The sequence below is a fragment of the Scyliorhinus canicula genome, chromosome 3 (genome assembly GCF_902713615.1).
Source record: "Scyliorhinus canicula chromosome 3, sScyCan1.1, whole genome shotgun sequence".
Taxonomy (NCBI): Eukaryota; Metazoa; Chordata; class Chondrichthyes; order Carcharhiniformes; family Scyliorhinidae; genus Scyliorhinus; species Scyliorhinus canicula.
Window position 1 is genome coordinate 254,374,108 of NC_052148.1, and position 243,793 is coordinate 254,617,900.

The 243,793-nt window shown below is 43.3% G+C and overlaps 3 protein-coding genes across 17 annotated transcripts; 2 read left to right on the plus strand and 1 right to left on the minus strand.

Moving 5' to 3' along the window:
- Positions 1-31,809: 31,809 nt before the first annotated feature.
- pigg (phosphatidylinositol glycan anchor biosynthesis class G) lies at positions 31,810-67,126 on the plus strand. Its single transcript, XM_038792587.1, is given in 14 exon segments — positions 31,810-31,999; positions 34,271-34,476; positions 38,464-38,673; positions 41,758-41,946; positions 42,521-42,659; positions 46,039-46,251; positions 47,977-48,194; positions 51,193-51,474; positions 55,860-56,320; positions 60,546-60,589; positions 60,592-60,736; positions 62,100-62,409; positions 65,193-65,356; positions 66,843-67,126. Coding segments are annotated over 14 exon segments (2,955 nt in total). The 5' UTR covers positions 31,810-31,845; the 3' UTR covers positions 67,063-67,126.
- A 7,398-nt stretch (positions 67,127-74,524) lies between these two features.
- Positions 74,525-185,243, minus strand: hook3 (hook microtubule-tethering protein 3). 11 transcript variants are annotated; one of them, XM_038792593.1, is made up of 25 exons: positions 185,055-185,243; positions 176,514-176,599; positions 174,536-174,608; positions 158,401-158,451; positions 155,850-155,982; positions 153,685-153,752; positions 152,054-152,116; positions 146,013-146,096; positions 134,392-134,555; positions 130,718-130,858; positions 129,715-129,916; positions 118,225-118,335; positions 117,823-117,907; positions 117,633-117,702; positions 111,181-111,321; positions 108,828-108,915; positions 106,670-106,675; positions 106,474-106,508; positions 101,369-101,451; positions 100,953-101,053; positions 100,298-100,402; positions 85,236-85,307; positions 84,775-84,801; positions 82,347-82,483; positions 74,525-75,717 (listed from the first exon to the last, which is right to left on the minus strand). In XM_038792593.1, the coding sequence occupies exons 1-25, from the start codon at positions 185,097-185,099 to the stop codon at positions 75,702-75,704; spliced, it is 2,187 nt and encodes a 728-aa protein (XP_038648521.1). In that variant the 5' UTR covers positions 185,100-185,243; the 3' UTR covers positions 74,525-75,701. The 11 variants fall into 11 exon arrangements, with proteins under 11 accessions (XP_038648521.1, XP_038648516.1, XP_038648522.1 ...); XM_038792588.1 differs by having other exon boundaries at positions 74,525-77,724; XM_038792594.1 differs by having other exon boundaries at positions 82,340-82,483.
- Positions 185,244-185,413: 170 nt separating this feature from the next.
- Positions 185,414-241,705, plus strand: rnf170 (ring finger protein 170). 5 transcript variants are annotated; one of them, XM_038792602.1, is made up of 7 exons: positions 185,414-185,656; positions 200,506-200,658; positions 205,117-205,204; positions 207,741-207,849; positions 216,983-217,056; positions 234,287-234,397; positions 240,821-241,705. In XM_038792602.1, exons 2-7 carry the CDS (start codon positions 200,522-200,524, stop codon positions 241,028-241,030), a joined length of 729 nt encoding a protein of 242 aa, XP_038648530.1. In that variant the 5' UTR covers positions 185,414-185,656; positions 200,506-200,521; the 3' UTR covers positions 241,031-241,705. The 5 variants fall into 5 exon arrangements, with proteins under 5 accessions (XP_038648530.1, XP_038648529.1, XP_038648531.1 ...); XM_038792601.1 differs by having other exon boundaries at positions 185,414-185,598; positions 240,769-241,705; XM_038792600.1 differs by having other exon boundaries at positions 185,418-185,656; positions 240,769-241,705.
- The last annotated feature ends 2,088 nt before the right edge of the window (positions 241,706-243,793 follow it).

Here is a 243,793-nt window from a genome sequence, read left to right on the forward strand (position 1 = left end):
TTTTTAACTGTTGGTGTAAGTTCAGGCGTTTTTCTGTGTTCTGAGGCAAGAAAATTTGTGTTTACCACTTTAAGTGTCTTATTTTCAATTTTCGGGCATTTCCCTTTTAAGTGGGCGTGGTCGGGATGCTCAGACGTCATGACGTCACGCGTTGGCATGACTTGCGCATGCGCAAATCGGCTTTCCTCCTGCACTGTGCGGTTTCGTTTCCATTGCGCATGCGCGGCTTGCGCATGCGCATGACGATCCGCGACGACGACTTTTTTTGACTGCGCATGCGCATAACGATCGGCGCTGCGATCTTTTTCAAACTGCGCATGCGCGACTTCCGGTTCCGGCGCATGCGCAGACGCGATTTGTAGTTCTTTGCTTACCAGAGACTGCACAATGTGCTCCGACGCCATTTTTTGCCGTTTTTCGCGGATTTCAGCGATTTTACTGTCCCACCAGGACTGCAAAATTCGTAAGTGATCTTCTCTTCCCGATTTGGACAGGGTTTCAGCGTTTTGGCTTTGTGAGAAATTCTTTTTATTTCTTCTTTTTGATCTGTACTTTCCATTCGCGATTTCTTGCTCTCGTCGTGATTTTTTAAGTTTTGCATCACTCAGTCTCTGTGCAGGTTGGACTGTGAGCATGCCTTGCTGTTCAAATTTCTCACAGTACTCTTCAAATTTGTTTAGTACCGTTTGTAAGCTGTTTCTGTCTTCACCTTTTGAGTATTTAAATCCATTATAAACTTTCCAAGCTTCATTTCCTTCGATGAGAATTGCTATTTTAATTTCGTCTGAGGCGGCTGCTGCATCATATGCTATGATAGCGAAATCGAACATTTGTTTAAACCTTTCCCAGACACTTCTTACTTTTCCAGGCGTGTCCAGGTGAAGTGGGTATCCAAGGCACATCCTCTCATCAGCAATGTCTTCCCAAGTCGAATGTCCAGTAGGAGATTTCCATGCCATTCTTGGTTGAGATTTCCATGCCATTTTTTTTTTGTTTTCTGTATCTGCAGCTGAGTTGTCCTGTCATAAGCGTCTGAAATGACTCCTGGGTACCATGTGTTGTTACTCGTGTCTTAATAAAGCTCGTAGTCTCAAGTGTGGAGAAGATGCTTTATTGTGAGTTCGTTCAGTTTCCAGAGCTCGACCTAGAACGACCTTCCAGTGCTAACTACCAGCTTTGCTTGCTGTGTGTGTCCTGCTTACCAGCCCGCCTGCTGTGAAGTGTGTCTTGTGTATATGTGTTGCTCCAAGTTCTGCCCTCAGTGAAGTGTGTCCTCACTTCCTGTCCTGATCTATTTATATGGCTCTCCCGTACTCCCTCTAGTGGTTGCTCAGTTGTGTTGCATCTGGTTAACTTGTGATCACCACACACATGATCTTCCTCTTTCCAGTGGAGACTCTCAGTGAGTACACAGGGTTGATTAAACACATCATACCCACCACCTGGATTGTAGCAGACTGGTTCATCATTCCGAGTAGCTATAGCAGGATTAACAGGAGAATCGAATCCAAGTAGGAGAATTATTTAACAGTTTAAATAAACGTGTTAAAGCTATCTCCAAGACTGAACCTTCCTTTGTAAGAGTGCACATTAAGGAAGCAGCTTATGCTACGTCAAGACCATAACAAAACAAAAGGGTTAACAGATGGGATATGCTGACTTCCGGTAACGGCTGGCGGGAGGCAGCCACGCGTTGGAGGGCTCCCGTTCGGGAACAGCATTGTCGGGGGGTAACGCCCGGTCCTAAAGGCAGCGGAGGCAGCAAACGTCGGGAGACAGCACAGGGAGGGGAAATGTCGAAGACCAGCAAAAAAACGACCGTGAAAAAAGTGGCTGAAAGTCCGTCAGGGAGCGGAAAGGTCACCACGGGGTCAGTAAGGAAAATGGAGGCCGGAGCACCAGGGAGGCCACATTGCTTACGGCTGAAGAAATAAATAAGGTGATGGCCGTGGAAGTCGAGAGGCAGTTTACAAAACATTTGGAGGCAATGAGGAAGGAGATGGGGGCAGTTTTGAAAGCGCTGTTGGAAGAGGCGATTACCCCGGTGAGGACGGTGGTGGCGAGCGCAGTGGCGGAGGTGCGGGAGCAAGGCAAGATGCAAAAGGAAGTGGAAAAGACATTACTGCAGCACAGTGATCAACTTACCTCGATGGGGAAGGAGATGCGGAAGGTGATAGCGATCAACAAGGATCTGCGAGGCAAAATGGAAGACCTGAAAAACAGATCCAGAATTTGAGGAAAGGGGGCGGCCCGAAGGAGTGTAAGGACCGAGGCTGGCTGAGTATTTTGCCTCGATGTTGGCGAAACTATTGGGGGAGGATCCCTCCCGATGCGAGCTGGATCGGGCTCATCAGTCGTGGAGGCCTGTACCAAAGGCGAGTGAGCCGCCAAGGGTAGTGACTTTGTGCTTCCGAAGGTACAGTGTGAGGGAGAAGGTCCTGTGCTGGGCCAAGCAGAAGCGGGTGGTGCAGTGGGCTGGAGCTGGTATACGTGTATACCAGAACTTTACGGTGGAGCAGGCGAGCTGCCTTCAACCAGGTGAAGAGGGCACTGTACATTAGCAAGGTGCAGTGCGGCATTGTATATCCAGCGAAGCTGAGGGTGACCTACAAGCTCAAGGACTTTTATTTTGGGACGGTGGAAGCAGCGGAGGAGTTTGCGAAGGCAGAAGGACTGTGGCAGAATTGAGAACTGGTCATGTACCAATGTAGCCTCATGACTATTTTTTCTTTTTTTTTGTTTCACTGCGTGCTGGTGTATGGGCTATAGGAGCCAACGTTGTAAATATTTGGGCAAGGGAAGAAATGGGACTTTCAGTCGTACTGAGGGTTCTTTGGAATGTGGATGTGTATGCGGGGTTTGTGTGCTAAAGGGGACTTCTGGGTTTTTTCTGGGGCTGGGCAAGGAGGAAAGAGGCCCGGGCGGGGGCCTCCACGCTGGTCGGTTTAAGCCGGCCAGTGAATGGGGGTGAGGTGGGGGGGGAGGTGCTGCGGCCATTGGAGCCTGGCAGAACAGCGTCCGAGGGGTCTAGCCGGGGTGGAAAGCTGGGGGGAAGGAACCGAGGTTGGTGGGGAGGATTTTTACAAGAGGAAGTGGAGGAGAGGAGGGGGGAGGGGTGTTTACAACTCTTGGGTGTCATTTACGGTACTCTTTTGGAGGTTGGATGGCATTGAGTGTCGTTGGGGGTGGGGGGGGGGCACTCTATAGGTTATTGGTGACCATGGGCGATTCCTAACTCCTCTCTCTTTTTCACCTTTGTTTTTTTTTCCACCGTGGGAGGGTTTGTTTTATTTGATGCATATATTGACAGGTGGGCCGTTGATTGGGGTGGTGGGAGGATGGGATTGTTGTTGATGTTAAGGGTATTGATTTTGTATCTGTTACCATTTACCGCTTGTTGGTGCGGTGTAAATTTTGAAGGAAAATGTGAAAATGGAGAATAAAAACATTTAAAAAAAACAGATTGGACATGATGTCATTTGACGTAGATGATGATGTACCACTGACATAAGACAGTCATGTGGTAGACTATCGAGAGAGAGAGGTTGTAATCATGCCAAGAAGCGACATGCCCATTCTGTAACCTATTTACTACTCGGGCAGCACTAATAAACAAGCAGATACCAGAGTATGTCTACTGTCCGGCAAAGACCAAAGTCCCACAACTACTGTCCAAGATAGAAGGATCCAATCTGATGGACCTCTGTGTCTATTCAGAACCCTGGATATGCATTATCCCTTCTTAGTTCCCAAATAACAGAGATTCCAGGCTGTGCTTTTTGGCAAAGGTTCGTTGAACTTTATTGTCAGCTTTAGTGCCTACTGGTAAACTTTGGTTACGATACAAATTTAGGTCAGATTGATTGTCTTTAGTGAATACAGTGGTTGAGTTTAAAATATAAATTAGTTGTGATTGGCTTTAACTAATTTATAATTCTCTCAATTCAGCCAAACTGCCTGTCTGTCAATTTAAGAGATAAATGTTTTGGTGTAATTTTCCATACCCTGGCTTGCCAATCATGCCTCTAACATTAATTAGATTAACAAAGTTTTCGAAAAGTCATTATGACCCTGACGGACTGTTACCATGGAAACACAACTGTCCAGGCCTGGGAAGGCAGCTGCATCCAATGGAATCGTTTGGGCCAGTTGATGTCACTGGCCTTGGATTCTCTGGCAAGTCTCAAGCAACTTGCAAAATGTGAACATTTAGAGTCTCACCTGATTAGTTCACAACTATTCGGCTTTCCTCACTCTCATGGTTAATATGATTTAGTTAATTACTCTTAATGATTTGTCAATTAAACCTTTTATATATCTCATCTATAGCTAACCAGAAAAGCTGATTTATATCATAATCTTAGAACGTGGATGTATCAATGTAAAAAACATATTGGTGTTACTGAAGGAACCACAGGGTGAAGGAACCTTCAACAAATTCCAATGGTAGAAGGAGACACACTGTAGGAAGGTAACAATGACTGTGCCTGGTGAGCAGTCCCTGCCCTTGCCCTGCCCGTTTGATTGCCTCGAGGGCCCGCAAAGAGGCCAGCAGTGGGAGACATGGAAACGTCATTTTTTCTTGTATCGAACAGCATCAGACCTTCACAAAAATGAGTCAAAGCTTTAAGTTAGTTCCATAAGTTGCTCTCCTAAAGCAAGGTGTGCAGGAGTCCACCATGGATTTTGATTCCATTATTGAAGCCTTTGACACCTATTCCAGCTCAAAGCAACATTTAGTAATTGAACGTGTATGTTTTAACCAGTGCTCGCAACTGCCTTCGGAACTGATTGAATTATTTCGAAGCAACCTATATCGGCCAGCTAGTTTCTGTCGATAGGGGACGCTGAAGGATGGATCAATGCGTGATCGCATAGTTGTGAGTGACTGGGATTAAAAACTCCCCAACTTTCTTACTTTGGATCAAGAGGTCCAGTATGCGTGGCTGGCCAAGCTTAGAGCATTTAACCAGGTTATAATTTGTGCTGCCTCCTAGGCTTCACATGACTCCCCGATAGGGTGGGTGCACAGGTAATGGTCCTGCCTACATGAAATCCCACCAAACAATGCAGAAGGGCCCCCCTTGGGGGGGGGGGGGGGGGGGGGGAGGGGGGGGGTGGGGGGGGGGGGGGGGGGGTGAAGGTCCAAGCTGGCTGCGATTTTGAAATGCTTGCGTTGTGGTGTGATAACACAGCAGAGATGCCAAGACTGTCCGTCATGGGGAATGGAACACATCTAGTATGGCAAGATTGGACATTTCAAACGTTTCTGCAAATCCAGCAATTTTAATCAAAGTTGCAGACTAGCAAGTATTTATGAAACACATTCCTTCCATGAAGTGGAAAATTCAGGAACAGATGGAACTGAAGAGTTCCGAGGGGACGTTGATAGTCTTAATCCAGACTACTGATCAGTAACAGTCCAAGTTCAAGGCTTTGACACTTATTTTAAAATTGATACTGCACTTCCATGAATATATTAGCCGATGACCACGACTGGCTTCAGCCAATGACCCTTCATTCATCACGCATAAAATTACACGGTCCAGGTGGCATAGACCTTCCAATCAAGGCCGAATTATTGCTCCTCTTAGACACTGGGATGACAGATTGTTGATTCTCTCTATGTTCTTCACAATCAACATACACCCTGTTGAGTGATGATGTTGACATACCGCTGGGAAACCTGGAAAAAACAGATGAAGTCCATCATTTCAACATTCATTGTATTTTATGCACCAACTTCAACCTTTTGTTTAGAAGCAATAAAAGTTCAGCCTTCAGAAGCTGAGGAAATTTATACTTTCAGCAGTAAGTGCCAGTCTTTCACAGAGACACCATCCACTGGACCTCACGGCAGAGATTGAAATTTAAAATCTCAGTTCTCCACAAAGGCCAGAGGAGAAGAATACAGAAGCAGCAACTCCGTCAGCATTTCAAACTGGGGGTCAGCATCAAGGTGGGGCTCTATTTGGATGAACCACTTGTTCGAACCGGTGAAGTTGGGTGCCAGATTTTGGGGGGTGGAAGGGGAAGGGGCTGGAGAGAGTGACTGATTTATTTCTGGAGGGTCGGTTTGCCAGCCTGGGAGGAGCTGAAAGAGAAATTCGGGTCCTTGAGCTCGGACACGTTTAGGTACCTCCAGGTTTGAAATTTTCTTCGACCGACGTTCCCGACATTTCCGGTGGCGCTGCCATCAACTTTATTGGATAGGATGCTTTCTTGTTTGGGGTCGGAAGAGAGTAGTATATCCTGCATTTATGGACGGATAATGGGCAGCACGGTGGCGCAGTGGTTAGCATTGCTGCCTCACGGCGCCAAGGTCCCAGGTTCGATCCCGGCTTTGGGTCACTGTCCGTGTGGAGTTTGCACATTCTCCCCATGTCTGTGTGGGTTTCGCCCCCACAACCCAAAGATGTGCAGGATAGGTGGATTGGCCATTCTAAATTGCCCCTTAATTGGAAAAAATGAATTGGCTACTCTAAATTTATTTTTTAAAATATATAGATGGACTTTGGGGGAAAGGTTGGTCTCGGTGGAGGGCATGAAGGCTACGAGTCTTCTGCAGCATGAGCGCTACATCATCCTGTGTGAGGCTGATCTGATCCAGCTCAAGGTAGTGTTTCGGGCGCACTTCGTCAAGGCCACAATAATTTGTTTCTTTGAGGGGGCTGAAGACAGATGTGAGCATTGTTCGAGAGGGCGTGTGAACCACATGCACATGTTCTGGTCCTGTCCCGGGTTTGTGGGTTTCTGTGTCTCTTTTTTCAGAACCATATCGACAATCCTGAATATTGAACTGGTGCCCTGTGATGGAACCATCAATTCAGCGAACACGTGTAGTTGGATCTGAACAGAGGCTTTAATACACTTACAACAGAGCCAGCCTATTCATCATTGAACTCCATGAACTGGCAGGCTGGCTCTAAGGCACTGATCTTTATACATCGGTCCCAGGGGGAGGAGTCCTGGGCAGAACCAAGGGAGGAGCCCAGTTCAAACTCTCGCAACTGCACTTACAATGGTGGATAGTGAACATATATACACGGAGTTATATTGGCAACTATATACAGCATTGATCTTACAACGGGTAGATAACGAACATATATACATGGAGTGATATTGGCAACTATATATAGTGTGAATCACATTCACCACATTCACCTCCTGTTAAAAAATCAAGTCCGGCGGCGGTGATGGCTCAAAGAGTCAGTCTGTCCGGTGGATGAATTGTCGGTTTTGATCTGCGGAGCACCGGGGTTGCCGCCACTTGCGGTGGCTGGGCGGGCGTCGAGGTCTGGGGTACAGTTGCCGGCTCCGGGGCGAGTCTTGTCCGAGCCTCATACACCTCCTGGTCGAATGGAGACTGGGGGCGCGGGGGGCGGGCTGGTGCTGGCGCTCGGGACTGGTAGGATGAGCTCGCAGAATCGGGGGCGCAAGGGGGCGGCCGCATAGGGAACGGGGAAAGGAGTTCCTCGGTGGGGGTAGATGGGGGGCTGGATCCAGCAGGTGCCAGGTCCCTGAGGGATACTGTGTCCTGGCGACCGTCCGGGAACTCAACAAATGCATACTGTGGTTTGGAATGAAGCAGGCGCACCTTTTCAACAATGGGGTAGGTTTTGGGCGCCCTGACGTGCTTCCTTAGGAGAACCGGGCCTGGCGTCCTCAGCCACGCCGGAAGTGAGACCCCTGTGGTAGTGCCCCTGGAAAAAATGAAGAGCCGCTCGTGAGGGGTTTGGTTGGTAGCTGTACACAGGAGGGATCTAATTGCGTGGAGCACGTCAGGGAGGACTTCCTGCCATTGGGAAACTTGGAGCTTTCTGGACCCCAGGGTCAGTAGGACGGTCTTCCAGACCGTCGCGTTCTCCCTCTCCACCTGTCCGTTCCCCCTGGGGTTGTAACTGGTAGTCCTGCTCGAGGCGATGCCCTTGTCGAGCAGGTACTGACGTAGCTCGTCACTCATAAAGGACACACCCCAGTCGCTGTGCACATAGCTGGGGAAACCGAACAGGGTGAAGACACTATGCAGGGCCCTAATGACTGTGTGGGAGGTCATATCGGGGCATGGGATGGCGAAGGGGAATCGGGAGAACTCGTCAATAATGTTAAGGAAGTAAATGTTTTTGTTAGTGGAGGGGAATGGCCCTTTGATATCGATCGCAAGGCATTCAAAGGGCCTAGAAGCCTTGACCAGGTGGGCCCTGTCTGGTCTATAGAAGTGCGGTTTGCACTCCGCACAGATCGGGCAGTCCCTGGTGACCGCTTTTACCTCCTCGTTGGAGAAAGGCAGGTTTCGGGCTCTGATGTAGTGGGCGAGCCGGGTGACCCCTGGGTGGCAGAGGTCATCGTGGATGGCTTTTAGGCGGCTGATTTGCACGCTGGCGCATGTCCCGTGGGATAGGGCATCCGACGGCTCGTTTTGCTTCCCCGGTCGATATTTGATATCGTAATTGTAGGTGGAGAGTTCAATCCTCCACCGAAGAATTTTGTCACGTTTCATTTTGCCCCTTTGCGAGTTGTCGAACATGAAAGCGACCGACCGTTGGTCGGTAATGAGGGTGAACCTCCTACCTGCGAGGTAGTGCCTCCAGTGTCGGATAGCCTCCACGATGGCTTTTGCTTCCTTCTCGACTGAGGAGTGTCGGAGTTCTGAAGCGGATAGGGTACGGGAGAAAAATGCAACGGGCCGCCCTGCTTGGTTTAAAGTGGCTGCTAGCACTCCCTCTGAGGCGTCGCTCACAACCTGAAAGGGAGTGGATTCAACAACTGCCCGTATGGCTGCTTTGGCGATGTCGTCCCTGATGCAGCTGAAGGCTTGGCGCGCCTCAGCAGACAGGGGAAATAGTGTGGCCTTGAAGAGTGGGTGGGCTTTGTCCGCATATTGGGGGACCCACTGGGCGTAGTACGAAAAGAGTCCCAAGCACCGTTTGAGGGAATTGGGGCCATGGGGGAGGGGGTGTTCTAAGAGGGGGCGCATGCGGTCCGGGTCTGGGCCCAGGACTCCGTTCTCCATGACGTAGCCGAGGATGGCTAGTCTGTTTGTGCGGAACACGCATTTCTCCTTGTTATATGGAGAAAACGGTGGAGGTTGGCGTCGTGGTCCTGCTGGTCATGGCCGCAGATGGTAACATTATCCAGATACGGAAATGTGGCCCGCAGCCCGTACTGGTCTACCATTCGGTCCATTGCTCGTTGGAACACCGAAACCCCATTAGTGATGCCGAAGGGAACCCGGAGGAAATGGAAGAGGCGGCCATCGGCCTCGAATGCCGTGTAGTGGCGGTCCTCCGGGCAGATTGGGAGCTGGTGGTATGCAGACTTCAGATCCACCGTGGAAAATACCCGATATTGGGCGATCTGGTTTACCATGTCTGCGATTCTGGGGAGGGGATACGCGTCTAGGAGCGTAAAGCGATTGATGGTCTGGCTATAATCGACGACCATGCGGAATTTTTCCCCGGTCTTGACGACCACCACCTGAGCTCTCCAGGGACTGTTACTGGCCTCTATGATCCCCTCACCGGGCAGCTTTCGGACCTCGGTTCTGATAAATACCCTATCCTGCAGGCTGTACCGCCTGCTGCGGGTGGCTACCGGTTTGCAATCCGGGGTGAGGTTGGCAAAGAGAGGAGGGGGGGGCGATGCGCAGCGTGGCGAGGCTGCAGATAGTGAGTGGGGGCAGGGGCCCGCCGAAGCTGAGGGTGAGACTCTTGAGATTACATTGGAAATCCAAGCCTAAGAGGAGTGGCGCGCAGAGGTCGGGCAAGACATACAGTTTAAATTTGGAATAGCTAGCGCCTCGAATCGTTAGCGTTGCTGTAGTGCAGCCTTGGATTTGGATGGAATGGGAGCCCGAAGCGAGGGCGATAGTTTGGTTGACGGGATAAATAGGGAGGGAACAGCGTCTTACCAGCTCTGGGTGTATGAAGCTCTCTGTGCTCCCGGAGTCAAAGAGGCACGACGTGTTGTACCCGTTGATCTGGACCTCCGTCATCGAATTTCTCAGATGCTTGGGGCGAGATTGGTCGAGGGTGACTGTGTTGAGTTGCGGGCCGCGTGGTGGGTGCCCGGGGGAGTCGAATTCTTCCGACCGGGCGTCCTGTCGAGTAGATGCCGCTGCGTTCTGGCAAGCTTGATGCAGGAACACTGCGCTGAGTTGCGGGCCATGTGGTGACTGCCCGGGGAGGTCGTACTCCTCCGATGAGCTGTTTGAGTCTAGGGATGCAGCTAGGGCCCGTGGATCGCACGTGGAGGGTGGTGATGAAGATGGCGTCCGAGATGGCGGCCCCCATGAATCGCACGTGGCCGGCCGCATGATGGAGGTTTGCCAAGATGGCGGCCCCCATGGATCGCATGTGGCGGGAGGGGGCGGAGCCTGAGTGTAGGCCGCAGCGTTTTGGGCCCCGCGGGCCTGCTGGTGCTGGGGGTGATGTTTTTGACTGTTGGGGTGTTGAGGGCTGGGGCCCTTCTGCCAAGGCACACTTTAGCATAGTGGCCTTTCTTCCCGCAGCTGCTGCAGGTCGCGGATCGGGCTGAGCAGTGCTGCCGTGGGTGCTGGCTTTGTCCACAGAAGTGGCAGGCTGGAGCAGTTGAATAACTGGCTTGGGGAGCTGAATAGTGGCAGGCTGGAGCAGTTGAATAACTGGTTTGGCGAGCTGAGTAGCTGGCTGGGGGAGCTGAGTAATTAGCTGGAGCAGCTGGATAGTTTGAGTAGTTGACTGGGACAGTAGGGCGGCCGGCTGTGGCAGCGTGATAGCTGGGGGGCCTTGCGGCACAGGCTTGGGGGGTCCTCAGGTCGGGGGCCCATGCGGGGTTAGCGGGGTCCGCGGGAAACGGGTTGAGGCTGCGGAAGGAAACTTCCATCGTGACAGCAGCCTCTACGGTAGTCTCTAAGCCCTGGGCCCCATTTTCTAATAGTCTCTGGCGTACATAGCTAGATCGAAGGCCCGCCTCAAAAATATCCCGCACACAAGCTCCCTATGTTCGGCCGCGGTTACGGCCTGGTAATTGCAGTAATTTGAGAGATTGTTCAACTCGCGTGCAAATTCAGCTAAAGTTTCAGTAGCCCGTTGTCGGCGAGTCGTAAACACATGGCGGGCAAAGACCTCGTTCATGGGCCTAATATACATTTTGTCCAAAATCGCCAGCGCTGCGATGTAGGAACCGGCTGGATTTAGTTGTGTAGAAATTCTGTGGCTTTCCTTCGTGTGCAGTAGGCTGAGCTTTTGTTCCTCCGTAGTTTCAGCGGTGCTGATTTCGGCCAGGTAGGCCTTAAAACATTTCAGCCAGTGGCAGAAGGTTTCTTTTGCCTCTGCATCCTGCGGATCGAGTTCTAGACGTCCTGGTTTTAGAGCGGATTCCATGCTTTACTTCGGCAGCTTCTTAAGTGTATTAAATTGATGGAGCCATCAATTCAGCGAACACGTGTAGTTGGATCTGAACAGAGGCTAATACACTTACAACAGAGCCAGCCTATTCGTTGTTGAACTCCAGATGACTGGCAGGCTGGCTCTAAGGCACTGATCTTTATACATCGGTCCCAGGGGGAGGAGTCCTGGGCGGAGCCAAGGGAGGAACCCAGTACAAACTCTCGCGTACTCCCAGAGCGACCCCCCGGTGGTCGGATAGTGCAACTGCACTTACAATGGTGGATAGTGAACATATATACACGGAGTTATATTGGCAACTATATACAGCATTGATCTTACAACGGGTAGATAACGAACATATATACATGGAGTGATATTGGCAACTATATATAGTGTGAATCACATTCACCACACCCTGTACCTTAGTGGCTATATTTGGGGTATCGGACCTTCTGGAGGTGTGGATGGGTGCAGGGGCAGATGTCCTGGCATTCACCTCGCTGGTTGCTCGGAGGCGAATACTCCTGAGTTGGTGACTGGTGACATCACCAAGCTCCTCGGCGAGGCTAGGTGACTTAATGGAGTTTTTGCACGTCGAGAAGGTCAAAAATGCCGTCAGGGGTCAAAGGTTCTACCAGAGATGGCAACTGTTTCTAGACATAGACATAGACATAGAACAGTACAGCACAGAACAGGCCCTTCGGCCCTCAATGTTGTGCCGAGCCATGATCACCCTACTCAAACCCACGTATCCACCCCATACCCGTAACCCAACAACCCCCCCCTTAAACTTACTTTTTTTATTAGGACACTACGGGCAATTTAGCATGGCCAATCCACCTAACCCGCACATCTTTAGACTGTGGGAGGAAACCGGAGCACCCGGAGGAAACCCACGCACACAGGGGGAGGACGTGCAGACTCCACACAGACAGTGACCCAGCCGGGAATCGAACCTGGGACCCTGGACCTGTGAAGCATTTATGCTAACCACCATGCTACCCTGCTGCCCCTTTTCTGTTGTACTTCTATTGTACTTCAAGTAATTGGTCACTGTTAGCTGCTGGGGGGGGGGGGGGGGGGGCAGGGATAGATGGGGGAAGGGGTAAGTGGAGATTGCGTGGTTATTGTTCTTATTATTTAGTTTACTGCCATGGTTCGCAATTTCTGTACTTTTATCCCAGCTTGAATGGGAGGAGATTTGGTAAAGTGCTCCCTGAGTCAGCTCCTCGATGTATTCCTGTATCCGAGTGCTTTTATTATCCCGACAGTGCAGGTGGAGGCCACTGGGCCCATCGAGTCTGAAACAGCCTTGGAAAGAGCACTTTACTTAACCCACGTCTCCACCCGAACCTTTTTGGACACTAAGGAGCAATTTAGCATGACCAATCCACCTAACCTGCACACTGTGGGAGGAAACCAGAGCACCCAGAAGAAACCCACGCAGACATGGGGAGAAAGTACAAACTCCACACAATCACTTAAGGCCGGAATTAAACCCGGGTCCCTGGAGCTGTGAGGCAGCAGTGCTAACCACTGTGGGCTAGCAGGTTCTATAGCAACTGGCATGGCAGCGGCAGAAATCTAATGAAGAATAGACACGAGCGACTTGCCCTCAATTTGCAAGAGATTTTCCTGATGACCCATCATCGCCCACCCCTCACTTTGCCGGTATCCCATCAATGAATCGGAGGTAGATACGTAGAGGGATGTTCAAACTGAGCATCATTTGATGGTTTCAAATTATTTGCAGGCAGCAATTTATAAGTTGGGCCTATCCCCAAGCAGCAGACCCGCCTTTGGAGCTAGGTCATAGAGACTGATGTCTTCTCCAGTGACCGCCCTGCAGATGATGGCAGCTTCCCTCCCAATGTATGTGCCTCCATGGTTCCACTGCGATGCCGGCTGATGGCCGGGAAACTAACGAGGTGGTTGGTGGCCATCTCCAAGGGCCGCACTGATTGGACGTCCAGGTGCAGAAAGTTGCCCATGGTTCCCTAAATGGACGGGGCTCCCGGATGACAATGTCAGAAATAAAGGTCCCTTTAAGAATATACCAGGTCAAGCTTCAGAGTGAATTGAAAGCAGGGGATGCTCACTGAGGTCTGGGTTTTTCCCTAGTCAGGGGGTAGCTTCTGGACAGGGAGAGGATCCTGAAGGGAAGAGTGGAAACTGGTATTTGTATTGAACTGTAGTGTCATAATAAAACAACTGTGAATCACAGGATGTCTTCTCCTGCCTGACTCGGTAAATGGATATCCACCTGTTAAATAATGGAGATGGCTTCAGAGGTGAGCACCTCCGAGGAGGGTCCCCTGTATAGACGGAGTGGCCAAATAATCACCTAAAACTCAGCAAAATAAGAGGCTACTCTTGGCTTCAGTTATTTGAGCTTAATGAATAATAATAAGCCCTGGGAAGCACAGAAATATAGAAAATGGGAGCAAGTGCCAGCCATTCAGCCCTTCGAACCTTCTCCGCCATTTATTATGGCCATGGCTGATCCTCAACGTTATACTCCAAAGATTCCCCATACCCCTTGATGCTTTTAGTGTCCAAAAATCTTTCTATTTCCTTCATAAATATATTTAGTGACTTGGCCTCCACAGCCTCCTGTGGAAGATGGTTGCCATGGCAACTTTCAAGTTCCTGACCAGGAATTGACCTCTCTATTGCGATCATGACTCACCGAGGAAAATGCGGCCCCTTGTTTCACTATGGAAGATGGTGAAACAGCAATGGCAGGAACTATGGGGGGTTATTCAGGAGACACAACAGAAATTCATCCCAAGGAGGAGGAAACATGTTAAGGGGAGGATGAGGCATCCATGGCTGACGAGGGAAGTCAGGGACAGCATTAAAGCAAAAGTAAAAGCATACAACGTCGCAAGGATTTGTGGGAAGTCAGAGGGTTGGGAAGCTTTTAAAAGCAAACAGAGAACTACTAAAAAAAAACAATAAAGGAGAAGATGAAATATGAGTATAAGCTAGCTGGTAATATAAAAGAAGACTGCAAAAGTTTTTTTAGATATATAAAATGAAGTGAGAGGCAAAAATGGACATTGGACCACTGGAAAATGAGACTGGAGAAGTAGTAATGGGGAACAAAGAAATGGCAGAGCGTCTGATTAGGAACTTTGCATCAGTTTTCACGGTGGAAGACCAGTGGCATACCAGAACTTCAAGAGAGTCAGGGGGCAGAGGTGAGTGAAGTGGCCATCACTAAGGAGAAGGTGCTGGGGAAACTGAAAGGTCTAGACGTGGATAAATCACCCGGACTGGATGGACTACACCCCAGGGGTCTGAAGGAGGTAGTTGACGAGATTGTGGAGGCATTGGTGGTGATCTTTCAGGAATCACTGAAGTCAGGGAGTGTCTCTGAGGACTGGAAAATGGCTAATGTAACACCCCTCTTTAAGAAGGGAGGGAGGCAGAAGACAGGAAATTATATGCTGGTTAACCTGCCACTCATCCATTCACACTCAATCATCAGCAAAGTGATAGAAGTTGTCACTGAGCTATTAAGTGACTCTAAATCACTGATAACCTGGTTAATCTCCATTGTAAAGTCAGAAGTGGGGGTATTTGCCGCTGATTGCACACTTGACCTTTCATTTGGAGCTCCTCAGACATTGAAGCAGTTCATGCCGCATGCACCAAGACCTGGACAACATTCAGGCTTGGGCTAATAAATGGTAAGTAACATTCGCACTATACAAGGATTGAGTAAATGCCATCTCCAAGAAGACAGAACCATCTCACCATTGATCACAAACTTCATTAAACCAGCGATTTAAATACTATAAGAGCAAGGCCAGAGGCCGTGACACTAACTCACGTCGTGACTTGCAAAAGCCTGTCCACAATTTACACCCACTTTTTAACAGAGACTAATTTCCCACTGACAGACGGAAGTAAACTGATGGACAAGATTTTACGTTTTAAGACCTTTACTGGAACAAACAAAATAAAATCAACCTCGATTAAACATTACTTAACAGGTAGCCGACCCACAAAACAAAAGAAATATACTCTCACATTAACTATCTAACTAATGCAAAAGACATTGGTCCTCCTCAACAAGATACACAACGAGCCCAGTGGTAGCGGCCACGCTGAGAACGTGGACCCAGCTGAGACAACACTTCGGGGCAGCAAAAATGTCCCCCGCATGGCTTCCCTATGCAGCAATCACAGATTTCCCCCAGCCATGCTGGATACCACCTTCAAAGGAAGGAGTACGGGGCACAGGGTGGCAACACAAGTCCATTCTGGTGACGATGGTCATCAGCTCCCCCGGGTTCCACGCCCCGGTGAGACACCCAGAACAGGGCGGCTGTGCATGTCCCACCATCAAGTGCACTGGGCCCCAGAGCCTCTAGAGGCTGCCCAGCAGAGGCATCGAAGACCACGGGACGAGGTAAGCAGCCAGCTGCCTCCACCTGTGATTTGCATCCTGGGGATATACCTAGATGTAGTGGTAGAGCACAAAGGGCCAAGCACGTCGAGGATCATTGAGAGGGCACTGGGGAGGTTGGGGGGTGGGGTGGAGGAGAAGGTTGGGGGTAAGGAGTGGAATGTAAGTTGGGGGCGAGGGTGCGTTGGGGGGCATTTGGGGGGGAGAGGGGGCGGGTGGGAATAGTGGGGCGGCACCATCGAGAGAGTGGGTCAGTGGTGGATACTTGTACGAGGAACATTAAAATACCCTCACCACAACCAATATGACGCCTCTGGCTATTTGTTCCGCGATGTGGGTCGACCACCATGCCCCATCCTCCCAGACATGCACCTCCCAACAAGCCCTGCCCACGCACACTGGGCCATGGACATGTACGGGGCTGGAGCCCATTCCCTGGGTGATTGAAGGTTGGCCGCTGCGAGTGTGGTGTTGTCTCCCGCAGTGTTCAGGCACATTGTCCAGTCATCAAGGTGTGAGTGGGGTGCTAGGCAATGAGCTCCACCTGGTACATGGCACGCCTACCCATGGGGTCCACTTGGGATGTGTGAAGTGCTCACTTAACCTTGATTGCCAATAGCCTTCGGCCGAATGACCAGGGGCCTCCACGGTCAGTGGGAGTTATGGGTGATCGTTGGCAAACAGGCAAGGACTAGGGTTGCCCCCAGAACAGGAACACACGGTCCAGGGGTTGGCATGGAGGACCCACGTAAGGTCGCCCCCCCCCCCCCAATCAGTGCCCCCCCCCCCTCCCTCTGAGCAGTTCCACTCAACCTAAGTGGAAGTCTTTGCGATCTGACTTCTACTGGCAAGGCCCACCTTGATGTCTCCTTGTTCCTTTCCAAAAGGCTTGTTGCTTCCATCCCTTTCCTTTAGAACAGAGCCTCACAAGCCACCATGTTTGTCAGTTAACACAAAACAGTCCTTCCCTCGTCTTCACTATTTTGTTCCTCAATGCAGCAATATCTGTCGTGTCTCTCTCCCTGAGTCTCAAAAAGCAACAATTCCCGGTGCGAAAACTGTCGCTTGATATTTCAGTAGATTTCTGTTCGAGTTTCTTTCCCCATGGCAACCAGGTTATATGGGCACATCTCCAAGCAGAGGTGTTTACCTTTCCAAGAATGTTCCTTTTCTCATTAAGTTAAAGGAGATATTTTAAAACAGGACCGCCTTCTAAAGTGAAGTATATGTTAACACAAGGTACTAGTGAGGAATGTGATGGAATATTCCCCAGTTCACTGGATGAGTGCAGCTTCAACAACGCTCAAGAAATTTGGCACCATCCAAGGCAAAGCAGTGCACTCGATCTCCACCCCATCCACCACCTTAAAAATCCACTCCCTCCTCCGCTGACACACAGTGGCAGCAGTGTGTATCGTTTACTTGATGCACTTACCAAGGCTCCTCCGTCAGCATCTTCCAAACCATAATCTCTACCACCGATAAACTGTATTGCAGCAGACTCATGGGAACAGCTCCACGAAACAATATTATGCCACAGTGGCACAGTGGTTAGCACTGCTGCCTCACAGCACCAGGGACCTGGGTTCAATTCCAGTCTTGGGTGACTGTCTGTATGGAGTCTGCACGTTCTCCCCGTGTCTCCGTGGGTTTCCTCCGGGTGCTCCGGTTTCCTCCCACAGTCCAAAGGTGTGCAGGTTAGGTGGATTGGCCACGCTAAATTGCCCCTTGGTGTCCTGGGATGTGCAGGCTAGGTTATGGGCACTGGATAGGATGAGTGAGGGAGTGGACTTGGGTCAAACACTCTTTCGGAGGGTCGATGCAGATGTGATGGGCCAAATGGCCTCATTCTGCACTGTAGGGATTCTATGATTCTATGAGTGTGAGCTGATAATAGCATGGCGAGGTGAACAGAGCATCTAGCTAACCACGGATCAACAATTTACCTCCTCAACCATTGAGATTGAAGGATAAAGGAAGAACAGTGGCATAACGGGAAATAAAACATACTGAATAAAAGTCAAATAATGTACAGGGCGATTAAAAAATGAGAGGTAATCGTCGATGGTATTATGGGAGAAAATAAAGGCAGAAAATCTGAGCATATGAATTAGGAGCAGGAGTAGGCCACTCGGCCCCTCGAGCCTGCTCCACCATTCAATAAGATCATGCTGATCATACTATAACCTCCTTCCTGCACCCGATAACCTTTTTTCCCTTGTTTAACAAGAATCTATTAACCTCTGCTTTGAAAATATTCAAAGGCTCTGCTGCTTCCAGTGACTTTTGAGGAAGGGAGTTCCAAAAACTCACTACCCTCTGAGATTGAAAAATTATTTTCATTGTGATGAATGGAGAAATTATTACATATTCTATTTCATATTTGTGGCAGTAATGTTACTAAAGAACGCTAGTTTAAAATAGATACAGTCAGTGTGTCCACAAAAGCCTAATTAAGGAGTCATAAAAGGTGAGTTAATTAGCGATTTTAACCATTTACTTGTTTACAGCAAGATGGCTCATGGAACATTCCTTTGATTATAGGTGATTCCCTGGATACAGATGATGTAATTAATGGGAGGAGCCAGGTCTGTCTGTGGTTTTCAGTTTTGCCAAATGCTGTTGGGTTGGGCAGAAGGGTCTGACAATATAGACGTGTGCTGGGTCTGCTCTTGAAAGGGTCTCTCTCCAAAAGTCCCTACACAGAAAACCGCAAGTAAACCTTGTTTTTTTTTTTAACATTCTAAGTTGCGTTTGAACTGTATTGGTGTTGCTTGGATAGAATATTTATAGTGAAGGTGTAGAGCATAAGTTAAAGATTTTCCCTTTATTTTAAGAAGTAACCAACTGTGAATTGTGGAGCTATTTCTGTGATGTTAATGTGGTTAATTCTATGTTTAAATTAAAGTTTGTTTTAACATAAAAGATACCTGTTGGTCACTCCTGGGGTGAAGTATACCTTCCTCACAGTTTTACAACAAAGAAAATTGGGGTCTAGTCCAAAATCCTAACAAATATCGGGATCTGGTCCGCCATCTGGTCTGAGAGCTTCAAGTTTTTAGGTGTACAGATCACCAACAGCCCGTCCTGGTCCCCCCATGCCGACGCTATAGTTAAGAAAGCCCACCAACGACTCTTTCTCAGAAGACTAAGGAAATTTGGCACGTCAGCTACGACCCTCACCAACTTCTACAGATGCACCATAGAAAGCATTCTTTCTGGTTGTATCACAGCTTGGTATGGAGCCTGCTCTGCCCAAGACCACAGGAAACTACAAAAGGTTGTGAATGTAGCCCAATCGACCACGCAAACCAGCCTCCCATCCATTGACTCTATCTATAACTCCCGCTGCCTCAGAAAGGCAGCCAGCATAATTAAGGACCCCACGCACCCCGGACATACTCTCTTCCACCTTCTTCCGTCAGGAAAAATATATCAAAGTTTGTGGTCACGTTCCAACCGACTCAAGAACAGCTTCTTCCCTACTGCCAACAGACTTTTGAATAGACGTACCTCGTATTAAGTTGATCTTTTCTCTACACCTTGCTATAACTATAACATTATATTCTGCAGTCTCTCCTTCCTTCCCTATGTACGGTATGCATTGTTTGTACAGCATGCAAGGAACAATACTTTTCACTGTATACTAATACATGTGACAATAATAAATCAAATCAAATCAAATCCTAACAAATGTTGGAGTATGGTCTGGTATCCTAACAAATGTTGAGGTCTGGTACGATTTTACAACATAATCTATGTCTTAAATGTGCCACCCTTTATTCTTAAACAGTGACCCCTAGTTCTAGATTCCCCCACAGAGGAAACATCCTCTCCACATCCACCCTGTCAAGGTGCCTTAGGATTGTCTATGTTTCAATCAAGTCGCCTCTTACTCTTCTAAACTCCAGCGGATACAAGCTCAGCCTCTCCAATCTTTCCTTATAAGATAACCGGCCCAATCCTGAAATTATTTTTGTAAACCTTCTCTGAACTGCTTCTAATGCATTTACATCCTTTCTTAAATAAGGAGCCCAATACCCCAGATGTGCTCTCACCATGCCCTGTATTAATGAAGCATAGCCTCTGTACTTTTTGTATTCAATTCTGCTTGTAATAAACAATAACATTCGATTAACTTTCCTAATTACTTGCTGTACCTGCATACTAATCTTTTATGATTCATGAACTAGGACACCCAGCTCCAGAATGGAAAAATAAGAAATAATTGTCAATATTTAACGTTTTTTTCATCTCTAATAATTTATGACCTGGAGCAACAAGACTCCACAGATTCAACTTTGAAACAGTCTGGGCAGGAGAGATTGAGCGCCATTGCAGGAACATCAGCCTTGCATTATGAGACTAAATCATCCAGCAAATTGTAGCAGTTCTCAATTCTTCATTGCCACAAGTTGATGGATGAGTTAGACATTAATAATGCATTAAATTTGCTCTTAGTTTGCCAGCAAACTTTGGCCCAATAACACACGAACAATCAAATACCTAGAAGTCTGAAGCCATTGTTTTCACCCCTTGTTCCAAACTCTGTCCCCAAGCTACCGACTCCATCCCTCTCCCTTGAAACCGTCTGAGACTAAGCCAGTCCGTTCTGAACCTTAAACCAGTGTTTTTCAAACTTTTTTTGCATGGGACCCATTTTTACCAACCAACCATCCTTCAGGACCTTTGGCGGCCAACCTTAGCAACCCATGCCGGCTGGCGTTTGTGACCCACGCCAGTTGACCCTTGCGACCCATGCCGGCTGATCTTTGCAACCCACCATTTTCAATTATCTTTAATGTGACAGGTGAGCCTGCTGGATCCTCACAATGTCATATGCTTTGTTACTCAATGTTACATTTCTTTTTTTTAGAACACATTTAGAGTGTCCAATTCATTTTTCTAATTAAGGGGGCATTTAGCGTGGCCTGCACATCTTTGGGTTGTGGGGGCGAAACCCATGCAAACATGGGGAGAATGTGCAAACTCCACACGGACAGTGACCTAGAGCCGGGATCGAACCTGGGACCTCGGCACCGTGAGGCAGCAGTGCTAACCATTGCACCACCATGCTGCCCTTCAATGTTACATTTCTGATAATGACTTCAACTGATGATTTAAGATCTCACCGCATCCGTTGAAAAAATTCAAGAGGTTTGTCGTCGAACCCGCAATGCCTTCTGAAGTTTTGAGAGTTTTAAACTTTCATTTGCCAGTGCTTCCTTGCATATAACACACGGGGGGGGGGGGGGGGGGGGGGGGCGATTCTCCAATATGGAGCCCAAGTGTTTGCGCCGTCGTGAACGCCATCGCGTTTCACGACGGTGTGAACCGTGCCCGGGTATGACCGATTCTGCCCCCCATGAGAGGCCAGCATGGCACTGGAGCGGTTCATGCCACTCCAGCCACCTTTTGTGGCACCCCGCGCATGTGCAGCTGGGCCGCTCCAACCTGCGCATGCGCGGGAGACTTCTTCAGCGCACTGGCCCCTACTCAACATGGAGTTGGTGTTCAGGGGCCGGCCGTGCCAGAAAGTAGGCCTGGGGGGGTAGAGGCCAGCCCGCCGATCGGTGTGCCCTGATCGCGGGCCACATCCCATCGGAGGCCTCCCCCGGTGACGGAGCCCCCCTTCCCATCCCTACAGACCCCCCCCGACCATTCATGGCGAGTTCCCGCCGGCAGCGACCAGGGGTGAACGGCGCCGGCGGGACTCTGTCGTATCGTCACGGCCGCTCGGCCCATGCAGGCCGGAGAATAGCCAAACGCGCTGGCGCAAATGGCACCAATTCTCCGCATCTCGGAGAATCGCGCGTGGCGTCGGGGCGTCGTGGCGCGGTTGCGGCATTTCTCCGGCCCAGCGCGGGGCTCGGAGAATCGCCCCCATGAACTTTGAATCCTTATTTGAGTGGCGCAATTAATAAACCCACACCTCACGTAATCATCTTTATGGTGCTTTGTTCCTGTTTTCATTTTCTTCATGAAATGTTCACCAGAGACCCTGGATTGATACCAGCACTGCTGGCAGCTACAAAATGGAGGAATCTCTACACCGCCCAGAACTCGTGACTTTAGTGAACGGGCATGTGATCTGCTCTCTGATGTTGTTTCCAGTGGAAGGACACTGAAGGAAGGACCGTTTGCTGAATAAAACTGTCCCTGGACAGCGCGCTGACGTTAGGAGGAGGTGATCCACCCTGCTAGGCTCTGGGCCTGCGCAGTGCTTCATCCGACATGTATGCACGGGATGGCCGGCAATCTCAAAGGTCCATCGCGGCTGGCAATTTTAAAAAGCCAGTTGCAGCCCTTTGGCATTCCTCCCACGATCGACATCGTCACGACCGATCACGCCGCAACCCTCCCAAAAATCTGCCCATGACCCATCCGCAGGTCGCATCCCTGAGTTTGAAAATGACTGCCTTAGACCATAAGATCTAGGAGCAGAATTAGGCCATTCGACCGATTGAGTTTGCTCCACCATTCAATCATGGCTGAAATGTTTCCCATCCCCATTCTCCTGGCTTCTCCACATGAACCCTGATCCACTTATTAATCAAGAACCTCTCTATCTCTGTCTTAAAGACACTCAGTGACTTGACCTTCACAGCCTTCTGTGGTAATGAGTTCCACAGATTCACCACCCTCTGGCTGAAGAAATTCCTCCTCATCTCTGCTATACAGGATCATCCCTTCAGTCTGAGGCTGTGCCCTCGGCTCCTAGTTCTTCCTACAAGTGGAAATATCCTCTCCACGTCCACTCTATCCAGGCCTCGTAGTATCCTGTAAGTTTCAGTAAGATACCCCCTCATCCCTCTAAACTCCAACGAGTACAGACCCAGAGTCCTCAACCGTTCCTCATGCAACAAGCTCTTCATTCCAGGGATCATCCTTGTGAACCTCTGGACCCTCACCAAGGCCAGCACATCCTTCCTTGGATACAGGGCCCAAATCTGCTCACAACTGTGCTGTCACATTTGATCACGAAACTGGTTTTAGACCACAGAACCATGCCATCTCTAAGACCGACTATTTCCACCTCCTAAGCATTGTTCCACTTTGTCCCCATCTTAGTTTAAGTGCTGCTGAAACCCCCATCCATGTCTCACTTACCTCCAGGCTTGACTAATTCAATGCACTCCTGGCTAGCCTATCACATTTTACCCTCCAAAAACTTGAATTCATCCAAAACTCTTGCCTCAGAGTTTTAACTCATGTCTTAACTCACAGCATTTGCCCGATCACACATTTGTTCTCTGTCCTCCTTTGGCTCCCAGTTAAGAAACGTCCTGATCTTAAAATTCTCAGCCTTAATTTCAAATCTCTCCATTTCTCTGTAAACTCATCCAACCCCACAAAACCCTGAGATATCTATGCTCCTCAAATTCTCACCACTTGTGCATTCCCAATTTTAATTAGTCCGCCACTGGTAGCTCTGTCTTCAGTTTCCCCAAGATTTAGAATTCGCTCCCTGGGCCTCTCCGCCTCTCTATCTTTCTCCTTTAAGACACTTCTTAAAGGTGGAGCAGGGAGTGCAGGAGGCGAAAGAGGCCGGTGTTTTGGCCTTTGCGTCCCTAGTAGCCCGGCAGAGGATCTTGTTGGATTGGAAAGATGCGAGACCCCCAAGCGTGGAGACCTGGGTCAATGACATGGCGGGATTCATTAAGCTGGAGAGGGTCAAATTCGCCCTGAGGGGGTCGGTACAGGGGTTCTTTAGGCGGTGGCAGCCTTTCCTCGACTTTTTGGCTCAACGATAAGGTACTAGGTCAGCACCAGCAGCAACCTGGGGTGGGGGGGGGGGGGGGGGGGGGGTTCAGAGGGGTATTGTTTATGTTAATTGAATTATTGTTAATTTATTTTGTTGTTTATTAGGTTTGGGGGGGGTGGGAGGGGGGGGGGTCGTTATATGCGTGGTTACGGGTGCCGGGGGTGTTTATTATTGTCATTTAGAACAGTACAGCACAGAACAGGCCCTTCGGCCCTCGATGTTGTGCCGAGCAATGATCACCCTACTCAAACTCACGTATCCACCCTATACCCGTAACCCAACAACTCCCCCTTAACCTTACTTTTTAGGACACTTCGGGCAATTTAGCATGGCCAATCCACCTAACCCGCACATCTTTGGACTGTGGGAGGAAACCGGAGCACCCGGAGGAAACCCACGCACATAGGGGGAGGACGTGCAGACTCCGCACAGACAGTGACCCAGCCGGGAATTGAACCTGGGACCCTGGAGCTGTGAAGCATTGATGCTAACCACTATGCTACCGTGCTGCCTCTATAACATTATTGTTATTGTTCTGTTGCTATACATTTTTCAAAAAATTTCAATAAAAATTTTTAAAAAAAAAAAAGACACTTCTTAAAGCATATTTCTTTAACCAACGTTTTGGTCATTTGACCCAATACCTCCTCATGTGGCTCAGTGTCGTACTTTGTTTTATAACCTTCCTGTGAAGCGCCTTGGGATGTTTCAATATGTTAAGAGCGCTGCTTAAACACCAGTCTTGGTGTTGAACTGGAACACTGCCATTTGTGTTTTGAATGCAATCAATCAGTTGGTCATTGCTGCCACCTTGTGGATTATTCCTCAACTTGCATCATTGAACTGCCCACTGTGGTATACATCCGATTTCGTCCATTTAACGTATTTATGTGAAATTCTTACATGCGCTGTTTGATGCGGTCATTAAACTGTTTAAAGTAAATGGATTAATACTCTCGGGAAGTATAAGGTGGGCTAACTATTACACCTTCAAAGGAGTGACCAATTTGCTGACATTTACAGTGCAGAAGGAGGCCATTCGGTCCATCGAGCCCACATGGCCCTTAGAAAAATGACAGAAACATTTTCAAAACTTGTAGAAGCCGTTCCAGTATAGGATTAAAGCATCACTTGAATTTGCCACTACCTGTGCAAAACTAGCATTTTCAAAAAAATAGTAACACTGGCAATCAGCAACATAAAGTTAAGTGATATATAGAATCAGGTTTTGAGTTTATGCTGTTAATTAACCCAAATTGTCTAGGCAGTACTATTTTTAAACAATGGAATTAACAAATAAAATTTCTTAAAATAAATAAAATAGAGGGTGGCCCGGTAGCACAGTGGTTAGCACTGCTGTATCACAGCTCCAGGGTCCCAGGTTTGATTTCCGGCTTGGGTCACTGTCTGCGTGGAGTTTGCACTTTTTCCTCGTGTCTGCGTGGGTTTCCACCGGGTGCTTCAGTTTCCTCCCACAGTCCAGAGATATGCAGGTTAAGTGGATTGGCCACGCTAAATTGGCCCTTAGTTTCCAAAGGTTAGATGGGGTTACTGGGTTATGGGGATCGGGTGGAGGTGTGGGTTTAATAGGGTGCTGCTCTTTCAAGGGCAGGTGGAGACTCGTTGGGCTGAATGGCCTCCTTATGCACTGTAAATTCTATGAAATTAATGAATGCTAGCTCTAATGTACAATTAAAAAACCCAGGCTGATCTGTTCTTGGTTTGGCTGAATTCAACAATTATGTCCTGGGACTCTTTGCTGGCATGAGGGAGAGTAAGATCTGTATTACCCTCTCTACCTAGCTCTACCTCAACACAATCTCTCTCGACCCTTTCGCTGCCTTTGCTTTGTATTGTCAGATTCACATCCAGTGCTGATGAGCTGTAATTTCCTCCAGTTGAACACCGGGAGGACCAGAGCCATTGTCCTTGGCTCCTGCCCCAAACTCTTCCTCAGCTACTAATTCCATCCCCTTCTCTGGCTGCTGTCTCATACTGAATTGGACAGTTTGCAAGCTCAGCATCCTGCTCGACCTGAGCTCTGCTTCCAAACCCATATCCTCTGCATTGCAAAGATCACCTACTTCCATCCCTGTAACCAGTGGCGGACTGGGTCTAAAAATATTGGTTGCCAGGAGACAAAGGGGGCCCACCCACAACTACAATGCTATCATTTAATTTTCATAACAAATAAATAACATTTTCAAAAAATACATATGGAAAAAAGGGTACAATTAAAATGTTTGTGGAAAAAATGTGTATTTCTTAGTAATTACAGTGTACATGTACTGTACATATTACTGGCAGTAGATACCAAATGTAAATACAGAATGTTATAATTGAATTTTTTATTTTTATTTTTTATTTTAAGTAATTGGTTGATATTTTTAAATAGTTTACTGCACAATTTACACATTAACAGATAGTTCAAAAGCACAATAGAGCATTGCATGCAGTCCACTATATTAAGAGCAATCGTTTGTGTTCGCTAGATGATTGTGTGAATCTGCCAATAATTGCTTCTGCATCCAATTCATCTAACAATTCCTTTTCAATGGATAGCAACATGTATGATTCCAAATTTTCCTCAGACAGCGAATTTCTTAACCTTGTCTTTATGATCTTTAGCTTTGAAAATGTCCTCTCACATTGGACTTGAGTAACTGATAGTGTGCAGATGACTTTATAAAGTTCATAAAGGTTATCATATGCCTTGTCATGAAGTCTGTTGGATGCCAGAATTTTTAGTACACACGATGGGCAAGTGCTGCAAATTTTACAATTGTTGCAACTGGAATCCATATTCTCACCATCATTAAGCAACAGCTTTAATACATCAAAGTTTGAAGCAAAAGAAAACAATTCCAATATTACTTGATCTTTGCTGATTTGTGGAAACAGTTTAATAATACCTTCCAATGCTTCATCTTCAAGGCCCTTCTCTGGAATAGTTTTAAACTTTGCTGGGTCCAAGCAGGACAATTTCTTTATACAACTGTTTGTGTTGTACAAAGCGTGATTCTAGTGACTGGACAATGCGATCCATTATTAGGTTAAACACATTTACTCGAAAATCAGCTAGAGAATCTGAGGAATTTCTTTTATCATCAATAAGCTCATCTGCCATTCTTTTCTTCTTCCTCTGCCTCTTAACTGGCAATGCTGTTTCCAACACATCAATTTCCAATGTTTGATTTTCACCAATATTCATCTGTGAAATCCTGTCATTACATTTATTTACAAATTCCAAAGCCTTGCTGTGAACATTATCAAATGTTCTTGTCTGTTCCTTCAACTTTGTTGTAGCTGAATCTACCAAACTCCTTGCAGTAAACATATCTAAACCACTTGTCTGTAGATAAATTGATAACAGGGTTGTAGTTTCAAATATATACAAGTAAGTAAATGTTGCCAATATGGTTTCAAACTTTAGAAGACTTTGAAGTAAAACATTTGCTTCATGTTTTGCTTTTGCATCAAACTTTTCTGAATCTTGTATCATTGATAAGCATGTCAATAGATTTACGAAAGTACTGGCAGCGGCATCATCAAAACGTCCAAATATAGTTGTTGCTGCATTGGATTTTCCTGACCATCTGGTCTCACCAATTAGCTTTAATCGTTTCATTTTTTCTTGTCCTAGATGTTTTCCAACAACTTCTATCCATACAGCCATTCTCTTGTATGATGCTTTCACAAAAGTTGCTATATTCTGGAGCAAATTAAAAAAAGAAACTGCAGGCACACAACATTTTGTTGTTTCAGTTATCACCAAATTCAAGACATGGGTAAAGCACCATATATGAACATGTTGATCAGCCACATCAGCAATTTTACTTTGTAAACCATTATACTGGCCATGGTAGCTTGCAGCGCCATCTGTGCTATCAGATAAACATTTTTGGGGGTCAATTTTAAGATGCTGTAATATTTCAATCAATAGATCAAAAAGTCCCTGTCCTGTACCATTATTACTTGGCACAACTGAAAGTAGTCGCTCACAGATAATACCTTTAAGCACATACCGAATAATAATGCTAAACTGATCGATGGATGAATTATCTTGTGTTGAATCAACCTGAATAGAATAATATTTTGCTTGAGAAACTTCATAACTAATTCTTTCTTGTATCATATTCTTCATCATTTTGATTAACATGTTTATAGTTGTTTTACTCAGGTATGTAACAAGTCCGCCATGGCCTTTACTTTGAGCCTTTCCTTGTTGCTCTAATCGTTTGATTCTTTGTTTAGACTTGTTTTACACTGCAGAAACGTGAGCTGCCATAATGTTTTGCCATCAACTGCACTGTAGCTAAAAAATTGCCATGATTCAGAACCTCATTATCTAGAGTGTAGGCCGATTCATTTCTGTGACCTCGAAAAGGAAGTGCTTGCTTGCCTAACATCTTTATGATGTCTATAATCCTCATGACAATACTTCTCTGCTTCAATACTTCTTCTTTCCTTTAAATTAGTGATGCTGCAAAAACGTTATCTAAGGTGCCATCATTAACCACGCTGATATATTGCTGAGCATTTCTGACATGTGTTGTTGTTGATTCATGTAAAGTCAAGCTCTGGCTAATACGCCAGTAGTCACTAAAGCCACATACAAAGGGTGATGGATTACAAGTGTTGGGAAACTCAAAGGCTAAGCAGTATGAACAATATAAGCATCTATTTTCTTTGTTATATGTTAGCCATTTTCTTGGGACTGAGTCATTCATAATTTTCCTCTCATACAAACGAGCATCAAATGGCAGATCATCAAGTGGCTGAAGTGGATGTTCAGCAAAAAACTGTTTTAGCTTTGCTCGTGATGGATATTGGAAGATTCCAGTAATTGTTCTTTAATTTTCTTGCATAGGTTCATTTACAGGATGTGCTTCAGAAACCAAGTCATTTATGCTTGAAGGAATATCTGATTCCCTGTCACTAGTTGAAGCTATGTGTTCAGATGTTGCAACTATAGGCAGTACATATACCGGAACAAGGAAGCCAGAAGAAATATTGGGCCTGGGTTGATTAGTAATGGATGCACTTGTATTTGTCTCTACATTCAAAGTAGCTCTTCTCTGTTCTTGTAACTCGCATGTCATTGCATCATCACCATGAGCATTGTTTCTTGCTTCTTGATTATTTGTTGCAGAACTGGATATTGATGTGGATTGTGCTTGTGGTATTATAAACTCTGTAATAGGCCTGCATCGCTTGGCTGATTCCTTCCTTTCTGCTTCTTTTTGTTCTTTGCGTTTTAGTGACCCAGATTTATGCTTTTTCTTTTCCATGCTGGTAGAGGTAATACTGTATTCCTGAAATAAAAACTTAATTAAAAATAGCCCACATTGGGATAAATGAATATTGATGATTGCAAGAATAACTTGAAGGAACGCCAGATAAACCCCTACTTGATAAAAAATATAAAATAACTTATTTACACTTCAATAGGCTATGTTCATTAGTCAATACTACAGTGGCCTATGCAGCTTTCGAAGAGGAGACAATCCACTGTCCAGTGTTCATACCAGCAAGCAACTGAGACAACTGTTGAAACTTAGAAGTTTGGTCCGACTATAGTAAGACATTAAGAATGGTCCCACGACCAAAGTTAACATGTTCAGTTTGATACCAGTGTAGTGTTATAAGTCGCAACCCTTTGAATTTACCGATCATGGCTTATCACTTCAATACCTTTGACCTCATGATTCACGGTCAAAGGTACCGCTTCTCCTTTTGGTGACCTCACGACCCTATGTACTGCTTGATATCCTTTCAAGTTGCCGACCATCTCAAATCACGAACTGTAACTTTATCTTTAAATTCACACACCCTTGCTGTAAACGTGGATTTCCAACTATGTCCGACCCGGGTGAACCAGCTCCCCTCACCCCCCCCCCCACTCCTTTTCACATTCGTTTAACACTGCTTCGTTCCTTCATACACTGAGTGATTATTTGTTTGTTTCTTTATTGCATTTTTATTTGGTATTGCTCTTTTTTAAAACAATTATATTTTATTAAGTTAGAATATAAATCTCAGGAAAGAAGTTGGAGATTTATTTATCTCATTAATTATAATTTTTAAGGGCCCTTCAGAGATTCACGGGCCCCTTCTTAGCTCTCCGGGCCCCGGACCGATGTACTGGCTGAACCAAGACTACTGCTTGATATCCTTTGAAGTTGCCGACCATCTCAAATCACGAATTGTAACTTTATCTTTAAATTCACACATTCTTGCTGAAAACATGGAATTTCCTTAATTATGCCCGACCCGGGCCCCCCTATTCCACATCCTTCCACTACCTCCCCTGCTTCGTTCCTTTCCATGCACTGCTTATTTGTGTCCTGTTCTCTTTTTTTTCTTATTCCTTTTTATTACTAAAACAGTTGTCTGTGTTTGTTTCTTTATTGCATTTTTATTTGATATAGGGGGCCCACTTCATCAGGGGCTGACTTGCAATTGGGCAAGCTGACACCCTGGCCAGTCCGCCACATCACCTGCGAGTGCCCTGTTTCAATCCATCTGCTGCCGAAGCCCTCGTTTCTGCTTTTGTTATCTCCAAGCTTGATTATTCCATTGCTCTTCTGGCTAGCCTCCCAGCTGTCGCTTTCCATGAACTTGAGCTCATCCAAAGCTACACTGCCTATATCCTAACCTGTGGCAATTTCCATTGGAATATAGCATCTTTAGCACAACACATCGTCTTTGAAGGCTGTATGGTGAATGGGAACTGCATATCCATTAGAAAAAGGAAAATATGTAGCACTTATATTCTTAACATTTCCAATTTTTAATTGTTTTCACATGTTCTTTTGCCCAGTGCATTAATGCTTTTACTCACTTAACCTTTTTGCATCTTTGGTTAGCTCAGTTGGCTGGATGGCTGATTCATGATGCTGAGCATCAGCAGCAGCATGGGTTCAATTCCCGTACTGGCCGAGGTTATTCAAGAAGGCAACTCCTTCTCAACCTTACCCCTCGCCTGAGGTGTGGGATCCTCAGGTTAAATCACCACCAGTCAGCTCTCAAAGGGGAGAGTAGCCTCTTGGACTGTGGTGACATTTACATTTATCTTTAAATCTATACACTCCTAGAACTGCTTAACATGTTTTGTCTGTTTGCAAGTGGCACTTAATTACAGTGAGTTCATTATTTTTCTTTTGTTCAGCTTTATTCACTTCAGGCAGTTATCACATTTTGTTTGCATTTATGTAAAATAAAAAAACCTGTGTTTCTATCGTAGCTTACCTGACCTCACCGAACTCCTAAGTGCTTTACAGCTGATTAAATCTAGTCTTGATGTAATGTAGGAAAATAGTTATTTATTTCAGTGAGGTTTGTTTCTGTTCATTTTTCCTTCATTGTGGCTCAACAGGTAGCACACTTGCCTCTGAGTTAGACAGTTGCAGGTTCAAGCCCTGCTCCAGGAATTGAGCACAAAAATCAAGGCAAAAACTGAAGGGATCATAGAATCATAGAAACCCTACAGTGAGGAAGGAGACCATTCGGCCCAAGAAGCCTGCACCGACCCTGCGAGCGACCACACTACCTAGGTCAAATCCCCCACTCTATTCCTGCAACCCCACTCTAAGGGGCAATTTAGCATGGCCAATCCACCTAACTGAACATCTTTGGATTGTGGGAGGAAACCGGAGCACCCGGAGGAAGCGCACGCATACACGGGGAGAACGTGCAGAGTCCACACAGAGAGTCACCCGATTTTGGAATCGAACCCAAGTCCCTGGCACTGTGAAGCAGCAGTGCTAACCACTGTACCACCCTTGCTGCACTGTCAGAGGTGCCGTCTTGCAGGTGAGCTGTCAAACTGTTGATTGTGAATGGTGTTGTGTTGTATCTTTTCGTTTTCTATTCAACTTCCTTTTGTCAAATGTACTTTTTTGGGTACAAAGTATTTTTTTCAATGAATTATTACTTATTTACGTTTTTCTCTTTCTTCCAATGTGCTAGCCTTCCATAACGTTTCACATTTTTTGAGTGTTTTCAAAGTAAAGCTTAGTTAATTTGAGTTAATATTTGTTCATTTACTCATTCATTCAATTGCCGCTCACAACCTGGCTCTGGCCCCGCCCACTGTCTCACTATGGCCCCGCCCCACAGCCTGACTCTGTCCCCGCCCCAGTCTGGCTAGCCCCACCCACTTTCTGACATCGGCCCCGCCCACGGCCTGATCAGCCCCGAGGGTCTGGCCCCGCCCATACTTTGCCTGTGGCCCCGCCCCCTGGCCCTCTGGCAGTGCGGCTGCGCAGTCCGGCTGGGCCGGCGCTGGGACGATGCGGCTCCGCTCTTCGTTGTTCGCTTGTTGCGGCCTCTTAGTGCAGCTTTTCGGGATGGCCATCTTCATGCGAGGCTTCTTCCCCGCTCCCGTGAAGTATTTCGGCTCTGTGAAAGCCAAGCTGTCGGAGACGCCTGGAGAGCCCGTGCTAGGTAACCGGGGTGGCGGGCGCCGGGCCGGGTGGGCCACACCGCCCTCTGCACTGCCATCAGGAGCAGGAAGCTCGACTGACAATCCGCCCTCAGAGTCACACCGAGGCCCACAGCGGCCTCGCCATGTTTCTTCTCAGTGCCCTGCCAGTGGTGGTCAGTGCCCTGCCAGTGGTGGTCAGTGCCCTGCCAGCGCTGGCCTTTGTCCTGCCAGTGGTGGTCAGTGCGTCTAGTGGTGGCCAATGTCCTAGTAGTGGTTCCTGGTGACCAGTGCCATGTCAGGGGTGACCAGTGTCCCAGCACCCTGTATTGCAGCTAATGTTCTGCCAGTGCCTTGGATTATGACTGGAACCCTGCTAGTGTAGCCAGCACCCTGCCAGTGTAACCAGTGTCCTTTCAGTGAAGCCAGCACCCTACAGCCCTGCTGGTGCCTGTATGTAACAGCTCTCTCTGTCATTCCATTGTTATACAGTCCAGCTTCCCATTAGAACGGACACCACACTTGCTGCTTTGCTCTGATATTCCTGTGCAACTCTCATGCTTGTGAAAGTTATTATTTGTTGGGCTCGTATTGCCTGGGCTAGGAGATTGAGTCTGGTATTGGCTTGCTTGGCATTTGAGGGAATTGAAGGGTTTGTGGGAATTGTCTTCAGAAACAGCTCATTGATGTTAAGGACTTGCGGAGAATGAGGCTCCTATCTACTTCGGACTAGATCCAGACACAGAGAGGGCGACACGGTGCAGTGGTTAGCACTGCTGCCTCATGGCGCTGAGGACCCGAGTTCGATCCCGGCCTCGGGTCACTATCTGTGTGGAGTTTGCACATTCTCCCTGTACCTGCATGGGTCTCACCCCCACAACCCAGGGTAGGTGGATTGACCAGGCTAAATTGCCCCTTAATTGGAAAAGTAAAAAAAAAACATAGATTCTGACACAGTTGCTGCATCACTTATTCTTGACTGATACTGCACATGTTCCTTCTTCCACGTGTTTGATGGGCACCAGACCAAAAATCAGTTGTGTTTATGTAGCTCCTTTGATAACCTGCGTGCCCAAAGTGTTTCACAGCCTGTGGAAAGCATTTGAAGTGTAGGGCTCATATATGCAGGAGAAAGCATTGATTTGCACCAGAGCTGAAGGATGCATTTGCAGATGGCACTAAACACTGGTACTGTCGACTAAATAAACATGGAGTAGCACTAATGAGATGTGAAGACGAGTCCTAGCTTTGGTGGTATCTGTCTTCCTATTCTTTATCTTATTAGTGTATGAAGAAAATAACACTGCCCTTATACTTTACCATAACTCAACAGCTAAGTCTAGCTGGCTCAATATTGGGAAATTGAGCAAAGTGCTGTTCAGTTGGCTGAAGTGCTGATGAGCAACAAGATTACATGACAGGCAAAGAGGACAGACTGGTATTTTTTACACATCATGTACAAGCATTGTTCAACTTCTCTTTGAGCTTCTGAAATGTCGCATTTTGTGCCTGAAGCTGCTCAACTGTTTAAAGATCTGGGGCGGAATTCTCCTACCCGCCAGCCCCGTTTTCCAACGTGGCATGTCACCGCCGGCAATTTTCCATTCCCGCAGTCGGCCAATGGGGTTTCCTATTCCACGCCATTGGGAAACCCGCGGGAGGGGGTGGCTGCTGGCGAAGCGGAGGATCCCAGCCGACGGAGAATCCTGCTGCTGGTGTGTGATGTTCAGACTTTTCTATTTTTATTTGACTTAATGCATTTGCTGGGTTTTTATTCCATTTCAATCCAATGTTTTCTGCCATTTTAAATTTTCAAACCAGTTTGTAATTTAAAATTTAGAGTGAGGGAAGATTGAGGGCACCTTTAGGGGAATCCTTTAAAACCGCTTGGGCCTTAGGAGAAAAAGGGTTATACAGTAAGTCTGCGAAACCTCTCTTTATAGGCCAGCCAGCTGGACATCATTGGTTGGAGTGGATGACATCCTGAAGGAATTAATTATGCAGTGGAAAAATGCAGAAAAACGAGGAAGTCCATTTTTTCTTCGTGGAATAATGATGCTTGAATAAGTTCGTACAACAGTAGTCTGAAATGACCTCAGGCATATGTCCTATTTGAACAAGCTCGGTATGGAGTAACTGAGAAGTGGCTTTAAAAGGATAGTTGCAGTTAGCTACTGAATATTACATTGTGCTGCAGATATCAAAGTACATGTGAACAATGCCAGGGAGATGCATTTGGTGTTCATTAAATTAACAAAGTGTGAGTAAAGCATATGTCCGTTCTTTTGACATAGGCCTTACATCCAACTGGACAAGGCCACCATCTCCATTGTTTGGAAGGGTTGTTGTTATGTTGGTTGATGCTTTGAGAGAAGATTTTGTGTTTGGACCAAAAGGAAGGCAATTCATGCCGTATGTACGACATCTGGTTGAGCAAGGTTCCTCACACAGCTTTATTGCTAAAGCCTGGCCGCCTACAGTCACGATGCCCAGAATTAAGGTAACATTTTGAAGACTGGCTCATCATAATATGTTGAAAAATTTACCATTACGTTGGGGCTTATGAAACTCAACTATTCTATTAGTTTTATTTATGGTCTTATCACTTGTAGTGCTGCTTTTTATGTTGTGTGAATCTGATGCCAAATCTCTGTTATTTTACATTACTCAGTCTCCCCCCCTCCCCCCAATTAAAAGTAGAATATGTTTTATTAACCAAGCTCCAATTTACTGATCTATTTTTCTGCAATTCTATTTGCCACTTTTTTGACCCATTTCACTGTGATCATTTCTTGCTTCACGCTGTAGTTACGTTACTGAAAAGTGTAACTTTAAATGAAACAACATTAAGTGAATCAGACTTTTCCATTACAACCAATTTGAAAAGCTTTTGAAAATTTGGATTCTGTAGGACCCTCCCAGTTAGAATTTAAAAATAAACTCTATATCCAGTAATTTGAACACTAAATTATTATATTCGTAAATGGTGGTTCGAGCCTCCAGGACATCTCTGCAGGAGTACCTCAGGGTAGTGTCCTCGGCCCAACCATCTTCAGCTGCTTCATCAATGACCTTCCTTCCATCATAAGGTCAGAAGTGGGGATGTTTGCCGATCATTGCACAATGTTCAGGACCATTCGTGACTCCTCAGATAATGAAGCAGTCCATATCCAAATGCAGCAAGGTTAGACAATATCCAGCCTTGGGTTGACAAGTGGCAAGTTACATTCGTGCCATACAAGTGCCAGACAGTGACCATCTCAAACAAGAGAGGATTTAACCATTGTCCCTTGACATTCAATAGCATTATCATCACTGAATCCCCCACTATCAACATCCTAGGCGTTACCATTGACCAGAAACTTAACTCGTCTAGCCATATAAATACTGTGGCTACCAGAGCAGGTCAGAGGCTAAGAATCCTGCGGTGAATAGCTCACCTCCTGACTTCCTAAAATCTGCTTTTCGTCTACAAGGCACAAGTCAGGAGTTTAATGGAATACTCTCCACTTGCCTGGATGAGTGCAGCTCCAACAACACTCAAGAAGCTCAACACCATCCAGGACAAAGCAGCCCGCTTGAGTGACACCCCTTCCACAAACATTCAAACCCTCCACTACCAGTGAACAGTGGCAGACGTGTGTACTATCAATAAAATGCAGTGCAGGAACTCACCAAGGTTCTTCAGGCTTCACCTCCCAAAACCGCAACCTTCTATAAGGACAAAAGCAACAGATACCCAGGAACCCCGTAACCTGGAGGTTCCCTTTCAAGTCACTCACCATTCTCACTTGGAAATATATCGCTGATCCTTCACTGTCACTGGGTCAAAATCCTGGAGGTCCCTCCCTAACAGCACTGTGGGTGTTCCTACACCTCGGGGACTGCAGCCGTTCAAGAAGGCAGCTCACCATCCTTGCAAGGTCAACTAGGGATGGGCAATAAAGAAAAGCAAAATTACTGCGGATGTTGGAATCTGAAACCAAAAAGAAAATGCTGGAAAATCTCAGCAGGTCGGGCAGCATCTGTAGGGAGAGAAAAGATCTAACGTTTCGAGTCCAATGACTCTTTGTCAAAGATAACAGACAGAGAAAGTGGGAAATATTTATACTGTGGAGTGAGAATGAAAGATGAGTCATAGCCACAGAAATCCAGGGAAGCCGGGTGCTAAAGACAGTCCCCAGAGAGAGATGTGAAAGACAAACAGCAGAGAAACTGACATCAGAGGGTAAACTCTGACAAATGTAGATGTGGGGGAGGGGAAGGGGAAGCAAAGTGAAGAAAGGTGCAGGAAAGGTGGATAAGATGGGGGGGGGGGGGGGGGGTTAATATATACTACGAAAGACAAGAAAGAAAGAAACAGCAAAAGACAGTTAAAATGAAATGGGATGAAAACAAATGGGTCAAGCTGGGGTAGAGCTAATCATCTGAAGTTGTTGAATTCGATATTGAGACCAGAAGGTTGTAGCGTGCCTAACCGGAAGATGAGATGTTGTTCCTCCAGTTTGCGTTGGCAATAAATGCTGGCCTAGCTTGCGATCCCCACATCCTGTAAAATGAATTTTTAAAAAAGAAATAAAACTATAAAAGAAATCTGTTTACTATATCTACTTGCCTCCTGCTCCACCTCTCCTGCTTGCTGCTCCTCTTGCAAGCTGACCCTCCCAAGTCGCTGCCGACTCTTCCTCTGGCCAACCGTGCTGCTGGCCGATCCTCTTGCTCGCCACTTCCCACATCTGAACCCTTGCTGCGGTCGGCCAGTGGGAGGGTGGGTGAGTGAGAGAGTCCACCCCAAAACGGTGCCGATTGGGTCAACTGACCCTCTCCTACCTGCCATGAAACAACATTAATGCAAATCCACAAGGCTAAACATTCATACTGACACCAATAAAAATTCAAAGTTAATGAAATTAACTTAAAACAGTGCAACTTAAAGCAAGGACTTTCTGTATCTTATCGCCCATCTCCTTGCAGCTTTCGTTAAACAGTATACTCTGTTATTTTCTCAAAGGTTCAGCTTTTGCAAATTCCTGCTGGCTGTCAACCCATGCTGTTTCAGCTGAGCATTAATTGTATCCTGCATTATGCTCTTTGGAAGCTTACCAAAGCTTGGGTGGCTGACTGTCATATAAATAGCTGGTTTATTCATCTCTCCCTTTTTGAACATCGGTGTTAGAATGGCAAATCACCAGTCCTTTGATACATCTTTGATATGAAAGATTCTGGTTAAGGTCTTTGCTAATTTCATTTTACCTTGTCTCAGCATTGCACATCATATGGTATATGGGGCTGATGCATTTTGTGTTCCACCAATTTATTTTGTGTATTACTTCCCTATCTAAATTTCTCCTATCTAACTGCTCCAACAACTTGCTCTTGTACCCTTTTCTTTTCACTTTTGTGTGACACATGATCTTAAGTGCTCATCTCTGCCATTAATTCACCCTCCCTAATAGAACCTCCTTTTTCATCCTCACTTGGCCCTACCCTTACTTAACCATTCTTCCTTTCACATGTTTATAAAATCCTTTATTTCTTGTTGTTACCAGCCAATCTATTTTGTATCCACGCTCAGGCTAATCGTTTTTGCTTCCTCTCTATATTTTCCACATTCCACTCCATTTTCATGTGTATTATGAACTGTACAATTGTCAAATGCCTTTTAAAAAAATCAGATTTTAACCTTAATTTTTCGAGTTAACCAAGGAACCTTTTGAATACTGAAGTTTTGTAAGAAGTTTGGGGTGTATCTATCTATCATTTATGCTTTGCTGACACGCAGCATGAATTTGCAATGATTTGTTACTATCTGTAGAAATCCTCCAGATTATAACCTGATCCTGCTTGTGTAAAAGCAGCCTTTACATGAATACTTACAAGAGTGCATACTCTGCGTGGTGAGAATATTGTGAATGCCCTCTTTCTAGTTGTAAATGCAGATGTCGGGTGCCCTCAGTATTTAAAACAAAAATCTTACTAAAGTTCCCTCAAACCAGTGACAATTTCGTTTTTTAAAAACTTGTTTAATTTTATACATACAAAGTGATGTAGAAGGCAGAGCCAAGCCTACAATTCTCCACAGATTGAGTCTCTGCTTTTCGTTGTATTGCAGAGAATTGCCAACTTTAACATGGTGAAGAAGGGATAGATACCACATTTTTGATGTGGGCTATCAGTTCTTCAAGGCACAGCATTGAAAAGGGTTGGGAGTAGTTAGCCTCTCTAGCTTTTGGCTCGGAATAATGCGGAGAGACCTGACTCTTATTTTTTTTAAAGTGGAGGGCTTAAGACAAACTGTTGCATGCTTGAGGGAATATATTGGCATGGAATTCAAATTAGTTGCTTTCGTTGTCAAAAGTATTTGTTTCAAATCTTTGACTATTTGCAATAGTAGAATTTTAACTCTTGATGATGTAGTTGAGGACAAATTTATCGAAATGCTGGAGGTGTTCCAATTTTGATGTTTTAACTGTGTGGGTGTGTCTAGGCAATGATGACTGGCAGAATACCTGGATTTATTGATGTCATCATGAACCTAAATTCTCCTACCTTGTTGGAAGATAATCTGATCTGGCAGGCAAAATCTGCTGGAAAAAGAATCTTGTTCTACGGTGATGACACTTGGATTCGACTGTTTCCCAATCACTTTGTAGAATACGATGGGACGACCTCTTTCTTTGTGTCTGATTATACTGAGGTAAGTATATTTTTGACACATTTTGTGCTGTACCAAATTTTGTTGATTTTCCTCCTAAAACCTATTTTAGATATCAAGGCCCAAAGGTAACCAGTTCAATCCATTGTGCAAAATACATAGTATAAGCACAAAGAGTCGAAGGATGGTTTGGATGTGTGTTAAGTAGATCAATGTGAATAATCACAAAAGATCTTTGATTATAGCGAAATAAATTCCCATTGAAAGGAGTTTCTTTCTGATCAATAAAACCATTAAAAGGAGCTGGAATGAAATAGAGGAAGGCAATGAAGGTTAGAGAGGTATTAGCACCACTCAGGAGAAGTCAAAGAAAGGTTTTATTAGAGAGATGTTTCACTCTGTCCTCCCAACTCCATCAATTCTTATTTTAAGCCTAGAGAAAAGGTTGAAGGTTAGAGGTATATAAAACTAAATTTTAAAACGTTTTCATTTTAAAAGTTTGTAGCAGTTTTAGTTGTGCGAAAACATCTCCTGGGAAAGAACCAAGAGCTTGACCAGAATCTGAAATCTGGTCACAGAGTTTCTAACTGGTGCAACATGGAGTGTTGCATTTTCAGCTGTGTTGTCTTTCAGAAGAGATGGTCAACCAAGGCCGCTTGTGGCAGTTCAAGTGGATATAACAGTACTTACACTGTAGGACAGAATATAGATCAAGAAATAATGGGAGAATGTAAGAATGGGAGATTTTAATCTTCATATAGTTTGGACAAATCAAATTGTCAAAAGTAGCCTGGAGGATGAGTTCCTAGAGTGTATTTGGGGCAATTTCATGGAACAATACGTTTTGGAACCAACCAGGGAATAGGCTATTTTCAACTTGGTAATGTGTAATGAAACAAGATTAAGGCATGACGTTGCAGTGAAGGATCCTCTGGGTAAGAGTAATCATAACATGAGAGAATTTTGCATGAGGGTGCTAAATGTCAGTCTGAAACTAGGTCTTTAAGTTTAAATAAAAGCTACTACAAGGGTATGAAGACAGCGTTGGCTAAAGTGGAGTGGGAAAATAGGTTAAAAGGTAAGACAGTAGAGAAACAGTGGTAGATATTTAAGGAGATATTTCATAACTCATCAAAGATATATTCCATTGTGAAAGAAAGACTCAATGAAAACAATGCACTTTATGGCTAACTAAAGAAGTTAAGGATAATATCAGATTGAAAGAAAAGATATACAAAGCTGCAAGGATTAGTGGTAGCCCAGAAAATTGGGAAAAATTTAGAAACCAGCAAAGGATGACTAAATATATCAGAAGAAATAAATTGGAGCATGAGAGAAAACTAGCAAGAAATATGAACATAGACATAAAATCATCTACAAGTACATAAAAAGGAAGAGAGTACCATAGTTAAGCTGGTCCCCCCAGAGGATGAGACTGGGCAATTAATTATGGCAAACCAGGAAATGGCAGAGACTTTAAACAAATATTCTGTAACTATCATCACAGTAAAAGGCACTAAAAGCATCCCAAGAATGTTGTCCCAACATCCAAGAGGGCGCTGGAGTGAGGCGACTTCTTGCAAGCTGTGCCCAGCTAATACCCTCTAATTCTATCTTTTACTCTCGTTCTATGCTTCTAAAACTTACATTCTGTGGTCTCTCCTTTCTTCCCTATGTACGGTATGCGTTGTCTGTAGAGTATGCAAGAAACAAGACTTTCACTGTATACTTATACATGTGACAATAATAAATCAAATCAAATTGAATAGTAGAAAAGCAGCAGGAGAAAGGGAAGGATAAATTTAAAACCGAAGTAATCACTATAAACAGAAGGTGCTAGAAAAAATAATGGGACTAAAGATTGACAAGTCCTCTGGAACTGATCTGCGGGTCTTATAGGAAGTGGTTGCAGAGATAGTGGATGCATTGGTTGCAAAATCCAAAATTCCCAAGTTTCTGGAAGGGTTCCAGCAGTTTGGAAAACCGCAAATGTAATACCACAATTCAAGAAAGGAAGGAGCCAGAGAGCAGGAATCCATAGGCCAATTAGTTTTATCATCTGTCATTGGGAAAATGCTATCATCTATTATTGAGGAGGTACAGGAAGGACATTTAATAAACCATCATACAATTGGGCAGAGTCAACATGGTTTTGTGAAAAAAAAATCATGTTTGACAAATGTATTAGAGTTCTTTGAGGATGTAACAAGCAGGGTGTATAAAGGAGAATACGTAGGTGGATTTCCGAAAGGCACTTGATAAGGTGCCACATAAAAGGCATAAGATAAGAGTTCATGGTGTGGGAGACATACGAGTTCTTCCAATGTCCAACACTGCTCAACACTGATCTCCCAACAAATTCCTCAAAGATCGTTTTAATTGTTCATTCACCCATTGCCCTTTGTTGGACATTGTGCAAGTTGCCTGCTACATTTGAGTACATGGTAGATGGTTACATTTCTGAAATAATTCATTGGCTGTAAAATACTTTGAGACATTCTGAGAATGCAAAAAGTGTGGTATAAATTAAAAACTCTCTTCATGTAAACTAGTTTATTTATTTCATTTGCTTGATAATTGGCTGATGATTCTGTGTTCAAACTTGGAGCATCTAAAAGTCCTTTTTGATGTAGGTGTTTTCGGCACACTGAGAACAGATTTTATAATGCAGTACCAGAAAACAAAATAGTACGGTCTTTTGGTCATTCTGGGCTAAACCACATGTATCAGTGAAAACTAACCTTTAAACAGCAGTCAAAACAAAACCTGCTGTAGGTTGTATTGGAAATTCATAGTCCTTGCGTGAGGAGGGGGGGGGGGGGACACGACGACCCTGAAACTCACTTAGAGATCGGGGCACCCTTTCAAAATGGCGGCCCAATTTCTGAGGAGCCAGTCTCGCCAGCGAGTTCAGTTCCCCCTTCTAAGTGTGGGCTATAGTGGGACCCAAGGTGTGGGTAAATACCGGTCTGGATCTCACCCAAAAAGCTGGCAAGAAACACCCTGCAAAGTCGTCCAAAATGACACTTAGAAATGTTTTGGTTAAATTGCGCAGCTCATCTTTTTAAATAAATGTTTGCGGCATTTATTATATACTCCAGTACACAGTGCATCTTTTCTTAACAGGTGGATGAAAATGTAACAAGGCACTTGGACACGGTATTAAAAAGAAATGACTGGGATTTATTAATTTTACATTACCTTGGATTAGATCATATTGGCCATCTGGCTGGACCAAATAGTCATCTGGTTGGACGAAAACTTAGTGAAATGGATAGCATTGTTCAGAAGATTCATCTAGCACTACTGTCCAAGGTTTGTGGAGTGTCAGTAGAACTCTCATTTATGCTAAAATGACTAATAAGGCTAATGGAATGCCGGCCTTTATCTGAACGGGGTTGAAATTCAAAAGGGAGAAAGTGGTCCTTCAGTTGTGCAGAACCTCAGTCTGAGCTTACCTGGAGCACTGTTCAATTTTGGACATCAACCTTGATAGATATACCAAATCTGGAGGTCTTAAAGCACAGATTCACCAGAAAGATAGCAAGACTTATTTATTAAATTATGAAGCTTCTTAATTTATGCATCTCCTCCTTGCTTGCCCGCCAATCATTTTCCCTCTAGTCCCTTCTCTTCCTCCCACCTGTTCCCTTCTGTAGATCCTGCAGTCTCCACCAAATCTGTTCTGCAATGGACTTTCCTAGTTTTGTTGTGAATCTGTGGTAGGAGATCATGCGTTTGTGAACAAAGCCAGTTGTGGAATGTAATTCCACATGCCCACTTAGGAGCATTGCATGTTTTAAAATTTATTTGTGTTTGGAATGAGCTGCAACTTCTATCCAGTGTATTGGTATAAAGGCCTGTGTTTTTTTTGGCTGGCAATTTACAGGAAGGTGAAAGCTCTCTGCCTAGTTTGTTGATATTGTGTGGGGATCATGGAATGTCAGACTCGGGTAGTCATGGAGGATCTTCAAATCATGAAGTGAATACTCCATTGGTTTTGCTCAGTTCAGCTTTCAGAAAAAAAGGTGAGGACCAGAAAGAAGCTTCAAATGACCGTTATAAAAATACTGTTTTAGCATGTTATGCATTATTTTGGTTCTTTAGTTGCTGAGCCTGTCTAGTATTTCTTTTATTTAAATTTTAGAATTCAAAACTTTTTATTCAATGAAAATTCTCTCGACTGTATTCAAACCATGATTGTTCCTCGGCATGGCTGAGATTATAAATGAAAGTAAAATATGACCACATTAATTAGCAAGATTATCTCCAATTCTTTGCATTTTATTGTGTACTTGTGTTGTGTTTGTTACGTTTTGCTAAATACAAATGTGAATTGTCCATTCTTGCATCCAGTCAGAAAAGCATCACCCTAATTAATTTTAAAATCTTTACTGTCACAAGTAGGCTTACATTAACACTGCAATGAAATTACTGTGAAAAGCCCCTAGTCGCCACATTCCGGCACCTGTTCGGGTACACAAAGGGAGAATTCAGAATATCCAAATTACCTAACAGGACGTCTTTCACGATTTGTGGGAGGAAACCGGAGCACCCGGAGGAAACCCACGCAGAATCCGCACAGTCCTATTACCGGCCCACATAGAAGTGGTCCTGAATCATTTTCAGTTCAAATTAATACCTCCTGGATTCAAACCAAATGTAGAACGATGAGATGAATAATTCCTCTCAAACTGCACAGACTGAAAGGGCAGCACGGTAGCATGGTGGTTAGCGTCAATGCTTCACAGCTCCAGGGTCCCAGGTTCAGTTCCTGGCTGGGTCACTGTCTGTGCGGAGTCTGCACATCCTCCCCGTGTGTGCGTGGGTTTCCTCCGGGTGCTCCGGTTTCCTCCCACAGTCCAAAGATGTGCGGGTTAGGTGGATTGGTCATGCTAAATTGCCCGTAGTGTCCTAAAAAGTAAGGTTAAGGGGGGGTTGTTGGGTTACGGGTATAGGGTGGATACGTGGGTTTGAGTAGGGTGATCATTGCTCGGCACAATATCGAGGGCCGAAGGGCCTGTTCTGTGCTGTACTGTTCTATGTTCTATGTAAACAGGGAGAACGTGCAGACTCCGCACAGACAGTGACCCAAGCCGGGAATCGAACCTGGGACCTGGCGCTAATCTTAGCTCTTCCATTTTTAGAGCTCAGAGTGGAGCTGGCAAGCTGAATGAGGCCTGTTTTGTCCTGAGAGCGCCTACCTATTAAACCATCTAAGTTCGTGTTACATCTTAGACCATTTAAATTTATGTAATTTAGGAATAAACGTTCATCCCATCATTCTGCATTCCATTTGAACCCAGAGGTAAAAGCAACATTTTATCACACTATCCCCTTTGTCGCTCTTGTTAACCTTCCCCATTCTACTGATTATCTCCGCAAAGATCTCACTTTCATTTTTTCATTCATTAATACACTGGTTATATTGAAAATTGTAAAGTCAAGGAGTTTCTTTCAAAGAGACAATGAGTATTACTTGTATTACCGGCCCACATAGAAGTGGTCCTGAATCATTTTCAGTTCAAATTAATACCTCCTGGATTCAAACCAAATGTAGAACGATGAGATGAATGATTCCTTTCAAACTGCACAGACTGAAATGATCAAGTCACCTTTTTACTCTGTATTGTATCCAGTTCATTCAGGTCCTTTGTAAACCCTGCCCGATACCAAACCCATATCATTTTGGTTTGAGTTCAATTTGCCCTATTTAGCCCAATTCATTTGCTAAGCATGATTTGATGATCCTTTGGTAACCATTTTTACTGATTTCTTGGTTGTACGTTTTAATAGTTTACACATTTGGAATGGGACTTGAAGCCACACCCTCCCCATTCAGAAGAGACTGCAGCCAAGCAATGTTGTGTAGTTGAACTCATTGTACTGGTTTAAATGTGAGAGCTTATAGATGCAGCAAAACATTGTTGGAAGGAAGTGTGGCAGCCACCTGCAATATAGCTTACACTGTATTCTAGTTATCTTCATTTAGCTAATCTTAACCAAGTTCTTAGTAGTACAACGGTATTGGTTTGTGGGCCCTTCATTATTAAGGATATTATCCTGGACTAAAGTTCAGTCACGACATTTCTTTAATGAAATAAGGCAGAACAAGTTTATTTAATTTTCAGGTAAACTATAGCTATAAACTCTAGTTGTGATTTACTGTCTAACTTAATTTATTTACTTCCTGTATTAAGACTGGATGTGTTACGCACGATAAATTCTTCTTTTAGCTTTTGGTCTTCAGGCTGTTGTCTACATTTTTTTTCTATCTGTCCTTTGTCTCTTGTTTTGTTTGTTCTTGCCTTGTTTTCTATATTTCTCCACCATGTAAATCTGATTGGGAGGCCCTCCTTCCTCCTGGCTTTCATCCAATTAACTGCTCCCTCTCCTCACCATTTTTTTGCCTCATGGTGATTATGTTTTTCGTGAACGAACAGGAGTAGTTTATGTGGCTGTTGTAGCTTACTAGTTTACATAACACCCTTTGTATATGCCACTGTATCTCAAGGCTTTTACATCCTGTTCTTTCTTATCTCATAGAGGTACATTCCATTCTTGCACAAGCAGTTTCTCATAGGCAGCCTTCAAGATCTCTGCTTTTTGCTACAGTAATCAGCAAAACTTGACATCAACTCTCAAAGTTCCTCGATTTGGTACATTTTCTGTACTGTACCCTACGTCTAAGGTTCCCACTTAATTATATTGCCAAGATGAGTTCTAATAATGTTGGATATTAGTTTCTGGTAATAAAATGAGATTTTAACAATTAATATTCTGGTTAATCCCCTAATAATCTTGCAACGAGAAACACAGAAAAACTGGAAAATATGTAAGCAACGTAGTTTAGGATCTTTAGAATTTCCATTGTCCTGTTCAATATCATGGGTCAAATGTAATGGAGGACATTTTCCCCATTTTGTGTGTCAGTTGATGTGGAGAAAATAAACCTTTTTCAAAAGAGTCCTGCTTCCAACTCGTCTCAAACTGGCTCTGTCATGTTCCAGCAGAATGGTAGAGTATAGCTCCATTAAGGATTGTTTCAGAATAACCTTTAAAAATCTTGTTTTATAACATTCACTCTGTAATGATTCTGCTCTTGAGACTGTCACCTAGGCCTGTATCATTTAGAAACTAGCAAAAGCTTTAACTGAGCACACGTTATGCTGAATTATTGAAAAATGTCACTGAATATTAATTCCTCGTAAATCGTAAACCTGGCCCTGGCTCATGAAGGATTCTGTTGCATAGTTTTGCTGATCAGAGTTATGGACTGAAGGTGGCATTCTACTATTACATTACCCTCATTGGGAATAAAATTCTATGGAGATAATGTTTGTACAAGATTACAATTTTAAGATACTTGACAAGATGTTTGTTTCATTTTTCTTATCTAATTTCCAGATTCCTTTGTTGTTTCTGAATATGTGGAGCAGACAGACCTGACTTCCACTTTGGCGTTAGGATTTGGTTTGCCTATTCCACGGAACAATTTGGGGCGCCTCATCCTAACTGTCCTTGAGGAAAAATCTTTGAGGGAAAAACTTAGATATTTACACCTTAATGGATACCAGCTTAGTAAGCTGGTTGAAGAGAGTATTCCAGCGTATGAAAAAGGTAATGTCAGACAACAAGCACTACATTGAATTTTGGGATGAGCCAAACATTGGGTTTCACACCAATTTCTTTATTTTTAAATAAATTTAGAGTACCCAGTTATTTTTTTTCCAAATAAGGGCCAATTCACCTAGCCAGCACATCTTTGTGCTGTGGCGGTGAAACCCATACAGACACGGGGAGAATGTGCAAACTCCACACGGACAGTGGTTTCACACCAATTTCTAAAGATGCTTCTTTTGCGCTTCTTCAATTCGGAGTATTTTGCGTTCCTGGGTTTCATTGGCCCACCTTCAGGGGTCGTGCCCTCAGCAGTCTAGTTCCTAAGCCCAAGAGTTCACTTCCTAAACCCTTCTATCTCTCCACCTTTTCTCTTTTAAGATACTCCTTAAAAGCTACCTCTTTGACAAAGCTTTTGGTTATTGCCTTAATATCTTAGTAGTTTGGTGTAAGACTTTGTCTGATAATGCTCCTATGAACGGTCTTGGGATGTTTCACTATGTTTAAAGGCACTATCAAAATGAAAGTTGTTGAAAATGTCTCTGCGATACGTCACTGTGCCCAGTTGACATACGTTCTAGGTTTATGAAACAATTGGAAGAAATAACAGAAGCTCTCAATGCAATTTTTCAAATTTGTTGGATACACACATTGGGTGTGGGAATAGCAAATGATATTCCGAAAGGAAAGCAGCATAAACGAAAAGAAAAGGAAGAGCTGCAATTATATAGCATTTTTCACAACCACCGGGCATCTCAAAGCTCTGTACAGCCAATGAAATATTTTTGAAGCGTCGTTTCTTTTTCAATATAGGAAATGCGCTAGCCAATATGTGCCCAGCAAACCCCCTGCAAAGAGCAATGTGATAATGACTAGATAATCTATTTTTGTGTGATGTTGATTGAGGGATAAATATTCAAATCACTCCCCTGCTCTTCTTTGAAAATGGTGCCATGGGATGTTTTACATTCACACAGCGTGGGCAGATTGGGCCTCAGTTTAAACTCTCATCCAAAAGTTGGCCTCATTAGAAGTGCAGCATTACCTCAGTACTGAGTACAGTATCAAATCCCTTGACTGTGTACTGAAGCCCTGGATTGGGACATGAATCTGGAACTTTGTGATTCAGAGACAAAAGTACCAGCAACTGAGCCCAGCTGACGCTCTGTAAACTGCAATTATAGACCAGTTCTTCGAATCCCAGCTGTGGATGAACTCTCAAAGTCCATAATTTGAGAACAAGTTAATGTTTACAAGTGCCAACATAAGGCTGTTTAATGTTAAGTTGCATTTAATAAATTAGGTACTGGCCAGGGATTTTACGGCCTCCTCCCACCCGCCAGTATACTATGGTCCCACTGAATAAACAGCAATTTAAATGGTTCGCTGCATCCATTGGATGAGGGGGGGGGGGGGGGGGGGGTAGTGGGGGGGTGATATGCTGTGGCGCAGCCATAAAATCCTGGCCCACAATTTGGTTGATAGCCAAGATCAAAGAGTGTTATTTGGATCGGAGACATTATATCTTGAGATTGGGGCTGTGCCTTTTAGCCTTCCACTCAGCCCATCTTCAGGCTTTCTAGCTGTGGTTTTTTTTTCCCTTGCAGGACAGGAGTGGTTTGCCCCTTCATTTGGCCATAAATTATTATTACGGGAAACTGGGTTGTTGACTACTTTTATTTTGATACCTTGCCACAGCCTGATTAACGTTTTTGTTATTTGCAGATTCTGGGTATGAACTGTTTGGAATAGCACAAAAATCTCATGGTTCGTGGATCAAACTTTACTTGGAAGGTAATACTTCGGAGACTCTTGCAAACCTCGGAAATAAGGTGTTGAGGCAGTATTTGGATGCCTTGAAGTTCATGAGTTCATCACTTTCCAAAATTGTGGCACAGTATGATATGTACTCAATGATTGTGGGAGCAATTATTGTGGTGGAGGTAGGCGTTACTGCACAATATTGATTTATTTTTTCTAACCCACCCTTGTTCCCAATATTTGATTGTTTTACAGTATTATATAGTACGGCGAGAGGATAGTGGCCTATCAGTTAGATTGCAAAGTGTCAGTTTTACAGGCAGGCAGCATGTGTGCACTCTTTCTGTGCTGGAAGTTCACCACCTATCATAATGGTAAAAGCCACTTTGTAAGTATCCAGGACTGACCCCTAAATTAAGCATTAGGCTTTTGGTTTAGGTAGAAAGGTCTGTTTACACCCTCTTTCATAATATTTAAGACGTAAGAAATCCGAACAGGAGTAAGCCTGCTCCACCATTCAATAGGATCGTGGCTGATCCGACATTCCTCACTTCCACTTTCTTGCCCTTTCCCAGTAACCCTAGATTTATTTGCTGATCAAGAATCGTATCTATCTCAGCCTTAAATATACACAAAAAATCTGCCCCAAATATACACAAGGACTCTGCTCCACAGATCTCTGTGGAAGGCAATGTGGCGGCACAGTGGTTAGCACTGCTGCCTCAAAGCTCCAGGGTCCTGGGTTCAATACCAGCCTCGGGTGACTGTGTGGAGTTTGCACTTTCTCCCCATGTCTGTGTGGGTCTCCTCCCACAGTCCACAGATGTGCAGGTTAGGTGTATTGGCCATGATAAATTGCCCCTTAAGTGTCCAAAAAGGTGAAGTGTGGTTACAGGTAGAGGTGTGGGTTTAAGTAGGGTGCTTTTTCCCTCCTAAATGTAATTGACAAAAATCACAAGGCTGTAGCTTCAGATCCCGCTCTTGGGATTTGAGCACACAATGCAGACCAACATTTCAGCACAATGCAGTGGTGAGCACAATTTTCCAAATGAGCTGTTGAGCTGATAACTTTGAGTATCTGTGCCGGTAGGTGATGGAAGTCTTGCAAAACTAACTACAGGACAGCAGGGAGTTTGCTCTCTGTGTTTTAGTCAATTTTTCTCCCTCAACCAACAGCAGTCAGAACAGATATTCTAATCATACAGTTGCCATCAAACTGAAGCTATGCTGCCAACAAAAAAGTAACTGGATGTGGAATGCACCACTTGAAAGAATGACAGAAGCAGATTCAATTGCAAACATTTAGGTAAACATTAGAATCGTAAAATCTCACAACGCAGAGGTGCTTACTTGAAAGAGCTGTCCAGTTAGTGCTGCTCTTTGCTCTTCTCCCAAAGCCTTGCAATCATCTTCGTTTTCTTTTTTAAAAAATTTTATTGAGGCATTTATATATTTACACATCAAACTCAGCCATAAAACAAAACAAGCCAACAGGGCTACAAATAATCGAATCAACTAAATACCTAACACCAACCATCCTGCCTCCCGTTCCCCAACTCCCCCACCTCTTTTTTTTTACCCCCCCTCCCACTCCCCCCTGCTGACATCTTAACTATTCTCAAAGAAGTCGATGAATGGTTGCCACCTCCCTCCACACGACAAGGATACTTTCACCCTTCTCAAAGCTTCCTCCCACATCCCAGCCCCCACCTACCTCCCCAACTCTTCCTCCCACCAAGCTTGAGAAGCTGCCCCCCACGAATAGGTCCCCAAACCGCTCAAACCCCACCCGTTGCCACTTCCGATACCCCCCCCCCCCCCCCCCCCCCCCCCCCCCCCCCCCCCATCCAGCCTCTCCGGAGCACACTTCTGATTCCCGCAAATCGGTGCCCAAACCAAGCCTCCCTCCAGCCTCAGGTGCTGCCGCCATTGTCCCCACACCCTCAGGGCCGTCACCCCACCACCACCGGGCTTGTGGAGTACCTGGCCGGCGAGAAAAGTAAAGGCGCCGTCGCAGTGTCTTTTCAAGAGGCTGCCTCCATCTGTTCCCACAGTGATCCTTTCCCCACTATCCACTTCCTAACCATAGCTATATTCGTCGCCTCGTAGCAATTCATCAAATTTGGGGGATGGTAACCCGCGCCCTCCTCGACCCCGTTCCAGCAGCATCTTCTTCTCCCAGACAAACCCCAAAGTCAGTGCATTCACCCTCCTTAAAAAAAACCTTAAGAATGAAGATTGGGAGAATCATGAACAGAAACAAGAACCTCAGGAGGACCATCATCTTCACCGATTGCATCCGTCCCACCAGCGGAAGCACATCCCACCTCAGTTTTCCTTTTCAAACACGTGTCCAATTGCCTTCTGAAAGTTGCGAATGAATCTGCTTCCAACAGTCTTTCAAGTCCCATTCTGGCAAATATGCAAATTATTTAGCGCAGATTAAAGAATTAGAAGGGCGGCACAGTGGTGCAATGGTTAGCACTGCTGCCTACGGTGCCGAAGATCTGGGTTCGATCCCGGTCCTGGGTCAATGTCTATGTGGAGTTTGCACATTCTCCCCGTGTCTGTATGTCTCTCACCCCCCCAGAACCCAATGGTGTGCAGGGTAGGAGGATTGGCCACACTAAATTGCCCCTTAATAGGAAAAAAATAATTGGGTACTCTAAATTTATTTTTAAGAAAAGTTAAAGAATGATCTTTACGGAGCAGCTTTCTGAGAACAAATCTGAACCACCTCAACTCACACCTGCAGCTGTGCAAGATAGAACTTTGGATTGGATTGGATTTGTTAATTGTCACGTCTACCGAGGTACGTTGAAAAGTATTTTTCTGCGAGCAGCTCAACAGATCATTAAGTACATGAAAAGGAAATAAAAGAAAATAGATAATAGGGCAACACAATTTAACTACATAAACACCGGCATTGGGTGAAGCATACACTGGTGTAGTGTTAATGAGGTCAGTCCGTTAGAGGGTTGTTTAGGAGTCTGGCAGCAACGGGGAAGAAGCTGTTTTTGAGTCTGTTTGTGCGTGTTCGCCACCCGAGCTCCAGAAGTGCAGATGCCTGTATCGATACCAACAGCATGATTATCGTATTAATAGAAATTTGCTTTATGCTCTGTCTTCATGTGGACAATCCATTAGTATCTAACTTGTTATATTTGTTTATATTTTTAGGTTATTTTCCTTCTCATAGTAAGTACTCCAGAGGCACTGGGCAGTACTGCTGAATTTGAAGTACCGCTTTCATCACCATTCTACTCCCTCCTGTTTTACCTGCTGTGCCTGATGTTTGCAGCTATTCATGTTGTTGTATGTACATCGATGAAAACATCTTGCTATTTTTGTAACGTCTCCTGGCTATTGGCTGCGACAGTGATTGCACTGATATCTGCCCTGCAGTGCGTGCTCCTTTCAACTCTTTGGAAGCGTTTTACAACTGGGAAGCCTCAGCATAAAGTGAGTCACTGATGTTGAAATGCATCAGAGGAAGATATCAGCAATTAAACTTAAAACAAATTGAGGTTTAGATATTATGCAAAGGACTGTAATTGCGCATATGTGTGTGTGTGTTTATAGATGAGATCTTCACAAGGTAACATTTGCACCTGAAGCCAAAATTCTTCTAAACTTTGAAAAGCTAGCTACCGCAAATATTTCGATTTTGCTGAATATATATTTTAATCCCACACCATAAAACGGCATGTCCAGAGGAAGTGACTTGTGACTCATGAATGGACTTGCTTGATCAGTCTTCATTTTATTTTGCCCCATTTATTTTTTAAAATAAATTTAGTGTACCCAATTCATTTTTTTTCCAATTAAGGGGCAATTTGCGTGTCCAATCCACCTAGACTGCACATCTTTGGGTTGTGGGGGCAAAACCCACGCAAACACGGGGAGAAAGTGCAAACTCCACATGAACAGTGACCCAGAGCCGGGATCGAACCTGGGACCTCAGCGCCACAAGGCAGCAGGGCTAACCTACTGCGCCCCCGTGCTGCCCACATTTTGCCCCATTTCTGCAGTTGCTGCAGATCTTACAACCTGGAGAATGTGGTCTGAACACTTTCAATAGGAGGTATAGTTCATTCTTTAAAAGATCGGGGGGTGAGCAAGTGCCCAGCTGGTGCTTGGCGGGGGGGGGGGTTTTGGGTCGTGGGGCTGTTTGGGGGGGGGGGGGGATGCTGCTTTGCTGACAGAGGAGGTATCAATTTTGGGGTACCAATTGAGGGTCGGGGGCGGTGGCTCCCTGTGGGGGCGCTCGAGGAAGCGAACGGCATGGGCTTGAGGTTGGCCAAGAAAGGGCGATGGCTAGTCGGCAGGGGTATGGGGGTTAGCCCCCCCATCCAGGCTGATCATGTGGCATGTGAGGGGTTTGAATGGGTTGGTCAAAAGAGCGCGCGTGTTCAGGCATCTAGAGGGGTTAAAGGCAGATGTAGCAATGCTTCAGGAGACGCATTTAAAGCTCGCAGATCACACGAGATTGAGAAAGGGATGGGTAGGCCAGGTGTTCCATTCAGGGCTGGATTCGAAGACCAGAGGGGTAGCAATTCTGATCTGTCCGGGTGTGGCATTCGAGGCTGGGAGAATTGTGGCAGATAAGGGGGGAAGGTATATAATGGTGAGTGGAAAGTGGGTGGGGGTGGGTGGTGTTTGTGAATGTCTATGCTCCAAATTGGGATGATGTGGAATTTATGAGACGCGTGCTATGCAAAATCCCGGATTTAGAGTCACACAACCTGAACATGGGGGGAGACTTTAAACACAGTCATCGACCCCGAGCTGGACTGGTCGAAGTCCCGGACAGGGAAGCGACCAGCAGTGGCTAAGGAACTGAAGGGTTTTATGGAGCAGATGGGGGGGTGGGTGGTTGGATCCCTGGAGGTTCGTGCAGCCGAGAGCGAAGGAGTTCTCTTTCCTTTTCTCCCACGTTCATAAGGTTTATTCCCGCATAGACTTCTTTGTCTTGAGCAGGGCGTTAATCCCAAAGGTGGCGGAGACAGAATACTCAGCGATCACAGTCTCAGACCATGCCCCCCACTGGGTGGACCTGTGGCTTAATGAGGAGAGAGGGCAGCACCCACTCTGGAGACTGGATGTGGGGCTGCTGGCGGATGAAGAGGTTTGCGGGCGGATTAGCAGGAACTTCCAGGATTACCTGGAAACAAACGATATGGGTGAGGTAGCAGTGGCAGCGGTCTGGGAGGCTCTGAAGGCAGTTGTCAGAGGGGAACTCATCTCAATTCGATCCCATAGGGAAAAGAGAAAGAGCTGAGAGGGAGAGACTGGTGGAGGAGATACTCCGAGTGGACAGGAGATACGCGGAGGCCCCCAAGGCAGGGCTACTGAGGGAGCAGCGGAGTCTGCAGGCAGAGTTTGAACTGTTGACCACAGGGAAAGCGGTAGCACAGCTGAGGAAGGCAAGGGGGGAAGTCTATGAGTATGGGGATAAAGCGAGTAGAATGCTGGCACACCAACTGCGAAAGAGGGAAGCGACCAGGGAAATCGGGGGAGTAAAGAATAAGGAGGGTAATATGGTCTTGGATCCGGGGGGGTGAACGGAGTCTTTAAGGAATTCTATAGTAAGCTATGCGAGTCAGAGCCCCCGACAGGAGCGGAAGGGATGAGGCAATTTTTGTACCAGTTGAGGTTTCCAAAGGTGGAAGAGGACCTGGTGGAGGGGCTGGGGGCCCGATTGAATTAGAGGAGATTGTCAAGGGTATAGAGGGCATGCAATCAGGTAAAGCCTCGTGGCTGGATGGTTACCAGGTAGAATTCTATAAGAAATTTCCGGAAATATTGAGCCCACTCCTGATGAGAACCTTCAATGAGGCTGGAGAGAAAGGAACCCTCCCCCCAACAATGTCACAGGCTTTGATCTCACTCATTCGTAAACGAGGGAAGGACCCGGAACATTGCGGGTCATACAGGCCAATTTCGCTTTTAAACGTGGATGCCAAATTGCTAGCTAAGATTCTGGCCACAGAAATTGAGGATTGCGTCCCAGGGGTGATAGAGGAAGACCAGATTGGGTTTGTTAAAGGCAGACAACTCAGTATCAATGTCCGGAGACTTTTGAATATCATTATGATGCCCTCAGAGGGAGGAGAGGCGGAGGTGGTAACAGCGATGGACGCAGAGAAAGCTTTGACCAGGTGGAGTGGGAGTACCTCTGGGAAATGCTGGGGAAGTTCGGGTTTGGTGAGGGCTTTATTAGCTGGGTGAAATTGCTGTACCAGGCGCCTGTAGCAAGTGTATGTACAAACCGGTTGAGGTCGGGGTACTTCGGTACTTCGGGGAACGAAGCAGGGGTGTCCCCTCTCCCCGTTACTATTTGCCGTAGTTATAGAACCACTAGCTATGGCGCTGAGAGCCTCTAGGAACTGGAAGGGACTGGTTCGGGGGGGGGTGATGGAACATCGGGTCTCGCTATACGCGGATGATTTGCTCCTGTACATTTTGGACCCTGTGGAGGGGATGGGGGAAGTTCTGCGGATCCTGAGGTAGTTTTTCAGGGTACAAACTGAACATGGGAAAGAGTGAGTTGTTTGTGATCCAGGCCAAGGGGCAGGAGGAGAGACTGAAAGAGCTGCCGCTCAGGATGGTAGAGAAACGTTTTAGTTACCTGGGTATACAGGTGGCCAGGAAATGGGATGCCTGCACAGGCTCAACCTGACCCGGTTGGTGGAGCAAATGAAAGGGGACTTTAAAAAGTGGGACATGCTCCTGTATTTTCCAACTTTCTAGCCACGACTACAATTCAAAACTACCGCCTTGCCTGTGAAGTGCTTTGGAATACCCTGACGTTGTGAACGCCGTTATGCAAATGCAAGTTTTTTTCTTCTTTCTTAATTGAGCAGTCTGGAAGAAGGGGCCATGAGCACACAGTTAAATTGAAGAAAGTTAGAATATTTGGCAAGAGAATTTGTTGCAGCTGCGGAATTTACTTTTTGGTTTTCGGTTGAAGCGAAAATGAAGTTAACTTTCAAGTTCAGATTGGGTTGGTGGCTCCAGGGAAAGGGGAACAAGATTGTGCAATGATTTGCTCGTGTGAAGGCTGAATGCCTGCTTGGACCAAATGTTCTGTATTGGTGCTGACATTTCATTATGTTAAAACCTCCTCTGTAGCTGCCGTAGCATTTTTGCTTTTATTGCATTTGAGAGATTTAACATTAGTGTTCACTCTTCGTTGCAATAAGTAGTCCAACATTCCTTACCGGTACTTCATATACTTGAGTTGGCAGCATTAATGTTTTGGATCAGTTATAGGGCAGTTATTTGAATGTGAGTAGGATGTGAATCATGCAATGTGTTATATTGATTGATTGATTGATATTTATTGTCACATGTACCGAAGTACAGTGAAAAGTATTGTTCTGCGGCCAAGGAACGTACTCAGTACATACATAGTAGACAAAGGAATAATTGACAGAGGACATTGTCAAATGGTACATCAACAAATAGTGATTGGTTACAGTGTGGAACAAGGGCCAAACAAGCAATACATGAGCAAGAGCAGCAAAGGGCATCGTGAATATTGTTCTTACAGGGAACAGATTAGTCTGAGGGAGGGTCATTGAGTCTAGTAGCCATCAGGTGTTGAATAAATTCAGTTAACCCCACGGTTCAGCTATTTCCATTTGAGATTATTTACTGTTCCTACTTTAATTCTATTTTAATGAAGCCTGACGATTGACTGAATTTGTTGAAATTGACTGAATTATTTCTGATTTCTGCCGTTACAGATTACCACGAAAAGCAGTGGCAATTGTTGAACAAATCCATGAAAGGTTTACTGTTAAGTTCTTGTTAACTAGTACTATGTTTTCTTTCCCGAACAGAGTTGCACAACAGTTGATTCTAACTGGTCTGAGCTAGATCTGCTTCTATTACTTGGGACTTTTGGACATACTCTGAGCTTCGGTTCCAGCAGTTTTATTGAAGAAGAACATCAAACATGGTACTTTCTACTCAACACGCTTTTGTTAGTGCTCTTCCAAGATGTCTGCAGGAAATATTTTGCAGCCAGTGACCCCAAAGGGAAACCAAACCAAAGCGGGAAACCGGAAGACACTTACTGCAATGAACGGCAGACCACTATCCAAGACTTACTCGGAACTTCCTCTTGTGACCAAGGAGATGATAAATCCAAAGCTTACATACGATCAGGTGGAAGCTGCGAAAAGTGGTTGGCCTTATCGAGCCCCTGGGTTATCCTTGTATTTTGCCGAGTACTCCGCTGCCTGAACCAGACTGGCATCAAATGGGCTCACAAACCAGACTATGGCCACTGGCTGACAAGGTAGACACACATATAGGATTGTATCTCGATTCTTACTTCATTTTGATTATTATGATTCAGGGTTTAGAGAACACCAAAGTATATCATGGAATTCACCTAACCCACAACTTTTAATAGATTTTGGTTATGGGGAGCACAAGGGCTTTACAGGTGTGATGCAACAGAGATCTAAAGTATTTTAAAACAAAAACAATGTTTATAGTATGAATTCAGTTAACATTTTATAAGCACACAGTAAACATATCACCGACTAACAACACAGATACCCTGCCCAAAAGATACAGTACTCTATAGGTAACCCATAGTAACTTTCCTAACACCATAAGTCGAAGACCCTTTTTAACAAAGACAGTAGGTTTGCATTCCTTACAGAAACCGGTATTACTTGGAAATCCTCAAGTGATCTGGAGGCATTCTTTAGCATGTAGAGAGAGAAGCCAAAATACACCTCCTTGGTTTGAATGCAGCTCTCCAACTGAAAACAAAACTAAAGCTACAAAACAGCTTCCAGCTCAAAACAAAAGTAAAAAGCAGAGCCAGAGCCCAGCTCCACCCACACACTGACATCACTGTAGCCACTTGAGAAGACAAACATTTCTTAGTGACATTCCCATGGCATGAAATAAAACATTGAAATTATGTCAGAGTGTCAGCTGTGGTTCAGTTGGTAGCACTGTCGCTTCTGAGTCACAAGGTTCAGAGCTCGGCCCACCCCAGATCTGAGCAAAAGACTCACCGCTGATATTCTAGTGCTGCACTGTTAGCGCTGCTGCCTTTTGGATGATGGGGTAAACCAAGGCCCCATCTGCCTGCTATAGTGGATGTAAACAGTTTGCCTCGTATCGCCAGGGATCTGGGTACAATTCTGATCTTAGGTGCCTGTGTGGAGTTTGCACGTTCTCCCCGTGTGTGCGTGGGTTTCCTCCGGGTGCTCCGATTTCCTTCCACAGTCCAAAGATGTGCAAGTTACATGTGGTTATGGAGTAGGCATCGGTAAGGTGCTCTTTCAGAGGGCTGGTGTAGACTTGATGGGCTGAATGGCCTCTTGCTGCCCTGTAGGAACTTTATGATTCCATGAGCATGGGGAGTTATCCCTAGTGTCCTGACCAATATTTATCTTTCAATCATCATCACAAAAATAGATTATCTAGTCATTATCACGTTACAGTTTGGTGCTGTGTTTCTTACATTGCAGCACTGATTATACTTCAAAAATAGATGTACTTCATTGGGTGTAAAATACTTTGGAACAACCTCTGGGTGTGAAAAGCATTATATATGCGCGTCTTTATTTTTTTCATTTCCTTTTTGTAATGAATCTTTCAAAATAATTTAATTGAGAACCTGGTTATTTTAGCTCAAAACTCAGGATATTAATACAGTAGAAATTTGGTTATAATTTTTGACTTGCCAGCAACCCAGTAATTACTACAACTTTAGCACATGCTAACTCTCCAAGTGTGTAGCTGCTCAGTTTATAAGCAACACTTTAAGCAACTGATTAATCATAGAATCACATAGGATTTACAACCTGGAAACAGGCTGAAACGACCCATGTTGGTTGTTGAACAACAGTCCTAATTCCAAGTAACTGTCCTGTTCCCATAGCCCTTTATTCCCCTTCAACAGCCTATCTAAAGCACCACTGAATATTAAAATGGCTGTTTAAGTCACTAACTTTGCATATGCATAACCACAGTATCAGAACTCTGTGAAAATAAAGGTTATTCTGCTCTCTATCCTAAATATCTTCTATTTAAACTTGACAGCCCATTTATTGAGACCCTATGTCACTGTGACCGTCACCAATAGCTATTTCAAAAACATTTGAGATACCTGTGCTATCGTTCCTACAATGTGCAGTATTTTGCATTTCTCTATCTTGTATTTCATCTGCATTGCTCTGCCCACATACCTATTGTGTCACTTCATTATCAGTTATAAGTTGCCGCCTCCAGTACCACTGTTCCTTCTAGTTTGGTATCAGATTTGACTGGTTCATGATGGATGTCTAAAGTTCAAATCATATGTAAATTAGAAACTGCAATCGATGCCTGAACACCCAGTTCAGTACCCCCAACTTCTTTTCCCTTGACCCCATTTTCGTCTCCTCCATTCCAATGTTACTCATTGTCTACCATTCCCAGACAATTTCTTATCCAACTCAACCATATTACCCATAGTTTTGATCCTATCTCCATATAGGCCCGTATCATCCTGGCTCCCCTGTGTTGGATTTGGGAAGTACCCAAAAGGTGCGCTGGGAATCCCTCTTGGAGGTTCCCAGGTAAGGGTTTACCTGGCGATTGTCCAGGAGGGCTAATTTCTCCATGACAATTGCGCTGTGCTGGGAACCATCCAACAAATCGATGTACCGCTCTTCTCCCAACCCCTCCCCAAAATGTCCGACTCCTCCCCAAAATGTCCAACTGTCATTTGCCCAAAGGCTGGCTCCTCCCCCATTGCCCGACTGCCCACTCCACCGATCACTGTTGTCCGACCGCCACTCCCCCTCCACCACCAATGTCCAAACCCCACCCCACATCCCATTCACTTACATTAGATATTTACCTTCTCCCTGGTCTGTTATTTTCTTTAGGACATTTAAACTAGTGCCATAAAAAAGGAGTGCGTTGTCCTTTGTTTTGTTCCTTTTACACCCTCGCTGCCTCAATCTCACCCAGCCTGAATCAGCAAGGTTGGGCGAGACAGGCGATTTGGTATTTTAGCGCAGGTATATCGGTATGGAGTGGCAATCTGCCTTTGATTGCCACTCCGAGGAAGTTACAGCCTTCAATGCAGAACTTTGTTCAGTGTCTTTGAAAATCAAAGGGCAATATGTTATGAGGCTTACTGCAGTTTACACAGGCTGTTGTTTCCTCAAAAAGAGTGGAGAAGATTAGTCAGGTAAGTTCTTTGGTTTCTGTATCCATACAATTTAGTTAAATTAATTATAGTTTGTGGATGGCATTGGGTTTATATTAAAATAAAGCTAATCATTTTTGGTAGTTTCATTAATTGTAAAAATGTCAGAAAGGTTTCTCCAATTCTTTCTAACACATAATTTTAAATATTGTATGTTACGTAATGGTTCATTCTGACCAGGGTCTTGATAATTATAAATGTTCATGCTGAAAACCATGGGTGGGATTCTCTGACTCCCCGACGGCAGCTGCTGGATTCTCAGGCGCTGGTTTTTCGGTGGGGGTGGGAATCGCGTTGTGCCGGTCGGGGGACCTTGGCAGCGGCCCCCTCTCCGGCGATTCTCCTCCCGCGATGGGCCAAGTGGCCGCCTGTTTTATGCCAGTCCCGCCAGCATATATTACACCAGGTCCATACCGGTGGGACCTGGCTCTGCGGGTAGCCTGTGGAGTCCTCGTGGGGGGGGGGGAGTCTGGCCCCAGGGGAGGCCCCAACGGTGGCCTGGCCCGCGATCGGGGCCCACCGATCCGCGGGCGGGTCTGTGCAATGGGGGCACTCTTTCCCTCCGCGCCGGCTGGTGTAACAGTACGCCATGGCTGGCGCAGAGAAGAACCTCCCCTGCGCATGCGCTGGGATGATTCCAGTACACGCTGGTGCTCCCGCGCATGCACAACTTGCGCCGGCCGGCAGAGGCCCTTCGGCGCTGGTTGGCGCAGCGCCAAGCCCTTTGGCGCCGGCTGTGCCAACCCCACCGGCTCCAGCCTAGACCCTGAAGGTGCGGAGGATTCCGCATCTTCCGGCCGGCCTGACACCGGAGTGGTTCACGCCACTCCTCGACGCCAGTAGGCCCGCCCCGCCAGGTATCGGAGAATCCCACCCCATATTTTCAAGCACACACTTTTAAACTTAGATGAAAAGAAGTAAAACAATAATTACATGTTTAAACGGCAATAATCAAGTTCTGAAGGAATGGGACTCCACAAATGTAAAGATCATTTTCAGTGCCAGAGAGGAGGTTTGGTAGTAATTCAGGCTTATCACGGCATTAGTAAATGACTTGCGCTGGAATGGACAAGCCTTTTCTGGTACGTTTAGTGGCATCTGTCATGTCAGTACCACAACTTTGCACCTGTCCATGTATCTCAATGCTGAGATACTGTTCTGAGGGGAAAGCCTAGTTGTGTCATAAAGTTAAAGTAGTTTCAAAAATATGAAATGAGGTGACGGTGGATATTTTACTTTGATGACTTGTTTTACAGATGTTGATTGATTATTGATTTCATGTGCTTTTTTTTATTTGCAGCTCCAGTCATAGAATTGAACTCTCCATACTGACAGCAATATTCCTATTTTGATCTTTATTTTGGTTCAGCGGACATGCTCCACTGTATCCAAAGCAGCATTGGCATTAGGGTTGGTGGGAATTTACTGCTATCGTGCAGCAATTGGCAATGTAACGTTTCCATGGAAGCCAGATGAACATGACATTTCAAAGTAAGTACTTTGATAACCTGACTGAGCAATTGTCGCATTTGTTGAGTTTGATATCACAACTTAAACATTGAATTTGAAAAACACAGAGGTTCGCCATATTAGATATATTAAACCAACTTACCACCTTGCTTGCCTGCCATTACACCACCTGCCACATCTATTCCAACCACCTATTCACTCACCCATTCACTAGCATTGATCCATTCACCTATTTATTAATATTCACACTAAACCTGAAATATGGCAGCTAGTATTGTAAAAAGTGGGGGGGGGGGGGGGGGGGGGAAGGGGAAAGAGGAGGGGAAAGAGGAGGGGAAAGAGGAGGGGAAAGAGGAGGGGAAAGAGGAGGGGAAAGAGGAGGGGGAGTACCCCTAATGCCACATTGCCGTGATGGAGCTCTTGGAGGGATGCTTTACTCTGTATTTCTGCTACAGCTGACGATCCACCAAGATACGCAAAGCAGTGTTAAAGTGGGATTATGTTGGAGTTGTAATCTGAAGATCCCAGCCCATGTGTTGTAACTGTTATTACTCATCACCTAAGGTTGTGTTTCATGCAGCTGTGTTGTAAAGACTGTATTGCTTTTGCCCCTTCTGTCTCATTCAAGATGTCTAAAATCACGGAAGGCTTAGTTAGAGAGAATCTGTTTCCATGGAATCATAGAATCCCTACAGTGCAGAAAAAGGCTATTCGCTCCATCGAGTCTGCATCGACCCTCAAGAGCACCTCACCCAGGCCCACTCCCCACCCCATTACCCATAATCCCACCTAGCCACATCTTTGTACACTGAGGGGCAATTTATCATGGCCAATCGACTTACCTGCACATCTTTAGACTGTGGAGGGAAACCGGAGCATCCGGAGGAAACCCATGCAGACACGAGGAGAAAGTGCAAACTCCATACAGGCAGTAACCCAAGGCCAGAATCGAACCCGGGTCCCTGGTGGTATGGGGCAGCAGTGCTAACCATTGTGCACACCCTGTGGCTTTAGTCCAATGGCTAACGGGTCAATATGGAGTGGGCACAGTTTGGAAGAAATTGGCACAGGAACCTGAGGTAACATGAGGAAAAACTACACATTGAATGGTCAAGATTGGAGTGCATTGCCCTTTGGGGTAATAGAAACAGACAAATACTGGAGAAATAAATTGCAGTGTTATGGGGAAAGAGCAAGAGAGTCGGTCTGACTGGATTGCTCTTCAAAAGAGCTGCTGCAGACTAAGACACACATTCAATCATGTATGGTTCAGAAGGAGGCCATTTGGCCCATCAGTGGGCTGAATTACTTATCATGCTGTACTGTTCAATGATTCTTATGGTTCATGTGGCAAATATAATCATTTTTACTTTGTTTTTGTTAGGGGGATTACTGAAGCCCGTTTTGTTTACGTGTTTATTCTTGGCATCCTTTTCACGGGAGTCAAAGACCTGTTGAAATCTGCATTTGCTTCCCCTGACACGACGACAAACAGTAGAGGACTCTGGGAAATGTACAATGGACTTGTGCTCTTGGCCGCATTGCTTCTTCGCCCTCACAACTTGCCAGTGTTGTTGTTTACCCTTGCGGTTCAAATGATTTTGACCAGATTTATATGGAGGATATTAGATTATGATGCAGCACAAATTACCATCATCTATTACTGGTTTGCCCAGGCCTCGTTTTACTTTCAGGTACCTCTTTTTCTTCCCGCCTGCTTTTTTTTTGTTTTTTTGTTAGCATTGTTTAGTTCTGAAGTTTAATTTCCAGCAAAGGATTAAGCTGTTTAAACCCAGTAAGATGTACAGCAACTAACGACAGAGTTTTGCAATCATTAGCACTCTTGGAACTATCGGCAATCTCAAAAACATTTGACTTGAGAAATGCAAAACTATTTTGACTAAACCAACTTCTTCTTTAAGGCTTTTGTTGTCTCCTTTCAGTGAGTTGTCCTCAGCTGATTAAAATATCGCAGGCTGCTTGTCAATATCTATCAAATCCAAAGATTATTTGGTGCCCAGTCTGGTGGCTTCTGTGCATTCCTCAATACCAGTCAACGTGGAGAGCCGCGTTCCAGTCAGATTCCTGATGGTGCAATCCGTTCTGCATTTCCAAGATTTGTTTCAGTGGGTGGCGATCACTTATCTATGCCAGTAATGCATTGGGAGACATAACAGGAGCTGTCTTTCCACTTGTGTCTTCAGAAAAAGCCAAATGTGCGGTTCTAAGATAAATTGTGTTTATGAGATTATAAGCTACACACAAAACAGAAACTACCTTCTATTATGAAAGCTTGAATCAGCTATGAAACGTCCTGAAGGTCTGGGATAAACTACGGAATGCGCAACGGATGCTAAAGATCACAAAGTAGTCCTCAGTACAAACAGGAAACTGAAAACAATCGTGCTCACAATCGCATGGCCTCTCTAACATTGTCCAGTATATTCACCCACTGCCATCATGTTCTCCCAAGCACAGTGACTTCAGGGTTCAATTTTCTGGTGCTGCGCAGGATGTTGAGCAACATTTCTGATTTGTGCACCTTACTCTTGGTTTCTATTAACGTGCATCACATCAGTATTCCAAGCTTTCTGTGGGCGAAAGTTTCATGGCCGTACGCATTTACACCTAGTTAGCCTTAAGCCAGTAAAACAGACAAACATATCTGGAAGGAAGTTGAAGCTGCACAAAAAAACCCAGGGAACTAACCTTCTACTCCAGTCGTACCGGCTATAGATGCCTTGAATGTCTGAGCTGATTTTTCAGCCTTTTCGAAGATGCTGTTGTCAGAAAATTCTGAAAAATCTATTCATTTGATACAAAATTGAGTCATGAATATGAAGGTTGTATTAAAGAATCCAGTCCTCCTTCTGTTCCTAACAACACCTACCCAAGTCTTGCAGATTGGAGTTTCTCTGGGGTCTGCACACAATTTTGCTAATATATCAATATGTATCCATCATCTTCAGCTTTCCTTTCATTTTTTAATATTACACATGATACACATAGAACAGTACAGCACAGTACATGCCCTTCAGCCCACGATGTTGTGCCGACCATTTATCCTAATCTAAGATCAACCTAACCTACACCCCTTCAATTTACTGCTGTCCATATGTCTGTCCAAGAGTCTCTTAATTGTCCCTAATGACTCAAACTTCACCACCTCATGCACCCACCACTCTGTGTAAAGACCCTATCTCTGACATCTCCCCTATACCTTCCTCCAATCACCTTAAAATTACGTCCCCTCGTGACAGCCATTTCTGCCCTGGGGAAAAGTCTCTGGCTATCCACTCTATCCATGCCTCTAATCACCTTGTACACCTCTATCAAGTCACCTCTCTTCATGGAAAAAATCCCCAACTCTTTCAGTGTAGTGGTCAGGCATCAAAATTCAAACTTGTAAAACTCAGTGGTATATTTGAGCAGATTGTGACCATGACTTCCAGATTGTGACCATGACTTCTTTACATTGATATGTGCTGGGGTGACTTTAACAGTGGAGAAAGAGGGGAGTATTCGTTGTGACTCACTTCTCTTGAGGTTGAATGTAGGACTTGCACCCCTCAGGGACCGGAAGTCCCGTTCATGACAATTGCTGACCAATCTGAAACAGTTGTGGCCACTGCTGGCACTATAAGAAGTCCTGAAAAGAACAGCAGATGACTCGCAGACTTGACGGAAACATGGGCATTTTGGTCAGGCAGGGATTGGAGACCTCAGCTAGGGTGTGTGGAAGGTTGGGTTTTAGACGCCAGGTGGAGGAGACACAAAAAGCCTTTAGCCAGTGTAACAAAACCAGACAGACTGGCCACCTTTCGCAGTCACATAACTCATAGCGGCAGAATTGGAATGGGATCGTATAAGTGCCAATTATTTGGCTGCTAAAAGGCCTCACTAGATCTCTCGGTCAGAGACTGCCTTATGCCTTAACCGTCACCCCCATAATTTAAGGAACAGAACAGGTGCGGGCAGGAAGGTGGTGGACTAGCTATCTATTTAATTTACCAGCAACCCCCTTCCCAAGTCTCCAAATACACCTGCAGGGGCTGTAAAAATGCACCACATTGAAATAGTGCACTGACCACTGATCAAATTTTTAAATCTTTGAGTAATGCCTTGGAAACCAACCAGGATATTTCAGTGTATTGAAAGCCGACAACATTTCCAACTGCCCTGGGCCATCTGGGGTTTAATACTGCAAGAGAAAACTTATTTGTATTATTCAGTCATTTAAAAAATTTTGTTATTCCCATCAGTTGAATTGTGGGACCTATGACTACCCGTTCTTGATGCTCTCGTGCACATAATTGTCTTTCATTTTTGGATGGTCAGATGGGACATCTTACTACAATTTTATGATGCTTGCTTTTTGTGTCTGCTCTCACTATGGCAGTCCATAATATTGGAGAGGTGACTTAGAAATCAGATATGCAAAATCTTGAATTTTATCAAATCCTTATTTTCTCTCCAGGGGAATTCCAACAGCATTGCCACAGTGGATATATCAGCTGGATTTGTGGGGTTGGAGAACTATGTGGAACTGCCAGCGGTCTTCCTTACACTATTCAGCACTTATATAGGTCCACTGCTGTGGGCTCTGCACCTTACCTGTTACGTCAGCTCAGAAAGAAGCAGGTAATGACTGTTTAGCATTTTGCCCCTGGTATCAATGATGAGGAAAGCGTCACTCTCTCATAGCCCCAAATGAGAACTTTATAAACTTGTTTCAATCCAGTAATCAAACTCGATGTCCAAATCTCTGGTGCCTTAATCCGCACCAAATCCCATCACTCTTGGCCCATTGATCTTCAGGAGCTTCTGGTTAAACAGCTTCATTAAAAAAATTCTCATCTCTATCTAAATTTAACATTAGAGTCCGCTCACCCCTTAAGTACACAATTTCAAGATTCATTCTATAATGGTTGCTGCACAAGGTATAGCTATGTTCTTTCACAATGGTCTCTTCATAATTGACTCGGGATGCCTAAAAAATGTAATTAGGACTAATGTTACCCTCTTCATCTGGTGCTTTATTGCTATGGTTCACTCAGGCCACTAGTGAGAAAGGAGGACAACTATTACTTTCTCAGTGTTGATCACTGCATAGTGAGTTGAACTTCTTTGTCCAAGAGAAAATCCCCCAGTGCCTTGAGCTATACCTGATGCAAAGAAAGATACTACAGCTGTCAGAGCCTAGTCATCACAGCCCCAGAACATTAAGATATAACGAAAAGTTATATCGGTAAAAGTGACCATGAAGCCGTTGGTTTACTAAGTCCTTTTGGAGGAAGAAACCTGCCATGCTTACCTGGTCTGGCCTATGGGACTCCAAATCCACACCAGCATGGTGGACTTTCAACTCTCCTCTGAAGCCACTCAGTAGTAGCTTGCAGTAATTCAAGAAGGCCACAGACTTTTCAGAACCACTAGGGAGGGCACTCAATGTCAATCCTGTCAATGGCACCTGCAGCCTGAGAATTAATAAAATCTTTGCTGGACTTGTTTAATTCGCAACAATTTCATGCAATTACTCAGCATAATATGCATGTCCTGTGCAGAGCAAGTGTTTCACTTTGTGTTGTAATTTAAGACATGGTTCCCCTGTACTTACTGTTTCATAACATGAGACATATGAGCACTTCACTAATGAATGGCTGACTGGGGTGGCACGGTAGCGCAGTGGTTAACACTGCTGCCTACGGCGCTGAGGACCCTGGCTTCGATCCTGGGTCACTGTGGAGTTTGCACATTCTCCCCGATTCTGCGTGGATTTTACCCCCACAACGCAAAGATGTACAGATTAGATGGATAGGCCACACTAAATTGCCCCTTAATTGGAAAAAAATAATTGCGTACTCTAAATTTTTTTTTAATGAATGGCTGACTGTTTCTGTTTAAAAGAACTTCACTGTATGTTACCTTATTCTTGTTGGTTTTCTACTTTTACTATTATTTAAGTTCTTGAAGTAAAGGAGAATAAATGCTTGTAATAAAATAGGGTGTACAGCTTTAGTTAATCTAGTACTAAATGAGCTGAGCAGGTTGAAGTTTTGAACAACTGTTCATGTTTGGATTCTATCTGAGACATTGAAGCATTGACACTAATTACTTCTTGTCTCAGGTATTCTTCTGCAGCAGTGGGACACAGCTGTTACTGTTTTGTTCTATTACGAGCAATTCCAGCTTCAGTTTATATTATTCTGGTTACCTCACTACGCTATCATCTATTTGTCTGGAGTGTTTTCTCACCAAAGTTGCTCTACGAAGGTATGCACACACTTGTAACAGCAGCAGCCGGCGTCATGTTCACAGCAATGGATCAGAAACGAATGATAACATAATCTTACCAAACTGAGCAATGGACTGCGTTCACACTTTTGTGTGTGTGTTTGTAAAAAAAAAAAATGTCAAAATCTGTAATGTAACTAATTCTTGTGCAAGAGTTGGGATTGGTGGAATGTGTGTGAAATTCTGTAATGTATAATTCTTACAAATTCCCTCGGGGTGCAGATTTCAAGCGGGTAAAATAAATCTTGGCCAAGAGTGAATCAGCGGTTTGTTTTGCATTCAAGGAAAAAATGGGTTGTTGATTCATTATCACTCATTTTCTGCTACTGCCCAAGATGAGTCTCGCTCCCCTCGAGTTATAGAATGGTCTGCTTCTGTGCTGACACATTTGACTCATTTATGCAGATTTCAATTTTCATATGAGCCACAGGATTTAATTCCACTCCTTTTGCTCCCCACATCCTGCAGTACACCTTGTTTTCGAGCAACTATTTAATTGGAAAAACTCAATTATGGACACTGCTTCAACAGGAGTTTTTGCAGGAAATTCCAAGCACTCTGTGATACGTTTCTTTTTGTAACCTTCTAATCCATTTGGCAATCGCCTTTGATCTGAGCCTTTTTATTCCCTTTCATTTTTAATAAGGAAATTGTTGTCTATTACTTTATAAGAAATCGGTTTTCAGGAATATTAATCCTTTTATTAATTTGGGATAGGACTGTTCAGGTAAACTAGCAATTACTGACATGTTTTATGAGTCACTTATAATTTGTCAACTTTATAGATTGTATTCTACTTTAAATTAAATTTGTATGGTTTTTTTCAAGGTATAAATTTCTCAAATTGAGTGATTGAGAAATACGATTATGAAGCTCATCCACCTTGCCATAGTTATGGGCACGGTTATTACGTGGCAATTTAACCGGAATCCACATTTTATTAAGTAAATGGCGTCAGAGATGATTAAGCCCACCTGCAACACTATAATTCTGATCACTATAATGAGAAAGGCATCCAAGTGCATTTTTATTTATTCTTTCATGGCATGTGGGTTTCACAGGCATGGCCAACATTTGTTGCCCATCCCTAATTGTCCTTGAATAGGCCATTTCAGAGGACAGTTGAAAATCGGCCACATTGTTGTGGGTCTGGAATCATATGTAGGCCTCAGACCAGGCAAGGATGGCTGATTTCTTTCCCTAAAGGGCATTAGTGAGCCAGATAGGTTTTTATGACAATAGTCTCGTATCACATGAATTTAAATTCCACCAGTTTCTGTTGTGGGATTTGAACCACTTTCCAGGGCTTTCCATAAGACTTAGGAGCAGAATTAGGCCACTCGGCCCATTGAGTCTGTTCCGCCATTCAATCATGGCTGATATTTTTCTCACCCCATTCTCCTGCCTTCTCCCCACGACCCCTGATCCCCTTATTAATCAAGAACCTATCTAGCAGGGCAGCACGGTGGCCTAGTGGTTAGCACAACCGCCTCACGGCGCTGAGGTCCCAGGTTCGATCCCGGCTCTGGGTCACTGTCCGTGTGGAGTTTGCACATTCTCCCCGTGTCTGCGTGGGTTTTGCCCCCACAACCCAAAAATGTGCAGAGTAGGTGGATTGGCCATGCTAAATTGCCCCTTAATAGAAAAAATAATTGGGTAATCTAAATTTATTTAAAAAAAAGAACCTATCTAGCTCCGTCTTAAAGACACTCAGTGATTTCACCTGGGCCTCTGATTTTCTTTGTGCAATGACATTACCACTAGGCCATCATCCCCCTGCAATGGACAACTAAATTGATCATTCGTATTAAATATTCAAGTTAGGAAGAAGCTTCAGAACTCCTTACATTTGAGAAGGGAAAGATCAGTTGAGTTTTAAAGAAGTTTTCAAGATCTAAGGCATAAGGACAAGATATAGAGTTGAATTTTGACAGCTGACCTCCATCCGTCCACTTCAGTAAAAGATTGGTGGAACCCTGCATGGTTACTAAGATTCTACAAAAAGGATCAAAGCCTCAAACCTAAAGTAATTATATATAAACCTGCCCTATGGAGGTGGCAAATGTACAGAATGGGTTATGAAGGGAGACTGATTGTATCAGAAAATTTGATTTGATAAAAGTAGGGTGGATATATTTTCTGGAAACTGGGGCAGGCAAATGGACCACACTGTCCATGGTAAGGTGGTAGATGATGCTGTGACTTTTGAACAAATGGGCAGCATGGTGGTTAGAATTTCTGCCTCACAGCACCATACTGGGTGGAGTTTGCACGTTTTCCCTGGATCTGGTTTTCTCTGGGTGCTCTGGTTTCCTCCCACAGTCCAAAGATGTGCAGGTTAGGTGGATTGATCATGATCAATGCGCAGCGTTTTGGGCATAGAGTGCTTTTTTGGTGAAGAACGATGGGCCTGCAATATTCTATGGATTCTATTCCTGTTTACATTAACAGAGGAACATTAGAAAGTATATCAATCTTGTTTTTCAAGCAATATGTAAGAATGGACTAGTTTTCTGTGAATGGTGGACTTATTAAAATCAAACAAATCTTTTCTTTGAAGCTCCTGCTTGGTGATGCACAGAAATTAAATGATCTATTTTTCAAAGCAAAGTTGTAAAGTGACTTATTTTCCAAAACAAAGCATTATTTTCATGTTTTAGAACGTTTTTGTTTCCTTTGCTTGACCACAATTACATGGATTTACCAGCTTCCCATTACTACTGTGAAGCATAATGTTTGAAGTCACATTTTTCCACCTGCAGCAGCATTTTCCATCCAGTTTGTTGGGTCTCACAATCAGGTTAATCGTTTTCATTAATTGGCTCAGAAAATACTTATCTTGTTTCTGACCTCAGTTGAAGATGTTTAAGATTTTTGAAAGTCCTCTTGAAAAATGTTTTCTTATTCAAATCTTTCAACAAGAAACTATAATCACAAATTTGTGGGAGGCATTTGAGAAGAGAAGATCTGATCTAAGCAACAGGCTCATAAAGGCTGCAATAATGAAGGTCCATGTGTATAATTGAACAGAACATAATGATGATCAAGGCATGAGCCTGTTGGTTAGGCTTGAACTGCAGCCATTTTCTTACTCCTTTCAGTTAATGGGAGATACGTGAATTAGAACATAACATGGTTTGTTAATTACAAACCGGTTATGTCAGCTTGATATAAATTTATATTTTTTTAATAGCCAATCTAATGTGTACATGAAAATGTATATATGTTTAGCGTTGGTATGGCAGAGCTGATTGCCTGGCCTTCGTCAGGGATGATGTTGCATTCTGGGATTTAGAGTTTGTCTGTTTCCTCTTGGATCCTCAGCTCCTGGGTGAATTATCTTTCATATTATAAATATCTGGCTTAAATCTCAAATTGGATCTTGTCTGTACTGTCTGGAGGTCAAGATGTGCTTACTACTTTTTCCAAAGCTACCCGTCCATCTAGAAGAATAAAACTCTTACTTCTACAAAGGGCTGGATTCTCCGCACCCCGATGGCGAAATCGCGGCCGGCGGGGGGGGGGGGGCCAGAGAATCCATTTTCCCCGCAAGAAATCGTGACCGGCGCCGGTTTCACGATTTTGTGGGCCCTGAACAGCAGCATACCCAGGGAGTACACTATGCCGCCCGGGTCTATTGCAAGAGGTCCGCTCTGCCATTCTGCGCCCCTGACCTTCCGAAGTCCCGATGGTGTGGATCTAATGTGTTCCAGCTGGTTGGGATAATCGCGTGGCGGTTGCGGACTCCGTCCGCGGCTGCCCTAGTCGGGGGTGGTCGAGGCCATATAGGTGGGTTCAGCTACGCGGTCCGAGTCCACCATGGAGTACGGCGCCACCGCCGTGCACATACCTCCGAACCGGAAGTACAGGCGCCCGTTTCCACAGCAAAAGCTGAGATCTAATCCCCTGATAGCCCCCTGCAGGGCCAGGAATTCATGTCCCTTTGATGCCAGCTTTTCTGGCGTAAAACTCTACCATTTTGAATCCAGCCCAAGGTCTAGTGATTGTTAAATCAACATCTTACATGTCCATGATTCTCATAAACATCAATTTTTATCATTTACCAATGAGTGACATTATATTTCACTACTTTAATGTTATTCCCTCGAAGCCATGTGCATGCACAGCCACGGAGTTATGAAGTATCGGGGAAGCCATCCACAATAAACATGCCGCACTTGGAAATAAAATGACTATGCATAAATGAAGTTGTAGAGGGATCACTGTCGTCAATCACATCAAATAAGGGGTGCGGGTAGTACTCGTGAACATATATGCTCCGAATTGGACGATGTGGAATTTATGAGGTGGGTTTTAGGTAAGATCCCAGATTTATAGAGTCACATAACCTGATCATAGGAGGAGACTTTAACACAGTCATTGATCCAATTGGACCGGTCAAAATCCAGGACAGGGAGGAGGCCGGCTGTGGCAAAGGAATTGAAGGGGTTTATGGAACAGATGGGGGGGGGGGGGGGGGGGGGGAGTAGACCCATGGAGATTTGCATGGCCAAGAGCAAGGGAGTTTTCCTTTTTCTCACATGTCCACAAGGTATGCTCTCGCATTGACCTTTTTGTTCTGAGCAGGGCACTAATACTGGAGGTGGTGGATACGGAGTACTCGGCAAACGCAGTGTCGGATCATGCCCTGCATTGGGTGGATCTACAGGTAACACCCGCTGTGGAGTCTAGATGTGGGGGGTTGCTAGCGGATTAAATGATCTGTGGGCGGTTAACAAGTCCATCCAGAACTACCTGGAAACAAGTGATACGGGGAGGTCTCTGCAGCCTCGGTTTGGGATGCTCTGAAGGCAGTGGTCAGAGGGGAATTAATCTCGATACGGACCCACAGAGAAAAGGCGGAATGGGTTGAAAGGGATAGATTAGTGGAGGAGATACTCCAGGTGGACAGGAGATACTCGGAGGCCCCAGATGCGGCGCTACTGAGGGAGCAGCGGAGGTTACAGATGGAGTTTGGGCTGTTGACCACAGGGAAAGCAGTGGAACAGCGGAGGAAGGCAAGAGGGGCAATTTATGAGTATGGGGAAAAGGCTGGCAGAATGTTGGCGCACCAGCTCAGGAAAAGGGAGCCGGCCAGGGAGATAGGTAAAGAAAGAGTAGAGGCGGGAATACTGTCCTGGATCCAGCAGGGGTGAACGAGGTGTTTAAGGATTTCTATAGTAAATTATATGAGTCGGAACTCACGGCTGGGGTAGAGGGGATGTGAGAGTTTTTGGATCAGTTGAGGTTCCCGAGGGTAGATGAGGATCTGGTGGAAGGGCTGGGAGCCCCAATTGAGATCGAGGAAATAATCAAGGGGCTGGAGGGCATGCAGTCGGGCAAGGCCCCGGGGCCAAATGGCTACCCGGTGGAATTCTATAATGAGTTTTTAGGTATTGAGCCCACTGCTGGTGAAGACATTTAACGAAGCAAGCGAGAATAAGGTTATTTTGGGCTTTGTGTGGGCGGGTAAAACCCCGTGAGTGAAGAAAACGTTGCTGGAACGCAGTCGGGGGGAGGGTGGGTTGGCGCTGCTGAACTTCTGCAATTACTACTGGGCGGCTAACATAGCCACGATTAGGAAGTCGGTAGTGGGGGCGGGGTCGGCATGGGAGCGGATGGAGGCAGCGTCATGCAAAGACACCAGTTTGGAAGCGCTGATAACAGCACCTCTTCCGTTCTCGCCGGCCGGATACTCCACAAGTCCTCTGGTGGTGGCGGCCCTGAGAATCTGGGGGAGCATCGGTTTGGACCCTGATTTAATAATCATAGGTTTGTACCGGGTAGGCTAGATGATGGGTTCTGGAGTTGGCAAAGGGCAGGAATTAGAAGGATGGATGATCTATTTATAGATGGGAGCTTTCCCTGCTTGAAAGCCTTGGAGGATAAATTTGAATTGCCAGCAGGGAACGGGTTTAGGTATTTGTAGATGCGAGACTTCCTGAGAAAACTGGTGCCGGCCTTTCCGCTGCTGCCGCCACAGGTGATACAGGATAGAGTAGTCTCCAGTACCTGGGTGGGAGAGGGGAAGGTTTCAGATATTTACCAGGAGCTTTCGGAGACGGAGGAAACTCCGGTGGAGGAGCTTAAGGGCAAGTGGGAGGACGAGCTAGGAGAGATAGAGGCAAGTCTATGGGCGGGTGCGCTAAGCGGGGTTAATACCGACTCATCATGTGTCAGGCTCAGCCTGATACAATTTAAGGTCGTCCACCGGGCACACATGACAGCGGCTAGGATGAGTAGATTTTTCGGGGTAGAAGATAGGTGTGCGAGGTGCACGGGAAGCCCAGCAAATCATGTTGGGCATGCCCAAAACTTAGAGGGTTTTGCTAAGGCAATGTCCACAATGCTAAAAACACAGGTAGTGCAGAGTCCGGAGGTAGCGATATTTGGAGTGTCGGAAGAGCCATGAGTTCAGGGGGTGAAAGAGGCTGACGTCTTGGCCTTTGCCTCCCTGGTAGCCCAGAGACGGATCTTGTTAATGTGGAGGGACTCAAAGTCCCCGAGTGCAGAGACCTGTGTTAGTGACATGGCTGGGTATCTCACTCTCGAGAAAATAAAGTTCGCCTTAAGAGGGTCAATGGTCAGGTTCATCCGGAGGTGGCAGCCATTCGTCGACTTTCTCAAGGAAAATTAAAATGTCAGCAGGTGCAGTATTCCAAGGGGGCTGGGGGAGGAGATGAGAAGAGAGAGAGAGAAAGAGGGCCGGATTGTTGTTGTATGGTTGGAGTGTGTGAAGATTGAGATGGGGGAAATGTTTATTATACCATGTTGATGTCATGTCTATGTTATTTTTATAAAAAATTTCCAATACGTTAATAAAAATATATTTTTTTTTCAATCACATCAAATAGCTGTATTAGTACCCATGAAAATTTCAAATTAATGAATCAGCAGAATCCAGATATGCGAGGTGACAATTTTACTTCCACATTAAAAAATTCTCTTTATAGCAAAGAACCTTTAACTCCAAACACACTATCCGTCAGCCTGTGTAGTGCTTTTGTTAATGCATAAGCATGCAAAGTTTGAACTGATTTTGTCATTTCAATATCCTGAGGCAAGTCTGACTCCAATCTGAGGGCATAAATAAGGCAGCTCATAAAGGAATTTAGCAAATGTTTAGATCAGGGCGTATTGGTATAGGTTGAACAATGGGTATGGTCCAGCCTATTCTGCACGGAATGGGTCAGCAACAAGCAAAATATGTAATAGCTTCATTTGGTGATGCGAGCGCAGCCTTGGATCTAATACTGAATTTATCCCTCCAAAGGTGATCTAAAATGTCTGTGCCTTCACAACATTTCTCAAGAACAATAACCGACAGCTACATTCCAGCAGCTTGTGGAAGATGTGAATGAAACGAGGAGAATTTAATATGAATGTTGCTGTTTTGCCATAAAGAAACGTTAAATCTTATTACTGTTAACTTATTAACTCTGCTTGCATTGTTTTATTCCTGAGTTACTATCAATCATAAAACTACACTAATAGCATATGAATAAAATTAACACCTTTCTGAACTATTGACAGACTTTTATTTACAATATATTGAACTGTACATTTTTTGCAGCATGTGGAGCATTTGGGTCAAAGATACATTGAGGAAATATACTGTGTAGCATATTGTTCACTTTGTGAACATTTCCTGAACCCAGTTCTGTTGGTTTATGGTATATACATAATTATATAAGCAGCATGTAGATTGGCAGTTACACAATGTGATCGAAGCAGAAAAGAAACTAAAGTACATAATAATGAACACTTAATAATTTTAACATGTTTTGGGACAGAGAAACAAACAAATTTTCCTTAATCCTCCAACATTATGCCCGAAATACTGCATATCAAAATACAAAAAGGTAAATAAATACAATAATACTACATTATTGTGCAAAGCTTAAAATCTTGCACTGTGGCTTTTCTTTCCATTTGCAGAACAAAGTAGCCAAAGCAGAAAATTATTGGATAGTAAACAGGAACATTGTTGTAACAAAAGCCAGGAAAAAGTAAATGAAAATCCGCCGAAGCAAATTATAAAGTATTAGAATGATTAACATTTGTGTAAGTACTGAGACGCTTCCTGTTTTTACAAGCTTTCTCATTGTACATTTTAAATGAGCTTCATTGTGGACAGCCCACATTCAAAATTTACCAGTTGAATAACTGGTTTACAAATGGCACAAGATGGTACCTTGGGTACATGCATAATAAGATTTTTGTGCTCAGGTTGACATTCAGTGCTAGTGGAATCATAAGTCCACTTTGGACAACTAATGTATGCACAATCAGGTACAAAAAACCTGTTCTATTTTGTCCAACAACAGCATCCCACTAATGCATCAGTATTCTGTATTTTACCCTCACAGGGTCTTAGATTGACAATTTAGTGTCAGTGAACAGTTTTTCAACATATCCAAATTAATTTATTTCAAACAGAAAGACAAGACCATCGGTCTTTGTTAGATTGACACCAGGTTCCAGAAAAGAGCAATGTGCTTAAACACTGTGGCTCCCAGTTCCTTCTAGTAATATGTCCAAGTTTACAGGTTTAATCGCGAGAGGACCTGGAGCCATATCGTTTGTTGTATAGGCAGGTTAGAAAATTGAAACAGCAGCAGGTTAATAGATTATGCATCCAAACTCAAAGTCATGCAAATGAACAGCCAGTGCTGGAAAGCCATGCTGTAGATCATGCAATCACGTCACTGCAAATGAAGAACAAGAACACATTATTAAAGGAAAAAGGAACAAAATAATAAATACAATAATTTGTGACTTTTACATAATATCCAGTGGGAAGGGTTACTGTTACTAGGTTTGATAACCATTGGCATGAAGTATGATTACAAAATAAACATAAGTTATTGCAATGGATACTATTTAAGTCATCATGCTTGTCATATTCTTTTGCATTAATACACCATCTGAATAGTCATTGTTAAGTCATGAGCAAGTCAAAGTTTATTTTCTAGACCAGTTGTTCTGTGAGAATCATTACTGACAGAATAATGTAACCTGCGTAAGCAACAGTAATTGATAAATGAAGAGGATTGTTTTGTTTGAATGACGCACCCTTAAGGGCACTAACAACATTCAATACTAATGCATAGTTTTCAGAATGTAAATGTTATTTATGGCAAATTGTCTCATTCATAATTTCTATTACCAAAGCCATTACGAAGAAAGTGTTGGAAGCTCATATATAATAGTTTGTAGAAATACAGCAATATTGTAGTTTGTGTTTTATCCAAGTATATGGTAAAATAACACTGATTGAAGGCTTGAAAACTTCAAATATCTTCACATACTTTAGGCATAAGAAGAAATAAAGCACAGTAAATCTTTCTATACATTTACCTGCTCAAAAACGACAAAGAATTGATTCACTCAGCTTATTTTTGAGCAAATTGCTTTCATATAACACATTGTTTAGTCTAAGCAAGGTAATATCTAAACTGCCAATCAGATTAATTTTTCTCACTATCAAACACTGCCGTCAAGTATATAATTGAAGCAGAATTATGTCTTTATTAAAAGGGGTAGGCTGGAAGAAAAGCTGCATAGCAATAGTTTCATTAGAAACAACTAGCATGGTTTAGAATGGTAGGCCTTCCTGACAAACCTTTTTGAGGATGCTACAAATTAGATTAAATATTTTAGGACCAGCTAGATGGAGTGTAGTCTTTATGGGCCTTGCACTTTCCCACATTATTAAACTTAAAGCCACGGAAATCCAGGATAGAACAAAGGACCAGGCAAGAAACTGGTTATAAAGGAAATTGAGGTGTATCGACAGATTGTGGGGCGGTATTAGGTAAGGAAGCTATAGGGACATTTTTAAAATCTGAATATCATAGGTAACAAACTAAGTGGGTCCAAATTGTAGGGCCACCTGTAGAACAGTAGCGACGAGAACAAAGCTCAGGATTTCCAAAAAGAGTCAAGACTGGCTATTTATCACTGGTCAAAATCATATGTAAATATGAAATGACTACAGTTGAATTCACACAAATATTTAGAAAAGGACCCAAAGTCAGAGTAGACACACCATTTCCAACTTGTAACCAGTGTGACTAAATATTTTAAACAGGTTATATAAGAGAATTAGTGGAAGTCCATGAAGTTGTTATAAAGAATTCCAATATTTTGGTGGGACCACAATTTATACCACTGTAAAACAAATGCAAATACTGCCCAAAATTTTACTGATGATAAGTGCCAACTCTGCTTCTCTCTACAAATGATGCTTGACCTGCTGAGTGTTTTGTCCATTTTGTGTGTTTATATTTAAATTGCATCCCGTTCTTAGCAGCACACCACAAAGGGAGATATATATTTATGTTGTGAAGAATACAGGAGAAAGACCTATCTCAATGAAAAACAAGAGAAACTTCACCTTTAAGGTCTGGAAATAAGCCCAAGGCAGACCACAAAGTATATAGCACAGGAATATAAATTCACATTGCCACTTCAGAAAGGAAAGATAAGTGGAAAGGAGCAAAAATAAATCTAGAACAGGGGTCAGGTTGAAGTACTTCTCTTAAAGAGTGATAAATGTTTGAAATAATATGCCAGGCAAGATAGAAAAGGCAAAAATATTAGGTTTGTTCCAAATAGAGCTGGCTGCTGTGATGGAAGTGTTGTCCCAGAGAGAGCAGATTTGATGGCTGAATGGTCTTTTCTCATGATAGAAAATGCTGATAGCTGAAATACTAAGAAAGAAAATATTGTTTCAAAAACTGATCAAGATGAGTCAGAAAGAGAGGGGTAAGAAGGGGAGGGGAGGTGGTGGGGGTTGGAGTGCGAATGCATCAGTCAGAGGAGAGAGGAAGATTGACACACGGGGGTGATAGATCTCTTTACCTTCTTTAAAACTAAGTACAGCCTAAATATATTAAATTAATATACTGACTTGTTTTCAGACAAGTTTGGTAATAGTTTGAAATGTCTCATTATTTGCATGTATGTACTTCAGCCAGAAACACTGAAGTGTAAACATGTAATTTAAAGAAATACTAAGAAATTCTGTATAGATTTACCATCTGTTCTATAATGCAGCTTAATTTATAGGATTTATGAAAGAAAAGTTTACATATTTTGTGTAAAATAACAATGATAATCCAAGCAGAATAATTTTAATCACCTTGCAAAACATTTGATACATATTGCATTTTACCCTTAGTGCTAAAAATCTACTAAAAATAACATTATAATGTTTGTCCAAAAGTTAACGTAAATTCTAGAAACTGATGACATCAAATACATTGGCCCGGATTTTGCGATAATAACAATGGTGAGGCTATCAGCACTCACATTTAAGCAGTAAATTGGACAGCAACTTCTGGTATCTACACAAGCACAATTAAACATGGAAATCAGGAAGCTACGTCCATTATTTTGTGTTCCTACATAGACTTTGCTACACTGGCATTTTGCCAAGAAACTCAGCGTTCAAACACATGGTGGGTGTGAATTTGCAGTACTTACTAATTAAAAACCTATTTATTATGCCTGAAAAATGGGATTTGTCCATTTAAGTGTGTGAATTGTCAATATTCTGATCAATCTTAATTAATGACAACTCACACAGAGATTCAGCATTCAAATGTATGAAGGGCATGAAATTACAGTACTTACCTAATAGATACCAAAAAGTACCAAAAAAGAGGCTTTCCAACTCAAGTGAAGTTTTTTTTAAATGGCAAATGCTCCAGTTACTACCAAACATCACTTTTACAAGTGTTAAGTCTCATTCCTTTGGATTTTAGTTATTGGAGATTTTTAAAAATGTTTCTCTTACAATCCTTTCTTTTATTCTCCTTCAATTTCAGTGTGTGATTTTTACATTCAATTAAATGTTATAACTTCCTGGTTTAGACAGCAAGCCTCAGAAAGCTGGCCTTGTTCTCCCTAGAATATCTGCAGAAGGTGCCACACTCCTATCAGATGCTCAATGATAATTAATTGTCATGCAGAAGCATGTAAGCGTGAGGAACAGAAAAAGCCATGTGTATGTTGCTAATCGCAAAATCCGGGCCATTTTATTCCACTGAATTTTTGAAATCAACTCAGTAAATGTATTTTGGCGCAAGAAGTTCACAAGAATAATTCAAAACACAATTGAGGGGGTATTTATGTTGAGTTACATAGGAACATACAAATAAAAGCCAGATGTAATTCAGTCCCTTGAGCCTGCTGCTCACTTGCACACACAATTTTGACAAGATGTGGAGATGTCGGCATTGGACTGGGGTGAGCACAGTAAGAAGTCTTACAACACCAGGTTAAAGTCCAACAGGTTTGTTTCAAACACGTGCTTTCGGAGCACTGCTCCTTCCTCAGGTGAATATTTTGACAAGTGTCAGAAACCATAGAAAAATTGAATTATAACAGATAAGTGGGAGAATCCCCTTGGACATTCATCTCCATGTGTTTCAGGGCTGCTTGAATGTAACAATGTTAACCAGATAGGTCTACTCATTCACTTATCTTGCTTTAATTTTATTTTTCACTTGATACTTTTTCATATGGCATATTTTACTTGCACCACAAGTGTATTATAAAATATATTTAAAATTACATTGTATATTTTCCAGGAATTGAATTTGAGTTGTTTCTCAATATTGCCTTAAAATTAAAGCTAGAATGGCTCGGGGATGATGTCAGAAAGCAATTTGTTCTCCCCCAAAAAATCTGTTGCAGCTATGTCTATTGAAACTGTCAAAACAAAGACTGAATTGCAAGTAATTAAAGATCGAGATCAACCACAAACTGTAACAGTTTGAAGGACAGAATGACTTACTACCATTCCTATGATTTCCCAGTGTTGGTATCACAATCAATCCTTTAGTAGGAGTGTAGGAGAGGCAGTGGTGTAATAGTATTGTCAATGGACAAGTAATTGAGAGACCCAGGGTAATGCTCTGAAGACCCAGGTTAGAATCCCACCATGGTAGATGGTGAAATTTGATTTGATTAATTGATAATTCTGGAATTAAAAATCTAATGAAACCATTCTGGATTGTCATAAAAAAACATCTGGTTCACTTGTCACCCTTGTATGACTCCAGACCCACAGCAATATGATTGACTCTTAAAAGCCCTCAGGGGTGGGCAATAAATGCTGGTCCAGCCAACGACACCCACATGAACGAATAAAATAAAATTAGTCAAATGGAGCAGCCTGACCCTTCCTGTCAGCCATGACACTCGCAGAGTATGAAGCCAAGACAGAGGAAAACTCTGCTATTTAAAGTTAGGAGGGAAGAGCTGCAGAGACAATGTGGGTTATTTATATGGAATCTCAGCCATTAAATGGTTTCAAGAAGGAGGTAGATATATTTCTGAGACAAAACGGGTTAAAGGGTGGGCAACACGTGGGGAGGTGGATTTGAGACCAGGATGAGATCAGCCATGATCTGATGAAAGGGCTGAATCGTCTACTTCTGTTCATAATTCCTATGATCCTACTTGATAAATCAACTGTGCCTCAGGGTGATAAATTCAATTTGAAGGAAGCATTAGATCTGGGAAGCTAATAAACCTCATTTGTTGTCACTTTTCAGGAGGCCTTTTGATATAGTGAAACAGATACCAAGTGGAGAAGGAAAAGCTCTCAAATCCACAGCGTTAACATTTGGGAGCAATTTTAAAAATCTTCATTGTTGGCAGGGAATTCTTGTTTTTTGGTTAGCTTATTTAAAAATCATTAGATTTTAAAAAGGCAGAAATTAGCAGTAAATGCGGTATTCAGCTCATTTATCATGCTTTGAGCACTTTGTACTGACTGAAATTTTGGAATAAAATTAGGATCTACTGGTAAGCACCACGCATTGGATCATAATTTACAAGGATGCAAATTAATTGATCGTTTGTACTTCAACTCCAACAAAAGTCATAAGCATGTTTCCGCTATTACTTGAAATCTTTTAGTACATTTCACTGTAAAAGATGTCAGCACTGCAAAAAAATCTGTAGAACACTTTTATTCCACTATTGGTAGGCAATAGTGGAATATGCAATAGTGGAATTATGCAGAGCCAGCATCAAATACTGATTAACAAAAATTTCCCTTTGGGACAATATGGCCTTTATCAAAACTCAGTATTAAGTGGAAATATATCAGTTTCCCATCCAAGCCATTTTTACACTCACAATGATGAGAATGCCAATTTACTGAATTGTAGGAGTTTTGAGTTGTTGACCTGTGTTACAGAACTGGGCCAAATCTAACCAACTTCTCCATTTAGGAAAAATGGGAAGATTGGGGCCAACATTTGTAAAGGACAATGTGTTAAATCGTTGCATGAACTGAAGTTAATTATTGCAATTGTTCTTAAAAATGTCCTTATGGCATTATTTCTTCATAATAGTCTTACCACAACATGCAACTGATAAAGCTACATACAAATATATTATATGGAGTGAGAAAAGGCCATTTGACCCATCAACTCATGTCAGGTAGATGCCATGTATGGTCCTTACTGACCATATACTTTGTATCTTGTCACTATTGATCTCCTACATTAAGGATCAGTTCATAAGGGGCAGCATGGTGGTGCAGTGGTTAGCACTGCTGCCTCATGGCGCCAAGGTCCCAGGTTCGACCCCGGCCCTGGGTCACTGTCCATGTGGAGTTTGCCCATTCTCCCCGTGTCTGCATGGGATTCACCCCCCCCCCCCCCCCACCCACCCCCAACAACCCAAAAGATGTGCAGGGTAGGCGGATTGGCCATGCTAAATTGCCCCTTAATTGGAAAAAAAATAATTGGATACTGTAATTTTTTTTTTTTTAAAAGGATCTGTTCATATGAGCAATAAAGTGAAATAATTTAAATAAAAAAAGAAACTGATCAAACCAAATAATAAAAGCAAAAGCAAAATACTGAAAATACTGGAGATCTGAAATAAAAATGAAGTGCTGGAAAAACTCAGCACATCTGCAGCATCCGAAGAGGAGTCATATCAGACTCAAAACATTAACACTTCTTCTCACTGCTGCCAGACTGACTGAGTGATTCCAGCACTTTTTTTTTTAAACCAAATAGTTGTGGGAATTGAAACTTTTGCAGGAAAATATTCCCGATCACTCGTGCTGAATAAATTATGCAAGTGAGAGAATGTGGAACAAACATTATTCCACTGGTAATTTTATATTACACCTGTGGCTTAAAACTTCACATGTAAGCTAAATAATCAATACATTCAATTGAAACATTAATGCAAAGTTTTTAAAATTCAACGATGAACAGAGGAAGTTTCCATGTGGCTGAAGATATTCATTTAAATTATATGCTGTATGATTGGTGCTGCAGCCATTGGCTGTACCTTCTACCTTGCTGTAGCTGGTTGCACATGCCCAGGGTAAGGTCGCCTTGTACTTGTTGCTTGTCTCTGTCTAGCTAGGAAGGACTGCCCTGAACCAGTACTGGCAAGTCTTTCTTCTGCTGCTTTCTTATGAAGAGCCATTCCCTATTTAGTGAAAGAAACAAATACAGCCATTTACTATGAGCATGGGCACATAAAAAAATCTGATGGAGCAGATAAAGACTGATTTCCTGACCTTAACCATCGCAACAAACACCTCTTCTCTGGCACAACAGTCCGGAAAAAAGGGGTTGGAGATACATAATGCTAGGCTTCCATTTCTAACAGTCTGCTCGAGGATTCCGGAGGTTTTCCCCTCAGGGGTAATGCAGAACCTGTGTTTGTCTTACAACTGAGGAAGAGGAAGTGTTCCCATCACTTGCCTCAATTCTCCAACTCTGACCCCAGGGTACCCAAACGCAGAGACAGCGGGGCTTTCCTCAGATCAGAGGATTTGAGTAGGTCTGGCAGTTAATTTTTAGACTCAAGAAAATTTTCAAGCTTTATGGGTGCTATCCTCCAGAGGTCATGCCTTTGTCTCTGTGCCACCATTCTCCCCAGTTCACCTGTACTTAACTCTGCAAGGTAGTGGGCCTCATTAATTTATTCATTTTTGGGATGACAACATTATTGGCAAGGCCAGCATTTATTGCCGATCACTTGATCCCTTGAGAAGGTGGTGGTGGTGGTGAGCCGCCTTCTTGAACCACTGCACTCCTTGTGGTGTAGGTACTCACACAGTGCTGTCAGAGAGGATATTCCAGGATTTTGACCTAGCAATGGTGAAGGAAAGGTAATATAGTTCCAAGTCAGGATAATGAGTAACTGGGAACTTGTAGGTGGTGATGCTCCCATCTGCCTGCTGCCTTTGCTTGTTTAGGTGGTGGAGGTTCCAGGTTTGGAACGTGCCACTAAAGGTGCCTTGTGACAGTCCATCTTGGAGATGGTACACACGGCTGTTACCATGCATCGGTGAGATGTCTATGGTAGTGGATGGTTGCCAATCAATCAGGCTGCTTTGGAGGATGTTGAACTTCTTGGAGCAACACTCATCCAGGCAAGTGGAATATTCCACCACACCCAACTTCTGAATTGTAAATGATGGATGGAGTCAGGACACGAATTACTGACCCAGCCTCTGACTTGTTCTTGGTAGCCACAGTACTTGTGTGGTTGGTTCAGTTAAATTTCTGGTCCATGATATAATCAAAGGTGGTTAATTGCTCAAATCATTCAGAGGATGATCTTGACAGTGTACAATATGGACTCAATATGCATTTTCAATGCTAGGGTGAGACTAGATAAGCGAGATCTATTAAATTGTAAATAAGGTTGCACACAGCTGTTCTACTGCTTCCAATAAAAATATATTTATGAACAGGTAGAAATATTATTTGTGATACTGTTCACATTTGCGAATTTCTGTAATACATTTTACACTGCAGGTGGGGAAAGAAAAGGTTATCCAAGTTGACAGATTACATAAATTGGGAAAGATTTATTTAATAAAGAAAAGGCAAACCAAATGCAAAGGAGCCAGGACAACTAGGAAAGGTGGAGAGATGAGTGATTTAAAGCATTTAATGCGGAACAATGAAAGGTACTGAGACAAAGGAGGAAAAACAGTAGGAATACAAGTTAAACAGTTCTAGACTACAGGACACACAGAAGACTGCAGGATATTTATATAGATATAGAATTTACAGTGCAGAAGGAGGCCACTCGGCCCATCGAGTCTGCACCGGGTCTTGGAAAGAGCACCCTACCCGAGGTCAACATCTCCACCCTATCCCCATAACCCAGTAACCCCACCCAACACTAAGGGCAATTTTGGACACTAAGGGCAATTTATCATGGCCAATCCACCTAACCTGCACATCTTTGGACTGTGGGAGGAAACCGGAGCACCCGGAGGAAACCCAAGCACACACGGGGAGGACGTGCATACTCCGCAGTGACAGTGACCCAAGCCGGAATTGAACCTGGGACCCTGGAGCGGTGAAGCAATTGTGATATCCACTATGCTACCGTGCTGCCGATAGCTCGCTGTTATCAGCAAAGGTGCCAACACTGAATTTTAGTGTACCCCACTATTCATTTCCTATCACTCTGACAGCATTCCACCACCATCATTTGTCTCCTGTGGTGCAGTTTTCAATCCACATTTGAGAACTGCCCAGTGCTAACTAGATCTTGAGTTCTGCAGCCACAGAGGAATCGACCATAAGTCCCAGGAGATTATAACAAGTTTGTTAAAGGCACTGTAAAGGCCACACTTGGAGCACTATTTTGGTCTATGCACTGCGAACAGGAAAGGTAATCAAACTGATGCCTACAAACAAGACTTTTATCAAGGAAATAGCTACATAAAACTCCGAAAACATGTTTAACATTACCTCAAACTGTAAAATCACAGGTTCAAGCTTAGAAGGAAGAAACAAAGGTGAACAATGAATAGTTTTGAAACTATGGAGGATGATGAAAGCCACAGATTGGACACCCAATAAGCTAGGTGTGGTAATATGAAATGAAATGAAATGAAAATCACTTATTGTCACGAGTAGGCTTCAATGAAGTTACTGTGAAAAGCCCCTAGTCGCCACATTCCGGCACCTGTTCGGGGAGGCTGTGACGGGAATCGAACCGTGCTGCTGGCCTGCTTTCAAAGCCAGCAATTTAGCCCATATTCAAGGGATAGTTAGATAAATACCATATTTGAAAGTGTGGGAAATTGAGATGCATTGGTTTTCGGATTCAACTGCACAAACTAGAGCTTTGGCTGGTCCAACATTTTCCTATGTTGAATTCCACGACTTTTTTGTTTACCAAGAATATTTTAATTATTTTGCACTCTTACCATGTTATACCATGCACTAACAATCAGCTTCTCCTCATGATCTCTCTGAATCTTTGTCTTCTCATACTCTTTCTAAAAGCAAAACGGTTCAAAAGAAAAAAAACACATTTTAGTCCAAAACCACTAATTTTCTTTGTCTAACTCACATGGTCTTTAAAGTTTATTATATGAAGACAAATAAATAGCCGACAGTGGAATGATTTTGAACCACTCAACCGATAACAAAATTTGGAGAAAAGAAACAGGTTCTATTTATATTTAGGAGTGTTTCAAACTACTTCACCAATAATTGTTTTTCAACTACAACAATTTGTATGGACAAATACAGAAAACATTTCACCAATAGTAAGATAACACAAAGCAATGAAATAAACAAACAATTAACTAATTTATTGTTGACAGTGGTGTTTGGAAAGGAATTGTGACAGCAAGAAACTTCCCTTTGCAGTAACATAGGATCTTCAACATGAAAATGCAAACTGGAGAAGGTGGTGGAGTAGTGGTATTGTCTCTGGACTAGTAATCCAGAAACCCAGGATAATGCTCTGGGGATCCTGGCAGATAGTGAAATTTGAATTCAATAAAAATTTGGAATTAAAAGTCAAATGATGACTATGAAACTGTTCTGCTTCACTAAATGTCCTTTAGGGAAGGAAAACTACCATCCTTACCTTGTCTGGCCTACGGTTGACTCTTTGCAATTCTTAGCAAGCCATCAAACCACTAAAAAGTCTAAAAGGAATGAAACCAAATGGACCACCCGGTATCAACCGGAAACGGCAACAGCAAACCCAGCCTTTTCGACCGGTGCTAACATCTGAATTGGGAGAGGTATCTCAGACTAGTCAAGCAACAGTCTGACATTATGACAGGGTCATACTCATAAAATAAAGGAGCAGGTTAGGCCATTTGGCCCATTGAGTCTACTCTGCAATTCGATCAATGTTGATCTCATCATGGCCTTAACTCACCGTCCTGCCCATTCTCATAGGAATTAGGAACAGAAGTAGAAAATTCAGCACTTCGAGCCTGCTCTGCCATTCAATCAGATCATGGCTGATCTCTTCCTGGTCTCAAATCCACTTCCCCACCTGTTCTCCATAGCTCTTTAACCCGTTCTTTGTCAGAAATATATCTATCTCCTTGAAATCATTTAATGACTCAGAATCCACCACACAATGGAACAGCGAGTTCCACAAATTCACTACCCTCTGCAAGAAGTAGTTCCTCCTCATCTCAGTTCTAAATCTACCACCTCTCAACCTTCATTTGTGACCTCTCATTCTAGATTTCCCTACAAGGGGGAACACTGAAGTTCCTTTTGTTATCTTGGATGTTCCAATGCACCTTGTAGCCAATGATGTATTTTTAAAGATTAGTATTTTTCTTTATATGTGGAAAACATGACAGCCAACTTGTGCAAGTTCCACAAACAGCAATGATATAATGGCCAGATAATTATTCAGTGATGTACGTTGAGGAATAAGTATTAGCCAGGAGATCAGGTAGAGTCCTTTGCTCTCTGAAATAGTACTGTGGAATATTTTATGTCCACCTGAGTGTTGACAGAGAGGTCTCAGTGCCTCAGGCGCAGGTGGCACAGTGGTTAGGTTTTCTCCGGGTGCTTTGGTTTCCTCCTGCAGTCCAAAGATGTGCAGGTTAGGTTATGGTGTTGCGGAGAGGGGAGGGGAGTCTGGGCATGGGTAGAGTGCCCATTCCAAGGATCGGTGCAGACTCGATGGGCCAAATGGCCTCCTTCTACACTGTAGGGTTCTTTGATTCTATGATTTGGTCCATGTTTACTTTATCAATTCCTCTTAGTATTTTATACACCTCGATCAGATCCTGTCTCATCATTCTAAACTCCAGCGAGTATAAGCCCCAATTGTTTAATCTCTCCTCATGCGTCAACCCTTTCATCCCCAGAGTCAATATGGTGAACCTCCTCTGAACTGCCTCCAATGCCACTGCATCCTTCCTCAAATAAGGAGACCAAAACTGGACACAATACTCCAGATGTGGTCTCACCACGTCAGCCATCAGATTTTTCCCTGCTGCCGTCAGACTTTTGAATGGACCTACCTTGTATTAAGTTGATCTTTTCTCTACACCCTAGCTATGACTGTGACATGACATTCTGTAGTCTCTCCTTCCTTCCCCATGTACGGTATGCATTGTCTGCATAGCATGGACGAAACAATACTTTCACTGTATACTAATACTTATGATAATAATAAATCAAATCAAAATCACCAACACCCTATACAACTGCAACAACACTTCTCTATTTTTATACTCCAGTCCTTTTGCAATAAATGCTAACATTACCTACAAACTGACTTTGTATGATTCATGAACAAAGACACCCAGATCCCCCTGTCCAAACGAACTTTGAATCTGTTTTTCATTTAGCTAATAACTTGCCTTTCTATTTTTTTGGCCAAAATGGATAACCTCACACTTATTAAACTCCATCTGCCAAATTTTAGCCTAATTTCCTAGCCTATCTATATCCATCTGTAAACATTTTTATCTCCTAGTCACTGCCTGCTTTCCCACCTATTTTAGTGTCATCTGCAAATTTTGCTATGTTACTCTGTCCCTGCTTGCAGATCATTTATATAGATTGTAAACAGTTGAGGTCCGAGGATTGACCCCTGGTTGCAGTTCGCCAGCCATTATCCCAACCCTCTGCTTTCTATCAGTTAGCCAATCCTCAATCCAATCTAGTACTCTACCCCTAATCCCCTGCAATCTCATCTTCCAGATCAGTCTTTTATGCGGCATCTGGTCAAATGCCTTTTGGAAGTCTAGATATATCACATCCACAGGTTCCCCATTATCCACCTTGCTGGTTATGTCCTCAAAGAACTCAAGAATAATTTACCCTTCATAAAGCCATGCTGACAATGGTGGATTGAGCTTTGTCTTGCCAAATGTTCAGTCTTCTCCTCCTTAATGATTTATTCCAGCAACTTCCCCACCATAGACGTCAACTAACCGGTTTATAGTTTCCTATTTTTTTGCCTTCCTCCCTTTTTGAATAGGGGCATCACATTAGCATGTTTCCAATCCACCGGAACTCTTCCAGAATCCAGGGAATTCTGAAATATCATAACCAATGCATCCACTATCTCTGGATAAATTGCCCCTTAATTGGAAAAAAATGAATTGGGTACTGCAAAAAAAATTTTGAAATTAAAAAAGTAAATAAATCTTTAACCAGTAAATCAACTCCACCTCCTGTTCCATCCTGTCTATTCTTTCAGAATACTGAGAACCCTTGAACATTCAACTCCCAGTCCCAGTCCCCCTGCAACCATGTTTAGTGATCCCCACCAAATCATACCCTTTGTTTCTATTTGTGCTGTCAGCTCACTGACCTTATTCTGAATACTGTGTGCATTTAGGTACAAGGTTTTTAAACATATCCCACTGATTTGTCTTTCCCCAACAGGATTTTCTTGTGCAGCACCCTTTTCACACATTCTAACCTCCTTTATTAATCTCTGATAACACTCAACAGTCACCTTACATTTTGAATTTTTAGGTTTCCTTTCCCCTCCATAGTAGTTAGACTGGCCCTGCCTGTTCATCCTATTAACCTCCATCTTCTTCTCACCTGCTGACCTGTTGTTTTGGTTCCCATTAACTATTATACTTTGTGTCGTTTTAACCTTCCCTTCCCTCCTAGCCCATTTGCTAGTTTAAAGTCCTTGAGACCAGCTTATTTATCCTTTCGCCATAACCCTTTAACCCGTTACCAATTAAAAATCTAACTCCTCCTTAAATTTACTTACTGTCCCAGCATCCACCGCAGCCGGGAGTAGTGAATTCCACAGATTCACGACCCTTTGGGAGAAGTAGTTTCTCCTCGACTCTTTTAAATTTGCTACCTCTTATCCTAAGGCTATGACCTCTCATTCTAGAATGCCCCACAAGAGGAAGTATCCGCTCCACGTCATGGAATATTCATGGAATCATACCTTATAGACAATGTCCCAGACATCACTATCCCTAGATATGTCCTGTCCTACCGGAAGAACAGGCCCAGCAGAAGTGGCAGAACAGTGGTATACAGTTAGGAGGGAGTTGCACTGCGAGTCCTCAGCATTAACTCCGGACCTCAAGAAGTCTCATGGCATCCTCCATGTTGAGCACTATTTGGAGGAAACACTGGAGGATGGGGACTGCAATGTCCATCACCAAGAGTGGATCGGTAGCACTGCTACAGGCCAAGTTGGCTGGTTCCGAAATGACGCAGTTGCTAGATTGGATCTACAGCAGGTAGCGAGGGAACCAAGAGGAACAAATCTACTTGACCTCATCCTCACCAACCAACCTGCTGCAGATCCAGTTGTCCAGGACAGTATCTGTAGCAGTGACCGTTGCACAGTTCTTGTGAAGATAAAGTCCCATCTTCACACTGAGGATACCTTCCATTGTGTTATGTGGTACTACCATGTTGCTAAATGGAATACATTTAGAACAGATCTCGCAACTCAAGACTGGGCAACCTTGAGGCAATGTGAGCCATCAGCAGCCGAGTTGTACTCAATTACAATCTATAACCTCATGGCCCAGCATACCACCCACTCTACCATTACTACCAAGCAAGAGCATCAATCCTGGTTCAATGAAGAATGCAGGACGGCATGCCAGGAGCAAAAGCAAGCATACCTAAAAGTGAGGTCTCAACCTGCTGAAGCTACAACACAGGACAAGGTGCGTGTCAAACCGCATAAGAAGCAAGCGATAGACAGAGCTAAGCAACTCCACAACCAACAAATCAGATCTAAGCTCTGCAGCCATGCCACATCCAGTTTTTAATGATGGTGGACAATTAAGCAACTCACATCAGGAGGCTCCACAAATATCCCCATTCTCAATGATGGAGGAACCCAGCACATCTGTGCAAAAGAGAAAGCTGAAGCATGTGCAACAATCTTCAGGCAGATGTGCTGGGTTCCTCCATCATTTATCTCGGCCTCCTCTCGAGGTCACCAGCCTCTGGATGCTTGTTTTCAGCCAATTCGATTAATTCCATGTAATACCAAAAAAAATCTGAAGGGACTGGATATTGCAAAGGCTATGGGCCCTGACAATATTTAGGCAATAGCACTGAAAACTTGTGTCCCAGAACTTGCCACACCCATAGCCAAGCTGTTGCAGTACAGCTATAACATCAGCACCTACCTGGTAATGTGAAAAATTGCCCAGATGTGTCCTGTACACAAGAAACAAGACAAACCCAACCTGGCCAATTACCACTCCATTAGTCTACTCTCGATCATCAGTAATGTGATGGAAGGGGCCATCAACAGTGCTATCAAGCGGAATTTGTTTCATACTAACCTGCTCACGGACGCTCAATTTGAGTTCTGCCAGGGCCATTCTACTCCTTTTTTTAAAATTTAGAGTACCCAATTCATTTTTCCAATTAAGGGGCAATTTAGTGTGACCAGTCCACCTAACCTGCACATCTTTGGGTTGTGGGAGCGAAACCCACGTAAACACAGGGAGAATATGCAAACTCCACATGGACAGTGACCCAGAGCCGGGATCTAACCTGGGACCTTGGCGCTGCGAGGCATCAGGGCTAACCCACTGCGCTGCCGGGACATTCCATTCCTGACCCTATTACAGCTTTGGTTCAAACATGGACAAAAAAAAGAGTTGAACTCCAGAGGTGAGGTGAGTGACTGCTCTTGACAGCAAGGCCGTGCTTCACGGAGTGGCATCAAGGAGCCCTAACCAAACTGGAATCCATGGGAATCAGGGGATAAACTCTCCGCTGGTTGGAGTCATACCTTGCACAAACGAAGGTGATTTGGTTGTTGGAGGTCAATCATTTCCGTTCCAAGATATCACTACAGGAGTTCCTCAGGGTACTGCCTTACGCCCAACCATCTTCAGATGCTTCATATATTACCTTCCTTCCATCATAGAGGCAGAAGTCAGGATGTTCGCTGATAATTACACAATGTTGAGCACCATTCGCAACTCCTCAGATACTGAAGCAGTTCATGTCTAAATGCAGCAAAACCTGGACAACACCCACACTTGGGTTGAAAAATGTCAAGTAAAATTTGCACCACACAAGTGCTGGCCAATAACCATTTCCAAACCAGGGAATTTAACCATCTCCCCATGACATTCAATGCATTACCATCGCTGAATCCCTTCCTATCAACATCCTGGGGGTAAGAAATTGGCTAAAAACTGAAGTGGACTAGCCATATTAATACTGTGGTGACAAGAGCAGGTCATAGGCTGGAAATCCTTTTTTTTTAAATAAATTTAGCATACGCAATTTTCCAATCAAGGGTAATTTAGCGTGGCCAATCCACCTACCCTGCACATCTTTTGGGTTGTGGGGTCGAAACTCACGCAAACATGGTAAGAATGTGCAAACTCCACACGGACAATGACCCAGGGCCAGATCGAACCTTGGACCTTGGCGCTGTGAGGCAGTAGTGCTAACCACTGCGCCACCATGAGAGGCTGGGAATCCTGTGGCGAGTAACTCACCTCCTGACTCCTCAAAGCCTGTCCATCAGCTACAAGGCACAAGTTAGAAATATAAATATACAGTGCAGAAGGAGGCCATTCAGCCCATCGAGTCTGCACCGGCTCTTGGAAAGAGCACCCTACCCAAGGTCCACACCTCCACCCTATCCCCATAACCCAGTAACCCCACCCAACACTAAGGGCAATGGCAATTTTGGACACTAAGGGAAATTTAACATGGCCAATCCACCTAACCTGCACATCTCTGGACTGTGGGAGGAAACCAGAGCACCCGGAGGAAACCCACGCACACATGGGGAGAATGTGCAGACTCCGCACAGTGACCCAAGACAGGAATCGAACCTAGGACCCTGGAGCTGTGAAGCGATTGTGCTAACCACAATGCTACCGTGCTGCCATTCCACAGGAGTGTGATGGAATATTCTCCACTTGCCTGGAAGAGAACCGCTCCAACAACACCCAGGAAGTTTGATGCTATCCTGAACAAAGCAGCCCATTTGATTAGCACCCCTTCCACAAATATTCATTCCCTCCACTACCGACACACAGTGGCAGCAGTGTGTATCATCTACAAGATACACTGCAGGATCTCACCAGGCCTCCTTAGACAGCATCTTCCAAACCCACAACCTCTACCATCTAGAAGGACTAGGGTAGCAGACAGATGGGAACACCACCACCTGGAAGTTGCCGTCCAAGCCACTCATCATCCTGACTTGGAACTATATCACTGTTACTTCACTGTTGGGTCAAAATCCTGGAAATCTCTCCCTGACAGCACTGTGGGTTTACCAACACCTCATGGACTGCAGCGGTTCAAGAAGGCAGCTCGCCATCACCTTTCCAAGGGCAATGAGGGATTGGCAATAAGTGCTGGCCTAGTCAACAACGTCCACATCCCATGAATGAATGTTTTAAAGCACCCTAGTGTCTAAATTATGGTACCTCAAAAAATGCAGCACTCCTTCATCACTGCACCTTCTCATGTCACTGATACAAATCAATAAATTGAGGATGCCAACTCTGGAGCTCTAAGCTTTCCCTGGTCGGTCTCATCAACAAGGACATACACTGCAATACACAATTTACTCACCTCTACAAATTTGTGTGCAAACTCTTAAAAACAATGTCACTAGTTAAGTAAAAATATGTTCATATTAGCTGTGACTGTGGAAACATGCTGTGGAATTCACAGTTCAGGCTGAAGAATTTTGGATTTCTCAATATGGACATTTTATACCAACTTTTAAGGAAAACTAAAAAGAAAACTGGATGCTAAACTAAACTTAAATCTGCAGGCATCCTGAGAAGTTAGCCAATTTCAAATGTTTTCATGGATATTGTTATATCTGACAAACATGATTGAGTTATTTGAAGAAATAACATGGTTGATGTGTATACGGACTTTTCAAAGATATTTTATCATGTCCCATACTTATCACAGAATTTACAGTGCAGAAGGAGCCATTCGGCCCATCGAGTCTGCACCGGCTCTTGGAAAGAGCACCCTACCAGACTGGAGAAAAGTATGCAGTGGTGTCTCCTCCGGTATTGATACTGCTGCTCTATCATTACTGCTCTTTTTGATACATACTAATTACTTGGAAATGGGAAGCATAACTTGAAAGTCTGCAGAGAACAGCCAAAATAGATATGTAGCAAACAAAGGGGGAATAGTGACAGAATTCAGGAGGACATATACAGACTGGTGAATGGGCAGATACATGGCAGATGAAACAAAATGTAGAGAAGTGTACAGTGATGCATTAAAGAATGAGGAAGATACGATATTAACTAAATGCCACAATTTTAATACGGCTGCAGTTAACAGATATCTGGGACTTCACATACATGAAACTTTAAAAGTGGCAAAGTTATAAAGCTGTTTTTAAAATGCTTACAGGATCATTGGTTTATTATAAATAAAGGCAAGCAGTACAAGAACATGGAGTCATGCTAAATCTTTAAAAATCATTAGATGGACTTCAGCTGAAGTATTGGGACTGAACTTCCTTGTTGTGGCAATCAGTGTCGGATTGCCATTTCGTGCCCAATTTCTTACCTTAATTTTTTTGATCCAACCCGCATGACCTCCCGGCAAACGAGATCCAAACTTTGCAGTGCATTCCTGGGGCACAGCACTGAAGTCAAGTACAATTGAAGTGAAGGAGGCCATGACCCCATTAACCAGGTACGTTTAGATCCATTAAAATTTAACAGTCCTTGACAGGTTAGGGAGAAGGTAAGTGATGAAGGTAGCTAGGATTTTCTTTTGTGGGGGAGGTGGACGAGACCCCATGGCGGTCGGGGGTATGGGTAGAGTCCCGTGGATGGAGGAAACGAGTGAGGTGTCAGTCTGGGTCTATATAATAGTACCCAAAGGTTTGAAGTTGTTTTAATCCTTTTAACTTTTTTTCTGGATAGCTATTGGTGCAACCCAGTTGAAACCATCCCGAGTTTGCCATTTAAGTTGCATTTACGGATAGTTCCCAGTGCAGGGCAATTATCCAGGGGAGGTTTGCACTTCCGGGAAACTGCCTTGCAAACCTTTACTGGGAACTTCCAAAGCGGATTCCGCGGTGCACCTTTGAGATACTACCCCCCATACGCTGCTGTGGAGCTCAAAAGTTATGGCCATTAAATCCAATTCTCAACACCATACTTCAGCAAGGAGATCATGGATTTAGCAAAGTTACCAACGAGATTTACAAAAACGGTATCAGATGTTTGACTTCAGTTATGATGGGGGGAACTAGAGAAACTGAAATATTTGTCCTTCGAGCAGGAAATCATAACATGAAAAATCAAGGAAATCCAGTAATTGGGAATGTGTTCGGCTGGTTGCATGTTTTTTTAACTATTTAGAAATGGGCACTGTTTGGGAGAGTTTGGCTCAGTTGATGGAACTAGTGCTTTTGATATGTTGATGAGCCTAGCAATCCTATAAACAGGAGTGCAATTCTCCCAACGGGAGTCTAAGTGCTGACGCCGGAGCCCGCTCCCAGCCCCCTATTCTCCCGCCTCTGGGGGGCTAGGAGCGGCGTCGTGTAATTTACGTGCGCTGGGCCGTGGCGCCGCGTAAATGACGCGGCACAGCCTCCCCGAGTCCGACCCGCAAGAAGATGGCAGATGGATCTTGCGGGGCGGCGGAGGAAAGGAGGTCCTCCCTTAGAGAGGCCGGCCCGCCGATCGGTGGGCACCGATCGCGGGCCAGACCCCATCGGAGGCCCCCACCTGGTGCAGGAAACCCCTCCCCCCCCCCCCCCCACAGGTCGCTCCCCCACAACCAGGTGTGGACGGCGCTGGCGGGAACCTGCTGTGTTGGGGCGGCCATTCGGCCCAAACGGGCCGGAGAATTGTTGCTCGCTTTTTGCAAATGGCACGCGCCGATTCTCCGAGCGGCCAGCCGTGATTCTCGCCGCGCTGGTTTGAGGGTGGGGGGTGGGGGGGGGGGGGGGGAGAGAATCGCGTGTGGGTGCCGGGGCGGCATGGCGCCCCGGCGATTCTCTCACCTGGCGCGGGGGGGGGCGGGATCACAACAATTCCGCCCCAGATGTTTGCCTAAGACATGTTGGTAACAATGGAGATTAGAACATCAAAGTTTTGAGTAAGGTGATAGGGGTTCAAAGCAGGAGAAGTGTGAACTTCACAATAATGTTCTAAAAGGTGGACTCCCAAAATTAAGGTAATTAAGAGTGACTTCTGAGGAGGTTAGCTCAGAGAAGGGAAGATCAAAAGAGAAAACAGCGCAGAGTATAAGGAGCAATTTCAATGATAGCAAGTTAGCTGTTGAGACCACAGCGTACAGGAGGAAAGATTGTGTGAATGCCCAGCAGGTTGCACCTGTGGATTGGCTTGTTTGAACAACCAGTTGTTCCACTCTACATCAGAAGCAACCCCAAAAGATACAAGCGCATGGTGTTGTAACCATTTCTGGATTTTGCCTGTAGTTTGTAAAACTCTATAGGATGTTGTTTTGGGAGGATTAGTTCTGAAGGCAAGGAAATAAGAAACTAGTAACTGGTTGTGGCCCCACGATATGTAATCATATAAGCAGATAAAGAGTAGTGTGATGAAACTCCTCAGAAAAAGAAAATGCTCAGAGCCCTGAACCCAGAGACCAACACCACGAACCCAGCAAAGGCAGACTCTATTTTGTAGCATTACCCCCAACACCTATTACTGTCTGTTCAAGATGAAGTCAGGAATAAATCAGAACTTTGATGCTTGTTAACCAAAACCATAATGTTTTGTACTTGCTAAAAGCTCCACGCTTTTCCCAGTAACATATTCCTTCCTGGATACCTACTCATATTCAGCCTTAAAGTTGAATATCCTTAGTATTTTGTCACAAGTTAAGCTTCAAATCTAAAATCCAGACCGTCACAAAGATTTATTTCTTGCGGCTACCTCTAATTTTGCTTAATTCTTTCCATTACAACTCAACTCCACTTCATCAATAACTTCCTTTCCCACGCTATCGTCCCACATTCTTTCCTTGTTTTAAAATAAATTTAGAGTACCCAATTATTTTTTTCCCAATTAAGGAACAATTTAGCGTGGTCAATCCCCTTAACCTGCACATCGTTGGGTTGAGGGGGTGAAACCAATGCAGACACAGAGTGAAGGTGCAAATTCCACACAGCCAGTGACCCGGTGCTGGGATCGAACCCGGATCCTCAGAGCCGTAGGAAGCAGTGCTAACCACGTCCTACATTCTTTCCAACACTACTTTTTTTGTTCTTGGGTGTGAGTGGCACTAGAAAGGGAGCTTGCATTGATAATTGTGTGGCCTTCACATGTAAACCAGACTAGGCAAGGATAGCAAATTGCCTAAAAAATATTAGTGATTTTGGTTGCCATTTATATGTCAACCCTGGGGTTTTAATGGTTAGCTCTGGGGCTAGCCCACAAGTTATCAGCTACAAAGTTTGCAACATCATGGTTGGACTTTGATTTTGAAATGGGTTGTGAAACCAAATCAAGAATCAACCATTCAGATATCACAGAAAACATACAGCACAGGAGGCCATTCAGCTCATATTGTCCATGCCAGCCCGAGGACAGCCAGGTGCCCATTCTAATCCCGCTTTCCTGCACCCGATCTATAGCCCTGTAGCTTACAGCACTTAAGGTCCTGATCCAGGTACTTTTAAAAATAATTTAGGGTCTCTGTCGCCACCAGCAACTCGGGCAGCAAATTCCAGACTCCCCCCTACCCTCTGCATAAAAAGATTTTTCCACATGTCCCCTCTACACCTTCTGCCACTTATCTTGAATCTATGTCCTGTGGTTCTAGAATTCTCCATCAAGGGAAACAATTTTTCCTGTCCACTCTATCTCTTACCCTTATAGATTTTACACCTCAATTAAGTCTCAGCCTTATTTGTTCAGAGGAAAATAACCCAGCCTATCCAATCTCTCCTCGTAGCCACACTTTTCTAGCCCTGGCAACATTCTTATAAACCTCTTCTGCACTCTCTCCACAGCAATAACGTCCTTCCTATAATGTGGGTGACCAGAATTGCACACAATACTCCAGTTGTGGCCTCACCCATGATTTATACAATTCCAACGTTATATTCTTACTTTTATATTCTACACCTCTGCCAATGAAGGGGAGTATTCCATATGTTTTCTTTACAACCTTGTCTACTTGAACTGCTGCCTTTAGGGACCTTTGTACTTGTTCCCCAAGATTTCTCACTTCATTTACCCCTTTTAGTATATTCCCATTTACTGTGTACTCCCTATAACTGTTTGACCTCCCTAAATGCATTTCTCGATGTTAAATTTCTCTGCCACTTTATCGCGCACTCCACCAACCCATCTATATCATTTTGGGGATTACAGCTATCCTCTAGACTCTCCACCACTCAGCTAATCTTTGTGTTATCTGTAAATTTCCCAATTGTACCCCCCCCCACATTTACATCCAAATTGTTAATATACAAGACAAACAATAAAGGTCCCAACACCAAGCCCTGTGGAACACCACTTGAAACAACTTTCCATCTGCAAGGGCAGCTATTGACCATTACCCTTTGTTTCCTGTTACTAAGACAACTTTTTATCCAGTTTGCCACACTGCCCTGTATCCCATGGGCTTTCACTTTCTTGACCAATCTGCCATGTGGGACCTTGTCAAACGCCTTGGTAAAATCTATGTAAACAACATCCACTGACTACCTCCATCAACCCTTCTTGTCACTTCCTCAAAGAATTCAATCAAATTTGTGAGGTAAAACCTTCCTTCAACAGATCCATACTGACTTTCCCTGATTAGGTCATGCTTTTCTATGTGACAGTTAATCCTATGTCTCAGGATTGATTCTACTAATTTGCCTATTGAAATAAGACTAACTAGATAATAATTGTTTAATAATGGAACCACATTTGCATTTTTCCAGTACCTCCCCTGTATCTAGGGAGGATTGGAAAATCATCCTCAGAGCACCTGCTATCTCCACCCTGACCTTCTTCAGTAGCCTTGGAAAAATCCATCTGGCCCTGGCGACTTATCAACTTTCAAGGATTCCAACCCTTCCAGTACTTCCTCTTATGATTATAACATCCAATATCTGTGTTTTCTTTGACTACAATGCCTGCCATATACAATGTCTTTGTAAACACTGACAAAATATTCATTTGAAACTCTTCCCACAGCCTCTGCGTCGACACACAAATTCCCGTCTTAATTTCTGATAGGTCTCACTTTTTCCTTAACTAATCTTTACCATTAATAAATTGGTAAAACATCTTTGAGTTTTCTTTAACTTTACTTGCTAATCTTTTTCCATGGCCTCTCTTTGATTTCCTTATTTACTTCACACCTGCACTTCCTATACTCATCTGCTCCTCAAACTATCCACTTCTCAAACTTTGGTCACATGTGCAATCTCTCTTCATAGATCATAGAATTTACAGTGCAGAAGGAGGCCATTCAGCCCATCAGGTCTGCACCGGCTCTTGGAAAGAGCACCCTACCCAAGGTCAACACCTCCACACTATCCCCATAACCCACTAACCCCACCCAACACTAAGAGCAATTCTGGACACTAAGGGCAATTTATCATGGCCAATCCACCTAACCTGCACATCTTTGGACTGTGGGAGGAAACCGGAGCGCCCGGAGGAAGCCCACGCACACACGGGGAGGATGTGCAGACTCCGCACAGACAGTGACCCAAGCCGGAATCGAACCTGGGACCCTGGAGCTGTGAAGCGATTGCGCTATCCACAATGCTACCATGCTCTTCTCACTCAATTAGCTATTTTGCAACAGTGCACTTAAATACACTGGGCGGCATTCTCCCCTACCCGGCGTGACGGAGGGTCCCGGAGTAGGGGAGTGGCGCCAACCACTCAGGGGTCGCGCCTCCCCAAAGGTGGGGAATTCTCCCCACCTTTGGGGGCCAGCCCCGCGCCGGAGCGGTTGCCACCAGAAGACCGGCGCAAAAAACCGGCGCCCCCGGCAGCGGGGCTGGCCGAAAGGCTTTCGCCGGTCCGCGCATGCGCCGGCAGTGACGTCAGCGGCAGCTGGCCGCTGACGACACTACCGGCGTATGCACGATGTGGGGTTCTCTTCCGCTTCCGCTATGGCGAAGGCCGTGGCGGCCGCAGAGGAAAATAGTGCAGCCAGGGCACTGGCCCGGAGTCTGAGTGGGGAGCCCCGATCGCGGGCCAGGCCACAGTGGGGGCACCCCCCGGGGTTCGATCGCCCCCCACCCCCCACCCCCCCAGGACCCCGGGGGCCTGCTCGCGCCGCTGATCCCGCCGTTCCAGAGGTGGTTTAAACCTCAGCGCCGGGAGAGGCCTCCCAGCGGCGGGACTTCGGCCCATTTGGGCCGGAGAATCACCGCAGGGGCCTCTCCGATCGGAGTGGCGAGATTCCTGCCCCCGTCACTTCCCGGGTGGCGGAGAATCTCTGCCACGGCGGGGGCGGGATTTTAGGCGGCCCCAGGCGATTCTCCGACCCTGCTGGGGGTCCAATAAATTACGCACCTTGGCATCTTGCTACATTATAGACGTCTTAGGGCAGCATAGTGGTTAGCATAGTTGCTTCACAGCTCCAGGGTCTCAGGTTCGACTCCTGGCTTGGGTAACTGGCTATGCAGAGGTTGCACGTTCTCCGTGTCTGCGTGGGTTTCCTCCGGGTACTCCGGTTTCCTCCCACAGTCCAAAAATGTGAGGTTAGGTGGATTGGCTATGTTAACTTGCCCTTAGTGTCCAAAAAAGTCAGGGGAGGTTACTGGGTTACGGGTGCGGGCTTAAGTGGGGTGCTAATTCCAAGTGTCGGTGTAGACTCGATGGGCCAAATAGCCTCCTTCTGCACTGTAAATTCTATATAAATGTAAGCTGCTGTAATGACAGTCAATGTTGGCAGTGTAAACAAATGAAAATGTATGAGGATACGCAATATTTAGCTTCCTGAAAACAGACCAGACCTGCTCAGAGTAGCGTGTTGACCAGAACCTGGTAATTATATGCTCAGTTGACTGAAAATTCTTGACAAGTGTTACGTGCCATACCGATAAGGAATGCAACATTCGCTCCTTTTCTTGCAGCTGGTTTTTCAAAGATTGAACTTCTGGGGCGGCTCCCTGGTTCTGTTTAGGGTCCAAGGTTCTGATAACCTAAAGGAAGAGCATATTTTATTTATTGACATAAATGCGTGTGTAGTAACTCGTAAGAACACTGAAAGCTTTAAGAAATAGTTGAGGGAAAAGACTATACTCAAAGATGGTGGTGCTAAAAATAGAGAGCCTCAGGTCATGGTAGATTGGGGTGTCGATTACTTCGTAAAGCAATATGTGATAGACAATCGTCCACCACAATCCTTTCATAATGATGTAATTGGCAGTCTCTTCCATTGATCCCATTAACTTGCCAACCCTTCCCTCGCTCATGCTTTACCTCCACATTAAACACTGTTGTGGCTCAAATTACTCATTCCTTCTGTCACGACGGCATGCTAATTCTGTTGATGAACATGGATTTCCCAAGAGCTAATATAGCTGATTGTAATTTTAATAGTGATTCACAGCTAAAGCACGACTGACTTTAACACAGTGTGCAAAATAAACTTTCAATCAACAACCAACATTGCAATAACAGTCATTTAAAATTATTTCAGGAAGCCCTATGATAGACAACTTCAAGAAAATTCAAAAAAATTACACTCACGCTCTTAGCCTTTTCTAAATACTTCTTGTAACGGTCCTCCATTTGTTTCATATCGTCATCTTTCTTTCTCAGGGCTTCTTGAAGCTCTTCAATCTTTTGAGCTGTATTAGGCAAGGGAGTAGTTAAATTAGCCTTATTAAATTGATGTTAGTGTACATTATTGCAAAATTACAGCGATTTTCAAAAAGCTAATTAATGTCAATAATAAATTAAGATTGTACAGCTGCACTTTCAGTAATGACAGGTAAAATATAAGATTACTAGTATGCCATATGATAGATATCAAAACAAATGCTCGTGTTTGAGCATGTATACATTTTAAGCAACTTATTGCTTTGACAAGGTTAGCAAGAATAGCTGTTGAATTTATTAACATGTGGATTAATTAATTAATTATTATATTAAAAAAGACTTACAGCTGTTATTGTATTTTGGTTCCAAATCATCGATGTATGCTCGTTTCTTCTGAAGCTCAGTGTGGGCTTCATGCAGCTTCTCTCTGAAATATCCAACATAATTGCAGAATACATAGAAATGACACTGCTGAGGTGCTGAAAAGCCCAAAACTATTTTCAACATTTGAAAATCAAGCAATTTTAGGGGTTATTCTGAAATATATACCATCTTGAAGAAATAATGAACCAAATATGTAAATTTTAGAACACACCTGTAAAGTGTAATACCAGTATGCCCTCAGTTCGGAACATCTACTGACTTACCATGAACACCACAGCAGGTCAACTGCTAGAAATGTAATCAAACCTTTACATGCATTTTATATTACATTCTCACACCTGTCATTCCCACACATTGTCCTCTTTAACCTACCCACTCAAGCTCTGTATTCCTACACTCTCCTTCAGGTCACCCGAACTTAATCCAAAAGGTACATGGAAGTCACAAGACACCCTTAACTCTACAGTTTCCTTTCTCTGCTCACCTTCCTTTCCTATCTTTTTCTCTCAAAGACTCTTTGTTTTCAAATCAAAGATTGCTGTCTGTCTTTTTAACCATCTGTTAGTTGGTTTTGAAAATACAGTTCTTTCGAAAATTAATTTATTAACATGATGTCTCCTGGGTTTAATTCCCTTTTGAAATTTACAGAACTCAACCATTTCAACGAGTCTGCAATCAGTTGTCAATTTTTTTCTCTTTCACACATGGGTAACAAGGCAGCACAGTGGTTAGCACTGTTACTTCACAGCACCAGGACCCAGGTTGGAATACCGGCTTGGATCATTATTTGTGCGGAGTCTGCACGTTCTCCCCGTGTCTGCGTGTGTTTTCTCCGGATGCTCCAGTTTCCCCCCAAAAGTCCCAAAAGATTTGCTTGTTAGGTGAATTGGACGTTCGGAATACTCCCTCAGTGTATCCGAACAGGTGCTGTAGTGTCGACTACGGGATTTTCACAGTAACTTCATTGCAGTGTTAATGTATGCCTACTTGGGATACTAAAGATTATTAATATGTTTATCGTGGATGTTGGTCTTGCAAATATAACCTCTCCTTATAAACTTCACCCACAAAGCTTTTGCAATTTGTCTCTATTTTTCCTCAAATAATTTTGAAAACTAACTGAATAGAAACTGCGGAAGCTGAAGTTATTCCTTCACTACAGCTTACTTAATTGTCAAATGCATTCCTAGAAATTAGGTCCACTGTACATGCACAGACCACAGCAAAACAAAATCAGTTCTGTGTAACAACTTTGGCAAAATGTCAAATCCACATGTTTTCAGGTATCTAAGTGTTTCAAGTAAAACCTTTAATGACAGTGTTAAAGGGCGAAAGCACAATTCCATAGATACATTGAATTATGCAAAAGTGAAATCTGTTATCTGATGCTATTTGACTAAATTATTTCAGACATTAACATTGTGATAAAAACATGTCAATAGTATGTAAAATTCTGGACACAGGAAGAATGAGCTGTTAAGATTTTTAATATATTATAGAAATATGAATATAGGTATGTCAAAGTTGACAAAAATGTGTTTGGATGTGCAATAGAAAGCAAGATCATGGAGACAGAAAATGTGAAGAAACAAGATTTTTCAGTATTATTAATAATTTAAAAAGACATTATTAGGTTCTATAATGTTTTGCCTAACTTAGTTCTATTAGTCTTCTAATTTTCTCACTGTTAAGAAGAATGAGCTTGGAAGTTTTCATCTTATGCATTGATATGAAGGAGAGGCCATAGTTTCAGGCTAAGGGGTGGCAGATTTAAATAGAAATGAGGAGAAATTCCTTCACTCAAAGGGTTGTGAATCTGTGGAATTCTCTACTCCAGAGTGCAGTGGACATCAGAGCACTAAACAAATTTGAAGAGGAGATAGATAGGTTTTTAATTAGTAACGGGATGAAGGGTTTTGGGGATCAGGCAGGAAGGTGGAGATGAAGCCGCGATTAGATCAGCCATGATCGTATTGAATGGTGGAGCAGACTCGAGAGGCTGAATTGTCTATTCCTGCTCCCACTTCACATGTTCATGAGCCCTGGGTTATGCTAAATTGGTGCAGAAGACAGTTATTAAAACACAGTGTTTTTTTCATTTTTAAAAACTTTTCCAATTAAGGGACAATTTAGCGTGGCCAATACACCAACCTTGCACATCTTTTGGGTTGTGCGACTGAGACCCTCACAGACATGGGGAGAATGTGCAAACTCCACAGTCAGTACCCTTGGTGCCATGAGGTAGCAGTGCTAACCACTGCGCAACCGTGTTACGCAAAAGTGTGCAGAAGACAAAAATCAGCATCTGAATGTTTGCAATACGAGCCATACTGTTGAAACTTTTGAACCTCAGGAGCAAATAGATAGATTTGAATCATCTTTTCCAGTTTTATTATTTCCTCTGGCTCTACAATAATACATTTCAAAGGTAGAATGTAATGAAACAATCCAGTGGTATACGGGGTGGGGGGTGTTTGATTTTCACTGGATGTTTTTTTAAGTCGCTGTTCTTCTCCACATTGGCAAGATTGCAAACTTTGCAGGATCTACTGTGCTGAGGTTTAATAGTCTACTTTTAAAATAAAGAAACCCAACTGAAAAAATGAAATGAAAATGAAAATCGCTTATTATCACAAGTAGGCTCCAAATTAAGTTACTGTGAAAAGTCCCTAGTCGCCATATTCCGGCGCTTGTTCAGGGAGGCTGGTACGTGATCAGAAAAGAAACAACCATTCCACATTATCTCTTTCTCCCGAATTGACAACTTATTTACATTGCACCTTTAACATGATAAAAGGTCTCAAGGTGCTTCACAAATTATAAAACAAAATATGACCTCCATGTCATTCACACAAAGGGATATTATGTTAGATTATCAAACCATGGTCAAAGAAGTAGGTTTTCAGGAGAATCATCCAGGAGCAAAACAAGGTACAGATGAGAGGATTGGAGCAAATTCCAGAGCGTAGGGCCTATGCAACTAAAAAATGGTCACCAGTGCCAAAACGATTAAAATTACGGATGTTCAAGATGCCAAAATTTGAGATGAGCAGATATTTTTGAAGGTTGTGGGGCTGTAAGAGCTTAGAGCTGGGGAGGTGTGAGGCCATGGAGGGATTTGAAAACAAGAATGAGAATTTTGAAATCAAGACGTTGCTCAACTGGGAGTCAATTAGGTCAGCGAGCACAGAGGTGACAGATGAATGGGACTTGGTGTAAGTTTGAACATGGCTCGAGTTTGCATTACAAGCCATAGAAAAATTCTACAATTTACAAGATCGAGATGGGCAGCATAGTAGCACAGTGGTTAACACAGTTGCTTCACAGCTCCAGCGCCTCAGGTTCGATTCCCAGCTTGGGTCACTGTCTGTGCGGAGTCTGCACGTTCTCCCCGAGTCTGCGTGTGTTTCCTCCGGGTGCTTCGGTTTCCTTCCACAGTCCAAAGATGTGCAGATTAGGTGGAGTGGCCATGCTAAATTGCCTTTAGGTTAGGTGGGGTTACTGGTTTATGTGGATGGGGTGGAGCTGTGGGCTTAAGTGGGGTGCTCTTTCCAAGAGCTGGTGCAGAACCGTTGGGCCAAATGGCCTCCTTCTGCATTGTAAATTCTATGACTCTATCTGAAGTGCATTGTATGGAGTAGTGGGAGGGGGTTGGAGTGTTTTTTGATTTGATTTGATTTATTATTGTCACATGTATTAGTATACAGTGAAAAGTATTGTTTCTTGCATGTTGTACAAACAATACATACCGTACATAGGGAAGGAGAGACCGCAGAATATAATGGTAGTTACAGAAAGGTGTAGAGAAAAGATCAACTTAATACGAGGTAGGTCCATTCAAAAGTCTGATGGCAGTAGGGAAGAAGCTGTTCTCGAGTCGGTTGGTACGTGACCTCAAACTTTGGTATCTTTTTCCTGACAGAAGAAGGTGGAAGAGAGTATGTCCAGGGTGCGTGGGGTCCTTAATTATGCTGGCTGCCTTTCTGAGGCAGCTGGAATTATAGATAGAGTCAATGGATGGGAGGCTGGTTTGCGTGATGGACTAGGCTACATTCATGACCGTTTGTAATTTCCTGCAGTCTTGGGCAGAGCAGGCTCCATACCAAGCTGTGATACAACCAGAAAGAATGCTTTCTATGGTTCATCTGTAGAAGTTGGTGAGGGTCGTAGCTAACATGCCAAATTTCCTTAGTCTTCTGAGAAAGTAGTCATTGGTGGGCTTTCTTAACTAGTGTCGGCATGGGGGGAACCAGGACAGGCTGTTGGTGATCTGTACACCTAAAAATATGAAGCTCTCGACCCCTTCTACTTTGTTCCCATTGTGCCATTTGTTCCCATTGTGTCCAAAGTGTCCTTTTATGATTTCCTGAATACTCTCATTGTAGATTTGTAGGTATTTATCTTACACTGCATGTTACCCTGTGTGACCTCATTGAACAATGAGCCACCTTAATAGAGCTTTAACTGTTTTGTTTGGCAGAAATAACATTTGCAATCAGTCCTAGACAATATATCATGCTCCTAACACAAACAGATCACATATACTTTTGAAATTTGCAGACTGCGGTAAGATTTCACTGGCCCCTCAAACATTTTCTTATTGGTAATGCATCCAGATTCCCTTTTTGTTTAAAACTTTGCTTAGTTGAGAATGGCATGCCATTAACCACAAAACACTCATGCATTTGTCAATCTGTCAGAGCAGAATGGAGAAGATGCAACCTGATTTGTTTGCCTCCCAGTTCATCTGTCAATGATAGGGAAAGTTGAAAGTTCATTGGAGTGTCAGTAGTGACAGTCCAAGATTTTGGCCTTCTAATCACTGAAATGCCGCATAAAAGAGGTTTTATTCATCGACTCGGAACACTTATCCACTGGAAACATTTTCAATTGAAATTTCCACAGCCTAATAATGAACATTTTGGGGGATTATGGGGTCGGATAATTTCTTTTAAAAATTAACAAAATCATTTAAACCACTGTGCTAATACCCTATATGCGAATGATAAAATACCTGGTCAACGGGCATTTTGACCAGAGCTTTTTAAAAAAAATATATACTTACAAATGTTCTTCCAGTTTCTTTTTCAGAAGAATTGACTGCAAAAAGATACAAACATACAAAATACAATCGTAAAATTAAGCTCCAAATGCATCCTGGTGTACAATGTAATTGTGTTAAGAGATTTAATATTTGTTTGATATTAGTACATGCTAGCTGTTGGCAATGTAAGATGTTACTTAAACGAAGGCATACTCACAATAGCCTACAGCAGATGGTCATGCCAAGAAACAGAGATAACATGTTAGTAGGAAGCAAAAACACCAGCCAGCAGAAGAAACTCTTCAGTAACAGATGAACGAGAAAAATTTAAGCCTCTTAATTTGTGGCACATGAATGTTTTGTCTGTCTTCGCAGCTGATATGAGTGGCAGCTCCATCATCTCTCCTGATCTGGAGAACTTTATTCATACATATCTCTTAATATCCACATTGTTTTCAAGCTTATGAGTGGCTCCAGTTTCCACACTAAAACACAAATGACATTCACAGAAATGAAACAAGTACAGGCTGTCATTTCTGATCATTACATGAGCAGCAGCGTCTGAGCGTCTGACTAGTGCTGAAACTACAAACAGAAGACAGAAAGGGAAAATATATGCAGCCTAATTTAAACTTTTTCAATGTAACAAGATTTGGAATCAAATGTTTTTAAAAACTCTAATCTATTTGTGGAAAATTCAATGTTTTTCTCCTAATTTCATAAAGTTTCATTAAGAATATAAGAGAGCCGTCGAATAATTGTTGAAAGCAGATGTCTGCTAGCCTTTGGTATAAAGTATTTCAACATTTTCAATGAAAGAAAGAACTCAAATAATTATTCTAATAGAGATATCCAAATTAGACGCTGTATTCCACAGGAGCCTAATTTTGTTATTAGGGGAAACGAGGAGGCCATCAGTTGTAATTCACTTTTAGCTAATGCCTACAATGGCTACTCTCTCATTGGTAGTGCTTTAAGCATTCCTTACGATCCCAAGGTCGATTCCTAACTCCACTTTCTCCAAAATTCAGGAGCGCCTGCAAACAGTTTCAGCTTACGTTTATGTTCAAAATTTCAGTCGAACTTTTTACAGTTAAAAAGAACAGTTGTAGCACGGTGGCACAGTGGTTAGCATTGCTGCCTGCGGCGCTGAGGACCCGGGTTCGAAACCCGGCCCTGGGTCACTGTCCGTGTGGAGTTTGCACATTCTCCCCATGTCTGCGTGGGTTTCGCCCCCACAACCCAAAAGATGTGCAGGATAGATGGATTGGCCACCCTAAATTGCCCCTTAATTGGAAAAAATAATTGGGTACTCTAAATTTATTTTTAAAAAAGAACAGTTGTTTGCCTTCTGGTCTATTCCTCATTGTAATATTTAGTTCTCTTCGGAAGTTATCATGAGTTCTGGGACCATAGCAACGAATCAGTGTTCTTTTCCCCCTCCAAAAATCTGGATAGGTTCTTTGCCTCAAGTTATCAAGTCCTGCGGAGCATAACTTTTGTTGTTGCTGTTTTGAAGTTTTCATTGCGATGTTTAACGAACAGAATATAAATAATGAATACAAGATAAATAACCCAGCTTTAAGAACTTGTCCCAAGCTCTAAAATTACTGGATTACCCAGTGCACGGTACCTTCCTGGATAAGTGTGTTCCCCTACTTGGATTTTGTGCTTGCTTGCCAGTGTCTAAGATTGAGAAATAAATTAATAATGGGAATTGTGTCCATTGGTTGCTGATCTTTACAACCGAAAAAATTATCTTGTACTTTACTAATTTCTGTAAAAGAGTTCTTTTAACAAATGGGCACTTGCAGATTTACTCACTATCCTTCTTTCTTAATGATTTTCATCAGTAATATAAAAGAATATGCAAGTTTTTAGAACCTTTTTTCCAGAATTTGACTGCAAAATTGGAAGCATTCTACCACCATTTACTACAGTCAAGTATATGTAGCAAAACATTTTTGGGCGAGCATTCAGACTAATGGGGTAAGTCGTGGTCTTTAGAGTTTCAGTTCCCAGCCAGTTTATGAGGTATTGCCAAGCTAAAGCAGATATTAAAAGGGAAAGAAACCTAGATAGTTACTCCATGTCATTCTCATAACCTATTAGTGGGATAGGCAACACAGCAACTTTAGTAATGATGCAGAAGGTGATGCTTGTCTTATGAACTGGCATGCCGCACGACACTGAAGTCAAAAAAAGGGGGGGGAAATAAATTGGAGATACAAATAAAATAGCATAGGCAAGTATTTAAAACCATTTAAAAGACTTGCTGTTCATTAGTTAAGCATTTTAAAAAATAAACTCCTGCTTATTGAGCACGGCATTGATGCATTATTAAATAAAATGCTTGCCACTGGAGGAACACTCACATCTTCTGCTCTTGAGCCCTGATCTTGTAATGCCTTCTGAAGTTCTTCAACCTGAGATTGTATTTCCAAAATCCTCTGATTGGCTAGTCTTTTAACAAAAGATTAAAAAATAATTTAAGTTATGAAATACAATTGTGAACCAGGCTCCCTCCCCGTACCATATCATTTGCTGCTCTTGGGTTAGCTGTTGCTCGTCTTGCTACCACTTTTCTTTATCTTAGCTCCTTTCTACTATTCCCTGTGGGTTTTATCATTGCCCTACACCCCCACTAATTCATCCTCCTTTGTCGTTTCTGATCTCATGTCTCAACTTACTTATCGTTTGTTCCATCACCTCTTGGGCACTCCATCTCATTTGATCTCCCTCATTCACTTGGCACAACAGACTGAAGGCAATATTTTAAACAGCATTGGATTTTTAAAAACATTTTTTCCATCATAGCCCAGAATGTACAGCAACATAATTTCCACTAAAGAAATAAATAAACTGATTTATAATTTATTTCTTGACCAAGATACCCCAAAGTGTTTTACAGCTAATGGAGTACATGACAATAGAGCTAGATGGGGAAATAAGCTATGAGAAGAACACAAGAGTCTACAAAGTAATACAAGCAGGTTAAGTCAGCATATAAGCAGGTGGCAGATGGAGCATATGTGGGAAATGTGAGGTTATTCACTTTGGTTGGAAGGATAGAAAAATATATTTTGTCAATGGTGCAAATCTTTAATCGTTGGTGTTTGAGGGATTTGGGCATCTTTGTACAAGAAACACAAAGTTAAAATGTAGGTACAGCAAGGAATTAGGAGTGGTATGTTAACCTTATTACAAGGGGACTGGAATAGAAGAATAAAGGATATTGGAGCAATTGTACAGGGCTTTGCTCAGACCAAATCTAGAGTACTGTGCACAGATTTGGTCCCTATTCTTAAGTGTGCCTTAGAGTAGGGTGCAATAATGGTTCACTGGTTAATATCTGGTATGAGAAAGTTGTCCTATGACACAAGATTGAAACATATGGTTCTAAGTACGCTTGATAGAGTAGGTGCAGGGGGGTCCTTTCCCCAAGTAGGAGAGTGTAGAACCAGGGTGCACAGTTTCAGGATAAGGGCCAGTCATTTCTGACTGAGATTAGGAGAAATATTTTTCTCTCAGAGGGTTGTGAATCTTTAGAATTCTCTACCCAAGACGGCTGTAGGTACACAGTCATTGGGTACATTCAATGCTGACTGATAGACATTTGAACTTTAAGAGAATCAAGGGACACGAGAATCATGTGGGGAAATTGTTAAGCTTGAAAATCAGGTATAATCCTATTGAATGGCACAGCAGGCTCAAACAGCCATAAAGCCTGCTCTTATTTATGCCCCTTTGTTCTGTTCCTTTTTAAAATGCTGTTGATCTGTAGCATCTTCCAGTATGGATAAATGCTCCACATCCAAAATGTCAACTTACTGTTCCCTCCCCAGAGGCTGTCTACCCTAAGTGTTTGTAACATTTTGTGTTTATGCAATGGATCTCTCTTCGCATTTCCTCTCTGTTCTGCATCAAGAGGAAAAACTGCTTTTTAGTATCATTGTTAATTAATTCAATTGCATCATTTCCTTGTACATTATAAACTTAATTAATAAATGCATTTCTAGAGCTAATGCATTGACAAACTGAAATACCAGATATGCTTGTCCATCTCCCTGTTACCAAGCTTCTAATCTCTATTGGCTACCTCATACAGACCAGAAACTGGCTATGGTGGCAAAATTCTGATGCAGCAATAACACAATTGTTCCATAGGTACACCAGACAACAGCATTGCTTTGCCTCTGAAATCCAACTCAATTAGTTTTATGAAAATGCTATTGAAATGGTACGGCTTTGTGGTTGTTAACAAATTGTTTGATTTTGAAATTAAAAGCATTTCAAACCCCAAAAAACGAATCCACCTGATCGGAAAAAAAAAAAAAGAGTAGAAAAGCAGTTCCAGTGCACAGCTTCTGTTGTCTTTTATTCAACGTTAAGTATCAGGCTTTTCCCTTTGATAACTGTTACAATCTTGCCGTTACATATTGTGCATGCTCTGAGTTTGTGCATATAAATCATTTTTGAGAAGTGGGTTACAACTATGTGCAAAGATGTGCAAACTATCCAAGATGTGCAGGTTAGGTGAATTGGCTATGCTAAATTGCCATTAGTGTCCAAAAAAAGGTTAGATGGGGTTACGGGGATGGGGTGGAGGTGTGGGTTTGGGCAGGGTGCTCTTTCCAAGGGCCGGAGCAAACTCGATGGGCCAAATGGCTTCCTTCTGCACTGTAAATTCTATGTACAACAGCAAGTCATCATTGCACTGTTTCCTACCTATTCTCTGTCTCCAGTTCACTCTCCCTTCTGTTGGCATCCTCCAGTAAACTTTGTAGTAAAGCTATCTTTTCATTATCTGATCCTTCCTGATTCAACTTCAGGATCTTGTTTTCATGTTGCAGCCGGATAAGTTTTTCCCTAAAACAGGAAAATAATTTTAATTCACACATTACATCTTCAGTAACTTAATTCATAAAAGATACAATAAAATATCATATAAAAGACAAATCCAAACCATCCAATTACAGCATCAGACTACTCTCAATTATCAGCAAAGTGGACTTCCAGTGACGAGAATGTGCTGAGCAATCGCACACAAGGTGGCTCTCCTCCGAAGGACAAGAAAATAGGCACTTACAGTCAAAATTAGCCCTCAGAAAATGACCAAAACATACCCTCACCCTCAACACAAAGACTAGCAGAAATGCCGGGAAGCAGCACTTCCAGAGGCCGCAGATAAACAAAAATCGGCAGTAAAGGACAGGAGAAGTAAGTAGGTTGGTGGATCCACGAGGCGGGGAGACCTGGACACACCCGAGAGAGGGAGACCAGCGACCCGAAAGACAAACTCGGCCCCCCAAAGGATGGTTGGAAGACGTTCCTCACGAAAGAACTGAAGGAAGAAATAAAAGTTGAAATCAAAGCAGCGGTGATGGAAGCGCTGGCCATCATGCAGGTGGTCCTCGGCAAAGTTTAGATCCCGTCTAGATCTATACCAATCTACATCCCCAAGGCCTTCTTTAACTCGGTCGACAAAATGATCATGACATTGTGCACGCGTGCGTTGTGTGTGTGAGGGGGGGGGGGGGGGGGGGGGGGGGACCAAGGACCCCCAAAATGGTCCCACAGAGAAATAAAAGTAGCATGGGGGGGGGGGGCCTCACAGACCTAAAATACTACCACTGGGCAGCCACAGCAGAAAAGGTCAGGGGATGGTGAAAGAACTGAAAACGGAATGGGTGAGGATGGAGGAGAGATCCTGCACAGAGAATACTCTCTGAGCCCTTGCCACAACTGCGTTCCCATCCCTGCCAGCCAAGTATTCAACAAGTCTAGTGGTGGTAGGCACAACTCCGAACCGGGAACCAAACGAGACAGCACTTCGGCCGAACCGAAATGTCGACTATGGCCCCCATTTGCAGCAATCACAGGTTCGCGCCAGCCATGATGGGCGCCACCTTTAAGAGGGGGGGGGGGGTTTGACTCTGTGGGACTTCTGAACGCAAAACGGATTAATGATGTTAGAGGAACTGACAGAAAAGCTACCATGGCATCACCCTGGTCCCAGGAGGGACACCACCCAAGACCTGGGAGGGGAGGGACACCACCCCAGACCTGGGAGGGGAGCCCCCCACCCCCCACCCCACCGGGGCGGAAAAGTCCATTTTAGTCAGCAGACAAGCAGAACCAGTTTCACGACCAAGGGCTCTGCTAGGGTCGACACAAACAAAACCCAGGAAAAATGCAAAACCATCCATGACGCCCAGGGAACCCCTGAACAGCAGGGGGAGGAGAGCGACCATCCATAAAAGGGGAAGGTTATTCCTATGTAAATACGGGATGATCTCTTTTGTTAACTCTAAAATGGCAAAAATCTCAATAAAAATATTTTTTAAAAAACTATCTGCAAAGTGACGGTAGGGGTTGTTAACAATGCTATCAAGTGGCACTTACTCAGTAATAATATGCTCATTGATGCTCCATTTGGGTTCCACCAGGGCCACTCAGCTCCTGATTAATTTCAGCCTTGATCCAAACATGGAAAAAGGAGCTGAACTTCAGAGGTGAAGTGAGGGTGACATCAAGGCCGCATTTGCATGAATGTGGTTTCCAGCAAAACTGGAATCAACGGGGATTGGGGGAAAACTCTCCACTGGTTTGAGTCAACCCTAGCACAAAGGAACATGATTGTGGTTGTTGGAGGTTAATCATCTCAATCCCATTACATGGCTGCAGCAGTTCAGGCCAGTATCCTAGGTGCAACAATCTTCAGCTGCTTCATTAACAACCTTCTCCATCATAAGGTCACAAATGAAATGAATGAATGGAAATCGCTTATTGTCACGAGTAGGCTTCAATGAAGTTACTGTGAAAAGCCCCTAGTCGCCACATTCCGGCGCCTATCCGGGGATGTTTGCACAATGTTCAGCACCATTCATGATTCCTCCGAAACAGTCATATGCAGCTCACATGACTGGACAATTAGGCTTGAGCTGATACGAGTTGTGATGTTCGTGTCACACAAGTGCCAGGCAATGACTATTTCCTCATGACATTCAATAGCATGACCATTGCTGAGCCTCCACTTTTCACATCCTGGGAGTTACCATTGACCAGAAACTGAACTGGACTAGCCATATAAATACTGTGGTGACAAGAACAGATCAGACGCTGGGAATTCTACAGAGGGTAACACTTCCCGTTCCCCAAAGTCTGTCCACCATCTACAAGGTACAAGTCAGGAGTATGGTGGAATACTCTCCACCTGCCTGGATAAACTGCAGCTCCAACAACATTCAAGGAGTTGGATACCATACAGGCAAACAAAACCCACTAGATTGGCAGCCCACCTACCACCCAAAATCTTCACGCCCTCCACCATTGATGGACAGTGGCAACAGTGTGTACCATCTACAGGATGCACTGCAGCAACTCATCAAGGCTCACTCAATAGCACTTTCCAAACCAAAGTAAATAAATTATTATTAAAATGGACAGACACACGTCAGATGAAGTATGAAGTGATGCATTTGGGAAGGAAGAGCGTACATAAATTATGAGTAATAAATACTCACAAATTAGTATCGTAAGTATGATAAGTATGAGTATCATAAATATTCACAAATTAATAATGTGGTATATAAATATCAGTGTCAGTGCGATGCCAGGAACATAGGCCATAAACCCCAACTAGCATATTACATCAAACAGCACATCCCTGCAGCTGTTCACAAAAGGCAAAACACTGCACTTAACAAGCCCATGTTTGCAAAACTCAAAACATAATGCCGAGCACTAGATGTGATTTTGAGATTGGACAGCATTTGCTGAACAATCCGAAGTGTGGTAATAGTTGAACAATCAATTTAAGATTGGGCAGCACAAGTAGATAGCACTGTGGCTTCACAGCGCCAGGGTCCCAGGTTCGATTCTCCGCTGGATCACTGTGCGGAGTCTGCATGTTCGCCCCATGTCTGCGTGGGTTTCCTCCGGGTGCTCCGGTTTCCTCCCACAGTCCAAAAGACGTGCAGGTTAGGTGGATTGGCCATGATAAATTGGCCTAAATGTCCAAAAGAGGTTAGGAGGGGTTATTGGGTTATGGGGATAGGGTGGAAGTGAGGGCTTAAGTGGATCGGTGCATACTCGATGGGCCAAATGGCCTCCTTCTGCACTGTATGTTCTATGTTCTAATGATCATCAGCGAGGGGCAGCATGGTGGCACAGTGGTAGTACTGTAGTCTCACGGCGCCAAGGTCCCAGGTTCAATCCCAGCTCTGGGTCACTGTCCATGTGGAGTTTGCACATTCTCCCGTGTTTGCGTGGGTTTCATCCCCACAACCCAAAGATGTGCAAAGTAGGAGGATTGAACACGCTAAATTGACCCTTAATTGGAAAAAATTAATTGGGTACTCTAAATTTATTTTTAAAAAGATAATCAGCGAGGCTCACAATATGAATGACTTAACGCGTTTTAGAAACAATAAATATTCATACGCATTGTTCTCTTCAGGTAAAAGATACGTGCTCAGGCATAGGCCTGGGAGATAACAGTTCCTTGGTGCCTGGTGACGCCACGATCAAAGTCAACTTGTCAACCAATCAGCCCCTTTTCTTTTTAAATTGAGTACCCCTAATTCATCCCCCTCCAATTAAGGGACAATTTAGCGTGGCCAATCCACCCAACATGCGAAGGTGTGAAGGTTGAGACCCATGCAGACACAGGGAAAATGTGCAAACTCCACACGGACAGATACCCGGGGCCTGGATCGAACCTGGGTCCTCGGTGTTCCACGTTTCTAAACAAAATATAGAAGTTAGAATCTATCAGGCCAGGTTAGAACATAGAATTTACAATGCAGAAGGAGGCCATTTGGCCCAGAGTCTGCACCAGCCCTTGGAAAGAGCACCCCACTTAAGCCCCACATCTTCACCCTATCCCCGTAACCCTAGTAACCCCTCTTAACCTTATTGGACACAAAGGGCAATTTAGCATGGCAAGGCCAATCCACCGAACCTGCACATCTTTGGACTGTGGGAGGAAACCGGAGCACCCGGAAACCCACGCAGACACGAGGAAAATGTGCAGACTATGCACAGACCGTGACCCAAGCCGGGAATCGAACCTGGGACCCTGGAACTGTAGAGCAGGCATTGGCAAACGCGTGGGTCGCGAGTGGGTGTCGGGAGGGTCGCGGAGCTGTCCGTCATGGCGCTCCATATCATGCAAATCTGCTCGCAACAGCCGCAGCAGCTGGCTTTTAACAACGCCGGCTGCAAGCGGCCTTCGAAATGGCCACGAACATGTAAAATAAATGCGGCCGCACTGCGCATGCATTCCAGATCATTGACGTGCATGCGCAGTGCGCCTGCTTTTTAAAAAAAAAAGTCACAGCTTGCGCGCATGTGTAAAACTATGCGCGTGCACGCCGATGATCGGGCACGCATGCGCAGTGCAGCCGCTTTTTTTTTTAAACGATCGCAGATTTTAGTTTTACAAGTTCGGGAGGGTTTTATTCATTTATTTTATTCATTAAATTTTTATTTTTTTATTTTATTTTATTCATTTTGAGTTTTTTTACAATTTCAGGGGGGTTTTATTTGATAAACTTTTACAGGAAAGAAATGCAAAACTTTGGACAGATGGAGACTCTATACTTTCCGACACTGAAAGGCTTCACCTTCATCCAACAGATTCCATTGGAGGAGCGTGTACGAGGGCCAAAGGGACCCAAAACCATTTCCTCCATTATTGTCAGCAGCAACCAAGGTGAGAGAAAATGATGGGTTGCGCAGGTCGGCCGGCGTGGGTCGCGAAGGTTGGCCCGGTTGGGATCGAAGGATGGCCGGTTGGTAAAAATGGGTGCCCGGAAAAAAAGTTTGAAGAACACTGCTGTAGAGCAACCGTGATAACCACTGTGCTACCGTGCTGTCCACCCTGGGATTTGATGTGTCCAATAGTATCAGCTGGAATCATAACATTCTGCTTTCTATATGTTAACTGATCATCTCTCCACACTAACATTGTTTCACTACATCTGCATTGCTGCTTATCGACCCGACTAGTCACATCCTCAAAAACCTCTAATAAATTTGTCAGACAGGATTTCTCTTATTAAAACTATGTTGATATATTCTATTCATACTATGCTTTTCTAAGTGCATTGCTAATACTTCCTTAATAACAGATTCCAGCATTTTCCAGAAAATTGATGTTAGGCTAACTGTCCTGTAGTTTTCTGTCTTCTCTCTCCTTCCTTTCTTGAAAAGTGGATGTAACATTTGCCAATTTCCAATCTGATGGGATAATTCCAGAATCTAAGCAATATTGGAAAATCATATTTCTGCAGCAACTCTATTAGAACCCTGGAGTATACACCATTACATGCTTGGGAATTGCTGGATATTAGTCCTGTAAGTTTCTCCAATACTTTTTCTCTGTTGATATGAATTTCTTTCATTTTCTCTCTCTTAGTCCCCAGGCTACCGTTTATTTCTGGTAAGAAACTTGCGTCTTCTACTGTGAAGACAGACAAAATATTTATTCATTGCCTCTGCCATTTCCTCATTCCCCATGGTAATCTCTCCTGTCTCTAACTCTTAAGAGACTAATGTTAATTTTAGCTTATATCTTCCTTTTTCTAAACTTATTAAAGCTCTTACAATCCTTATTTTATATTTTTTGGCTAGTTTACTCTCATTCTTTTTTTCTCTCTTTTTGCCAACTTTTTGATGGCCTTTTGCTGGTTTCTAAAACACCCTCAATTCTCAGACTTTCAACAGTTTTTTGGAGCATTGTACGCCTCTTTTAATCTAATAATAATTTTTTTCTTTTTTTTTAAATTTAGAGCACCCAATTTTTTTTTTTCCAATTAAGAGGCAATTTTGTGTAGCCAATCCACCTGCTCTGCACGTCTTTGGGTTGTGGGGGTGAAACCTACGCACACAAGGAGAAAGTGCAAACTCCACACAGTGACCCGGGGCCGGGATTGAACCTGGATCCTCAGCGCCTTAGGCAGCAGTGCTAACCACTGGGCCCCCATACTGCCCTTTAATCTAATAGTAATAAAGGAATTTTAAGGTATAGATCCAGTCAAAGGTCGGACTAATGAAATAGCATTGAACATAACAGATTCATATAAACTCCTTTCAAGCCTATATTAAAATCACATAATTCACTATTGAAAATATATATTGTGACCATTTTAAAAATGTTGCACTCTTTTACTTACTTGATTTCAGGTGTTATTATCTCTGCTGCTAAACTGTCTGATGCCTCTTGACTGTTCATTGGAATAAGTCCTATCCGAAATACAAAGATTTCTTAATGTTATGATGTCAGGATTAAATTGGTTGCATCAAATACTAAATAATTCAGACAATAATCTAAAGCAAATGAAAATAAAAGCTTTTACTACAGACCGGCTGTAAGTTGGCCTTCATGCACTTGAACACAACGTAGTTCTTCAATTGTCTCCTTTAAAGAATCTCTCTCTGTTCTTAACCTCTGTAGAAATATTTGAATTTTAGGTAGAATACAGACTAGAACATTACAAAACTTTGTTTACTTGCAAGTTCAATTTCCCCCATCTATAAATATGTCTCACTTTTGAGCATTAGGACTAGTACTGTGAATATTAATTTTCAGAAAACTGATGTTGCAATTCAATTTCTATAGGTTGGTTGTAAAAACAAAGGTAAAAAAGATTACTGGAAACAAGTGTCACATTAAATTTATAATAACCTTCCGTGATAGACCTTTGTTTCAAATAAAATTCAGAAGTCAGAATTTGTTACCAAAATCTAAAATTAAATGGAACTTGCATCTTTTTCTTTTTGAAGAGTATCCACTTTTTCCTTCAGTCTTTTATACTCAAACTCCATTTTGTCTGCCTTTTTTGACTCCTCAGACAACCTATTTTGAAGTTCAACAACCTACAATGATAAAAAATTGAATAGAATTTAGAATATTATTTAAAATATCTCTGCTCAATTACTACCAGACAATTAAAATTCTACAAATTCTATAAATCAGAGACAGCAACTTGACTGCTGTACACAGGCATTTGGCAAATTGAGTTTATAAAATCCAATCTAAGTAACTGAACTTTCAATCCAAAAATAGATAAGAGTGGCTAAGCACATCGTAATAACTCTTGTTATCACTAAATTGCTAATTTCTACAACAATAAGACAAGGCTGGGTGTGTGTTCAAGTGCTTCTCTATTTTATAGGAAAAGTTCTGGCTTTTCATACCCGACAGCCTAATGCATGGTTTTACTAACAGGGAATGATTTGCGATGATTTCACTGAAAACAATGAAGACTGTGATTTGGAGTAGTCAGGGAACCAATATAAAAACACCTAACATTCAGAAACCTTGTCCGTGATTGGTGATGCAAATCACTCACTAACTCTTGATATATTCTGATGCATCGAGTTTTCTGCAGTAGAAAAACGCCTGTCTTATTCAAAGGCATTTCCTGCTTTGAAATAAAAATCTATGGCATTCTTTCAAACGAAAGTACTGTAAAGATCAAGTTCAATATATAGACGATAGCTTTATAAGCACTTGCAACTACTATGATATTACATTAATAACTGTATGGCTGTGCATCCTGATCTTGGAATATAGTAAGGAAATAACTCTGTAAGCACTTATAATTCAGTAAAAGTGAGTGCGTGCAAGGAAATAATTGGTCAAGGAAAAAGGAACATTAAAGTTCTTGTGTTTCGAGATGATCTTTGAATTATAGATTATTGTGGGTGAGAAGGCATAATGCTGGAAATTATTAAGCCAGATGTAGTTACTGATGGCTGTACTTCATAATTTTATGGCCCTCTGATTTTGGGAAATGAAGATGAATTCTGTATCAGCGCAATGCCAGGAGGTATAAAGTTTCAGGATTGTATCTTTCATCAGAACGGAAAAATTTGAAAAGCATCATGAAAAAAAGGGTGCGTTCAGCAGGGACAAACTAAAATAAAAATGTCACTGTGGTCTATCAGTTTAGCTCTCTGCCTCATTCTCACCCTAACCTTTATGTCCTTGGCGATTTACATTGTTCCAACAAAATTCTACTTCAAGAACAATATCTTATCTTCTTCCATGTACTTCTCTGGGTCTGAATAGTGTTGACTGAGGTGTTGTAAAGGGAGACTGGAATATAATGGGTTAACAGCCTGCGTTACCCTGGGCATGAGTCAAATACTAACGAGGCTGATTCAAACTGGTTTGTTGGCCATAAACTGCTGCATGACAAGATGAACCACTGATGGAATTAAATGATAATTGTGTATCAATCGCAGACTGTTGGAGTCAGGAGCATAATGGAGTCATATACTGACTAAAAGAACAGAATGCAGATTCAAGTAAAGGGCCTATAAAAGGGTCAGCATGAACTGTCCCCAGCATCAGGACTCGAGACCAATACTACAAGAGACTATAAGCAAGAGATCCTGGAAGAACCTGGCCAGTTCTCTGAACGGAAGTATCACGATCTGATAAGTATGCTGGTAGAGTGTAATGTTCTATGCGCATATTAGTTCAACAAATCCTTTTGTGGACAGAGGAGAGAGAAAAGAGAATAAAGGACAGGAGCTGAGATTAAAGGAATAGGAGAAAGAAAGTTGAAGAGAGGAACACAGTTGATGAGAACCAATACCCAAGCACGGAGTTAATTTGAGTCAGTTTCTGGCACAATGTGAGAAAGCACAACAGGAAAAGGAGAAAATAGAAAAGGAAAAGGGTAAAATCATAAAGGAATCTGAACAACAGAAAAAATGAAGATTTACAGGCAGCTTTGAGAGTTTTACAAAATGCACTAAAGGCACCTTCAATGGGGCAAGAAGTCCATAGACAGTGTAATAGGGAATTAGAGAAACTAAGGTGACAATTGTCAATAAGGCAGGAAATGATGTGTGCCATGAAGGGAGAAACCCCAGGACACAAGAGACGAAATAGACTAGGGAAGTTTAAATGAGGAAGGAAGGAGATATACTGAGGAAACAGAATCGGAGGAAGACTGGGGGACCCATGCCCCATTTGAGCCCCCCCCCCCCTCCCCCATGCACCCCATTGTTACTACTAGGAATCAACCACTGGAACAATTGTGGGTCAGCCAGCCCTGGCTCAACAGGTCCAAGTGGGACCAACAACTTGCACCACTCCCTTCACAGCTTCCCAGTTAACCAAAATAACTAAACAAGTACCGACATTGGAATCAACATCGGACCCTCACTCTTTATTTGAGGCCACATTTGGCTCTGCCAGAGCCTCAAAATAATGGAGAAGGTACATTACAGGAGATGTAGGACACTATCTTACAGGCTGTAGAATGGCATAGGGGAGATCCCGTTGAAGGATTACATGAATATAAGCAGGAAAGGGGAGAACACCCGACCACCTATGTGAGTAGACTGTGGAGATTGTATGGTTTTTGATCCAGGGACCCCCACGTTCCCAGCTAGCAGGCAACATATTATATTCTGGTTTATCTCACATATGTGAAATAGGAAGGGCAGCATGTGATGCAGTGGATAGCACAGGGACTGCGGCGCTGAGGATCCGGGTTCGAATCCCGGTCCTGGGTCACTGTCGGAGTGGAGTTTGCACATTCTCCTCACGGCCCAAAGATATGCAGGTTAGGTGGATTGGCCACGCTAAATTGCACCTTAATTGTAAAAAAAAATAATTGGGTACTCTAAATTGATTTTTTAAAAATATGTGAAATAGTGACAGCAAAGGATACCAAAAATAATTAACACTGCAATGAAGTTACTGTGAAAGCCCCTAGTCGGCGCATGTTCAGATACGGAGAGGGACAATTCAGAATGTCCAATTCACCTAAGAAGCACATCTTTCTGGACTTGTGGGAGGCAATCCATGCAGACAAGGGGAGAACGTGCAGACTCCGCACAGACAGTGACCCAAGCGGGAATCGAACCTGGGACCCTAGCGCTGTGAAGCAACAGTGCTAACTGTTGCGCCACTGTGCCGCCCTTTGTGTCAAAACAGCAGGGGAAATGAAGAGAGGAAGATGAGGAGGATCCAGGTAAGAATCATATCGCTGACCATAACTATATCCTGGCTGTCTTACCCAGAGGTGACGATTAGTGAAAAACTCAAGTGGGGACCAGAGGATTTTACCCATGGGCAGCACGGTAGCATAGTTGTTAGCACAACTGCTTCACAGCTCCAGGGTCCCAAGTTCGATTCCCAGCTTGGGTCACTGTCTGTGTGGAGTCTGCATGCTCTCCCCGTGTGAGCGTTGGTTTCCTCCGGGTGTTCCAGTTTTCTCCCAGTCCAAATATGTGCAGGTTAGGTGGATTGGCCATGGTAAATTGCCCTTAGTGTTGGGTGGGATTACTGGGTTATGGGGATAGGGTAGAGGTGTGAGCTTGGGTAGGGTGCTTTTTCCAAGAGCCGGTGCAGACTTGATGGGCCAAATGGCCTCCTTCTGCACTGTAAATTCTATGATCTATGACCTATGATCTAACATGGTAACCAGCTGATAAAAATCAAATGAAAATCGAAAGTAAATGCCAAGTAAAATCGTACTCGTGTGTATCTGAGTGAGTTCAGCTTCTCTTTCTGTATTTTAACAGAGTGTCCTGTTTGATTATGTACATCTGTGCTGCAGAGTCTGTCACCGAGTGGATGTTGGAAGTGCTAAATCTAATGGTTCAGTACTCTTGTGCTGAGAGAAATAGATAGTCTTAGGTTTCTTTGACATCAGTGTTTTTGCAATCCAGAGTCTGTGCCACTTAAATGTTTCTTAACCCCTTGTGGTCTGTTTTGTAAATGGTTTTGAAACAGTTAAGAGATAGAAGAGACGGGCACATTCAAACATACAAGAAAAAAATAATAATAAAAATAAATAAAAAATAAAATAAAATAACTGGTAAGGAATTATGCACCAGCTCAACAGCAGCAACTCTGTACAATTGGCAATATTATTTAGAACACACAAGTCGGCATCTGTTTGTATGTTGGGAGGGGGGGGGGGGGGGGGGGGGGGGGGGGGGCGGGGGGGGGGGGGGGGGGGGGGGGGGGGGTGTGGGGGGGGGGGGGGGGGGTTGGGGAGGTAGATTTGGTGCCGGAGAAACCAATTACAGAGGGCAATACGCGATGGGTCTGGTGTTGGTGCTGTCACTTGCTTCTCAAGGGCGGATCTCGCTGCCGTTGTCGTCTCGCGTTCACCTCCGCTTCAGCCGTTCGGGCCCATCTTTCGCTTGGATTTTCCTTGCTGTCTTGCTGCTGTAGATGGCAAGTTTGTAATCGTTTCCCGTTCCTTCCTTCCGCTGGTGTTCCTCTATTGTTTCCTGTCTCTTTCACCACTCTGCCCCCTTCCCCCCTCCTGTGGTTCACCTTTCTTTCTCTTAGTTAGCGGTTTTCCTTCCCCTCCCCCCGCCCCCCCCGCCCCCCCCCCTCCACCCTGCCCCGGTCTATCTCTCTTGGCTACTTTCCCCTGATTCTTGGCTACCTGGCTATTCTTCTGCTTGTTTGTTGGCCACAGACAGGTCCCGTAAAAATTGGGTGAATGGCTCCCACGTTCTGTGGAAGCCGTATTTGATTCCTCGGATGGCGAATTTGATTATCTCCATTTGGAGAGATTGAGAGGTCGGACAGCCAGTCTGCAAGCTATTTGGGGTGGTTGCTCTGACCGCCAGCCAAACCTGATTCTAACTTGCGGGCGATCAGGGAGGTAAAGACAAGGGTGTTCCGCCCCTCCTCCCAGGAATAGATCTGGCTGGTCTGAAACCCGAAGACGGGCCACTTTTGAGCATGGCTCCACCCTTCATCCACACCACTTTGGACATTGCCTCGAAGAAGGCTGTCCAGTACCCCGCAAGTCTGGGGCAAGACAGAACATGTGTGTGTGGTTGGCCGGCCTCTTTGGCACCGTTCACATCTATCCTCCACCTCCGGGAAGAACCTACTCATACGGGTTCTTGTTAAGTGGGCTCTATGTACCACCTTTGTTGCGTCAGGCTGAGCCTTGCGCACGTGGAGGTAGAGTTGACCCTATGCAGTTCTTCGCTCCAGAGTCCCCACCCTATTTCAATCCCCAGGTCTTCCTCCATTTTCCTTTCTTGTTGCATCCAGTACAGTGTCGGCCCTTTCTACCAGTCGGTCATACATGTCGCGACAGTTCCCTTTATCTAGTATGCTTGCGTCCAGTAACTCTTCCAGTACTGTCTGTCGTGGCGGTTGTGTGTACGTCCTTCACTCCTTTTGTAGGAAGTTTTTGAGTTGCAGGTACCTTAGCTCATTCCCCCCTGGCAAGCTGGAATTTCTCTGTCATTCGTCCAGTGTTGCGATCCTGCCGTCCGTGTATAGATTCCTGACTGTCAGTGTGCCTCCGTCCTGTCCCCAATTTTTGAAGGTGGCGTCAGTCAGCACTGGTGTGAACCTATGATTGTTGCAGATGGGAGCTTCGTCCGGCATTTCGGTCAGGCCAAATTGCAGGACTGAAGGGTGGCTATCATCACTGGGATGCTGGAGTGTTTTTGGGTGGGATTGGAATGCCGCTGTGGCGAGGGCCCGGAGGGAGATCCCCATGCAGGAGGCCTCTTCCGCGCACACCCCTCGGCTTCTGGCTCCTTGATCCATCCCCTCATTCGCTTGGCCATCGCCTCCCAGTGGTAGGATTGTAGGTTTGGGAGGGCTAGCCCTCCCCTGGATTTTGCTTTTTGTAGGACATTCTTTGGGATCCTAGCATTCCCCCCCCCCCCCCCCCCCCCCCCCCCCGTAGATCGGGATGGATCTAAGTAGGAAGAGGTACCTGGGAAGTACGTTCATTTTGATTGTCTGGACTCTCCCCGTGAGGGAGAGTGGAAGTGTGTTCCATCTTTGCAGATGAGGTTCCATTTGTCGATCCCTTTCCAGTCATGGGCTATTTCAATCCCAGGTAGCGGAATTTGGTGTCGGTCTTGTTTAAACGGCTGTCCTGTTAGCGCTGCGCTGCCCCCCCCCCCCCCCCCCCCCCTCTACTTGTGAATGTACCGGGAAGATCTTGCTTTTGCTCATGTTGAGTCGGTAGCCCGATAAGGTGCCAAACTCTTTCAGGAGTGCGATGCTTCCGTCCATGCTGCTTTGTGGGTCCGAAATGTAGAGGAGCAGGTCATCTGCAGAGAGTGAGACTCTGCTCTCTGCTGACCCTTCGGATCCCCCTCCATTTTTTGCTGCTCTGAGCGCAATTGCTAATGGCTCGACGCCAGAGTGAACAGCAGCGGGGTCAGTGGGCATCCTTGTCTGGTGCCCCTGTGCAGCTGGAAGTATCAGGAGTTGGTGCTGTTGGTCCGTACGCTCGCCATGGGAGCGTTGTATAGGAGTTTTACCCAGGTGAACCCTGTTCCTAGCCCAAACTGCTCCAGTACCTCTATGATGCATTTCCATTCGACCCTGTCGAAGGCCTTTTCTGCATCTAGGGACTCGATCACCTCTGGTATTCTCTCCCCAGAGAGGGTCATCATCACATTCAGCAGGTGCCTGATGTTCAAGATACGCTGTCTACCTTTGACAAAGACCATCTGGTCCTCTGCAACCACCTCTGGTACACAGTCTTCTAGCCTTTTGGCCAGTATTTTGGCATCTGCGTTCAGCAGTGAGAATGGTCTGTATGACCCACATTCCGTTGGGTCTTTATATTCCTTCGGCATCAGCGAGATTGAGGCCTATGCTAGCGTGGCTGGCAGTGTGCCCATAGCTAGCGAGTCTGTGACCATCTCCAGCAGGTGCGGGGCCAGTGCTGCCGCAAATCTTTTGCCGAAGTTCGCCGGAAACCCGTCTTGTCCTGTGCCTTTCCCGCCTGCATGGAGTTAGTGCTGTCCTTGATCTCTCCCAGTGCTGGTGGTGCTTTTATGCCCTGTTGTCTGCCCTCCCCCACGACTGGTATGTCCAGTCCATCAAGGAACTGTTTCATCCCGGACTCCCTCATTGGGAGCTGAGGTGTACAGCCCTTGGCAGAAGGCCTTTTTTGTTAATCTTTTCTGGTTCTGTTTCTAACGTGCCTCTGGTATCCCTGATTTGTGCAATTTCTCTGGTGGCTGCCTGCTTTGCTGTATTCTTCTATTAATTGGTGAGAGAAATATTTTATGACAACATGGACATTGGACAGGGAAAAAAAAAACGATTGTGCTTTTGTTCTGAGGGAGTAAGAGATATGGGAAGTCCTCTCCCATGCTGTGAGGCTGCTGTTAGGTTTAAATTTTTTCTGAAGGTAGCAAATTGTACTGTGAAAATTCACTTTTGTTTTTAGTTTCTGCTTACATTGTTTCAAGAGGTACCTTGAAGAAAGATGTCCTTGAGAACCCGGGACTTTTTATTATTTCTTTGTAAAACATGCGCTCTGTTTATTGATTTGAGTTGAAAGGGATGTTGTAGAGATAGATGGAAGCTTCGAAAATAAGTGAATATGTGTCATAAAAATATTTGTGTGGATGAGTATGTTATAAATTTCCCTTAAAATCATGGTTTTAATTGTAGTAACTTTTTGAATTAAACATAAATTTCACTTCAAACTAAATCTAGATAAGAGTGAGTATTTTGTGGTGTCTTGGCCGGGGGTGGGGGGGCTGCCATTCCATAGGGCAGGGACTCACTTTAGGTATCTGGGGGTGCAAGTTCCCCAGGAGTGGGGGGGGGGGGGGGGCTCCACAGGTACAACATTTCTAGTTTGGTGGGGAGAGTGAAAGCTGATCTGGCAAGGTGGGATGGTCTACCTCTGTCACTGGCGGGTCGGGTACAGGCGGTTAAAATGAATGTGTTGGAGTTTTTTCTGTTTATTTTTTAATGCCTGCCGATTTTCCTGCCAAAGGCTTTTTTCAGAGAAGGATTACGTCGTTCATATGGGGAGGGAAGGTGGCCAGAGTTAAAAAGGTGCTGCTACAGAGGGAAGGCAGGCAGGGGGCTTGGTTCTTCCAAACCTGGGCACTATTACTGGGCAGCGAATGTGGAGAAGGTGCAGAGCTGGGTCAGAATGGAGGACAGTTTGTGCAGGGTGTCGGGATTGAAAGCACTAGCAATAGCGCCGCTCCCGATAGCCCCGGGGAAGTACTCGGGGAGTCCGGTAATAATAGCTTCATTGAGAATTTGGAGGCAGTTTCGCCAACACTTTGGGTTGGGGGCAGGATCAAGGGAAATGCCGATTCGGGGAACCACAGATTTGAGCCAGGAAGGTGGGATGGAAATTTTCTGAAATGGGAGGAGAAGGGGATTAAGACACTGAAAGGTTTGTTTCTTAGAGGTCGGTTTGCAGGATTTAAGGAGCTGGAAGCGAAGTATGGGCTGGAGCAGGGGGAAATTTTAGATACATGCAGGTTCGAGATTTTGCCAGAAAGGAGATACAGAGCTTCCTGGTGGAGCCGGCCTCCACATTGCTGGAGGAGGTGCTCTTGACGGGGACTGGAGAAGAGGGTAGTGTCAGCAGTTTACGGAGCTATTTTGGAAGAGGAGAAGGCACCACTGGAAGGGATCAAAGTAAAGGGGGAGGAAGAGTTGGGAAAGGATATGGAGGTTCTGGTGTGAGGTGCTCCGGAGAGTGAATGTCTCCACCTTGTGCGCGAGGTTGGGGCTGATACAGCTGAAGGTGGTATACAGAGCACACCTCACGAGGGTGAGGATGAGCTTGGTCCTGTCCAAAGATAGAGGATTACTGGAAGGAGGTTTTTCGGGTCATTTCTAAAGTGGTGCACGTGAAACTGGACCCGGGCCCCAGGCCATATCTGCGGTGCCGGATCAGCCAGGGTTGGAAATGGGTGTGGAAGGCAGGTATCGTAGCCTTCGCTTCGTTGATCGCCCGAAGGCGGATCCTGATAGGTTGGAGAGCAACCTCTCCACCCTGTACCCTGGCGTGGCAGGGGGACCTGTTGGACTTCTTGACTCTTGAGTAGGTTAAGTTTGAACTGAGGGGAAGGATAGAGGGGTTCTACAATTCATGGGCATTATTCACTTTCAAGAACGGGATAACATCGAACATTAGTTGAGGTGGGTGGGTGGGCGGTGTGTGTTAATGGTAGCTATGGGTGATTCCGGATTCCTTTTTGTCATTTGTTTGTGAGAACATGCAGGCTAATGTTTGGGGTTTGGTGGGAAGATGGGATTGTTGTTATTGATATGGGGATTGACATATTTGTTACTAATTATTGTTTATGTTGGTGGGTGTAAATTTGGGAGAAAATGTGAGAAAGGAGGAGAATAAATAAATATTTTTCTTTAAAAAGTAAATTGCACTCGGGAAATGGTGATCTAAAAGTTGTAATTAATGATGTAAAATCTTCAAGGTATGAATATGCAGTCATGGTTACTGGTCAGAATCATGATTCCATGGTATTTTGGAGGGGGGGGGGGTGGGAATTTTAATCTGAATACAAATGTATACATGTGAGAACAAGGTATCTGGATAGTGGTTAGGTAGATTGGAATTTGGCATATTGCAAACTATTATGGCTAATACTAAATTGGTTTGGTCTTGGATCAGAAACGTGACACAAAGTTTAAAGATTTGGGAATTTTGTCCCTAAAAAGGGAAAATTCTGAGATTGGATACTACTATTGGATACTACTAATTGGTGCCCAAATCAGACCAGAGGTTTATACGATCGTCTTAAAAAAAGCCTTGTTTGAGCAAGAAACAGGGAAAGATGAGGATGATGTTGAGGAAAAGCCTAAAGAACGACGGATTTGTACAGCTTTGCATGCTGAGGTTATATTGATAGTCTGTACTTTGCTGTATGTGATTGGCACTATGATAATATTCAATTGTTGGAAGCAGGAGGTAACTCACCAGTTGCATTTGGAGTTAACCCTGCATAAGAGGGAACATTGGATGTGAATTGCACTGAGTTTAAAGATGTGCAAAGGAATGATACCCTAATCACTGAAGTGTAAATGTTATACTGTGTTACTCAATTTACTTGCTATGCCTGTATGATTTAGTGGAATTATGTGGATTGCAATTTATGTAATTTGTTAAATTGCACGGGCTATTGGAGAGGGGTTCAACTGTGATGAGAAGCTGGCTGAAGGCATTGAAGAAGTGGTGCATTAATTTGAGAAATTAAGCATCAAGAGAGACTGTTGACTGAGACTGGAGTACAATGGGTTAAGATCCTGCGTGACCCAGAGCATGAGTCAAATACCATAGAGACTGATTCAAACTGGTTTGCTGGTCACAGGCTGCTGTATGACGATGAACCGCTGATGGAATTGAAAGGATAATTGTGTCAATCACAGACTGTTGATGGAGTCAAGAGGATAACTGAGTCATATACTGACCGAAAGAACAGAATACAGGTTTGAGTAAAGAGCCTATAAAAGGGTCAGCATGAACAGCCCCCGGCAGCAGAACTGAGACTGACACTGCGAGACACCATTCTAGAGGACCTCGAAGAACCTGGCCAGTTCTCGTATTGCGATCCGATGTTAGCTGAATAAAACAGTTTGTTTAATTGATTAAAGCTTTCTGTGAAGTCAGACGGGCCAACAATAGTGATGAGTAATTTTACCATATCCTCCATTGCGTTTACTGCAGGGATTGCTGGTGATATAAGTATCCAAAGGGAGAGAAAATGTTTTAGTGTTTTGGGTTGATGGAGAGGGCTCAGAAAATTGTTTGCTTATCAAAGGGGTGCAATTGGATCCTCACTGTTAATCTGAATGCATATTGGTTTTGCATCATAGTTGAGGAATCAATAAACTGTTAGGGACTATCAGCAGAAAGCACCACCCATGATCATCTTAATGTAATGAGGGATGAGTACGAGGTGTCAGCATTGCCAACAGCCAAGAATAATTTAAAATAAACACAATCAATAGTTTGTGCATTTGGTTGACTATCTCCCCCCTCTCCCCCACCTCATTTCTGACATTACTAAAGTACCAGTTTATCTTCTATTTTTCAATGCTGTAGAAGGGAACAAGACCAAAATGTATGATTATTCCCTCCATTACTACTAACCAACCTGCAGTTTGCTCTAGACTTATCAATTTTTGTCTCCAGCATTATATCACAATTTCTTTCTTTATTACTTTTCAAGCGGCTACTGGTTAGGTACATGGATTACGGTAGAATACAGGGGTGTAGATTAATTTGTTCTTAATCTGGGACAAAAGTTCGGCACAACATCGTGGGCCGAAGGGCTTGTTCTGTGCTGTATTTTCTTTGTTTCTATGTTTTCTATGTACTATTATCTGGATCTTGCCCAGGATGTTACCTCTTGAATGTTACATACTTCTTCAGATATATCTGCTTCTCTAATGTATAATTAAAAACTCAATATACATTCATTACATGTTGTGTCATTTCATACCTGTCTCTTGTATGTTTCCAGTTGTGCTCGCGCAGCATTTGCTTTCCGTAACTCCTCCTCTAGACTGACTGTATTCTGCATGTACATTGTATTCTTTTCCTCAAGGAGCTTCACCTGTCGACGCAAGTCACCCAGATCCTCTAGCTTCTTTTTGTAAGACTCTACCATGCCCTCCAATTTACTCACTTTATCAGAAGAATGCCTACAAAAAAAGATTATAAAGCATCTTTCATGCCCTCAAGGAGTACCAAAATGCTTCACAGCCAATTAATTTTGTTGAAATACAGTCACATAAACACTACTTGTCGCCTAATCTGACAATAGTTTATTAAAATATGAAACAGCTAGCAAATAGAAATTGTGATGGCATCAGGTACTTGATAAAGGGCAACAGAATAATATCAACCTCCAAAGTGAAACATAATCATAACACAAACTACTTAAACCAAAAAATATATACATACAAGAAACAAACATTAACTTCCATTATACTAATACTCAGAGGATGAACTAGTCCTAGTGGTGTTGATTACTTAGGTGAGGGCTCTAGAATACTAGATTGCGCTCATGGAAGTTTCAAAAGCTCCAAGGCAACTTCAAAGGAGAGTGAAAGTGCGAACAGTCACACGTCAAGCTTGAGTAACGATGCTGTTGGAATGGTGTTTAGCAGAGGATTTTGGCGAGTAATTGAGGAGTAGTAATCATTATAATATAGGATTTACTTTTCTTTGAATGAGACTTAACAGAAGAAAATTAAATATGTTCAAAATTGAGGGAAGAATGTGTAATTGGATTTTGAAAAGGCCAAAGCAAAAAGTTAATAAACAAGTTTTAATTCATAATATTCCACAGAACTTCCGAATAACATTTAAATAATACAAGGAAACTAAAACATTGAGATTGAGTTTCCTATTAAAGGCAACTGAAGAACTAAATAATATGTGAGGAAAAACTAAGAGATACAAATCAAAGAAATGAAAAGGAGGATGCAAAACTTTAATACCTAAGGACATCCATCTCATCCTTTAAAGACTGGGCTTCTTCTGCCAGGCTAGTAAGCTCTTCATTCTGCTGTCGTAGTTCTAAGACTTCTTTCTCAAGTTCCTCACATCGAATCCGGTAATCATCTTTGGCTGCTTCCAATCTGAAATTCATAATCATACAAAATGAACAATATATTACTTTTAAATACTTGAGCCCATCTAGATTTAATACTGCAACAAATTAGTGATACAAATTATTAATTGATATGTCTTATGACAACAGATTATAGCCCTGAATTACATATGGACACATCAAACTTTTAAATAATATGTGAGTTTTTAAAAAAGGACATACAAGCAAAAATCGGCTGTGACTGCAAAGTGACGCTTGCTGGAATTCTTAGGTGGATTGTACTTCGTTCCAAGCGAAACAATGGAAAAGATACAGTGCAGAAACTGAACTACAATCTCCTGTGGAGATAATGGAAGCCGATTACGACCTCATCAGAGACCAAAACTTATATCCGAGACACGCAGCACGGTGGTGCAGTGGTTAGCACTGCTGCTTCATTGCACCAAGGACCCAGGTTTGATCCCAGCCCTGGGTCCCTGTCCATATGGAGTTTGCACATTCTCCCCATGTCTGCGTGGGTCTCACCCCCACAACACAAAAAGATGTGCAGAGTAGGTGAATTGACCATGCTAAATTGTCCCTTAATTGAAAAAAAACAATTAAAAAAAGTGTAGCCACCTGGGTTGGCCATTTCCCGACTTTAAAATGGAGATCAGCTAAGAATGCAGGGAGAAATGGCCAAACGCAGGAAAACAAGCAGGTGCAAAATTTCCTGTATATTAGAACTTGCAGAAACCCAGACAGCACTGAAACTAACAACCATCTACATATTGATGAGCAATCCCCGGGAACAATTGGAAACATTTAAGATAATCGAGGCCAAGCCAGACTCCTCGGCGTCAGCGGGAGCCAAGACAAAGGAAGGCCAACAGACACTTAGGAACCGCCCAGCGATCAGGGAACAGCCCCAGAATTGGGGAAATCAAATCAATTGATTGGAACATGGTCCAATCAATTGGAACCAGGTACGGGGTCCGCCCAAAAAGGCGCGAAGCATCTGGGGACTATAAAATAGAGTCTCCAAGTTCAGTTCGATCTTCTTGGCAGGGTCTCTCAGCAGCTCGAAACAACTCTTGACCGTGACTTGCCTAGCAGCTGCACCAAACAAATAAGTGTCCAGTCAACGCATGCTACGAGATAGGCGCTCCTAACCATTAGTCCATACCAGCTGGAAGCCTGCAGACTCAGAATCGAACAAAAGGCCATTTGTTCCCATGACCTGGTGGGCCAGTTTCCAAAGCTAAGTATTGGCCTTTTAGTGTTAGAGATAGTCTAGTGAGTAGTATTTTATGCATGAGTAGCGATTCACTGTGTATATAATAAATGTGTTTTGATTTGAACCTTACTAACTGGTGTATTGAGTTATTGATCAGCAGTTGAACTTGAACCTCGTGGTGGTATCATAAAGATACCTGGCGACTCTAGAGCAAAGGTTATAAAACAGAGCAAATTAAGTGTAAAGCACACTTAGCACAACGAGCAACAAAAGAAACTTATATCCCAGGCACAGTCGTCATTTTCTCCTTTCAGGAATACACAAGGGAAAAGGTTTAAAAAAACAACTCCAACTCTGGTCTCTTTTAGTGTTAGTCTGATACAGTAGCTATATTCTGTTGTGTAAGTCACAGCTGAGGAACATCGACTAGGCATCCCAGCTGCTTGCAGATAAAAGATCGCTCTTCATTGCTGGAAGTCAAGTCAGCAAAGCCACAGTCGAATAGGACAAGTCCTTTCAGCTAACCTGCAGGACCAAGAATTTCCAAACTAACTGTTCAACTGCCAAAACCCGCGCTACCAGAATCACCCAAGCTAATAACTACAACATTTCACCATCTACGGCCTCATGGACAAACTAAAGACTGATTTGTATATATTTTTAAACTTTTATTTTTGGACTCATTTCTTGTTTCTAATCTGTGCATGTTATTTTTATTATTTTCTTCTTGCATTTTAATAACTAATGAATTCATTATTTCTTCAACTTGTTATGGGCCAGGGGTTTAGAAAATACCAAAGAATATTACGGAGTTCACCTGACCCACACCTATTATAGATTTTTGTCAGGAGGAGTACAAGGGTCTCCCTCTCAGGTGTTATTCAACAGAGGCCTTAAGTATTTTAAAATCAAAAACAAAGTGTATTCTACGAATTCAGTTAACATTTCAATAAACACACAGCATTTTTATCAACTACAAACATAAATACCCCACACAGCTACAGTTCTCTCGATATATAATCCTAATAACTTCCCTTTCAACTGTTTCAATTTGATAACAACATCCAATAAACCAAAAACAACTATTACCAAAACAGTAGGTTTGAATTCTTTCCAGAAAACAGGTATCACTGTTAAATTATCAAGTGATCTGGACATCTTTTAACACACAGAGAGAGACAAGAGAAACCTTCTTTGTCTGAATCCAGCTTCCAACTGTGTAAACCAAAAATAAAACTCAGAGCCACAGCCAGCTCCCAGCTCAAAACAAAAGTAAAAGTCAGAGCCACAGCCCAGTTCCACCCACACAATGACATCACTGAAGTCATTTGATAAAAACACATTTCTTAAAGAGACACTCCCATGACAAACTTAAGAAAGCCTGATTTAAATTGCCTCCATTTGAAACATAAATCCATTTGTACTAGGAGCATATATCCACAAAGGAAGGATCCTTTTCAAAGTAATCTTGTTGCGACCAACTGAGAGGTTAAATAAAGACAGGGAGCCAGTTCACCCTCCTCGTCTGATAGCCTATTGAGGCAGCCCGTCTGGAATCATAACAAATTGGGGGACCTTGTCCGGGGCAGGTGACAATACACTTATATTTGTTGGTAATAAAGAGAAAACACAATGGAGATAATCTTTTTGTTAGTGTCGACATGAAAGTACAAAGATGTGCAGGTTAGGTGAATTGGCCAAGTTAAATTTGACCTTGATGTCCAAAGATGTGCAGGTTAGGTGAATTGGCCAAGTTAAATTTGACCTTGATGTCCAAAGATGTGCAGGTCAGGTGGGGTTATGGGGTTACAGTGATAGGACAGGGCTATGGGCCTATGGGAGGGTGCTCTTTCAGATGGTCGGTACAGACTTGATGGGTCGAATGGCCTCCGTCTGCACTGTAGAAATTCTATGTTTCTATTCTTGTTGAGTTCAAGGATGTTAAGTTTTCAAGAATGGAATACTTTTGCTCACAATTTATAACGCCAAGCATGGAACCTGTGCAACTGCCTTTTACCAAAAGTTCAGTGAATACATTTGACCTGGTACTAAGCCTGAAAGATCACAAGGTCTCACATTTAATCTCTCATCTACACTAAATGAGGTAATGCACCCAGGCTGGAGGTAGGAGTATTGTTGGGCCAGGGAGATGGAAGCAGCCTTTCTAAATTGTTTGATCATGGGCATGGTGATCACTCTCCTGAGGCTTAGTTTTTCAGAAATGTAAATATATCAAGGAGCATCAACAGATATACTGACTTATTGGCAGTGAGGATGGCCCTAGGATCAGAGAAAGAAGCTTGGCACTGCATAGTTGCAAAGCAATGGCGTTTTGTTATTAATACCTAAAGGTTTCTTCTTGTAGTTGTTCCAACTGGGTTTGTAGTTGAAGGTGTCTACGTCCTGCTGGGCTGTTGGGGTCTTCAATAGAATCAGATTGATTGAGGCGCTCCATAAGCGCTTGGTTTTCTACTAATAAACTGCCTTTTTCTTCTTGTAGAGCTGCAACCTGTATACGTTAAATAGAAAGAAACCATCACAATTTTTCTTTGATAAAGACTATACAGAAAATCCTTCGTCTACTAAATATTTCCTTCAAAAAATGCTTCACAATTATTAAAATTGATACATCAATAATAACTTGCACTTACACAGGGCCTTTAACATTGGAAAAAGTCCTGAGACCTTTCCCAGAAGCATAAGACAAAAAAAAGGACAAAAAGCAATTAGGACTAGTGACTATGTTTTGTCAAAGAGGTGAGATTTAAGGGGTTATAAAGGTGGAGCAATCAAAAGGTTTTAGATGGGAAATCTTGCGCTTAGGCTAGGTGGCTGAAGGCATGCCTGCCAATCACCTGTCAACAATGTTAAAGTATTTTGATGTAAATTTTAACCACAGCCCTATCACATTTAAAATTACAGTGACACATGCAAGTGGCAGTTTAGAGTTCCACCAATTCTCTACTAAAAATCTTTCCATTAAAATGATGGGTTTCAGTTTGCCTGGTTCCACAGCACTCCTACCTCCCATGAGTCCATTGTGGTAGACATTTTGTTAAGAGGTGAATTGAGTTTCTTCTGCTTCCATTTTTTTGTGGATCCGAAAGTTTTTAATTTTGCCATAAAGTTTTCATTAAGTGTTTGGTAACATGAAATAAGGTTCCCAAAGATCTTCACAAGCTATTTTATCTCCCCTGATAACTATGCTCTGTTTTTCTTTCTATGACTTTATTCCCATATGTCAGGAGTTTACTTGAATCACCACAATCTCCCACCAAATATGGAATAGCACCTCTTGTACTGGACAAATGACCCTGTCACTCCATGCAATTATCTTTAGCAATCCAGTAATAAATGTAATGCCCAACTGGAGGTTTTCACTTCTCCTGCGAGCTTTAATGCATCCAAACCAGCAATGTGTCACTCCGGTAGGAAATGTAGCCCTTTTAATGCAGTTCCTTTCCAAAACCTCTGCCTCTCTCTTCTCCTTGAATACACGCCTTAAAAGTGAACACATACATGGTGCTTCTGGCAATGTATGGGACTCAGGCCAACAGCATGGTAGCAGTGGTTAGCACCGTTGCTTCACACAATGCCAGGGCCCCAGGCTTGATGCCCGGCTTGGGTCAGTGTCTGTGCAGAGTCTGCACGTTCTCCCAGTGTCTGCGTGGGTTTCCTCCGGGTGCTCCAGTTTCTTCCCACAAGTCCCAAAAGATGTGCTTGTTAGGTGAATTGGACATTCTGAATTCTCTCTCTGTGTACTCAAGCTGGTGCCAGAATGTGGCAACTAGGGGCTTTTCACAGAGTTAATGTAAGCCTACCTGTGACACTAATAAATATTAGATTATTACACTACAAGGGTGCCATCTGTGGTGATATGCATCACTGTAGATACACAAGGGGTTAATGTAAGTACACGTAGACTAGCTAGACACTAGAGGGAGCACCAGAGACATGACACACAGACACACACTGACCAATAGGTCAGTAAGATAGGACACGACCAATGGGCATTCATGATACACACAGAGGTGACACTACCGCAGGGGGGCATTACACCAACCCATAAATAAAGGACACAGCACACATGATCTTCCTCTTTCCAGTGGAGACACTCAGTGAGTTGATTCAATATCACTCCCACTACGTGGATTGTAATGGACTGGTTTGTCAGTCTGAGTAGCTATCGAAGGATTAACAGCAGTGGCGAATCCGAGTAGGAGAATTGTAAATAGTTTAATAAACGTGAAGTTATGCCCACGTCTGAACCTTCCTTTATCAGAGCGAACATCAAGGAAGCAGCTTATGCTACGCCAAGAGCATAACAAGACACCATCCACTGTGGAAAACCTGTGGCAAGAGGTCAGATCCATGGTGGGAGAACTCCGAAGCATGGGTCAGTTCCTGATGACCATGGCTGAGGGCTTGAATTGCATGGTGCAGACAATACAGGTTTTAAGGACTGGCAGCAGCAGATGACATTGAGGCTTCAGGAGCTCAGTCCAGATGCCCCTCTATCCCATGGAGAAACCTAGGGGACCACAATCATCAGAAGGAGGATACACTGGAGCACATCCCCGGGACTTCCACCCAAGGGCCTATCATCTTCCATCTGAATCCCCCTTTCCTGAGACCAGCGCATCAGTTAGAGCAGGTAGAACAGAGTGATGTGGTAACACGAGTGTCACCACAAAGTCGGCCGAGGTCCTCCAGGTCCAAGGAATCTCAGGTAACAGGGTGTAGAAAGCCGTCTCCAACTCGGATATGCACCCTGGGAACACAGCCAGACTTTATGGGGGGGGGGGGGGGGGTTCCGCAAGTATAAGGAATTGTAGGCACACAGAATGAACACGGTGAAGCTACTCACAGGCTGTTGGGGGCATCATCATTTGTAACATCTGCACATGTCACTGATTTAAATATTATTGTTCTTCACCACCTTAAAGCCTCACATTATTTAGCCCTCCTCCCTGTGGCTAGCGCTTCTCTCCATCTGGACAGTTCTTCTCACTGGTCTTCAATGTCAGACAGACGGTTAGGTCTACTCACTGTGAATGTTTCATTTGCAGTGATGGGACTCGAGCATGATTCAGTGAACCCTTGACCCTCGCCCCAATCCTCTTCTAGAGCTAACAGACAAAGCAATGTAGGGCTAAACCTCACTCTGACAAGAGCCGGGGTGGCTACGTGCTGGCAACAGACAGGCAGGAGTCAGACATAAACAATAGCTGAGGAGCATCACAGACTATTCCTCACTGTGAGTTATCATTACCCTCCTCCATTGACTGGGCAGGTACTCAAGGTCTCCCCAGCCCCTGATGAGTAAGATCTCTACAACCTTCATATTCTGGTCACAAAAGATTCACAACGTCCTAGTCTCAAGAAAGTTGGAGTGCACAACTGCCTTTTGCTTCAGGGATATGCAAAGGAAATATCCCTGCTTACTCAGGCTGCCCCTCCTACTTCACAGACTCGGCACCATGGTGTCTTCTCTTTTGGGGTCTCATCCACACAGCCCGTTAGGAACACCTTTTTGACTCTCATCACATCCAACCCTCCACCCCATGTGATCCACAGTCGCAACATTTCCCATGCCGCAGACATCAGACTAATAATTAAGTCTTGCTACACACCCACCCCAAGAGTAGCTTACTTGGACAAAGTTGGATTTTCAGCAATGAATTAAATCAAAGAAAATAAGGTGCTAAGCTATGTGACGTGTACTTATCCAAGATATCTCCACATCATAAAAAAATATTGTTCAGCACCAGCACAGGTTTCACACTTATTAAAACAAAAATAATAAATACATATGTTGAATTGTGGAACTCATTTTTATCCAGAGAATATACTTGTGCTACAGGGGTCCGTAAAATTTTTAGAACATGCGAGGAACCTCAGAAGCAAAATGGCTGGAGAGCCTCTAAATTAAAGAATGATCAAGTCCAAGTCAATTTACTGCAATGACGGTTATATATATTTAGCCACAAAATATTAGATATGTTTCTGTTGAGAAGCGATTTAGGATGAACAGACCAAATGGCTCCTCGAGCCTGACCCTTCGATCAATACAATCATGACCGGTCTTCCACCTGAACTATATTTTCCCACATGCTCCCCATATCTCTTCATTCCCCTAAAGGTAAAAAATCTATCTTAGCCTCAAATATGAGGGAGCATTTTGGTGTATTCTCTGTAGCAGAGAATTCCAAAGATTCAAAACTCTTGAGTGAAGCAATTTCTTCTCATCTCAGTTCTAAATGATGGGCCCCTTATTTGGAAATTGTGCAGTGCTCTAGATTCCCAAGACAGGGAAAACAATCACCCAGTGTCCACCCTATCAAGTCCTTCTGTTTCACTGAGATCACCTCCCATTCTTCTAAACTCCCGAGCAGAAGTCCAATTTACTCAGTCATTACAGGACAACCACTTCATCCAGGAATCAACCTAATGAACTTTTGCTACACTGCATCCAAGGCAAGCATATTCATCCTTAGAAATGGAGACCACGTCTGTGCAATGTATATAGACATGAGGCGGGATTCTCCAGAGTGTCCACGCCACCGAAAACGCCGTCGTAAACATTTTACAACAGCGTGAACGGGCCGACCCGACAACTAATTCTGGCCCGCAAAAGGGGCCAGCATGGCACTGGAGCGCCCCAGCTGCTGATCCCAGCGCAAAGTGGGCACCACGGGATCCGCGCCCGTGCAGTGGAACCGGCGCCAATGCGCACATATGCATTGGCGCTGGCGCCAACACACGCATGCGCAGTGCCTTCCTTCACTGCGCCTGCCCCGACGCAACATGGCGCAGTACTACAGGAGCCGGCGTGGAAGAAACGAGGCCCCTAGCCAGAGAGGCCGGCCCGCCATCGGCGGGCCAGACTACATCAGAGGCCTCCCCCGGGGTCGGACCCCCCCCCCCCCGGCGTGCCGAGAATCGGCGGGCTGGCCGCATAGAGCGGCCCCTGGCCGGCGCCACGCCAATTCTCCGCTCTGCGGAGAATCGTGTGCCGGCGCCGGGGCGCGATTTGCGCTGGTCGCAGGGATTCTCCGGCCTGGCCCCGGGCTGAGAGAATCCCGCCCATGATCTCAGCAAAGCCTGATATACTTGTCATAAGTCTTCCTAGTTCTTGTACTAGTCTACTTGCAATAAAGGTAAATCTGCCATTTGCCTTCCTAATTACTTGCTGTACCTGCATGCTAATTTTCTGCATTCCTTGAATGAGTATGCCTAAGTCCCTGTGAATATCAATGTTTAAAAATTTCACACTTTAAAAAAGAATCTACTTTTCCATTCTTATTATCAAAGTAAATATCACACTTCCATCTGCCACCCTTGTTGCTAATTTACTTAATCTGCCTATATCTCTTTGCAGCCTCTGTGCATCCTCCTCATAGCTTACAGTTCCATCTATCCCACCTATCAGTAGCAAACCTGGATATATTACTCTTGGACCTTTGAGTGATGGGGAGGACACTTACTGGGCTTGTGGACTTTTCCTGACACTGTTTAGGAACAGCAAACATTGCCCCTTAGTCCACTGTGAAGTTGTTTATGATTGATGATAATTGTGTCATGCCAAATCGTTCATCTTAGTCATTGCCAACAAACTGAAAATTGAACCGTATTCCTTCACCATATATTTCATCTTCCTTCCTATCCGCCATCAAAGATGTAACCAGATTATACTCTGTGAACATATTTCCACATCAGGGTCTTTGCTTATTTCATCCCATCTGCTGCTGAAACACTCATCCATGATTTTGTTGGCTCCAAGCTCAACTATTTTAAACCTCTCCTGACCAGCATCCCATCATCTATACACTTAAGCTCATCCAAAACTCAGCTGCCCATATCTTAATTCATTACCAAGTCCCACTCATCCAGCACTCTAGTCCCAAGTCCATTACCAAGTCCCACTCATCCAGCTCACTAACCAACACTGGCTTTGGGTCTAGAAATGCCTTGAATTTAAAGTTCATAACCGAGACTTCAAATGCCTCCTTGCCCCTCTTATTTGTAAACTCATTTAGCCCTCAAACCCTCAGAGATATTTGTATGCCTCCAATGTAAAATCCCCGATTTACACACGCACACGCACCCCCCCCCCCCCCCCCCCCCCTCACACACACACACACACACACACCATTGGCAGCTATTCACTGCCTAGCCACCACACACTGGAATTTCCATCCCAAATCCCTGGGTTCCTCCTCTGTTCTTCTTCAAGTCGTTCCTTAAAACCTACCTTTTTGACCAAGGTTTTGATCATTTGTCTAATATCTCAATGTGGTTCAATGTTAGTTTTTTGGCTGATAATGCTCCTGTAAATGCCCTGGAACATTTTACTAGTTACGGATAGTTGTTGTTCAGATTCTCATATTTCACTACTCTATATAGCTCAACAATCTATTAATAGCTGCTTTCCAAAGTCATTTTTCCTTCCTGTGCTCAGTAAAAAATGTCAGTGTAAATGTCGCCACAGTCCCAGATGACCATAGGCTGCTCTCCCCTTTTGAGAGCTAACTGACCCGTGGTGACTTAACCCAAAGGTCACCCCCGGCGAGGGGGTGAGAAAGTGGGGCTTTCATGAATAATCTCAGCTGGCTGTGCTCAGTACTTTATTCTTAAATATATAAAATTTCATGTGCCATTGTTTTGCCGCACTTACATAATGTTTAAATTGTATTTTAATGTCTGTACGGGAAACCGGTTTGGAAATGGGATTGTTTTGAGTCCCTTCAGGGGACAGAAATGTAGTGGGCCCAAAACGCCTCCTTTAAAAACTCTATGGCCTCCATGTTAACCTTCCCCCAACAGACAGTAGAGTGTCAGGGAAGGGAGTTTACAACATTTTTAAATGGGGAACAATCTTCAACCCATCACATACTCACCCATTGCAATTTTAACAGTGTCGTGAAAGTAGCAGAACTTGGAGCAGGTATGCTTTCCCCAGCCCTTCAAGCCTTCTGCCACTTGCAGCCGCTCTCTTCTCTCTCGCGATTGGTGACCTCCCTCCATTCTCCCCATACCTCGCTCCCAAGTACTTGTGATGACGACCTTTGAAGCCTCAATCTCTACCTCCCTCTCTCCTGAAACCGTTCACCTCCCAAGCCCTGATCTTTACTTCTCCCCCCCCCCATCTAACTGCCACACACCATCCTTAACGGTCTCTTTCTTTGCCCTTGTGCCATCAGCTTTCCAACCTGCCACTGTGGTTGGCTCCTGGGTGAAAAATAGCCAAAAAAGAAATTATGAGTTCCTACCATTATATTCAGCAAACCTATGCATCCCTGGCCTTATTGGTTTTCTCCTCACTCCCTTGCACTGCTCTCTCCTTGTAAATACTGGGGCCTATAATTCTACGCAGCAATTATTTTAAACTGCTGCCAATTGTTAAAAGTCACGCCCAATAGTTGCTGGGGAAGACAAAATGCAAACACACAAACAACCAAAGCAGTATTAGTTTGCGATCCGATAAGGGTAGTATTAATACATTGCTCCAGCTGCATGCTACAAATTAAAAAGATAAAGAAGAGAATTACCCTTTCTTCTAGTTCATTGCACTCTAATCTCAGTCTAGCAATCAAATCCCGAGAAAGGTATGCCTTCAAAGCAAGGCAAAGTTTGTTAACATTTAATCTCAAACATGTCATAGAAAAGAGAAAAAATGAGCAAGCAAGTAAAACTATACATGATAGAGATTTAGGGACAAAACATCCAAACCTTGCTGAAATCAAGGAAAATTACAGTTATTTAAAAGTTCCCTTTGTCATTATGCACTTTAACAAGAAAGCATCATTGTATCTGCTGTTGAAAGGAGAAATACAAAAAGGAAGCTTAGTTTATAAATGTCACCTATTTACGATTCTCTATATTAAAGATCCACACCTCTTTATAAAGTGACATTTAATTAACAGATGCACCGAGAAAGGCAAAGGTGAAATTACTTTTGATAGCAAGATTATGTTAGGACACGATGCATTACTTCACTGACTATAGTAACACGAGAATTTTTCTGAAGCAGAAACCTGCATTATACAATAAAAATTGAATGTGTTAGAATTACTGGATTTGGAAACACATTTGTCAAACAATTGTCGACATACCACAGACTATCACAGTCAGACCTAAGATAATCCTTTGCAATAAATGACTTAACCTTTACTTTTCAATGATTTTCAAACCATCATGTAGAATTACATAGAAGTTACAGGACGGAAAAGGGCTGTTAGATAATGTGTGTTATGATCACCCAAAAGAGTACTAAATTTAATTTATATGCTTGCGCTGTTCCCGTATCCTTATTCCCTTTTTGGTAAACTACAACATCTAATGTAGTCTTAAAATGTTAATATGGTCTGTGCTTCAATCACTAACTCTGGTAGCACATTCCACAACCTAACCGCTCCCCATGTAATTAAAGGTTTTTATGTTCTGTCTTGAATCAGTTATTTATTTGTGTCTCTAGACCCTTCCATCACCGGAAACAGACTCTTCCTATCTATTTTTCCAAGTTCAAACTTGCATTTTACTTTCGCAAATTAAGCAGCATCTGAGTGTATCCAGGCTGTATCTTCTCTATTGCTTCCCTATCTTTCTAATAGTATGGAGCACAAAACAAAACACAGTATTCCAAATAAGGTGAGAGACACCATTCCATCTAATGTTTTACATACTATACCGTCATAAAGTATTACTTTTTTAAAAATCTGCAGCAACTCATGTTTATTGATTGAGTTCAATCTGGGATTTTTCACCCACTTCACCACCTTGGCAATATCGCTTTGCAACTTCTTTGGTCTGCAAAACCATTTACTATGCTTCACCATTTAATATTTTCAAAAGCATCTGGGCGCCATTCCCTATATCCCAATATTCAAATCATTGATGAGCCATGGTCGTATTGAATGGCGGAGCAGGCTTGAGAGGCTGAGTGGCGGAGCAGGCTTGAGAGGCTGAATTGCTGACTCCTGCGCCTAGTTCTTACTGATGTACACGTCAACACAAGCGGTCCCATAGCAAAACCCCTTGTAGAATCCTCTCATTTCCTAGCTAGTTTTTAAATCCAATTTTCTAGCCTCCCTCTAATTCTGTAATACTTTCTCAAGGATTTCTGAAACTTTGCGTGCACCATATGAACAGCATTCCCCCTTATCTGTCAGCTTCTCAGACACCCCACACACTGGCTTCCTACCTAAAACCTACTTCAAATTATTTTCTTGTCATCTAGATGTTTAACATTTTCAAAATTTTCCCTACCACATTAAAGTAATTGAATTGTAATTATTCAGGTCAGATGTGGCTTCCTTTTTGAAAATATGTAGAACATGAACCAATTTACAGTCATCCAGCATTTAATCACTCTCAATTACATCATGAAATATAGCAGGTAGGAACTCCACAATTTCCTGCTCTTATTTCCCTCAGGTTTGGATATACCACATGAAGTCCTGCCACCTTGTCGTCCTTAGCTTACCGAACATCTTTAATATCTTTCATCTCGCTTTTAATTAATTCAGTATTTACCTACTCCACTATCCTTCAGGTAAAGAAAAAATCTCACTGGTAAACAAATAGGATTGTGAAATGTTATGGGTCAGGTTAGTTCAGAAAATATGCAAAATGTACATTCCTGACATCCATCTAAAAACAAACTTCTTGGCAGTGGGCTGGAGCCAAAGAGCGGCAATTTGTAACATCATACAACAATCCTCCAATGCAGCTGTGGCATGGAGAGAAGGGGGGAAAAAGACAAAACATACAGCAAGGACAGTAGGAACCAGATAGAACCCATAGGTACCATTCATCACAGACCTTGGGCGGAATTCTCCGCTCCCGTGATGAATCGGGAAGGCGGTCGTGAACTCGACCGAGTTTCACAACGGCCTCGGAGGCCGCTCCTCGCACCTTATTCACCCCCACCCGGGGGGGCTAGGAGCGGTGCTCGTTATTCTCGGCTGCCGGGCCTTGACGCTTGCGGCGCGCCGAGAATGACACGATGGCGGCGCCTAAGTGACGTCAGCCGCGCATGTGCAGGTTGGCCGGCTCCAACCCGCGCATGCGCGGCTGACATCACGACGACCGACAGCTCCAACCCGCACATGCGCAGTTGCCATCTTCCAGTCCGCTGCCCCGCAAGACGTGGCGGCTTGATCTTGCGGGGCGGCGGTGGGGAAAGAGTGCGTCCCTTTGAGACGCCGGCCCGACGATCGGTGGGCACCGATTGCAGGCCAGTCCCCTCCCGAGCACGGCCGTGGTGTCACTCCCCTCTCCGCCCCCCACAAGCCACAAACGGGCATCTGGCGCCCATGTTCACGACGGCAGCGACCAGGTGTGGTTGCCACCGTCGTGAACCGGTCGGGAGCGGCAGGCTGCTCGGAATTGCCGGTCGCGGTGAAAAATGGCGAGCGTGGGGGGGGGGGGGCAGGGCGGCGTGTCGTGAGTGCCCAGCCCTCCCGCGATTCTCCCACCCGGCTTGGGGAGTGGCGTATCGTGCCCCTTTTGTTTGAAGTTTCGTCACAAAAGATCGCGAAGATCAGCATTCACAAACCAAAGCTAACTTTCCATTCTTTTTTCTTTCTGTCCCTTTTATGTCAAAGGTCAAATGGCACATTAGAATCGTACATTTTTCTTATACTTTTAAGACCCTATTGTGGGTCCAGCCTAACTATAGCTGACTGCCAGAATCCTATATGCAATGACTTTGACCATGCTCAATTGATATTTACTACATAGCACAGTCCACAATCTGACAGAAGATGACATCTGATGCTTCTAGTGCATCAGGCAACAACACCCGAATCCAGGAATTCATTCAATTGTAAAATGGATAAGGAAATTAACAATCGCCTCTGTGCACTTCATATTTCTGTTTCAAACCTCTCTCCTTAACCTGCTTTGGCACTGATCCTCCCTCAAACAATGCTGCATGTGCACCCCATTCTGGAACAGCCCACTGCTGCAATGCATTTGATACTATTTTACATTTGAACCCAGCTTTGTACGCACAAATGAGATACAATTAAAGTAGAACAACCATGCCAAGGAGATATACAACCTAAATCTCTTAATACAGCATATCAGAAATTAATTTGGCCCATTAAGTTTGCGCCAGTACTAGCTATTCACGTAGAGCTGTATATTTTCATCCCCAATTTTCGGATCTCTCCATGTTTCCATTTACATTCTTACTTTTTGAAATTACACTCAATTCTCTTTTAAATTGTTCGCAATCTGCATTGCACTTTCTACATGTAGTAAAACAACTCCTCTATAATAATCTAATGTGAAGAAAAGTTCCAAATGTCTGCGTGGGTTTCACCCCCACGACCCAAAAGATGTGCAGGTTTGGTGGATTGGCCATGCTAAATTGTCCCTTAATTGGAAAAAAAATAATTGGGTGCTCTAAAAAAAAATTTTTCTTTTTAAAAGTCTTATAATCTTAAGGGTTTAAGAATTTCTCAGTGCAGGAGGCCAATCAGCCCATCGAGTCTGCACCGACCCTTGCTATCTCAGCACAGAAATCCTGCTAAAACCAACAAACTCCTCATCTTCTCTCAGTAAACTTTGAAAGCAAAGAAACCGATACAGTATCCAACTTGTCAATAGTTGACTGATGGGCTGTACCGACAAGCAAACTTAGAACATCCTCCATTGCCTGTATGCGTCAAGTCCAGATAGTAGTTTTTTTTTTAAATTATTAACAAGACCCTAGGTCATTAAATGAAGATGGTTTCTATTTTTTAATTTATCCTCAGGTTTTGAGTGGCACTAGCAAAGCCCATCACAAGTTGTCCTGAGAAAGACGAGGTTGGACAACTTCTTGAATTGCTGCAGTCTCGAGAACCAAGGGCACTGAGATACAATGTTAAAACAGGTCTCAGAAAACCAGACCATTTAACAAACTAACTGAGGAGCAAAGTCAAATTAGAAGTATAATTGAATGATGCAAATATACCTGCATATCTAGTTCATGGCACCTTTGTGAAATTTCCTCCTTGGCAGCTAAAGCTTCATTTAGCTCTTCAGTGATTTTCTTCAACTAGGAAAGAAAACAAATGGAAAAAAGTATTGTTTAAATACCACGATATAGGGATTTATAGCACTCGTACAAAGATGATGCATACAAGATTCTACACAAGTCTGAAAAATATTAGAAATCAGTCTAACAACCTTTGCATAAAGGTTGCATAACCTTAGGGGAGCACGGTAGCATGGTGGTTAGCATAAATGCTTCACAGCTCCAGGGTCCCAGGTTCGATTCCCGACTGGGTCACTGTCTGTGTGGAGTCTGCACGTCCTCCCCGTGTGTGCGTGGGTTTCCTCCGGGTGCTCCGGTTTCCTCCCACAGTCCAAAGATGTGCGGGTTAGGTGGATTGGCCATGCTAAATTGCCCGTAGTGTCCTAAAAAGTAAGGTTAAGGGGGGGTTGTTGGGTTACGGGTATAGAGTGGATACGTGGGTTTGAGTAGGGTGATCATGGCTCGGCACAACATCGAGGGCCGAAGGGCCTGTTCTGTGCTGTACTGTTCTATGTTCTATGTTCTATGTTCTATAACTCAGGCTCATCATTGAAACACAGAAAATATTAGCACATGGAAGAAGGTCATTCAGCCCATTGTGTCCATATTGGTTGAAATAGTTATCCAACTTAATTCCAACCCAGCTCAAGATCATAGACCATAAAATATAGGAGCAAAATTAGGCCATTAAGCCCATCAAATCTGCTCCGCCATTCGTCATGGCTGATGTGTTTCTCATCCCCATTCTCCTGCCTTCTCCTCGTAACCCCGATCCAATTATTAATCAAGAACTTATCCATCTCTGTCTTAAAGAAAGTGGCTTGGCCTCCACAGTATTCTGCAGCAATGAGTCCCACAGATTCACCACCCGCTGGCTGAATAAATTCCTCCTCATCTCATCTGTGCCCTTTGGTTCTAGTCTCTCTTACTAGTGGAAACATCGTCTGTGTGTCCACTCTAATGCGGCGTCTCAGTATTCTGTAAATTCAATGAGATCCCCCCCCCCATCATTCTAAACACTACTGAATACAGACCCCAAATCCTCAACCTCTCCTCAAATAACAACCCCTTCATTTCCAAGATCATTCTTGTGAACCTCCTCTGAAGCCCCTCCAAGGCCAGCACTTCCTTACATATGGGAACCAAAACTGCTCACAATATTCAAATAGGGTCTGACTTGTACAGCCTCAACATTGCATCCCTGCTCTTGTAGTCAAGCCCTCTCGAAATGAATATTAACATTACATTTGCTGTTCTAACTTCCAACTGAACCTGCATGTTAACCTTAAGAGAATCCTGAACTAGGACTCCCAAGTCCCTTTTTTTGTACTTCAGATTTCCAATGCCTTTTCCCATTCAGAATATAATCTAAGCCTCTATTCTTCCTTCCAATTGCATAATCTCAAACTTTTCTGCATTATGTTCTATCTGCCCACTCTCCTAGCCTGTCCAAGTCCATCTGTAGCCTCCCCTCTTCCTCAACACTACCCGCCCCTCTACATACCTTTGGATCATCTGCAAACTTAGCATCAATGCCCTCAATGCCTTCTTCCAGATCGTTAATGTATATCGTGAATAGTTGTGGTCCCAACACTGACCCCTGCGGAACACCATCAGTTACCAGCTGCCATCCTAAAAAAGAACCCATTGATCCCCACTCTTTGCCTTCTGTCAGTCAGCCAATCCTCTATCCATGCCAGTACCTTGCCCCTAACACCATCTTATTCCTCAGCCTCCTGGAGGCCACCCTGTCAAAGCCTTCTGGAAATACAAATAGAGCATGTCCAATGGCTCTCCCTTGCCTAACTTCCGTAACACATTTGTCAAGCATGACCTGTCCTACGAAGCCATGTTGACTCAACTCTATTTTACCATGCACTTCCAAGTACTCCTCAATCTCATCCTGAATAATGGGCTCTAAAATCTTAGAGTAAGGCTAACTGACCTATAATTTCAGGTCTTTTGCCTCCCTTCTTAACCAGGGGTGTTTCATTAACCATTTTCCAGTTCTCTGGGACCCTCTCTGACTCTAGTGATTCCTGAAAGATCACCACCAATTCCTTCACAATCCCCTCCACTATCTCCTTGGGAGGTTTAAGCACCTCAAGTGCATAGCCACATGATTTTTTTTTTTTTTACATTCAGTGAATTTTTCTGCCTCTAACACATTTCAGGCAGACGGTTCCAGATTCCCATCAACATCTGGATGAAAAATACTCAAATCCCCCTGCTTCTACCAATTATTTGCCTTCAGGTTATTGATATGTCTGCTAATGGAAATTGGTTCATCTTACTGAGTCCTTTTTTATGCATCAATTAAATTCCCCTCAGCCTCCTCTGTTCCCAAGGAAACCACCACAAATTCCTGGCAGCAACCTGTAATCTCTTCTATATCGCCTCTAGTATAATGACATCATTCCTGTATAAAAGGAATCAGAACTGTGCACAGTACTCTAGCTACAGTTCTATGTCAGGGGTGTCCACTCTTTTTGTGTAATTTTCTTCTCACTCAAGAGGCCGATGAGCAAATTTTGGAAAATAAAGGTACAGGCCAACATTAAACATGATTTTAAAAAATCAAAGTCAAAGCAATAAATTGCTAATTTAAAAAAAATAATTAATAAAATGACTATTAAAAAATGCCAATGCCAATAATACCTCTTCTGCTTCTTTACTCAAGAAGCAGAGCTACAGAGGCAGACCTGGTCGCCAGAGAAGAGGTAGGGACTGGGGCCAAGCTAACAAATTGGGTTTAACTAACACTACCCTTACATTTGCCTGATGGCACACACTCCGAGCTGAATTCATAAGACGGAAGGTGACTGCCTTTCGGCATGGGTTTTCCTCCTCTCCTGGCCCACTTTATAGATAGGTTTTCACACAAATCCTATCGTGGCCTCAGCACTTAACATCTGTCAACTATGGTTCAGTTGACAGTACGTTCGCTTCCAAATCACAACATTTCAGGTTCAAGTCCTACTCCAGAGATTGAGCACAAAAATCAAGACTGACACATCAATGTAGTGTTGAGAGAGAACTGCACTCTCAAAGGGGCTAGCTTTCAGATGAGACATTAAACCAGAGGCCAAGCCTGCCTGCTGGGGTGGACGCAAAAGATTCCATGGCACCATTTTGAAGAGGAGCAAGGGAGTTATTCCAAGTGTCCTCATCTTTCAATCAACTTCACAAAAAACAGGGCGGCATGTGACACAGTGGTTAGCACACGGACTGCGGCGCTGTGGACCCTGGTTTGAATCCCAGCCCTGGGTCACTGTCCATGTGGAGTTTGCACATTCTTCCCAAGTCTGCGTGGATTTCACCCCACAACCCAAAGATAGAACAAAGAACAGTACATAGAACAGTACAGCACAGAACAGGCCCTTCGGCCCTCGATGTTGTGCCGAGCAATGATCACCCTACTCAAACCCACGTATCCACCCTATACCCGTAACCCAACAACCCCCCCTTAACCTTACTTTTTAGGACACTACGGGCAATTTAGCATGGCCAATCCACCTAACCCGCACATCTTTGGACTGTGGGAGGAAACCGGAGCACCCAGAGGAAACCCACGCACACACGGGGAGGACGTGCAGACTCCGCACAGACAGTGACCCAGCCGGGAACTGAACCTGGGACCCTGGAGCTGTGAAGCATTTATGCTAACCACCATGCTACCGTGCTGCCCCTACTGTGCAGGTTAGGTGGATTGGCCATGCTAAACTGCCCCTTAATTGGGAAAAAAAATTGGGTATTCTAAATTTATTTTTTAAATTTCACAAAAAACAGATGATCTCGTCATTATCACGTTGCTTTTAATGTGAGTTTGTTGAATGCATATTGGCTGCCGAGTTTGCAACATTACAACAATGTTACACTTCAAAAATTACTTCATTGGCTGTAAAGTGCTTTAAGGCATCCATAAAAGCACAATAAAAATGTACATCTTTCTTTCTTATAATGTGCTTGCATTAAACAGTTTGCACCCTATCCAACTCCTTTGATCAGTCCATTCCAAATTCTTTGAAGTCATGCCCAGTTTAGTTTTTCCTGAAAAGTGTTTTGCTTTCTTGTGAAACATAAATGAGGATTTTTACTGTCTTTGAGATGAGAAGGGATTTAATTATTCACGTAGAAAAATAACAAAGTTAGCACATTAATTTTAAAAGTAATTCAAAATGCTAATGGAACATCATCCGTTATTTCAAATAATTAAAACTGCGGAAATGCTGTTCATGTAGTTCTTTGATCAGACTCCATTAGCTTTGGGCATCGAATCTCCAGAAAAATAACAAATTGACCAGATTATCAAGTTTTCAAAGGTTACATTATGAGGTGGTTTGCATATATTTGGTTTATCTATATTTGAGTTTAGAACACTGAGGGATGATCTATTAGCAAGGTATTTAAAATAACTAAAGAATTCAATAACGGAAGGGCGACACGGTGGCACAGTGGTTAGCACTGCTTCCTCACGATGCCGAGGACCCGGGTTCGATCCCGGACCCAGGTCGCTGCCCATGTTGCGATTGCACATTCTCCCCGTGTATGAGTGGGTCTCATCCCCACAACCCAAAGATGTGCAAGGCAGGTGGATTGACCATGCTAAATTGCCCCTTAATTTAAAAATAAAATTCAATAAGGGAGATACAGAATAGTTAGCATCCAAAATTTCATTTTGCAGTGAAATCAGGAATCAGTTGAAATATACTCCTCAAACGACTTTGGCTGCTGGGTTAAATGTGTTTGAAACGTTCAGGAATGTGGAAAATTAATGAGATTAACAGTGAATTTGAGATTAAAATAAAATAACAGAAAAGTAACAACATTCACAGGTGTTCAGAGGACTAATTGGATGCGATTTGCCCAAAAACAAGATTAGCAGGAGTCTAGAGATATCGAGTTGCAAATGGCCATATCAGCAACATTACTTATCAGAGATCAGTGGGGTTATACAAATGATAACTTCAAAAGGCAAGGAATTTGAGCAAGGTAGACAGAAGAAGCCACAGAGTGGAATATCAAAGGGATTGGACAATATTACCGCTAGCACCCTCATTGGGAGCGAGGCTAGATCTCCATCTGACAGGCAGATAGGCAGTTCTATCTATGATCTGAACCACAGAGGTCTGTTCCATCGAACATTTAGACCCAAGCAGATTGCAGATATTCTCAACTAAAAGATGCAGTTTTGTGCCTTCGCTGAACCAGGAAGGGACACTTTCACAGACTTATTCACCTAAGCGGTATAGTGTGGTCACTATTAGCTAGGAGCAGCACGGTGGTGCAGTGGTTAGCACTGGGTCTGCAGCGTTGAGGACCCGGGTTCGAATCCCGGCCCTGGGTCACTGTCCGTGTGGAGTTTGCACATTCTCCCCGTGTCTGCGTGGGTTTCACTCCCAAAAACCAAAGATGTGCTGGTTAGGTGGATTGGCCACCCTAAATTGCCACTTAGTTGGAAAAAATAAAATTGGATACTCTAAATTTATTTTTAAAAACTATGAGCTAGATTTGACCTACAGTTACTAACACTGGATGTTGCTTGGGAAAAGGGTTTCTCAGTGAGTTCAGGGAATATGGGTATACTTTGCGAAAAAGAGGTAACTGCAGATAAAACGGTGTGTTTAGTTATACATATACTGAAGTCTCATAATGTATATTAGTCTTTTGTTTGTGTGGTTTTTCTTTAACTTTACTTTAATAACTGTTCTTCATTAATTATTTACACAATGACTGGACTGGTTCCTCACTAGATTGTACATGGTTCCTCACATTCTTCCAAACACAAATACACCACAAAGAACAAGTGTTTCAAGTTATCCTTCGGGATTTTAAGATACTCTCGCAGGTAACATCAGCGGGATTCTTAACAAGGCCAAACTTAATATCAAAGATACAGAACAAATGCTCGTAAATGAAGTTGAATGACAAAGGAACCTCAAAGAAGTTGATGACTACTCATTTCACTATGCTCCTACCTGGCGATCAAGGTCCAAATAGGCATCATTCCCAACAGATGCTGGAGTTTCTTTACTCATCAGCTGCCAAAACAGAAAATGAATTAATCTGTGCGAAAAGGTTGATCAATCAAGTGCAAGTAAAAATAACCCCAAACAGTTCCCAACAATATTCCTTTACAATAAAATGGCAAAAATACACAAGCTATGAAGTTGGACAATGGACATAATACAAAATAAATCACAAACACAAAATTCACAAGCCTCAAAACGCGAGAAATTAAAGTTAGAAATCAAAAGTTCCAAAACTCCCTTGCTCCAAGATTTCTGGATATAATTTTGAGTAGATAAATGTTAAAAGCATAATTCAAGTAAAACTATCAATATTGCTTTTATAGGGCAGCACGGTGGCGGAGTGGGTTAGCCCTGCTGCCTCACGGCGCCGAGGTCCCAGGTCCGATCCCGGCTCTGGGTCACCGTCCGTGTGGAGTTTGCACATTCTCCCCATGTTTGTGTGTGTTTGGCCTCCACAACCCAAAGATGTGCAGGCTAGGTGGATTGGCCATGCTAAATTGCCCCTTAATTGGAAAAATGAATTGGATACTCAATCTTTAAAAAATATATTGTGCTTTTATAAATAAACCGGTTGTGTGAGAATAAAATTGACAGTGTACTAATTACACACAGCCATGGCTCTTGCTTTGTATTTGAACATGCAAAATCACTTCACTGCTTATGAAGTACTTTTTAAAATGTTATCGCTGCTGTAAGGAATCATGTCAGCAAATTTGCCCAAGCAAAGTTCCCAGACCAGCATGACAAATTACAAGATAAATGCCTTTTTTTAAAGTGATGTTGTTTGCGGGACCATTCTCCAGAATAGGAGAATGCTCCTGCATTTCTTCCAACTGCAACTCAAGTGCATTTTATTCACGAAGATGGCAGTTAGATTCTGTGCTTAACATTTGATCCAAAAGACAACAGGTGGAATTTTCCCCAAAAATGGCCACGTGTCATGTTTTTAAAAATAAATTTTGAGTAACCAATTCATTTTTCCAATTAAGGGGCAATTTAGCATGGCCAATCTACCTAGCCTGCACATCTTTGGGTTGTAGGGGTGAAACGCACGCAAACACGGGGAGAATGTGCAAACTCCACACGGACAGTGACCCAGAGCCAGGATTGAACGTGGGACCTTAGCGCCGTGAGGCAACAGGGCTAACCCACCGCGTCACCGTGCTGCCCTCACTTGTCATGTTCTGACTGAAAAATGGTGTGTTTCTCCCCCATGGCCAATCCACCTACCCTGCACATCTTTGGATTTAGGGGGCGAAACCCACGCAAACACGGGGAGAATGTGCAAACTCCACACGGATAGTGACCCAGAGCCGGGATCAAACCTGGGATCTCAGCGTCATGAGGCAACAGGGCTAACCCATTGCGCAACCATGCTGCCCCATAACTTGCCATACATGAGGGTGAAGCTGCCAACATTTTAAATTCATGTTGTAGAAGAACACTGCCTGATGATGAGTAATAAAACAGACAGTTTCTCTATGGGTAGAAAAATTAAGGAGCAAGGCAATATGAGGTACAGTGATAACTTAGAAGTGGATATACAACCTATCTCCTGAATGGCATATACAACCTACCTCCTGAATGGCAGCCATGACAACATGCTGAACAGACTCTTCCATCATCATTATAGTTTGAATTTGCTCTGAAAAATAAATTAAGGTGATATTTGGGCTACTTATAGAACATAGAACACATAGTGCAGAAGGAGGCCATTCGGCACATCGATTCTGCACCGACCCACTTAAGCCCCCACTTCCACCCTATCCCCGTAACCCATAACCCCATCTAACCTTTATAGTCACTAATTTATCATGGCCAATCCACCTAACCTGCACATCTTTGGACTGCGGGAGGAAACTGGAGCACCCGGAGGAAACCCACACAGACAAGGGGAGAACATACAAACGTCGCACAGACAGTGACCCAGCGGGGAATTGAACCTGGGACCCTGTCGCTGTGAAGGCACAGTGTTATCCACTTGTGCTACCGTGCTGCCCAATCTGAAGACCACATATGTAATGTGTAATTTAATTATCACGTAGAACCATAGAAAAGTTACAACACTGAAGGATCCCATTCGGCCCATCTCGACCATGCCAGCTCAAGGATTCCCAGGTGCCCTTCCTAATCCTGCCTTCTTGCTCCCAATTAATAGCCCTGTAGCTTACAGCACTTAAGATGCAGATCCAGGTACTTTTTAAAAAAGGGTTTAGGGTCTCTGCCCCCACCACCAACTCGTATGATATATTAAATATGGAAGCTTTTTCCAACATACATGAGTCCAAGAAATTGGAAAATAACATATTGTGCAGAGAAGTGATTTCATCTGCTACTCTAGGTTGTTGGGGGATTACCAAAGAAACAAGCAACCAGCTGAGTAAAAGGAAAAGTCTTTATTTAGGATTTTTTTAAAATCAAAGACAATTTTTTTTTCACATCTTCCAATCATAAATAATACTTTTATGACTGGAAATCCCAACAGAACATCATCAAGGGCACTAGTTTTTACCCTTTTCTACATAAAGCAGCTCCTGCAAACATCGACACATTTCTGAAAAAGGCAAAGTGCTTTTTGATTTTGATTTCATTTGATTTTTTATTGTCGCATGTATTAGTAGACAGTGTAAAGTATTGTTTCTTGCATGCTTTACAAACTATATGCAGTTTTTCTCTCCCTACCTAACAAAGGACATATTTGCCCGAGGAGAAATGCAACAAAGGTTCATAAGACTGGTTCCTGGGGCGAGTACATTGTGGTAAGAGAAAAGATCGATTAGTCTAGGCCTATATTCTCTGGAGTTGTAAAGAAGGAGATCCGGTTTAATTGAAGCATATAAACTATTTAAGGCTTGATAGAGTAGATGCTGAGAAAATATTTTCACCAGTTGGGAATCTAAAACATCGGGGGTGGCACAGCACCGAGGTCCTGGGTCCAATCCTAGCCCCGGGTCACTGTCAGTGTGGAGTTTGCACATTCTCCCCGTGTCTGCGTGGGTCTCACCCCCCCACAATCCAAAGATGTGCAGGGTAGGTGAATTGGCCATGCTAAATTGCCCCTTAATTGGAAAAAAGAATTGAGTACTCTAAATTTATAAACCCAAAAAAAGGATCTAAAACATGAGGTCTCAGAATAAGGGGTCAACCATTTAGATTGAGAATTTTTTCATTCAAAGGGTTCCAAATCTTTAAAATTCTCTACCACTGAGGATCGTGGATGCTCCATCTTTGAGTAAATTCAAGACAAGGTCAATAGTAGTTCATAGACTCAATGAAGGGGGGAAGGGAATCATGCAGGATGGCAGAGGGGAGGTAAATCAGCTATGACCTTATTAAATGGCAAGAAGACACAAAGAGCCAAATGGCATTCTCCTGCTTCTACTTCATATGATCTTATGTTCCTTTATCTATTCTTGTCATATTTATCAAATCTTCAATTATTTTCCATTGCATTTGTCTTCATACCAAGTTATCTTTTTCGCTTACCCTTGCATTCGATATTTACACAAATAAACACTATGGTTTGATTTTCTTTTCCATTATTAGCCCTCAATGTTTTCACTCACAAAACCTGGATACCCAAAGTTGTCCAAAGAAGGATGTGCATTTATATAGCACATGAGCATGTCCTCAGGTCATCTCAAAATACTTTTTGATGTGCAGTCACTGTAAACAAAAATCTATTTATACATAGGAAAGGTCCCACAAACAGGTTACCACAAAGTAATCTGTCTAGCTTTACCTTGTTTCTGCTCACAGTTGACAGCACAGCCAAGAATGAGCTGCAGCATTCGCCCAAGTTCTGCTGCATCCGAATGTTCTCCTATTAAATTAACATCTGGCAGAGGGAAGTCAGTAATCTGTTGTCCCAGAACCTGTAGTCAGATTGAAATAAAATTTAGCAATACCACTTACATCAACTGTATCAAAGCAGAATTCTACCAGCATTGAGCACCAACATCAAATATTTTGCTTAGAATGTGATCCATGTTAATACAGCTCCAGTTTTGTGTGTATAGTTTTTTGTCTTGGACACAGCCAACTCAAGAAGAAAACATCTACTGGAACGTAAATTGCAGACTATGCACAAGTTACTTCTTTCTTCCATTTAAGTCTTTCTGAAGTTGTTTGTGACACTGGTGAAATACTTTTGGTGCAAAGGAATCCATATGTGATTGCAATTATAATGTTCAGGATCAATTAGTGGAGGTATTTCATTAATTTATCCATGGAAAGAATAACAAAAGTAACATCCTCAAAATTAAAGATTTTAGATGATTTTAGATTTTACACCAATTCTGGGTGTAAATTATTATAATTCTAGCCTTTAAATCAAGTTTCAGGTACAACATGGCAAATATTTTTGTTTAATTTCTCTCTATTCTCAGGTTGGCAGGGTGGCACAGTGGTTAGCACTGCTGTCTCAAGGCGCTGAGGACCCAGGTTCGATCTTGGCCCTGGATCACTGTCTGTGTGGAGTTTTCACATTCTCCCAGTGTTTGCGTGGGTCTCACTCCCACAACCTAAAGATGTTCAGGGTAGGTGGACTGGCCAAACTAAATTGCCCCTTAATTGGAAAAATCAAATTGGATACTCTAAATTTATTTTATTAATTCTCTATATTCTCAACATTTATGTGCCAAACTATTGCAGTATCATGTTGTTTTCAAGTTCTGTCCGTAAAGCCTTGTAACAGACAGAATGAAGATTTCACCTCCGTTTTATCAGGCAAGAGCAGAGATCTGATTTATTAATCTTTATGTGGAACATTGTCATTAAAATATACAAACTTTGGGTTAAGTTATTTTTAACAGCAAGAAACATGTATATGACCAAAAATGTGAATTCAACATTCATACAAAAAGGAAACATGGTAAACAAATGATATGTTTAGTTTAAATTCTTTCTGTACTTTACTTAGGGACTGAAGTTGAACATACAAGTCTCAATATCTTTAAATGAGATTAGGTCCTCGAGATGACAATAACGTAGAATCATAGAATTTACAGTGCAGAAGGAGGCCATTTGTCCCATCGATTCTGCACCGGCCCCTGGAAAGAGCACCCTACTCAAGCCCCACACCGCCACCCTATTCCCCGTAACTCAGTAATCCCACATAACCTTTTTGGACACCAAGGGCAATTCAGCATGGCCAATCCACCTAACCAGCAGATCTTTGGACTGTGGGAGGAAACCGGAGCACCCGGAGGAAACCCACGCACACACAGGGAGAACGTGCAGACTCCACACAGACAGTGACCCAAGCCAAGAGTCGAACCCGGGACCCTGGAGCTGTGAAGCAACTGTGCTAACCTCTGTGCTACCGTGCTGCACTATTGAATACTGATTGCACTATTATTGTCTGTTAGCTTTTTGCCTGTTTATTTCATATGTGGTTCTATTTTATTGCAATCAGTTTTCCAGAAACTGTTTGCAAACCGCTTTATTACACAGCAATGTCAGAGGTATATGCAGGAATTCATTCAGATGTTCATTGGAAAGCTGAATACAATATTAAGGTATATGGTGTCAGAGGGAATTTAGCTATATGGAGAGGAAAGAACAATAGAATAATGAAGCTTTCACCAGGCTGTAGCAGTTCAAGAGAAAGGGCCATCATGACCTTCTATGGGAAACTAGGTACAGGAAATAACTAATAATCTATTTATTGGCACCCATATCCCAAAAATGTTAACAAAAACCAAAAACTTTGGATGATACAATTGTATCAACAAATGAAACGTGCATAACAATACATTTGATAGTGGGTGCATATGGGGTGTGTTTGAAATGTATGGAATCTGAAACAGCATAAATCATGCAAGGTTATTTGGTGGTCTTTTTTCATATTCAACAATGCCAGACGGGGTCTTTCAGCATCCATTTACTTCCAACATTTATGAAACTCTATCATCTGACAACGGACCTGAAAAATGTAAAGTGTTTCTATGGTGGGGTAAAGAATCAGTGCATTTAAACTATAAAAAGCAACCTTAATAGTTGTTGGGAGTACAGCACCAGTGTCAATTGAGCAGAAAATTAGAAAATAGCAAAACAGTGGATGCAGCAGCTGAGCAACTCTAACCAGACAACCACACTGTGAATATAGTGCAAGAACTGAGACTCCCACATTGTAACGGTGACCGATTAATCCAAACACCAGAGAACCTGGAAAAACGTTTGATAAACAGCCATCTTTTATGTCAGGGGTAGCCATATTCTACGGTAAGAATGAACCCTAAACTGTACATATGGCAATTACTTCCAAAAAGTTTTAAGCAAAATCATCTCACCTCATGATAGTAATCCAGAATTCCTTTTAAAATTTTCTTCAAATTGCTAACCTGTAACAAAAAAGTGTGTAAACACGGTACAACAAAGGAGACAGAGAATTCAACACTTCAAGCAACAAATAATTCTCCAAATAGAGGGGGAAAAATGAAAGACTGACTATTTCTAATATTTCTTCATTTGTTTTAAAATTGCTGCACCAGTACCACACTACATTGTACAATTAGTGGTGCAGCTTCACAAGACAAGTTCAAATGACTGAAATTCAGCCAACTTACTGGAGGTTGTGCATAACCAACAAAATTTGCTGCGATATAATTTACTTAACTGATTTCAAGTACTGTATTAAAGTTAATCCAATCAGTCATGTACAACCTGAGCATCTGTAAAAGTGGCTCCTGGTGTCACTATTATAGAAGTGCAAGGAAACCACTATAGAAAGTTTGTGATAGCAGATTATACTTTTTGGAAATTAAAATGCAGATTAATTCCTATGAATCTCATATTCCACAGCATTATATTGCATATGTTGAGGTACCATATCACTCACTCTTTGAAAGAAATTTAACGTTTGCCACAACAATACAGCAAAAGATTTTCATGCAGAAAAGTCAAATGACCTTCCATCACCACTTATTAGCTTTTTTCTGGGAAGTGTGCTTAGTTTTTTGGCTGGATGAGGTAGCACTAAAACCCCATGTACAGAAACACATTAAAATAAACTAAAAAAGTAAACAAAGTTCCAAACTATAGCAAAAGTAAAATACTGCAAATGTTGAAAATCTGAAATGAAAGCAATCAGAAAGAAAAGGCTGGAAATATTGAGGTCAGGTAGCATAGTCATACAGTACAGAAGAGGCCCTTTGGCTTATTGAGTCTGCACTGTCTAAACTACACTAAATTTACACTCATCTCACTTTCCAGCACTTGGTCCATAGCCTGGAGTGTTTTGACTGTTCAAGTGCTCATCCATGTATTCATTAAAGGTTGTGAGGTTTCCTGCCTCTGCTAACCTCCCAGGCAGTGCATTTCAGAGTCCCACCACCCTCTGGGTGTAAATTATTTTCCTCAAGTCGCTCTAAACCTCCTGCCCCTCACCTTAAAATTATGATCCAAGTTATTTACCCTTTAACTAAGGGGAACAGCTGCTTCCTATCCACCCTGTCCATACCACTCAATCTTATACACTTCAATCAGGACCCCCTCGACCTTCTCTGTTCCAAAGAAAACAACCCCATCCTATCCAGCCTCTCTTCATAGATCAGATGCTCCATCCCAGGCAGCATCCTGCTGAATCTCCTCTGCACCACCTCCAGTGCAATCACATCCTTCCAAAGCTGGGGTGACCAGAACTGCACATTGTACTCTAGTTGTGACCTAACCAAAAGTTTTGTACAGCCCCAACATAATCTGCCTGCTCACATAATCTATGGCACATCTGATAAAGAGTCCCATATACCTTCATAACCACCTTATTAACCTGTCCTGCTGCATTCAGGGATTCGTGGACAAGCACTCAAGATCCCTCTGAGGTTTTTTTTAATTTTAAGTGCCCAATTCATTTTTCCAATTAAGGGGCAATTTAGTGTTGACAATTCACCTACGCATCTTTGGGATGTGGGGATCAGACCCACATGGACACGGGGAGAATATGCAAACTCCACGTGGACAGTGACCCGGGGCTGGGATTGAACTCGGGTCCTCGGCGCCGTGAGGCAGCAGTGCTCACCACTTTGCCAATGTGCCGTCTTCCTCTGATTTTCTCAGTGTCCTGCCATTCATTGAGTACTCTCTTGTCTTGTTACTCCTTCCAAAGTTCATCAGTTTGCACTTTTCAGGGTTAAATTCCATCTGCCACTGATCAGGTTATCTGAACAACCCATCCTCCAATCAGGCCCCCTCGACTCCTACTACTAAGCCAACTTTGGATCCAACTTGCCAAGTTACCCTGGGCCTCGTGCTTTCTATCTTCATCATCAGCCTCCCATGTCAAAGGCTTTTGCTGAAAACCATATAACTACATCAACTGCACTACTCTCATCTACACACCGAATCATCTCCTCAAAAAATTTAATCAAGTTCATTAGGCATGACCTCCCTCTGGCAAAGCCATGCTGACTATCCCTGATCAAATCTTGCCTCTCCAAGTGGAGATTTTTCCTTCAGAATTTTCTCCAACAGTTTCCCTACCACTGATTATATTATTATTGCAGTGTTAATGTAAGCCTACTTGTGACATATGAAGATTATTATTAAACAGAAAATTACAAGAATGATTTACCTGTACCACCCTTCTTGAAAATTGGAATCACTTTAGTGTCTGCCAATCCTCTAGCACTTCCCCTGTTGCCACAGACCAATTAAAAATTTGGGTCAGAGCCGCTGCAATTTCCTCCCTTGCCTCGCACACCAGCTTGGGATACAACTCATCCGGACCTGTGCATTTGTCCACTTTTAAGTCTGCCAAAACCTCCAATACCTCCTCACTCCCAATGTCAAACTGTTAAAGAACCTCAGTTCCTCTCATCGAATTCTGTATGTTTTTCCTCCTCCTCCCCCCGAGTGACAGCTCCGGAGGGGGTTCACAAGAATGATCCCTCAAATGAAGAGCTTGTCGTAAAAGGAACGGTTGAGGACTCTGGGTCTGTACTCGTTTAGAAGTATAGAAGGATGGGGGGGGGATCTTATTGAAACTTACAGGATCCTGGACATGGAGAGAATGTTTCCAAGTAGGAAAAACTGGAAGCAGAGGACACAATCTCAGACTAAAACAGAGATGAGGAGGAATTTCTTCAGAGATGAGGAGGAAATTCGGGTGGTGAATTTGTGGAACTCTTTGCCACAGAAGGCTGTGGAGGCCAAATCACTGAGTGTCTTTAAAACAGAGATAGATAGGTTTTTGATCACTAAGGGGATCAGGGGTTATGGGGAGAAGGCAGGAGAATGGGGATGAGAAAAATATCAGGCATGATTGAATGGCAGAGAAGACCCGATGGGCCGAGTGGCCTAATTCTGCTCCTATAGCTTATGGTCTTATGGACATATATGAAATACCTGCTTAACACTCTACCAATGTCCTCTGGCTCCACGCAGAGATTGCCCCTTGGTCCCTAATGGGCCCTACTCTTTCGCTAGTTATCCTCTTCCCCTTAATATACATATCCTATTATCAGTATTGGTATCTACAGGGAGAATATGGGTGACACAATAGCACAGTGGTTAGCACTGTCACTTCACAGCGCTAGGGCCCCAGGCTCGATTCCCGGCTTGGGTCACTGTCTGTGCAGAGTCTGCATATTCTCCTTGTGTCTGCGTGGGTTTCCTCCGAGTGCTCCGGTTTCCTCCTACAAGTCCCGAAAGACGGGCTGTTAGGTGAATTGGACATTCTGAATTCTCCCTCTGTGTACCCAAACAAGCGCTGGAATGTGGCAACACGGGGCTTTTCACAGTAACTTCACTAAGGGGCTGGTTTAGCACAGTGGGCTAAACAGCTGGCTTGTTACGCAGAACAAGACCAGCAGCGCGGGTTCAATTCCCGTACCGGCCTCCCCGAACAGGCGCCGGAATGTGGCGACTAGGGGCTTTTCACAGTAACTTCATGGAAACCTACTTGTGACAATAAGCGATTGTTATTATATTATTGCAGTGTTAATGTAAGCCTACTTGTGACATATGAAGATTATTATTAAACAGAATTACAAGAATGATTAATCTCTCCACAGATGCTGCCTGACGTGAATATTTCCACCATTTTATGCTTTTATTCCAAACTATGGATCTGAATGAGAAACTACAGCCAGTACCGGAAGGAGCTTTGCATGTGGATGGCAAACGTTATTCCACAGAACAATGAAAACCATATATCACCTTAGTAAGTAATCTACAACTATTTGTTTACTAAAAATAAATTGGTGCTGCAGAAGAACATCTTAAAGTCAGTTCAATACATCCTACCAAAATGGTTTTCCAGTCGAGGCACTCTGGTTGATGGATCTTAAATTTAAAGTAAGAGCAACATCGCAAAGCCTGGTCTTTCTTTTTGCAGCAAAGGTGTCTTTATTTATTATCAATTTGGCAGATTAAGGCATTTCTCACTAGTCCACTATTGGTAATATTCTAATGATCAAGAGAACCAAGTGCAACATACACAAACATACTTGCATATTAATTAGATCTGCTCTCAGCTCAAAGCAGTATGTCCGCATCCACCAGAGTAATTATACTGTTAGAAGTAAGCCTCAAGAAGGGTTCAGATCATTGATGCTCTCAAAAGGACTTACAACATGAGCTCAGTCATTCATCCAATATTACTGCACAGCAGCACAAAATGGGTTGGAGATGGGATGCAGATTAACATGCTTAATGCACTTGATGCCATAGCTCATGAACATTGGTGGGAATTTCTCTTTGCTTTATGGATCATTTCATTCAAGGAAACAAAAAGTCCCCTCTAAAGGTTGACCTTTCTTTCTCACAAAGAATGCCAGGGCCGGAATTCTCCGGGAAAGCCGCCGTCAAAGAGGGGCTAGGAGCGGGGCACGGAGATCTTGGCGGCGCGGCCTTTGACGCTGTCGTCAAAGCCGCGCGCAAAGAATGACGCGCGGCTGGCGCCTGTACGACGCATGCTCCAACCAGCGCATGATGTCATGACGCAGACAGCACGTATCCGCGCATGCGCAGTGCCGTCTGTTCCCTCAGCCACCCCGCAAGACGTGGCGGCTTAGTACGTCCATTTTGGACGCTGGCCCGACGATCGGTGGGCACCGATCGCGGGCCTGTCCCCTCCCAAGCACGGCCGTGGTGCTCATTCCCCAATCGGGCGCCTAGAAGCCCCAAACGGGCTTCTGGCGGCCGTTTCATGATGGCAGCGACCAGGTGTGGTTGCCGCCGTCGTGAAACGGTTGGAAACCGTCAGCCACTCGGCCCATCGGGCTCGGAGAATCGCCGTTCGCCGTAAAAAATGGCGAGCGGCGATTCGGCGAGAATCGCGGGAGGTGGCAGGGGGACGTGAAAAATGGCGGGAGGCCCCCCCGCGATTCTCCCAGGCCGCGTGGGGAGCGGAGAATTCTGCCCCAGATATTTCAGTAAGCTCAGGGAAGGTGGTAAGAGAGGGGGAGGGGTGGCATTTTTAGTCAAGGGCAGTATTACCGTGGCCGAGAGGACATTTGATGAGGACTCGAATACTGAGGTAGTATGGGCTGAGTTAAGAAACAGGAAAGGAGAGGTCACCCTGTTAGGGGTTTTCTATAGGCCTCCGAAACGTTCCAGAGATGTAGAGGAAAGGATTGCAAAGATGATTCTGGATAGGAGCGAAAGTAACAGGGTAGTTGTTATGGGGGACTTTAACTTTCCAAATATTGACTGGAAACACTACAGTTCAAGTACTTTAGATGGGTCCGTTTTTGTCCAATGTGTGCAGGAGGGTTTCCTGACGCAGTATGTAGATAGGCCAACGAGAGGCGAGGCCGTATTGGATTTGGTACTGGGTAATGAACCAGGACAGGTGTCAGATTTGGAGGTAGGTGAGCACTTTGGTGATAGTGACCACTATTCGATTACGTTTACTTTAGAGATGGAAAGGGATAGGTATATACCGCAAGGCAAGAGTAATATCTGGGGGAAATGCAATTATGATGCGATGAGGCAAGACTTAGGATGCATCGGCTGGAGAAGAAAACTGCAGGGGATGGGCACAATGGAAATGTGGAGCATGTTCAAGGAGCAGCTACTGCGTGTCCTTGATAAGTATGTACCTGTTAGGCAGGGAGGAAGTGGTCGAGCGAGGGAACCATGGTTTACTAAAGCAGTTGAAACATTTGTCAAGAGGAAGAAGGAGGCTTATGTAGAAATGAGACGTGATGGTTCAGTTAGGGAACTTGAGAGTTACAAGTTAGCTAGGAAGGCTCTAAAGAGAGAGCTAAGAGCCAGGAGAGGACATGAGAAGTCTTTGGCAGTAGCATCTATAGATATGTCAGGAACAAAAGAATGACTAGGGTAAGAGTAGGGCCAGTCAAGGACAGTAGTGGGAAGTTGTGCGTGGAGTCAGAGGAGATAGGAGAGGCGCTAAATGAGTATTTTTCGTCTGTATTCACACAGGAAAAAGATAATTTTGTCGAGGAGAATACTGAGATACAGGCTACTAGACTAGAAGGGCTTGAGGTTCATAAGGAGGAGGTGTTAGCGATTCTGGAAAGTGTGAAAATAGATAAGTCCCCTGGGCCGGATGAGATTTATCCTAGGATTCTCTGGGAAGCTAGTGAGGAGATTGCTGAGCGTTTGGCTTTGATCTTTATGTCGTCATTGTCTACAGGAATAGTGCCAGAAGACTGGAGGATAGCAAATGTTGTCCCCTTGTTCAAGAAGAGATAACCCTGGTAATTATAGACCAGTGAGCCTTACTTCTGTTGTGGGAAAAGTCTTGGAAAGGTTTATAAGAGATAGGATGTATAATCATCTTGAAAGGAATAATTTGATTAGAGATAGTCAACATGGTTTTGTGAAGGGTCGGTCGTGCCTCACAAACCTTATTGAGTTCGTCGAGAAGGTGACCAAGCAGGTGGATGAGGGTAAAGCAGTTGATGTGTTGTATATGGATTTCAGTAAAGCGTTTGATAAGGATCCCCACGGTAGAACATAGAACAGTACAGCACAGAACAGGCCCTTCGGCCCTCGATGTTGTGACGAGCAATGATCACCCTACTCAAACCCACGTATCCACCCTATACCCGTAACCCAGCAACCCCCCCCCCCCCCCCCCCCCCCCCCCCCCCCCCGGTAACCTTACTTTTCAGGACACTACGGGCAATTTAGCATGGCCAATCCACCTAACCCGCACATCTTTGGACTGTGGGAGGAAACCGGAGCACCCGGAGGAAACCCACGCACACACGGGGAGGACGTGCAGACTCCACACAGACAGTGACCCAGCCGGGAATCGAACCTGGGACCCTGGAGCTGTGAAGCATTTATGCTAACCACCATGCTACCGTGCTGCCCTAGGCAAATGCAGAAAATACAGAGGCATGGGATTCAGGGTGATTTAGCAGTTTGGATCAGAAATTGGCTAGCTGATAGAAGACAAAGGGTTGTGGTTGATGGGAAATGTTCAGACTGGTGTCCAGTTACTAGTGGTGTACCACAAGGATCTGTTTTGGGGCTGCTGCTGTTTGTCATTTTTTATAAATGACCTGGAGGAGGGCGCAGGAGGATGGGTGAGTAAACTTGCAGATGACACTAAAGTCGGTGGAGTTGTGGACAGTGCAGAAGGATGTTACAAGTTAAAGAGGGACATAGATAAGCTGCAGAACTGGGCTGACAGGTGGCAAATGGAGAAAAGTGAGAGGAATTTTGGATGGAATAACAGGAAGACAGAGTACTGGGCGAATGGTAAGACTCTTGGTAGTGTGGACGAGCAGAGAGATCTCGGTGTCCATGTCCATAGATCCCTGAAAGTTGATACCCAGGTTGAGGGGGTTGTTAAGAAGGCGTACGGTGTGTTAGCTTTTATTGGTAGAGGAATTGAGTTTCGGAGCCACGAGTTCATGTTGCAGTTATACAAAACTCTTGTGCGGCTGCATTTGGAGTATTGCGTGCAGTTCTGGTTGCCGCATTATAGGAAGGATGTTGAAGCATTGGAAAGAGCGCAGAGGAGATTTACCAGGATGTTCCCTGATATGGAGGGAAGATCTTATGAGGAAAGGCTGAGGGACTTGAGGCTGTTTTCGTTAGAGAGAAGAAGGTGACTTAATTGAGGCATACAAGATGATCAGAGAATTAGATAGGGTGAACAGTGAGAGCCTTTTTCCTCGGATGGTGATGTTCAGCACAAGGGGACATAGCTTTAAATTGAGGGGAGATAGATATAGGACAGATGTCAGAGGTAGGTTCTTTACTCAGAGTAGGAAGGGCGTGGAATGCCCTGCCTGCAACAGTAGTGGACTCGCCAACACTAAACACATTCAAATGGTCATTGGATAGGCATATGGACGATAAGGGAATAGTGTAGATGGGCTTTAGAGTGGTTTTACAGGTCGGCGCAACATCGAGGGCCGCAATGTTCTATGTTCTATGCAGCAGGAAATTGTTCTTTTCCTTTCCCAAGGATGGATTTGACCCTTTGGTCTTGGGGGAAATGCATATCATGGTCAAAAGCCATTATTTTGCAAATTCTAGTTACCAAGCAATTGAGTGGCCTTTTGAGTCCAGGTAGAAACAAGGCCTGGAGTATGACACTGATCATTGATGACAACCTACTGGCAAGTGGAAGTCGCAGCATGCTCACCAAAAATGATCTAAGGGATCCAGACAACGGCAGTGGGATCGGTGTAAATTCCCTAGAAACGTTATGGTGCTGTATGTGGTGTGGAGAAACATCTTTGATTTTACAGAATGATCTCCTCGCATCTCCTTTTGGGTAATGCATCAATCCTGGAACGTCTGCAAGTGACGTGCTCCACTTTCTTTTCCGAAGGTTTAATGATTACACAAGATCAGCATGGGCATAGAAATAGAAGTAGATCATTCAGCACCTTGAATCTGACCTGTCATTCAATGATATCACTGATTAATCTGTACTTCAACTTCATTTAGCCGCCTTTAATCCTGTCCCTTGATACCGTGACCGAACAAAACTCTAAACACATTTACTTTGAAAATAGACATAATATTCATGGCCTTTTGAGGGATAAGTATTTCATGTTTCCACCAACTTTTCTGTGGGGCAGCACCGTGGCGCAGTGGTTAGCACTTCTGCCTCACAGCTCTGAGGACCCGGGTTCGATCACAGCCCCAAGTAACTGTCCATGTGGAGTTTGCACAGTCTTCCTGTTTCTGCGTGGGTGTCACCCCCACAACCCAAAAAGGTGTGTAGGGTAGGTGAATTGGCCATGCTAAATTGCTCCTTATTTGGAAAAAAGAATTGGGTTCACAAAATCTATTAACTTTTCTGTGAACAAAACGTATCCCGACTTCACTCTTAATTGGTTTGGTTCTAATGTTTTATGCCTTCTTATTCTGGATTCCCCAGCAGAAAAAAAATCATTTATATGTGCCGCATCAAATCCTTTTATAATTTTAAACACCTTGATTATCCCTCAGTCTTCTAAAGGAATAGAAGGCAGGTATATGCAACCGGTCCTCACAATTTAACTCTGCTTCCCATAGTTTATTGTGCAGAACATTAACAAAAAATGTTCTGCAAGCCTAAGTAGGCAACGTGGGTAGACACTTCTCTATCCACCCAGTCATTACTTTAAAAAAATAGATTACTCAGACATGATCACGTCTTGACTATTGCCCTCTGACCCGCTTTGATCAGCTCATACTTGTCCAAGTGCTCAGTCTTCTGTCCCTAATGATTCATTCCAGTAGCTTCGCTACATTGATGATACTGCCAAAACTGTAATTAACTGGCTGCTCCCTCTCTCCTTAAATAATGAGACAAATTTGCAATCTTCCAACCTACAAGCATAATTCACAAATTGAGCCTGGTTTGGAAAATTCTATGCAATGGCCTCCAGATGAGCACGCTGACTTATTAATAACAGATTCATTTTTCAAACAAGATTAATAACACTATATTTTTCAAACTTGCTGAAGGAATTTGGGTGCATAAGGAAGAAAAGAACGGACATGGTAACAGAGCAGAACCTGGTTAAAGGAATGAACAAAGGAAAGAACACAAACGACCAGCTTCGTCAGAATTAGAATGCATGTCACATGTACCGAGGTACAGTGAAAGATATTTTTCTGCGAGCAGCTCAACAGATTAAGTACATGAAAAGAAAAGAAAATACATAATAGGGCAACACAATATAACTGCATAAACACCGGCATCAGGTGAAGCATACAGGGGTGTAGTGTTAATCAGGTCAGTCCATAAGAGGGTCGTTTAGGAGTCTGGTAACAGCGGGAAGAAGCTGTTTTTGAGTTTATTAACTGCAAAGAGGTAAGAAACAAGGCCCAAGGAAACAAATTCTTCAATGTCAGAACTGAAAACAAATGCAAATGTTTTTTTATGCCAGTAATAGACCTGAGAAAGAAAACAAACAGCCCATTCTGCCATGGGTATTAGAAGAACCATGTATTTTGAGACATGGCGTGCATGTAGGTAGAAGTCGAAATTTGGGTAGCTCCTGCTTGAGGCTCTAGTTTTTGGAGTTTAATGCCCGGTTTTAGGGACTGTTTTTGAACAAGTTGGTACAGGAAGGCATAAGGAGGGCAGCATGGTGGCCTAGTGGTTAGCACAACCGCCTCACGGCGCTGAGGTCCCAGGTTCGATCCCGGCTCTGGGTCACTGTCCGTGTGGAGTTTGCACGTTCTCCCCGTGTCTGCGTGGGTTTCGCCCCCACAACCCAAAAATGTGCAGAGTAGGTGGATTGGCCACGCTAAATTGCCCCTTAATTGGAAAAAATAATTGGCTAATCTAAAAATTAAAAAAAAAAAGGAAGGCATAAGGAAGGTGGGAAATATCTAAGATCCAGAAATAAGCCCCAGGGAAGAAGGGGACAAGTGAAAGTTCGCCGTCGAGTGAACGGGTCAGCCCAGCAGTAGGAAAGATGGCGGAGGCTGGATAGCTGGGTGGCGCTGCATCCCTCAGTGGAAACTCTGACTGAGGTGATGGCCAGAGAATTCAAGAGACAGTTCGCCAAACACATGGAGGTGCTGCAAAAGGAGATGCTGGCTGCGGTGAAGAAGTGGGTGGAGGAGGCAATTGCCCCAGTGAAGGCGGTCGAAGACATCGGCCAAGGTACGGTAACAAGCAGAGAAATTGAAGGGGGTGGAGGAAACTCTGTCGCAGCACAGTGACCTGTTCACCTTCACCTCGATGAGTGAGGGTGGTGGTGGCCAACAAAGAACACAGAGGCAAGGGGGAGGGCCGGTAGAACAGTTTGAGAGGGCAGAATCTATTAATTGTGGGATGGCTGGGGGCTGGGTGTGTGTGTGTGTGTGGAGGGCCCGAGGCTGACTGAGTACATCGCAAAGATGTTGGTGGAGACATTGGGGGAGGGGAAAGAACCCTCCGAATATTAGCTGGACAGGGCTCATTGGTCACTCAGGCCCAAGCCAAAGGCAAACGAGCCACCAAGGGTGGTGATAATTTGCTTTCACAAGTTTCACATCACGGAGAAGTTCTTGAGTTGGGCGAAGCAAAGGCATGAGGTGAAGTGGGAAGGAGTTGTTATTCAAATATATCAGGATTTCGTGGTGGAGTTGGCAAGAAGGCAGCTGGCCTTCAGACGGGTGAAGGCAGCACTCTCCAGCAATGGGTGAGGTTTGGCGTGGTCTACCCGGCAAAGGTGAGGGTGATCTACAACTCAAGAGACGTCTACTTTGAGATGGAGGATACGATAGGCAGGGGTGGTTTGCCACAAACCTTGGGGCAGACTCCGATTTCGCTGCTGCAAGAGAAAGATAAGGACCCAGTGGAGTATGCGTCATATAGACCCATATCTCTACTGAATGAAGATGACATGATATTGGCTAAGGTTTTGACGGTAGAACATAGAACATTTCAGTGCAGTACAGGCCCTTCGGTCCTCGATGTTGCGCCGACCTGTGATACCACTCTAAAGTCCGTCTACACTATTCCCTTATCATCCATATGTTTATCCAATGACCATTTAAATGCACTTAATGTTGGCGAGTCCACTACTGTTGCAGGGAGGGCATTCCACGCCCTTCCTACTCTGAGTAAAGAACCTACCTCTGACATCTGTCCTATATCTATCTCCACTCAATTTAAAGCTATGCCCCCTCGTGCTAGACATCACCATCTGTGGAAAAAGGCTCTCACTGTCCACACTATCTAATCCTCTGATCATTTTGTATGCCTCAATTAAGTCACCTCTTAACCTTCTTCTCTCTAACGAAAACAGCCTTAAGTCCCTCAACCATTCCTCATTATATCTTCCCTCCATACCAGGCAACATCCTGATAAATCTCCTCTGCACCCTTTTCAATGCTTCCACATCCTTCCTATAATGCGGCGACCAGAACTGCACGCAATACTCCAAATGCAGTCGCACCAGAGTTTTGTACAGCTGCAACATGACCTCATTGCTCCGAAACTCAATCCCGCTACCAATAAAAGCTAACACACCGTACGCCTTCTTAACAACCCTATCAACCTGGGTAGTAACTTTCAGGGATCTATGTACATGGACACCGAAATCTCTCTGTTCATCCACACCACCAAGAATCTTACCATTAGCCCATTCTGTCTTCCTGTTACTCCTTCCAAAATGAATCACCTCTCACTTTTCTGCATTAAACTCCATTTGCCACCTCTCAGCCCAGCTCTGCAGCTTATCTATGTCCCTCTGTAAGCTGCAACATCCTTCCGCACTGTCCACAACTCCATCGACTCTAGTGTCATCTGCAAATTTACTCACCCATCCTTCTATGCCCTCCTCCAGGTCATTTATAAAAATGACAAAACAGCAGTGGCCTCAAAACAGATCCTTGTGGTACACCACTAGTAACTGAACTCCAAGCTGAACATTTCCCATCAACCACCACCCTCTGTCTTCTTACAGCGAGCCAATTTCTGATCCAACTGCTAAATCACCCTGAATCCCATGCCTCTGTATTTTCTCCAATAGCCTACCGTGGAGAACTTTATCAAAACGCTTTACTGAAATCCATATACACCACATCAACTGCTTCACTCTCGTCCACCTGTTTGGTCACCTTCTCAAAGAATTCAATAAGGTTTGTGAGGCACAACCTACCCTTCACAAAACCCTGTTGACTATCCCTAATCAAATTATTCCTTTCCAGATGATTAGAAATCCTATCTCTTATAAACCTTTCCAAGCCTTTCCCCACAACAGAAGTAAGGCTTACTGGTCTATAGTTACCGTCTCTACTCGACTCCCCTTCTTGAACAAGGGGACAACATTTGCTATCCTCCAGTCTTCTGGCACTATTCCTGTAGACAATGACGACATAAAGATCAAAGCCAAACGCTCAGCAATCTCCTCACTAGCTTCCCAGAGAATCCTAGGATAAATCCCATCCGGCCCAGGGGACTTATCTATTTTCACACTTTACAGAATTGCTAACACCTCCTTATGAACCTCAAGCCCTACTAGTCTAGTAGCCTGTAACTCAGTATTCTCCTCGACAACATTGTCTTTTTTCTGCGTGAATACTGACGAAAAATATTGATTCAGCACTTCTCCTATCTCCTCAGACTCCACGCACAACTTCCCATTACAGTCCTTGACTGGCCCTACTCTTACCCTCGTCATTCTTTTATTCCTGACATACCGATCAAAAGCTTTAGGGTTATCCTTGATCATACCTGCCAAAGACTTCTCATGTCCCCTCCTGGCTCTTCTTAGCTCTCTCCTTATGTCCTTCCTAGCTAACTTGGTACAGTGGAGGGAAGTCTCCGAAAGTGATTAGGGAGGACCAGCCGGGGTTTGTGAAGGAAAGGCAGCGGTTCACAAACATGAAGAGATTGCTTAATGCATTCCTGTCTCCGGCGGAGGGAAAGGAGACCGACGTGGTGGTGGCACTGGACAGAGAAGGTGTTTGATCGGGTAGAGTGGGGTTATTTGATGGTATTATTGGGGTCAGTGTTGCGGGCTCTAGCAACGGTGCTGTTCCCAATGGCTCCAGGAAAGTATTCAGTGAGTCTGGTGGTGGTGGCCAATTTGAAAATCTGAAGGTAGTTTAGGCAATATTTTAAGCTGGGGGCCAACCGAGTCAGGGGGGATGCCAATTAGGAGGAATTACGGGTTCGAGCCGGGGTGCGAGGTTTCGGAGATGGACAAGAGGGGGAATTAGGGAAATTAAGGACTTGTTCCTTGGGGGACAATTCGCAAGTCTGGAGGAGTTGGGAGAAAAGTATGATTTGGCACTGAGGGAAGGTTTTACGGACCTACAGGTTCAGGATTTCACAAGGAAGGTTTTCTCAACCTGCTCGATAGAGCTGGCCTTCTCGTTGCTGGATTAAGACTAAGTGAGAGGAGGAGCTGGGGGAGGGGGTGGGGGGGGGGGGGGGGGGATGGAAGAGAGATTGCGGTGTGAAGTGCTGCAGAGGGTAAACTGGAAAGGTTTTGACGGGTGATATTTAGCACAATCTCGGGGGTTTTGCACAGGTCCCCTAGAAGCCATTTTCGGGGTGTTGAACTGGCCCGAGTTGCGGGCAGGAGCGGGGGTGGATGCTTTAGCCTTCACCTCACTGATCGCTCATAGCCGGGTCCTGTTGGGGTGGAGGTCAGCCTCTCCGCCCTGTACCTCGGCATGGTGGGGAGCCTGCTGGTGTTTTTGACCCTGGAGAAGGTGAAGTTTGAGTAGAGGGGGGCAAAGGAGGGGGGAGTTCTACAATTCTTGTTTTTTTTTTATAATGCACTTTCAGGAGTTGGTTGACGTCGACTGCTGAGACGGCGAGTTTGGCGGGGGGGGCAGTTTTCTTTTTCTATTGTTGGGGTTGCTGTGTTTCTCCTTCATATGACAAACATTATGAAAATATGGCGAATAAAAATATTTTTTTAAAAAAGAACCACGCGTTTTATTCGGGAAAAATAGCAGAGGAGCGGAGCCTTCTTAATAAAGACTTACGACAGCACAGTGGTGCAGTGCAGAGCGCTTCACTTCCAAGCACACTGTCCAACACTGAATGCATATGGTTACACCATCTTAGCTCAAACTGCAACTCCCTATGTCTGTGCATTCCCCAATGCTGGCTTACCATCAGTGATAGAGTCTTCAAATCTTTACCTTGCAATTAAGAACTGAATTTCCTCAAGCCTCTCAATCCTGCCATTTTTCCTCTACCTTCAAAAGGAGTCAACACACTTTTGGTATACTGGTGGTTCAAGCTTTCAATACCTGATTTAGCAGAAAGGACTCAATCATAGAATTATTCAACACAGGAGGCCACTCATCCCATAATTCCTGTACCAGTTCTTTGAAAGAGTAGTACTATGAGCCCCACTTCCCTGCTGTTTCCCCACAACCCTGTAATTTTCTCCTTTGTATGTATTGAACTCCCTTTAGAAAGTTAACATGAAATCTGCTTCTGCCAACCTTTCAAATGATACATTCCAAATTGTTACTACATTCCAAATCATTACTAGAGTAATTTTTAAAATGATAATTTCCCCTCTGGATTTTCTTTTGCCAATTACCTCCTCTAGTTATTGACCCTAGACCAGTGGAAACAGCTGCTCCATCTCTACTCTATCAAAACCCCTCACAATGTTGAATTCATCTATTAAATCTCTTCTTAAACTTTCTGCTCCAAGAAGAAAAATCAACAGTTTCTCTCGTCTTTCCACACAAAGTCACTCATGCCTGGTGCTATTCTGGCAAATTGCTTCTGCACCTTCTCCAAGCTCTTAATATCCTTCCCGAACTGTGGGGCACAGAATTGGACAAGAGTCTATTAGAGGTCAAACGAGTGACTTATAAAAGTTTATTGCAACTTTCCTGTTTCTTTAACCTGTGCCTTTATTTGTATCAAAGACATTTTTTGACAATCTTCAAAAAGCCTCTCAAACTAAGACCTCAGCTTTATTGACACACTTTATAAAAGGTTATCATCAGCTCTCTGCTTTCAAATTACACTGTAGGGCTACCTCACTAAGGACAGAAATTAGCTCATCTTTACAACTACTGGGCAAATTTATAGGCTTGCCTGATTTTTGGGTGATCTTGGAGGAGGCTATGCGAAGTCCTTTGTCTGGCTAATAAAATTAATCTTACGTTACTTGAACAATTTTTCTTCATCAAAACAGCCTTGCGAGCAGCAAGATGGCTCAGTAGTTAGCACTGCTGCCTCACAGCACCAAGGTCCTAGGTTTGATCCCGGCCCTGGGTCACTGTCCGTGTGGTTTGCACATTCTCCCAATATTCGTATGGGTTTCACCCCCACAATCCAAAGATGTGCAGGGTAGGCGGATTGACCACACTAAATTACCCCTTAATTAGTAAAACTGAATTGGGTGCTCAAAATTTAATTTAAAACAACAAAACAGCCTTACATACAATTCTTAGTTGCAGCAAAAATCTGACAACCAAATTAACTGTTAAATATTTGTCATTCACCCCATTTTCTTTTGATTTTCCTCTGTTGGGAGATTTTTCAATGAACAATGATAAATAGATGATTATAAAGATAAATACCCTGAGTCGCCAGTTATCCCCCACTTCAGTCTTGATACGACTCATCCATGTATCGTCAAACCATGACTGATCTCTGAAAATGGAAGACATGTATTTTTTAAAAATAGTGCTTGTACCATAAAATTGGTACAGCTGTAGGTTTTCAAATTTTGATCAACTGAAATAAAAAACCCACATGAAAATTCAAGCATCTCCCAAACCTGAAAGTTCAACCAACTCACTCAGAATACATGGCTAAGTGAATTAAGTACAGTAATGAAATACATTAAGTTGCCTATTTTGTAAGATGTCAAACATACGTCTTTTAAGAGAAGGGAAAGTCAAAAATTTGACAGCTAAATAGATCCTTACTAATTTCCCTGTTTTCACCTTGACAAGAAGAATTTCGAAACGCTGAGAATGCAGAGAGGCATGCGGTTCTTTGAATATTTTATTAATCCATGTTGAGGTTTTTTCCCCCTTTAAGTCTTGTCAACAAGATTTTCAGAGATAATTGAACCAATTATGGTTTCAATCCATCATCTTAATATCAATGATGGAAGCCTGGCCTGACATTCGATAGGTAAAGCCATGTCAAGTTAGAACCTTCTTTGTCTTTTGAATCCATTTTAAGTCAATGAAGGACTAATACAACCTTAAATGAAACCCAGCAAGCTCTAGTATTGAAGAAAATTAGAAGGCACAAACAGATAAAAAACCTTATATTAACTTTGTAATAAATATCAGTGACATGAGTAAGCACTGAAAAACATTGTTGCAGCTCAATGGTATGTTAGATGGCATGTAATTTCTATGAAAAGAGAACAAGGAAAATGTAAGGAAAACTAGCAAAGAGGTTCTAAATATTTGTGGGGTTGCATCACACCGAGTCTAAACTTACCATTCCTGATCAAACTATAACATTTCAGCATGGTCTTGTAATTAACATATCTGAGATACCAAGTTCCATTTTTCTAAATAGGCCATTTGTAACATTAATCATAAAATTTTCTATTGAAAACAAAACAATTTCCACAGGAATTGGTAATTGAGGAAGAATTAGCTGAAGCAGTTTGATGTACACAAGATTGTTACTTTTTAACTGAAAATAGAGAAGCGGGTGGTGGCAAGAGAGGAAAGGTGGGAGTGGGGGATGAGCGTGAAGAGGGGTTGAGGAGAAAATAGAGAGAGAAAAAAGGTGGAGGAAGAGGAAGGAATTTCAAAGTTCAATCTTGCCAATTAGCATAGTTGAAAACTGTGTTAGCAGGAAGTGAGTTTTGTGGACAGATTGTGCACCAAACACAGAAGTTTAAAAAAAATTAAAATGATAAAAACAATTGTTACAATTGCTTTCTACAACTTAGTTCCATATTTTATTTCATTTTTTTTAAAATTTAGATTAGCCAATTATTTTTTCCAATTAAGGGGCAATTTAGTGTGGCCAATCCACCTACTCTGCACATTTTTGGGTTGTGGGGGTGAAACCCACGCAGACACGGGGAGAATGTGCAAACTCCACACGGACAGTGACCCAGAGCCGGGATCGAACCTGGGACCTCAGCGCCGTGAGGCGGTTGTGCTAACCACGAGGCCACCGTGCTGCCCCATATTTTATTTCATAATGCGTGCACACGTGTGAGTGTATAGAAGTGGGATAAATGGGCGGCACAGAAGAACAGCGGTTAGCACTGTTGCTTCACAGCACCAGGGTCCCAGGTTCAATTCCTGGCTTGGGTCACTGTCTGTGTGGAGTCTACACATTCTCCCTGTGTCTGCGTGGGTTTCCTCCGGGTACTCTGGTTTCCTCGCAAAAGTTTCGAAAGGCGTGCTGTTTGGTGATTTGAACATTCTGAATTCTCCCTCTGTGTACCCGAACAGGCGCCGGAATGTGGTGACTAGGGGCTTTTCACTGTTACTGTAAGCCTATGTGTGACAATAAAGATTATTAAATATTACATTCAGAAACAACAAAGATGGAATAATACATTTTCAAATTTACATTTTCTGTAGGACCTGCGCCATCACAACTCCACTTGTCAAATCGTCTATTTTCTTGCATGGCACCTGCACGCCAAATGTCTGGACCTAAAAGGCAAAGAATATACATGAGTTTATGTACACCCCAGTTATTATTATCTGAAAAAAATCAGATCTCCATGTGTATTTTGTTATTTACGATTTTCCTTTGAGTTGTTTACATTCTCTTTTAGATGTTGGGGAAAAAAGTCACTTGTGATATGCCAGTATTTACGGGGTTATGAAGGAGTGCATTCATCATTGAACGGCTGCCAGACAGAAAGATTTGCAAAAACAACAATTTCCATGGAATGTAACTGATGCATAATTTGTTGATGCAAAGTTTTTAATACTTTCTACTAAATGAATAATAGTTAGAACGTCAGTAGTCATGTAGACTACACCCACTCACCACCCCAGCCCCCCATCTACACAGTGCACATTGCTCATTTGTTCATTGTTCTCCACACACTGCATACACAATTGATTACAGTTGTACTTCATTATCTTTAGCTACTTTAGACATTTATTAGGGATGCTTATTCTTCTTTATTCACATTCCTTGCTGTTCAAAGGCATTGCGTTTGACCAGCGGTTAGCATTCTATTTTCACAACAAAATCAAAATATAGTAAAACATTCCAATGCTGCAGGAACGTTAAAAGTCTGCTGCAGATGTCCTAACTTGTACGGTCCTTTTTGCCTATCGCCCCTGTGCTTGTTTGCTGACCAATAAATTTCCCGGTAAGCAATACCATAATTTTTAAATTCTGGGCCTTGTTTTCTAATCCCTCCAGAGCCTCATTCCTCCCCACCTCTAAACGTCCTCCAGTCCTACAATCTTCAGGTATCTGTGCTACTTCAATGCCTCCTGAGCACTACCACTGGTGGGCATGCTCCAAGCTTCCGAGGCGCTAAGCTTGGAATTCCTTCTGTAAACCACTTTGCGCCTTTACCTTGCTTTCCTTCTTTAAGATGCTCCTTTTTGCCTACCTCTTCGACCAAAACTTTGGTCTTTGTACGAAGATGTGCCTCACGGTGCAGAGGTCCCGGGTTCGATTCTGTCCCCGGGTCACTGTCCACATGGAGTTTGGACTTTCTCTCATGTTTGCGTGGGTCTCACCCCCACAGCCCAAAGATGTGCAGGGTAGGCAAAAAATAAAAGCAAATTACTGTGGATGCTGGAATCTGAAACAAAAGGGAAAATGCTGGAAAATCTCAGCAAGTCTGTGAGAAAAGAGCTAACGTTTTGAGTCCAATGACTCTTTGTCAAAGCTGGGAGAAAAGAGCTAATGTTTCGAGTCCGATGACTCTTTGTCAAAGCTCAGAGAAAAGAGCTAACGTTTCGAGTCCGATGACTCTTTGTCAAAGCAGAGTCATCGGACTCGAAACGTTAGCTCTTTTCTCTCCCTACAGATGCTGCCAGACTTGCTGAGATTTTCCAGCATTTTCCCTTTCGTCGCAGGGTAGGCAAATTGGGCATGCTAAATTGCCCCTTAATTGGAAAAGAAAAGAATTAGGTACTCTAAAATTTTTTTTAAGTTAACAAAACTTGAGACCGAGCCACATCTTCGTACAATGACCAAAGGTCATATGGAATTTTACATCTGATGTCAAGAACTACAAGATGAACTGAAACTTGTAATTGGCTATCTCAATTTGCTTTTTCCAATTAAGGGGCAATTTAGCATGGCCAATTCACCTACCCTGCACATCTTTGCGTTGTGGGGGCAAAACCCACGCAAACACGGGGAGAATGTGCAAACTCCACACGGACAGTGACCCAGAGCCAGGATCGAACCTGGTACCTCAGCACCGTGAGGCAACCGTGCTAACCACTTGCGCCACCGTGCTGCCTTGAAAATCTTTTATTATACCACCCAGGTTGCTTTTTGGCAGCCTAGAAATTGTAATCTAAGGGAGCAGTAACATTATCTCTCTCCCCTGTTCTCAAGTTCAAAGCCCTATCTCTGTTACACTGTGGAATCCACCACAGAGATAGCAAAGTTCAATCGAAAGGAACCTCCGGTACAATAGCACCAGTTTTTGGAAAATATTGATTACGGTTTAAAAAAGACAGTCTCCAGAAATTACAGTTTACATTGAACTCAAACTCACTGGAATTTCAAGACTACCATGAGAAAAATCTTCCTCAACCATGATCACCAGTGAAGGACTCAAACAGTTAACTCTATTTTTGCCTTTTGTTGACGAATCTTAAGTTGGCCAAAAGTTAACATCCTCTTACTGTATAATTTGCACGCATCTGTGTGTTGTAAAGGTCTTAGCCCTTTGAGTTTAAACGCAAAAAAGCTGGTCAGAGATTGGGCTCTTTAGTAGAAATAGCATTTAAAGTGCACAAATGCAAGAAAACAGGTTTGGGAAAAGAAAGTGAACAGCGTGAAGGTATATTAAGCTGCTTTTGGCTACAGGGCAACCCCAAAATACGGTATCAGTAAATACTAAAGCCAACTGTGCAATGTATGGCAGCTAAGCTGAAAGTAGGTCAGGCTGATCTAAAGATGTACAAAAAAACCATACAAAATTCGAGGAGACATTACGTTTATACAAGGCACTAGTATGGCAATACCTAAAGTAATTTACACAATTCTGATATTGGCACAAGAAGCAGAGCAAAGAAGAGTAAATTAGCTTTAAAACATCTGTGCGATGCTTACCAGATTTGGAAAGCTTCAATTGTTTACACTGAAGAGGAGATAACTCAAGGTAAAATCATCAGCAAACATCCCCAGTTCTGACTTTATGAAGCAGCTAAAGGTGATTGGACCTAGGACACTACATGGAAAAACTTTTCCTTCAAACTTGTCCACTTTGGCAGGAAGAATAGAAAAGTATATTATTTAAATGGGGAAAGTCTGTAAAACTCGAGGTACAGAATGATCTAGGTGCCCTGGTCCATTAACCACAAAGCTCGTGTGTAGATAAAGCAAGTGATTCGGAAGACAAGTATAATTTTGTCCTTTTATGCAAAGGGAATGGAACATAAAAGTAGGGATGTTTTACTACAGTTGTATAGGGTATTGACAAGTATAGATCAAGAGTGCTGTGTACAGTTTCCGTTCTCCTTATTTAACAAAGGACATAATTGCATTATAAGTAGGTCAGAGAAGGTTCACTCAATTGATTCCTGGGATGAGGGATTATCCTATGAGAAAAGATTGAACAGGTTGGGCCTGTATCCATTGGAGTTTTGAAGAATGAGAGGCGATAATAAAAGATTGAGGGTGGATACTAAAAGGATGTTTCCCCTTTTCAGAGAGACTCGAGCTAGAGGACACAATTTAAAAATAATGGGTTTTCCACTTCCGACGGGTGTGAGGAGAAACGTTTTCTTTCAGGGGGTCATGAGTTTGAAACTCTCTTTTGGCCTTGGCTTCATAAGTTAAACTATACAGGTTGGTGAGTAGGGCGAGGTTCGATTTGCAGCGGTGGGATAGACTTCCGCTATCCCTGACGATTCGAATCCAGACGATTAACCAATATTCCACAAAGGTTCGTATTCTGTTTCAATGCCTCCCCATTTTCCTTGCTAAATCGTTCTTCGTTAGGATGAACAAGCTAGTGAATTATTTTCTTTGGGCAGGTAAGTCACCAAGAATTTGTAGTGGGCTTGGCGTTACCCAATGTTTTCCTTTATAATTGGGCAGCCAATGTTGGGAAGGTGCTGGGATGGTTCTGGGAGCCAGATACCATACGGAGAAGGATGGAGGCGAGTTCGTGTAGGGGGTCGTGTTTACAGGCTTAAGCACACCTCAACCCCACTGGTGGTTTCTACTTTGGAGATATGGAAGCAGTTCTGGTAACACTATAAGCTGAGCGCCCTGTCATTGCTGGCCCCTGTATGCGACAACCATTTGTTTGCTCTGTCAGGTTTGGATGCGACTTTTAAGATATGGGTAAGAAAGGGTCTGGGGTGCTTAGAGACCCGTTTCTGGAGGAGCGGTTCGACAGTTGGGAGGAGTTTTTGGGAAATTTCAATTATCAAGGAAACACTTGTTCCCTTGTAGCTTGTCCTACTTTTCCCTTGGCACGTCAACCCTCCCTGCTGGGGGGAAATCATGTTGGTGAGGTCTGGAGGGGGGAGCATCTCAAATATTTGTGTGTGGATCATTTGAGTGCAATCTGCGCCGCTGGATGGGATGAGGGCGAAATGGGAGAAGCTGCAGTGACCCAATCCGGTTGATAATGTTGGAATGACGCCCTTTGTAGGGTGAACTCCGCCTCCTCCTGCACATGGCTCAGCCTGATTCAGCTTAAGGTGGTACACAGGGCTCATCTGACTAAAACTAAGATGAGTGCCTTTTTTTGCTGAAGTGGAGGACAGGTGTGAGTGGTGTTCTCATGGGCCCGTTAATCACACCCACATGTTCTGGTCGTGTCCAAGGATGGTAAGCATTTGGGGCACCTTCCTTAGTACCAGGTCAAGTGTTCTACTTCAAGACAGCAATACTGATAATACTGCAGTACCTGAATATGACACAGATATAAGAGCCTAATTGACATATTCACCTTCTACAATTGAATGGATCCCAGTTTTTTTAATTGAGATGCAATACAACAAGTGACAAAAATACCATGCTTTCACTTGAACTGACAGGACCAGTCATTTGGTCATACAGAACTTGAATATTGCTGAAAAGAGACATGTTCCCAAAGCTTTTAGTCTTTCACTCATCAGGACAAACACAAAAATACAAAATATCACATGATCACAACAAATTATACTACAGGAGAAAAGGGTGCTGACTGGGCAGCAAACTGACTGATTAGCTGAGGTGTTGCCATGGAGAAAGCAACAGGGAACTATAGGCTCCCCAAGCTTCTGGATAATTTTAAAATGGTGCAAAACTTGAATATATTCCTTTTGTTTGTGAAGAATAGGTCCCTACCTAAGAATGTATGTCGCTTCTAGCAAGCTTAAATGAGTCATGATGTCAGCTTGACTGATTATTTTAAATTGGCCATTCGTATAGCTATTAGTGCACGCAGGTTTATTCAACAAGTGCTGCCCAATCATGGAATTACATCTGATAGATGTTTTATTTTGGGTTTTGCAAGTGCAGGTTGGTTGAGTACGGTCTATGCTCTGTCTATTACAAACAACTGAAGGAACTTGTTATTTGATCCGATCAGCCAATCTTTGGGGAATATCGCCTATGTACCTGGCATCGCACCGGCACTGAAATTCATATACGATGTTCCTCAATTGTTTGCTGAGCTGTTTGCCGAGCAGAACATTCTATTTGGACTAATGCCAGTAACCCGTTAGCGGAAAATACCACTCTATAGCCACTGCATCATAGCAGGGTAATTGCTTAATCTGTTCAAATTGAGGTATATTTTGCCATGGCAACTCCTTGGCCAGATTCGACTTGCCAACCAATCAGCACCCATTCGTGATCGGTTGAACTCTGGCATTCTTGCATTTACCCTGATGAGTACCTTTAACTTTTCAGCAATATTCAAATGACAGCAAGTACATGCAATGATCAGCACTGTAACGTAACAAGTCTCTCTTCATATCCAATAGGAAATAAATATTTGGTTACAAATATTCATTTGAAACTGCCTTGTAATGTCATTTTAAATCTGCCATCCAGCAATTTTCAATATCTGTGCAGCGTGGCTCTTGACCTGTTGTCAAACTGCTTGGCCAGCATCCAGTCTGGAAGGAGCCAAAATTCCCACCAATTAAATGTTCGGAAGACTGTCAATGCCTTCAGTCCCCACCAAAACTCAACTTCTGCGCCATCAATATCATTGTTATCTCAGGCTGAAACAGACTGTTCACAATATCTGCATCATAGATGACCAATTTGATCTTCCAAATGTAGATTCTCTCCACCACCATATCACCTAACTCCAACTCCGTAACCTCACCCATCCTTAGCACAGCTGAAGTTCATCTGCTGCTGAAACCCTCATTCATGTCCTGCCTACCTCTAGGCTTAGTTATTCCAATGCTTACCTGGGTAAATTCCCACATTCTAGCCTCCGTAAACTTGAGGTCATCCAGAACTCTGTTGCCCGTATCTTAACTTACACTCAAGTTCACACATCACACCTGTGCCCATTGATCTACATTGGCTTAGTGTCTCGCAAGATTCATTCTTGTTTACATGGATTCACCCCAGCAACTGCCTGAAACTGCACAAGACAGTTTACACCATTAGTGTCATAGTTGCCGTAGAGGTGAGCTTACAACTACATAACTGCACCATCACTCTGACCACCCTCATATTGGCAACTCCATAAAATCACCTGATTCCACCCTGCCACCACTCACGTGCTGTTGAATTCTGCCAGGATCCTAACTCCCATTCACCCATCACCGCTGTGCTCACTGAACTGTGGTTAAACTACACATTTCCTGAACCTCATTTTCAAATCTTTCCCCGTCTCCTCCAACTAAACACCCCTCCAAGACACCTGCACTGCTCCAATTCGGACCCTTTGAGATTCCCTAACTTTAAATCACTTCATGTGTCAGCTGTGCCTTCAGCTGCCAAGGCTCTTAAACTCTGCAATTCCCAGCCTAAACCTCCCTTCCCTCCAAGTCCTTTTAAGAGATTCTTTGGCCAGTGACAAATTATGTTTGATAACTCTGCTGTCAAGTACCTTTGGCCATTTTACTGTATTGAAAGAGCCATACAAATAGAAGTTGTAGTTACAAAGGGGGCATAGACACCTTTTTCACAAAAGGATTTGAGTTCAGCCCTAGTGAGGTCTTACTTCAGTTGTATAGAAGCTTGCTTAGACTGCACTGGAGTACTGTGTGTAGATTTGGTCCCCTTACCTCAAAGGATATTATTGTCATAAAGGGATTGCAATGAAGATTCGCTGGACTTATCCCGCGGATGGCAGGACTGTCTTAGGGGGAAGAGATTAGGCAAAGTGGGTCTGTATTCTCTAGAGTTTCAAAGAATGAAAAATTATTTGATCTCATCGAAACTTATAAAATACTTAAAGGAATAGACAGGTTGAATGAAGGTAAGATGTTGTTTCCCTCGGTTGGGGAGTCTGGAACCAGGAGACAATTTCAGAATAAAGGGAATGCCACTTCATACCAAAATGAGGAGAAATGCCTTTAGACAAAGGGTTGTGAATCTTTGGAATTCTCTGCCCCAAAGTCTACGGAAGGTCAGTCATTGAGTATGTTTAAGCAATTGATAGATTTCTGATTAACAATAACAGAAAATGTTATGAGGATAGTGAGTGTAAAAGGCATTGAAGTGTCCAATCAGTCATGATCATGTTGAATTTCAGAGCAGGCTTACTCCTGTTCCTAAGTTCCTACTAGATGAAGCTCAGAACATAATTTGAAAGGATAAGAACAGCTAAGAGTTTACAGAAAAGAATAGACATGACAGAAAATGCTGGAAATACTTAGGTCAGGCAACACCTGTGAAGGAGAAACATGATGAAATGTCATGGACCTGAAACATTAGCTGTGTTTCTCTCTCCATAAATATTACTGGAGCAACAAAGTATTTCCAGCACTTTGTAAACCTATTTAAAATTCCTGCATCTGGAATATTTTGCTTTCCAAGGGGATGTCAAGTTAGAGTCCTTAATATTTATGAGTTCTGGTGAAAGGTCACAGACCTGAAATGTCAACTCTTGTTTCTCTCGTCACCGACACTGGTAGACTTGCTGAGTATTGCTAGCATTTTGTTTTTATATTTATTACTGGGTTGGATGGACAGAGACCAGGAATTATTTTACTTGCGGGAGACTCCAAAGATAGAAGCTGAAAACACAAGATAGTTGCCAGCAAGTCCAACAGGGAAATAAGGAGACATATCTTTTACTCAAGGAGTGGTTACAATGTGGAAATCACTACCCCACAAAGTGGCTTGCTTGGGTGCTTTCAAAGGGAAACCAGATATGCAAGAACAGAAAGATATGCTGATGGGTTGAGAAGAGGTGGATGCAATGGGGAGGGGGGGGGGGGGGGGGGGGGGGGGGTAGGTTTCTGTACAGTATAAACACCAAAGGTCGAATGGCCTGTTTCCGCACTGTATAACATGTATAACAAATCGAATTGAAAGACATAGAACTAAGAGATACACTAATGATGGCAGAGATTAAACGGTAATACAGCAGTGAAAGAGCCAGAGACATAAAGAGTGTTGAAATAACTGCGTTAAGCAGAGGTTGCGCTGTCAACTGGCACATGCCAACACAGATGCTGCTGATGCCGGTGCCCAGAACGGTCGCTGTCAACTGCGCGCAGGTTCCGCAGAGGCTGAAGATGGGGAGCCAGCTTCACAGACACATACAGCCAAGCCAGACAAATGGCGGCCGTGTCATTAACCGCAGCGTCTGGCGACAAAAGCGGCGGCAGGGCCCCCTCCTCCTCCACCCCCAGCTGGGGTTGTGCCCACCTCCGGGCGAAGGCTTCGTGCCGTTCGGCGGCGGTGACAGCACACCGAGCCGGCCCGCCACCGGACACGGCGACAATGGTTCACCGCCTTGGCTCTGAGCCTCTCCCCCTCGCTTACCCAGGTTAACAGGCTCTCACACAGCTCAATCCGGTCCACATTCATCTCTCCCTTCTTTCTCCCCTCTTGTCTCTCGCCGCCACCGCCTCCGACAACAAAGAAGAAGCCGCCGCCGCTCGAGCCTCCAACCGCCAGAGGTTCCACAACGTCACCACATTCCAGCTCCCAACTGGACCCACCCGCCGCCACCGCGCCTGCGCCAACGCCGCTCCAGCTGGACCCATCCGGCGCCTGCGCCCTTCCAGCGGGACCTGCCCACCGCGCCTGCTGGACCCAGCGGGACCTGCCCCCCTCCGCTGGACCCGATTGCACGGTGCGCCTGCGCGACCTCTCTAGGCGGGATCCGCTGCCGTTGCGCCTGCGCCTGCGCCAACCAGCCTTCGCTGACGCCCTCTGAGCTGGCTGCCTCGGATGTTTATTGGAGTCAGAGAGAGAAAAAAAAGGACAGGTCGGCAGTTGGGCCGAATTTTTTAAGGCATGGCATGAATAAATGAAAAGAAGGAAGGAAAGAAAGGGGCGTTCGCAGCCGGGATCAGCACGGACGGTAACAGTCTGAGCATTGTTGAGAGTTTGGACGGATTTGTTTCTCCGAGAAGGGACAGGTAACAAGGGGCGGGCGGCCTGCTGCTGCCAACAACCTTAACCCTTTCCTATAGTAACCGTGCCCCTGGTTTGTGGTCATCTTTTAACAAGGCGCGCCAAGAGGCAGTCTATCAAAGAGAGTTTTAAAAAGAAACACTGGACTTGTTCAACAGGCCAGTCAGATGGAAGCGGGGCTGACTTTATTTTTCTGCTTTCATTTCGGATTCCCATGGTCACACGTTTTAAACTCTGAAAGGGCTGGTAACCTTTTCGAAGTAAAATCGCATTCGACATCTTCAGGTGCTCCCTTCGTCATCCTCTCTTTGCAAAGGAGTAACGTAGATTTTGACAGGCTCATCTCGACCCAGTTTTTTTTAACCAGAGCAGCCATTTCCTCCAAATAATTATTTGGGGTACATACACACACGCACACACACAGCTCCCGAGCGTTTATGTTTAACTGCCCCTCGTACAGTCCTGTCAACACTTCAAGGTTTGATTAGTTACCTTCAGCTGCAATAACTGACAATTTAGATATGTCGAGTTGCGTTGATTTTCAACACCAAAGCAAGCAAAACTACAAACTTTCCCATCAGAGTGTGTAAAACTGGATTGGAGTGTTTGGGATGAACTATGTTGATTGTTAGCAAGAGAATACTTACAATGTTTTACGTTGGTATAATTTCTTGCTTTATTACATTTCCACCACTGTATCATAACTAACCCTCCGTGTTAAAAGAGGATACCTCCTGGACCAGTGTAATTTTTTTTTCTCATTTACACCCTATCTGATGCCTCTTGAGTGAGGTCAGTTTAACCAAACTCTTGACTTACCAATCAGACAGAAGCCAAAACAGGGCAACAATGAACTCTGTCCCACACAAGTGAATAATGGAGTTTTTGAAAAATTTGAGATTTGTGCACAAAATTGTCACAATTATATTGGAAATAGCTGGACTTAATAAGCTTTCGGTGCAAACAATAGTATTCCTTCTTGTTAGCCAGCAGAGATAATATCAACTATGTTTGGATCCCAAATGACCATAGGAGTTACTAAGCACAAAGACCAAGGATCTATGTCTGTGCGGAGTCTGCACATCCTCCCCGTGTGTGCGTGGGTTTCCTCTGGGTGCTCCGGTTTCCTCCCACAGTCCAAAGATGTGCAGGTTAGGTGGATTGGCCATGATAAATTGCCCTTAGTGTCCAAAATTGCGCTTGGTGTTGGGTGGGGTTACTGGGTTATGGGGATAGGGTGGAGGTGTTGACCTTGGGTAGGGTGCTCTTTCCAAGAGCCGGTGCAGACTCGATGGGCCGAATGGCCTCCTTCTGCACTGTTAATTCTATGATATCACATAGTTTGCCTTGTACCATCCTAGTTATTGCATGTTACAATCTTAATGCAGTTGTTGAGTAGTCATGGCAATCACTCTATCAATGTTACTGAACCAGTAAGGTTACCTTTCCACTGAAGAAAATATGAAAGTTTTCACATCATTAATCACATCAATATTCACTATAATGGCTTTGACAAAGAGTCATCGGACTCGAATCATTAGCTCTTTTCTCTCCCTACAGATGCTGCCCGATCTGCTGAGATTTTCCAGCATTTTCTCTTTCGTTTCAGATTCCAGCATCTGCAGTAATTTGCTTTTATTCACTAATGGATAGTTCTGGCAATGTTCCTTCAACACATCGTTTGCGCAAGTTTATTGTACTATAATTTAAATATGGTGAGGGAGTGCTTTTGTAATTATAAATCCATTTGAAAAGGGTCCATCAACCAAAATGTTTGAGAAGCACTGATCTACAGCAGAATCAAACAAATGACCGGGGGGGGGGGGGGGGGGGGGGGGGGGGGGGGGGGGGGAGAAGAGAGAGAAGAATATTGCTGGGAAGCTTTGGAGCCTAAAAATTCTCCCAAACATGCTAGACTTGCACAGTGGTTGGCATTGCTGCCTTACAGTCCCAGCGACCCAGATTCAGTTCCAACCGTGGATCACTGTATAGAGTTTGTACATTAATTGTTGGGAAGCTTTGGATACTGAAAATTTTCCCAAACTAGGGAACCGGATTCAGTTCCAGCCTTAGATCATTGTATGGAGTTTGTACTTCTGTGTGTACATTCTCCCCATGTCTGCGTCGGTTTCCTCAAAGTGCTCCGGTATCTTCCCACAGTCGAAAGATGGTGCAGGTTAGGTGCATTGGCCATACAAATTGTCCCATAGTGTGCAGGGATCTGCAAGTTAGGTTACATGGATAGGGTGGAAGAGTGGGTAATAATGCTCTTTCTGGAGGTCGGAGCAGACTCGATGGGCCGAATAGCAGCTTCCTACACTGTAGGGATTCTATGTCTCAAATTATTCAAATATGCCCCAAAGTATAATCTCGAGCTAAATCTAATTTAAATGAATCAATACGATTTGCTGCCACCATCTTTCTCAGGGATGTATTGCATAGATTTACCACTGACTCACTGGAAGAGTGAGAAAGATTTGGGGAGGGAATTCCAGATTTTAAGGTTTAGACAGCTGAAGGCACACCGTGCCCAAATTAGAGAAATGCTAATTTGTCAGAGGCTGGTGGGAACATTGTGAGAGTTAGAGGCAGTCAGGCAGCAGAACACTCCGGGGCAGCAGAAGTATTGGAGGAAGAGTTCAGAAGTTTGCATAAGTGCAAGCAAGAAAGCCATACTATAGGAGGATACTGTAGGAGGATATTGCAGTATGCTCATTTTTATTTACCCTTACTTTAAGATGTTCTAGGTACTCGGTTAATAGGAAATAAAGCAGTTTATCCATAATGTACAATGGCAGAATCAGACAGCACACAAGAAGGCTATTCCTCACAGCATGACTAGGCTGCCTCTTTGAAAGAATTATTCAATTAGTCCTGCTCCTTGACGATAGTCTTTAAATGTTTCCTTTTTGAGTGTTTAGCCGGTTACTTGCTTCACAGTGCCAGGGACCCGGGTTTGATTCTCTGCTTGGGTCACTGTCTGCGTGGAGTCTGCACGTTCTTCCCATGTCTGTGTGGGTTTCCTCCCACAGGTCCCGAAAGACATACTTATTAGGCGAATTGGACATTCTGAATTCTCTCTGTTAACCCGAACTGGCGCCATAGTGTGGCGACTAGGGATTTTCACAGTAACTTCATTGCAGTATTAATGTGAGCTTACTTGTAACACCTAATAAAGATTATTATTTTGAGAGTTACTATTGCACCTACTTTCACCATTACATTACATTCCAAATCAACATAACCTGCTGTGAAAAAAAGTATTTCCTCAGTTTCCATCAAATTCTTTTGCCAATCTTAAATTTTGTCAACTGTTTATTGACTGTCCTGTTAGGGTAAACAGTTGGCCTCCCATTTCCTGTATCAAACATTTCATAATTCTGATCACCTCTGTTAAATCCCCAAATTATATTCCCTGCTCCAAGGAGAACAATCCTTGCTTCTATAGTCTCTCCACATAAATTAAGTCCCTTTTTCAACCTGTTAATCATCCATGTACTCTTACCAAGGTCTAGAAGCCCTTCCAAAAGTGTGTGTCCCGAACTGAACATAATGTGCCAGCTGTTAGCACAGTGGGCTAAACAGCTGGCTTGTGAAGCAGAACAAGGCCAGCAGCGCAGGTTCAATTCCCGTACCAGCCTCCCCAAACAGATGCCGGAATGTGGCAACTAGGGGCTTTTCACAGTAACTTCATTTGAAGCCAAGTCTTGACAATAAGCGATTTTCATTTCATTTCATTTTCCTTTCATTTCATTCAGCTGAGGCATAACCAGTGACTAATAATGGTTTAGCGGTACTTCATTGTTTTGTTATACACTGTGCCTCTAGTTATAAAGCCTGTATTTTATATACTTGTCCAGCCATCTTGAAATTGCAGTGATTTAGTCTTGTCTGAGCAAGTGTATGCTCAGTCCACCTTCAAAGAGATTGAAAATATGTATTTTTAAAATAAATTTAAAGTAGCCAATTCCTTTTTTGTTCCAACTGAGGGGCAATTTTGCGTAGCCAATCCACCTACCCTGCACATCTTTGGGTTGTGGGGGTGAGACCCACGCAGAACGGGGAGACTCCCCATGTGTGGATAAAACCAAGGTCCTTGGCGGCACCATAAGGCGCCTCTGTGCCTCCCCGAGATTGAAAATATGTAAAAGACCCATTTATCTCATCAGATCACAAACGGTTGCACTTGCTAAATCCCTTGGTTATGTTATTGTACAAGTAGCCTTAGGACAGCGAGTCAACTCACATGAAACTAAGATGCAGGGTTAATTAAGGAAGTAACTGACACCATTGAATCCAAAAGGCAGGAATACATTCATATGCAAGTGATTATTTCATTTGGAGCAAAGGCTGTAGTTGAGATATCCTCTATTTCAGTAAAGGTGTTGTATCTGTCTAAATGTGTGATGTGATACACTATTGTAGCGTTCTCTCAAACAATTAAATTGGAGAACCTGTAAACATTGCCTCTTCAACCAGCCAGCTGATCATAATGTGGCCTACGCCACCTAACAAAAATCGCTTATTGTCACAAGTAGGCTTCAATGAAGTTACTGTGAAAAGCCCCTAGTCGCCACATTCCGGTACCTGTTCGGGGGGGGGGGGGCTGGTACGGGAATTGAACCGTGCTGCTGGCCTGCCTTGGTCTGCTTTAAAAGCCAGCGATTTAGCCCAGTGTGCTAAACCAGCCCACTTAGCTGCACCACCAGCAGCTTAGATACAGTTGCAGCTTTTCTCCGACAGTATCAGTATCATGGAAAGTTCTTGTTGATATTTCTCACACCTTTATTTCAATTTCCCAATTTACATTAGCAGAGGTCCACTTGTCATCCGATGTAAATGCAGAAGTGAGATAAATCATATTGGGATAATGTGGAGAGAGGAAATTGAGATTTCATAATATAAACCTTCCTGTAAGGAACTGGTGAGCAAACTTATTTTGCTTCCGATGTTTCTTGAGACAAAGATCAAGTGTTATTAAAAGTGCTTTGTTTATGTAAAAATGTGTGTGTGATTTAGTCATTTTTAAAAAATAAATTGACAGTACCCAATTAATTTTTTATAATTGAGGGGCAATTTAGCATGGCCAATCCACCTACCCTGCACACCTTTGGGTTGTGGGGGTGAAACCCACGCAAACACGGGGAGAATGCAAACTCCACACGGACAGTGATCCAGAGCCAGGATCGAACCTGGGACCTTGGCGCCGTGAGGCAGCAGTGCTAACCACTGCACCACCGTGCTGCCATGACTTGGTCATTCTTGTTACATTTTGAGTTGGATAGAATTGCTTCGGTTAAAGAAGAGTGCAGCAAAAAACTTGTTTTCACTTTGTGATTTTGTGCTCCTGTCCGGAAGGTATGCCTCATGGAAATGCACATCAGAATTGTAGCACATGCCCACATAATTTTTTAACCATTTAAATAAAATCTTGAAAAATTATGCACAGCGCATTCCTGAATTTTCAATATTTATCAATGAGGTTTCGCCTGGAATTTAGAATTTAGAACAGTACAGCACAGAACAGGCCCTTCGGCCCTCGATGTTGTGCCGAGCAATGATCACCCTACTCAAACCCACGTATCCACCCTATACCTGTAACCCAACACCCCCCCAACTGCACCCATTCCAAAGCTTCCAAGTCCTTCCTATAATGAGGCGACCAGAACTGTACGCAATACTCCAAATGCGGCCGTACTAGAGTTTTGTACAACTGCAACATGACCTCATGGCTCCGGAACTCAATCCCTCTACCAATAAAGGCCAACACGCCATAGGCCTTCTTCACAACCCTATCAACCTGGGTGGCAACTTTCAGGGATCTATGTACATGGACACCGAGATCCCTCTGCTCATCCACACTACCAAGAATTTTACCATTAGCCAAATATTCCGCATTCCTGTTATTCTTTCCAAAGTGAATCACCTCACACTTCTCCACATTAAACTCCATTTGCCACCTCTCAGCCCAGCTCTGCAGCTTATCTATGTCCCTCTGTGACCTGCAACATCCTTCCGCACTGTCTACAACTCCACCGACTTTAGTGTCATCTGCAAATTTACTCACCCATCCTTCTGCGCCCTCCTCGAGGTCATTTATAAAAATGACAAACAGCAACGGCCCCAGAACAGATCCTTGTGGTACGCCACTCGTAACTGAACTCCATTCTGAACATTTCCCATCAACTACCACTCTCTGTCTTCTTTCAACTAGCCAATTTCTGATCCACATCTCTAAATCACCCTCAATCCCCAGCCTCCGTATTTTCTGCAATAGCCGACCGTGGGGAACCTTATCAAACGCTTTACTGAAATCCATATACACCACATCAACTGCTCTACCCTCGTCTACCTGTTCAGTCACCTTCTCAAAGAACTCGATAAGGTTTGTAAGGCATGACCTACCCTTCACAAAACCATGCTGACTATTGCTAATCATATTATTCCTATCTAGATGATTATAAATCATATCTTTTATAATCCTCTCCAAGACTTTACCCACCACAGACGTTAGGCTCACCGGCCTATAGTTACCGGGGTTATCTCTACTCCCCTTCTTGAACAAAGGGACCACATTTGCTACCCTCCAGTCCTCTGGCACTATTCCTGTAGCCAATGATGACCTAAAAATCAAAGCCAAAGGCTCAGCAATCTCTTCCCTGGCTTCCCAGAGAATCCTAGGATAAATCCCATCAGGCCCCGGGGACTTATCTATTTTCACCTTGTCCAGAATTGCCAACACTTCTTCCCTACTCACCTCAATGCCATCTATTCTAATAGCCTGGGTCTCAGCATTCTCCTCCACAATATTATCTTTTTCCTGAGTGAATACTGACAAAAAGTATTCATTTAGTATCTCGCTTATCTCCTCAGCCTCCACACACAACTTCCCACCACTGTCCTTGACTGGCCCTACTCTTACCCTAGTCATTCTTTTATTCCTGACTAACCTATAGAAAGCTTTTGGGTTTTCCTTGATCTTACCTGCCAAAGACTTCTCATGTCCCCTCCTTGCTCGTCTTAGCTCTCTCTTTAGATCCTGTTTCGCTTCCTTGTAACTATCAAGCGCCCCAACTGAAACTTCACGCCTCATCTTCACATAGGCCTCCTCCTTCCTCTTAACAAGAGATTCCACTTCTTTGGTAAACCACGGTTCCCTCGCTCGACCCCTTCCTCCCTGCCTGACTGGTACGTACTTATCAAGAACATGCAATAGCTGTTCCTTGAACAAGCTCCACATATCCAGTGTGCCCAACCCTTGCAGCCTACTTCTCCAACCTACACATCCTAAGTCATGTCTAATGGCATCATAATTGCCCTTCCCCCAGCTATAACTCTTGCCCTGCGGGGTATACTTATCCCTTTCCATCACTAACGTAAAGGTCACCGAATTGTGGTCACTGTTTCCAAAGTGCTCACCTACCTCCAGATCTAACACCTGGCCTGGTTCATTACCCAAAACCAAATCCAATGTGGCCTCGCCTCTTGTTGGCCTGTCAACATATTGTGTCAGGAAACCCTCCTGCACACATTGTACAAAGAACGACCCATCTAATGTACTCGATCTATATCTTTTCCAGTCAATATTTGGAAAGTTAAAGTCTCCCATAACAACTACCCTGTTACTTTCGCTCTTTTCCAGAATCATCTTCGCCATCCTTTCCTCTACATCCCTAGAATTATTAGGTGGCCTATAGAAAACTCCGAACAGGGTGACCTCCTTTCCTGTTTCTAACCTCAGCCCATACTACCTCGGAAGGAGAGTCCCCATCTAGCATCCTTTCCGCCACCGTAATACTGTCCTTGACTAGCAGCGCCACACCTCCCCCTCTTTTGCCCCCTTTTCTGAGCTTACTAAAACACCTAAACCCCGGAACCTGCAACAACCATTCCTGTCCCTGCTCTATCCATGTCTCCGAAATGGCCACAACATCGAAGTCCCAGGTACCAACCCATGCTGCCAGTTCCCCTACCTTATTTCGTATACTCCTGGCATTGAAGTAGACACACTTCAAACCACCTATCTGAACACTGGCACCCTCCTGCGAAGTCAAATCTGTGCTCCTGACCTCTATACTCTCAATCTCCCGTACCCCAAAACTAGAATCCAGGTTCCCATGCCCCTGCTGAATTAGTTTAAAACCCCCCCAAAGAGCACTAACAAATCTCCCCCCCCCCAGGATATTGGTGCCCCTCAGGTTCAGATGTAGACCATCCTGTCTATAGAGGTCCCACCTTCCCCAGAAAGAGCCCCAGTTATCCAGAAATCTGAATCCCTCCCGCCTGCACCATCCCTGTAGCCACATGTTTAATTGCTCTCTCTCCCTATTCCTCATCTCACTATCATGTGGCACGGGCAACAACCCAGAGATAACAACTCTGTTTGTTCTCGCTCTGAGCTTCCATCCTAGCTCCCTAAAGGCCTGCCTGACATCCTTGTCCCCTTTCCTACCTATGTCGTTAGTGCCAATGTGGACTACGACTTGGGGCTGCTCCCCCGCCCCCTTAAGGACCCGGAAAACACGATGTTGTTCAATCTAAAACTATAAGTTGGATTTACTTACAAGAATTAAATGTAGACAGAAATAAAGAAAACTGTATGGAATAAATCGTGAAATACTTGCGTGCAATTGTGCACATTCAAATCCCCTCCCTTTGGTGAGTCAGTGACAATGGGTCGTCAATTTAAAATCCTCAAAAGTGAAAGGGGGATTAGGAGAAATGTCTTTGGGCAAAGTTTGAGAGAGGAGTAGTCTGCCACTGGGAGTAAATAATTGAGATTTCTTTGAAGGGAAAAGTGGATAAACATTTGAAAACAGCCCAGGGGCACAGGAAATTGAATTGGTTTTAGATTGCCCCAGGGAAAAGTCACTGCAGACTTAGTGAATCTTCTGTGCTGTAAGCTTCTACATTTCTAAGAATTTAATGTTTTCTAAAAGACAAAGTCATAGAATGGTGGCACGCATATGGTTTCTGCGCTGGCTCTTTGAAATCCTATCCATGTAAGGCTCGTTCTGCTGCCTGATCCAAAAGCATTTGTTTCCCTTTTTCCACCATTCTTGCTAAAACTTACAAATATAACTTTAATCGCTGTTTCTGATGGGATTTCGCATGTCCTAACAATTGTTATGGGCCAGGGTTTAAAGAACCCCAAAGTGTTTCAGGAGTTCACCTGACCCACAACTTTTAATAGATTGTGGTATGGGGAGCACATGGCCCACTCTACAGGTGTGGTACAGCAGAAATGGAAAAGTATTTTTAAAAGCAAAACAATGTTTATTCTATGAACTCAAGTTAACCTTTTTAAAACATACAGTGAACAACTTAGCAACCATTAATTCAAATACAACTTCCAAAGAATACAACACTAAGTAATCCTTTAAGCTTGCCTTTTAATATCCATAAGACTTAAAACACCTTTTACCAGACGCACATCAGGTTAAAGTCACTACTGTTATTAGTTTTAAATCACTGGGATCAATTTACAGTCTTTAGATTACAGAGAGAGATTCATACACCTTCTGGCTGTGACTGCAGCTATCCAGCTCTGTCTGGCTTCAGCTCCAACACTGAAAACAAAACTAAAACACACCTTGCAGCCTGCTCAAAAACAAAAGTAAAAAGCTGACAGACAGCCCACCACCCACTCTCTGACATCACTGCAGTAGTAAACACCCATTTCTTAAAGGTGCGCTCACTACAGATATATATATATATATATATACATACACACCCATTTATAAACACCCATTTCTTAAAGGTACTCTCACATGACACAATCCTCTGTTGAAAACAATATTTAACATTTCCCATTCTTTTGAAAACTTATTCCTCTATAATTGGGATGTGGAGATGCCAGCGTTGGACTGGGGTGAGCACAGTAAGAAGTCTTACAACACCAGGTTAAAGTCCAACATGTTCGTTTCAAACACTAGCTTTCAAAGCACCTCTCCTTCCTGAGGAAGGAGCAGTGCTCTGAAAGTTAGTGTTTGAAACAAACATGCTGGACTTTAACCTGGTGTTGTAAGACTTCTTTCTATAATTGGGGAATACCCAACATGTGTTCTGATGTACAACAGCTTAGAGAGCCTTTAACATTGTTCTGCCTTCTCTCCATGACCCCTGATCCCCTTATTTATTAGACAGATGAAAGCACAACCGCCTATGGTGGAGCAATTAAAATTGGGAATGCAAAAGATGCTAGAATTCGAGCAGTATAACTCACAGGCTTGTGGGGCTGGAGGAGGTTACAGACATAGGGATGCGCAAAGCCATGGAGAGAGTTGAATTTTAAAATCAAGATGTTGCTTGACCAAGTGCCAGTTTAGGTCAGCGGGATGAGGGGAATGGAATTTTCTGCAAGTTAAAGACAAGCAGCAAAGGTTTGGATAATTGAAAGTTTACAAAGGGTACAATGTGGAAGAACAGTCGGGAGTGCATTCGAACAAGTTCTAGAGGTAATATAACATCAATGAGTTTCAGCTGCAAATGAGCTGAGATTGGGCAATGTTGCATGCACCTTATTAAAAGCTCAGAATTTTCAATGCCTTTATCAGATCTTCCCTTTTATTATAATGCCATTTCTTATCTTCCCTCCAAATAAAGCCTCTCGCCATTAATTAATCTCTTTCACACACATAGTAAAGCCTCTTTGTAAGATTCCTAAAACCGGATGCACTAATCTAACCCCAGTCTAGTGAATGATTTGGATAGGTTCAGCATTATCTCTTGCTTTCTGCACTCTATTCTTATTTATTAAACCTAGGGTTTTCTGTGCTTTTTAAAATCAGCTTTTTCAAGTCATCCTCTATTTTTAATAGTTTATGTATCTGAATCCATAAATTCCCTTTCTTTACTCTCAGGTTCTACATATAGTGTTGCATGCACTCACCTTGCACTTCTTTCAAAATGTATCCCCTTACTATTCTTTACATTGAATTTTATCTGATGTCTGATACCTATGTGCTGTCATTGTTCGGAACACTTGGGCCATTTTTCCCCCAACAAAGACTTGAAGAGTCATTTCTGTAACTGTAATTGATTTTGCACATGTGAGTTCTCTTTGCAGTTTGTAAACATTCTTTTTAAATAGACTTCATTTGCTCTGCTACTTGCATATAAATAAACCTTGTTTGCTTTCTTGTTTGTTATAAAATATACTGTTGCCCATAAGTCTTGACTCGCCTCTAACACTTTGGCTGACACTAGAGACTCATGGGATGGGAGGGACTTCCACAGTGGCACCATTAACGCTGGTGATTTAAATGCAGTACAGATGCTTGTTTGCACAGCTCCCAGACAATCGCTAATTTGTGGGCAATTAATCAATTGGGAAGACGGCTATTATTTTGTTGACAAAATTATTTGAGCTTTCTGGATCTGAGGAGAAGGGCTTTAAAATCCAGACACTAGAAATCCATGCAGCAATAGGATACTTGCAAATGGAGTAAAGAAGCTGAAAACCTAAAGAAGTAATCTCATCACTTGATGGGACAAACGCTAAGCAAAATCTATCTTTCTTAGCCAAGTAAGAATCCCCATGGCTACTGAGTTGGTGTTTCTTATTCTTGAGCACAATCTGAAATGATTGTGCAAAGTAACTTTCATGATACTTTATGTTCTAAATGTTGGGGGGGGGCTGGGAAAGCCTGCTGATGAAGTGGACCAAAACATATTTAGCCTAATGTTAACTTGGTCCATTTTGGAGGAATTACAGAACTGTTCTTTAGATACTGAAATCCAAACTAAATTAGGAGAAGTTTCATTATTACACAGCCGGGCTCACCACACTGGCCGATATTAGTCATTGGGAGTCAACTCTTTTATTAAAAAAAGACAACATGGCCCATATCCAAACTGTTACAGCAGTTCACCCATCATGGTAATAAAGCATCATTACAGAACTGACTAGAGATCAAAATGGTACACATTTTACTGCTACTAGAGGTACAAGCTTCACAGATATATACTAATAAAAATTACAACAAAAAAAGTGTGAAAATTATTTGAATCATTTGGTGTTGATTTTATAGTAACTTTTTTCTGAATTGAAGCTTTGGGAAAAAATTGAGATTTTCAGATTTTTTGTTAGTAATAAAATATACCCTTCAGGCATATATTTTTATAGTTGGGAGTTTTTTTGAAAATTTAGTCATGGGATGTGAGCATTGCTGGCAGGGCCAGCATTATTGCCCATCACTAAATTGCCCTTGCGTTACACTCAAATTTGTAACATTGCCCAATCTATCATGATTTTCCTGTGGGGGTGGTGGTAGTAGGTTCAATCGAGGTATTCAAAATAGAATTGAATTTCTGTCTGAAAAGAAGTAACGTGCAAGGTTATGGGGATACGGTGGGGGACTAGGTGGAATGTTCTTTCAGAGAGCCAGGGCAGCGTCATTGGGCCAAACAGCCTCCTTTTGAACGATAAAGATTCTGTAACTCAAAACCTTGCAACTTTGGACATTAACTTACCTTTTGACTTAAAAAATCACTGATTGGGCAGGGTCAATTTGAAGGAAAAATTATTTTTGACAAATCTGTAAGCATTTTGGAACATCTAGCCAGCAGAGTGAATAAGGGGAAAACTCAGGAGCCTAGAGAATTTGGATTTTCAGAAGGCATTCAATAAGGTGCCACACAATAGATTGTTGCACAAGGGCTCATTTGATTTGGCATAAATATTAGCATCGATTGAGTAATAGGCAGAACCGAGTTCAGGGGTGTAACTAGTGGAATGCCACGAGGTTCAATGCTTGGAGGTGAGCAATTTAAAATCTGTATCAGTGACTTGGACAGTACAGCCATATTTGTTGATATAAATCTGGTTGTGGAAGTAAACTGTGAGGAGAATATAAAGAAGCTGCAAAGGGATTTAGGCTGGCAAAGTAATTGGGTGAAATAGTTGCAGATGGCGAATACTTTTTAAAAGTTGAGACACTAGTAAATGTTATTCAGAGTAATTTAGGGGCCCTTGTACCTAATTTCAGAATGTTAACATACAATTGCAGCAAGCAGTTAGAAAAGCAAATGTTAGCCTTTATTGCAAAGAGATTGGAATATGGAAGTAACAAGTCTTGTAATTGTATAGGACTTTGGTGAGACCACACTGGAGTACTCTGTACTGGGGCCGGTATGGCTCAATTGGCTGCGCTGCAGGTTTAGTGATGCGGAATGAGGCGAACGGCGCAGGTTAATTCCCGTACCAGCTGAGGTTATTCATGAAGACCCCATCTTCTCAACCTGTCTCCTCGCCTGCAGTGTGGTGACCCTCGGATTAAATCAGCACCAGTCAACCTATGGTCATCTGGGACTATGGTGACTTTACTTTTACTGTGTACAGTTTTGATCTCTGATTGAGTTGATTTATTGTCACGTGTATTGAAGTAGATTGCGGCCGAGGGAACATACACAGTATGTACATAATAGACAAAAAGAATAATCAACAGAGAACATTGACAAATGGTACATCGACAAACAGTGATTGGTTACAGTGCAGGACAAGGGGCCAAACAAAGCAAATACATGAGCAAGAGCAGCAGTGTTCTTACAGGGAACAGATCAGTCCGAGGGGGGTCGTTGAGGAGTCTTGTAGCTGTGGGGAAGAAGCTGTTTCTATGTCTGGATGTGCAGGTCTTCAGACTTCTGTACCTTCTGCCTGATGGAAGGATCGGGAAGAAGGCAGTGCCTGGGTGGGAGGGGTCTCGGATAATGCTGTCTACCTTTCTGAGGCAGTGGGAGGTGTATACAGAATCAATGTGGGGGTGGCAAGCTTGTGTGATATGTTGGCTGAGTTCACCACACTCTGCAGCTTCTTGCGATCTTGGATTGAGCAGTTGCCATACGAGGCTATGATGCAGCCGGATAAGATGCTCTCTATCGCACATCTATAGAATTTTGTGAGAATCGATGTCGAGTGCCTGAGGAAGAATATACTTGTTTTACAGGAGACTAATGATGGTTCACTAGTTTAACGCTTGGGATAAGAGGACTGCCCTGTGAGAAGAAACTGAGTGAAATGGACCTATATTATCTGGAGATTAGAAGAATAAGAAGTAATCTCATTGAAATAACAAAATTACAGAAGGGTGTGACAGGTAGATGCTGAGAGGCTGAATATTGTAGCATCAGGAGTCACAGACTGTGGATAAGGGATCAGCTATTTAGAACAGAGATGAAAATAAATTTCGCTTATCTTTGGAAATCTCGGTCAGAGAGGATAGTGGACACTAAGTCAGTGAACATACTCGACATTGATGATAGGGGCAGCACGGTGGCGCAGTGGTTAGCATTGCTGCCTCAGGGCGCTGAGGTCCCAGGTTCAATCCCGGCTCTGGGTCACTGTCCGTGTGGAGTTTGTACAATCTCCCCGTGTTTGCGTGTGTTTCACCCCCACAACCCAAAGATGTGCGGGATAGGTGGATTGGCCATGCCAAATTGCCCTTAATTGGAAAAGGAATGAATTGGGTGCTTTAAATTTATGGAAAAAAGGAGATTGATGATGGATTTTGAGCATTGGGGAATCGGGATACACAAATACTGCAGGAAAGTGAAATTGATGTGGAAGCTCAGTGATGAACGTATTGTTGGTGAAACCGGTTCAAGGGCTGTATGGCATAATCCGGCTCTTATTTATTGTGATAAATTATGACGCTATTTATGAATACATTGAGCCATTTCTTTGCTGGTGATAAAACATATATTCATCACAGAATAAAATTTATGGATTTAAAAATGGAACTCTCTCTTCCACCTAAGTAAGTTGGTTGTCCCTTCAGCTTTAAATTTAAATGCAGTGGTCACTAAAGTGTCTCTTAATCCTGGTAGCTGTTTAATCTTTTGTTTCCTTTCTTAGGTATCTGTCTTCTGGAATGGAACATCACCCAGAGCAATTACTCGGAACAAGATTTGATGAGTCTTCACTAATTGAAGGAGTAAGCAACCAAGTACTTCTGACATTAGCTATCACCATTGCAATGTTGGGTGGTTTGGCAACATTCCTGTATAGGTGAGATAATACACTTCAAAAGCAATTTAATTGTAGAGTTTGTTAGGCGTAATTTTATTCAATTTTTAAACTGTTGCACTTTTACCACATTTTCTGAACATTAAGCCGCACTTGCAGTCCAGTATATTAAACTGCCGGAAACTATTACTTATTCTAGTGTCATGGGTGTTAGAATCCCAGATGGGAACCCAACTATTTGCAACTTGTGAAACTGAGAGGAAATGTTACTGCATTTCCGTGGGCAGCACAGTGGTTAGCACAGTTGCTTCACAGCTTCAGGGTCCCGGGTTCGATTCCCGGCTTGGATCACTGTCTGTCGGAGTCTGCACGTTCTCCCCGTGTCTGCGTGGGTTTCCTCCAGGTGCTCTGGTTTCCTCCCACAGTCAAACGATGTGCAGGTTAGGTGGATTGGCAATACTAAATTTCCCTTAGTGTCCAAAAAATGTTAGATGGGGTTATGGGGACAGGGTGAAAGTGTGGGCTTAGGTAGGGTGCTCTTTACAAGGGCTGGTGCAGACACAATGGGCCGAATGGCCTCCTTCTGCACTGTAAATTCTATGATCTATGCATCACAGGAGTGATAACACTGTATATTTTATACTGAAACAAACTTTAATTTAAACACAAAATTAACCACATTAGCAACAAAGACATTGTTTTACAGTTACAACAATTCTTAAGTAAAAGAGAAAACCTTATTTTAGTTTCTAAACCTGCCACCAAATTTCAATTAAGCAAACCAGTATATTTCAAATGCTACTCATGAATAAAGTTAACAACCAGGTTTCCACTAGCTATTCTCTGTGCAGAATCTTTGGCAAGAGTGCCCTTCCGGACCAAAACTGAAACACCTCTCAAGATTTAAATCCTAGGAAGCATTAACTTTTCAGACATCTCTGGCTCCTCCCTTTAATTACATCATCTGTACCCAAAGCAGAAGGCATTCTTCTGACTCTTCCCACAAGATGTTTGTCTGGAACCAAGCACAATACCTCTTAAATTATCTGCCCCCTAGTTGTTCTTTAAATATAAACAATATTCCATTAGCTGGCAAGTTGTAAACATGTAAATGGTTCTCAAATCTATCAGCAGAATACTTCACCTGCAAATCAATGATTCCCTCACTTTTATGACACCTTAATCACAGCTCTAGTAGTCATACTATCTATGCATCGTAATGCAATGTTATAAAATATGGCAATTTCTTACATTCATCACATAGGATCTTGCTCTCAAAGGACAGAAACTAGTTGATCAGGTTTATTTTACAACAATTTGCATTTAAATACTAGCCTGTGGAGCAAAGCTTTCCATGGAATTTACAGGGATAAATAAGACGGGCTGAGAAAATGACACATGGAAGATTTTTCAGAAAGTATTTTCAACGATTTATGAAGCAAGGTCACCAAGTGATTGTGAGATAATGCTTAAGCATGCACACTGTCCATTGTTGATATGATGTGACCTTCATACATCACCTCCTGCCCCAGCCCAGCACCCTTGGCTCCACCATTTACACAGACCCCTTACTTCCCTCCACCCCAACTCCTAAGCCCTGCCAATGTCAGAAACAGCTCTTAATGGAGGATAAAATACCATCCATCAAATGTTGTTTCTGACATTGGCAGAACTGAGGTGCTGGGGAAGCTATAATTAAATTATACACAGCTACATTACCACATCAAATAAAGTTCAAAGAGTCAAATAAAATGCACTTGCCTGCCATTGAGCTGGATTCAAGGGACGTGTCTCAGCCTGTGATATCAAATTCACTGGCAATGCCACAAGGCCTCTCCACTGTTGGATCCATGCTGCGGCCGTGCAAGTAAGTTATCGCTGCAGCCTACGACCAAGGTAGGGTCGTGCTACTTTACACAGTCGGGCAGAAAACACCACTGCTTCACTACAGACCGCAACAACCGGGCCATTGATATCAATACAAGATGTGGGGGAATGTTTTGAAATTTGAGGTGGAAATGTAAATGGAGTGCAAAATGCCAGCTGTTGCAAAGTGATGAGTTTATTCTGTTTACATGATGAAGATGGAAAGTAGATAGTTGAATTTATGGGTTGTAGTGGGAACATTTAATTTTTTCAGTTGGAGGAAATTATTTTATATTTTGGTGTTAGAGAATCCTCATTTGTTTGGGCAGTTGGAGATGGCTGGGGTGGGGTTCAGATTGGATTGGCGGTTTTGCTGGTGAGCGGACCTACGCTTCTGTGGAACTATACATGGGGATGATGACCGCCATCGTGAATGATGATCTGGGTGATGATCGCGGCTTGATGATGCGCGTTTTTGGTGCTCACTTTGATGAACTACAAAGCATCCTTCGAGAGAAGGTTCGGCGATCATACTGTATGTGGCCTTCTAGGCCTGGCGTTCGGTGGAGGCTTTGACCATTGGTCTTATGCTGTCCTGTCCGTGATGTTCATTGTGAGCGGTTGAAGGTGGCTGGTCGTGTCGAGTCATTCCATTTACCCCCGCAACCTGGGCCTGGGTTTCTGACGCCTGGGAATTGGAGTGACGGCACGGGTGGAGATGAAGGCGCTTCATTCGATGAAACTCTGAGAGATCCTGAGTGTTGTTCGATGATCCTGTCATAGCCTTAGCCTTTCCAAGTGACATAAATGGTGTTATCCTGAAGGTCATCAATCATCCTGGACTTTATTCCCTTGTTTCATGTTGTTGTCTTTTCTCCTGACAAGGGCAAAGATCATTTGTTAGCCTGTTTTAGCAAAATTCGTACTGAATAGGTAAGCTATTTTGTAGTTTGTGCACAATCTTATTGTTTTTTTTATGTCCTGTAATCCTTGCATCCATGAAAAGAAGTGCATTTTATTCAGCCATTTATAGAGAAGATGATTGGAGCCACAACAGGATGATGGGTGGATGGTTGGTGTGGTGGTAGATGGTAGGGTTAGATTAGTCCTCATCTGGATTGAGGATAGCCCATAGTTAGAGCGAATTGCATTGGGTTTTCATTTTGCATTTTTCTTTTGTTGTTGCTTTTAGCTTTGAAAACCTGTACTTGTCTCCTTCGATAGCCTGTGCAGATCATGTATCCTGGAGAGGACTGGGGTTCTTTCTGACGTTTTTTTTGTGTTTGGTGTTTTTCGGGCTATTGGGATCGGAGGAAATGAGTGGTAGCACGTGCCTGGGTCTGGCTGGTTTATCCCTGTTCGATTTGTTGAAGTGGGAGGCTTAATTGGGGAGTTAGGCGCCCTCCTCCAGGTGGCCATATATTGGTTTCTTAAATGTCCTCATTGTGATTAAATATTTAATCAATGATGTCTATCTGTGTTGTCCAAACAAACAAAAAAGCCTCAATTTTTCAAGCCTTTGCGGTTATTTAGATTGCAAAGCTGCACAAAAGATTGGGTTTGATGGAACCAAATAAATGAATTTAAACTATTTTTAAATACATACAGCAGATTAAAAGGGCTTACCAGGGAAAATGTTACAGAAAGTATACGGTGGGAAATAAGAGTGGATGGCCTCTGACGTAGACTAAGGGTAAAATAAAAATTGAAGAATACTTCAACAAATTGCTTTTCGCATACATGACAAGTATGTATAGGGCGGCTTGTGGCGCAGTGGTTAGCACTGCGACTGTGGCGCTGAGGACCCGGGTTCGAATCCCGGCCCTGGGTCACTGTCCGTGTGGAATTTGCACATTCTCCCCATGTCTGCCCACCCCCACAACCCAAAGATGTGCAGGTTAGGTGGATTGGCCACGCAAAATTGCCCCTTAATTGGAGAAAAAAAATAATCGGGTACTCTAAATTTATATTAACAAAATGATAGGTATGTATGCGGATGTAAGATTTTCTAAATGAGACAGGGATAGGTTTATAAAAGGTAGGCCATGTTCTTGAATTTATGATCTTTTTATTATTTTGTCTTTTCATAGTGTTCGTTGGAAGGTTGTCCACTGTAAATATTTATGCTTTGTGACTTACTTAGGTGCTTATTCATTTTTTGTACAGTAAATTTATTTAAAAATGAAAGGTGTAATGCTATCTTATGAAGGCATAACTTGATTCCATTATATGAATGTAATTGTTAGGCAGGATTTGCTTTTGGCTCCTAGTCATGTTACTAGCTTACCTCGACCTCTAGGTAAGGATAGACACTCCTGAAGATATGGGGAGTTAGGACTCAGCCATGAGATTGATATGATACAAGAGCTGAATTAAAAAAAGATAATTTAAAAAGAAAACCAAAAACATAATTAGGAGATAAAGGACTTGCTGCACTGTCCAGTGTCCAGAGATTTGAATATTTTATCAGCTCCATCTTCAGAACAAAACATTTCTCGAGGCAAGATTCAAAACCCATCTGAATTCAAAAACGTTTATGAAGATCTATAATAATAACATGAATCTTTCTGGAACATGTAAAATTTATTTTTGTGATTTGGTTTAGCTCATTTTCAATAAATTCTGTTATTCTAGAACTGAACACCAGAATATCCATCCTGAAAACCGGGAACGTGTGAGGGAACTCCGGCAACATCTCCAAACTGAAGCTTTAAATTACCAGGTGAGACGTTTTAATTCACTTAGAAGTTCACCACTCATTTGTTATAGCTTGACATCAGTATGGCGCAGAAATATCTCTCGTGGCCAAGTAAGTAAAATCAAAACCTACAGCTCAGCATGACTTAGAAAGGATAAGTAAATACTGCACAGCTGACGATGATGTTGTCCGGACGAGACAATACTCTGAGGTTGTGTCTGTCTGTTTCGGTGGATGTAATGGATCCCACATTAATATTTGAAGAGTGAGTGGCGCAGTGGATGGCACTGCTGCCTCAAGGTGCCAAGGTCCCACGTTCGATCCCGGATCTAGGTCACTGTCAGTGTGGAGTTTGCACATTCTCCCCATGTTTTTTTTTAAATTTTATATAAATGTTTTTATTCTCCATTTTCACATTTTCCTTCAAAATGTACACCCCACCCACAGACAGTAAATGGTAACAAATACAAAATCAATCCCCTTAACAATAACAACTATCCCATCCTCCCACCACCCCAAACAACGGCCCACCTGTCAATATATGCATCCGATAAAACAAACGCTCCCACAGTGGAAACAAAAAACAAAGGAGAAAAAGAAAAAAGGAGTCTGGGACCGCTCATGGTCGCCATAGAGTCCACTCCTCCATCCCCCACCCCAACACACACACTCAATACTGTCCAACCTCTGAAAGAGTGCCATACATGATACCCAAGAGTTGTAAACCCCCCCCCCCTCACTCCTCCCCAACTCCTCCCGTCCACTGCCTCTTGTAAAACTCCTTCCCCCAAGGAACCTCCTTAGACCGGCCAGCGTGGAGGCCCCTGCCCGTGTCCCTTTCCTCCTTGCCCGACCCTAGGAAAGCCCAAAAATCCCCTTTTAGCACACAAACCCCGCATATCCACCGACACCCCAAAGAGCCCTCACTTCGAGTGAAAGTCCCATCATTCCTTTGTCCAAATATATACAACACCGGCTCCTTTAGCCCATAAACCCGCACGCAGTGAAACAAATAAACAAAAAAAAAGAAAATACAGTCATGAGGTTACATCAGCACATGGCCATTTCTCAGTTCTGCCACAGTCCTTCTGCCTTCGCAAACTCCTCCGCTGCCTACGTCGTTCCAAAATAAAAGTCCTTGAGCTTGTAAGTCACCCTCAGCTTCACTGGATATACAATGCCGCACTGCACCTTGCTAATGTACAGTGCCCTCTTCACCCGGTTGAAAGCAGCCCGCCTCCTCGCCAGCTCCACCGTTAAGTCCTGGTATGCACGTATACCAGCTCCAGCCCACTGCACCACCCGCTTCTGCTTGGCCCAGCACAGGACCTTCTCCTTCACACTGTACCTACGGAAGCACAGAGTCGCTACCCTTGGCGGCTCACTCGCCTTTGGTACAGGCCTCCACGACCAATGAGCCCGATCCAGTTCATATCGGGAGGGATCCTCCTCCTCCCCCAATAGTTTCGCCAGCATCGCAGCAAAATACTCAGTCGGCCTTGACCCTTCAACTCCTTCGGTCAGCCCCACAATCCTCAAATTCTGTCGCCTGGATCTGTTTTCCAGGTCTTCCATTTTTCCTCGCAGATCCTTATTAATCTCCAGCACCTTCCGCATCTCCTTCCCCATCGACGTAAGTTGATCACCATGCTGCAATAATGGCTCCTCCACTTCCTTCAGCGCCTCCCCTTGCTCCCGCACCTCCGCCACTGTGCTTGCCAACGCCATCGTCACTGGGGAAATCGCCTCCTCCACCAGCACACTCAAAACCTCCCTCATCTCCTTCCTCATTGTCTCCATGTATTTTGTAAACTGCCTTTCGAATTCCGCAGCCATTACCTTAGTTATTTCTTCAGCCGTAAGCAATGAGGCCTCCCCATGCTCCAGCCTCCATTTTCCTTGGTGACCCCACGGTGACCTTTCCACTCCCCAACGAACTTTCAGTTGTTTTTACAGCTGTTTTCTTACTGGACCTCAACATATCCCTTCCCTGTGCTTTCTCCTGGCCTTCACAGCCTTCGCTGCCCCAAGGACTGGGCGTCAATCCCCAACAATGCCGTTCCCGAATGGGAAGGCCCTCAAGTCAGCTTGAGGCCTTTAAGCTCGCCCTTTCCCCGCCTGCATGCTGGAGGAGGTTTTTGTCTTTGCTGCAGCTTCAGCCAAATCTTTCATTGTTTCTGCGGGTCTGGTAACCAAGAAACATACAAGGAAGATATCATTCCTGAGGGAAAGTACTCCTCCAACATTCACCTACGCCTTTTCATCAGATTTCCCCCCGTATTCATTAAAAAAGATTTCTTTTCTGTAACCTTGGGCAGGAGCTGCCTTGTGTGTGGCCACTTACTCCATGGTCCCACTCCAGAAGCCACATTCTCCCCATGTTTGCGTGGGCTTCGCCCCCACAACCCAAAGATGTGCAAGGTACATGCTAAATTGCCTCTTAATTGGAAAAAAAATTGGGTACTCTAATTTTTTTTAAAAATCTACCATAGTATATTTGAACCGCACAGATTTTAGAAACCTGGATTATTTAACTTTGACTATTTTCGTATTGTTACAGGATGGACTTGAAAGGGAAAGGCCCCAATTCTACAATGATATGTCCTGTCCAGTCTGTTTACAGCAAGCTGCATTTCCTGTTGAAACCAACTGTGGTCACCTCTTCTGTGGTATGTCTTTATTGCATTGAAATAAAAACAAAAGGATTTTACAATATTTAGACCAGTTTTTCCATTTGAATTCTAATCAGTTGAGATTAATTCATACAAACAGATTTATGTACTGCAGCCCGGTGGCAAAGTGGTTAGCACTGCTGCCTATGGCGCTGAGGACCCGGGTTCAATGCCGGGTCACTGTGTGGAATTTGCACTTTCACCCCGTGTCTGCGTGGGTCTCGCCCCCACAACCCAAAAATGTGCAGGTTAGATGGATTGGCTATGCTAAATTACCCCTTAATTGGAACTCTAAATTTTTTTAAAAACAAATAGATTTTTGTAAATAATGATCAAGTGTATTTATACAAGTGGATTTAAAGAAGTTAGGAAGACTCCTTAATAATTTAAGAAGTGAGTTGATTAGGTCTTATGAAGTTAATCTGTTCTTTTTTGTCAAGCACAGTTCTGTTCAACTCCACATATGTCAAGTAATAATCAGGCAGGATTTCATTTTTATCAACAACTTGATTTGCGAAAGAGACTAGAGTCGCTTGCCTTGTTCACTATGATCCCGTAAGCCTGGTTTCTCCCACTATGATGTAACCAACTTGTACACCTGAAAAATTTTCCATGCAAAAAAATTACAAACTAAATTTGCAAGAGCAATTGTAACTAATGGCAGAAACCACTACATGGCATGCAAATTATAGTATATCATTAATCATGGATAAGTTCTCTCCCCAGACAGTTGTAGCACTAGACAAGACCTTAGTCCCAACACGAGTACCAATAACCATCACCTGACAAAAGTAAAATGTTCCTTAAAATATTCCCCTATCTCAGTGCCTTACAGCTGATAGAATATATTGCAGTCCCTATTGCTATTACTTGTATAACCTGACTTGCTTGTTCCATGCATTCAGAGAGGCACACATGGAGTGATCTACAGTGACAAGCAAATAGTTTTTGTTTCCTTGCCAGTGAGCACTTGCGTAAAGTTTCCTGTGTCACTCTGCATTGTTTTGTATCTGTTCCACATTCAATTCTAACTGCTTTCCTAAAAGTGATATCTGTATTCTTTAGGTTAATTAAGATTGACACAAGTTGGTATAACTTGTGTGCAGCTAACAAGTTAAACACTTATAGACAAACTGATGGATATGTCCAAAGTCTGAATAAAAATAGAAAATGCTGGGAACACTCAGCAAGTCAGAGAGTTCCCATTTCATGTCTGTGACCTCACATCAGAACTCTTTCTCTCTCGTTTGCCAGACTTGCTGAATATTTCCAGCTTTTTCCATTTTCATTTCAAATTTGCAGGATTTTGGTTTTGTCCAAAGTTTGGTTAATTCAGTTTATTGTTGATGAACTCAACTTTTTAGTAAAGGTCGAATCTTAGAACATAGAACACTACAGCGCAGTACGGGCCCTTCGGCCCTCGATGTTGCGCCGACCTGTGAAATCATCTGAAGCCTATCTGACCTACACTATTCCATTTTCATCCATATGTCTATCCAGTGACCACTTAAATGCCCTTAAAGTTGGCGAGTCTACTACTGTTGCAGGCAGGGCGTTCCACACCCCTACTACTCTCTGAGTAAAGAAACTGCCTCTGACATCTGTCCTATATCTATCACCCCTCAATTTAAAGCTATGTCCCCTCGTGTTGGTCATCACCATCCGAGGAAAAAGACTCTCACTGTCCACCCTATCTAACCCTCTGACTATCTTATATGTCTCTATTAAGTCACCTCTCAGCCTTCTCCTCTCTAACGAAAACAACCTCAATTCCCTGAGCCTTTCCTCGTAAGACCTTCCCTCCATACCAGGCAACATCCTAGTAAATCTCCTCTGAACCCTTTCCAAAGCTTCCACATCCTTCCTATAATATGGTGAACAGAACTGCACGCAGTACTCCAGGTGCGGCCGCACCAGAGTTATGTACAGCTGCAGCATGACCTTGTGGTTCCGAAACTCAATCCCCCTGCTTATAAAGGCTAGCACACCATATGCCTTCTTAACAGCCCTATTAACCTGGGTGGCAACTTTCAGGGATTTATGTACCTGGATGCCGAGATCTCTCTGTTCATCTACACTACCAAGAATCTTGCCATTAGCCCAGTACTCTGCATTCCTGTTACTCCTTCCAAAGTGAACTACCTCACACTTTTCCGCATTAAACTCCATCTGCCATCTTCTCTATTCAAATCCCTCGGGTCAATTGCGTTTCAGTTTTCAGATACCGTATAGTGCCTAAAGTAAATATGTCAAGTAAAGTAAAATGTATATTGAATAAAAAATACATGAAATTAAATGAAAATCGCTTATTGTCACGAGTAGGCTTCAATGAAGTTACTGTGAAAAGCCCCCTAGTCACCACATTCTGGCGCCTGTCCAGGGAGGCTGGTACGGGAATTGAACCGTGCTGCTGGCCTGCTTGGTCTGCTTTAAAAGCCAGCGATTTAGCCGAGTCAGCTAAACCATGGTACCTGTAATAAGTTCCCACCCCTGACACCATCTGCGATTCTGCTTGTTGGAAAGGGTTTGCAAGGTAAACAATGCAGGCAAACAATTAGACTTCCTGTGCAAAATGTCAGGTGCTGTTGGCAAGTTTCGTGTCAGCTCGGGTCAGGTCATGTTGGCTAAGGTCAGAGACTTCCCGCGCTGAAGGCTAGGTGCAGTCGGCAAGATTTGTGTTGGCTCGGCTCACAAACGTCCTCGGCTCACAAACGTCCCATGCTAAAGGTCAATGAGGTTCAAAAAAGTGTCATTTTTGGATGTGTTCAATTTTCAGATTTATGGATGAGATACTCGACCCGCAATGATTCTTGTAATTTATGCATGCTCATCCTTCTAACTTGACCATTTGTGTTGGTTGCCTTGCCTCACTCTGGGATAGTCATGTTGGCTTGCTGGATTGTAAATTCAGTGAAACCCCATCTGCATATGTGGTATGCATTCCCTGTCGGTCTGGATAGATCAATTGTGCATGTCAGCAGCTTCAGTTGACCTGGAGCTAGTTCAAATTTTGATTTCCTTATTTTCATGGATGCCTCGTTAGCTTCAAGTCCTTAAACATTTTTTTAATACAAAACTGGATTTCTAAACTTTAAAAATCAAAGAATCTTTGGACAGGAAGTAATCTCCTAATATGCTAATATTTCTTCTAATACTTCTAATATGCCGGTCATTAATATAAAATGAAATTAGGTAAATATCTGAATTGCTCCTTGTAAGGAACTCTTCTGCCTACCAATACCAAAGAAATGGAGCCAGAGTACTTAATAATAATCTTCTTCGTATCACAAGTAGGCTTGCATTAACACTGCAATGAAGTTACTGTGAAAATGTTTTTTCTTTTTTTTTAAATATAAATTTAAGAGTACCCAATTCATTTTTTTCCAATTAAGGGGCAATTTAGAGTGTTCAATCCACCTACCCTGCACATCTTTGCGTTGTGGGGCCGAAACCCACGCAAACACAGGGAGAATGTGCAAACTCCACATGGACAGTGACCCAGAGCCAGGATCAAACCTGAGACCTCAGCGCCATGTGACTGCAGTGCTACCACTACGCCACCGTGCTGCCCATTACTGTGAAAACTTTGAGCAGCACACTCCTCACTTACTCCTTTAGTGTTAGTACATTTATTTTTGTGCAACATCGGAAAGATTCACAGCACAATTTACTACCAAAATTGAATAAAATTTGCTGATTAAATTGAGCAGCAATGGTATGTTTTGCCTTAGTAAAGGAATAACTTGGATTTGAATAGCACCTCCATGGCCTCGGGACAATGCAAAATATTTCACAGCCTACTTTTGAAGCTCAGCCATTATTATAATGGAGGGAAATACAGCAGCCAATTTGCACATAACAATCCAATGGAGATGATTGAGCGATAAATACTAGCCAGGGCACCAGGGAGAACTCCCTTGCCCTACTTTGAAGTAGTGCCATGGGATGTTTTGCATTCACCTGAGAGGACAAATAGGGCCTCTCATCTGAAAGACTTTGGCTTGTGTATAATATGATACCTAGAGCTTGGTGATGCCTGACTTCAGAATTTCATTAAAACCCTTCTGATCTTCTTGGACTGTGTATTATGAGGTCTATGCAGGTGATGCTAATTACCATAAGGATTGGTTGATCTTTTATGTGGACCTTGAGGGATTCGTGTTTGTGCTTTTTCCACCTTTTTGGAGGTGGTAATTTCCATTTGGGGGTTCTGTCGATATTGGGGTAGTGGTGAATCTGCTCCAGCAATGCTGAAAAGACATTTACTCAGTTAAAATTTTAAGCTGCGCAAGGTAACTCATTCTGTTGTTACCTTTGTTGCAGATGGTGGATTTGATATCAACAGCCTTGCCTTTCTGTAGGAGCTCAACTGAGGTGCAAAGATCAAGACGTGCCTTAACCTTAGTCTCGGACATTAATGCCATAGTTATGGGAATTAATTACCTTTACAAAATTGAAGATTCTGATTACATTGTTGTTATTGTCTATTTGCAACAGATAAGTGTGTGTTTCTGTTGGCTTTTCTTCCATTTCAAGGATGTGAAACTGCAGATGCATTCTCTATTGTCCTGACTAAGCACTGATCTTTTGTGCATGTGGTATGGATCGCCATCAGAAACATTTCACTAGCTTTCTGAGCTACACCATTAGTTTGTAGCAGTTAATTCATGTGTTTATTCATGAGGTTTTATCCTGGCTTTTGTGGCCCATTAATGGTCCCATTGCCAAGTATGATGCAGTGCAAGGGAGTAATAATGCGGGTAGAGTTTTAGGATTGATTTTTACTGTTAGGAATTTAGCATTGTGTTAGATTAAAAAGTAGGAGTTCACCAAAAATTTGAGGGTGTAAGTAAAGGACGAGCAATTTTTAAAATAATAATCTTTATTGTCACACGGCTAACATTAACACTGCAGCAATGAAGTTGCTGTGAAAAGCCCCGAGTTGCCACATTCCGGCGCCTGTTCGGGTACACAGAGGGAGAATTCAGAATGTCCAAATTACCCAACAGCACGTCTTTTTGGGACTTGTGGGAGGAAACCGGAGCACCCGGAGGAAACCCAGGCAGATACATGGAGAACGTACAGACTCCACACAGACAGTGACCCAAGCCGGGAATCGAACCTGGGACCCTGGAGCTGTGAAGCAACAGCGCTAACCGCTGTGCTACCGTATTGCCCGATTTGTTGTGTTTATACATAAAGAGGGGTGGTACAAGTAGAAAAAGGACAAAATGACACATTGGGCATTTTTAATCTTAAACAGGAGAAAGTTAAAATAGGTGTGCTATAATTTGTTCGGTCAGATATGAAGGAAGGCAATTTCCTTATGGAGTGATGGGAAGGATATTTAGAAACAAAAAATATATTTTAATTGGTGACTTTAACCAAATATAAGTTGGGAATACCTGAATACTACAGAAATCTGGGTTCATAAATGTAAGTTAGAGGGCGGCACGGTGGCAGTGGTTAGAACTGCTGCCTCATGGCGCCGAGGTCCCAGGTTCGATCCCGGCTCTGGGTCATTGTCCGTATGGAGTTTGTACATCCTCCCCATGTTTGCGTGGGTTTCGCCCCCACAACCCAAAGATGTGCAGGGTATGTGGATTTGCCACGCTAAATTGTCCCTTAATTGGAAAAAATGAATTGGGTACTCAAAATTTTAAAAAGTAAATAAAAGTAAGTTAGGCTGCTTCATGTTCAAGTGAGTTAAAGTAGTGCAGATCTTGAGCAGGCAATGACCCATAAAATGTTCAGAAAATGAGGTTGTTGCCTCTCTAGGGGGACAGTAACCACAGAATGATCAAGATCAACGTGATCTGGGATTTAGAAATGCAGAAAACTAGGAGCCAAGGATATAATTTGAAATTGCCAACTCAAGGGGATGATGGGGCTTAAACAGATTGATTAAACTGGATTAAACGCAGTTGTAAAAGGTGAATGCTAAAGCCTCTGGCTGAGCATACAGGATAATTGTATGGTATAGACTGGGAAACATAGTCCAATCCCATAGGCCAAGCATAATTGTAACTGGATCAAAAACAAAGAAAACTGTGATGTAAGGAACAACGTTAGCACAAATTCTGCAGAGCATGAGAGAGGACTCTGGGATAAAATCAGAACATTCAGAAACATGGTACAAGGGCATTCAAAGGGTTAAAGAAAAGTCTGGCAATTAGTGTTTTGTGTCTGCAGCTGAAAATTCTTTTTAATGTCATAATCAAGCTATCTGGGAAGGGACGCAAACAGGGGCAAAGCTGAGATCAATATACTTTTCCTTTCGCAGGATGCATTAAGGAAGTGATTAACAATGGGAGTCTCCCCCCCCCCCCCCCCCCCCCCCCCCCCCCCAAACACACACACACATACACACACTGGAAACAGACTAACCTACTAATCTATTTTCCCCAATGCATTGAGTTTAAAATCCTTGGATTCTCATATTCATAGTAAGAAGTCTTACAACACCAGGTTAAAGTCCAACAGGTTTAACCTGGTGTTGTAAGACTTCTTACTGTGCTCACCCCAGTCCAACGCCGGCATCTCCGCATCATCTCATATTCATGATCTCACCTCTCCGGTCTTATACCTTCTCTTGCATCCTTCAGAGTCTGTGACCCTTTCATTCTCCTGAAATCAGTAGTTAATTTTACTGCAATATTGGGACTCTCTGCTTTATGCCCCTTTCTGTTCCAGTACCTATTCAAAATCAACCTTTTCAGTCAGGCTTACCTCGCCCTCTATCATGGATCCATGTTCCTATATCCATTTTCCTTTCTTCCCCCTTGTATTAAAATGTCTTGGAATATTTTCTATGTTAAGGGAACTTTACAAAAGCGAGTCATTGTTGTCTTAGGATATTTGAAGATGATCAGATAGCTCTGGTTTGTGACAATGGTTGTTAACACTTGCACACAATTCATAAACCTAGGAATAGTACTGATACACGAGGATAATTAGGCAATTTTGCAGTACTTTCAAAAAGGCATTTGAAACATTTCTAAGTTACATTGTGTTGATCAATCTGGAATTGTTCACTACTGTATCCATCACTTTACTGTGCAATACATAGGGTGCATTTATTGTTCTTTGAAAGTCTGTTTCATCCTGTTGAATGTAAAATGTGAAGATTAACAAATATTTCCTCAACAAATCCAGCTATAAACAAGAGTGATTTTTTTTAATGAACTTGTTTCAGGCATGATTATTCTTCAGTACATAATAGCTTCTCAGATCCTCGAACAATGTATAGCATTGTAATGAAACATGTTGCTTAGTGAGAGTGAGCTTTTATTTTTAGGGTGATGCGGATGCAAGTTCTTCTGAGTATAACTTTGTCGTGTTCTTGAATATCTGTTCCCTTAATTAGGGCGGTGGGATTCGACTGTTTTAGTTGCCTTCAGTTAGTTTATGATGGGACCTACTTTGGGAAGAGAGGATTTGATATCTGTGTTAAAGGTACCCAGCTAACCCCTTCCTTGTAGATTGTGTATAACCTGTTTAATTCTATCTTTATTGCTAAAATGTAGAAAATCAGCATTGAGGTTAATGTTTTTAGTTATCCCAATCTCCTGCTTGATTCAGAATTTTCAGGAAGTGTCCAAATTGATATCCATCGAAATTGACAATGTAATAAAAACGTCCTTGATGAATCTTCTGTTTAAAAATAGTGAAGATTTTGTATCCAGTTATAGAAAAGCATTACCAATCGGCACAGGAATAGGTTCACTGGACCAAATAGAGGGTGAAACAATGGAGAAACCAAAATACTCAATGTTTCAGACAATTTTAATTGTGTCTTCTCTGTATGAAACTCTGCCCTTTAAACATTTGAAATCACATTTCCATCGACCTCTTATCAGCTTGAAACATCTGTTGTAATTCACTCTGATCCCTGTGCATAGAAATGACACTAGAAGCACCAGCAGCTCAATTGTTGCATTCTTGTGAGCAACATATTGGTGTCTATTTTTTGTACAATAGCAATCTGATAGAATTACATTAAAAAGCATTTCAACATAATTATTTTAAAGAACAATTGTATTTTTAGTAATAAATAAATCTACATTTTGATTTCCAAACTGATTGGATTGCTTTCAGTTGAAAGTAAAACTAAATGTTAATTTTGAAATGTGAAGAGCACAAGTACTCTACAGTCGTATTCTTGATTTTCTCAGGAGTAAATCAGGTGAAGGATGCAGATAAGCCACTTGCATTCATAACAAAAGAGACAAAAATTTGATAGTGATTTGTTGGTTGTAAAATGCTTTGGGATGGTCTGAGGATGTGAAAAGCCTAGCGATGCACGTTCTATTTTTTATTTGTGATGTCCTCTTTAAGGCCAGAATCAAAGTGACCAAAATTAGCTATGGATTCGGCGGGGGGGGGTGTCGTATTCAATATTTTCCCCGCTTCTTGACTGTGATAAAGAAATACAAACATGATTCATTAGGTAAGCAAAACTGAACTTTATTTCCGAATTAGAACTGACTGCTAGCAGTAAATGGCTGAGACTTGAATTCGGAAGGCAGTCAATTACAAACTGCTGAGTCCGTCCCAAGTCTGCGATAGTACAGAAGAATAAGGTGATTCTTATACATTATAGGATCAAGATAACATGAATACAACTTGGTCAGGAATTTGATTGAAAGTAAAACATAAGTAATAATCGTTACAATGGCGTCACCTTGCTGACCTTTAGGGGACTGGAGTTTCATATCATTATCTTGTCTTTGCTTTAAGAAAGGGACAAATTTGTTTATGAACAGGAAGAGACAGTTGTTCAGCTTGTTATGTATTGAGACTGCTTCTAGGTTCATGACGAACAAGCCTTATCTAGACTCTCAGAGTCACCCAGTTCTCAGGACATGCTGACCTCGGATGTCTCTGTGTATTCTGTGCCTTAGGTTATATGAAAATCAGTTTAAATTCACTTGTACCAAGAAAGCTTGACTACTTTTCCCATCATGCCATTATTTGCTTCACACAATACCACGGGGGGGGGGGGGGGGGGGGTCGGCGCGCAAGGAAAACTGATTTTATTTTTCTGCTAAATTAGGTTCATGTGCAAATTAAGTAAAGAAGACAGTAGAAATAGTCTTATGAAATACCTCTTTTTTTTTGTTCTCCTTAGGTTCCTGTATTGTTGCATATTGGACATATGGCACTTGGTTGGGAGCAGTTAATTGTCCCATTTGCAGACAAATGGTAAGACAAATAAAGCCATTCAATTATAATTGAGGATACAAAATTGATTACAAATGGTTTGATACACTAGAAATAGAAATGTTACCAAAATATTTTCTGCTTTTTCTTTACAAAATTCCAGCAAGAAAAGGTTTTAGTTTGATTAAATAATTTCATTAAATCAGCGACTATTGTGAGACGGTATCAAGTCATGTAATCAATATATTTAATAAAGGATTGGTAGAGTGCTTTACCCAAGATAGGCATTTTTTGCTTGTTGGAACAGATGCCAATTCTGTTGCACCAGACCTGATGATGGGAACCAATATCAGTATTAAACATATCAGTCAGGGAAGTTAATTGATTTAACAGCATGTGGGGAGGCGATCTAATGAGCAAAAGTGGGTCTTCTTGAAGCTAAGGTGGGAGAGAAACTGCAGAGTGACAGAAAGATCTAAAGCAGCTGCATGGACAAATTTAGCGACAAATAAATCCATGATGTCTTTGTACATGGCCTTAAAGGATAAGAAAAAGGAGATTGTGGATCACACTCATCTTCCAAAATAATCCTGAAGTAATGGCAGGTTTTGGCTGAGGAGACCAAAAGTGTTGCTCGAGTTTAATATAGTTGACCTAGATCTGGTGATAAATTAAGAGACCAGTTCCATGGCAGGTACATATGAGTATGCAGTCCTTGGATTTAAGAGGTTACGGTCATAATTTAAGCTGTGCAACAGAATAGGGGACTGTGACTGAAATGTTGAGAATAATGATGTTGAGAACAGTCAAAGAAACACATGAACAGCAGCCAAGGTGTCATGACCAACACTGAACATGGTCTTCTCACTGAGGCGCTATTCAGTTTTATATAGGCTCAGCAGTATCTCTTGGCTGTTGTATTCTATAACTCTTTAGATCATAAAATCCCTACAGTGTAGAAGGAGGCCATTCAGCCCATTGAATCTGCACCAACCCTCTGAAAGAGCACTTCACCCCTGCTCTATCCCAATAATCACTTAACCTTAACCTACACATCTTGGGACACTGAGGGGCAATTTAGCATGACCAATCCATCTAACCTGCACTTTGGACTGTGGGAGGAAACCGGAGCGTACAGAGGAAACCCACCCACTGGGAGAATGTGCAAACTCCACACAGCCAGTAACCCAAGGCGGCGATTAAACCCAGGTCCCTGGTGCTGTGAGGCAGCAGTGCTAACCACTGTGCCAAACCTAAAATCCAATTACCCACCTGAGGGACTTTCAACAGGAACAAACATGTAATTGTATTTGAAGATTTATAATCCTTAATTACAAAGGGTTTTTTGTTTACAACAGTTTACAATAAAGAGTAACAGTCCAAGTATACTGTTTTTATGTAGAACTGATCCTCTTGCTCTTTCCAACCTCAGCCACAAAAATGCTTCTTCCTCACCTGTGTTGCTTCCAGTTGCTGAGTAGTTGAACCTTATGCCAGTCCAACCCTGCTGAAGCTCAGTCCTCGTGTCTTGTTTCCTTTCCATCTTTAACTCTGTTTATCCAATTCCTTTTTTAAAGTATGTTTATTAAAGATTTAGACATTAAGAAACAAACAAACCATTAACAGAAACACAAGAATGCAAATATTACAAACAAAGAAAAGGTAACTAACTTTAAACACTATACCTAAATCCTCTAACAGCTGGCAGTGTCTAGATATTTGAAAAAGGAAATGGACAGTTGCCATCTCGGGTAGAATCTCTCCACTGAACCCCTGATGGTGAATTTAATTTTCTCCATGTACAAAAAGGACATTAAGTTCCCTAACCAGCCAGAGGTACTAGGCGGAACGGGTGATCTCCAAGCAAGCATTATCCACCTCCGGGCTATCAGTGAGACAAAGGTGATAACATCCGCCTCTACCCCAGAATGAACTGCCGATTAATCTGAAACTCCAAATATAGAAACTAGCACATGGGGGTAATTCCAAAAGGAATATCTCCGACATGGTGCTGAAAATAGAAACCCAGAATCTGGCAAGTCTGGGGCAGAACAAAGCATGCATATAATCAGCTGGGACAAGCGAACAACAATCGCATCTGTTCTCAACATTTGGAAAATACCCACTCAATCTTGCCTTGTCATGTGTGGCCTATGCAGCACCTTGAACTGAAATAGGAAAAGCTGGGCTCATGAGGGCGTGGAGTTGACCCTGTAAAGAGCCTTTCTTAAAGCCTTGTTAGTGATTATCGGGCCCGGTTCACTCTCCCATTTCTCCCTCACCCAGTTTAGAGGGGAGAGATCAGACGAGAGAATGTGGCCATATAGGTCTGAGATACACCCTTTACCAGGCGAGGATAGAATCCTCTTTAGCAAGTGAAAGGTGGAGCCAGAGGAAAGGAAGAGAAAGCAGAACGAGAGAAATTGCAAACTTGAAAATAACAAAACAGCGTGGGCAGCTGAAATTTGCACGCTAACTCTCTAAAACTGGAAACGGTCCCCTCCAAGAACAGGTTGCCAAAGTGCTCGAGTGCCTTCAATTTCCACAATTAAATGTTGAGTCCAGCCCAGAAGGTTAGAAACGGTGGTTGTTACAAATAGGGGCCAGTAAAGACAGGGAGAGGAGTTTAAAATGTTGTCAAAACTAGTTCCAGATTCTAAAAGTGGAGACCACCATTGGGTTCGAGGAGAATCTAACAGGAGAAAAGGGCAATGGGACAGTAACTATAGCAAGGAGTGTGGATGTAGTGCAAGAGCGAGCCTCCAGTACACCCCAAATTGAATTGGGATCACTGATCCACAATAACATTTTTGGGATATTAGCGGCCAGTAATAAAACAATAAGTTTGAGAGGACCAAGCCTCCTGACCGTCTAGCCCTTGAGTAGACCAATGGGGATTCTGGGATTTTTAACCTGCCCAAATAAAAGCAGATGTCAATTTATTAATCTTAATAAAAACTTATTTGGGCAGGAAAATGTGGAGATATTGAAAGAGAAATAAAAACCTAAGGAGTATGTACAATTTAATTGTTTGAATCCTGCCCACCAAAGATAGAGGAAGGTTGTTTTTCACAGAAATTACAGTGCAGAAGGAGGCCATTTGGCCCAGCAAGTCTGCACCGGCTCTTGGAACAACCACCCCACTTAAGCCCACACATCCCTGTAACTCCACCTAACCTAAGGGCAATTTAGCATGGCAAATCCACCTAACCGGCACATCTTTGGACTGTGGGAGGAAACCGGAGCACCCGGAGGAAACCCACGCAGACACGGGGAGAACGTGCAGACTCCACACAGACAGTGACCCAAGCCGGGACCCTGGAGCTGTGAAGCAACTGTGCTAACCGCTGTGCTATCCTCTCTCCTCTTCCCCCCCCCCCCCCCCCCCCCCCCCCCCCCTCCTCAGTTGTTGCACCTCTGTAGATCCATTTTGACATTATTGATCAGGCTTGAATAATTCAATCTGTGAAGTTAGGGCCATTTGTGAGCCACCCTGACCCCCAAATAGTGAAAACTTGTACTGGAGACGGGAAAGGGTAATGTGCCTAAATGGGCTCGCCTTCCAGGGAGGTTGACGGAAAAATAATTAGTCTTGCCTGGATTTAATTTATAACCAGAGAAGGAGCCGATAAAAATTGTCTTTGTTATACCCTTAATGGAGAGAATTGGGTCAGTAATATATAGAAGGTCATCTGCATAAAGAGATACCCAATGTTGCATCCCATCTCGATTACTACCTCTCCATTGATTAGAAGCCCTCAAATCTATAGAGTTGCCAGGGCGAATAAAAGTGGAGAAAATGGGCAACCCTCCCTAGTGCCTTCTTTTCAAGGGGAAGTAGTCTGAATATAAAGTGCTTGTGTGAACGCTGGCTGTAGGCGCATTGTATAACAAGTGGATCAAATAGGCAAATTTATGGCCGAAACCAAATCTCCCGAGAATCTCAAATAAATAGTCCAATTTCACCCTGTTAAATGCTTTCTCAACATCGAGAGATACTATCACCTCTGGCTTGGGTGCAGGGGAGGGGAAAAGAATAACATTTAAAAGGCGACATGTTTGGCCCTTTACAAAGTCTGTTTGATCCTCCAAAATTATATTTGGAAGGCAAGGCTCCAACCGGAACGCCAGAACCCTAGTGAGCAGCTTAACATCCACGTTTAAAAGGAAGATGGGTTGGTATGAATCGTACTCGGTTAGGTCCTTGTCCTTCTTAAGGACCAAGGAAATAGAGGCTTGAGTAAGGGTGAGAGGCAATGAACCATGGGATAGAGAGTCATTAAACATATCTAATAGCAAGGGTGCAAGCTGTTCTGAGAATCTCTTCTAATATTTGATTGGAAAACCATCCAGGCCAGAGGCCTACCAGCCTCCATCAGACCAATGCATTTTAAAATCTCATTAGGGCATAACGAGGAGTCCAACTTGCAACTCTTGTCTGCTTCGACAGTTGGGATGGACAGGCTGTCCAGAATATCAGACATGTTCGACTCGTCTGCAATAGGCTCTGATTTATACAGGTCACAGTAATAGGATTTAAAAGCTGCATTGACCTGAATAGGGGCAGAAATGTGGTCCTGTCCGGGTGAGGTATCTGGGTGATCTCATGGGACGCCTCTTGGCGTTTAAGTTAATGAGCCAGAAGACAACTGGCCTTCTCCCCGTATTCGTAAAAAGTACCCCTCGAGCGCTGTATTTGACGTACAGCCTTATTAGTGGTCAGGAGTTCGAACTGAGTCTGCAACTTTTTCCTGCTTGCATATAGCTCTGGAGTAGTATCAAGTGAGTATTGGTGATCTACCTCTAAAATGGAGACCACCAGCCTCTGCTGCTCCAAGGACTTTATCTTTAGCACATGTGCACTGTAAGAAATAATCTCCCCCCCACCCCCCTTCGCCTCTGCCTTAAGAGTCTCCCACAACGTGGAAGGGAAGATTGAGTCGGACCTATTTACTTTGATATAGTTATCAATCAAAGTGGATAAGCGCTCACAATTATTTTTATTAGCCAGTAAAGTAGTATCCAATCTCCAGGGTAGATGTTGGGTGGGGCTGGACTCCAGCAACAAATCAGCAAAGTGTGGGGCGTGGTCAGAAATCTCAATTGCTGGGCACTCAGCCACCAATACCAAGGGGGGAGAGCCCAATCTAAAATGAAAAAAAATCAATGCAGCAATACACATGGTGAACATGAGAAAAAAAAAGAAATCCCTGTCATTCGGGTGCAAACAATGCCAGGCATCTTCAAATAACCAGCTCATCCTGAACTTCGTCAGGTGCGCTTTCTGTACTACCTTTAACTGTATCAACCCCAGTGTCGCTCATAAGGTTGAGGCATTCATCCTCCGCAGAACCTCACACCATAACCCCTCCTCTAGCGCCATCCCCAGCTCCTGCTCCAACTTGGCCTTAACCTGCTCCAGACACACCATATCCTCCTCCAAAATCCTCCATAGATTGCTGGCAACACCCCCTCCAACACGAGAAGGGGGTGATGTTACCGGACAAATCATAAAAACCTTTTTTCGCGAAATTCTGCACCTGCATATCCTGGAAAACCTCCCCCCACGGGATCCCAAACCTCTCCCCCAAATCTGCCTGCGTCTGCAACCCCGACCCTTTACAAAAGCCTGCCTTGATCCTCACCCATAAAACCAGTTCCAGCCCTGCACCTTCTTCGCTTTCGCCGCCCAATAATAATACATCAGGGTTGGAAGGGCCAGATCCCCTTAAATAACTTTTTTGGCAAAAAGACCAATCAGTACTGAAATAAAAATAAAAACCGTGGCAAAATGTTCATCTTAACCACCTGCACCTGACCTGTCAACAATAGTCGAAGGCTGACCCATCTCAATAAATCCACCTTGACCCTACTCACCAGGCTCGTAAAATTCAACTTCGGAGCCGGGCCAAATCCCGAGTCACTTACACTCCCAAGTACCTAAAGTGGGTAGTTGCCACCCGAAATGACACCCCCCCCCCCCCCCCCCCCCAAAACCTACCTCCGCCCTGGAGAAGACACCACAAAACACTCACTCTTTTCCAAATTTAACTTATAGCCTGAAAAAATGCCAAATCTCCTAAGCATTCCCAGTATATCCCCACCGAGGAGCATGGGTTGGAGATGTATAACACAGGCCATCAGCACACAGAGACACCCTATGCTCCACCCTGCCCCTCACTATCCCCTTCCATTTATTCGAGCACTTCAGTGCTCTGGCCAAGGGCTCTTATCGCCAGTGTAAATAGGAGGGGGGGGGGGATATGGGACATCCCTGCCTCATTCCCCGATGTAACGGTAAGTACCTCAAATTTATCTCATTCATGCGCACCCTAACCTTCGGTTCTTTATACAGTGATTTAACCCACCCCACAAACTTGGGCCCAAGCCCAAATCACTCCAATACCGCAAGTAAATAGCTCCGCTCCATATGATTAAATGCCTGTTCCGCATCCAGTGCCATCACCACCTCCGGCTCCCTCCCTTCCACCGGAGCCTTTGAGAGGAACTCCTCCAACCTAAGTGCCAGCATCTTAGCCAAAATCTTGACATCCACATTCAGCAGAAATATTGGCCTATAAGACCCACACTCCACCGGGTCCTTATCCTTTATCAGCAGCAATGACATGGATGCCTGTTCCATCATCTCTGGCAGCGCCCCTTAGCCACCGTATCCCCAAACATTTCTCCCAACAGCAGCGCTAGCTTATCCAAAAACCTTTATAAAACTCAACCCGGAAACCATCCGATCCCGGTGCCTTACCAGTCTGCATTCTCCCCATCGCCACTCGCACCTCTTTCATCCCCACTGGCTGTTACAACCCTGCCCTTTCCTCCTTGCCTACTTTAGGACACTCCAACAGCGCCAAAATCTCCCTCATTTCTGACTCACCCTCCGGACGCTCTGACCTATACAACTTTTTATAAAACTCCTCTTGATTGCCTTGTTCACCTGTTCCAATGCCATCACCAACTCCCCTGACCTATTCCGAACAGAAAGTAGTTGACTTCTCCCCATAGTCATACACAGCCCACTTCGCCTTCCTGAATTGCTGAACCACCTATTCTGTAGACAGAAGGTCAAACCTTGCCTGTAATTCCTTTCTCCTCACCAGAAGATCCAGAGTAGGACCCTCCGCATACTTTCCATCCACCTCCAAAATTTCCTAAACCAGCCACTGCCTCTTCTCCCTGGCCTCCCTGTGCACTTGAGCCTTAAATGAGATGATCTTACCCCCTAGTACCACTTTCAATGTTTCCCACACCACTGACAGCGAAACCGCCCCATTCCTTTCTTTTTGAATTTTAGAGTACCCAATTATTTTTTTTTCAATTGAGGGGCAATTTAACGTGGCCAATCCACCTAACCTGCACATCTTTGGGTTGTGGGGATGAAACCCACGCAGACAGGGAGAATGTGCAAACTCCACACGGACAGTAACCCAGGGCCGGGATTCGAACCCAGGTCCTCAGCGCTGCAGACCCAGTGCTAACCACTGCGCCACTTGCCGCCCTATAAACCTCCCCATTCCTATTAAACTCCACATAATCCTCAATCACCTTTGCCAATTTACAATCATTCAAGTAGTAATCTGCCTTCCTCTTTTTGCTTCCAAAGTGCATAACCTCACACTTATCCAAATTGTACTGCATCTGCCATTGATTTGCCCACTCACCCAACCTGTCCAGATCATGCTGTAGGATCCCTGCATCCTCGTCACAATTCACCCTCCCACTAACTTAGTATCATCTGCAAACTTTGAAATGTTACATTTTGTTCCCTCATCCAAATCATTAATATATATTGTGAATAGCTGGGGTCCCAGAATCGATCTCTGTGGTACCCCACTAGTTAATGCCTGCCAATTTGAAAAGGACCCATTAATCCCTACTCCTTGTTTTTGTTACTCCAATCCCATGCACTTTAATTTTGCACAATAATCTCTTATGTGGGACTTTGTCAAACGCCTTCTGAAAGTCCAAATATAGCACATTGATTGGCTCCCCCTTGTCAACTGTACTGGTTACATCTTCAAATAATTCCAACAGATTTGTCAAGCATGATTTTCCCTTCATAAATCCATGCTGACTCTGACTGATCCTGCCACTGCTTTCTAAATGTTCCGCTAGAAAGTCCTTGATAATGGATTAAAGCATTTTCCCCACTAACGATGTTAGGCTTACTGGTCTATAATTCCCTGCTTTTTTTCTACCTCCCTTTTTGAATATCAGAGTGATATGAGCTACCTTCCAATCTGCAGGGACAGTTCCAGAGTCTATAGAATCCCAGAAGATGACCACCGATGCATCCACTGGTGTCTTCCACCGTGAAGACTGATGCAAAGTAACTATTCCGTTCCTCTGCCATTTCTTTGTTTCCTATTATTACTTCTCCAACCTAATTTTCCAGTGTGCCCCTCTCTTTTAGTGCCACCCATATGTATACATTTATTGTTTCAAACGCCTAGTCAGCTCTCAACAATGGCTAAGAGACTGGACCAGAACCATAACTTCTTTATGTTTTAAGACGGTGCAGAAAAATCTATTCGTTCCAGGGGTGATAATATAAGAAATAGTACTTGGTTATTTTATAAACATACTTTATCAAAACTAAAGAAAAGGAAACAATACTTAAACTTTTAAACTTCAACTCTTACACTAACAGATTACATGTAGTTTCTTAAACTTAACACACTAGTTCCCATTAACCAACACTCCAACAGAACATGCAGCTCTCATGCCACAACACAGGAAAGCAAAGGCAATGCTTGCATTTTTGAAGCAATTTTTTTTCCGTTAGGAGACATTTGTTCAGAACCCTTTTCCAAAGCCTGCCTCAGTGGCAACTTTCATGACCTCAATCGATTTCCAAAGCCTTTTCTCTACCTGTTCAATACAAGATTCTTTTTCTCTCTCTAAGCTCCGCCCAACCCCTCAAATGAAGGTTTCCAGGCTTGAACCTATCATCGTTATCTTGGCTGTTTAATGCCCACTCCCCTTTTTACAAAAGAACAGAGCCATGCTATTGACATGCAACTAACCTTTCATTGACAGACAAAGAAGCATTCGGACTCAGTAATGGGTAAATGGTTGGTCAGACTGAAGTGTCCGAAGGACAATGGATCTGGGCCATCCTTGTATTCCCACGAACAAGTTTAAGTCTTACTGGGACAGGATAACTCAGCCAGGTGTGGACGTATCCCTCTGACTCCGTGCTGGCAGATTTTTTTCCCCTCAGTCTGTTTAACTCCTAAATTGCCTGTTACATCTTGAATCTCATTTCTGGACCCAAGTTCCGAATATCTCCCTCGCATAACATTATCCATGGGGCTACAAAGATTAAAATGAGAACACTGTCATATTAAAGGGGGGAAACCTAGAGGAAAACCTTGCTCTATATTTACTAAAAATTATCAATAAAGAACATTTAACTTATTAGAAGGGGAAATTGATTTGTTGCAAATCCTTTTTTAAAATAAATTTAGAGTACCCAATTCATTTTTTCCAATTAAGGGGCAATTTAGCATGGCCAATCCACCTACCCTGCACATCTTTGGGTTGTGGGGGTGAAACCCACGCAGACATGGGGAGAATGTGCAAACTCCATACGGACAGTGACCCAGAGCCGGGATCGAACCTGGGACCTCGGTGCCGTGAGGCTGCAGGGCTAACCCACTGCGCCACCGTGCTGCCCTTGATTTGTTGCAAAGCCTGATGGCATAATCTACACAGTCAGTTTTCTCATCACTGCCAGTTTAATTCTAAAGTGTCAAAGTTCATCCTTGCTCCATCAGCTGCAATGTAAAAGAAGTTTTCCACTGTTAAACTAGGTAGCTGGAAATATTCTTCCCGGAAGAGAAACTGAATACTGTCAATCAAAGTGAGTGAGTTGGTACAATTTGTTAATTCAACAATTTGTTTTTTAATATAAGACTTACTTTTATATAGCGCCTTTCATGATCTCAGGCTGTTCCTAAGCACTTTGCAGCCAATGAAGTGTTTTGATTTGTAGTCTCTCTTATAATACTGCAGGAAACCCAACAGACAACCTGTGCAGAGGAAGTTCCCACAAACAGCAATATGATGATGCCCAGATAATCTCCTCTTGTGCTGATGACAGAGGTGTAAATTTTGGCCTGGACACCAGGGATAACTTCTCCACTCCTATTAGAAATAGTGCCATTGGGATCTTTTACATCAATTTAAGAGGCCAGATGAGATCTGAGTTTAGTGTCTCATCCAAAAAAGTGTACCTCCGTCACACAGCACTTTCTCAGTACTATATTGGTGTCAGCCTAGATTTGTCCTGGACCTTTAATTATTTTTATTGTGGTGAATGTAAGCCAAAGTATTCAGAGATCAAAAGCAATGAAGATGATTATTAAATGATGGAAATAACTCCTGTCAAAAGACCTCCTGATTGGCGCTCCAATTTTGCTAAGTGTTTCCCACACTAAATCAAAGGAGGTAACTGAAGAAGCAGCAATTACGTATTTCAATGTAGATGGGTGGGATACCTCAAACTTAAAGTGGTCTTTCTTTTCCAAAGAAATCAGAGACAGAAATTATAAAATTAGAGTACCATTATGTAACAAAGAAAATGTTAAATAATTCCTACACAAAATCACATTCATGTTCATTATTAAATACATTTTGTAATCCTGAAAAGGCAACCAAAACCCTGTCCAAACCAAGTCCAATTTTTAGTTTTTTGCTGTGAGCCAAAGCTGCATAGGGTAGGCTCAAGAGGCCATGGTGGGCTTTCATTCTCCACCCAACAAATTGACATTGGAATTATTCATCAGCAGCATGGACAGCAGCCAAATGCAGCATCAAGCACAGATAACAGGAGCTGCCCAGCAAAAGCCATCAAACAACTGAACCAGAGAAATTTAAGTCTATTCAGTCAGGTGCATGTGCTGTGGATTATTGTCACAGAGGACAATGAGTCCCCAAAGCTCGTTCACAATCTACAAGGCATAAGTCAGGAGTGTGATTGAATACTCTTCACTCGCCTTGATGAATGCAGCTCCAACAACACTAGAGAAGCTCAACACTATTCAGGACAAAACAGCCCAATTGATTGGCACCCCGTCTGTCACCTTCAACATCCACTCCCTCCACCACTGACACGGAAAGGCAGCATCTACGAGATGCACTGTAGCAACTCACCAGGGCCCCTTTAACATCATGTTCCAAATTTGTAATCTCTCATCACCTCAAAGGACAAGAGCAACAGATGCATGGGAACAGCACCAGCAAGTTTCCTCCCCAAGCCATGCACCATCCTGTCGATGTACCATTTGTCAATGTTCCCTGTTGATTATTCTTATGTCTACTGTGTACGTTCCTCGGCCGCAGAAAAATACTTTTTAGTGTACTTCGGTACATGTGACAATAAATCAAATCAAATCAAAAACTTGGAAATATATTGCTGTTCCTTCACTGTCGCTGAATCATAATCCTGGAACTCCCTAACAACACTGTAGGTGTACCTACACTACATGGACTGCAGCGGTTCAAGAATGTGGTTCACCACCACCTTCACGAGGACACTTGGAGATGGACAATAAATGCTACCTGGGAGCAACACCTACATCCCTTTTCAGAATCAACTGAAAAAATCAGGTTCCCAATTTCCCTTGGCTTTTTGCAAAAGATCATCTGGCACTATTCTAAAGAAGTTCAGGGAGTTTTTTTTTGGTAAGTTCAGAGAGTTTTGCTGCCTTGGCTAAATTTTATCCCTCAACAATATTGAGTAACTGATTATCAGGCCAATAATCTTGTTTTATGAGATCTTGTAAAGTCACCACCCTAGCAGTGAAGCACATTGGATGACACTCGATGCTCGTTCTTTCTTCAGATCAGAAGTCGAATGGAATAACCACCTTTCATCTGACTGTGTACAATGGCATTTAAGAAAAAAAGACACCTTTATCACTGAATTTAATATCCACCCCTTCCACCATAAGCACCTTGTGGCTGCAGTATGCACGATAAACTGAAGCATAGCGGTTATGTTGCTGGAGTACTAATCCTGGGCACATTAATTCAAAACCCACTTTTAGAAATTGAAACATAAAAGCTGGCACAGTATCAGTAAAAAGTGACCGAGAAACTGTCAGATTGCCATTAAAAACTGGACTGTCCTTCAGGAAAGGAAATCTGCCTGCTTTGGGTCTTGGATATTTTCTTTGTTGCAGCAGTGCGAAAGGCACAATGTAAATGCAAGTTGTTGTTCGCTACACTTAACAGAATATATACCCTGTAATTTTAAAACTAAATTGGGGCAAGCCTGATTTAAAGGGCCTGAGATGAGAGAACTTTGAAGTAGCCTGTGAACTATGGTTTTCCACAAACAAACATGTTCAGCTTTAATTTATGATTTTGGTACCTGCAACCTCTGATTTTTTTAAAAACTTGTATGGCTTCAGTTTGTTTTGAAACATTGTCACATCGTTTTCCTGAGCAAAAAAAACCCCCAAAATCCTGAAACACAACCCAGCCATGAATATGGGGTTCAGTATGGGTATTCCCGCGTCCTTATGATGACAGCAGAATAGGAGCAGGAGAAAAAGAAAATAACAGGCATGCAAGATATACCTTAAATAAAATTTCCGTGGTTCCTTGAGTTGGAACAGGTCATTAAGGACATTTGGTGGAACTGCATCTCCCCTTCAGCACATCCTCACAAATACTTAGACTAATAAATGGGCATATCTCAGCACACTGGGCTGTGCATCACCTAGTGGTATTACTGTGCACAAACAATAGGTGTTTCCTTTCCCTCAGTCTCTCCCTGTACTGCTCTTAAATTTATCCTGGTTTTGCACTGAAGTACTTCCTGAGGGCCAGAGCTGCCTTTGGGCTTGGCTGCACTGCAGCATTACAAGTTTGTTGGAATTGAAGTGGCATTGTGTCACGGCTTCTGAGTCCCAGAAGAACTCTTTGGACTGAGTTATCAATGAAGTTGTGTCAGCAGCCTGTTTCTGTACTTTGCTGCCAATTTGAGCAGGCGTCTGAGAAGATGGGAATAAAAACGGTCACATAAGTTGTTATCGTGAAGGTAGATAATTCGTGCCACTTGTGCTAGGTCCTGGATTTGAATGCCCAATGATTGGGTAGACATTGTGGTATCTTTCAGTTCCTGCAGAACCTGAAAGATGGCACCCCGTAACTGTTGCACGCATGCTTAGTTTTCAATCCAAATGATGGCTGAAGCACTTGAAATCCTTGCAGCTGTGGGATGTGAATCAAGCAGCTGTGCGAGCATTCCTGCAAAGATATCAGAGCGACAGACCACCCAGCTATAGAAGCACTGTGTGTATGTACAATTTTATTTTAGAGGAAATACAAGTGGAAAACTCTTTTTGGAAGTGCCATCCCTAGGTCAGTGAAGCCTGCATTTTACATGTTAACCCAGAGATATTGAACTCTTATTTATTATCTCTTTTTGGCTCAAAGATAGCACTCAGCATTAGAGTACAAGCATAGAATCCCTACAGTCCAGAAGGAGGGCCATTCGGCCCATCAAGTCTGCACCAACACTTTGAACGACCACGGTACCTAGGCCCAATTCCCTCATCCTATTCCTGCAACCCACCCTAAGGGGTAATTTAGCATGACCAATCCACTTAATCGGCACATCTTTAGACTGGGAGGAAACCGGAGCACCCGGAGGAAACCCACGCAGACACGGGGAGAAAGTACAAACTCCACAGACAGTTTCCCGAGGTTGGAATCGAACTTGAGTCCCTGGCACTGTGTATCAGCAGTGCTACCCACTGTGATACCAGGCTGCCCGTAAACTCTGATTCATTATCATTGTCACACACTTTAAGGAGAAAAAAAGCCTGAAATGTCACAACCAGTATCCTTCCTCTTTTCAGATTAGTGAGTGGCCATCTCTTTGTTTCTAACATTTTCAGTTTTATTTCAGATTTTCATGGCTTGCAGTTCATTTAGTTTCGTATGGTTTCTGAATCATTTAAACAGTGTATATCTCTGATTGTCACAAGTTGTAATCTGAGTGATTCAAACAGTTGTATGAATTCTGTTTACAGAATTTCTATCTGATATTCACACAGTTTATCTCTGCACTGCTCTATTCAAGTCTACCATTGCTCAATATTTGTGTTCTTCACTGTTTGTGTCATTCAAACTAAGTTTGGCCGTGCCATCTGTTAAGTTTTATACGGTAATCATTTAGACTTCCACTTAGTACACGTTTGAAAACCAGGAAACACTAACCTATCAGTTTTCATTCTCAAAGCACTGATACAATCTATGCAGTGCTTCTGAGACTGGTACTGAAGAGACTTGCGAGCAATGCACGCACTGACTGCTCTAAGTAACTTGACTGTTCACACTAACCTAAGCACGGTTATCGTAAAGTCCTGAATGGGGCTCTTGAATGCTGTATCTTCATGGGGTTAATGATTAAATTAATAAAGATAAAATGGGATATGGGGATTGTGTGAGAAGATGATATTGAGGTAGATTGGGCAGCACGGTAGCACAAATGGCTAGCACTGTGGCTTCACAGCCCCAGGGTACCAGGTTCGATTCCCCGCTAGGTCACTGTCTGTCCGGAGTCTGCATGTTCTCCCCGTGTCTGCATGGGTTTCCTCCGGGTGCTCCGGTTTCCTCCCACAGTCCAAAGTCCTGCAGGTTTGGTGGATTGGCCATGCTAAATTGAAATGAAAAATGAAATTAAAATCGCTAATTGTCACAAGTAGGCTTCAAATGAAGTTACTGTGAAAAGCCCCTAGTCGCCACATTCCGGCACCTGTTCGGGAATGCTGGTACGGGAATCGAACCGTGCTGTTGGTCTGCTTTCAAAGCCAGCGATTTAGCCCTGTGCTAAACCAGCCCCTTGCCCTCAGTGTCCAAAAAAGGTTGGATGGGGTTATGGGGATAGGGTGGAAGTGAGGGCTTAAGTGGGTTGGTGCGGACACGATGGGCCGAATGGCCTCCTTCTGCAGTGTATGGTCTATGTTCTATTAGCCATCATCTCACTGAATGGCTGAGCAACTCGAGGAGCCGAATGGCCCACTCCTGCTCCTATTTCCTTTGTTCCTGGGATGTCTCCCAACTATGACTCTGAGACCAGTGTGTTCTGTCTTCGTCTATGAATTGTGCATGTGCTTGTTATCTGCCATTTTGGGGACTTGTGCCACATAGCATCTGGGAAGTGGGTGATTACACAATCTTTGGGCTGATGCCTTTTACCTGAACCAGTAAAGTGCAGGAAATCAGTGGGTCCAGTCCATACAAAGTTGTACCTAAGCAAACAGGAATAGAGCAGCAATAAGGTTTGTTTCATTCCAAACAGGATTGTCAGCAGCAATAGTACTCCCATGCATTGGAAGCCTACTCCAGAATGTCCCCACCAGTCAGCTCTTTCTCAAAAGCAGAGAGCAGCAGATGGGTCCTCTGGGACCATGGTGACTTTCATTTTATTTCAATTTGCTCTGTGTCATCTCTTATTTACTATAGTGACTTTAGTTTTTCAATGTACCACAGATACCCTTTAGGATTGAATAATTTGTACTGAAGGGGGTAAAAATCTTTATCCTTGGCTTCTTTTGTGGGAATGGTTATAGTATCTTTTCTTGTAAATTTCAGTCTGTTTAATCACCAGCTCCAATGGAGTATATCATTTCTATTCAAATCTATGTGACAATTTCTCATTCAATGCTTCCATTGTTACTTCAATATCCCCATTCCTACCTCTTTTTTGCTTCTTTATTGTTCATTATATGTAATCCACTGTTACATTTGATTGAATTTAAAGTATTGATCTTGAAAATTGACCTCTCACATAATTGCAGACCCCAGTGGTCAGCTTGTCTTATCCAGGTTTTGACATATTGACTGGAATTCTCTGGCCATTCATGCCTGGATTCTCTGATCCCTCTAGCAGCTTCCTCCCTCCTGTGGGTTTTGCGACAGCATGGGGCGGCTTCAATGGGAATTCCCATTGACAGCGGTGGAAGCAGAAAATCCTGCCGACAGTGAACGGCATACCGCCAAGAAACACACGCTTGGGAGGCCAGTGAATCTCAACCAATGGGTTATATCTGGCTGTTTCTTGCTCCCTAGAAATCAAAATTGTTCATGTAATTCACTGAGTGCTCGATTTTATCTAAACAGGACAAAATCCAAAAACACAATTGTTTTTTCCTTATTCACTAATAATCGTAATTGAAGCCAGTGATCATGTACAGTCCATTTGCCTCCTTCCTCTGTCTCCGGGCCTCCAAGATTTGAGCTGTAACTATTGCTGAAACCATGATACTTGGTTGAGACTGGACAGAGCAGAATTGGGAGACAAGTCAGATCTAGTTGCAGTACATGCTGCTGGACTGAAATGGAACAAATAACTCTAACAACCATAGAATCTCTATAGTGCAGAAGGAGGCCAATTAAGCCCATTGGGTCTACATCAACCCTCTGAAAGAACACACTAACTAGGTCCACTCTCCCGCCCTATCCTCCTAACCCTGCAAATTTATCATGGCCAATCCACCTAACCTGCATATCCTTGGACTGTGAGAGGGAACTGGAGCACCTGGAGGAAACCCAGGGAGAATGTGCAAACTCCACACAGTTATCCAAGGCTGGAATCGAACCCGGGTCCTTGAAATTAGATGAAAATCGTTTATTGTCACAAGTAGGCTTCAAATGAAGTTACTGTGAAAAGCCCCTAGTCACCATATTCTGGCACCTGTTCAGGGAGGCTGGTACTGGAATTGAACCTGCACTGCTGGCCTTGGTCTGCTTTATAAGCCAGCTATTTAGCCCACTGTGCTAACCTGGCTCTGTAAGGCAGCAGTGCAACCACAGTGACACCATGCCGCCAAAAGACAAAGGTTTCTTTTTAAAAGGAAGAATCATTGTGTTACAGAGAGAAGTGTATTGACATTGAGCTGCTTCTTTTCAATTAATTAATTTCATTTGTTCAATTCACGAAAGCAATTTCTTGATCTGCACTAGACATTGTCTTAGGCTCAGTATAACCTGTCCCTCCACTAAACTTTCCTGAAACCTTCTACAACTGGGAGTATACAATTACTGCCCAATATTTATTCAAACTGAAGCATAGCTCTGGAACATAAAATTGATTTTACAAAATTACATAAAGCAGAAGCTGAGATTTAGTTGAGCCAGTCAATTAAAATAATTTTAATAATAAGTGATTTAGTAGATTAATTGCTGTGTATGATTTGACAATGTACAATAATATCATGATTTTAATTGTCTTTGGTAGGTTACATTGTTATTCCCACTGTTCTCAGTGAATGACGAGCAGCAAGAGTCTATGCAGGTTATTCAAAATATAAATGATTATAACAGAAGATTTTCTGGTCAGCCCAGATCTGTAAGTATACAAGAATTTATGACTAAATCATAAGTTAATTTTAAAAGTTAACGTGATTATTAAAAAAATACTTTTTGATTAAAATATTTTACATTTCAGTAGCTCTGTAACCACGTTCTCCACTTTCTACATGGAATAATTAAAGCTAAATTGTTATGTATCTTGCCAAATCTAAGTTTGATCCTGATTTCAAGGGGTAAACATCTTCTGGCATTTACTTTCAAGAAATCCTTCCTCCCCATACCTGACATTAATGGCTACAATTATTGTGCATATCCCAGGCCCAAAAAAGGTTCTTTCATTTCTGTGTATCCCATACATTCTGAGCTTCCAGAATTTCCCTCAAGTATGTTTACAAGTGTTGCCTATTCTGCTCTACTAATTATGCACCAAATGATAATTAACCTCCTGCCCAACTCCCATTGAACTTGCTAACTCATTCTCAGACCAAATTCTTTCTTGTGACAATCACATTCTGTTGCTTCCCACTTAGATATTTACTACAACTCTGTGACTTTCTGCAAGGTCTATCCAAACAATTGCTTTATACTCTGTCATGAAAATCCCTATAGCCCAAGGACCATAGGCTGCTCTCTCCTTTTTGAGAGACGATAAGACATAGGAGCCTGCTCTGCCATTCAATGAGATTTTGGCTGATCTGATGATGATCCTCAACTCCGCTTTCCCACCTTATCCTAATTAACCTTGATTCCCTTACTGATTAAAAAATCTGTCTATCTCAGCCTTCAACACCTTAGTGACCCAGTTTCTACAACCCTCTGCAGTAAAGAATTCCAAAGATTGACTACCCTCAGAAAGAAGAAATTCTCCCTCATTTCTGTCTTAAATAGGCGACTCTGAGATTATGCCCTCTGGTCCCAGACTGTCCTACAAGGGAAAACAGCCTCTCAGCATCTAACCTGTCAAGTCCCCTGAGAATCCGATATGTCTCAATAAGGTTGCCTCTCATTCTTCATGAGTACAGGCCATCCAACTCAACCTCTCCTCTTGGGAAGTGAAGGGTCTGGAGGGTTTGGGGGATCTGTTCATGGAGGGAAGGTTTGCCAGGTTCAGGGAGTTAGCTAATAAATTTTAGTTACGCAACTGTTTTGGAAGGCATGGGAGCACAGTGGTTAGCACTGTTGCTTCACAGAGCCAGGGTCCCAGATTTGATTCCTGGCTTGGGTCACTGTCTCTGCGGAGTCTGCACGTTTTCCCTGTGTCTGCGTGAGTTTCCTCCGGGTGCTCCGGTTTCCTCCCACAAGTCCCAAAAGACGTGCTATTAGGTGAATTGGACATTCTGAATTCTCCCTCTGTGTACCCGAACAAGTGCCGGAATGTGGCGACTCGGGGCTTTTCACAGTAACTTCATTGCAGTGTTAATGTAAGCCTACTTGTGACAATAATGATTATTTAAATTTTAAAACTCCAGCCTTTTTCGGTATTTTCAAGTTAATAACTTCTTGCCTAAGGCTTTTCCTTCCTTTCCTTTGGCCCCACATTCTTCCTTGATGAAGAGGGTTCTATCTCCGCTCAGCCGGGCAAGGGGTCTATTTCGGACCTACTTCGCCATATCGTTCGTTTGATTCCTAGGGCAGCATGGTGGTGCAGTGGTTAACACTGCTGCTTCACGGCGCCGAGGTCCCAGATTCGATCCCAGCTCTGGGTCACTGTCGGTGTGGAGTTTGCGTGAGTTTCGCCCCCACCACTCAAAGATGTGCAGGGTAGGAGGATTGGCCACACTAAATTGGCCCTTAATTGGAATAAATGAATTGGGTACTCTTTTTTTAATGTTAATTTTTTTTTTAAATCTTTCGTCGGATTCTGCTTCGCAAAACGGTAGTGAGAGCAAAATGGTAAAGTGAATTTTCCCCTATTCTTACCAATGAGGTCAGGTGTGAGGCCCTTCACAGGATAAACTCCACGTCCTCTTGTGCTTGGTTGAGCTTAATTCAGTTTAAGGTGTTGAGGAGTGGGTTTTTCCCAAATGTTGAGAATAGGCGTTCCCTTGGCCCTGCTAGCTACATACATATCTGGTCCTGCCTCAAACCTGTGGGTTTCTGGGCTTCCTTCTTTAAAACCATGTCAGAAATACTCCATGTGGATTTAGATCCATGTTCTCTGGTGGTAATATTTGGGGTTTTGGATTTGCTGGTAATTCAGATTGGGGTAGAGGTGGATGTTGTCACCTTTGCCTCATTGATAGTCTGGAGGCCAATATTGTTTGGTTGGATGTCTCCTACTCCGCCCAGTACTTCTGCTTGGTTGGGTGATTTAATATCATTCCTACACTTGGAGAAAGTCAAATTCACCATCTGGGGGTTGGCAGAGAGGATCTATCCAAGATGGCAACCATTTATTTATTTTTAAGGATCTAGTCACCTTCAGCTGTTAGGAGGTTTAGGTTAGTTTTAGTTAATTATGTGTTGGGATTTTTTTTTTTACCTTTCGTATTTGTTTGGGATTTTTTTTAATTCTTTTGCTCTGGTTTGTGTTCTTATGAAAAAACTTTAATAAACATATATTTTTAAAAACTCAACCTCTCCTCACAAGAAAATTCCTCCACACCCGGGATCAATCTAGTGAACCTTCTCCAGACTGCCTCCAATGCCAGCATATCTTTCCTTAGAAAAGGAGAACAAAACTGTTTACAGGATTCCAGTTGTGGTCTAACTAGTGCCTTGTATAGCTTTAGCAAGCCTTCCCTATTTTTATACTCTATTCCCTTTGAAATAAAGGCCCACATTCCATTTGCCTTCCCTGTTTTATTACCTGCTGAAATTCCGTGATAGCTTTTTGCTCAAGGATCCCCAAATCTTTGTGTTGCAGCTTTCAGCAGTTTTCTCCATTTAAGTAATATTCAGCTCCTTTAGTCTTCCTACCAAAATGCATAACTTCACATTTTCCTACATTATATTCCATCTGCCAAGTTTTTGCCCACTCGGCTAACCTGTCTATATCCATCTGTAGACCCTTAATGTCATCCTCGCCACTTGCTTTTCCACCTAGTTTTGTCGTCCACAAGCTAGACAAAAGTACATTCACTTCCATCGTCCAAGTCATTAATATATATTGCAAATAATTGTAGCCCCAGCATTGATCGTGTGGCACTCCATTGGTTACAGGTTGCCATTCTGTAAGTTCCCCTCTTATCTCAACTCCCTTTTATCAGTTAGCCAATCCTCTAGCCACACTAATACCCCAACGCCACAGGTTCTTATTTTACTAAGTAGCCTTTTGTGCAATACCTCATCACATTTTGGAAATCCAAGTGTATTACATCCACTGGTCCCCCTTTATCTATCCTGCTCGTTACTACCTCAAAGAATTCTAATAAATTTGCCGGCATGATTTCCCCTTTGTGAAACCATGCTGACTCTGCTTGATATCTTAAGTATTTCTAAATGCCCTGTCAATACTTTTGTTTTTAATTGTATTTTATTCCAAAATCATTAGCATTCTCAACACCCCCACAATTCAGTCTACAAATTTCCCCCATTTCATCCCCTCCCCTCTCTCCACGCACCCCCCCCCCCCCCCCCCCCCCCTCTCTCTCTCTCTCTCTCTCTCTCTCTCCTGGACAAACAATTCCTCAAATATCGTCATGAACAGTCCTCACCGTGTCTCAAAGCCCTCCACTGATCCCCTCAACTCAAACTTGATCTTTTCCAACCGAAGGAAGTCATATAGGTCCCTCAACCAGGCGGGCACCCCGGCAGCATTGCCAATCCAGCATTATATCCTACGCCGGGCAATTAGGCCAAGGCCACGACATTGGTCCTCCATCAGCTCCGGCATTTCCGCCACCCCAAAGATCGCCACCATTGGGTTCAGCCTGATCTCTGCCCCCACAATCTTCAATAGCGTCCCGAATACCACCTTCCAGTATCTCTCCAACTTTTCACAGCCCAAGAACACGTGCGCATGATTCGCTGGCCCTCGCCCACACTTCTTAAACTCATCTGCCACCCCCTGGAAGAACTCACTCATCCTCACCAGGGTCATATGCACCCGGAGCACCACCTTGAATTGAATCAAGCTCATCCTCACACGAGGTCGTATTTACCCTACGCATCACCTCAGTCCACACTTCCTATCGAATCTCTTTTCCATCCCCCCCCCCCCCCCCCCAACTTCTCCTCCCATTTATTCTTGATCCTCACCACCTGCGCTCCCCTTGCTCTCCCAGCCAACCATATAAAGCGCCAATCCTGTCCTCCCCCCTCCACATCCGGGGGCAGCAGCCGCTCCAATAGGGTATACCCCGGCAGCTTTGGAATCCCTCTCCATTCCTTCTGCACAAAATCCCTCACTTGCATATACCAGAATTCACTTCCCTTCGGCAACTCCAACCTCTCCCGCAGCTCTTCCAGGTACAAATATCCCTCGCCCTCACCAGCCCAACTCCCTCCACATCCTATGTATGCCATCCAGTTCCCCCTGTAATTTCCACACTTCAGTGTTAGCACCAACACCCCCTCCATCCTAAAGTGTCCTCAGCTGGTTCCATACCCTGATCAGACTACCACCGGAATCACCCTATGCCTCCCCAGTGCCAGTAGAAGTGACACAGTCACCATGGCCATCAAGCTGGATCCTCTACAGGAGTGCTTCTCAAACTATCTGATGTGGCGGACCGGCAGTTTTTTTCGGTACGCGTACCACACTTTGAGAAGCACTGCTCTACAGGACTCCTCCTCCATCCTAGGCCGCTCTCACCCGTCCCCTTTGCACCACCATCTCACCTTCTCCATGTTCGCTGTCCAGTAGTAATGCAGCAGGTTCGGGAGGGCCAGCCCCCCCCTTTCTGCCTCTGGAACAGGGCCCTCTTTACCCTTGGTACTTGCCCTGCCCATACAAACTCCAAGATCACAGTATCCAGTTTCTGGAAAAAAGCCTTTTGGGGGGGGGGGGGGGGGGGGTGGTCAAGATCGGGAGGTTCTGGAATACAAACAGGACCTTTGGCAGCACATTCATGTTAACCACCTTGTCCCTCCCTGCCAATATCAGGCACAGCATATCCCATATCCTAAAATCTCCTAACCTCCTCCTCCGTCAACGTTGTCAGATTCCACTTGTACATCATTACTTACTCCCTACTCGGTCAGTACTTCCTTTATAATGGACTCTTAACATTTTGTCAATGACAACTGTTAAGCAAACTGGCCTAACGTTACCTGTTTTTTGTCTCTTTTTTTGAATAAGGATATTACGTTGGCAGTTTTCCAATCCTCTGGGACTTTTCCAGAATTAAGGATATTTGGAAAATTACGACTAGTGCATCCATTATCTCTGTAGCTACTTCTTTTAATGTCCTAGGCTGCAATCCGTAAGGCCCAGAGGGCTTATTGGACCTATCAGCCTTTATCCCTATTCGTGTCCTCATACTTTTTCTCTAGTGATAGTTACTGTATTTATTTCCTCCCCCATTGCCCGATCCTATTTTTTAAAAGCAAGCTTAAAAAGCACTCATAAGTTAATTTAATGCACATTTAAGATATGAATGAACAGAGTAGTTTTCACAATTTCCAATCTGCAAAATGTGCCCTTTTAATGGAGGTCTATCTCATTTTACAAGGCAGCACCTCTGAACTGATTGGTACTAACATTAGAAATTATCCTCAGTCTCTGAGGGTAAAACCTGGATTTGAGGGTGAAGTTATGTTTAACTTCTGACCATCATCTCAGCTCACTATAGAAGACAGGCTTGCCAATCAGTGTTGCCACTTTGAACTCTGCCCCAGTGGGTAAGCCCTAGCGACTGCATTACCTGATTAGTTAATACTCCTGTGAGTGCCTCTGACTGGGAAAGATACAACATCACAATAATTCCTTGGAATGTTTTAAGGGCCCTTCTCCATTGTCTCCTCTCTGATTGGGTATAATTTTTAAAGGAGGATCTGTATCCACAACCTATTTTTGCCGATCAGATGACTGTTTTAATGGCTAACACATTTCACTTTTAAGATAGTTCATCAAAATTCCTAAGTACTTTAATTTCAGCAACGCCAAGGCTGCCAAGTCAGAAAAGTATGCTTCAGCTCTAAAAACTTAATCTTTGGTAATCTGAGTCTAACTGTAAATCAGAAATATATAAATTAAGTAAAAAGTATTCTAAGCCAAATAGTCAAAACAATAGTGTTATATTACACAGGCTAATTGGTTTGTTTAAACAGGTCAGTCAGTTAATTTCCATCCTCTCGAACTCATAAGAAAAATTGCATACTGATATATAGTCTTTTAAGTGAGCTCTTCATTTATCACACATTTGTTATGGTAGCTTAATTTCACTTTTGTTATTTGTCTTGTGGAACCATCAGCCCCACATGGTATAGGTAGGCATTTTTTAAGATATCACTTTTCTGCTACAGTTTATAGATCGTATGTTGGATCTACCCACACTACTGCGTCATGCCTTCACAGAACTCTTTTCGATCGGTGGCCTTTTCTGGATGTTTCGAATACGAATTTTCCTCTGTCTGGCTGGTGCCTTATTCTATTTGGCGTCACCGCTGGACTTTATTCCTGAAGCTTTCTTTGGAATTCTGGGTTTTCTGGACGACCTATTTGTTATTTTTCTACTCCTCATCTATATTTCCATCATGTACCGAGAGGCGGTCACACAAAGACTGAACAGATGAATTAAAATGTTTGAAACAAGAAACCTGATGCATTTAAGATAAATGTGTATGTTTTCCTGGAAGGTATATTGTTCTCTGGTTGAGCAGATTACAAGCTTTTGCAAACCATGAGCTCTCGCATTCAAATTAAATAACTTAATAAAAAATATGCAATTTTTAAATTTGCTATTACAGCATTTGTTTGCCAATCTTGCAAGTCAGTAAAACAAGTGAGGAAATACTAAGCTGGAGAACTTCATCAATTTAGAGTTGAAATTTGTATTATTGCAGACTGGATATGTTCATTGACTTGAATTACTAAATGGGGTCATTTGAGATATTCTATTTGGGGACAGTCAGATACAGGATTTTTAAAATGTACGTTTTGTTTGTAATCAATGGTATAAATCATGAGGCTTGATTATGTGCTTTTGAGGTAGGTTTCCCTATTAATTTGCACTTTGTATACAACTATAGAGGAAATGTCGAATGTATGTGTAGTTAGGAAGTTGAATATTAAAGGGACAGATCTTATTGTAAATAGAATGCAATGGTTTTTCTACCTGCATATTTTCTATGCTAAGAACTCTTTGATATTGGAAAGATTTTGAATTCTCAGCTTGTAACAAAATGTGAACAAATTGTTACTTTTTATTAAAATGTTCTGAATGCCTTGTTTGTAATGCCACTTGATCGGCATCCAATTCACTACCTTAACATGGCTAGAAGATACATTGCAGCATGTTGCCAAGATTTTGTCATCCTCTACCAATTACACGTGCATGGGAACCCACTGCCTCCAAGTTGTATCACATTCTGACTTGGCAACGTATCTATCACACTTCCATCGCTGCTGTAGTTGGGCCAAACTAGAAATCTAGTATCTACACCAGAGACTGCAATAGTTCAACAGACCATAACTATTGGCCTGTGAATGAATAAGTTTAATAAATGAATTAATGATACTTCACTCTTCTTTCTATAGACATCACAAAGATTTGCTGATGAACTTAGTCCTGCAGTTAAAATAGTACGGATGAATTGATGATGAAACTGGATAGGCTCCAACCTCCGTGCTATTCCCCATCTAAACTTGGATATGGTGAACAGTGACTAAGGAAATCCACAAAGCCCTGCTGGATCATGGAGATTATGTAATCCTCATGGTCTGTTTCAGTCAGCATCATTGAATACCATCGAACTTGTTGGATGTTTTGTATTCACTGTGCTGTAAGGAAGATCCAATGCAATGGTCTACAAATTCCAAGTAAGGTGGGGGGGTGGGGGAGAAAAGAGTGTTCACACTCATTGCCAGCAATGACCGTTTGAAAGGGCTTGTTATCTGGGTATCCAGACGAGTGGAGGATTCAGCTCTCTTATGCATTCCATGATGCAAAATGATCAGAGGATTAGATAGGGTGGACAGTGAGAGCCTTTTTCCTCAGATGGTGATGTCTAGCACAAGGGGACATAGCTTTAAATTGAGGGGAGATAGATATAGGACATGTCAGAGGTAGGTTCTTTACTCAGAGTAGGAAGGGTGTGGAATGCCCTGCCTGCAGCAGTAGTGGACTCGCCAACATTAAGGGCATTTAAATGGTCATTGGATAGACATATGGACGATAAGGGAATAGTGTAGATGGGCTTTAGAGGAGTTTCACAGGTCGGCGCAACATCAAGGGCCGAAGGGCCTGTACTGCGCTGTTCTATGATAAAACAGCCTTCCATTTAATGCTAACTTGCCGCTGGATTAGTCAAAAAATTATTTTTATCATCCTGCTTGAACTGCCCATCTACTTAATGCTTAAAATTGTAATTGTCATTTGCTCAACTACTCCCAACGGCAAAGCATTAAACACTAAGATGTTGGAATAAAAAAGTATAAAAATGGCTGATGGTGTAGCTCTGATGTCATGCTTGTGCAAAAGATCTTAGTTGAAATAATGATTTTTGAGAAGATTCAGGTGCAGTTAATGAAAACTATACATTCAAAATTAGGCAGAATAATGCAGGTGGAAGTAGACAGGTCTCCTCCATTCCTATTGCATCAAGTTCGAAGAGCCAAAAATGAAAGATCACATGATTTTATCTGTACTATAGTTTGCTCCAAATTCAGTTCATGGTACACTTGAGTGAATTTAAGTGCTGATAACTTTAATAGTAATTTTCACTAAGAACGGTAATTCCTCCATAGAATTATACTGCTTTCAAAGATTAAGAGAAATTAAAGGAGGAAGCTACCCTGACAATTATTCCTGTGTTCCATTGTAATTTTAGCAGAAGCGTTTAGAAATCAGGGGCAAAGAGCATTAATGCCATCATTTGGCTAACGTGGCAGGAGAGCAGGAAATGTGGGAGATCACTGTGTAAATTGGAAGGCACCGAAGTAAAACAATTGGTGACATTCTAGGGCAGAAGAGCATTTGACTGCTGTTCCAGACCTAAACCCATTTGCAGCCTATTGTCTTTGCTTTCGGACTTTTCCAAGCCCTTCCTCCTTGCGAGCAAAAGCCAAACTTTTCAATTCCCTCTCAACAACGTTCCTGTTGACAATGCTGGCCATTGATTTCCCTTCCCAGCCACCACTGTTGCTTTGGACTCTGCCCTATCCACATTCCTTCAGAATGTAAGTTCATTTGTCAACAATGCCAACCGTATTATTGATGATTTTACTCATCTTCAGGCTTTAGTTGAAATTTGGCTCACAAATGGTGACATCTTGCCCATTCAGCTAGGCTGTCACATTCCCTGCCTAAACAATCTTGGCAATGTGGAC

Bases quoted from the DNA above. Each gene is read 5' to 3' on its own strand.
- hook3 (XM_038792588.1), bottom strand. From the start codon at position 185,099: ATGAATGTGGACCGGATTGAGCTGTGTGAGAGCCTGTTAACCTGG. The intron at 85,308-100,297 runs GTATGGCACGTA...TTTTGCTTTTAG, and splicing joins GAATGTTGCATTCCTTATCG to AAAGAGTATGAGAAGACAAA. The intron at 77,725-82,346 runs GTAGAAGGTACA...TTTCTTTCTTAG, and splicing joins GTGCAACCAGCTACAGCAAG to TATTTCAGCTATCAGCATTT.
- rnf170 (XM_038792601.1), top strand. From the start codon at position 200,522: ATGGAACATCACCCAGAGCAATTACTCGGAACAAGATTTGATGAGTCT. The intron at 200,659-205,116 runs GTGAGATAATAC...CTGTTATTCTAG, and splicing joins TTGGCAACATTCCTGTATAG to AACTGAACACCAGAATATCC. The intron at 234,398-240,768 runs GTAAGTATACAA...TTTCTGCTACAG, and splicing joins TTTCTGGTCAGCCCAGATCT to TTTATAGATCGTATGTTGGA.